General features: G+C 39.6%; 6 protein-coding genes across 11 annotated transcripts; 3 read left to right on the forward strand and 3 right to left on the reverse strand.

Moving 5' to 3' along the window:
* The first annotated feature begins 18,299 nt into the window (after window positions 1-18,299).
* On the forward strand, window positions 18,300-75,507 carry GPRC5B (G protein-coupled receptor class C group 5 member B). Of its 2 annotated transcripts, none has more exons than XM_075179729.1 (4): window positions 18,300-18,598; window positions 35,091-36,100; window positions 42,651-42,763; window positions 71,933-75,507. In XM_075179729.1, the coding sequence occupies exons 2-4, from the start codon at window positions 35,095-35,097 to the stop codon at window positions 71,984-71,986; spliced, it is 1,173 nt and encodes a 390-aa protein (XP_075035830.1). In that variant the 5' UTR covers window positions 18,300-18,598; window positions 35,091-35,094; the 3' UTR covers window positions 71,987-75,507. The 2 variants fall into 2 exon arrangements, with proteins under 2 accessions (XP_075035830.1, XP_075035831.1); XM_075179730.1 differs by lacking the exon at window positions 71,933-75,507 and adding an exon at window positions 48,884-56,734.
* Window positions 56,673-135,570, reverse strand: IQCK (IQ motif containing K). Its single transcript, XM_075179731.1, has 9 exons — window positions 135,457-135,570; window positions 129,352-129,416; window positions 126,586-126,679; window positions 124,572-124,669; window positions 107,400-107,452; window positions 107,235-107,312; window positions 92,292-92,376; window positions 82,275-82,386; window positions 56,673-57,344 (listed from the first exon to the last, which is right to left on the reverse strand). Exons 1-9 carry the CDS (start codon window positions 135,536-135,538, stop codon window positions 57,283-57,285), a joined length of 729 nt encoding a protein of 242 aa, XP_075035832.1. The 5' UTR covers window positions 135,539-135,570; the 3' UTR covers window positions 56,673-57,282.
* An 11-nt stretch (window positions 135,571-135,581) lies between these two features.
* KNOP1 (lysine rich nucleolar protein 1) lies at window positions 135,582-144,071 on the forward strand. 4 transcript variants are annotated; one of them, XM_075179734.1, is made up of 6 exons: window positions 135,582-135,653; window positions 137,414-138,257; window positions 138,324-139,520; window positions 140,632-140,700; window positions 141,288-141,341; window positions 143,334-144,071. In XM_075179734.1, the coding sequence occupies exons 2-6, from the start codon at window positions 137,418-137,420 to the stop codon at window positions 143,643-143,645; spliced, it is 2,472 nt and encodes an 823-aa protein (XP_075035835.1). In that variant the 5' UTR covers window positions 135,582-135,653; window positions 137,414-137,417; the 3' UTR covers window positions 143,646-144,071. The 4 variants fall into 4 exon arrangements, with proteins under 4 accessions (XP_075035835.1, XP_075035836.1, XP_075035833.1 ...); XM_075179735.1 differs by having other exon boundaries at window positions 137,414-137,969; window positions 138,108-139,520; XM_075179732.1 differs by having other exon boundaries at window positions 137,414-139,520.
* Window positions 144,072-145,655: 1,584 nt separating this feature from the next.
* VPS35L (VPS35 endosomal protein sorting factor like) lies at window positions 145,656-202,547 on the reverse strand. The gene is made up of 31 exons (XM_075179736.1): window positions 202,458-202,547; window positions 198,624-198,723; window positions 196,718-196,882; window positions 195,378-195,494; window positions 194,858-194,882; window positions 193,830-193,906; window positions 192,673-192,801; window positions 191,651-191,735; window positions 190,682-190,741; window positions 190,369-190,465; window positions 186,449-186,496; window positions 186,086-186,179; window positions 185,921-185,998; window positions 185,079-185,201; window positions 184,614-184,660; window positions 184,351-184,462; window positions 183,391-183,507; window positions 182,857-182,910; window positions 181,945-182,025; window positions 181,103-181,165; window positions 180,915-181,000; window positions 178,701-178,781; window positions 177,491-177,554; window positions 174,604-174,702; window positions 173,856-173,933; window positions 170,829-170,943; window positions 159,367-159,506; window positions 158,400-158,565; window positions 153,610-153,728; window positions 149,186-149,332; window positions 145,656-146,656 (listed from the first exon to the last, which is right to left on the reverse strand). Exons 1-31 carry the CDS (start codon window positions 202,484-202,486, stop codon window positions 146,558-146,560), a joined length of 2,895 nt encoding a protein of 964 aa, XP_075035837.1. The 5' UTR covers window positions 202,487-202,547; the 3' UTR covers window positions 145,656-146,557.
* A 6,837-nt stretch (window positions 202,548-209,384) lies between these two features.
* On the reverse strand, window positions 209,385-234,280 carry CCP110 (centriolar coiled-coil protein 110). Its single transcript, XM_075179740.1, has 14 exons — window positions 234,074-234,280; window positions 232,630-232,782; window positions 225,849-225,977; window positions 220,217-221,813; window positions 218,741-218,865; window positions 218,223-218,391; window positions 217,510-217,640; window positions 216,075-216,191; window positions 215,702-215,803; window positions 215,266-215,382; window positions 214,716-214,795; window positions 213,802-213,864; window positions 213,539-213,598; window positions 209,385-211,530 (listed from the first exon to the last, which is right to left on the reverse strand). The coding sequence occupies exons 2-14, from the start codon at window positions 232,765-232,767 to the stop codon at window positions 211,455-211,457; spliced, it is 2,904 nt and encodes a 967-aa protein (XP_075035841.1). The 5' UTR covers window positions 232,768-232,782; window positions 234,074-234,280; the 3' UTR covers window positions 209,385-211,454.
* Window positions 234,281-237,477: 3,197 nt separating this feature from the next.
* GDE1 (glycerophosphodiester phosphodiesterase 1) lies at window positions 237,478-257,385 on the forward strand. 2 transcript variants are annotated; one of them, XM_075179744.1, is made up of 6 exons: window positions 237,478-237,576; window positions 243,835-244,010; window positions 247,499-247,604; window positions 252,229-252,321; window positions 253,310-253,521; window positions 254,393-257,385. In XM_075179744.1, exons 1-6 carry the CDS (start codon window positions 237,556-237,558, stop codon window positions 254,538-254,540), a joined length of 756 nt encoding a protein of 251 aa, XP_075035845.1. In that variant the 5' UTR covers window positions 237,478-237,555; the 3' UTR covers window positions 254,541-257,385. The 2 variants fall into 2 exon arrangements, with proteins under 2 accessions (XP_075035845.1, XP_075035844.1); XM_075179743.1 differs by lacking the exon at window positions 237,478-237,576 and adding an exon at window positions 241,181-241,535.
* Window positions 257,386-271,002: the final 13,617 nt, after the last annotated feature.

Here is a 271,002-nt window from a genome sequence, read left to right on the forward strand (position 1 = left end):
TGTTCTGCCCAATCTAAGGGGCAGGTCAAGACTGTGTACTCTTTATATACACACTACATTCTTTATATACAACACTATGGTGCTAGCTGTCTTTTGTGGGCTGACCACTCCCCCTCTAGTGTCTGGTCTCACTTCTATGATGGCTGGCCACACCCCCTCTGGTGGGCCCCTAGCGTTGCAGTCCCCCGGTGGGCCCTTCATGCCCCAGTCCGACACTGTAAATATGGATGCATGGACAATAGCTTGTGTACTTTGTGTTTCAAATAAAGAAACATTTTCAAACAGCAAAACATTTGTAATGATTTTAGCATTATTATATTTATTAATACATAATTATTGATACATAAGCCCCAAAGGGTGTTAAATTACTGTTTGAACGTAAAGGCTGTATCTTTCACTGCTCCGCTACTTCTTCTCTACTACTCCCTAGGTCTTCATTAATAGATGAATCATATTCGCTATTATCTGCCGTCTCTTCAGCCACCATCTGTGACGAGGACCGGCCAGCGTTGCTGATTTCAGGGCTTGCATTACCCTTCATCATCATCATCATCATCATTTATTTATATAGCGCCACTAATTCTGCAGCGCTGTACAGAGAACTCAGTCACATCAGTCCCTGCCCCTTGGAGCTTACAGTCTAAATTCCCTAATATAGACACATACTCACTAGGGATGAGCGGGCTCGGATACCTGAAATCCGAGCCCACCCGAACCTTGCCGATCCGAGCCGGATCCGAGACAGATCCGGGTATTCCCGCCAATTGCAAAACTGAAAGCGAGGCTCCGAGTCATAATCCCGTTGTCGGATCTCGCGATACTCGGATTCTATAAATTCCCCGCTGGCCGCCGCCATCTTCACTCAGGCATTGATCAGGGTAGAGGGAGGTTGTGTTAGGTGGTCCTCTGCCCTGCTATATCCTGTGCTGTGCTGTGCTGTGCTGTGCTGTGCTCAGTCCAGTGGTGCTGTGTCCTGTGTTCTGTCCTTCTGAGTTCAGTGGTGCTGCTGGGTCCTGTGCTGTGTCCTGTTCAGTCCAGTGGTCCTGTGTCCTGTGCTCTGTCCTTCTGAGTTCAGTGGTGCTGCTGGGTCCTGTGCTGTGTCCTGTTCAGTCCAGTGGTGCTGTGTCCTGTGCTCTGTCCTTCTAAGGGCATTGTTGTTTCCCCATTATTCCCAAGTTATAAAAAATTAAAAAAAAAGTTATAAACATTTTTTTATAAAAAAAAGAATTAAAAAAAAAATATCCAAAAACAATCCTGCAGTATAAGTCCAGTGGTACTGCAATATTACAAAGTTCACTGATTCTGCAGTATAAGTCCAGTGGTACTCTCCTGTGCCGCATATAATTTTTAAAGGCTTTGCCGAGTGTGTGTGGCTTAGGGGTACGCTCTCTTGTTCTACATATAATGTAAAACAAAAATTTGGAGGATAAAGCTGCGAGGAAAAAGCTCAGTTTTCCTAAAAGACCCACTGGCGGGGATGCTGATAACATCTGGTCCGGACTGAAGGACCTGCCAATCATTGCAGACATGTCTACTGTTGCTGCATTGGATGCTGTCACAAATTAAAAATGGTGGAGGATTATTTTGCTGACACCATCCAAATAGACATGTCAGACAGTCCATATTGTTACTGGCAGGAAAAAAAAAGGCAGTTTGGAAGCCCCTGTACAAACTGGCTCTATTTTACCTGAGTTGTCCCCCCTCCAGTGTGTACTCGGAAAGAGTTTTTAGTGCAGCGGGGAACCTGGTCAGTGAGCGGCGAAGGAGGTTGCTTCCTCACAACGTTGAAAAAATGATGTTTATAAAAATGAATAATCAATTCCTCAATGAAGTACAGCACTGCCCTCCAGATAGTACAGAGGGACCTGTGGTTGTGGAGTCCAGCGGGGACGAATTGATAATGTGTGAGGAGGAGGAAGTACACACTGTAGGGGGAGAGGAATCAGAGGTTGAGGATGAGGACGACATCTTTCCTCAGTAGAGCCTGTTTAGTTTGTACAGGGAGAGATGAATTGTTTTTTTGGTGTGGGGGCCCAAACAAACCAATCATTTCAGCCACAGTTGTTTGGTAGGCCCTGTCGCTGAAATAATTGGTTTGTTAAAGTGTGTATGTCCTATTTCAACAACATAAGGGTGGGTGGGAGGGCCCAAGGACAATTCGATCTTGCAACTATTTTTTTGGCATTATGTGACCATTCAACAGTCGTTTGCCATGTTCAAAAAGTAAAACAAAATGTCAACAAATTCAAAAAATTAAATCAAAAGTTAAATGCCCTGTCATTATTTAAAACAAGAGGTATTGACGTGCTAGAATTAGTGTAGTGTTAATATGTTATAAACACTACACTTGGAACTTGGAGGAGGTATTGTGGCCCCGGTACCAAATTTAGTACCGGGGCCACCCCACTACGCAGTCCAGATACTTGTTTGGTGGAATTCTGACCAGTTGAGGGTGTATTAATTATATTGTAGCCCCGGTATCAAATTGGATACCGGGGCCACCCCACTACGCAGTCCAGAAATTTTTTTGGGGGAATTCAGACCCGTGGAGGGTTTTTTATTAATTATATTGTGGTGACCACTCCTCTACGCAGTCCAGGTACATTATTTGGTGCGATTCATACCAGTTCAGGGTTTTTAAATTATATTGTGGTGACCACTCCTCTACGCAGTCCAGGTACATTTTTTGGTGCGATTCATACAAGTTCAGGGTTTTTAAATTATATTGTGGTGACCACTCCTCTACGCAGTCCAGGTACATTTTTTGGCGCGATTAAAACCAGTTGATGGTTTTCTTATTATATTGTGGGGACCACTCCACTACGCAGTCCAGAAAGATACCTCGTTGCAACATTTTGGACTAATAAAAATATTGTGAGGTGTTCAGAATACACTGTAAATTAGTGGAAATGATTGTTATTGAATATTATTGAGGTTAATAATAGCGTAGGAGTGAAAATAAGCCCAAAAACTTGATTTTTGAACTTTTTATGCTTTTTTCAAAAAAAATCCGAATCTTAAATCCGAACCAAAACCTTTCGGCAGGTGTTTTGCGAGACAAATCCGAACCCAAAACCTCAAGCAAATCCGAATCCAAAACACAAAACACGAGACACCAAAAGTCGCCGGTGCACATCCCTAATACTCACACACAGACACATATAGACAGAGAAGGAGAGACTAGGGTCAATTTTGATAGCAGCCAATTAACCTACCAGTATGTTTTTGGAGTGTGGGAGGAAACCGGAGCACTTGGAGGAAACCCACACAAACACAAGGAGAACATACAAACTCCAAACAGGTAAGGCCATGGTCGGGAATCAAACTTATGACCCCAGTGCTGTGAGGCAGAAGTGCTAACCACTAGGCCACTGTTCTGCCCTACTGTGCTGTGCTACCCTTAAAGAAGTTTGAAGGAAAAAGGCGAATGGGGTTGCATACGGCTGAGTTGCCAAATACAATGTTACACAAATCATAATGGGCCTGATTCATTAAAGAAAGTTAAGCTATAGTAAGCAAGTAAGGCAACACCATGTTACATTGGAGGGGGAAGTAAATTTAAAATGTGATGGAAGATTTATAGTTGTGGTAGGGCATGTCCTAGATCAACTTTAAATGTCAGTGTACAAATAAGCTATCAAATATGAAAAAACAGCCAGTATTTAACGTGTATACAAAATAATAAACTCATTTGCACCCCTTCAATTGCAACATGGTTTTGTCCAGAAAACTTGAGTAAGAAAACTTACTCAATTTTTTGCTTAACTTTCCTTAATGAATCAGGCCCAATATCATAACTCCATGCTGTCATTGCCACTTGTATTTTTGTTATGGTCATGCACTTTGCTGTATTGCTGTTTGCTGACAACTTGCTGCTGTGAGCGCTTAATCCACCGGTCGGTCAGTATCTTTGTAACGTTCCCATAAATAGGTGTATCTTTCACTGTACCAGTAATCTGTTTTTTGACCTTCTTTTCCCCCCTGACAGCCAGTAGCCCTCTCACCTTGCCATCCCTACCATTCTGCAGCATGCAGACATCATCAGGGAGCGATTCTGATCCACCAATGAGTTGCACATGTGTGATTTTGCAAAAAATATCTTAACTGCGCTACCCTCAAATTGTTAAGCAGCCAAAAGAAAGAGAGTAGGAAAACCTTAACTATACAATATAGGATACTAGTAAACAGAAAGAATCTCCAAGGCGCTATAATGTAAATCAGTAATCTTTATATACTAGTCCTTATGCACTGAACAATAATAAAAATATATCTAAAATGCTCCTGAGCCAGAAGCAAGCATTAAAAACAATAATATAAGTAGGCATATACCACCATACACTAAATCCAATAAATATGGTGATAGCTAAAGCGAATACACTGTCAGGATATTCAACAGGTAAAAGTTCTGTATTACAAATGTGAGAGGTAGATGAATGAATAACAATGTCTAAGGGCTAGATTTACTAAGCTGCGGGTTTGAAAAAGTGGGGATGTTGCCTATAGCAACCAATCAGATTCTAGCTATCATTTTGTAGAAGGTACTAAATAAATGAAAGCTAGAATCTGATTGGTTGCTATAGGCAACATCCCCACTTTTTCAAACCCGCAGCTTAGTAAATCTAGCCCTAAGTCTTAATTCAGATAAATGGACATTTTACTCTGGTAAAAAGTCTGCCGGCTGCCGCACACTGTGAGGCAGCCGGCTGTGTGAAACATCAGCATTCCAGTTACTCGTGTTGCCGAGGGTTCAGGTTGATCTTTTGGCAAAGCTGTAGTGCCGGCACTAAGTTCTTGTATGTTAAGTGATGTGAATCCCGCGCTGTTCTCACTGATATACAGTTTTTCAGTCAGGGGTAACAAAAAGGTGTCTATGATTATAACACAATCCACCGACGCATTTCACACTGTGTGATTTCGCTAGCAGTTCAGCAATGTGCAATGAACTGAAAGGTCAGAGTTGGACTTTCTGTTCCTCTAATAAAAAAAAAAAATAATAATAATAATAATAATACAATCGTCAAAAAATATATATTTTTTTTATTAAAACTAAATATTAAAAACTATTACGGAATGAAAACATTTTTCAAATAATAACACATTTTTCATTAATTTTTTTCATGTTATTACCATCCTGAGATGACAAGAATAGAACAAGGATTGCAGTAGTACTTTTCCGCCATGATTCTCGTTAAATAGACTTCCCCGTTTTCACCTGGGATTGGGCTTTTCGCTGATTAATAAATATAGTCCCTAGACTGATTCATGTATCATTTTAGTTTCACATTCACAATTTTGTATCTTAGGATGCATGTATTGAATGGTCATTTCACTGCTAGAACACATTCTCTTTCTGAGATAACAGGCAAACCCAACCTTAGTACATGCTGCATGTACCGTATAATAATGACTCCTTCAGAACAGCTACTGAATCTTTCATACCTTTACTCTCTTGAAAAAAGCAGAATATGTTATCCAATGATGAAATCTATACGAGTGCACATGGCCTGTTTTCTTGCACGGTTCTTGTTGTTTAGTCTGTTGTGCGATTTAAAAAATGGAATTTTGTCCTTTTATACACGTAACAGATATAAGTCAACGTAACAGATATAAAACACATAGGGGCATAATCAATTCTCGCCGTTTTCTGCAGCGTTAAAACTAATACCGTTATTACGGTAATAGTAAGCTGGATTTCAGCGAGAAAACTACCGTAATAACGGTATTTACGCGCACTATTACCGTAATAACGGTAATAGTGCGCGGAGCACAAGGTTTTTGGCGTTTCCGCCAACAATTGAATATGCCCCATAATATGCATTTTCATATCATTTAAACCTGTGGTTAACGTGCAAATATATACAAGAAATGAATCCCAAAAAACATGCATTTTAACATTCCATTTTTAGTTTTTAAAAAAAACAGCTTATAGACAAAATAGAAAATTCACTTAGGTGAATCGGGAGTATATCTTCGCTCTCTCTTCTCCTCTGAAACATAGATATAGATATAATAAAATAAACCCCTCCCCCTTTCTGCCTTCCCCTTTCGGATTGTCTTCCATGTTTTCCCCTTTTATTTTTCTGTCTGGATTTGTTTCCATATTCTATCATTTTATTTATTTTGTTTTTGTGGATATATGGCAAAAATGTGAGCTAAACAATAATTGGAGTACTAGTTGATTAAACAATGAATGCATTCAGTATTGTAAATTCTGTGTACCCTGTACATTTGTTTGTTATTGCCAGGTGTACTCTATACTGAAAACCAATAAAGAAAGATAATACAAAATAAAGAAAACACTTTAATGCACATAGCTTGCAACCAGCTTCCTATGTGCCCGTTTTTGCCCTAGCTTGGGGGTGCTCTAAAATGCACTAGGTATTAGGATGCCACCTTTTGCAGTGTAGGGCACTTTGCACTAAAGCACTTTGCCTTTTAAGTGGTACTTTTCCTATGCCTTAGCCTTTTACCCGGGGCAAGGGCAATTTTAAAATTTTTGGACAAAAGGCTAGGGAAAACACGACACTTATTTATTTATTTTGCACACTGCACTACACATTCACTTTTCACGGGTTTCTTTTGTATTTGTGTGTTTTTTCACGTTTTTGGGAGGCGGATGGTTGGACCCTTATGGTCCACCATCCTCCTCACGTTCGTTGAAAGGCCTTCCTTATGGGGCAGCTGAAGACTCCTGTCCCAGGGAAAGGATTTGGCTAATTCTTGGGGAAAAGGGGCCACTAAAGTGTTGTGGCAGAGGTGGACCAGAATACCATTGCTTCCTAAGAGGCCTTTAGGCTCCAGGGGTCAGGATGTAAAGGGGACACTTAGTTTCAGTGAAGACCCTTATTCCCCTAAGAGGTCTTATGGCTCGGGGGATGGGGAGGAAGGGGGTCCTTCTCCTTGTGTAGAGGACCCAAAGTACCAAGTCCCCAACACAGTGTGAGCACACCCTAATTCTGCAGCCATGCACCTCAAGGATTGAATAAAAAAAGAATTGTCCAATTACTATAACCTGGATTGGATTTGTTTACTAATGTTTAAACAATGCCTTTCATTCCCAATAACAAACTAAGGTAATTGCACTTTGAATTCAAGTGTGAAGAATAGAAGTAGATGATTATCTCTCTGCAAAACGGAGTCAGGATTATTTCAGTACATAGGTTTTTAAGGAACCATTGTTTTCCTTTTTTAACTCGTTTACATCAAACAGACCTTTATTGAATTACCATCACACCATTCTAACCTGTGTGCAGTTTACTAACATCAGTCGCAGCAAACAGTTATAAAGGGTTTTGCACAAACCCCAATTGTCTATACTTAGCTGTAAATGTATCTGGATGAGACACCGGGCCAAACAGGATTCCCTTGGCAAATACCTCTCTCATAGTACTGAATAGCAGAGGGAGATTATTACTGAGTTACTACGCACAGCTGCACAGTGACAGGCAATGCTTATAGCGACTCTACCATACTGTGCTGTAGCATGATACAAGAAAGCTTTTCTAACAAATGAAAACTTAAATGTACAAACCCCTCCACCCTTCCTTATAATCATATAATGGCACGAAGCAATTCAGCTATTTGTATTACTTTGAAGAACTTTCTATTAGGCTTAGATTTGTTATAGTGGATGTCCTCGTTTGTGGCCCTTCAATTTTCAAAGGTGTCAATCATTGAGTTTGAGATGTCCCAGGATAAAGTGCTGTCCAGTCATGTAGACCACACAGCATAAGCAACAGATTAATACATGTTTTGCTGAGTATCTTGGGCTAATCGGTGGTGCAGTAGTTAGCATTGCTGTCTGACAGCACTGGAGTCATGAGTTTGATCCTTGACCAGGGTCTTATCTGTGGGGAGTTTGCATGTTCTCCTCTTGTTTGCCTGGGTGTTCTGGTTCTAGGACTTCTATTTATCATGCCCTCACTTACGGTTATAGGTCTGTCTGGCGAAGGATCCCAAGGGGAAGCCTATGATGATAAGACCTAAGACAGTGATGGTACAAGCACTGCCACTGTCTACCTGTCACTATCGCCATATCAGGGTGGCTATAGCCAGGTATTACTACTAGAAAAATGTGTGGGTTTTTTTTTTTTAATCAAAGATTTGTCCTAATTTATTTTTTTACAGTTATTAATTTTGTGTTTCTATTTTTTATTTTGTTACTTTTTTTTCTTGAACCTGGAACTGGAAGCCAAAGTCCGGACGTTCAGTTGCAGTGGCTCACAAATACGCAGAAGGGCACTACACTGGCCTGGCCGGCAGTAAGAGTTGTCTTAAAGCTGCCAGCCAATATCACCGGAGAGCTGAGCACCACTCAGTTGCCCCAGAGACCTGCTCTACATTAATTGGGCAAAAGAAGATTTTCTATTGCTGAGATAAGCAACAATAGAAAATCTTCATTATTCATGGGTCTTGATAAATATACCCCCTAGACTATAAGCTCCATCAATCCATCCAGCCATGTCCAGATCCATGAGCCATACCTCTAAGCCCACTGCAAAAACAGGACTGCACAGATGGTGAAGCAAAAAGAACCATTCTAAACACTTTATTGATTTTACTGCATGATAGTTAACAGTTGTCACAACTGTATGTTGCGTACCTGCTAGCGTTGGCACTACTTGGAGGAAGGTGCGGAATCTAACGTGCCCCTGGTGTTCACCAGGGACCCCCGCAAGGAGGTATGGACTCCGCTGCAGGAGACACGCAGGTCGCGGTCCTTCCCCAAGTCAGATAGCGAGGCACGTGAGAAGAATGGTCAGACAGGCCGGGTCGGTAACAATGCTGGCAACCAAGGTACACTAGGAGTATCCAGAAGAATGGTGAGACAAGCCGGATTCTGGCAATGCGGTAAAACAGGGAAATCCAAAAGAGTGGTCAAATGGTCCGGGTAGAAAGGGCACAGGCAGGCAGGATAGTCAAGACAAGGCAATAATACAGAAACGCTGGAGGAAGGTAAATGGACCTGATACTCTGGCACTGGAGGACAGACAGCATGTGCCTTATAAAGGCTGGGTAGGATGGAGAGGGGGCAGCGTCGTGTCATCAGCCGCCGGCGGAGGTTAAGAGTAGCTAGGCAACGGGACGTGCATGCGCAGATGGCCGGGCGGCCGGAAGTTCTGCATCTGGTTGCCTGGCAGTATCAGGTCCATTTACCTGCCTGGTAACCAGACGCACGGGGAGGAAGTACAGGCGACCGTCCTGGAGAGACCGCAGGATGGCGCCTGACAGTATACCCTCCTCTTCCTCCTCCCTGTAGCAGAAATTTCTTAAGTAGAAAGGGGGCTAGAAGATCTTGTTTGTCCACCGAGGACCTCTCTTCTGGACCGAATCCTTTCCAATGGACAAAAATTTGCTGCCGGCCATAAAGAACACGAGAGTCCATAATCCGGCTGATCTCAAATTCAATTCCCGTGGAAGACTGGACCGGAGGAGGTTGGGAGGGAGGTTGAAAGAATTTGTTGCGTACTAGAGGCTGTAGTAACGATACGTGGAAGGCATTGTGGCATCTCAGCGAAGAAGGTAGTTTTAATTTGAAGCAAACAGGGTCGATGATTTGCAGGATGGTATAGGGACCGATAAATCGTGGAGCCATCTTCATAGAGGGGACTTTCAGTTTTAAGTCTTTGGTGGACAGCCATACTTGGTCCACCTACCATTAGGAAAGGAGTAGGTCTCCGATGACGGTCTGCAAAGGTCTTGTGATGCAGGGTGGCTTTCCATAGAGCTGCCTTGGTTCTAGCCCAAATGAGAGCAAATTCCCGACAGACAGCATCCACCGCCTGAATCGAGGAGGTGTTAGCAGGGGAGGGATAGGGAAAGGTAGGGTGTGCTCCAAATACGATAAAGAATGGGGAGAACCCTGTGGATTCATGAACGTGCTGGCTGTGAGAAAACTCTGCCCAGGGAAGGAATTGAGATCATTTACTCTGGTTGTCGGAAGTAAAGCACCTGTAGGAAGGTCTCTAGGTCCTGATTGACTCACACGGTCTGGCCGTTGGTCTGGGGATGATACCCCGAGGAGAATTTCAAATCTGTAGCCAGGTTTTTACAGAAGGTTCTCCAGAATCGGGAGGTATACTGGACCCCTCGGTCGGAGATGATCTCCTTGAGATAGCCATGTAACTTAAAAATCTCCTAGATAAAGATGTCGGCTAAGCGACTGGCAGTAGGCACACCGTTGAGGGGGAAGAAGTAGGCCATCTTGGAAAACCGGTCGATGACAACCCAGATGGTGTTGAACCCGGCACTGAAGGGAAGATCGGTGATAAAGTCCATGGCAACATTCTCCTAGGGGGCGTTGGGGATGGGAAGTGGACAAAGCAGTCGAGCGGGAGCTCTCCTGGAGGTCTTGTGTTGGGCACAGGTAGTGCAAGCTGCGATAAACTTACATATGTCTGTGCGTACAGTAGGCCACCAGAAGCGGTGACAAAGTAATGCTGTGGTCTTCTTTCCCCCGGCATGGCTGGCAATGCGGAAGGAATGAGCCCAATGTAAGGTCTTGAGCTGTAGATGGGGTTCCACGAAGGATCGTCCAGGTGGAGGAGTGGAAGTCTCGGTTCTGGTGAGAGCCACGATATTAGAGGGGTCGAGGATACACTGAGGCACCAACGGGGTTAGGCAATCTGAGTCGTCAAAGGAGCGAGATAAGGCGTCCGCTTGCCTGTTCTTGGCACCAGGACAGAATGTAAGAGTCTTGTTGAACCGAGCAAATAAGGACGCCTGCAGGCTTGCTGGGGGTTAAGGTAACGAGCGTCTCAGATAAGCACCAGATTACAATGATCTGTTAATACAGTAATGGGATAAAGAGCACCCTCCAGTATATGACACCATTTCTCGAGTGCGGCTTTGATGGCAAGGAGCTCCTTATCCCTGATTCCATAGTTGCTTTCACTAGGAAGGAACCCTCTGGAGAAAAACCCACACAGAGTGTGAGTGCCAAAAGAAGATTTTTGGAACAGCAGGACTCTGATGCCCACAGAAGAAGCATCGACTTCTAAGAAGAAGAGTCATTCCTGATCTGGCCGAGAAAGGACTGAAGCCGAGGAAAATGCCTTTTTTAGAGCAATGAAGGCAGTAATGCTTCCGGAGACCAGATCTTGGGGTTAGCGGATTTTCTGGTTAATGCCGTGATAGGAGCAATGATGGAGGAAAAGTCTTGAATGAATTGTCGATAATAATTTGTAAAGCCAATGAACCTCTGTATAGCTTTGAGACCCTGAGGTTGGGACCTATCCACGATAGCGGATACCTTGTCACAACTGTATGTTGCGTACCTGTTAGCGTTGGCACTAGTTGGAGGAAAGTGCGGAATCTAACGTGCCCCTGGTATTCACCAGGGACCCCCGCAAGGAGGTATGGACTCTGCCGCAGGAGACACGCAGGTCGCGGTCATTTCCCTAGTCGGATAGCGAGGCAAATGAGAAGAATGGTCAGACAGGCCGGGTCGGTATCAATGCTGGCAACCAAGGTACACTAGGAGTATCCAGAAGATTGTGAGACAAGCCAGGTCGGTAACAGTCTGGCAATGTGGTACAACAGGGAAATCCAAAAGAGTGGTCAAACGGTCCGGGCACAGGCAGGCGGGACAGTCAAGACAAGGCAATAATACAGAAATGCTGGAGGCAGGTAAATGAACCTGATACTCTGGCACTGGAGGACAGACAGGATGTGCCCTATAAAGGTTGGGCAGCCAATGGATGGAGAGGGGGTGGCAGCGCTGTCATCAGCCACCTCCGGAGGTTAAGAGTAGCTAGGCAACGTGACGCGCATGTGCAGATGGCCGGGCCGGGCGATCGTAAGATCCGTGTCTGGTTGCCTGGCAACCAGACGCACAGGGAGGAAGTGCAGGTGACCTTCCCGGAGAGACCGCGGGACGGCGCCTGACAACAGTATAATAAATAGCTATTAAATGGATGCAAAATAAACTGCTAATATATACAATTTAACCCTATCAAATGATACGCTTTCCATCAGTCATAATATACAATATTACATTTTGAAGATATGTTGTCTATTTTGCAAATATAACTCCTATCCTATATAATCGCTGGTTACACTATTTAGCAGAGAATATCTAGCATGTATGTGTTTCTGCAGAGTCTCCATCTTCAATGGGCCAGGTTTATGTAGTATTAATGTGGGAGGGCTTTCTCTAGCTTCTACAAAGGTGTTACAAAGCCAACTGGCTGAGCCTGCCATACACTATACCCAAAAGTGTACTCAACACATTATATTAGGGTGAACAGCCAGGGAAAACTAGAGAGGGATACTGCACTGTGGAGGAGGCGCATCTAGCGCCATCTAGGGGCGGTGAAAATATCTGACATATCTGACACTGGCACAGCTCTAACCTAGGCGCTGTGGAGGAGGGTTCAAAGGACTATTAATAATCACGCTTCTACGCATCCACAGTCGCTGTTGCGGGAACTGTTGAAGTGGGGATTAGAAAAAAAAGTAATAAATGGCCAACATGCCCCTCCGTCCTCTTCACATGTCCCTCAGACCTCTTCACATGCCCCTTTCATTCCATTAGACCTCCCCAGGTGCCATCAGACCTCTCCATATGCCCATCAGAGCTCCCCACATGGCCCTTACATGCTATCAAACATTGTGCAGAGGAGGTCACATGAGATGGAAGTTGGCTGCTCCGAAGCAACCAATGCGGGTCCATGCTGTGCCGGTCCGCTGCCGACTGGGAGCTATGTTTTAAATTACAAAGAGCTGCAGGCGGCTCTTCCAACTCTGCATTAGGGTGTGCCTGGGCACACCCCATGCGCACGCCCATGACTGTACCACCAATATTTTTATATAATGACATATTTGGGAGTGTTCTCAGAGTCTGTAGGGTCTGAAAATGTCAAAGAGAATGTAAATGGGAGACATACAATACTGTGCAAAAGTTTTAGGCAGGTGTGGAAAAAATGCTGCAAAGTAAGAATGCTTTTAAAAGTAGAAGTGTTAATAGTTTATTTTTATCAATGAACAAAATGCAAAGTGAATGAACAGAAGAGAAATCTAAATCAAATCAATATTTGGTGTGACCAACCTTTGCCTTCAAAACAGCATCAATTCTTCTAGGTACACTTGCACACAGTGTTTGAAGGAACTCAGCAGGGAGGTTGTTCCAAACATCTTGGAGAACTAACCACAGATCTTCTCTTCATGTAATCCTAGACAGACTCGATGATGTTGATATCAGGGCTCTGTGGGGGCCATTTCATCACTTCCAGGACTCCTTGTTCTTCTTTACACTGAAGATAGTTCTTAATGACATTGGCTGTATCAATCTGCGCCTAATTCTGCAACTTGGTGGAGAAAAGGATCAGGGTGGCATCAGTAAAATCAAAGATGGGCAAAAACTGGCCCTGTGTATGTGGCCCTCCGAGCCTTCACTTGTGGCCCTCAGTTTTTTCTACTTTATTGTCAGATTTGTTTGTTGCAGCTTGCAACACTTGTTTAAAAAGCCTGCTGACATGTTATTACAGACAGGTGTCTGTTTCTTTGATTAAATGTATTGTTTTAACTTATTACTGAGACTAAGGGTAAATTTAGAAGCCCCTGAAGTAGATCAGGTTACCCATCAATAAGTAAAATTGTCAGATTAAAGTCCTATCCCCTCTACTTTAGGACCACCCTTTTAATTCATTTAAACTATTTAAATTATCTCCTAAAATACTGCCCAGTGTATGTTTGATGGGTTTAATTGCAAAAGTACAGGATGTGACCAGATGTGGTGCAGAATTCAAGGACATTTGCAGTCAGTAAAAGGCTGAACACCAAGAATGCCCCTGTCAAAGTGTCTTTAATTCTTTATTTCATTTAATAATTCCGCCTCTATACTTTAGCAGATGGACATAATTTCATTTCCTGCAATAAATAAGCAGACTTCTATTTATTGCCACTACTTATGACTTCTATATTAGATTACATGTATTTACTACATTTGTAACACACATTAGTTCTATAGCTCATAGCTCCGCTATTGAAAATGTCTAAACATTGAAAAGAATATTAAATATTAATGTAGATAGCTCAGAGTTTTCTTTCAGAGTGAACGTTACATGGGCTATAGTCTGAATCTATCAGGTTCTGTCAACACGAAGGTGATGAATAATATATCTTCAATCAGGGCTGGTGTTACGGGGGTCAAATCAGCAATTGCCAGGGTCTCCAAACCACAGGAAGGCCGCATACTTGGTTTTCAACTGTTGCCAATGCTATTCCTCTCACCATTTTACTAAACAGCTATAAGTCTGTTTGATCACTGATTGATAGCTGCTGGCCCTGTCCTACAGTAAACTCCATATGGTTGCTAGAGTTCAGGCAGAACAGGAAAAGCAATCAGCCAATAGGCTGTGGATATAGCAGGAGGAATTGCTTCATGGAAGAAGGGAGAAACGCGAGGACCAGCATGAGGGATCAGCTAGGGATGGCAAGTATACTAACTTGGCACCAGTTATGGCTCAGCATATTAAATTTGGCACTAGATATAGCTCTATAGGGACAAATGTACTTGGCCACACCTGTTAATTATTGAATTGAGGCGTTTCACTCAGACCCGATGCCAGAAGCATTTAGGAACAACAGCAACTCAGCCACAAAGCAGAAGACCACATAAAAAAACAAAGTGGGGTCAACGACTGATAAGGCACATGATGCGTAAAAATCGCCAACACTCTTCTGATTCCATACCTGAAGAGTTTCGAATTCCCTATGGCACATGGAGCAATGGAAACGTGTTCTGTGGAATGATGAATCACACTTCTCTGTTTGGCAGTCAGATGGGCGAGTCCCGGGAGAACGTTACCTGTCTGACTGCATTATGCCAACTGTGAAGTTTGGTGGAGGAGGGATAATGGAATGGGGCTGATTTTTAGGGATGGGCTAGGCGCCTTATCTCCAGTGAAGGCCAATCTTAATGCTTCAGCATACCAAGTCATTTTGGACAATGCTATGCTTCCAACGTTGTGGTAACAGTTTGGGGAAGGCCCTTTTCTTTTCCAACATGACAGTGCCCCAGTGCACAATGCAAGGACTATAAAGAGATTGTTTGATGAGTTCGGTGTTGAAGAACTTGACTGGCCACACAGAACCCTGACCTTAACCCTATTGAACACCTTTGGGATGACCTGGAACAGAGATTGCCAGCCAGGCCTTCTCGTCCAACATCAGTGCCTGACCTCATAAACGCTCTACAGAATGAAAGGGCACAAATTCCCACAGAAACACTCCAACATCTTATAGAAATCCTTCCAAGAAGAGTGGAAGCTGTTATCGCTGCAAAAGGGGGACCAACTCCATATTAAAGTATATGTATTTGTATACAATGTCATTACAGTCCCTGCTGGTGTAATGGTCAAGCATTCAAATACTTGTGTCCATATAGTGCAGCTCTATATATTAGACTTGGCATCAGGTATGGGTGGTCATATATGACTTGGAACCAGGCATGATTAGCATATGGAGGCTTCTATCTGTTGGAGCTTGCGCTAAACAATTTAAAATAAAGAAGAAAATGAAAGGGAGGAAGGGGCGTGTGCATGGTTGGTTTGTGCAATTAGGTCTGTATAATGTAGCTGGCAATATGCTAGGTGCAGTTTGGCTGACAATTGGGCCAAGCTAATGGGCCACTGGTCCAGCATTCACCATATAGGGTGCTCCACTAAGATTTCTTTCCAGGACCCATTTTTTTTCTAAAAGTAGCCCTGTTTGAAATTTATATATAAGAATACAGAAACCATGAACATGGTTGTTGGGAACGGGGTGGGGGACAGGACGGTATGAATGTGCAAAAGTGAAAAAAAAATGTTCTCTGTGAGGTCATACAGCATGGTAGAGTAAAAAAAAACACAAGAAAGATTAAAAATGAAGAGGAAAGAGCATTCCATACTTAAAGATATGATTACAGAGAGGCAGAAATCTGGAGAAGGGTACAAGACCATTGTAAAGTATTGTACATCCCTCTGAGCTCAGTGCAGCCCGTAGTCCATTGTACAGAAGTAGAATATTTAAACTACAGCCACACTGCCTAGATATGGGCATCTACTGTGAGGCCAAATGTCACATTCTGTAAGTTACAGAAGTCAATGGCTGCAGTGGAAGTGTCCATGGGCCCATAGCCTTCTATGCATGCCAAAAAATGTTTGCAAAACACAATCTTAAAAATACTGCAGAGATGTGGCAGTTATGTAGTTTGACAAGACTAAAGTGGAACATTTGAGCCCTAATGCAAAGCGGTATATATGGCAAAAATAAAACACTGGACACGAGCCAGGTAACATCATCCGCACGTTAAAGTATTACAGTCGCATCAAGTTATCACAGAGCTTTTCGGCAGCAGGGACTGGCAGTCTTGAATGGGTTCAAGTGGAGATGAATGGTGCTCATTACAGACAAATACAGGACAAGCTCAAATTGAGGAGGAAGTTTTGTTTTTCATCTGGACAATGGTCCAAATCACACTGTAAGAGCAACACTGGAGTGACTTGAAATGAAGAAAATAGATGTCCTTGAGGGTTCAGGACTTAATCACATAAAAATAATCTGTGTCAAGACCTCAAACTTGCTGTCAATTGCTGCTCCCCAACTAACTAGCCCCAGATTGAGCCATTTTGTAAAAAGGTTTGCTCACTCACAGGCTCATGTAGAGTTGGTGGGACGTCTGTTTTATTAGCGTATAATACACATTTCCGTTCTGGGCATACGCTCTAAAATATTGGCATAAAAGTAGGCTGAGTACAGTAAGGGCATGTTCACGTAATTGAGACTGAGGTAGACCTGGACACAAATGAATATGAGCTTGTCAGTAGTGATATCTATTGTGGGTGCTGGGCAGCACTAATTAGTTGCCTCTGATTGGATGTTTTGTGGATTCAACTCTCCAGCTGATAGCACCTAATCCATTAGTGTGGCTGTATATAACTTTACAGCCGTCTAGTCATAGTACTTAATTGATATTTCGATTTGAACTGTGGCAGGTTAGGATTTCTAAAGGGGAAAATAACAGATGTTGTATTTGAGTTTCACTTAATTTAATTGGCATCTAATTGAATTTACATGGTAAATGTGACTTTCACATTCAATAATAACATTGTCAAGACACTATTCCCTCTTTTGTATATAATGCTTCATTATACCATTGTATTGTGTAGAAATAGGGTAACGCAACTTGCACATTTATTACCAACACTGTGAAGCCACATCTCAATGCTTCCACACCTGTTGCTCCTGAGGTAAATCTGCCATACATGCGAGTGCTGTAGAGCTGGATGCATCATGAGATTCTTCAACTGAACGTATACACATATATACGCTTAATGTGTGTCTTTTCCTGCTAATGTTCCGGACGTCCAACTCTACATTAGGCCCCGAGTGTTTAAAGTTAATACAAACTTATGCAAAAATGACCACTGCCTGTAATAGCTGCCAGAGGTTCCAGAAAGTATTGACAGGAAATATATTTGTTTTTGTACATTTTTATTACTTCATGGTTTACTGTGTAATATTACCCTACTTAGAATTTAGGGCAAAACAATAAAATACTCTGAAGAGTTTACAATCTAAGGGGCATATTCAATTGTCCAAAAGTCCTGCGGCGTTAAAACTACTACCGTTATTACGGTAGTAGTTAGCTGGATTTCAGCTCGCGGCTCAGGGAGCTGCGAGCTGAAATACAGCGAAAAAATGACCGTATTAACGGTAATAGTGCGCGGACCGCGGGATTTTTGGCGTTTTCGCCGACAATTAAATATACCCCTTGTTAGTGGATAATTGATGTCCACTACTGTCAGTCACTGTTAAGATTATAGTTGTGACAGAAGAACAAAGCATGTCTACTGACACTGAATGAGAGTATGTCAGCCCTGAAGCTTCATGGCAAAGAGGAATCTCTGCAGAATCCATCACACAGATCTGGCCGCTGTCTCCAGAGAACTGTAACAAGTTACTAATCTTGTATAACACATTAAACAATAACTAATTAATAGATCACGATAGATAAATATACATATATATATATATATATATATATATATATATATATATATATATATATATATATATACATATATATAAAATAAATGGTCTATTACAATCAATACAAAATGACCTAACCTACACTTAGCAACATGTGTTTGCTGCACTACTGCAGGGAATGCGAGGGGAGTCTGCCTGCAATGAATCTACCATGCATTTCTGCATTCCAGCAACAACAAACAAAAGGCAATGCATGCTTCACATGCTTATGAAGGTGGTCGCGTCACGTTGGGAGGAGGGGCTTTGTCTCAGGGGGCGGGGCTTGTGGCAGCTCTGGTACTGCAGTAAACTGTAGAGGTGTCAGCATTTACTGAGGCTTTTTCACTGCTCACAATTCTAGGCTCACTCTCACAAAAGAGGGGCATAGGAGGGAACAAAAGCAGCCCCATTTAGGATCATTGCAAATTGGGCACCAAGGTCTACTGCAGCATCAGCCAAAAAGGATTTTTAACTCCTAGCTGTGGGGAATCTGTTCACTGGGGTCCCAGCTTGCAGAGATGTGACTCTTCACTGTGCATGAGACCAAAAGCCCCTGCACAGCCTGCAAATCACACATCTAACTGTAAGTTATGCTTCCAGACTCCTGCTCTGGCTATTCCTGAAGAGGTGTAATGCAGTTGGGCTTGTGAGTGCATAGAAGTGCCTGCACACAGATTACCCTGTGCTGTATTAGTCAAATAATCTGCGTGCTAGTATGTAGAGGATCATGTACATATACTGTGTATATAGATGCACGAGAGATGCTAGTGGAAATAAAGCTGGTAAGATATGTATCTATATTTACGTGGATATTGTTTGACTTTTTTGCCTGGAAAATGATTAGTACACTGGATAATCTGTTTGTGATCGAGCCTAAGTACATGATCCTATTGATTGACACACGCTGTGCATGTAATATAAATATACATATAGAGTATTATATACACATATGTTTTTAAGAATAGGAGCGAAGTCAATAAAACCAAATATTGTTTATAAAAAAAAATATGTTAATTTAAATGTTCAGGATAGGATGCACCCTGTGTGGCTAGAGGAGTCTTTAAAGGGTTAAATTGAATTAGATTGGGTACTTACACATTGCTCAGTGAGGGGAATAACCCGTACGTACAACTACACTTTGACTGAGGGCTATGAGTTGAATGTAAATGCCTGGATGTATGCAGCAGTGTTTATTCTTAGTTACTGTGTGTAAAGAGTAACGGGGTAAAAATATCATTCATTGCATAGTAATTGTAGTCATTGCAAAGTAAAAGACGCATGGCAAATAGTAAATAAAATAATAAATAATAGTAAATAAAATAATAAATAACATATTTAATGGTAGTAATATGATAAGAGAGCAGATCATGACCTATCCAGGCTGCACATCCACACACACACTGCGAATCCAGGGACATAACATATACCCTATATAAAAGAAAGTGGTGGGTCATGCGCAGTGCAAAGAATCTGCCCCAAGCAGGGGTGCAGATGAGCCACAGAGGCAATGGATATGAACTAACTTGATCACTTGTAAGATAAGTCTTATCTAGTTGGTGGGACATGCACTGATTTTGCCTAAATACAGGGATATCAGTTCTGTCTGCAGGGCAAAACTGCACCAATTAAAGTTAACTCTAAATATTGCAGCTCCCAGTACTGCAAGTATGTTTTGGTAAAATGTTGATAGTGTGAGGTGTACTTATACAAGCAATTGTTTCATGGTACCGCTGTAGTATTTAAGTAATAAATTAATGTGTGAAATGGGTAATACCACACAAGCGTCTCTTTGTTCCCTTCAGTCATATAGGGTCCTGCTATTGTCTGTGGAGGCCAACGACCCTCTCTTATTATATAAGCAGACTAAAATGTGTTTCCCACAGGTCAACATGCAGCTCACTGCACTGCATAGATAACCACTTTGCAGCAATCATTGACCCAACTGGTTCCTTCTGGTTCCAGCTTGCAAACATGGCTTCTCACAGGATACAGCAAACGTGGGACACCAGTTACATGGCACTGTTTAGTTTAAGACAAATACAGATACCTCTTGTGCTTCCCCCTGACATGTGGTATAGGTTAAACTGTTCCAGAGCAGTCTTGCTGCAAGGGGTCAAGAGGAGATTAAGTTACCCCTGGCCTCCTAAAATCCTAAAACAAACCTAATGAGCTAATCATAGAAGATGGCAAAAAATCTCTAAGTGTTTGCCACAAGAGGGATCCCCAATGTCTGCAATATTTCACTGTGATTAGTGTTTATGCAGACATCAGAGGAACTTAAAGTGGGAACTGCTTTGCTCTATACATCCAGATGAATTGAAGAGTACATTGATATACAACTTACTGACTGAAAAAATAGTCTGGATCAAAAATCATAATTCAGAAAACACTTTTAAGGAAGTTACTTGTATCCTTTCTTGCTATTTCCAAGGAATATGTGTGACCTATACAGAGGAACATTTTATTATCAATATTATTATGTTTAATGCACACTTTTGAATTTTAAAATATTTATATGTGTATAAACTAATCAAATAAACAGACACCAAACATGACTTTTCTTGTGTGACCTATACTCATGGGTCAGTAAAATGTATAATATTTATAATATTCATAGATTTCGAGAATCAGCTCACTATATAAAATTAGACTTGGAACATAGATCATACTCTGTATAAACTCAGGACATTTGTGTAATTCACTTGGTGCTTTATGCAGTAAGAATAACGCATCACACTTTGGGTCTGTTAGCAAATATTTAATAAAAGGGTTCGTTTTATCGCAATTAATTTGCAGGTATGTCAAGGACGTATTTAGGAAGTGAAAACTCCATTCATACATTCCTCCACTGTTAACAATGGAAGGTAAAGGGAGGGTGGCATTGAAACCTAGGTTCTCACCCAGTGGTGCTTGTGTTTTATTGAGATAATGGCCAGGGATACTTTAGTAAACTCTGGTTCTCTCACCAAAATACAAGCCGGGGGGGGGGGGGGGCATTCCTGCGCACACTAAATAAATACATTTTACACGATTTACCTTCAGATCTGTGCTCTTCATTTGTCACAAAAGCTGTAAAGATTGTGACTCTGTACACGCCATAGAGATCTATGGACACTGCTGGTCTGAGTGCATACACACTACAGAATTGGAACAACATGATTCCATCGTTGAACGAGATTTTTAGTTCTTTCTAAAAATCATATGAAACAATACGATGAGCTTTGCAACGATAATCGTTCATTGTTGCAGTGTGCACACTAATGCGATATCGGGCTGAACGTTCATTTATTTTGTGAATGGGCTGATAATCGGCTGAAAACCCTGTAGTGTGTACCCAGCCGTAGTCATGAACACCTATCGTTTAGGCAGGGTTAGGGCATGAAGCCTCCGAAGATGACATGAGTATATTCACAATGTTATTGGACTGTATTTGGGATCCTCTCTTTTGATAAATATCAACTTGTATGACAGTGGAAAACAGCCAACCTAAAAACATTGACATTCTCAGCAGAAACATCACATTCCGGGAACATATCTTTAAATCCTCAGTCTGTCCCTAGAAGATAGGAATGGTTGGCAACTGTGGCTGAATATATCCTTTAAGTCATAAAGTCTGGAAGAGTAAGGGTTAAAGAGAACTGAAAAATATGAATGTTTTTCTTACTCATGGTGGTTTTTCTCACAGCTGACATGTTATGTATTGTCCCCCGACCTGTCTTGCTATATGTGGTGATAGAGCAGATGACCTGCAATAAGACATACTATATAGATTATTGGACGAAAAAAATTGTGGACGATCCTCAGACATATAGCAGATTATTGTGCATATACTCATTAGATTTCCGTACACATATGTTTTTCTCGGCTGGGGGATTCCATCATTACTTAAGTAAACAACAACATGTTTATGTAGGATGTGGCTCACACAGTGCATATAGCTGCATTGCATCCCATTAATGAATGGCCTGCACATCTCATACCCTGCTGTGGACTATGCTCACCCTCTCTATAGAATCTGAGATCCCAGCCAAAAAAAAGAGTCAAATGTTATTATGCAGGATAGAAAGGTGGGGGGCCCTCCTTCTGCATACTAAGCAGATAGGCTTTGTTATTCATCATCATTTTAGAAGCAGATGTCTGAGACGTGAAGTCGCATCATTCAGAGTTAACAAACCTCTCTGAAGGGATTCAGCGTGCAGAGTGCAATGCATTTGTCACTGTGCTGATAATGTATTCCTTGCTGAAACACTGTAAATATCCATATATCACATGCTTTTGCAGTTTCTGATTAGCGATTTGCTATGTTACATAGAGGTGCACTGAACAATTCATCTGCATAGTTAATTATTCTTTATTATGTCACTGTATAGCATTATTTTGTGTACAGCATGGGTGCTTGATTGATTACCATTTCATAACGTTATTTGGTGGTGCCCTTGCTATTTGTGGACAATAATCATAGTTTCTTTTAAACAGCTCAGTATGACAGCTTTTGCAGAGCCATGTGGAAATATGGATGTAAAGAATGTTCATAATGCACTATTAATTATGCTCACATATTTTAACATGTTTAAACATGTACAAAGTCTTCTCATAAATAAGTTATGTTTTCTCAGTTATTATTACTTTGAAGAGCAAAATAAGTTTATGGAAAAATATTTGCAAACATTTTTGGAAATGTTGTTTACTAGTGTACTATCTAGATGTTGGTTCAGCCTGTAATAGAGAAAACCTAATATCCCTTCGCCACAATAATCATCCTTCCCCAGGCTACTGTCCACTCAGTTCCATCAATGACTATCCAATGACCACAGTTTTCTTTTAACATTCTCCTAGATGTCAGGAGCCAGCAAGGGTAATTATCTCCTGAAATGGGCAAGTTCCTGACTTGGCGGCCATCTGGTTTTACTAATGGGTTTTTCCTTAAGAGGGGTGTTGGGGAAATAATACTATCTATAATATCTGTGGGAGCTACAATTTTGTTGCACTGCTGAGGTAAAATTCAGTATTATCCATAGATAGTAAAACAACAGCACCCAGTTGATAGTTCTAGAGATGCTCACTGACCCTCGTGAACTGGTTTTGGTTTTGGATCTGGATTAGCTTCGTGTTTTGGTTTTGGCAAAACCGCCCTTGTGTGTTTTGGTTTTGGTTTTGAATTTTTTAGGAAAAATCCTACAATATGCTAAAATCACATATTTTTTCTCCTTTTTTTTTGTTCCTACATTATTATTAACCTCAACACTAATTTCAAGTCATTTACAGTCAATTTTGACCACCTCACAGATCACAATATTATTGTCATACACTTTCTGACAAATACTGGAGCGACCTGGTTGGATGGTAAGCGACAGAGCAATGACACAAACACACGGCAGTTCCTAGCACATCTAGGAAACATTGGCACACAGCAGTGGCAGAAAAGAGAAACGGTGCAAGATGGAATTGTCCTTGGGCCCGCTCTCCCTCCCACCCACCGTTATTTTGGATCTTAAAAAGGAATCCAAAAATCGTGAGATCCGACGGCGTAACAATGACGTTTTGCATCATTTTTTTATTCCATGGGCGCGCAAAAGTACCGAGCCGAGCAGTTCGGGTGTGCTCGGTTCTCGAAGGAACCGAGCCTGAGCATCTCTAGTTTATTCTTCAAATTGATGGCAAACTATTACAAAGCATTATGTTTTGAATACAACTTGAATCCTACACAGCAAGAACAGACTTATAATGCACATTTTATTTTCATGTTGCTATTTTTATTACTTACAGTTATTTTTATTACATAAATTAAATTTGTTCTAATTTGTTTTGTAGTCTAGAAAATGTTGTAATATGAAAATCAATTTATACAGGGAAAAGTCCACAAACACACCTCCCATTATAGTCACCCTATTTAGCTATTTAGTAAAGCCATTGATCTGTTCTTTTCAATGGGGATTGCAGAAACAATAGCCTATTGAGGTACTACAGGAAGGAATAAGGGTGAGGTACAGAAACCTCAATGCTTTTTTAAAAGAATAGGGTAAGTGAGTTACTTAGACAAACAAAACCATTGTATATGTGTAGACAAACTGCACAATTACAGTTTGGTGATATTGCAAAACAGAATGTTTGCTGAAATTCAGTCATGTTAGTTGCTATGGATGGAAGTTTAGGAATAATGTTGGTTCAGTAATAACGTTCAAATACACTGTGTCTTATTTCCAGGGACTGTCCCAGGTTTTAAGGATGTTTCCCTGTAAATATCCCTATTTTTCAGCAATGAATAACTATATGAAGCCTATTTTTCTACATATTATATGAAATTCTCACCATTAATTTTTATTCACTTGACTTTATAAGTTAATATTTATTGAGTATTTGAAATGCAAATAATAATACATCAAAATTCAAATTAAGGAAACATGAAATTCTGGAGATTGTGGTGCTCCAAGGCCAGTGCTCGGGACACATTACTGGACACTGGGCTTGATTCATTGAGAAAAGTAAGTAAAAAAAATGAAAAAAGTTTTCTCCTGGACCAAACCATGTTACAATGCAAGGGGTGCATATTAGTTTATTGTTTTGCACATAAGTTAAATACTGGCTGTTTTTTCATGTAGCACACAAATACTTGATAGCTTTATGTTTACACTGAAATATAAAGATGATCTGTGACATGCCCTACTCTAACTATAAACCTGTCCCCACATTTTCAATTACCTCACCCTCCAATGCAACATGGTTTTGCCAAGGTGCAAAGTTACTGTTTTTTTGGCTTTACTTTCCTTAATGAATCAGGCCCAGTTTGTCAGAAAATAGGAGAATCAGCCTTATAGCCCCCAAGAGGGTGATTTTCTCCCATATAGCAGCAAACCCGGTCATTCTAACATCTTGGAGGAGGAGGAGGGTTTACCAGTAACGAAGCCCTGTGTGCCGATTGTATCTCCTCTATATATTAACCTATTACACTGTAAACAGGCAATGAAAGCATCACAACATTTTTATTGTTCTCATGATATACAATCCACTGTGAGAGACATCATCATGGAATCCCAAGTAGGTTATACCAACAGCTATATAACTGAAGCTTGTTTTATTTTCTCTTTGTAGGTGATAGATGGTAATACACAGCAACATCGCAAACAAATCCGATTGCATTTCAGTTGCCAAACAGGACACACCTGGCATTGCCCTAGAGAGCCATTCTTGTGTGGTCTGTCCTGTAATTCCCTTATCACTCCCCAAAAGCAACAGTTTGGGGCATGGGGGTGCAGCACAGAGTGTGTACTGACAGCATTGAGGGTGGTTTTTGATTTTGAGGTGTGGTCGAGATGAACCAGAAAAGTTAAGTGGACATAGAGGGAAGAGAGACACACCCCTCACTGGACACACCCCTCACTGGACACACCCCTCACTGGACACACCCCTCACTGGACACACCCCTCACTGGACACACCCCTCACTGGACACACTATAGTCACCTTTGTTAAGTATGGTTAAGTGAATAACATTTTTGATGTGACAGTGCCTTTAACACTTTCACACATATGAACAGATGTCCCCACAAAAGTTTAAAAATCTGTTTTCATCTTTTTGGGGATCACTTTCTTTTTTAAAGTTCTCCTCAGAGACCTCGAACAGTGTAAAAATAGCAGCTGCTCTATGACACTTTCTGTTGCACATTGGAGGTCTACCGGCCATTCATTTCACAACTCCCAATGTCAAACAGGAGTGGAGGAATCTCATTGTGCAGGAATGTTTACATGGACTTTAGTGGGAGAGTCTGCAGCCTGTATTACTCCACTGCCACAAATATCTGGTTCACATTCAAGACACAATAAATACTGTGCTGCAAACTAATTCTACGCAAACTGATATATGTTATGACATTTGTATGCATTAAATTCATTTCAGGGGAAATAATAGCATTCCATCTTACATTTTAGACTGTGCTTTATCAGTCGGCAGAGAAATACATAAAGCACTTTGGAAATTGACTGTTCTAAAATTGTTCTGAAAAGATGTTCTTCAGCAGCAGCTTCTTGTCCTTCTGCCCTGACCATCTCTCTGGTGAGCCCTCTTGCAGCTCATCAGTGAACCACTCCAGGGTAGCCTACTAGTCTGTTCACTTAGTCTATAGATAGGTTCTGTGAAGGCCGGCTAATGTACTGTATTATAGCGTTGCGTTGTTTTCAGTGATTAACTCATCGCAGTCATATTTTGTTCTCATAAAACAGCATTGTACAAAACAATGCTTTGTTTACAGACGTGTGATATCAGTTTTTCACACTAATCTTGGAATAACGGGTGATTTGACAACACAGCAGGTAACTCTTCCAGAAGCGTTACAAGGTACACACAACGTATCATAGCACAAGTAATGGCAGTAATAATTTGTAAGAGACAAAGATTAAAGGCTATTACTGCTTTACTTTACTACCTGCGCCAGGTTTGGATGCTATGTCTCTGTTCCGGTGTTGCCCAGCGGAAATCTACAAAAATTGGGGTTCCTTCATTTCATAATAATTATTGATGTGTGGTGCAGTTTTTTTGCACGCAGGGAAAATACTGACTGTCCCTACATTTTAAATTCGCCTCCACCTCTAATGCAACATGGCGTGCCAAGGTGCAATTTGCTCCCATTCTTTGCTTTACTCATACTTACCTACTTTCTTCAGCTCCCTTCCGGGAGCCAGCCAGTGGAGGGGGGCGTGAAGGGGCGGGGTGGCCGAAATCGCGTCATTTCGGCCCCGCCCCCTGTGACGTCATGACGCAAATTGCGTCATTTGACAGCGGGGGCGGGGCCAAACGCCGCGATTCACCGGGAATCGCGGCGTTTGGGATCTAATTCTGCCCACTTCACTAGGAAGTGGGGCACTTCCTAGTGAAGTGGGCAGAATTCGGGAGATTGCCACACTCGCCCGGGAGTCCGGGAGACTCTCACAAAATGCGGGAGTCTCCCGGACATTCCGGGAGAGTTGGCAAGTATGGCTTTACTTCTAACTCAAAATCAAGCCCTGCGTGTTTGAAAAAGTGGAGATGTTGCCTATAGCAACCAATCAGATTCTAGCTGTCATTTATTTAGTGCACTCTACAAAATGACAGCTGGAATCTGATTGGTTGATATAGGCAACATCTCCACTATTTCTAACCCGCAGTTTAGTAAATATACCCCGTAATCTGTGTTTAAAATTTTCGGGTGTTAACCATACTTAAGGTTACCCACAGGTGTTAAAATCATGCTTTTACTAGGGCTTTTTGTAAGCTGTAACTTGGTATGGGGATGGAACATAATGGTTCTAATAACCCAATAGCCATTTCCACTTGCACCTGCGGTCAGGTGAGGCGGTAGCAGGTGAACACAATAAACTCAATGGTAGTGTCCTCCATTGTCCCCTCCGACAGACTGCAGGTGCAAGTTCTGTTTACATATCACATATCAAACACAATTGATTTTCACAATTCTTTTTTTTTTAGAAGAATGTCAAACATGTACACATCAGTAAATAAATTAGAACAAAGATATGTTTATACTTAATAATCATGAACCATGACACATAGTATGAGGAAAGTCGTCATCTGTGAGTTACTGAAGTGAACTAAAAATATGATATCACACATAAGATACAAAAGCCTGGAGAGACCGGGGCAACACAAGCACTCTCCTAGTCCAGAAAGATAGGATGAAAGATTGCATGAATATTCTAGTTTCGTACCAAAGGGTGTGTTGAAAACATTTTTGTATTTGTTCTCTCAGCGGGACTGACAAAGTGCCAACAAAGCTCTCCCAAGTGTCAAAAAACCTCCCAGTGTATTTTGTTTTTTGGAAGGAGGCTTCCAGCCAGTCCATTTTCATGGCAAAGAACAATTTTTCTTTAAAGAGGTCCAGTGTGGGGGATGTGCTCTGGATCCACATGTGGAGGATGCATTTTCTTGCCACTGCTGAAATAATCAGCAGCAGACGTCTGCCACCTCTGGATGTGCGGGTATTTGGTGGGAGAATGCCCAATATAGCCCAGTCTGGTGTGAAAGGGAGATAATTTACCAGATCAGCAGTAGCGAACCTCCACACGCGTATCCAGAACCCTCTAATAACCGGACATCCCCAGAAACAATGAAACAAGTCTGCCCCTCCCATCCCACATTTAGGACACCTATCATTATCTGACAGACCCATAGCCAATCTGCGATGTGGAGATATATATCCCCTGTGAAATATGTTGAGGAACATTTCTACATATGTAGAGGCTGGGAGTAATCTGATCGAGATGTTTAAGTTTTTAAGCAAAATTTCATTAGTTAAGTGCGGGAATGTCAATAACCATTGAGCAAGGCCCGAGCGTATGGTAGAATAGCCTATGTTGTTTCTCAGGAGTCTATAATGAATTGAAATAGCTTTTTGTTTGGGGGATTTAGAGAGTAGTTTATTGTCTAATGGGTTATCCCAATCTATGTCTGAGAAAAAAATAATAAGGCTCTTGACATAATGTTGGGCTTGGAGAAATGTCATCCCGCAAGGGCCTAGAAATGGAAATTTTTCACTAGCTTGGGCATAACGCAATGGTTTCTTGGTTGATTTATCCATCAATTGACCCGCAGAGTATGATTTTCACAATTCTTAAACAATCAAATTGAGGTATGTGTTTGCTGACTAGCTCAGTAAAAACTGTTGTATAGAACATATATTGTGGTGTGCGCCACAGTTGTTGTTTCTAAACAACCTGATCTAAATAATCAAATGTTTCAAGAGTTTATTGCTCCATGTAAGGTGGAATAATTCACAGACTTCATTGTTTTATGATCACAGTGTTCTTTTAGAAATGGCAGTATATTCTTTAGACATTATCGTTTTTTTCAATTTAGAACAACCCCTCTATTATATGTAGCATATAATATACAGATAATAGTGGATGGAAATCCAAGTTGTGATAGCTTACTGTTGGGTGTACAGTAGTCCTTATAATATAGAAGTTTTCCCAATTAACATTGAAGAATGCTCCTATTATAAGCAGTGACATCAGAACTCACTGTTTATACATATATTATTTACAGGAGAATATACACCTGTAACATCACTACTGTCTTCTATTATAACAAAATTATTATGGAGGAATTAATGGACAGCTAAACCGCAAAACTGAAATTTTCAGGTATGAACCGTGAAGATAAAATTTACTTTTCTCAGTAAACCTAGTATTCCACTGCAACTCTGTTAAAAAGTAAAGTATTAGGGGTATATTTACTAAACTGTGGGTTTGAAAAAGGGGAGATGTTGCCTATAGCAACCAATCAGATTCTAGCTGACATTTACTAGATTCTACAAAATGACAGCTGGAATATGGTTGCTATAGGCAACATCTCCACTTTTTCAAACCCGCAGCTTAGTAAATAAACTCCTTAGTTTCTTACTCCACTAAAGACAGCTGAAACTCCTCCCAAATGTTTAGAAGAGTGTCCTAATAGGATCTGATACAGGTGAAAAAGCTGAGATTGCAGTCATCTGAGTTACTGTGGCATCACCGGCCTTGTCTTTTTGTATGTGTGAATCAACCAATCCACACAGTGCATTTTTGCAAAGCAAGTCTGTCATGCTGTCAATCACACTGTGTTTGCTGTGACTTGAGTTATTTCATTTATATTGTTAAGCTCATCAACATACAGTCTACATTAATGTGAAACAAGTGACTTTAATTATAGATATAGGATATTTTGATAAGTTGTAATAGATGATGAATTGCACTGCCTTAACCTAGTCAGCCCATGTAGCAAACAACCAGATTGATAATCAGTTGATTGTAAGGATCTGGTTGTCCAGAGATCAATAAGAACCATCGGATTATACCACAAAATTACAGTGGTAGTAATTACATGTAAATTTGATGTGCATGGGACAGGATGATCCTATTGAGGGCCATACACTCACAGCAATGTCAGATCAATTTACCATCTGTAATTTTTTAAAATGTCAAGAACAGCTTGGTTAACCTAGAAAATTAAAAGTTCCTCACCACAATCTGCCATATTTGTCTGAGTTTGTGTCACAACAGTGATATTGATAAATAAAGTACCAGGTTAGCAGTCATGTACACTATTACAGATTTGGTTAAATCTCTTTAGCCTATTGAAATATCTAACATATTATAAAGGGCTGAGCTTAAAATATGCTGTTTCACTTACCAAGCAATAACTAACTAGTAATCTTTGGCATCTCTGCTTCAGGTTAGAATAAATAAATACATGCAGCAGAAAGTTTCCTGCACTAGAGCATGTAAAAAAAACCTACACCCCTAAAATAGACTTAGGGCTAGATTTACTAAGCTGCGGGTTTGAAAAAGTGGGATGTTGCCTATAGCAACCAATCAGATTCTATCTGTAATTTTGTAGAAAGTACTAAATAAATGAAAGCTAGAATCTAATTGGTTGCTATAGGCAACATCCCCACTTTTCCAAACCCGCAGCTTAGTAAATCTAGCCCTTAATGTTCTTCATATAATACATTTTTGTGGCCACCATTTGTTTGGTGTATTGATTTACAATTGATTTTTTTTTATGTTATTGATTATTCAAATCACCAAATCGCATTCCTTGCATTTGAGATATTTGCAGGAGTTTTCATGCTTTACTAATATATTATGGAATTTCTTTATTATTATGGAATTACTTTATTATTATTATTATTATTATTATTATTATTATTATTATTATTTTTATTATATGGAAATAATCAAATTACTACTAAAAAAAAATAAAAAATGATTTTATTTGCTAGAAAAAAAAAAGATTTTTGCAGCTTGAAAACGCTAATTGATAATGGTCTGTTTTTCATGTTTTAACAATATCCTAATTAAAAATGAAATCTTGCATAAAGGTTATGTGCACACAGCAAATGCCCTGGGATTCATGTGAGAACATTTTAAGCTTTCATTTAAACCAAGGGAGTTTTACACTTCCGTAATATAAATAATTTTAGTAATGAAAGGGAAATTGATGTTGAGATAAGCATTGTAACATTGTATCTATGTTTTGAATTTTCTTAGAATCTCCATGGGAACGGTGTGCCAAAATAGTTTGGTCACAAGAGGATTTCATGCTTACAATAGGGCAATTCAAAAAAGTTTTACAAATGTTTCACTTTGTAGAGTAATGTATGGGATCATGTGCTGATGTCCACTTATGTGGGATGGGTGCTTTGCAGATCTTGCAGTCTATTTCATTGACATAACATATGATCAGAGGGGGTCAGATCATGACACTTTAATATTGGGCAGCATGGTGGCTAAGTAGTTAGTACTTCTGCCTCACAGCGCTGGGGTCATGAGTTCAATTCCCTACCATGGCCTCATCTGTGTGGAGTTTGTATGTTCTCCCTGTGTTTGCGTGGGTTTCCTCCCACACTCGAAAAACATGCTAGTAGGTTAATTGGCTGCTAACAAAATTGACCTTAGTCTGTCTCTCTCTCTCTCTCTGTGTATGTTAGGGAATTTAGACTGTAAGCTCCAATGGGACAGGGACTGATGTGAATGAGTTCTCTGTACAGCGCTGCGGAATCAGTGGTGCTATATAAATAAATGGTGATGATGATGATTACAGGTTTTCTAGTACATTGAGTCAACTGGTATAACTCAAAGAAAGGAGGAGGTTTCGTTGTCAGAAAAACATTGTTTTCTGTCCCAGATTCCTAGGAGCCCCAAATGAGCTATATACAGAATGGACATACTCCTAGGGGGAGAGGGGGGGTAGTGCACCCATAAATAAAATTACACATAATTAAATGTCGGCGAGTTGCTGGAGACTTTGGTTTGGTCCCATTGTTAGTCTTTTAAAAAAAACATTCCCCAAAAAACAATTAGACTGGTACAGGATGACTGATTACGAACAAATATTGTCCTTGCAAATGATAATGTGACGTTTGAGTGAAGAGATTGCCTTGTTAATGAAGTAGAGGGAAATCAATGTGTATTTATTGTATTTGAGATATGAGGGTCATTAAATGTGTAGCAATAAACAATAAAAAGTGTGTGTTTGGAAATGGTATTTAGAGATAGATCGCGATAGAAAAGTATGTAGCAGATTTGGCGGTCAGACCATGGTTTCAGTGCTTTAGAACATAGCTGCTTCATCGACGTTGGTAGATACGAGTGCAAACCACTTATACCAACTTGCCTTGGTCTTGAGGGGGCTGACGTAAGCAGTAGTTCCTGCAATTGTCACATATAAAAATAAAGTATATGGACACAGGTTGCACAGGGTAAACGTGTTAATAAAGTGGAGTAAAAGGTGCACAATGTCAGATAACACATATTTTTTAATTAGAAAAATGTTTTGTTTTTTTGAGCTTTTTGAATGGAAAGATTATCAGCACAATGCAACATGTTTTTAGTTTTGTTTAAATTGCTAGAGTTCTAAAAAGTGCACAGGAACGAAGATCACTTTCTTGCTCTAGGTCAGAAAATATAAAAATAACATTTATAGACAGCTATTATAAAGAAACCAAAAAATAATATGTGATCATTTTTCGCACAAATCCTACCAATGTCAAAATTTATGCTGGATAAGTCATTTTAATGAAGCCTACTATATTATCCTAAGCTACTTCCACAGGGAACCGGAAACAAATCAAAGTTTCTCTAAACTGTGACTAGATAATTCTAGGATAAGAATTATCTAGGATAAGAATTCTGCCCAATCTATGGCAGGACAGGACTACATATTTACATGAGGCATCTGAGACACAAGAGGCATGTGGTTCTGCATTCATATTAAACTGAGTGTAGAAATAATAAAACCACCACATTTTGACAATGCAATTTTAAAGCAAACTTGTAGAAGTCCTCAGATGTAAGTCGGACAGTACATATTATTATTGTCCTTTAGTTATATAAAAAGTGTTGTACAATTAGGGAGAAAAACTGGATACAGTGTTATAAGACAATTCCAACTAAAATGAATCCATTCCCACCCCCAATTAGAAGAACTATGAGTTCTCATGCCAGGGACCACTGCAGTTCAGGGGAACTCTCCACCTCCAACGCTCCTCCTACATTTCTTGCATCCTCCATGACAACCAGGAGAAGGGAAGGGTTCAAGCCATAGTGATATCATTTCTAACACTGGTGTTGATTGGACAAAGCTTCTGCTCTGTTCATTCATGGCCTCTGGCAGGAATTAATAGTGTAGTTTGGGTTTAAACTGTTCCTGGTTGTCAACACAGTGCAAAGAAATGGTGAGATTAAGTTCTCCCGCGGGGGTCGCTGGCAGGCATAGGATCTTCACAGTTCTGCTGTTTGGGCAAGGTGGAATGTTAGCTAAAAAATATATTATTTTTTTTATAAAATTATATTTTAAATGGAGGAGGATACAATGAATAAGAAATTGAGAGGGCCCTAGTCACTAGAGCTTACAATCTCTTGTTAATGCAAGTATAGGCACAAATAGTTTCACAAGGATGCAGTTGTGCTCTGTGGACTGAGAAGACATACATGAGCAGAGATGTACATAGAGGAGTAGATGTAATGTTTAGTTTCAGTTGGCAAACTAATAAAGGTTGTAAGCGGCAGATAAAGGTGTTAAGGTATTTTTCCTTCATTGAGGTAATTATTGGTTTGGGGATTGTAGAACTTTAATCTGCGCGGTTATTGCCGGCTGTCTGGGTAACAGTCTCGGGAAACCACACAGTCTATAAAGTAATCACAACACATTAAAGTATATATTATTCATAAGGAAATTGTTAAGGAGAATGTGGTTGATATCTTAGAGTTATGCATAAAGCATATATTAGGCGTATTTATCACACTGCTATTACCGCATATCTGATACATATAAAATTATACAGAATTCTAAGTCTATAAATCCTAATGTCACAGGGCAATTCTGTTTGTACTCTCCACCTTTCCTTAATAAGCAGCTAAATTCAGCTGTATGTTTTGTATTAATCATACTATAGTAAACATTTAAAATGTCAAATAAGCCTAATGAAAATAGAAAGAAGGATTCTAATTCAAAAGTTTAGTTGAATAACACAGAAACTACTTTAACATTCCTTTATTTACAAATAGCTTCATCAAAGGTCACTAATAATTCAACAGGTTATATCAAGTGTGCCAATCCAACATTCCTGTATGTGAAGTATTGTTTAAGAGGATCACTTGACTTAAGTGATCTATAAGACAGGTGTGTTGAATATACCAGAAAGGACTTTGACACTTCAGAGACTTTACACTTAGGGGTATATTTACTAAACTGCGGGTATGAAAAAGTGGAGATGTTGCCTATAGCAACCAATCAGATTTTAGTTATCATTTATTTAGTACATTCTACAAAATGACAGCTAGAATCTGATTGGTTGCTATAGGCTACATCTCCATTTTTTTTCAAACCAGCAGTTTAATAAATATACAACTTAGGCCCTTATTAAGCGATAGTGATCTAAGTTTTTTATTTCTATAATTGTGTTGTGTGCAGGACGGGTAATGTGAAAATTCTGTCTCTTTTGTGTAGAGACATTTCTGCCTGTCACAGTGAGGTTATTCACAAACACAAGATAGCCATGAGTAGCCCTTAACGGTCCGTTCTGCTCTCTCCACCTTTCCTCTCCCTCCCACCCACATAACCAAATTAAGTAATTCTGTCTGCAGTATGCAAGGAGAGTGGAGCAGATGGAGGTAGGAAAGGAATTTCAGCATGCCAGTCTAGGGAGAAGGTCTTATTGGAAAAGTCCAATGGAGGTGCTTCAAATTGGCTTTAACAGCTCTCTGAAGCGGGCGTGTCACAGAATGTAGAGAAAGGATCTGCACCATTTTTATAAAATCATATTTCTTTATAACATCGTTGATAAATCATATGGGAAAGCTTTACAAAATGTGGTTAGTATGCCTTTAATAATATGGTGCACAGACAATAATCTGCTGTAATGCAGTGCAACCATGTTTTAGCTGTAAGCTATTATCTTGCTATGGATTACAATGCACGTGTAGTAATCAGTTAGTCCCCTCTGTTTTCCTCCAGTTCCGCTGTATTGGTAGACACCAAATCAAGTGTTGCATGAAAAATCCAAAACCAAATTTATAACATGTTTCTCCTCTTTTTGTTGTACTCAGAAACATGAAAACCCACCCAGCTGTTATTCTACTCCTCTTCTTCGTGATTGGCTATGGCTCCTCTGAAAACTCAACCACATCAAGGGGTTGCGGACTGGACATCTTCCCACGCTACGTATATCTGTGTGATCTGGATGCCATTTGGGGGATAGTGGTGGAGGCTGTAGCTGGAGCAGGTGTGCTTACAACCTTGCTGCTTATGTTGATCTTATTGGTAAGACTTCCGTTCATCACAGAAAAAGAGAAGAAAAGTCCACTGGGAATACATTTCCTCTTCCTGCTTGGAACTCTGGGACTCTTTGGCTTAGCCTTTGCGTTCATTATACAGGAAGATGAAGCTATCTGCTCCACTAGAAGGTTCTTGTGGGGCGTCCTCTTTTCACTTTGCTTCTCATGCCTACTTGCACAAGGCTGGAGGATCCGTAGGCTTGTCCGGCATGGCAAGAGTCCTTCGGGGTGGCATCTTGTTGGAATGGTCATCTGTCTAATGTTGGTTCAAGTCATTATTGCTACTGAGTGGATTGTCCTGACAGTAATCAGAGAGAAGAAGATGGCCTGCAATTACGAGCCAATGGATTTTGTCATGGTTTTAATTTATGTCATGTTTCTTATGGTTGTTACCTTGGGTCTCTCACTTTTTACACTGTGCGGAAAGTTTCAGAAATGGAAAAAAAATGGAATATGCCTTATCATTACAACTTTTCTCTCTGTTTTAATATGGGTCGCTTGGATGACCATGTACCTTTACGGTAATAATGAACTGAAGAAGAAAGAGCAGTGGAAGGATCCAACTTTGGCCATCGCTCTGATATCAAGTGGATGGGTGTTTCTTATTTTCCACGCTATCATTGAGGTCCATTGTACCATTCTGCCAGCACCACAAGAGAATACAACTAATTATTTTGATACTTCTCAGCCTCGGATGCGAGAAACGCCTTTTGAGGAAGATATCCAGTTACCCCGTAGCTACATGGAGAACAAAGCTTTTTCGATGGATGAACATAATGCAGGTGAGAGAGGCAGATGATTTGTCATTGTATGTACATGTGATAGCATGAAGGTCACATGATAGGACCAATATATTTACGAGGAGCTGATGTTTGTTGAGTGATCAGAAAGTTAATTCTCAGTCCAAGTTTAAACAGATTCCATAGGAGGAAGGCTAAAGGAAACTAACTATAAAATGTGTCTGTTGTACAAAGGATTTGCATACCCCGCAACTGTCCCAATTTAGGCAGAACAGTGCCAATATTTGGGAAAGTTACTCCTTTGCTGGGTGACATTATCATGACAGATATATCATTTTAGCCAATTTAATTATTAACTATTTTGTATGGATTGTTCAAGTTTTAGTTGTTATTGTTGTATATCTCCCAACGTCTCAGATATTTATTATCCATGTTCTCCATAGCAGAGTATTGTACCCTCAACCAGACTGCATTTGTGAATGGAGCAAAAGATATCAAAATTGGGACCTAGTTGGTGCGATGGCCTCTTGTAGACAAACAGTGGTCTTACACATACAGTGATTCTAAAGCATTTTCATAGTAGTACTTTAAAGGTACACAAGTTACTAAAAGGAACTTTGATACCCTAAAAAGAAAATCCTTATTCTCAAAATTGGTGAATTATATATTTTTTATTTGAGAGTTTTTGTTTGTGATGATTTTTGTTTTATAATAGTAAATAACGTTATGCACAGTATATTTGTAAAGATAATTTTACATTGTTATGATACATAGGAACATTTTAGAAACATTTGTGTTGAGTAAATGTTTTTTTCCTGTCAGCTCTGCTTTGGCTCCTGTATGTTTGATTAAGCATTGATTGTGGTAATGGATTGACAGATAATCTGTGCACCTGATTAGATTAAATTTATACAGTGGTTTAATTGGCTGGACAGTGTTTTGTTTACCTGTCTTTTAGTTTGTATACATGACAGAGACAAAAAGTACAATAAAGAAACAATAAATACAAAAATATGTCTTATTAACAATAAACAGCCTTTATTTTGTAGACCTCTGCGTTAATGAGGTAATGCTATTATAGTGTCTTGAAAGCATTTAGCTCTAAGGTGACAGCTTGGTAGAAACAAACATGGCACCATTGTAACGGAGGCTTGCAGTGGGATAATAGTCAGCACTGCTGCCTAGGAGGGCTGGATCCTGGGTCTGATTCTACCCAGGGTGTTACCTACTTAGAGCTTGTTTTGTTTGTGGCTCATCCCATTATCCAAAAACATACTGGTGGATTAACTGGCTTCTGACTAAATTGGCGCTATTGTAGGTGTGTGATAGGAAATTAGATGGCATGGTCCATTTACACATGTACTGATGTACCTTATTGTACAGTGCTGCTTAATGTGTTTATACTATATAAATAAATGGTACTGAGGTCAGTTCCAGATTGTAATTCTCCTAATTTACTATTAATCTGTTAATAATTCAGTTTGCATACCCTCTTGTCCATGAAATTAATTTGTGATAAGCTTATCATAGAGAAACATCTTTGGGTCATGACCAGGGCTGTACCTAGGGCTGTACGAGAGGAGGGACAGCCCAGGGAGCAATGCTAAAGGGGGCCCAGTTTATGATTAGTTTAAGTTAATTTGGTTAAAATTGAAGGCTAGGGGGGGGCAACAGTTTTCCTTCTCGCCCCAGACGTTACAATTTTAAGTTACGGCTCTGGTCATGACAAGCAGGTGAGAGACAGACATCTCCCTCTAAGTTTCCTCATAGCCTGTACAGAGAGATAACATAAAAACTATTTCTAACATTCATACATTCACATACCTGCTCACACTGTACACTCATTTCCAGCAATAATTTGACGTGAAGAGGGTACATGTAAGCATGTCATACATAGTGTTATGTAGTCCTGGGGTGCACAGTCTTTTTTGACCTGAGGGCCGCATTGGGAGATAGTATAATTTGAAGTTCAACAAAGCTTTAAGTTCAATAAAACTTACATGTTTAAGCATGTAAAACACATACGATTTGTTACACCTCTGCAGTTATGCCATACCTCCCAGTGTTATACAGGGAGGGGGCTTAGTCATCTCATGGAGTGTGTATGGTCACATCTCCTTGTAACAATTGGCCTCCCTCACCTCTGTAGCAACTCATTACCCCTCCATACTGTATATAGAGGGATCCCGCCAGTCACATACATCTGGGACCTTTGCCCTGCTGCTCCATATAAAATAAACCACAATGTCCTTAAAAGTAAAATAAAATAGCTATAAATCAAACAGTAAGGCCAAAATTGTCATAGCAAGATGTGTAAATAAAATATTCTGTCTAGTAAAGCAATTCTAATAAAAGAAAAAAAGCTACATTTACATTTTTTTTAACACATAAACAGTGGACTACTTGTATACGTTTATAGCTGTCACTAAGCCTATACATAAAGGGGCTCATTAAGGGATAGACATACATCAAATTCTTTTACACCTTTGTTACTGTGCATGCGCACATGTAGTCATATCTTGTGCGTATCATTGGCCTGCATCTCCTTACTCCTAGGCTGATACAGGAGGGGTGTGTTAATGTAATTGTGATATAATTATACGTGACGATTGTGCAGATATAGTTTGTAGGATGGTGTATCTATTGAAGGGCTGGCTCAAGTATATGCATTTATAATCACGACTATCCGCAGCACTATCTAGCTGCTCTTAATAGGCTTATTGACTATTTAAATTGTTGCGGCTATATTATATCCAGCCACAGCCACCAATTGCAATACTTACTTGACATTTCCATTCGGACTACTGAAATGAAAGAAGATAATACAGCATAAATACTGTTTTTTATGTGTCTTTTTCTACTTACGTTCAGAGCATAAATGCATCCGTCTCTAAATGAGCCCATTTACAATGTACATTTGTAATTAATGAGGCGTGAGGCGCTTTGAGTCTAAGGCCTCAGCAATGCTAGTTGTTACTGCAATGATAGGCTACATTCTACTGTGTGCAGATCTCACAACATGTCTGTCCCCAAGGCTGCCCGTTACATACCTCCCTTCCCCCAACACTTCCACCTGCGGGAAAAACATGTCCCCAGCCTGGACGTCCAGCTGAAAATTGAGTTTCCTGGCTTTTTCATTTAAAACCAAAAGAGCCCCAAGTCTGACCCCCACAGCGTTCTGGCACCTTACATACACTAACGCGGCACTTGAGCAAATCACCCTCCTATCACCACTGTTCCAGTGTCACATAGAAACCAGTACGTTTCAGGTTATGGGAACAGCACTTCATCACAGCTAAACGTGGTTTTAACAGGGCCCTTGGGGTGATCCCAGGGAAATCCCAGGGGCTTCCCCAGATAAACTGGGGATCCCTTTAGGCTCCGATACCACTTCAAGCTGCTGCGATGATGAAACACTATAACAGAGAAGTGCATCAAGTATGGAGTAGCAGGAGGATTTGAACACTGCCAGGATAGCGTATGGAAGATTCTCCATTGTTGAGCATCACCAAGCTTATTAATACAAATGTGCTGCATCTCCATGATATTGGAAATGGGGGTTAGTATATGATAAGCAAAAATAAATACAATTTTCTAATAAAAAATCATATCTACAGATTGGTGAGCAGGGTGGAGGATAAATCCCCACTCTCTCCCCCCCCTGGGATCCTCTCCCCTGAACCACCTTCCATGGGATTTTGTCCCAGGAATCCTTCCCCTTTCTTCGGGTGCCCTGTCCGTGGGGTAGCTCGGCACCCTTTCCTCTGTCATCTGGCACATGTCCCATGTGATCCGGTCCCTTGACTGCTTCTCCCTGGGACTCTTGACACTCTCCCCTGGCACACTGTCCTCTGCCCTGGGCTCCTGTCCACTGACACCTTCCCCTCTCATTTGTTCTTAAAAGAAAGAGTTGTAGAATATCTCAAACCCAGCATGGATTTACTGGGGGGAGATCGTGTCAAACCAATCTTACTGACTTTTTTGACTAGGTGACTAAAGTAATAGACCAAGGGAGGCCATAGATTTAGCTTGGAAACAGATGGAGTAAGGTTCTATGGTGCATAGAAGTTATGTATGAATTTGTGTATATCTGCAATGTGGATAAATATGTGCAAAATGGTCAAAAGTGTTTTTTATGGACAAAATAAAAGTTGTAACACATGAACAGTGGTTCTGGCCAGAACATGAATCAAAATAGTGTTAAGCATACAAACATAATCATAGTATTCATGGAAATATGCTCTAATATTGTCAAAGGCTATTGTCAAACAATGTCTGCAGACATAAGTAAATGGTCAAAAATGATGGTATGCGTCCTAGAATCTTACTCCATCTGTTTCCATTTTACCTTTGGACGGTGGGGACTCCCCTCTGTTACCTGTTAGGTTCTATTTAGTGGCTGCACATCCATTCACAGGGAAGCACGGCCCATCCCATCATTACTGCCTTATCATAGATGTAGCTGATCTAGATTTTAGTAAAGCTTTTGACACACATATCGCAGACTGTTAAATAAACTCAAAACCTTAAGATTGGATTAGATAAGATCTTGGTTACAGGATAAAAAACAGAGAGTTATAGTAAATGGAGTACATTCACAGGAGGGGAGGTTACCAGTGGATTACCCCAAGGATCTGACCTTGGACCAGTGCTTTTTATAATTTTATTGGAGACATTGCAAATGGTATTAAAAGTAAAGTATGTTTTTTTGCAGATGACACAAAGATATGCAAAAAGGGTAGTCACACAAGGAGGGGTAAAACAAATGATTGATGATCTAGGTAGACTAGAGGAATGGTCAAGAGAGTGGCAACTACAGTTTAATTCCAAGAAATGCAAAATCCAAGGGCGAAATAAAGCATTAATGGCAATATAATGGAAACTACTGAGGAAGAAAGGGATCTAGCAGTCACTATTTCATGTGACTTAAAGACAGGTAATCAGTGTAATAAAGCAATGCGAAAGGCACGTCAGATGTTTGGTTGCATAGAGAGAGGAATCAGTAGCAGAAAGAAAGAAGTAATAATGCCACTGTATATACGTCATTTGTACGGTCTTATCTAGAATACTGTGTCCAGTTCTGGAGGCCATATCTCCAGAAGGATATAAATACATTAGAGACTGTACAAAGAAGGACAACTAAAAGGGTGCCTGGTCTACAGCACAAAACTTACCCGGAAAGACTAATAGATCTTAATATGTATAGTTTGGAGCAGAGAAGAGAATGGGGGTACATGATAGCAACTTTCAAATATATCAAGGGTTTTAACAAGGTACATTAGGGAAACATTCTTCAAAGGAAGAGAAATATTAGAACACAAGGACATGCACTGACACTGGGGGGAAGTAAGTTCAGAGGAAATTTCAAGGAAGATTACTTCACAGAAAGGGTAGTGGATAAGTGGAATAGCCTCCCATTAGAGGTGGTAGAGGCTAATACAGTAGAGCCATTTAAACATGCTTGGAATAGACATGAGGATGTACTTACAGAGAAATAAGGATCAAATAGGGATTGAAGTTACCATAGGTTAAAAAAAATGGGCAGACTAGATGGGCCAAGTGATTCTTATCTGACGTCAAATTCTATATTTCTATGTTTAAAATAAAAAACAAGATTATACCAAATGATATGGAGTGTTTCTGGTTATTGTGTATCTATTCTGTATTGCTAAAATAACACATAGATGTTTTGCATGTGAAAATCCCCCAGAAATAAACAAACACAGAATTCTCCAAAACTAAACACTAAAAGTTATGGAGAAAGAATTATTATTATACTCAGAATGTTAATAAAATGCCATACAGAGGCCACATGTACTTTAACCTGCTTACTAGGTGTTATCTGCCAGACAGTACATCATTAGGCCGTCTCTGCTTATGACATTTTCACCTTTAAGAACATTTAGAAATGTCCATTTACTTTGTAGGTCTTAACAGAAATCATTTAGATTAAAGTGCATTAAAACTGACAGAATCGTTATTGCAGTTCTACAAGTACTCTCTGTCGGGAAAGTAAAACCTACAATCAGATATTTCAGTAGATTTGAATTATACAAGTGTTGGGTAGACACTCTACACAGGGTGCCATTGGCCCTTATGATGGTTATGTTTACAAGAATACCAAGCAGCATGTTAATTTGCTTATATACCGTGATTACTTGTGGATAAAAAACACCTGTAGCTCTTTGTACTAATGTGTATTCCTTATTATCAGGGAGATTATTCTGCCTCATATGACCACATAGGGGTTGCAGATTACACATCTTGTTGCTGTAAACATTAGACAATTGTAAACATGAACATAAAAAATGATGGGAGCAAGATAAGCTGTAAATATAACCATAGTTAATGCAGGAAAAAGTACATTTTTACAATTCTGTATGACTGATTTAGTGTTTTGATTTTAGAATCTCTTTAATACGTTACTGGGAAGGAATTTGTTATTTGAAAATGATAAGGAACGTGTGGTTAGAATGTAAAGGCCATTGGGGTAATTGATTGAACAAGCAGTCAATGTTTCTCATTCAGCTGCGAAGCAACCGTACAGTTATGTAAAACTAATACTATCTTTTGTGCTCTCTCATTTATGCAGCCATGCGGTCTGGGGGATTTCGCAATGGCAGTTTAGGGAGCAGGCCCAGCGCTCCCTTCAGGAGCAACGTGTACCAGCCTACTGAGATGGCAGTCGTGCTGAACGGTGGTACAGTAAGTATTGGGACATCATGACTCTTAACAGTCTCATACCTATATCTGTAAGTGTAATTTAATCACATCAAACAAGCTAATCCTTGTGCACTTTAGTGTCTAATATAATATCTGTTTCAGTATTGGCTAATTGAGTGGTTATACATTAGTCCAGTCTAGTAAATCATGCTCAGAATATAGATCCTATAAAGCAGATGCTGTTTAATTATTTAGAGCTAAATGATTGACATAGGTAAAGTATTTTACAAATATTGTTCTAAACTTTGGTACAGCCAAGCTGGCTTACAAAAGTGTGTGCATGAAACATAATTATTGATGGTGTACTGTAATTTGATAGTGATATAAGGTGAGGTCCAAACACTGCATAGATGGCAATAGCAGCAATGCCACTACAGGGAAAGGTATGACACATTCAATAAAATTCATGGAGATGAAGTAATAACTTTTCATGGTTGCATTTTGCAGTGTGATATTATATCAATACATAAAAGCCTATAGCACTAATAAGAAGTGTAACTTCCCTTGAAAGCATTGATAGTCTATTATATATGCGAACATGTTTTGTAATTATTGTTCATTGAGCCATGCTCTCTGGAAAGGAAAGTTAAACATCTACTTCTGTTAATTACCGGAGAGACTTTAAAGGAGAATAAATTGGGATAACCCCTATTCTGAAACACTGATTCATGTCCCTTCCTCAAGATCTCCACCATTCCCAGAAAATAGTCACCAGATCAGGTAATTCAAATTGGACAAAACTGGAGGTATGTAGTGAATGTGACATCTGATTGGACAGGAGCTGCAGCCATTTAGTCAGGTACCTTATTCACTACAGACCTTCTATACTAGCATGCGGAAACACTAGGACAGCTCCATCACCGATAGCTCTCTGCTTTTCCTACTCACAAAAGTGTCAATTCACAGATACAAGGGAGGTAGTAAGGAACCTCCACAGAATTGCTTTGCTCAGTAACAATAATATTAATTAAACACATTGGGCCTGATTCGTTAAGGAAAGTAAAGCAAAAAAAAAATGAACAACTTTGCACCTTGGCAAAACCATGTTGCATTGGAGGGAGAGGTAAATTTAAAATGTGGGGACAGATTTATAGTTGGGATAGGGCATGCTCTTAATCAACTTTAGATTTCAGTGTAAAAATAAAGCTGTCAAGTATTTGTGTGCTACATGAAACAACAGCCAGTATTTAACTTATGTGCAAACCAATAAACTAATTTGCACCCCTTGCATGGTTTTGCCAAGGTTCAAAGTTACTCACTTTTTTGCTTTGCTTTCCTTAATGAATCAGGCCCATTGTGCTTTCCCACAGGAAAAAAACTCTATTTAAGGGTATGCCCACTTTTAAATAAATGATTTTGAATAAATTGAAGTATCCTTTACAAATGGGAGTCGGGGCTGTGGGGCGTTTTGGAAGGAGTGTGACCCTCAGAGCAATATTCTTATTGGTCCTCCTGCTCACACCCCTCTCTGCAGCCATTAAAAAGTGATTAGAGAAATATTTGAGGGGTTGTATATTAGAGCACAGGCAAACTGATGCAGTGGGCAATTCCTGGGCTTCCACTAAGGTGAAGCAGTAGGCCAGTGAAAATCAACCAATTAACTGGGTATGATGCTTTAAGCATTACTATACCAGGGAACACAGCAACCAGTCAGACTTTTTAGTACAGCTTAAGAAATCAATGCAAACACCTGATTGGCTGCTATAAGCAACACCAACTTTTTCCTTTTCCCCCGATTTTCATTTATGTCCCCCATTATTTTCAGCCACACCTAGCTATATAGAATGAACGACAAGATCTTGAGGGACAGCACCTCATTTAATAATTGGATGTATTGCTACAGTCACTTATTAAATTGTTTGTAGAAAGCAATATATCTATTCAATATAATATATTCTTATACGCATGTAAAATAAGTATAAGTAATGTTAAATCTAACACAATATTTTATTATTATTATATTATTATTATTATTATTATTATTATTATTATTATTATTATATTGTATTCATTATGTTGTAGTAGAAGTTGTGGGTATATTTGAAATAGGATAGAAGAAATCTCGTAATTTTCTTTTTTACACATTTTTACTCATTACAAAAACAGATCAATAATTTTCCACTTAGCCGCTGGTTTACATCCTCTAGGTGAAGATACATTAGACAGCTGGTTGCAGGAGTGATTTGTACTAGGCTTATTAGTCATTACCACCTCTCTCTCTCTCTCTCTCTAGAAACAGTGGTTAGATATTCCTGTAAGCTTTTAATGAGATATTCCCATCTGCGGTCATCTGAAAACATTGCATACATAACCCATGTATACCATTCATAGCACATGGCAATACTTATCTGGTCTGGTGTACATTTTATATCCAGTCACAATCAATCAACACATGCACTCATGTAACCATGATCAGACATGCTCTATGTATGCTTTCCATTTAAAGATATATATTATGATCTAGTCAATGTATAAACAGTTCAGCAAGGTTGAAGGAGTGCTATTGTGACTTGTGGTTGAAGTAGAGATAACATTTGTAATACATAAGTAAAAGAAGCATATTTGCCTACTCTTCCGGAATTTTCGAGAGGCTCACAAATTTTGTAGAGTCTTCCCAGAAGAATAGGCAAACCTCCCGGACCCTGTAAAATGCCGAAATTCACGGCATCGAATGGCAGGGGTAGGGCTTAATTGCGTCATTAAGCTCCGCCCCCACTATGTAACACTTTGCATTTCTGTATTTCATAGTAGGGGCGGGGCTATAGTGACAACAATGTGGTCACGCCTCCTCCTACCCTCTGTCACATGATCTGTACTCCGGGATTTCCCGGAGTACAGATTTAAAAAGTAGGCAAGTATGAAGTAAAGATAGTTATTTAAATTCAGTTCAGGTCTGAAGAAAAACATGCAATTTTTTCAGGGCACTGTCATGTGACAGGGAGAGAATCATATTTCTAGCTGCCGCTAAATTAGCTCCTGTGTGCCTTCAGTTCACATGTGTAGTATGGAGCGTCCGCATTATCCTGAGCTTCTCAGCATATTAAATAAAATCTACATACACAATGTGCTTAGCCAATGGCAGCAATCTAGACATCTCACAGCTCGCTGACTGTCAAGTGCTCATTCCGCTTTAGAACAGTTTTGTTGATATTACAATTATTTCCTTTTATACATTTAACGTCAAAAGTGACAGTGTCAGAACTCCAGGCATCCAGACATTCTAGCCCAGTCTTTCCTATTGTAACTAAACATATGACTAAGTCTTAAGTGCAAATCCTTACTTAGTCAGAAGGCCAGTCTCTTTTTAATGGGTGATTGGGTCCACAAGGCTACATAAAAGTTAAGTGAGCTTTCCGCTTGATTGCCTGTGATAAGTCCGCATAAGAGCATTTTAAATTATACATGGTAAATGTCTGGGTTTTGAAGGACATGTAGACCAGACAAGCACCGTTTTTTTTATTTTTGTTTTTAAACCAACGCAAAAATCAAAAATGAGCACAATATAATTGTTATGCCGAATTATCCATAAAATATATTTCTTCAGCTTTACCACCAATGTAACCAAAGTGAAGATGGGCAATATTATTTTGGAATCTTAATTTAAATAGATATTAGACAGGGGTTCTAAAATGACATTTCACCTATACATTAAGAAATCAGATTTGGACACATGCAGCTTTGCACCTTTCTGACCCATGTTTACTAAAATTATTTTTTTGACAGATAACACACTTATTAAGGGTGCCTATGTCAAACCATCTATATCTCCTAACTGGCACCTAGAGCTTATATTACATATTTATACAAACATCAAACAATTGTAATAACATAATAGATTAAATCTGCATTGGGAAGGAGATGTACTAATGTCCTTTAATGATTCACCTTTTATGTTCTGAAAATCAACTAATATTGTTCACAATTGGGCAAAACTACCATCTTTTCTCAAATAGCCAACAATGATCAATGTAACAATCTGATTATTAAAAAACACAATATAAATAATAACTCCAGATTGCATGGAATGAACTAGATTCTGGCTGTCTAATCAGTGGCATAAATCACATGCTTGTTTGGCTCTGAGTTTGTCTGAAAACTGTAGAAGAGCAACAATATTTAGTAATATATTTGAAAAGGTTGTGAGCGTGACCAGATCAAGTCAAACAGCCCTGAAAAACATCAACATTGTGCCTTGCTGAGCGCACTATTAATATATGATAGAGGACAAGGCTGTTTTAAAGGTACAGTGGTGACATTCTACATGTCAATGAAAAAAGACTACCCAAATTCAAAATGTACCTGTATCCTACCAGTGGAGGCAGCCATCTTGTAGACATGGCCAATATTCCGCCTACCAGCTAGGACCTCATGATGTAATTGAGGCATGGTAATCAGGTGTCACTAGCACCTATGGAATGCATAGGCTACGTTATTGTGAATATTGGTTCACCACAAGATGGCTGCCTCCATCGTGTGTAAGATAACGGTGCACTTTAAAGCTATTTGGCTACTACACATGGTATGTTAAGCAGTTTCATGCCAGTGTCTTCTTAGTAAATCAAACTCTGTGTCTATTTAAAGCAAAACATACTTTGCTTTGTGCGACTATCTATTTAGATATCATTCTTTAGTAGATGTAAGTAATGATTTTTCAACTTAATTTATGTAAATATCAGCATTAGATGCTGTACATTACAGAGGTTATTGATTTATCTGTTATTGCAAGGCAAGGCCACATTACAGCCCAACAGCCATAACTGAATGTATACAAAATGATAGCAACTCTCACTGATGGTTATATATTAAAAATAATGCCCAGCTTTCTCGCTTATTCCAAATATGATATGTGTAGGTAAATTAAGAATCTTTCAACGCATATTTTGGGAATTTGCAATAGACTTGTTCAATAATCTCACAGATTTGAATGCACCTGTATCCTGATTTTGTTTAGAAAAATGACTGAAGGTTCACGAAGGTCTACAACAGGCCTGTCCAACCTGCGGCCCTCCAGATGCTGTGAAACTACCAGCCCCAGCATGCTTTGCCAGTAGACAACCTGTTGATAGCTGGAAGGGCATGCTGGGACTTGTAGTTTTACAACATCTGGAGGGCCGCAGGTTGGACAGGCCTGGTCTACAACATGGGTGATACATATACATTGATCGTTAAGCTATATCAGGGAAATATGTAGGACAGAAAACAGTAAGCAGTGATAATCTAGTGAAGGAATTTTCACTACTTCCTGAATGTTGGCCACAAAAGCAGAGTTGGGCTTTTTAAATATTTATGAAAAGTACTGTGCTCAAACATGAGTGGAAATGTGACAAATATACATGTACTGTAATTCAAAGACTTCAGAGTGACATAAGTATTTTTCAGCTCTACGGTACATTAAAATGCTAGAAACAAACGTTCCAAAATACACTTGTCCCTCACATAATTTTAGACTCAGACAGCAGCTTCTGCCTCTTTACTAAACCTCCGTAATGTAGGATACAGGACCAGTCAGTCCAATCAAGGAGACAGCAGGATTTTTTAAGGAGCCAATTAAGATGTGCATCTATTGGATTCAATAGAAATGACTCCATAAGGCCTACCGCTAACACGGTGCATGTAAATTGAAGGCCATTGCTAACCACTCACTCACGGTCGTACTTGCCATTAGGAGCGTTGCATTCGTTGTGATGTTTTGGACTCTGTACGCTCCATTTTTGCATTCAACACAAGTATCAGTGCCCGTTAAGTACCGCAAGTCACACCCGTTCACATTTGACCTGTGGTGCCACTGCCGTTTAAACTTGCTGTGCTCAAATGCCAGTGGGCAGCTATTTGTACGACCCTCCCTTAATCTGCCCCAATGGCTTCTGTCTCTATGCAGTCAACATTGGTTAATGATTACCTTCAAAATAACCATTCAGTATAATATTATTTTCCTGCTTTTGCACGGATGACAATCATCCCAAGCATAATTTGTATGGCGATTACCTTACGCAGAACATATAAAGGGTTTATCAAACTCTGAATGCTAATGCTTATTATATCTGTTTAGATTGACTTAGACGCCAAGATTCTCAGCTATCCATTTGTTGTCCTTATTTCCAGATCCCAACCGCTCCTCCAAGTTACACTGGACGACATCTATGGTGAAAGGCATGTAGGCTCCAGAGTCACAGGTTTTCACCCTCTGGCCCTGTCTTTGTGAGGGAGGAATGAGTAAAGGTAGCAGGACAAAACCGCACAACACCCAAGAGCTCTGGTAATCCTATCTAATAAGGTTTATCTAAACGTGAACAGCTGTGAACTCTTAAAATAACAACTAAAGACGGATACTGTCACAGTTAACTCAAAGTGGCTCTACACACCCAACAAGATTCACTTTTACAGAACAAGAACTGTTTTAAGATGGACAATAACACTTAGCAGTGAAGAAACACAATCCTGTCTGCTTTCCGTTTTAAATCCAAATCAACCCTTTGGCTAGTAAACAAGAACACAGTCCAAGTCACGTCCAATGTGGCCTTTGAGGCGAAACAATCAGTTTTCTATGGCTTAAAAGTTTAGGAAGTTTCTTGTCTGAAACATAGGAAATACATCACTGAAGAATTACAAATGTATAAAGAAGGCCTTATTGTTATATAAATGAGATATATGGCTTGGAAGACGACAAAACTGCAATCTGACGCTTGTTTTTGCAGATGCAGTTCTATATAGTACTGTGTTGAACTGATCACATCGCAATGGTAATTGATAATATGTGAGGAGCAGAATTAATCACTGGAAAGAGAGGAGAGGTCACAAAAGAAAAGTATAACCGATTTTAAAATTTTGATTTGTCAGGATTGCACATTTTAAATAATAATAAAAAAAATAATTCTGTTTTTTCAACTAAAGCTGTACTTAGATGGGGATTTAAAGGACCCTTTTTATTTAAAAAGGGAATATAACATAATTCAAAAGTTTTAAAACTAAATTACAGAGACTATTGTTTAGTTTAATCTTAAATGGGTGCCAGTTTGCAAAAAAATAAAGTCAATGTATATGAATTATTGTTAAGGCTTCAGCATTAGTAATTTTAACACTTGACAACAAGAATTTAAAATGTGATAACTGATGTAAACAATAGTGATTTCTATTGTAAGAATTCTTGTCGTGACAATGGATGGGGGATCTAGGTAATTCAGCTATTTCAGTGATAGGCAGAAACATGTTGATAATGAGCTGGGCAGATCATTTGTCTAAGAAAAGTAACACGTAGCTTTACCAACAGGTATAACAATCCACCAAAGATCAAATAAAACTGACATTAAGATTTTCTATAAGACCAATATACATAACACATGGAAAAACAATAAAAGATCAAGTTCCCAACCACAGTTGCATCCAGGTAATTTACTAACGAGTAGTTTGAGGATTTCCCTGGAGCTGTATTTTTGTATTAGGGGGGTGATATAATAAATGCTTCTTACATCTCGTCTCCATTTACGCTGTCTTCGCTAGTCTTCCTGCAGCCCATTATTTTCTTTACCATGGTTTCATTCACATTTTAAGTCACACATTCCTTTATGATCATTAAAGAAGTCACACATGGTCACTCATTCTCTCTACTTTCTAATGAGTAAGATAGTAGTGTATTGTATGTCAGGTTTACGTTAGACTGTGATATGCTTGTCTACAGCAATGGATAGGTTGCCAAGGACATGGAAACTGTTTGCGCGTAAGTCACATAGAAAAATGAACAGTATCATGTGAGAGTTATCATGAAACTTTGACTTAAATATGTAGGGGGGGGGGGGGGTGTTACATATAAAGCCTTCTCATAGTTGGTTTTTATCACAAACCAACATTCTCATCTCCCCAACCGTTTGCTTGTACTCTGCACTAGAGTTGTGCCATACACCGGAAGATCTATACAGGTAATCCAACCACCCAGTGGCCAAATCTCTGTTAAGATTTCAGGCACATGTGTACTCGTGTGTGGGCAAATCGGAGTGATCCAACCGTTCGGGGCTCAGGCACAATAGAACAGATCATAGAGTGCACAGTTGGTGTGTTTGGACAATGATGACTACACCAGCCATCCTGGTTGGCCTTGGATTGACTCCGTTCCAATCTTGATCGGGAGGGACAAGATTTGTAGGCCCATACATGCTCCAACTAAAACATGTTGTTCACTTTGTAATTTATATGGGAAATATCAGATGCCAGGTGTTATTTTAAATAGTTTAGCTGACTCTAGAATGGTGGCACTCTTCAATTTAGAAAAAAACATCAGTTGTTGAAGCTTTGGGCTTGAAAAATCTGGATACCATAATGTGTTATACAGGTACTCCTCACTTAACGACCGAGTTCCGTTCCTACGACTAGGTCGTTAAGCGAATTGGTTGCTAAGTGAGTACAGTACTGTTATATGCACCTACATGTATTGTAATCATTTTTATTGATTCTGAATGAAGAGATAGACTAAAGAAAACTATATTTTGTTAGTTTGCTTTACATTACATAACACTGCATAACAGAAAATAAACATGTGTACAGTAAAGCTCTACAAACAGCAGCAATTATAACAATGAGGACCCAGGGAGAACCTGGTCGTAACTCCGAGTGGTCATTAAATGGGTAGGTTGTTAAGTGAGGAATACCTGTACTGACTAATAAAACAAAAAGAGGGACTCAATATGTGGGCTTCAGAACCAAGGATGGGGGTTCACATTGCCAGTCTTTCTGCCAATGTCCTTCTAACTGGTAAAGTATGGCAGAACCAAGGAAAGCCAACCTAATGTTAATGTGCAAATCACATACCATTTTTACTAATAATGTTTAAGTGGTATTTTAAGGCAAATCTTTTTTCCTAAACGGGTTGTATGCTTCATTTAGGTTTACTAATATAGCCCTAGAATTTGATATAAGTTATGTTTCATCAATTAATATACAATATATTATCTATAGCAAAATATTGCACTGAACACACCTTATTAAAGTTGGCTACACATGTGCTATCTGCCAATTGGCTTGCTATTGCAGCACATGGGATACTTGTTAATAACCCAGTCTCATTGATTCATTATAGGCCCAAAGAGAGTTCAGAATATGGCCGCTATTGGTCTGTCTGCTCAATCATCTTCTGGCTGCGCTTACAGGCCTCAGTGCGCTGGACAGTGGTTCCATCGCTTGCCACTCAGGCTGAGCCATGACCAGCTTACTCCTGCATTCAGGGCTAGTTCACCTGAACATTTTTATCACACTTCGCTCTAGCAGAAATAAAAAATGTCTGTCCCTTAGCCTTGTTTTTGTCACATATATTAGGTGTGCATTGTCCATTTTTGCTTATGTAAACTTGTCTTACAACATAGGACAGAATAGCCCTGATTATTTTTGTGACACTACAATTAAGGATGGGATTAGATGAATTTTGCAGGGAAACCTTTACACTGAGGCAAATAAATATCTCTAGATATGTTTTACCTCATATAAAAACTTTATTTAGACAATAAACATAAAAACAAAAAATATTTTTGTTTTGAGGATAGTTCTAGTGGTGGACTGCTATATTGCCTAGCCGTACACATAATGACATGGCTACACAGCTCCAGGTGCCTTAGGAAAATACATTTCTGCAAATATCTACATTGCTGTGGGTATATGCAGGAGCACTTAAAGCAACCCAAAGATTATGACATAATTTGCACTATAAAGTATCTGTTGCCCAGTACCTGAAGTAACATACTGACATAGTTATTTTTTCTAACATTATCTTTTATACATTTTAAGAGATAGAACAGGCCTTGTGTTTTAGGGGCACGTCATATATTTGACAACAACACATGTAAGTAAACCATGGCAAAAATAAATAATTGGCTGCTTAACGTCCACCTGTTGGCTCACACACTGAAGGCAGCCATTTTGTGAGCTGAGATGAATGCAACCAATCAGTTCACCAGGATGTTATGAATATTGGCCTAACCCGTAAAATAGCTGCCACCAATAAGACTCATTTACTAGTTTCGTACACGAGCGGAAAAATGAGATTTGGTTTTGCAGCATAGGACAGGATAAATGAGCTGTTGGGCTGGGGAAGGTACTTTTAGGGATGCGTTCCCAGTTTTTGTCAACACAAAAGGACCTGATTTTTACTTCAGCGCAGAGACTTTGCCCTGTACTTTTAATGGGATACATTTTGCACCTTCCAGCATACAAAAACCACTAACACAACCGCGGAATGTTTTATGGGAAAAAATGGAAATGTGAAAATGGATTAAAGGAGTGGTCCTAAAGTGGTACTACGGTGGACTTTACAGTCCTCTCTCCACCATGCATATTTCCAGGTGTATCTGCTTCTACAGTGTATCCTCCTTTTATGGAGCCAGGAAGCTGGCGTACACCTTGGAATGCACTGTAGTGCTGCATTAGTTCATAAATGAGCCTGGTGGAAGGTACAGGTACACTTTAAAAGGGAAACTACTAGCACTTGGAATGAGAAAGGGGTCACATTGATTTAATTATTCAGTCCAACTTGTACAAAATAAAAAATGATGTATGTATGTATGCATAGACTGTGACGTTAGCATTCTTGTGTGTAGGCAGTTATGTTTTGTTTAGTATTTATTTCTACATTTGTAGTGACATACCAGCAAATTAGTAGTATTAGGAAAGGTATAACCTTTACTGTTTATGTTTTAGTTTTCTTTTAGTATCCAGGTATTAATGTCCCATTATATATTTGTTTTATGGTGAGTCCTGAATGTACTTGTACATTATTGCATTTTGAAATGTTTTGCATGCTTATCGGCTATGTATTTTGTAGATAGAGGCATGTGAAAAAAGAAAAGGTTAGTTTTGTTGCCCCTTTGTCAATTCCAAGGCATAGGCTGGGTCTTATAACACTTTTTCTGTGCCAAAAAAAAATGTTTCATCCCCAAAAGACTATTAAATACTGCGCATGGAACAGACCAGACGATTTTATTCAGGATTGCTCAAAACAGATTCCTAATGCAGCCTTCTTGTTGAAGGTCACTTAGCTTTCAGTCGTTTAATCCCACTGCCAGTCCAGCATTAAGGGGCCTATTTACCATTATACCACTTCCCCAGCCAGTCCTGCATGCCCTGCAGACTCTTCTCCCTTCTCTAAACAGGCCTATAAATGAGATCTGACATTTGAGTTTTGTAGAACAGCTGCACACAACAATCTTAAAGGGGAGTGAGAAAGAGGCAGATTTTGATTGCTTCATTTTAATGTACAAAAATTGACACTTTTAATGGGAAAGCCTATACAAAGGCAATATAATACTATTTCACAGTTATTTTCAGTGCAATCTGCAGTAACAGAAGTCAGGTAAAGTAGCATACATTACTGTTATTATTAACCTCCTGTACAGAAACAAGACATGGGGTGTCATATCTAAGGAGGAAAAGTGGAGGTGTTGGCCAGAGCAACCAATCAGATTGCAGCGATCATTTATCTAGTCACTGCATTTGATAAATATCCCATAGTTTCCATATTCTTCCCCCAGTAAATGGTTTGGCGCATCCCAGTTACTCCCTTTATGAAATATTTAGCCACAGTGAACGATCAGCAGCCATCTGTATCAGCCTCTGAACATCAAACTACTGTTGTATGTTAAAGATGGCACCAATATGCACACTACACAGCCAAACCCTCCCCAAGATCCAACTTGTGTAATGAAAAGAGCCCAGATAACAATGTAAATGGAAACTGATTGCTAATCATAACTGTCTGTTTTGTTTTAAAATTTGTCAACACAATTATTTTTAAATATATAAGTAAAATGAAATATAATTGAAAGTTGCAATATTTCTGGTGATATTGTTTCCCATTGGTTTCCCTTTGAAATACCATGAAAGTACTAATCCACCCTAAACTAAAAATGTAATATTGGATGCAGTTTAAAATAAAGACAAAACCTATTATACAGTACTTATTGGGTATGCACCATTCACCACTTCTATAGTACTGTGCCAAAGCTCCTCCCCTGTAAATTTACCATTCACATCCATGTGAGGTTCACAGGGGATGTGTATTGATACCAATCAGCCTGTTTGAAACAGATAATAAGGTAGAGAATAGATGACAGTGACATGGAACTCATTGAACTCCATCCAATAATACATTTTTAGTTTTGTGTGGGTGTAGCCTTCACTGACAACTAGAAGAGTGTGCTGTAGGTCAGGGTGGCTCACCACGCACTGCACTATGTCAGGTGGTAGGAGAGCCAATCACTGTTAACCAATCAAATCTTTATCTTTCTCTAGCTTGGTCACTACCAAGTTGGCAATCCGATAGAGCCACAATCTTGAAATCTCGACACTACTGTATGCTACTTAGTAACTGGCCAGCAGACAAACTTACTACAGACAACCCAGGACGCTTTAAAGGAAAACTCAATGAAATGTGTTTTTGTTTTTTGCTCTATTTTTTAATAAACCACCCTCCACTAACAAGCAGAAGTGCCCAGATTTTTTTGGAGACACTCGTCAGGCCAGTGTATGCAGTCCCATAATGTTCTAGGACTTGTAGGCTGGATTTGGAATTTAAACTGCTGCAGACTGAGGTTGCCGACATGGCTTGTCCAGATAGCTGTGGCGACAACCTCTAATTTATAGAACCTTACACAGAAACTCTGGGCTGGAGCATCATTAGACTACATGCACAGGTGAGGGTGAGATTCTCCCAAACCATCACTGAGCAGGGTAACTCCACCATTATGCTAGTTGGGGCAGGGGTTGTTCATTTAAAACAAAATCACAAGGCTATTTTTTTTTATGTGCAGCTATTAGATTGAATGTGACTGAGCAATAAATACCCAAGTGTTTTTGATATGTATGTATTTATCTATATATATGTCTTTATGTTTATGCATTGGGTGAGAAGGAAAATTATTCACACTGGATTTACACTAGTTGCTTAAAGGTATAAGTTTAAAGATAAGAAAAAAAAACTGTTCAGCATATTAAAGTTTCAGCATCATAAACACATACAGCAAAAATGATCTAGTGTTGGGAGAGTGTTGACAAATCTATCCCAACATGATTTGTGACAGAGAAAAGGTAAGCAATGTATATAAGTGTATATTAAATAAACATTCATACTGATAGTTGGTTCTCTATATTTGTCATAATTTTGTATATAGTGTTAAGGACAGGAGATGTCATTTCATAATCTTAAACTATGGTTCAACATTTTATGACAACTGATTAAGGATGGCTGGAAACTTACCGTTCAACTAACCTGTCTAACCTGGACTTAAAGTTGAGCAGCCTTCGCTGACGAAAGGGGCCCTATTATGGCAGAAAAGGTCAGACAAGGGGCATCATGTCCCTGGCTCTTGGTCAGCCTCCCTCTTGGCATAACCAGCACATCAAACATAAATTTCCACTTAATGAAGGACTGAGATAACATCTAAATTATTATTTGTTTCCCAAGTCGCTGGTTGATTAGCTTCATTTAGAAGAATATTAATAATAGGGCTCATGTTACAATGCTCCTTAAATTTCAAATCTATAGTTCCTTGATTTTAGAAGGTGGACTGAGGGAAGAGTTAAGGAATAGAGACTACATTGTTGGCCCAATCTTCCAACATGGTTCGATAACAGACAGTCACATGATTGTGCCAATGTGTGGAATCTTCTTTTATAAAAGGGAGTAGGTAGACTGATCTATTCCATTTCATCACATTTTGTTAAGTAAAAGAAGCAATGGTTTGTTTTTAATAGATCTATATTTATTAATTGCATAATTGGGGTGTTTTATATTGTATTCTTTGCTGCTGATTGTTAAAATTCTGTTATTACTTTAAGTCTGATTGAATTTAAAGACAATCATAGATATTTGTGTACTATAATGACTCTATATAGCAAATAGAAACAAAAGGCTGTATAGCATGGGAAATGTTTTATTTTCAATATGCTGTTAACACAAAATAAAGACTTTACCATTTACTCTCTTTGTGGTGAATGTCACTTTATAATGACAATGAATGGAAACTTTTTGCATTGACTATGTAAAGTTAAATGACAGATTTCTAAAGTAATAAATCATGTAACACTGGTAGTAAATCGGTATCTACTAATGCCATCTTCAGTTGATATTTAAAGCTGCACTATCGCCTAGATAAAATATATTACTATGGTGATACACCCCATAGCTAGAACCATGGGGACTGGTTCATGCAGCCTTTTTTCTCGGAACTCTGCCAGTTCTGTAATACAGAACCAGCAAATCAATTAAGGTTAGCAACTGTAAATAGTAGCAAACAGCCTGTGTGAGCAGGAGTCCAATCACAAGCCACAATTTCTTAAGGGCAGCTTGTGATTGGCCCTCCCCCTTTCCATCTGGTTTTTGGCCAGGAACCAAGAAACCCGTCAATAACCGCTGCATGGAGCAGCCGCCAGGGCACCGGCTAGGGACACCTTATTAAAAGTTTGTACTAGGTGGAGCTTTAAGTTACTGATTCCGTATTCTGTGGAGATCGTGAGAACACTTTAATTTAAATGTTGGTATAATTTGGTGTAGATCCTCTGTCTTCCAGATCCTTGGATTCTCTTTCCACTGCAAAAGAGGAAAAAATAATTAACCAGGTCTTTATTTTTTATGTGTAACTTAATATTATTCTCTTGTTAAAAGTTAAAATGGGTTTATTGTGGTCAGAGATTCAAGAACAAAATAAACAGAACATCCTGTACCAGAGGCACAATTATCAATTAACAAAACATCCTCATACATCCCAGAGCCAGCTACGGCATCTTGCTGAGGCGGTGTACACATGGAAATAATGACCAAGTCATGGTTGAATTCTATCAATAGGAGCACAAACTAAACAGTTTAGTAAATGATGTGGAAGAGGCAGACAAAACAGCCTTCTAAACATGATACTTTAGACAAGATCTACAATGGAAACCCATTCGTGCAAAGCAGTGTTTAAATGGTAGCTAAGCATCATTTCAGTCATTCAATACTTTGTTTTGGCAACACCAATCATAATTACATATAGCATTAATCTTTAATCAACATTTGATGTGTACATAATACACAAGCGTAATCAGAGGTTACCATGGACAGAGCTTTGATTATTATGTTGTAATGTTGAAAGGTTATAAAACCTAAGATTTAGGCTGATATAATATGATAAGTGCACTGAGAATGTTTCCAAAATGCAACAAAGTTTGACACATCTTCAAATCTCACAAGTTTCTGAAACCGTTCTTTTCAGAGCTAAATGTTACATGCTTCATATAAGGCACTTGTTTTTATATCTAGTTCTTCTTTAAAGAGGTTGCTCCTCTGGACCTCCACCATTACTGGATTGCAGCCCAACACCATCAGTGCTAACAGCTAACAATGGCAGACCTGACATCCTACAGCAGTTAGGGCAAGGGTGTGTAGCTAATACAACACTTTATTGAATTGGCCACAACACCTGTTCAATCAAAAGCCAACTTTACTTTATACACTTTAATAGGGAGTATGAATATCCTGCCCGGTCTTTATTGATTTTATTGACAGCTTCCACTGTTGACAGTTGTACATGGAGCACAGATTACCAAAATAGTGGTTGTCCAAAGGTGAATGCTTTAAAGATAAATGACAGAGTGAAGGAGAGGAGATGGTGGTCAGAGAGTGGGATGGGAGAGAAGACAAGGTCTAGGGACTGACCAAGACAGTGAGTGGGGAATGAGGTCCACTAAGTCAGGCCAGGGGAGGAAGAAAGAGCAAGAAGTTTGATGGAGGCAGAGTCGGTGGGATTGTCAATAGGGTCGTTAAAATCACCTAATATGATGGATGAGGTCAGAGGAAAGGTAGTGGGGAAGCCAGGCTGCAAAGTTGTCAAAAAAAAATGGAAGTGGGGCAAGGGGGGCGGTAGATGACAAAGACACGGAGATGAATGGGGGAGAAGAGATGGATTGAATGGACTTCAAAGCAGGGGAAAGAGAGAGAAGGCACAGTGGGAATGACCCAAAAAGTACAGCTGGGTCATAGGAAGAGGGCCAAACTATCTTCTAGACGGTCATTCGGTCTGGTAGAATGGGTGAAGGAGAGGTTCCCATGGGAGAGAGCACCAGGGGAAACCGTGTCAGTAGAAGAGAGCCAGGTTTCGGTGATAGCAAGAAGGTTAAGACAGTTGGAGATGAAGAGGTCGTAGATAGAGGGCAGTTTGTTACGAATGGATCTGGAGTTCCAGAGAGGCACAGAAGAAGGGGAAGTAGGGATGGTAGAGGGGATTTATTGTGGTGGAACAAGAGACCCCATATTTTGTGGTAGGAACCTTGTCATTCAGTAAGCTCCAGAGCTATTCCACGGAGGACACAAACCATATGTCTTATAACAAGGCATTTCTAATTGTCTCCAGAGACGGGTTGGGCCGGGGGGCAGGGGTACATCAGGCCCCCGGGCCGCTCTGTCTGACAGCTATTTGGGCCCCCCCGCTGAATACAATATTTCCTAAATATTTCTAGCGGCTGCATCACGAGACATCCGATGCAGCCGCGTCAGCGCACAGGCGGCCGCATCACATGACATGCGATGCGGCCGCCTGTGCACCCCAAAGGCTGAACTTTCCCAGCCCGCACCTGATTGTCTCCCAGTCATTTTAAAGTGACAAACTGAAATGTTCTGCCACTTAGGTGGTAGTGCAGCTTTAAGAAGAATATCAGATGTTAGTGACAATTGGTAAAATTATTGGTTCACTCCCATCAGCTACTGGTAGAAAATACACACACATATATATATATATATATATATATATATATATAATCATATATTTATTTATATAGCGCCACTTATTCCATAGCGCTGTACAAAGAACTCATTCACATCAGTCCTTGCCCCATTGGAGCTTACAATCTAACATACACACACACACAGACTGAGAGAAACTAAGGTCAATTTAATAGCAGCCAATTAACCTACCAGTATGATTTTGGAGTGTGGGAGGAAACTGGAGCACCTGGAGGAAACCCACACAAACACGGGGAGAACATACAAACTCCACACAGATAAGGCCATGGTCGGAAAATGAACTCATGACCCCAGTGCTGTGAGGCAGAAGTGCTAACCGCTCAGCCACCGTGCTGGCTTAGTATATATATATATATATATATATATATATAGCACAAGCATACTCCACAGCGCTTTACAATTGGAAACCAAAACTGTGATAACCATGACACAGTAGCTAGTCCAGAGATTGTATGAAGCTCATTGTGATAGGCGTTTAATGTGAATATAGGAACCTATCTGCATCTGAATGTATCATGCAATGTTAGGATATATACTATTACAGAACATAAAATATCAATAATCATAGAAAATTACACATAAAAGTTGGAGACACAAGGCCATGAAATACAAGCTGTCCTCATTTAACGTTAGGTGCCCATACATGCTATAATTCTGTCATTTTAGACCCAAATGACTGTATATGATTTGGGTGGCATTTTTGGACCCACACATTTCAATTTAAAGAGCTGATCTATTAGATGCCACCCAGGACAAAGTTACCTTGAGATAGCCCTATAATGATACTGTCTTTCAATAGCGTTATCATTTTACTAGGTAGATATCCATTTTCAAAATAAACATTATATTTCTAATCATGTTTTTCTCCTCCTGTGTATTTAGCTTCTGTTTTGTGTTATATTTTCCAATTTATTCACAAATTCTTATACTAAAAGTAAAACAAACATTGCCAAAGAAAATATCAGTTAAGTAGCTATATTGACAGCATGAGCAAGTCCCCTTGCAGAGTTTGGGGAGTCAGACCTAATAATAATGTTAAGTAGTCTGGAATATGATTTTAAATTCAAGAGGACAGAGATATCTGACAGCATTTATCGCTTTGGTATCTATTTATCACAACATTCTCAGCTGTTCCTGCCATATTAAAGTTCAAGCCTCTTCAACATATTTATGAACGGCGTCATTTACACTCAAAAAAGCCAACCATAAAAATAGCGTACTTATGCGGTGAGTTGTAAGCATCGCAGCTCTGCAACTGTAGCATATGCGCTAGGATACGTCAGGTGTACATACATCTACATCACCAGGTCTTAATAAATATATATATATATATATATATATATATATATATATATTTATTAAAAATAACTTTTTTGCTACATTCATATGCATATGATAAGGTTATTCACTATGTATATGTGTATATATATATATATACACAAGTTAACCCGTGCATGATACTCATGCATTCTAGTCAAATCAAGCTACTTAAGGTGTTAAAAAGGTTCTTGTCATGCATTTGGGCCTAGCCCAGGCCTCCTCAGGGGAAGAGCGTTACTTCCCGACGTAAGCGCCCTTTTTTAACGTGGTTTTGTCCACATGTCACCACCTCATCATTTTTCTCCATCACCTCATCCTTCATCTTTATCGCCACATCTATCCAGATGTCTATCCAGACACAGGGATCTCTCTCAGCGGTCCTGAGTATCACACTCCTCTCGCTCTGTCACCCCCGGCAACCACCAACCACTCCCCACTGTCACCCCCGGCAACCACCAACCACTCCCAACTGTCACTTCTCCTTCAAGAAATAAATATATATATATATATATATATATATATATATATATATATATATATATTTAAAATCTTTATAAACACTTTTAACAATTAATAAATTAAATTAACAAATTAAAAACATCTTAGTATACCAAATTTCAGCCCTTTCTGAGTTTTTTTCCCCACACACACTAAGAATTTAGTAGGTCAGTGTATAACTCCGCCCAGCAGGTTGCGCTGCAGCAAATTTTCAGCCCTTTTTGAGGTTTTTTTTCCACACACACTAAGAATTTAGTAGGTCAGTGTATAACTTCGCCCAGCAGGTGGCGCTGCAGCTTGGTGTTTTTTTTCCCACACACAGACACACGCCACTAGGCTTTTATATAGTAGATAGATATATATATTTCAGCCATATCGGTATTTACAGCAGCTGCTAGAAGACAAGCGGCCATGGTCTGCACACTGTGCTCTGCAAAGGCCCATGGGAGGAGCTGCTGTGGCTATCTATGAGCAGCAGCTCCATATCAGCCATTTTCATTACTGCAGCCGCAGCGCTGCTAGACTGTAGAGAAGGCAGGTGTCCATGGTGCTTAATGACGCACAATGCAGTTCCGGGCAACTGGAACCCCCCCCCTAAGCACGCACCTGATTTAGTACAAAGATGAACACTGTTAGTACAAAAGTTAGGCAAAACATAGCTATAAATCAGAAGATTTCTGTAAAAAACAAAGGGCATTAATCCTCAATAAAAATGCATGGCAAAATATATATTTCATTGCGAATAACATTATTTAGCAAATGAATTTAAAGTAGAGCTATGACACATTACATCTATCAAAAACCTACTTTACTAAAAAGCCACAACGTATGCGAAATGACTAAACAGAACCGCAACAGTCTACTGTAAATCAATATATGCTCAATTTAACCGCTATTAATAACAAGATACATTAATCTTGGAATAGTGCTATTGATTTTAGGGGAGATATAGTTTTTCAGCGTATTGTTTAACTATTTTCTTGGGGTGGTGTGTAGAGGTTACACTGGGTCAAATGAGATACTTATTGGTAGTCCTTCTGCTTTGTGACATGTACCTCTTTATGCTGTAATATCTGTTTTTACACACATATTGTACGATAAGTTGCAGCTGCAATGAAAGCCAATTTATGCTCGCTATGATGGGTGGAGCTGGTTGGTCATTGGCAAGTTCTATTCAGAACATGGGATATCCACAGTAAGGCATATGAATGTAAAAAAATTGATTTCACTTTGCAAGACAAGCTTCTAATAAACAGCAAGAGGCATTTTTCAAGTCAGTAAGTGCAAAACGGCCAGACTTCTATACTGGAGGGTCGCTGTGAGACATATTGCTTTGCAAACCCATTTATTTTGGAAGACATCAAAGTGCACCAGACTGGCAGTTGCTCCTACTGACTGGAAACAGTAAAAACGCTATAATGGCCAACCTACGACCACTTTAGGATCAATATCTTTATTCATTTCAAATTACATTTTTCTCCTAAAATACTGCTTGATTTAGACTCACTTAAAATAATCAGGAAAGTGAGGGGACCCCAGCACTGTCATTATTACAGGTGTCACTTTTGTGTGTTTGAAGACTGAACATTGCTGAGTGTGCACCTAGTTATGTGCACCTATCTGGCAGATGCAAAGCGGGTCCTAGCAGCAGAGAATTCAATGCCTTTTGCCAGGAAGAAAAGGCTGTCTGCCCAGCCACAAAGCAGGGAACACACATGTAAATTTACTCTATCCACCCTCTCTCATTTAATAATCTCCTGCAAATTGAAATCTTGTACTTCAGTGATTAATCAACACTGAGCTAGGACTGCCCTTCATCCACTCATTTCCCCCATTGACCATTGCAAACGCTTACATTCCCACAGAAGCCGCCATTCCCACAGAACCACATTCTTCCCTGCAGAAGTAGGTGCATGATGTCACAAAACAAGACGTTGTTTATAAATGACCCTAAAGTTTATAAGGGGTATATTTACTAAGCTGCGGGTTTGAAAAAGTGGGGGTGTTGCCTATAGCAACCAATCAGATTCTAGCTTTTATTTATTTAGTACTTTCTACAAAATGACAGCTAGAATCTGATTGGTTGCTATAGGCAACATCTCCACTTTTTCAAATCCGCCGTTTAGTAAATCTAGCCCTAAGTGTCAGCATCAGATGGATCCCTGCCTGAGAGTTAGTACTATGCTGATTATAGAGCTGCTATGGTGGGTGGGGCTGCTTATCGAGAGCACTTGTCTGTATAAGGTTGCATAGAGCTGTTATTGTAGCACAGGGCTGTATCTAGTGGGCTTTGTACTATATGGTAGATATGAAGCTGCTATGATGGGTGTATACATATATGTGACAGGCACTGGATTTTACATTATGGACATGGCCTTTAAAACATGATGGACAATTAGGTCTGCTGGGCTCCATGTTTACTATTTTGACACATGATAATGAGATACATTTTGCTGTACGTTTATCTAAGGATCACGGTGAAAACAAATGTTCAAGTTGGTGACTTTGTGAAAACCTAAAACATAACTCAGGCAATAAGGTTTTATGTGTAATACCAGATTTGTTGACCTTAATTCTCATTCGAAATAAAATGAAGCATCTATTTATTAGAGTAGATTGTTTTCAGTGTAATAGGAAAACTTCAGTAAAATCTGATAATTGGCTCTGAAATGTACTTGCAGTATCACAAGATCTTTGTACTTTGCAAATGTATTTTTGCTGAGCGCTCTGTGATTTTACACTTCAAAGTGAAGACTTTTCTGCTAACATAAAATGCCCCAGAGGTGACTGGCTGCCTGGATTACACACATAGCGCTGATGTTTCTAACCGGGAGCATAGTTATAACACTGATATATTTTGTGACCAAATTACATATACTTCTCTCTCGATAAGCTGCCCTATTTAATTCGGCTTGACAAAACGCAGCATCTCACAAATGAATGATTACTTCCCCTTAGTGTCACTTTTAAAGTTACTGTTGTGAGGCTGAGAGGTGTTGATTGTGCTGGAAGGTGTTAATTAATCATGTTATACAAAATAAAATCCACACAATTTGATCATTGAGAGACTGGATCAACATGCAATAGGCACTTGTAGCAAGCTGCAAAGTCAAACGCTTAAGCTTGTGATATGAGGTAGGTGGTGGTTTACATTGGTTATGGATATGGATGATGATATCCATTTTTTAAGTTACATTACATGCTATTAAACCATTACCATTTAGTCCAATAACTGCTAGATAGTAACTGGTTGTGTGTACTGTATTATTGCTCTTCTTATGCTACAAATGCTCTAAGGCAGTTACACAAGGTCTATTCACATATTAAACTTGAGTAAAGGTATATAGAAAACTTATATTCCTCAATTCCAGTGCTGGGTATGCATAACTAGATAAATCATTGGCCACACATGGCTGTGGCCAAATTGCAATAATCAGATAGTACAGGGTCTGTCCACCTGCATTTCCCGGTTGAACACCAGGTGACTTGCGATAAAGATCATCTTTTGCTCTGGTTATCTACCATATAGGATCAAAACACATTAAATTGGCTTGGGCTTTGACCAGCTATGATGAGCATGTAATCTCCTTGCAGACCTATTCTAAATATCATGATTTTTCACACATAAAGGAAATACTTATTTCAATAGATATGGCTAGTCAGATATTTCTGAGAACTCGTCCTTTGCAGTTTTTACACTTTCTGCTGTCATAACCCATCTTGAAGAAATAAACAATAAATAAGTTTGCCCAAAACCCTCATTTAAGTCTATGGGAAATGTGACTTGTCCTATTCAATTCTCTGGCCAGGCCAGCGTATCTGCAAACAGAAGTGCAGAGACTCTATTATTATTATTATTATCACCATTTATTTATATAGCGCCACTAATTCCGCAGCGCTGTACAGAGAACTCACTCACATCAGTCCCTGCCCCATTGGGGCTCACAGTCTAAATTCCCTAACATACACACAGACAGACACACACACAGACTAGGGTCAATTTGTTAGCAGCCAATTAACCTACTAGTATGTTTTTGGAGTGTGGGAGGAAACCAGAGCACCCGGAGGAAACCCACGCAAACACGGGGAGAACATACAAACTCCTCACAGATAAGGCCATGGTTGGGAATTGAACTCATGACCCCAGTGCTGTAAGGCAGAAGTGCTAACCACTGAGCCACCGTGCTGCCCCCAACTCTATCCCAATTCAAACACTGAAACATCAGTACATACCTCTCATAGGCAAGACCCCAAATCTGTGTCCCCACTACTACTCCCTTCATATCACATGCAGAGGTCCTTTAAATTCAGTCCTTTAGTTTCACACAGGTCATATGATCAGATACTCGTAAGAATTCACAGCATAAACTAACAAGAATATTTTCAAAGTTATATAATAAATTGATACAAAATTGTCTGTTCAGTTACCATAAAAACAAAATATTGGTTTCTAAACCAAGCTTGGAAACTAAAAAGTTTGATAAATAATGTGGTATTCTCAATAGCCAACAATTCACCATCCTTTATTGGATAGGGGGATGGGGAGTAATGGCTGAGACTCATGGTCATGATTTAACAAAACTCCTATCTTCACTGCCGAGCTGGACGTTAGTGCATGATTAACCATACTATATCTCCAACTTACCTGTACAGGTATCCTAAGCCAAATCAGCAATATGTCACTCGGAAAATAATAATTAACAAAAGAGGGCATTGTGGCAAATTATTTTTTTCAGCCGTGGCCTCCACATGCACAAGGTAGCCAATATGGTGGCCACACACCACACAGGGCTCAAGCTCCACTGTGTCAAAAATAACTTTGAATGGGGAGTCCATGCCTCCAACAAGTCATATGGCATGGACCAGTTACAGGAAGGTCCATGACATCTATGCTCAAAGAGTTTAAAATTGACTTTCTGGAGCAACTGACCGTTTCTATATCTGCAGCTTGAGACTGTGCCGCCCACCTGACCACATGTTTGATGGCCTTTAATATATCCCATGATGCATTCACTGATGCAGCAGAGACAAGACTGAAACCAACACTGCAAAACATCTGCATATTTAAACTGCTTACATGAAAGACAGATTCCTAAGGAGCAACATCTGCATAATAGGTGTCGCTGAGCTGGTTGTGTAGACACAATTCCTGCCATAGCCCTATGATGTCAGGGCACATTCTTCCTAAACCAAGACAGGAAAATATGCCTGTGGATGTTTTATTGTCATTACACATTTCCTAGTGCATATAAAGATCTGCAGTTTTACTTTGACCTATCACAGTTGACATTGGCAAAATAAGAATTTGGAGCTGTGATCTGAATTCTCAGAAACCACAATATCAATTGCTGCTGGAAGCTCCTAATATCACACAATGGAGCAAGTAAAGCAGAACTGAGCACTGAAGATTGGATGCAATTGCTACAATAATATGTATGCCAATAATAATATATGCATTAATATAATATGCGATTCTCACCTTATGGTCCTTCCAAAAACTAACAACCCTCTTTCACTTTAGAAGTGTAAAGAAAATGAAGACACAGAAGGCAGGTATTTTATTTTGATTTAACAGTTTTAACAGTGAGGTTTTATTCACATTTGTAATTTACATTTGTAAATGTTTATCTGCATAATACTCAATCAAAATATAAAAGATTAGAAAAAATATTGACTTTGATTGAATAACATGATAAGGGTCATTAGATGTCCAACATGGTTCCTGACCTGACACTAGATAAAGCTTATTCTCCTAAAATAGGGCCCAATCTATAAACCCAATGGGCCTCTGGTCCTTAGCTAATATACTTGTAAAATCTATATGATGTTAGGCGAGTGCAACATTGTAAAGAGAGGGACTTCATCTATTTCTCACTTATATTCAAGAACTGATTTGGTTCTTCTCACTAATCATCTAATCTACATGATATACAATGGTCAGATCATAGACCAGTCTCCACAACGTGGCCTATGAAGTGCCTATGTGCACCAACACCTTATACCCCATTCATACTGCACCAAAATCCCGGGTTTTTGCCGGGGCGAGCTCAAACGACCCGGGTCTTGGTGCAGTATGAATGGTACAAGTCAAAAATCCCGGGTCTAAAAACCCGGGTCTTCAACCCGGGATTTATCGAGGGGTAATTCCCGGGTTGGACCCGGGTTGCCTGCACTATGAATGGTGCAACCTGGGTTTTTCAATCCATTTTGCACAGAAAACAAGCTGATTGGCTGTCTGCCTGTCTCTGGAGGATGATGTGGTAAACAATCACCACCCACTTTTGCATCATCTTTATGCGTCAAAAAACCAGTCACCTTTCAATGACATCACCATTTTTCAGCCAATGAAAACTGCTCTGGTGATGACTCCCACAAATTGCCAGGGCACAGACTTGCAGTATGAATGGGGTCAACCCGGGAAATTCCCGGGTCCGAGGTGCAGTATGAATGGTGTTTCTGAGCTGGGACGCTCCGAGCCCCGGCAAAAACCCGGCTTGAAAAACCCGGGATATTGCCGGGGCGGCAGTATGAAAGCGGTATTAGTCTCATCCACCGCGTTCTACTGAAAACTCATCACTTGCAAAGTTCCAGAGGATTATTTTTTTTGTATTTCCATTGATGTTAACAGTATTACTCTTTGGTATTTGAATAAAGGTGTTCTGTGGGGCCATTTCATACAACTGGCCACCCACCTATTAGCCTTGCCTATCTGCAGAATAGAATAACTTAAATCTGAAATTAAGTATATAGAACATAGTAATAAAATAAACACATATCCAAAATATGCTCTAAAAAACTTACACTGCTGAGAGAGGAATTAAAGTCTTAGTAGACACCATAATAACTTAGCACAGCAATGCCTCCAAGCAAAACGTTATATATAGGGTGATAAAACAGACAAATGCATTTGAACAACAAAGGGGTTTCAGTGGGTTTTGGATAAATAAATTAAAACCCTATATCCATTGCAGACACTTGCTGAATACTACTCATTCCTGTACTATATTAAAAACAACCCTCAAACCCATACACCAACACTGATGCACATTGATAACTTTAAAAAAACACTATACACCTTCCTTCCTTTTTTCCACAGAACAGGAAAATTCTAAACACTCCTTAGTCTAGAGCGGAAATCCTTTGTGTCATAACTTCTTTGAAGTTGGATAAAGCCCCTGGATTAGATTTTTTAAATTTCTACTATAAAACATTTCAAGAGATTCCAGACGATAAGCGTTTACTTTTGTTTAACAGACAGACATCATCTCATCCATTATTTCAAACAGAAATGTTAGAAGTTAGAATAGTTACAGTACATAAAGCAGATAAAGATTCCAAGGTTTCTGCAAACTATAGCCTTATTGCTTTGCTAAAATTTATGGCCACCTTGTGAGTAGACCCTAAAGTACATACATTATTATTACCCTGATAAGTGAATGCAGATCAAGCAGGTTCCATTCCAGGCAGACAAGACCTGGACAATACACTTTGAACTTTTATATTCGTTTTTAGTTCACCAGGCTAAGGGTTTGATCAACTAAATTGGTCATATGAAAAATTGTGTTTGTAAGTAGACACCATTAAATATCTTGGAGCCCATTGAACATCTCTAGAGCCCAGCATCATCTTCTCTCTAAACTACCCTCCCCAAGTACTTCCAAGGCAAGCTTAACAAATTCTACACAAATGAACACCTTTTAAAAGCTTCTGCTTCGGTTGTATTAAGTTTGAAGAAAATGATTCTACTACACTTTCTTTATCTATTTCGTACAATACCTATTCCTATCGTTAACTCTTAATTCCAATCAGCACAAAGAGTAATAAACTCATTAATGGAAAGGCAGATGTCCTGGAATCTCATCGTCAACGTTAAGGATGTCTAAGCATAATGGTGGATTAGCAGTAACAGATATCTCATACAGCAACACTACCTGATCTGCGTAAAATGTGACACTCTCAACTTAAAGATAATTGAGCTCAAATGAAGCAGTGGGCTCTCCTGAATATCGCTTTAAGTAATATGTTGTGGTTACTCAAAAACCATAGCCCTAATCCAATATTCAATTTTACTGCCATGGAACTACTTATTGCATATGGGACAAATATGCTTTTCTCCTTAACCTGACTGGCTCTCCATCTCCAGCAATATCACTCTAGTTCCTCCCTTCGTGGAATGCGAGCGCCCAGTGGGCCATCTTTGGTAAGCAGAACTGGCACTGCTGGATGAACCAGGAACATCATAGATTTCACATGGAAAATAAACCATATTCTTGTGCTGAATGTGGGAAATGTTTTGTAGAAAATCCATATCTATCCCTCTCCTATTATATTAGATAAACCAGCTGATTACTAACTTCTCAAATGTATTTTTTGTAGTAAGTGACATATTATACTGGACGCCAAGTGGTCTATGAACTTACAAATACTGATTTTTATAAATACCTTCAGATTAGACTCTTTTTTTCCAAATGTCCATGTTCTCAACTTTACTAATGGACCACTTACTCTTTCAAAATAATTTCCAAATTCTATCAGGTTCTAACAAACCCAGTTGAGATATAAAAACACAAAACATCTTCAAATGGGACAACTTCCTACAGTTTACTTTGCCTATTGATATTTGGATTACTTTATTCAAAAAATACTTCCTCTTGTCTTAACTATGTTGAAACACTATAAATTCCTCCATAGTTGGTATGCAATTCTTATTACACTGCACAATTTTTATCCTGCTCAATATCTTTGCCGGGGAGGGTATATTCAACAAAGAGACTATGAACATAGTCCTGTCCGAGGAACGCAGTGACTGACAACAAGGCCAAGAAGATGCAGGAGATAGACAAGAAAGTATCCTCCTTCCCTTTGCTCCTCACGTAGACTGCTGAAGGAAAAACCTATGGACCTTCACTCTCAAGCTGATGCAACAAAAAAGGATGAGATAAAGTCTGAGATCCGACATCATGGGTGCATAGTGTACAACTGATACAAGGCATCTGTGTTTTCAAAATAGGAGTTGGAAAGATTGGACCAGGGAAGAGCTGGCAAATTTTAGCCCAGGGGGGCAGCCTAATTCAAATTAAAAAATGTGCATGTGACCCAGCCCAAGTTAGCCCACTATGGGACCGGCCCGGGGGGCACATGCCCCCCTGCCCCCCAACCCAGCATGCCCCTGGATTACACCCTGTCATTCAATAACTATTTGATCTTCTTACTGGTAGATCCTTATTGTCAACATTAAAAGACACACAACGAGAGGACCATGTCACTCTAGACCAGTTTAGTGGATAAAGAAGAAAAAGTTTGACTAGGAGCATCAAAGGCAAAAAATATAAAAAACAATCTTTGTCCTTTAATTTAAAAGCATTTGCAACTATTCTGTTATACCGTCTGATTATCTTAACTGTATTATTGCTTAGGAATAGGAAATCAATGTTTAATTCCATTCAGTCTTCAGAAGAAAATGGTATCTATAGCTGAAACATTTGTATTTGGGGTAGAATGAGTAAGCATCTATTGCAAATTTAATATGACTTGTTCTTAAGCACTAAATGCTGGACTGCACTTTGTAACGTGAGAGTTCAACAGGCCAAGCAGCTGACATTCTGTCTAAGGTTGTGTGTGACTTCAGTCTCACAAGCATGTCTTATGTTTGTTGTATGAACCATATTACTATCCACTTTGAATAGTCACATGGACATCTATATATAGATGCAGGACCCGGCATTAGCAGTTTAAGGAGTTTTCAGATGACAGATATTTACATGATGAAGTAGTTCAGTAGACGTATCTACTGAATTACTGTCCGTGAGATTTGAGGTCTTCTATTATAAAGGTTAGATAACACTGGCTGTTAGGTACACTGGATAAAGCAGAACAGGAGTTGCCAAAATTATATTGATTCTAGAACAGTGAGTGAGCCCCTCAAAAATGCCAATACTATACTAGTAATACAAAGACTGAAAACTGGTTTTCTGTAAGTGTGATATGTGGGTGCAATATAGATAAAGATTAATAAATAAAATTAATATTTTGTAGCATTGGCCGTTGCAGCATATGAATAATGTAGATAAAGGCTTAGCTTGAGGGTTATGCTAGATGATGGCAATTTGATGTTGCAACATAATTTATCATTTGATTTGTTCCACGGGATAATTTTATACTGACAGTAGAGCCAAGCGCCAACATAAATGCTCTTTGTCTCTTATATAACACAATTTGTATTTTAGGCTAGTTATCCTTTAAGCACTGTCATGATATGGGAGGGGGGAGCTTTTAAACAAATCTATGCATGTTAGAAGATGCCTGGCTCTTAAGATATATTTGTACTATCGCTTAATAATGCTGATATCACAGATAATATTGCTTTCTGTTGATCTTCTAACCCATTACACTGGCTTTTGTCAGTTGTTGTCAGTAGAAGATTAAATGCCCTATAATTTTTCACGTGAAGTCAGCATCATGCAAAGAGCTGGGATTATCCCTCTGCTGATGCACACATATTACATCTTGAATGTCTTTACTTATCAGCAGGTTTGTTAAACCATTAATTAGTTTGTCTTGTTATTTCCTGTCTTACTTAACAGGATATCCTGCAGTTCATTCTGAATCAGAAGGACGGAGCAAAGAGCCAGGTCTGAGGATGAGCTGAATAACTGTGATTGACTGCCGGCTGTATTCCCCGCACTGGCCAAAATGGGAGAATGGAAAATCATACGAAGAGGAAATAAATCATGGTAGAATAAACACAAACTGACTTTTTCAGGTATTTTACAACAAACCCATTTTGGTTGGGTTTTTACAACTGTAAAATGATCAAGCATGTTTCTAATATGTCTTGTAAAGCACAAACATTTGATATTAAGTCATTACATGGACAAAGTATGTATGCATATTTTAAACCACTCAGACTGACTGTAGAGTTATTACACTGTATTAGTTCTAGGAGCCAGGTGTACTCACATGGAGGAAGCTTTTAAAATATACTAGTTGCTTACACACAGTGGAGGCAGCCATTTTCTGTGTCAATAATTAGACTATCGATTTAATGGGAACTACTAGGATAACTGAGTCAGGAGACACCACGTACTTGATCTCTCTGGGATGACGCCAGCTCTTAGGGGCTTGATAGTCTGCATTAGAAATAGTAGCTAACAACATGGCTGCTCCACTGTGCATAGGTGACGAGCACATTTAAGTGAGTGCACAAACTTAAATAAGTAATATTTTAAAGTCCATTGACATCTGAGGTGTTGGTCATTATGCACCTCTATTTTTCTGAACTTTGGACTGGATCCCTGCCATTTGTGAGATACTCCCCCCCCCCCCCCTTATTCTGGTCAGTTAATCTCCCAGAAAATGTAGAAGGACTTCAAATTTCAGCGGCTGGATTCCCAGCAATTCATTCGGCGCTCTAGAACCAAGAAAGTGCTGAAATGTCAGACTCCTGTCAATTGTTGATCGGGTGCCGGGGATAACTATCTCACAAGTGAAGACAACGCCCTTGTTAGTTGGCAGAAAGTGGTTGTTTGAACCATGTTAGCGTCATCATCCGCTTGGGCTAAACTTTATTCTAACAAAGGAAGAAAGCACAATTTGGTTTCACTGGTGACTTATAAAGAGCTGTATTACTGGTAAAATAATCACCAAATATCACACAATATATTTAGAGAAATCAGACACTGTTCTTATTCATTGTAGCTTTGCTTTTGGAAACAGGAAACACAACTGACAAACTAGGTGTACCAAATAATTCTGCTGTTACCAGCAGAAATACCTTCTATGATGAAGGTCTCCTAGGCTGTGTTTCATTTTACCACCAATTATTCCTCAAGTGACAGAAATGATGGATCTGAACAATATGAACTTATCAAAGATAGTACAACAAGGTCCTTATAATCTGATTGGACAAAACATAGTTACATGTATTTTTAATTAAAAACAAAAAAACTGCTCATTATATATCAGGGACCGTGGTCTCATCTGGTCTAAGAATCTATTATTTCCTACACATAGTAGAGGCGGTCATTTTGCAGCCTCCGATTCATACTAAATTCATATGCTGCTTTCACAATGGCTGCCTCTTCTATGGTGAAACTAGGGCTGGCCTGGAACACAAGATTAATAACTGTTTCAGAAAGCTCCAGCACAAGGAGGGCACAGATTGCAGAATGCTAGCCTTAAGATGACACCATTATGGGTACAGCTCACATAAGGTGGAATAGAGCCACATAGCCTTTAGTATTATTGTACAAACTGTGTGCAACTAGTTATGCCTGGATAATAATCTGACAAGATCGCTATAGATATTGGGAAACTGGCCCAATATCGCTACCTGCCTAGTCCCAAAATTAGAACAATGACCAATAATAATCTGATTGTAATAATTCGAACAGTTATTGAGCACATCTGTAGGTCTGGTCATCCGACCGTGTCAACAACCTCCATTGTAAGACGGAAGTGATCCCAGTACTTGGCCTCAACATTGACAGGATAGCTCTTACCTAATTTGGCCATCTACATATGTGTGGACAGTGATCCTATCATCTGGAGCCTGTACCGAACTGCAGGATCAGCTCGCTGGTGGCCAACTTATGTTTAAATTTGTTGTATTATGATATAGTGGTTTTTAGGAGGAGGCAGCAATGATACTTTTAATTTGAACTGACATGAGCACTGCAATTGCTTTAATACGATTGGATTTGGGTGGCTTTTTATTGCTGATTTCCAAATTTATCACCAAATACACTCATACTGCTATAAACAACATCAAAAAATATCCAGGTCTCATACTTTTGTAGCAGGACGATTTCCCCCCCACTACCTAATATCAGAAAGGGGGAGCTATGTATGATGTTCTGAGTAAACAGCAGTGTGTTTTACCATTTACTAGAACATATCATTAAAAGCTTTAGAACCCCTATAAAATGTACACATTAACAAAGTTGGCCTAATTAACACAACATGAATGAGGCACAGCACAAAATCCTCTATTGTGGGTACTGTGCCCCTCGATTTATCTTGAAACAAACTGGCACATTTGCAGAGGGGAGGTTTGCATGATGGAAGAAGTTAGGTGGAGCTATATAGTACATTGACAAGTAAGGAGAACGTGCACCAGTGCACCAAGTTTGCAGGGCGGTGCAAAAATTAGATTTCTTTTTGCTCAGCCTGACTGTTTAAATGAAAGTAGGTCATGAAGAGGACACTTTTTATAGGTGATCCTTGCTTACTTACATTTCCCACCAGTCTTCAGCTAGCAGAGATCATGTCTATACTGGCTTTGGGATTCTTTAACCTTATAGTTTTGTCTAATGTGAAAAAAAAAAAAAAAGCTTCAAACACACAAACGTGCCATATTTAATAAAGGCAGCTCTGATTTCATATCACTCATTATAAATCTAAGGCAAAATGAGGCTGAACTGAGCAGTATTTTAGGAACAGATAAATTCAATGACAGGGGTTTCTCAAGTGCCGGGAGGTTACACTTGGATGTGAGTTTTTCGCAGTGCGCCTCTGCATATTTTTACACCTCTCCGCACACCTGGAGAACTTCTAATTTGGGGATACATCTTTCCGGAGTAGAGAATAGGCACCCTGAAGTGCCCTGGGCACACCGTTGTAAAACCAAGGTATTTTGAGGTGCACATTGTGTATGCTTCATAAATGAAGTCCAATGGAGACAGGCATTCTATGAACTGAACCAATATTCTCCAGAAGGCAATCTATACACTAGAAAGTAGCCACATCATTGGGCTCTTTATATTTCAGCGATATTAATAGTTCATAACGAATAGATGATGTATTCAGACTGGTTAAGCTGTGTATAAGCAATGTGTGCACTGTAATGCTAATGGCCATTTATTCAGCCTATTGCCAAAGGTAATGAATATTGTATTTCCATGTTGCCATTCCATTCTTAAATTGTATGGTATCTGAAATATGACGATGCTGTTGATAAGCATGTGCATGGCATATGTTCTTGCACTGTTCTTGGGGAACTGACATGTTATCTGGATTTCCCAATTTCCACTAAATGGTTGAAAATAATGTAATTAGGGGAGGGTGTTTCTATTGAAGAATGCTTTTGATTTTGTATAAAAACAGATTGTAAGGGCGTTTCCGTGATAATACAAACAATAAAGATTTTATATAAATCGTTTCCGCTAAATGAAGTCATTGAAACTCTACTTTCCTATTGTTTATTAACTTGCGTTGGATGAATATTGAATGTTTTATAAAAACGCAGATATACATCACAAAGATCAATACAAAGTAAAAAAGTAAAATAAAGGAACACTCAAGAAAGATAAGAAAGATTGCAATCTAATTAGAAACGTGGATAGTTTGAGAACGGGTATACAAGCAGAATTTAAGATGTATTATGGTGAAAGCATAGGTCTACAGCCAGGGTGGATTGAATAGTTTATCACCTCTCTGAATACTTTTTGAGAAGAGTTTGAAGATGTGGAGTGAACATGTATGATAAATATAGAGTTTTTAACATGCTTAGATGTAATGGTGCTGCATAGGAAAAGATCGTCTGAAGCCTAAAATTAAACTTACTTGAAAAATCGCAGTTTGAATTGCTGGAAAATAGGGGCTGTTATTTAAGTGGAAATTGATAGCCAATTTTGGTTTCTAGTAAGCAAAACTCATTCAGACGACATGATAGCTAGTGTAGCCTAAAGTCACCCATAATATGCCATATAGAGCCCCATTCAACCACCACCACAACTATCTGGCAATTATTTAAAGCAGATCATAGTTGTCTAGTATTAAAGTTAGTCAATGCCAGGGGGGTGCTGGGCCAGGGGGCATATGCACCCTAGACTGGACATCGAGTAATATGCGATGCGGCCACCTATGTAATGGAGTGTGGACTGCACATGTGGATGGCACCACACCAAGAACAGTGCTACAGGGCTTCTCCCCTAGCCTACAGCAGTCCTGAAACACCAAATTACTGTGGGCCAGGGTGCCCTTCCTCTTCCCCCCCAGTACCACCCCTCTCCATATGTTTGGGCAGCTCCAAGCATAATTATATACAAGGGAGGCTCCCATGAAGTAGGGATAAGCTAATAAATATATATATATATTATATACGGGTGGCTTGCCCACCAATGCAATGGGAGCTTCTTGTAGTATAGGAGACTTCCATTCGGCAGGACAGGACAAACACCCAACCCTGCAGCCGTTACTGAAAGCCTGAGGAAGGCACAGCAAGAGGTAGGAAAAACAGAGAGAGAGAAATTACAATCAATCACTTTTATTCAGGTAAGTGTATGTTCCGTTTTTTTTTATCTGTTTCATTTTTATTGTTATAAAAGATAGTATTTTTGTGTGTGTGTGTGTGAGAATAGATCATCATACAAATAGCGTAAGGAAAGTAGCTATTTAAGACATACCAGATATTTATTGGCAAGTTTACCCAGATTTTTTGTGTAATTATGGGGAAACAACTGGGTGACTGGAGGAGAAATATATAAATTATTTAAGATTTATCATTTATAATAATAAAGTACAGCTGCTTAAACAACACTAAAATAGCCTCTTTTTAGCTTGAGAAATATATATTGTACCGAAAACCACTATATCTGAGTGTATAAAGCAATGTGAGGACAAGAGCCAATGAGAATGAGGTTACATCATACTTGCTAACTTTGGCAAGTTGGCATCTGGGAGATACAGGGGGAGGTGGGTGTGTGGGGGCGGGGCTCAGCGAATCATGTAATTTTGCCCCTGCCCACTAAACTGACAATCATTTCTAACCTATAACAGCAGGGGCGGGGCCACGATGACGGATGAATCGCGTCTTAAGCCATGTCACTTAATTACCAAAGTGGCCAGGAACCAGGAGGTTGCCCTGCTCTCCCAGAAACTCGAGAGAGTAGGCAACTATGGGTTACATCAGTCAAGATGAGACAGTTTTAAAAGTGTTTTGTTTTTTGAAGTACTGACACAGAAAGAACTGATTAAACTAAACACTGGGCAGGAACTATTAGATGGATCATACTGTATTATATACTGAGAGGGAAGGGCTTCACGACTCCATGACTTAGGTGGTCTTAGTAGCAGCTCAGTATTAGGCATGTTTATCTTAAGGCCATTGATGCAGAAAAGCCTGTGAGACAGACACAAATGTCCAATTGTACTTGGGTCAGGTCATGAGGTCAGGAGTGAACAGACAGCTGAGCATTGTCTGCATACAGATGGCATTTAATGCCAAGTGAGCTGATTATCTTAGAGCAGTCCTAAAACCAATGATTGGATAACACCTACAGAAGGCTCTAAAGAAGTGATATGTCCGTGTTTTGAACAAGGATGAGCTAAATTTTAAGGATGGTAAGTTATATGAAGTGATAAAATCATAGATATTTTCAGAAAAAGAGAACAATCTTATAAACCATTAGAATTTAATTTGAACCACTGATTTAGAAATATATAGCTTAACATAAATTTTACTTCTGCAATGTACGGATTTTCATTATTGTTTCTTAATATTATATTAAAAATATACCATGGAAACCAATAGCCCACAGATATTCCATTCAATATATGGAATTTGAAGTATGCTGACTGACCCATTCAACACAAATTACCATGCAAAACATCTTTCTTAAGAAAACAATGGCTGCTACAGTTCTTATTGTTATGAGCATCTAAACGACATTGCTGTTTTTTCTTATTTTAATAATCTTATATATTTCCCACTGTCAAGACCAAACAGTATAGGAAATATACTGACATGACATGTTTCCTGCACATAAATATATTACACTGTCCGTTTCAAGGGAAAACCTAACAAAATATTCTAAATATAATTCCTTTATAAATAATATGTTTAGAAATAAACTACTTTATTGAGATTATTGGTCGTATTTAGAGTTGGACATACGCTAATTTCTGGGAAGTAAACATACACATTTCTGTACTGCTCATGTATACTGAAATGCATCAGTAAGTACTTTTGAGCGAATCTTAGACTTGCAGCACCATTCAATTTGACAAGCGTAAACTTGCACATGTACGTGTAGCACATCCCCTGGAGATGTGGCCTAAAAGCCGCTACTAATAGTCTGGTTGTGTATTCACCCCTCCACCTGATATTCTTTCATATATTAGCGCTGCAGCTATATTGGGCCTGAGTCATTAAGGAGAGCAAAGCATAAAAAAGGAGTAACTTTGCGCCTGGGCAAAACCATGTTGCATTGCAGGGGGAGGGAAATTTAAAATGTGGGGACAGATTTATAGTTGGGGTAGAGCATGTCCTAGATCAACTATAAATTTCAGTATGAAAATAAAGCTAAATCTAGTATTTGTGTTTTAGGTGAAAAAACAGCCAGTATTTAACTTATGTGTAAGATAATAAAATAATTTGCACCCCTTGCATTGTGACATGGTTTGTCCAGGAGAACATTTACTCCTTTTTTTTGCCTTACATTCCTTAATGACTCAGGCCCATTATGTCAAGTCGCGGCCCTCATTTGTCATTAGCATTTGGACTGCTGGGAAGGTAAATTCCCATTGGGCTTATAAAGGGGTATGCGACAGATGGGTGGGTGTTTGTATTTAATTGTAGCTTATGTGGAAAATCCCAGTTATTAATAACACTTTCAGGACACTATTCTCTCTTGTATATATGGTACTTCACAACATTATATTGTTGTTGTTATTACTATTATTATTAATAACCTTTAATTATAGGGCGCCCCATGTGGCCGGCAGCGACGTACAGATGGATTATATTGTGTAGGAACAGGGTAATACGACTTTTGCACTTATTACTAACACTATCAAGCTGCGTCTCTAGACTATCGATGGACATAAGTATACGCATTTGTATGCCTAACGTAGAAATACTGCTGTGCTCTGAGTTGGACCTATTTTCAGATACACACAGGTAAGACCACATTTTTTGCAACAGAATTTTCAAGTGTACGTTCAGGGTACAAAAATCCATCAAACTTTTTAATGAGGTCCTATATGACGTTGCTCCAAGTTTGTGCTATACACTCCTTAGAGTCCACAAATTGACCTCATCACAAACAAACGTAACATAGCTTGTATTCTGACCTTTTATACATTCATTTTGCACCCTCTATGTGTAGCCAAGCACCATGTGAAAGAGGTGGATGCAGGAACTTCAATTAATAGAGACTGGCCCAGTCCATGAAAACCACAGAGCTGCATACAAAACATCCTAACTGCGGATACACGTTTTCATAGTGCTTAGATGTAGAACACAGGATTTCATTAATTCTGTGAACGGAGGACAGCTCAATGCATGGAATACACATGTCTGTAAGCATGCACAGTGCAAAATAGGGGGAAGCGGGAGGGGTAGTTCAAGTGTAAAGCCCAAAAAGCAGCTTAAACAGGCCACAATGTTCAAGGCACCTAAATAGTAAACAATTAGGTAAACATCATATGCCGTTAGAGTACTCTGTGTTCCTATCAGGCGCAGCACAGAATCCAGCCTGGGTACTAACAAAGTCCTTGCATTCATGCAGAGCAGAGGAGAGGTGATTGACAGCAGCTGTAATTGTTTTTCTGCACAGCATGGGTCACGATGCCTGGGTTGACCAATAGCAGCACTAGATATAGTTACATCTCTTCCCAGCTGCTGTGCCCTGTCTGCCTAATTCAATAGCTTCAATAGCTAGCTGGAAGCTGATTGGCTGGCTCTCGGAAAGCATGTAAAAGCTACACACTATGTTTTAGATTAATCTAAATTAATCTTTGCATCAGTAGGTCTTCTGTACTTAAACTCAGACAGACTGAAAGAAGCGTCTATAAAACAAATTACATAGAGAGATGCCATTCATTTCAAAACACTTATTGCTTTAATCATTTACAAGCACCTAATATTGGAACTTAAATAGATGTGTGTAAGTATACAGTGCTTCTAAGGGATCAGAGCAATGCTGGTTAACCTCTTCAACACCAGAGGCGGTATACACTTCTACTGCCAAACCCATATTTAATACCAAAACTTTATGGTTTTGTGCTGCGTAGGTTGAGTTGAGATTTACTTAGTAATGACATTTCCTATAATTCATATTCTGTGATAGGAAAATAGTATGTGAACAATCCCAAAAGGGTAAATATTCGCTATAGTCCATAGTCATATGGTTTGTATCAGCAGATACACAAATTATACCTGTTGTCAGAGCCGTAACGACGGCGGTGCGGGCGGTGCGACCGCCCCGGGCGCAAGCCCGAGTGGGCGCAGCCGCCCGATACCTGCCTCTGTGCCCACAATTCATTCAGGGCATCAAAAGCAGTGCAGTTCCACCGAAAGCCGGAAGTTCGGCATTTGGAACGCATTTGCGTTCCAAATGCCGAGGTGACCTGGAAGAAAGTTGGTTTCATCCCCCTGACGAGCGGGTCATATCCGGAGCCAAGGGGGCACAGCAGCCACCTGCTAATAGCTGGAACAGACCGAAAATGTCTGGGCTGAGATGTCAGTGGGGTGCAGGTGCCTCAGTCACGGTGCGGCTGCTGGGGGCGGAAGCGCTGACAACTACTCTTACATCCTCTGAGTGGGGCAGACTACACAGCCGAGAGAAGCAATGCTTGCTGTGACACGGAGGATCTTACCACGAGTGGGCGGAGATGATCAGCCTTCACACAACCTATTACTGCGGTCACTCCCCAATGCAGAAAGAGGAAGAAAGATCAAAGAGCTGAAAGTTTTAACAACTCCAACCACCACGGTGACATAAGCAGAAGTAAATTATAGCTAGGTAATCCGACGCCAGGTACAGCGCAGCTGTCTCTGTATGAAAACATTATCCTATATTCAGTGCGCTTGGAACATGAAAGTAGGTGCCCAGGAAGGTGATTATAAATCCCTTCTTGAATACTTCCTGCATTAAATGTGACAGGTAGTTTTTTCCCGGAAAGCTGGGGAGTAATTGGGGAGTAATTTTAGCTGTTCTGAATTTTACTGCACAATTCTTTCACTAAAGTGCTAGCCACACCCACTTGTCATATGCCACTCCCACTTAGATGGGGGGGCGCCGGTGCCCTGTCTCGCCCAGGGCACCAAAATTTGTAGTTACGGCACTGCCTGTTGTGACCATACAAGCAAATACAAATAATGTACAGGATGTAGCTGCAGATCACCTGTTATTATGCATCAGTAGGTACACAGATTGTATGTATCAGATTGTACTAGCTGTGCCCATATCATTACGTAAGAGTAGGTGCCCATTGCGCCCTTTGAAATGTCTTTCTAGAACAATAATTAAACTCACTGTGCTGTGATACTCGGCTGCTGTCTGGTTCTGGCACTCAGAGAGTGGAGGAGGCCTCACACTTGTTTCTGTAAATCACTTGGGGGTCTTAGTTCACCTAGTGTCCAGGAGGATGGCCTGCTGGAGCTCATTCAGTTGTGAATAGACAGCCAGCAAAAAAATCCCATCTGATAACAGTGGTGGAGGTCTGAGTTAATTGTATTCTAGTTACGGTAGTAATCTCTAATGTCCTTGATTTGGCCTCCAATCATACTAGATCTGCTAGAGAAAGTGTTTCAGGAGAGCGTTACTTGGCAACCCAAGGCTTAGGCAGGTCAGGAGAAAGCCCGTCTTTCATCTGATCTAACAATCAGGCAAGATGGTAAATTTCTTGCTTGGGAAAGGCCAAATCACCCTTCAGCTAAGAGCTGCCATTTTTGCATTCGCCACTCTGAGGCGTTTATCTCTCCAAATGAAATCCAAGGAAACACTATCAAATTTGTTACGAAAATGGCGGGGAGTGGGGTATGGGATGGATCTAAAAAGGTACAGAATTCTAATAAGGAGCAAACATGTATTATTTTGAGTAACAGTGAACAAGCTGGACGTATGCACAATTTCAAAACACTAAGAAGTACAATATCCTTACTTATAAACATTTTACTGAACTCCTGTGAACTGACTCTACCTTTAGTTTCTTGCGTGTCCCAGAATTCTTGTACTTTTTTATGAATATCTTTAGTCTCTCTGAGATTTTGTTGCCACTGGCGTAATTCTTGGACTTCTGGATCACAGCGTACCTGGCGGAGAAAAACCCAAAATATGTTGCTGTAATACTCATGTCTGCTCTTGCCCAAAGCTACTGCTGGAATAGAAAGGTTAGTAGTATGTGCTGCTGAACAGATAGTTACAGTTAATCCCTTCACAAGGGCAAGTTTAACGTGCAGAAACAAAGGTTATTAGGGAATGTAATATATTTTCGCTTTATGCAATGACATTTGTTTGAGCTGTATTTTAACTGCCACATGTGTTACCTGATTTGGCCACAGCATTTATGTCATATATCGTAATGGAGATTAACCTATATAAACGAGAGAGATAAATCTCTCCGGGCACTGTGCAGTTACAGAATGCCATTTGTATTCACACTGGCGCCTGAGAAGCTCAAGGGGAGAAGAACAGCAGAGAATGAGACATTAGAACAGCACAAAGACAAACAACAGGAAAGAGAGCCATGGGTGCTGGAAAATAACATACAAATGCACAGTAGAGATAAATACCAAATACATACGCTATCTTGTTTATTTATTTACTTTAGGTGGGAGTGAAGGGGTCTTGATCATATCTCCCTGAGGGCTTTATAAAAAGTGATTGTGAAATTGGTTGAGAACAAGATTGTACGTGTGGAATAGGAATGCTGGATGTGGGGGTAAATGTATCAAGCTGAGAGTTTTCTGGCGGGTTTGAAAAGTGGAGATGTTGCCTATAGCAACCAATCAGATTCTAGCTATCATTTTGTAGAATGTACTAAAGAAATGATAGCTAAAATCTGATTGGTTTTTCAAACCCGCCAGAAAACTCTCAGCTTGATACATTTAGCCCGTGGTCTGTGTTTGCAGTTTTAGGAGTCTGTCGCAAGCAATGCCTCCTGTGCTCACCTGGACAGTCCTACTGCCAATATGTACTCAAGAAACGCCTCTAGAATTATTGACACATCATGTAGAAAACTTGTTTGTATTCAGAAAATGACATTCCTTATATGTATGATAATACCCAATTATGTAAACTATAAGAATTTGAGAAGTCACAATGGATTTCAATGACTGATAAGAGACCTGGAACATGGGAGTGACCATGGTGAGTCTGAAGGGAGAATGTGACAGCATTCAATGGGCCTGAGGTTATCATCTGGTCCTTAACTCATTTACAAAACATGATTTATGTTACCTACAACCCTTTTAAAAACCCTGTTACCAATTCACAGACTGGAAGGTAAGATTAGGAAGGGCTAGCAAGAGAAACGTGTATATCTTATATATAAATCTAATTGAAATAGGTTGTGTACAAGTAAATATAAATTTGATTGCATTTTTACAAGCATTAGTGGCAGGGAAAAGTCTTGGGGCATATTCAATTAGCTTGGCGGTCGGGGATTACGCAGCGGAACAGCTGGGGACTGCAATACACGGTACCGCAATATGGGTTGCGAAGGGAAATCCGTATTATTGCGGTACAGTATTACTTTGAGTAAAGCTAATTGAATATGCCCCATTGTGTCTTGTAATTTAGTAGACCCAAAACGTTTATTTACCCAATCAATTTCTCACTGTATATTAAATATATGATGATCCTTTATTATGTTATGTTTTATAGTTTTATATGAAATACAGACAATTGCAACTTTTTTTAATTTAATTTAAATAAATAAACTTGGTGACTGTCTAATGCAGGGGTGGCCAACCAGTCTAAAAGGTAAAGAGCCAACTTTCCCTTTTATATGTGTGTGCATATACATATACCCAGTATAAACATGCGCATACATACCATACACACATACATTGAAGATGTAACATAATTTATAATATCTTGCTAAGCAAAAAAGAAATTATCCAACATTGCCAAAATGTTCAGGATAATCATAAAATCAGTACAGCTCTGCACTGCACAGCTCTTACATCACTGCTGTGTTCAGTGAGGGAGGATTCAAAGTTTACACTGCTACTGTATCCACAATCCTTCAGACCTCTTAATGTGCCCCTCTGACCTCTTTACATGCCCATCGGACCTCCCCGCATGCAATCAGCTCTCCCCACATGCCCCTTACATGTTTGTCAGATATTCCTGCATGCCCACCAGACCTCCCCAATTGCCATCAGACCTCCCCACATGCCCCTTAAATCCCCACCAACCTCCCCACACGCCATCAGATCTCCCCAAATAACCCATATATGCCATCAGACCCCCCCCCCCCCGCATAAAGACCTACTGTACTTGCCCATCAGCCTCTTCACATGCTATCAGATCTCACATGTCCCTTACTTGCCCACAGAGAGGAAGAGCACACTACACTCTGTCCTTCCCTGATTGGATTGTATGTGACACTGTAACCTCCGTGCATTGTTCAGAGGATTTCACAAGACGTGGCTGCTCTCAGTCAGTTGAGCAGCTGAATGTTTTCCAGTCAGCCCCTGCTGAAACCTGGGCAATTATACTTCGTTGATGCTCCCAGCCAGCAGGGGCGGATCTAGAAAGATTTTCTACCCCGGGCGATTTGGGGGGGGGGGGGGGCGGGCAGCACATTGTCACTGCTGAGCAGACCTATAGTGTGCAGCCGCCGGCTGCAAGCCACTGCTAGGGGGGGCGATTGCCCCGATCGCCCCCTCCTGGATCCGCCACTGCCAGCCAGTAGCCACATTTCAAAGCTCAAAGAGCCACATGTGGCTCTAGAGCCACAGGTTGGCACCACTGGTCTAAAGGCTCATCACAGACTGTGGCATACTAACATGACAAAAGACACTTGTTCTAACCTAAACAACTCCCAACTTATTTCATTTAGAAAAACACATTTCAAAATATATTTTGATAGTTTACCTTTACATCAGGGCCGGATTAAGGGAATAGAGGTGTGGGGGTGGAGGGCTAAGGGGGCCACCATTCCCCCGTGAGCCCCCCCCCTGAGTCCCCTCCCCCGTGAGCCGCTCACCGCCCTTCTCCAAGTACTTACCTTTTTCTGTTCTCTTCCTGTCACTGTAGTCCTTCCGCCTGTATGCTCCTTACTGAGGAGATCTCGTGAGTACTTTCACGAGATCTCGCGGAATGACTACAGTGACAGTGCTCAGCAGCATTGATCAGGCCGGGGGCACCTCCACCCCCACACCGATCAATAATGCCTCTGAGCACTGTCAAGGGCCCCCTGGATGCCCGAGGCCCCTGGGCTGTAGCCCAGTTAGACCTCGGGTTAATGTGGCCCTGCTTTACATACACATATAGGACGTGTACACTTTGTGCTGCTTGATATATATTTCATATTTTTTATAAATGGCATATAAACAAGCAGGAAAAAGGGTGATATTTTCCAATAGTCCAGATTTCAGCATCTAAAAAGAGATAAATAGGGCTTCATAACTGAGAAGTGTGGGAATATCAAGGATGGATTATTAGAGACGCTAAGTAGTGAACACTACATGAAAGAACACACTTAGCACTCACTAACCCTCACTAACCATTACCTGTGCAACTGAGCCAGGAGCCAGTTAATCGCTCCTGAATTTTCTCTCCCACCACCTCTCAACAGCTTTATATTATTCCTGTACCCTTCTATACAGTCTACTCTGCAAATAGAGAACATGTTATGTACTCTTCTAAATGAAGGCAGTGATGGGACGAGAATTTATATTGGAGCTTTTTATGTGCAAATGTATTGCTTTTTAATATATATAATGATTCTCACTTGAGACGATGGCTCCAAAACATAATTTGTGTAATAATGTGATATGAACAAATAAGATATTTTCACAATTATAAGTTTTTGGTTCCGTTTACTAAAATATTAACTTGGTATTTAAGGGAAGACATTGGTTGTAACTAAATAATAGGACTCCTGGTACAAAGTAAAATATGACCTATGTGAACCCTATGGTGTGAATCTTCCATTAAATAAGGAAAACATTTCTGGTAGCAAGCAACAAACTATTCCTTGGATAATTCATAGATTTTGCACTGTGCCATGTATTGCAATGACACACTGGAAATACATCAGACATTCAGGACTGTTATATAATGCTCGCCGTCATGAATTACTCAGTGACCTGACAATATTTCATTATCAATGCTCTGCTAGACAAACTGCGCAGCATGCAGAACACAATCTAGTGTAGTCTCCCTGAGGAAATAGATTTGCATCTTACAGTTGCTAATTATATCTATTCCTCTTTTCTGCCCCCATTTGAATGTATTCAGGAACCTCTTTTAAATTATTTACAACTAATTAATGATGAAAAGTGATGATATGTCTGGAATTCAGCTGGTAGACATTTGGAAAAAAGAAAAATATTTTGCATTGGCCATATGTTATGTCTGAAAAGTAGGTGAGTACCGTAAATGAAAAACAGCTTATTTACATATTTTCAAAAAAGTTTATATACTGGAACAGATTCTTGGCATGTAATTCTGTGTTGCATACACCCATAGATGCATTTTCACGGTCCTGATAGCTTCTCTCATGACACTTTTTTTTTGGGGGGGGGGGAAATGCATTAAACTAGTAAATAGAAGAAAGCTAAAATAGACATTTAATTGGAGAATAAAATATAAGACTGTAAGGGGGGAATTCAATTCCCCCCGAATTTGCGCGGGGGAATTGCTCGCAGCTCCCAAAAAGCCGGCATTGAAACTACTGTAATAACGGTAATAAAGCACATTATTATTAACGTAATAACGGTAATAATGCGCAGTCCACATTACTTTTACCCGTAATGCGGCCAATTGAATCCCCCCCAAGAATGAAAAATTCACAGACAGAGACGTATCCCCTTTTTGGATTGCCCCTTCCCTTTCCCTCCAGTTCCCTCCCCTTCTTCCCCCTAACAAAATAAATAAATAAATAAAAAAAAAGTCCAGCAGTTTACTATACTTGATGTATACTCCCAACATAGTCTATTTTTGGTTCGGGAAAAATCTTCACTTTTTGTCTAATTCGCCCTTTGGGCCTTCAATTCCCAGCTACCACTTGGAATGTAACACATTGTGAGAGATACATTTATGTACTATGTGGTTTTCTTTTGTTTTGTTTTTTTGTTGTTTATCTCTTTTTTCTCCGATTCTGAGTATTTTATATTCTCGGTACTCGATTACTGTCAATGACATGTACTTTTGTGCTTTATGTCTACCTGCTGTTATAAATAAAAAGTTAAAAAAAAATAAAAGCTTTAGGACACATTTAGAAACAAGGAGTATCCTGCTTTCCCTACAATTCTACCAGCCTAAGCTAGGGTTACCTGTCCTTTCATAAATCCAGATCTGAGTGTAATCAACATTCGGACATCACAGAATTCTACAGCTGGTCTTGCCATGGTAACCTTACAACGTGTTTAGAGTGACTGGTGCTGGTTCTAAGCATACTTTGGGTCTGGTTATTCACCAGGGACTGTGCCTCATAGAAAACTTTTTAAGGGCCCCATACCTCCAAGCTACCCCTTGTCTCTGGTTGCCCACCACCTACCACAAACTGCAGCTAATCCAATCTGTATTAATTATGTACTGTGTTTTTCACACCATTTCCCCACATCTTTACCCAAATAAACAAAATAAAAATCTGTCTTTTTATAGTCTTAATGGGACCTTAAACACTGTCACCATTAACAGCAAGCGAAGAAGCATCTACTGAGATGCCACCTTGCTGCTGAACACCTCTTCACACTTACATTTCTTCTTACCTAAGTAGTCTATACCGTCAATACACAGGTTGGTACACAGGTTCACATCCTACGGAGAAAGCAGCTGTAAAAGAGGCAGCGTCTGAATGGGCGCTATTAAAGGTATTGACAGTTTTCAGATAGGAGGTAGGCATCATCCTATTAGATGGAATCTCGCTTGCTGTTGATAGTGGCATATTGAGGGACACAGAGGAAGAGATAGCGCTAGGCAGTCCTCTGGGGGAGTGGCCATGCCCCCATCGTGCCGTGACCAGGCCCAGTCGTGACTTTTCCGCACCCCCTGTCCTGATGCCTGGTACTAAAATGGGAGGTATGTATATTACATCATCACATTATTACATTGCATACAAATGTTGGGAGTCTTTGAATCTTTTGGATTTTCCAATATGTTGAAAGTTGAGCATTATGTCGACTCTGCCACCCGCCAGTTCCAACCAATAAGATTCTAGGAATCATCGCCAATAGCTGTGATGAGGAGCTAGAGCCAATCTAGGGCTCAGCTTGCAGCCCAGGGCATTGTGATCCTGTTGTGGGGGCCCAATAGAAACCTGGACCAGAACAGTGCAGAGCAGAGGAGCGGGTCCCATCTGAGGGACCTCCATAACTCAGGTATTGGGGAACGAAAGGGTGGTGGGTATCTTTTCAAAATAACTACTATACAGGTGACATTAGCCTACATTGTATCTTGAAAATACTTGCTAACCAACGTATAGACCCAAATGTGAGCTCTGTTTGTCACTGGTCAGATATTTGGCTGCTATCTGACATAGGAAACAAATACCTGACAGAAACAAGATAAAGTGCTAAGATCTAGTAACAGATAGCAATTGAGTGTTCACATCATCTTCAGGATGAAATATTTCATACACAGAAAATCTCTTTCATGTATTACACTATCTACCTCTCTTGAAATAAACAGATACCAATGACTTGCTGGAAATTAATACACTGTGAAAATACCATAAACTCATATTTAGCTATTAACTCCTATTATCGCTGCTACAACGAGGAATGAGAGAAGTCTTGTGAATTATTTTTTTTTAAATGTGCATTACCCAAAGCACCCAAGGAGGCATTTACTAATCTATACCTGCCGACTTATAGTACCCACAGGTCAGGTGGTAAGGACGGGAATGCGTGTATGTTGCCTTGGCACCGTCCATGTTGTGCATTGCAGCTATTCACTGCCTTGCACAGTGGGGGGAGTGAGGCATTAACCTCACCCCCGCCAGGATACAGAAGGGTGCCTGCTGTTTCCGGGAGGGCTCCTTTAAATTTGTAAGCATCGCGGATATTCTAAAAGAGTAAGCAAGTATGAGCTAATCACTAATTCGGTTGCTGTGGGTTATTGTACATTTGTTTATCAAATACCCCCATCTGAGGATTTTTTTTGTAATATTGGAAAAACGGTCAATAATAATATAGATGTAATTTGACCATGATGACATTTTTCTCACATAAACACTACAGCAGGCCATAGTTTCATTTATCAATAAGCTGCAGAATCAGGGCTGGTAACTCTTGTAAACATTACTGATAAACAGCATTTATACTGGCACCAATATTCTCCAAAAGTGAAAGTACAAGAAGCTTCAGGGATTTCAATAAAGTTCACAAGTCTGGTACAGTGGTATCAGAAGGGATTGGATTTTGTCTTACTGGTAGACAAAATTCATTATAATCACTAACAACAATGTTTAAAACACCCACCCAGCAACCATTGAACTCTTTTACATAACCTTTTGGTAAGAAATGTTACAATTAGTGAAATCAATTAATGTAGGTATCCTTCCACCATAGTCTACTTTTTAGCTGAAGGATACCTAATGTGTCTTACAATAATGATTCACTGACCAATTGCTATTAAAGACTGAATTATTCTGCGAAATATCCATCAAAGGCGTCATACCCTGATTGCAATAGAATCTTTCCCATTAGTACTTTAGTGGAGTTTGTCTTGAAGCTCTTTCTCCTGTGGCTGCAAACAGGTAATGTCAATGTTCTGAGGGTGGAGGTGCTGAACACAATGGGCCTGATTCAGAGTGGAACGCAAGTGTAAGCAGAACTTGGCAATGAAAAAGCTGCAATGAAGTATATGCACCTTGAATTCAGAGTTGAAGATTTTACAGTAGATGTGTGCAGCGACGCCATCAGGGAGGTACAGTCAGTACTGCTGTAAGGGGCCCGGAAAGACTACTCCATCTGTCCAGACCCCTTGGTCTATCCAGGCTCCCTAGCTCGGCCGCCCGTCTTCGGTCTGGCATCGCTGCGGCTCCCATACACTGTTAGGGAGTAATCACTGCGTGGCCCGCTCCCAGTCTATCAGTATCTGGGAGCCGCCGCATTGCGGAGGTAAAGTAAGTGAATTAGAGCATTTATATGGGGGAGGTAAACCCGGAGCATGCACTGTTGTGAGGCAAGGGGATAGGCATGTACTCTGACAAAGGAGAGGGAGGCATTTACTCTGTTGAGTGGATACACTAAACAAAGGGCTACAATATAACGTCAAGAATGACACTTCACGCTTGCATGAAACAACAAGACATTTAACACATTGTATCTGCAACATTACACAATCTGAATCTGATACATTTTGATACAATAACACTTATATTGATACATATTAAAACATTTCCCAATGCTATTTCAGTCAGTATAGTACTGTGGAGGCACATTGCATATCATCTAGAAGTTCTAACCTAATTACCTCTCAGATTACTTGTGGACCTATCTAGTTAACATGGGCTGCCAACTAGCTATGTCAAGTTATTGAGACATTGTTCTGATTACAAACCAGGTCTACGCCACACCTCATAAAAATGGCCATTTGAGACAAATGGTAATTACCTTAGCTAACACAAGCAAAATGACTTCTGTCCTCTTATTTTCACACAATATGGCAATATTCTTTCTATTTCTCATACATACAATATTGCAGGTAATAGCAAGGGCAAAATGTACCTAATAACATGAAATAATAATACACATAATAAACACATGCTCTGATGTATATACTTAAGACTGGGCCAAGGATTAAAAAGTACATTAACCTGTGAGAAACGGGTGCTGATTAAAAAGTTCTCGTGACAATGTGTTAGGATGTAAACATTAAGGCAATAAACACGGTTTTATGATTAATTAATTGGAACTGAATCCACATTTCTAATACTAAAGCTGCAAAGATTCACTTTGCCCATAATTAGGAATACATACTGTTTTAATAAGGTTGTGAGAACTCATTCTGCCCACAATTCACACATGCTGTTGCTCAGTAAAAAAAAAAAAACAATAATAAGAGTATATAGCTGCAGAGTGTCCTAAAACAATTGGATGGAAATTAATCCGGTTGGAGCTAGGATCAGACTATACATTGTACTCAAGTTGTACTCACATTGTACTCACGTTGTACTCATGTGTACAGTGATACCTGGATGTATATGATATCTAAAAAAGAAAGAGTCTAATAGCCAAGCACACCAAGATCAATAAAGAAACAGTATTAAATTGAGCATTAATGTGGAATACTAAGTAGCAAAAGATAAGGGATAGGGTGCTACAAATAACAGTCTAACCATGTTAAGAACTGTTAGAAACTCAACACAGTACAATTTAACTGTTAGAAATTGGCTTATTCCAGTAGAGATATGGGATCGAAGGTATGATGTATATTGAGAAAATAATCAAGATATGTAAAATGATATTTGAGACAAAGGAGGATTTAGGATATTGATTGTAATATAGAAACAAGGAGTACGTAACCCATGATGTTTGCAGTGTAAAACTTTGTTTAATTGCACATTTTCTGACTTGTACACTTCTTGACTTTATTTTTATCTTGCTACTTGTTTTTATAAAAAAATATTGAAAATTAATAAAGGTTAAAATTTAATAAACACCAATAAAGACACTTATTTAACTAACATCACACTGCACCTCAAAAAATTACCCCTTGTCTTTCAGGGAAACAATTTAAAGGTTATGAAACATTAACATAAGTACATATTTGTGAAAACTGAAACAAAGGTAAAGGAAGTAATGTCCATAGCAACCAATCAGATGTTTGGTTTCACTCTCTAATTTGCACTGGATATTACAATGTCAGATAAAATCTGATCGAGTAGTATGACAACACCACTTATATCCATTGCATCCTTTTTTTTAATCTATGTAGATATAATCAATTTAGAGAAATGTTCATGTTTATTTAATACATGCTATTTATAAAACAACTTATTGTGTAAAGTTATATAATATTATAGAATGATACTTACCCGATATCCTCTCCAAAATGACTGTATCAGTGTCGCTGCCTCCTCATCTGACAGAAGGAGAGATAGAGGAATGGGTGGTCTTGGACTGCAAAAAATTAAAAGATATTGCTGTTAGTATTAGTCTTACCTAATAACTAGTCATGTGTATGCATAGATGTAATTTTTTTGCCCAAATGACCCTATTATTACAAATATTACCTTAATTTTTCCCTTTCTCCATTTTATTTATTTATTGATCTTTACAATCAATAGTATATACAATTCGTATGCAGCGCCATCCACACAGAATTGTCAGATGCAGTTTTCCTTGCCAGACAAATTTACAATCTAGTATTTGATGCCTGGTACACAGGGAGACAAAGTGACTTGTCCAAGGTCACAATGAGCTGAGACTGGATTTCTCCGGCATGTCTCTGTGTCAGAGGCAGCACAGATAGAATGAGGCCGGGACTACTGTCAGTACTGGATGGGAGAGAACAAAATAAAAGACACATCAGAGAATCTGTTCCTCTGCACAACTCCTCTACCATACTCGAAAGGGCTGAAATGCACGACATATACATCTACTACCGTGGAAATGGCAAAACCCAACATGAAGCTTTGGATCCCCAAATAGAACTTCACTTCTTTTGGGAGGTTCTACTGTAGGAGGTATATGAAGTATATGTTTGGGAATAGATACTGAAGGAAATCGGGTAGACAGGTACCTCCTCTGAACTACGGCTCCAATATCAATATATCATGAAGACAGCAAGAAAGGAGGAGTAGGTGGGTGTAATTGTCCACCTAGAGACAAAATAATATTATTATTATTATTATCTTTTCCTTTATAAAGCACTGACATCTTACGCAGCTCTGTACATTGAGCGGATCATGACAAAACACAAATGACATACAATGACATGAAGCAGAAGGTAAAGATGTCCCTGCCCCCATGATCAGGGCAGTCATCAGGGGGCTACAGGGGGTACCAGACTCACCAGGGGGCCTGACACTTGCCGATAATCCTGGCTGACCTGGTGGTGGGAAAACACCAGTGACAGTTGCTCCGATACACAACAGTGAGTGACAGATACCGCCAAATGATAGTGTGGCCTGACATCACACTGACCTTCCTGCTGCCACTGGTCAGTGAAATGCAATGAGGGCTCTGGTTGTATTACTGAAATCATTCTCAGTCTCAATTGCATCGGATCAATTATTCTCACCAGTAACTGTGTGCAGGAGTCTCAATCTGTAAGTTTAAGAGAGCTGGTGGAGAAGTTAAAGGTGCAGGTAAGTGGGAAGGTCTGATGGGCATGCAATGGGCATATGGGGTGGTTTGTGGGGTATGTTGGGAGGTCTGAGGAGCATGCAAGTTTAAGAGGGCAGGTGGAGAAGTCTAAGGGATGGTACGTGGGGAGGTCTGATGGGCATGCATTGGGCATATGGGGAGGTCTGAGGAGCATGTAAGTTTAAGTTGATAAGTGGAAAAGTCTAAGGGGCTGGTACACAGGGAGGTCTGATGGGCATGTAAATGGCATGAGGAAAGGTTTGAGGGGCATGTTAAGAACATGTGTGGAGGTCTGGGGGTGCTTATGGGGAGGTTTAGTGGGCATGTGATTGTACCTCGCTGCCCATTGGTTCTGACCCGGTTTGAATGACTACGCTTAGCCCACTCTGTTCCTACACTGGTGGCCGTCTTGGAGAACCGCGACCTGCGTACCCCCTTGCAGCAAAGCCCAAACTCCCTTGCGGGGATCCCTAGTGAATACTGGGGATGCGTTAGACTCCGCGCCTCCTCGCACGGCTGCGCCAATACCAGCTAGTAACCAGTATGTGACAAATGAAGAACACGAGAAGGAATAGGAGAAGCACTAACAACAGCCTTAAAACCAGGTGTAATCACATGATCTCTGCAAGTTACTTGCAGTCCTTGATTGTGGTTCCTGTACCATTACTGTTCATTTTTGCAGCTCAGTCATTTAATACCGGTGCCTTCATATATGGACTACTTTTGAACACCATCTTTTAATATTCTTTGTTGAATCCTCAGTTTTGTATAGTTGTATCTACAGTATATTTATTGGGAAATAAAATCACAGAACTATTGAACCTACTGCTAGAGCTGCCTTGCTATGGTAGCATCATGCTTTACGACTACTTCTGTTCAGCTGGGACAGGGTCATAATGAATAGCTCCAAATATGAAGATGTTGTGGCACAGACCTGCTGGCCTATGTCAGAAAGTTGAAGATGAAGAGGAATTTCACCTTCCAATATGATACTTATCCAAAGCACACATACAAATCAACAGAGTAATGACTTCAAAAACGGAAGATCAAAGACTTGGAATGACCCAATCAGAGCCCAGACCTCAATCCCATTCTAAACCTTTGCACCTAAAGAGAAGAGTGGGACAGAATTGAAAAGTCCAGGTATGTGGAATTGACAGATACTTATTGAAAAGACTGGTATAATTAAAGCAAAATGTGCATCTAGGTTATTGGGTGTGCACACTTATGCAACCAATGTATTGTCATTTTTTTTTCACTTTTGTTCCCTAAAATGTATACTTGTTTTCACTTGAATTTTGTTGGTTGCAAGGTCTTCCTCTCCATACAAGGTGGCATATTGCTTTATCTGCTAAGTTAACCTAATATCATCCATAGCTACAATATAAGTGATCAAATGACGGCTGCGTGCATCATATTTCATCTATGTAACACACTGCCTAAGTAACTGCTGATTATTGTATATTTGTTTGCCTCCCATAAAAGATAGCATCAGAAATAATAATAAAAAAGAATATATGATTGCCTAGCCCTGAATGTGAAAGGGCCAGAAAAGCGTAACCCCACTGACTTGTCACCAAGATATATTGGTAATTTTACCAGTACAGTCCTTATGGCTCAGTGGTCCTGCCAGCACCATCCCTGTCTGTTGCAAACTATACAGCAGGTCATGTAAAAATAGATTGGTAAGTATGGTCATTAGACCAGTATACAAGGTAACAAGGAGAGGATGAAACCTGTCATTCATGGCAGCTGTTCCACGCAGACAGGAATTGGATATGTGACTGCTTCACACTATGTAGAAACCGTGTGTGTTACCTTATCTCAGGAACTGAAAAACTTAGCAGGTTGAAGAATCAGATCATCTTGTCATATCTGACTACATGCTTGGCTTTATAGTTAACAATTGTATTATGTTTATATTAAGGGCTAGATATACTAAACTGCGGGTTTGAAAAAGTGGAGATGTTGCCGATAGCAACCAATCAGATTCTAGCTGTCATTTATTTAGTGCACTCTACAAAATATAGTAAATATACCCCTAAGTGTTTCAGATAGCTCTCTCCACTGTAATTAAGGATGCACATAAAATCGGTGGTAGTGGTGTCATGGGCACTGACAATGCGGATGGAGTTTAGAACTACAAAATAACCCCGAAAACAATAATAGCGACAAGATGGCAATATGGACTTACCATATAGCAGGCACTTATTATATCTGGCAGCTTTAATGAGGTACATATGGAAAATGTGAGTGTCAAAAATATCGACATAAATAAATCATGCAATCTGTAATAGACACAGTGCAAATGGCGCTTTTAAAACGGCAATGGGCGGCCCCACCACCTGTATAATGTAATCCAGGCAGTGGGTCCACCCATTGGCACTTTAAAAACGCCATTTGCACTGTGTCTATTAGAAATGACGTGATTTCTTTATGTAGATATTTATGACAGTCGCATTTTCCATGTGTACATCATTAAAGTACAACCACTGTCCTCCTGTCGCTATTTCAGGACAGCTGTGCAACAGAAAATAATGCTTTATTATTTAAATAAATATTTTTTTTCTATTGTTTACTATTTTTAAAAATTATTTTATATTGAAAGAGGAACAGGAACACATTTCTGAGCATCCAGTTGAACTGTGCATGCGTGAAGCAGCAAGCCAGGTCACACATGCGCATAGGCTGTCACACTGGCCTGGCATAACGGTAAGCTCAGCCTTACTGCTGGCTGCCGGTATCGCAGGGGAGCAGAGTATCACACAGCTGCCCCAGCAAAGATTAAATAAAGAATTGCAACAAAAAAAGTTTTCTAATTCTGCAATAAGCAGTGAAATAAAATCTTCCATATCGCATGTTTTTGATAAATAGAGACCACATTATCTATCTGCCAAGTAAAACTAGAAGGAAATCAGGACTGGGATTTGGTTGGCTTGGGGGGAAAAACTAAGACTAAGCTCCAATAGGGCAGGGACTGATGTGAATGAGTTTTCTGTACAGCGCTGCGGAATCGGTGGTGCTATATAAATAAATGGTGATGATGATGATGATGATACTCTGGCCATACTCAAAAAAGAATTTCGTTTTCAGTGCATCCCTAATGGCAGGCACGGGCTGGCAAATTTCAGCCCGGGGGGCAGCACAGGCGGCCGCATCGCGTGTCATGTGATGCGGCCGCCTGTGCGCCGCTGGTAATCAGGTAAAATTGCATCCATGGCCGGCCCAAACAGCGGTTACACTGCCCCCCGGCCCAGCCCGCCCCTGCCTAATGGTAAGGGGATACGGGATTTCGGTTGTGTTCACCTCATGCACTTTTTAAAGATTTTAAAGAGGAACTCCACCCAAAATCAACCACTTTCAGTATATGAATACAGACAATTAAATATATCTCTATGACATTAACATCACTGTATTAACAAATTCATTTAGAGAGATAATTGAAAGGAGGGGGGGATTTCAAATTGAAAACGGCAGTGTACAATAATGTATATAATATGGCTATTACAAGTCACCAAGGTTCAGTGAGAGTACGGAATGTTCTTTGTAAAAGTGATATAGCTTCATATGCTTTGACTATCCGGTGCGAGTTTTGTAGCACTTTCCCAAAAAAATGATGATGATAGGTTCCATGTAAATCCAGCCCTGGGTAATCATCTCATCGCTAAGCAAACATATGTCACTAATATCAATAAATGCCAATATGTAGTGATATTATAATAACATATAAGACCTTTCAGCGTGTTCCAAAACCTAATATTAGGCAATGTGTGGTAAAAAAACAACTTATCATGGTTACGAGTCATGGTTACTTTAGGTGCAAAGAACTATAGTTTACAAGGGCTATTAACAGAGCCTCTATATCAGGGGTCGGCAACCCCCGACACGCGTGCCAGACGTGGCACGCTGACCACTTTTGTCTGGCACGCCGACGCTGAAGCTGCTTCAGTAAAGCAGCCAATGATGGCCGAAAACGGAGCTTCTGCGCATGCGCAGAAGCTCCGTTTCGGCCATCACCGGCTGCTTAACTGAAGCTGTTTCATTAACGAAGTATGCCACAGTGAAGCTGCTTCATTCAGCAAAGCAGCCAGTGATGGCCGAAACGGAGCTTCTGCGCATGCGCAGAAGCTCCGTTTTCGGCCATCATTGGCTGCTTTACTGAAGCAGCTCCCACCCAGGTTTCAGGAGAAAGATGAGTCTACAAAGGTAAGTAAGAGCAGCAAAGTGAGGGGCACATATACTTGGCATACTTTGTATTTGTGGGGGCAACTGTGGCATACTATATATTTCTGGGGGCAACTGTGGCATGCTATGTATTTGTGGGGGCAACTGTGGCATATTATGTATTTGTGGGGGCAACTGTGGCATGCTATGTATTTGTGGGGGCAACTGTGGCATATTATGTATTTGTGGGGGCAACTGTGGCATATTATGTATTTGTGGGGGCAACTGTGGCATGCTATGTATTTGTGGGGGCAACTGTGGCATATTATGTATTTGTGGGGGCAACTGTGCCATGCTATGTATTTATGGGGGCAACTGTGGCATATTATGTATTTGTGGGGGCAACTGTGGCATGCTATGTATTTGTGGGGACAACTGTGGCATACTACATATTTCTGAGGGCAACTGTGGCATACTATGTGTTTCTGGCGGCAACTGTGGCATACTATGTGTTTCTGGGGCAACTGTGGCATACTATGTATTTGTGGGTGCAACTGTGGCATACTATGAGTTTCTGGGGGCAACTATGAGGCATAAGATGAATTGGGGACACAATTATGGGGTATGAACTGAACTGGGGCACTACTGTGCGGTATAACGTTTTTTTGCTGGTCCCTTACTGCTAATATGATATTAGCCTCATAAAATGAGACATATATATATATATATATATATAGCCGAGAGGGGAGGGGGCGGCTACCACCTGCTTGGTGGCCCGAGTCCCCACTGGAGACCTATCTTTGAAAATAATTTTAAAGGTCATGTGACTGCAGTGGTCACCTGGTCAGGGCCGCCGAGAGGGGGGGGGAGCGGGTACTATTTACCCGGGCCCGGCCATGCCAGGGGGCCCGGACCGGGCCCCCACCGCTGAATTTTATTTTATTTTTTACACTTTTCTTTATTGCAATTTTTTTTTATTTTTGTCTTCTTTTTTTTTTTTTTTTTCCCGGGGAGGGGGGGGGGGGGCTTGGGGTGTCCGACCCGTCCGTTGGTGGGGGGAGCTAGATAGTTAAAAAAAAAAAAAATTTACATATTCACCTGATCGCGCCGCCCTCCCTCCTCTCTGCTCGTTTCACACTGACTGTCGGGCGTGACGTCATCAAGTCACGCCCGACAGTCAGTGAGGAACGTCGCAGAGGGGACCAAGCAAGAAGAAAGAAGAGAACACAGAAGAAAAGAAAGAAACTAACAAGTAAGTAAAGAACAGAGAGTCAAGGGAAGGAAAGTAGAAAGGGAGAGTGTGACAAAGAAGGGGGAGAGATGTACAGAATGAAAAAAAAAGTGGGGAAAGATGTACAGAATGAAAAAAAAAGTGGGGAAAGATGTACAGAATGAAAAAAAAAGTGGGGAAAGATGTACAGAATGAAAAAAAAAGTGGGGAAAGATGTACAGAATGAAAAAAAAAGTGGGGAAAGATGTACAGAATGAAAAAAAAAGTGGGGAAAGATGTACAGAATGAAAAAAAAAGTGGGGAAAGATGTACAGAATGAAAAAAAAAGTGGGGAGAGATGTACAGAATGAAAAAAAAAGTGGGGAGAGATGTACAGAATGAAAAAAAAGCAGGGAGAGATGTACAGAATGAAAAAAAAGTGGGGAGAGATGTACAGAATGAAAAAAAAGTGGGAGAAATGTACAGAGTGAATAAAAAGGAGGGGAAGCAGCATGGAGGGCGCAGTGTGAACATAAGGGGGCACAGTGTAGTGATGAAGGGGCACAGTAATGTGCACAGGGGGCTTGTTGCAATGTAGTGAGTATGAGGTAGATGGTGGCAAATTAATGGGTGCTATTTTGTTTGTAGGGTGATGGGGAGGCAATTTAATAGTGGGGACTTAATTTAAGATGGGGTGGTTTGGGGGCTATTGAATGTGGGGATGAGTTTGGGGAGAATGAGGTCTATTTATTAAATGTGACTATGAGTTATTTAATGGCAGTGATGGTTGCGGGAAATAGGTATTGCTGTTTGCAGGAAGGGAATAGGTTTATTTATTAAATGTGAATACTATTATTTTAATGTTGGGGCTGGAGGAATGCCTAATTATTAATTGTGGGTGCTATTGATTTAACGCCGGGGCTGGCTGTAATTTTCTAAGTGTAGCCATTTTTTTTTCCAAATAGGTCCTTCAACATTCCAGGATCCAGACAAGCCACAACTAAAGAAACCAGCAGCCACAGGTGGAGAAAGTGAGAAGAACAGGTAGGAGAGAGCAGCAGAGTGTGTGAAATGTTGTGATTCTAGTAGGGACAATACCAATTTTTGGTGAGTGTTGTGCCCAATGTTAGGTGCAGGCCAAGACTGAACTGTTTGTGTACACACTGCATTCTTTGTATACTACACTGTGGTGGTAGATGTCCTGAAAGTCAGGAGTGCTTGGACATATGTGACGCTCCGGCGAATTGAGTGCCTAGTGATTTTGATGTTAGCCACGCCCCCAAATGCCTAACTACAACTTTGAAAAAATTTGCGCCGCCGTGAGGCGGCGCAAAATTTTTTTGCATGCTCAACTATAAGGGGGGGCCCCACAAATTTGTTGTACCGGGGCCCTGAATTCCTCTTGGCAGCCCTGCACCTGGTACTCGGCTGGCTGCTGGATATCTTCCCATGCTGTGCAGTGGAGAATAAGGTAAGAAGAAGGTGTGTTGGAAAGGGGGCATTTGTGACTAAAGGTGATGGAGAGGGGCATGTGTGACTAAAAGTGCTGGGCAGAGGGAGGCACGTGTGATTAAAGCATGTGGTCAGAGGGGACATTTGTGAGCAAAGCTGCTGAGCAAGGGGGCATGTGTGAGTAATGCATTTTTCTGTAAGAGGGTGGGCTGGTGCTTTTCACCTGCTAGACATGCCCCCAATGATGCACTGCCACGCCCCAATTGTACAACCACTTGCATGGTAAAAAAAAATGTTGCACAGCATTTTTTTTTACCATACTTGACTATAAGGGGGGACACATGAAGTTGCTGTACTGGGGCCATGAATTTCTCTAGGCAGCTATGTTTGTATGTATATATATATATATATATCACACCTGGGCTTCACTAGATTTTAGCCGGCACTCTGATAGAAAAAGGTTGCCAACCCCTGCTCTATATGGAAGACCCTCACTAGCACAACAAGTCATCCATTCTTACATACACATGTCCAGGACGTTCTAACAGCCAGCATAGTTCATGAGGGTGTCCAATGGTAACACCAGTTATAAAAATTCTATTAATAGACTTACCAATGGCTACAAGCTATTGTGATAGGACCCCCAGTTATTGTGCTAGGACCCCCAGCTATTGTGACCGGACCCTCAGCTATTGTGATAGGACCCCCAGCTATTGTGCTAGGACCCCCAGCTATTGTGCTAGGACCCCCAGCTATTGTGCTAGGACCCCCAGCTATTGTGCTAGGACCCCCAGTTATTGTGCTAGGACCCCCAGTTATTGTGCTAGGACCAGCTTGATTTAAAAGTAATATAATCACTGATCACAATGTGCATCCCACCAGTCACTCTTTATCATAAACCTCTATTTTAGAACAAAGACATCCCTAATCATATAACACAACAAGAGATGAATCCTATTCATGTTACTTTTTTTTAATTATTGGGAGTTCACGTATTCAAAATACTTTTGCATCTTTTTTTTAACAGAATTATTTTTATTAGAGTATTTGTGGAGTTTACAGAAAAAGGAGGGGAATGGGGAGGAGAGTAGTAGGGAGCAGTCATAGCATAGAATATAACAGAATACACATTGACATTGGTAACTGGAAGAGAATAAATGAGACGCCTCTTGGGCAAATATACAGATTAACACCAACTAGTGCATTACAGCTGGAATTAGGTGGTGGGAGATAAGTCGGGCGGAGTAGAGGAGGCTGGTGTGGGTAATTCTTGTGGTCGTAACAGCAAGGGGCCTGCACCATCAGTAGTATACTCTTGCCAGGCCATCCATTTGACTATAGGGGAGGGTGGTGCCATAGAGCAAGGGACTTCATATGTTTCCATCTGTCAAACCACGAGGATTTTGGGAGGTGACCGAGTGGTCTGGCCAGTAGCAGCAGTTGCCACAGAGATCCTGTAGAGCTAGGAAGCCCCTAGATTCAGGAAGGTAGCGGAGCGAGGTTCTGCAGCAGCTGTTGCCACGGAGATCCTTGTAAAGCTGGGAATCCCCTAGAGTCAGGAAAGTAGCGGAGCGAGGTTCTGCAGCAGCTGTTGCCACGGAGATCCTATAGAGCTGGAAAGCCCCTAGAATCAGGAAGGTAGCTGAGCGAGGTTCTGCAGCAGCTGTTGCAACGGAGATCCTGTGGAGCTAGGAAGCCCCTAGAATCAGGAAGGTAGTGGAGCGAGATTCTGCAGCAGCTGTTGCAACGAAAATCCTGTGGAGCTGGAAAGCCCCCTAGAGTGAGGAAAGTAGCGGACCGAGGTTCTGCAGCAGCTGTTGTCAGGGAAATCCTGTGGAGCTGGGAAGACCCTAGAGTCAGAAAGGTAGCGGAGCGAGGTTCTGCAGCAGCTGTTGCCACGGAGATCCTATGGAGCTGGGAAGCCCCTTGAGTCAGGAAAGCAGCGGAGTGGGTTCTGCAGAAGTTGTTGCCACGGAGATCTGTGGAGCTGGGAAGACCCCTAGAGTCAGGAACGTAGCGAAGTTCTGCACCAGGAAGTAAAGTGTGGACCATGCAGCAAAGAACTGGAGACTGCTCAGATGAGAATCACTGCAGGAAGCTGGAAAAAGTAGGAGCCAGAACTTGGAAGTCTAACCTGGAGGAGAGACTTGAAGATCTGACACTATACTACAGCAGGCGGTGCCTTTTATAGTGAGAGCAATGAATGAATGGAGGAAATGCCGGGTCTATACATGTGCAGAACTCTGCAAGATGGCTCCTGCACTGGAGAGCCGTGGTTCCTGCCCAGAGCGGCGCTCGTCTGAATCAACGGCTCTGAGTGGTGACACCATCTTACGTTTGTATCTTTTAACCACCCGCCAATACAGGGAACAAGGTAAGTAATTTTAGTCGTACAGCAACATATTGTACTCTCTTCACAGCCTCTTTTGTGGTTTCTCAAGTAATAAAACTTAAAAGCTCAGTGGCTGGCTTGTTACACTCATTTATAAGTCTCTCCTATTTGTGTTGGCCTGACAATGTGTGTTTGAGTAATTAACTGAGAAACAATACAGCAGCCTGTTACAGTTAGATTACAATCATGTTGTATTAAATATGAAGATTTATACTCTGTATTATATACATACACACTGTCACTGGATGCTCTGTGCAAGGTCATGTGACTTAAAGCATGCGCTCAATTTGAAATAGGAATTGTGGTCTGTAGTCATCTACCAGGACTTGACAATAGGTCTGTTAGTCAAAGGATACATTGGTTCTGCCAGCCTCTGATCAACTAATGGTGTCAGATCAATCAGTCACTTAACATATAACTACACTGGTCCCAAAATGTGGTGTTATTGAATTGTGTTATTTGTATTTGCAAGCGTACATGGAATCATCTTGTAAAGCTAAGTGCAGTGTGGCCTCCAGATGGCTGTTCTGTTATGTCAGTTCAAGGTTCTGCCTAGGATTAAACCCAGGACCTCTGTGCCTCAATGCCTGCTTCTTGGCCTCTTGGTTTATGTTTGTGTGTACTGTCCTGTTCACAAGGTCAACTACAGTCAACTCCCAGCAGCATGGGCCTATATAAGGCTTTTTAATACCTTGGTGTATTTTGTGGCATTGTGCATCTCCAGCATGTTCCTGATTTGTTATTTAACTGTACTCGGCCTTCCAGCAAAGGTTCAGGTGTCAGATCCTTCACTCTTTCTAGTCCTCCGTTGTTCTTGCATCTGTTGTGTCAGTCAACCCTTGTTTGTGTGTCTTGCTTGTACTTATTTGTTTACTTTACTTTGTAGTATTTGGTAACGGGGAGGGAGGAAGTATATCGAGAGAGTGTTAGTAGTGGAGAGACAGGGGGGAGGAAGGTTCATCAATACATTTTCATAAATAAAATATTTGTATATAGAAGTTATGGAGGAAAAAGATTACTAGTAAAACCGCAGAAAGTACAGTGTAACATATTATACACATATCAAAAGAGGGTATTCTGAAACATTGTTTGCAAATACACTATGGAGCTCATTTGCAAAGCACAACACTTCTGAAGCACAAAGCAAAATCGGCTTTAGTCCTGTTGAGTGCCTTGATTTGCGCAGTGCACCTAGATTCCTGTAAATTGTATATGATTGTGGAGCAAGATGAGGTGTTTGCAGAGACGCAGAAGTTTGCACAGATTGAGGGGGGGGGGGGGAGTTGGGCAGAGTGAATTCATTCTTTGCAAAGTAAAGAAGTAGACACATTGGTTTGTCTAGCTTTGCAGACCAGTGCAGAAACGAGATTTCCTTTGGCAGGGTAAGATTATTACATTGAGGAAAGGGGTGGAGAGGCCACATATTGGGGGATGCTCTCTGCTATGCGGAGCCTGTACATTAAATGGGACCTACTGCATCACTTTGCGCCCACGTAGATGCAGAAGCGCATTTCTAGGCACACTCCAAGCAATCTGATAAAAATCTTGACACACACAAAATTGCAACATATATAACAAAAACAGTATCGCTTCTAAGAATAATTTAAGCCATAAATAAGGATGTTACCATCACCTCTAGATCTTATATAAATCAAGGCCTTTGCCTCCTGGAAAAGGTCCGTATACAGTGCAAAATTGCAATAATTTCAAGTTTGACCAATTTCATACCAATAAAAGGGCATCAGAATGTTGCAATGAATAAGGGACCTATTTATTAATTAATGGGATTTTTAACCCATCTGTCATCGAAACGAAACGATGACAGAGCATTTATGAAGGTCACGCATGTACAAAGTCATTTTGTGATAGTAACCGGAGGGGAGACCAGGAAGGCTGCAGAGAGGGATCCGAAGATCTCTTTACCAAAATGCTCTTCCCATAGGGTAGAATGGTTAACGCCATCTTCAGATGACATTACAATGCAAGGGGTGCAAATGAGTGTTCTGTTTTGCACATAAGTTAAATACTGACAGTTTTTTCAAGTAACACACACATATCAACTTTAAATTTCAGTGTACAAATAAGCTATCAAGTATTTGTGTGTTACATGGAAAAACAGTCAGTATTTAACTTATGTGCAAAACAGAACACTCATTTGCACCCCTTGCATTGTAACATGGTTTTGTCCAGGAGACTGAAATAAGGATCCTCTTCATTTAAGATCCTTAATCAATCAGGCCCTAGGCCCCTAAGTCTATAACTTTCTGTTATATGTCTACAGTGCACTGCATAACATCCAGTGCATTTCTGAGTTCCCTTGTACAAGTCAACATCTTGGTTTGCAAATGCTTGTTCTGAAAAATTGACAGATAAGGAAAATCGTCTTTTGCTGTCCGTATCACTGCACCATCAGGTCACCACCCTCTCTAAGATATCAAGTAAGTACCTTTCTCACATTTTCATCCTAGGTCTTCTGGGTCTTCCTCGGAAGCAACGAAGCATCGCTGTCCCCTTAGATCTGACTTGAGTGCGCTACCTACTTTTCTGGGTTTCTGCTCATTTCATGCACTTTGCAGTGATGTCATCTGCAGTGATATCATTGGTTCTAAGTAAATTGATAGGCTGAATTCTCATGAATATTGGTCCTGCACACAAAATGGCTTAATTCACTACGTGTAGGTGACAGGAGCGCTTTAACTCTCATACTGTCCATTGTGACAATAGTTTATCATAATTTCCAAGATGTTGCAGGCTATCTTTTATATAGTACAAATCTGAACCTTTCATATTAAATATAGACAGGACTTAAAAGGCTGTAATAATAAGTGTATACAATAGGTGCATTATGCTAAAGATAAAACCATGGCAGACAGGCTTCTATGATTTGTCATTATGTGTCAGTATTATATTTCTAGAGATATAAAATACCAGGCGAAGTGTAGTTTATGCCGAATAAGCAATTTATAGACACACTGGTAATGAACGTTAAGCCACTGAACTGTTGTAAGACGAACCACAATGTTTACTTTTTTTCTCTGGTTTTGTTTCAAAATATTGCCTTATTGCCATAGCAGCTCTCCATTAAGCCTATTTAAGGCACATTTGGGTGTGGCTCACAAGCGAGCCTTTGCTAGATGTAAACCCCTATACCTGGGAGGTGAGTGCATCTGATTTTAACTGCATTTTAATGGTGTTTAAAGCATATAGGTCCGTGTAGGACCTGCATATAATGAGGTGCCCTTGACGTTGGGATTCAGGCTTAAATGTTTTGATCAAAATATAAACTAATACCTCATGTTTTTATTTTGCTAGACACACACAGATATGCAGTGTAAAGGATAAGCGCTGACAACTGTCTTTTTGTTTTGTATACATATATGGGCATTTATATTGCCACACAGCTGGTACCATATACAATATGGGATATACCGAGCGCGGGCTTATTGCCAAGCAGCTGGTACCATATATAATATGTGATATACCGAGCATGGGCTTGTTTTTTCTCTGACAATGTTTACTATGCAGAATGTTGTAATTCTTATAATGGAATGTATGTCCAAAAATAGGACTCTTAGGACTAGACCAATAAGATTCTAGCTTTCATTTATTTAGTAATTTCTACAAAATGACAGCTAGAATCTGATTGGTTGCTATAGGCAACATGCTCACTTTTCAAACCCGCAGCTTAGTAAATCTAGCCCTTAGACTACATTTCTATAATTTATTATCAACAAACTTCTGTCTAAAGTTGGCATACTCAAATACAGTGATATTTCTGTCATAGGCAGTACACTGGTTAAGGCAATGTAAATCCCATTGACCAACCTAAAGTGCCCATTTTCCTATGGTAGATATGACCTACAACATTTACCTCAAAAGGACAGCATACACTGCAGTTTATATCGCTACAACATTCAGATTACAAAAGATTTGTTATGGGGGAGAGGAGCCCTAACCAACTGGGATCCTAAAGAAAGTGAAAATAAAAAAAACAACAGTTGTTACAAAAAGGATACCTCCAAACTGTGCTGAATTAGGAGGGACAGTCTCAAGTTGAGAGGACTGTCTTGACTCGTGAGAAGTTGGGAGATATGTTGATGGGCGAGGACACCACCATAGTTAGCGAAGGCTCCGTAATCATAATATATTTATTGAAGTGGGGTTGGGGACGGCCTAGGGCTTTGGAAGTGCTGGACACGCTACAGGAGACGTGGCATGCCCCCAACGTGGCATGACAGCAGACCTGTCTGCATGCATGCAGCCAACATTGTCCCACTTACCTATGTGACAATGTTGGGAGATATGCAACAAGCAATAGACAAATCCTTAATAAGGGAATGAGCCCAACTAAAATTTCTGGTGCTGAGATACAGCAAATGCATCAAACCATTTCCACATATGCATATTATATCACAATAAATGCAAGGCTTTTTTCTTTTAGGCAGTACTTACTGATCCTTCAACCATTCTTCAACAAATGGAATCTCAAAGAAATCTTTACACTGTTGACCTTTCCTTATTGGGTTTTGACTAAAAGAAAAATAAGGGTATTATTTAACCAACAGAAAACAATGTGAAGTGTAGGTTATTTCTGAAAAATGTAAAACATTAACTTACTTGTAAAGCCACTCAGTGAGAAAGTCACATGCAATGAATTTTGTCCTTTTCCTCTAGGAAAAAAAAACATAGATTTCAGCCATAACTTTGATCACACCTTAGTTTATATGTGAGACGTTTTGTGTTACAACAAAATCCATGGAAATGAGCATTACGACTTTTCTATGGCAGAACTATGGATGGATTGAGTCCTGCAGCACCAAGAGCCACAGCACAAACAGGCTCCCAGCCTCAGGTAGGAGTGGCAACGTTTAAAATACATACCGCCACTTCTCCTTCTGCCTTCGTTGTAAAACTAGCAAATTCCATAGACTTACATTTTCCACACCGTCACTTCTAAATTTCCAGTTTAACCACTGCTTATAAGGAAGATTACAAACCCATCTCAAAGCTTGCAGCTCAACAAGGTTCATCTAGTCATCTCTGGACATGAAATACACCTGCTCAGCAAGCAAAGTTTCTCAAAGCCTTATTTTAAAATGTTGGCAACTATGTGCCATATGATTTTAAAATACAGAATAGTTTATAATGCATATGCTATATCTGGGCTTGAGCATTTTGTAACATAACGGCTTTTTAATACATACTTGAAACTGGAAACACTAAAGACCATTAGAACATATCATGATATTGACTGGAGTAATCATGAAAAGAAACATGTATGTTGGGTCATTAGTTCATAACCAAAGGATCCAATCATCTGAACAGGGGAGCTGCTTGTTGTTAGGAAAAGTGTGACACATAATTTGACCTATATTCAAGAAACTCTGGCACAGACAGTAGAAACACAGGAAAGCTTCACAATGTGAATTGTTTTCTATGAGATAAACAGTTTAAAGCAGCACAAGTGTATTCAGTATCCTCGCCCTGAACTTTCTGAATCCATGGAGCACTCCTTGTTGATTATCCTGTTGCTTTACATTCAAGTATATATTTATCTTTATATAGCACCAACATATTAAGCTGTGATTTATACAGAAAGTTTAATCGTTCACATCAGTTTCTGCCACAGTTCATCTTAGAGTCTAAGAGGTCTGTAGAGAGAGAAAGAGAAACCACACCAGGGGGTAAATGTATCAAGCTGAGAGTTTTCCGGCGGGTTTGAAAAGCCTATCAGATTCTAGCTATCATTTATTTAGTACATTCTACAAAATGATAGCTAGAATCTGATTGGTTGCTATAGGCAACATCTCCACTTTTCAAACCCGCCGGAAAACTCTCAGCTTGATACATTTACCCCCAGGTATGATTCTTAAATACTGCCCCTTAATTTGTCACACAGTGAGAACTATTCAAGGGGAGTATATACACTCTTGAAGGGTGCACCCAACACATCATTTTACAAGTATCAAATGAAGGCAGAAAGAAGAGCAATGTGTATCTAGAGGCACTCCGGGGTAGCAATTCATTAAAATATAACTTTTATTAAATATAAATAAAAGGATTGGAGAAACGAAAGAGCGAAATAATAAAAACTATGAAGAATAAAACCAGTGAATGTAGTGATTTAAAAATGCAAAACCAATTGCATAGCCTCACTATTTCTCAAAAATCGAAGATCTGGGGGTAAATGTATCAAGCTGAGAGTTTTCCTGCGGGTTTGAAAAACCAATCAGATTCTAGCTATCATTTATTTAGTGCATTCTACAAAATGATAGCTAGAATCTAATTGGTTGCTATAGGCAACATCTCCACTTTTCAAACCCGCTGGCAAACTCTCAGCTTGATACATTTACCCCCTGATTGGAATTAGTCAGTCCATGAGGTATATAAAGAAATATACCAAAAATAATTAAAAGATCTGTGTTGCAAATATAATCAATGCAAGTAAATATATTATTGAATTATCATGAGGCTCTTGTTATCTCAGACCAAATTGCAATATATATTAAAGAAGTCTCTAGGTGTAGATTTCATAAAAGGATATACTAAATTTCTCCCAGATGAAATATACTGAAAGAGCGCTATCAGTAGGCTCATAAATCGTGGTCCGACTCCTAGAACCTCTGGATTTTGTGTGTGACCCTGCCTAATAACAAACCGGGGGACGATTCAGGAGAAGAGCCGCAACTTGAAAATATAGTGGGGCGAGACGCCTCTCAATTTGGGCTGATGCTGTGCCCAATGACCGTTTACGTAGCATGAAATCTGCAAATTTGTACTGTGCAGTGTGAGTGCCCAGTATACATATGCTCACATGCAGAGTTGTACATATCTACACTTGTTGGGTACGTTTGAGCGATGATGATAAATCCGACATCGCTAATGCCTCCAAAAAAAGCCCACGAAAGAATGAAAAAGCGTTTTGAAAATAATCACACTTACTTTGAAAACGATGCTGGAGATCACCGAAGAAACCAGCATAATGAGAGCAAGGCATTCCGATTGGAGGACTGAACGGCAATGCAGCCTGACGTCAGCGCGACGTCTGCCACTAAAAATTAAATTTTTTCATTCTGTCGTTTCTTTTTGGAGGCATTAGCGATGTCGGAAAAACGATTATCGGTAATCGGAAAAACGATTATCGGTAATCGGAAAAACGATTACCACCGCTTGAGCCACCTTAACTCTAGAGAGGCGGGGCTGGGGAGGGAAGGAGCAGTATAACGTAGGCCAAGTACAGGGAGAGCGTTTATTCAAATGCAGCTGAGGCAGACCTGTAAAGAGAGACACATATACACCTCTCAGCAGCCATATCTTTTGTACCCGCTAGACAGCAGAGGGCAGAGTTGGAGGCATGAGTTGCCTACCACTCAACATATTTTTACCAGCTTTTTTTTTTAACCTTGAGTGTCCGCCACTGTTTGATGTAGGTTAGTAGAGCTTTGATGAGAAGTCACAGACATAAACTAGTAATGTTTATTAGATCACACAAGAGCCAGCCAGGACCTCAATTAGGAGATTTACATCAGTTTTGCTCAAGTGCCTAATTTTCCTCCTACTCATATCTGAGCCACAACAGCTCCACACAACACGCGCTGGCTCATTACGCTGCTTAATTAAAACACCAAGATGAAGAAAGCCATTATTATGTAAGGTATAACATGACTTCATCTTGCTCTGCTCCCACCCCAGCCCACCTTGTCAAACAGTTAAACAGGGCAATGAGCAGTAAATTACATACAAACAAACTGCAGGGATCTGAAAATGTACCAGATGTTAATAGTGGAATGATATCACTGCTTGTCTGCATACACCAACCAATATGTTAACTGCTGCTTCACCTACATACAGCAAGCTAAGTCAAATAGATCTAAACTCTAGAAAATAATAATAATTATTATAGTAATAATAACAATATAGTAATAACAAAAATAAAAAATAATCAGAGCATAGGTCTCATATGGAGTATTTAAAGTATATTTTAAAGTCTTGTTATACCATGTTTTATTATTATATAAAGGAGAGTCATGTTTGCCAGCAACTGACTGTCTTAAGATTTTTACAATGACTAATCCATCATTCATGCCTCTACTTTCCACTGTCTCTCCTGGTTGCCACCATACCACACCAGCAGTAGCTGCACAGAAATGGCAGTCGCTAGTTGTTGCTTCAATATTGGTGGCTGGTAATGCCATACTTGCCTACCTTTGGCAAGTAGTATCTGGGAGAGGGGCGTGTCTAGAGGGCTGGAGCGGGCGAGGTGAATCGTGTCATATTGGCACCGCCCCCACATCAAATATGCCGTTTTGTCGTGGGGGGGGCAAAATGACGCGATTCACCGCGAATCACGTCATTTAGCCTCGCAATTGCGGGATGCGGGAGATTTGCCAGCTCTCCCGGGAGTCCGTGAGACCAACCCGAATTTCGGGAGTCTCCTGGACATTCCAGGAGAGGTGGCAAGTATGCGTAATGCTTCCGCTAAGTTATGTATCAATTGTAAGCACATATAGCCTCTGCCTTTACCTTCTGTTTCATATCATTGTATGCTATATGTATCATGATTCCTCAACGTACAGCACTTCTTATTATGCTGATATGATACTATATAAATAAGGGATAAAAAAAAATAAAGGATAACTATTAAGCTTCCTTAAGAAAGATTTAAAAATAAAAGTAATATATCAACTAATTGTATGCAGAAAAAAAAAAAATAGGGAAAAAGAAGAAGAAAACATGAAAATGATGTGACTACCTTAGAAAATAAAAGGTCCACAAGTTTTAAAGGCAAATGGAAGTACCTATGTAATGTATTCTTATCACCTTCTTTTTAGCACCACCATACAGAATTCATTAGGCATTTAAAAACAAATGTCTATTATCATAGATAACTATAGACAAAGGGCTGGATTCATTAAGGAGCGTATCTGGCAATTTTGGGTGTATTACAATTAGTCTGAGTATGCCCAGAAAAGGACCATACACTACAGAACGCAGCAGCGTCCAATTCATCTTTGAGTGCAGAGGACCCTTACTACAGCCTATGATTTCATGGAACGGGCTGGGGAAGGGGCATCTGCCTGTATTCAATGTACAGTAAGTGTGTGCCAACCTCGAGCATAGCCGATTACAGCTCTGGGCATTTCTCGGTTACATCATCATCATCAATTTATTTATATAGCGCCACTCATTCACATTAGTCCCTGCCCCATTGGAGCTTACAGTCTAAATTACCTAACACACACACACAGAGAGAGAGACTAGGGTCAATATTGATAGCAGCCAATTAACCTACTAGTATGTTTTTGCAGAGTGGGTGGAAACCGGAGCACCCGGAGGAAACCCACGCAAACACAGGGAGAACATACAAACTCCACACAGATAAGGCCATGGTCGGGAATAGAACTCATGACCCCAGTGCTAACCACTAAGCCACCGTGCTGCCATTACTTGTTTTTCATGTGTCTTTTGCACCAGCTCTAGTCTAAGTGCTGATTATTAGTGATGATTGCTGTTTATGCTATTACATGTGTTTGCAATCAGAAGCAACTGTAAAAATGTATTTTATGTACAGTGAACATTAATTGCATCCTAATGAATGTATTTCATGGGAAAAAAGACACTTTTATTTTTAATGTTTTGTCATTAATGCCTATATTAGTAACAGGTGACATTAATTGAATTTTTATTTTTATTTCTGTGCATTTTTATTTTATTTTATATTGCAAATAGGAATTAAACATATCCTGCAGTGTCTCGTCTAGTACTGCAGAGCAGAGCAGACCTACACCTGTATTCATCACTACATGTATATTCACATCTTGTTGAATTTGGGCGTAGGTATACCCAATTTACATGCGTTTTAAAACAAAGGTACATTGTGTTCAGTATGTGCCCCTGAATGAATCAGGCCCCAAGTTTGTATCTTTGTAAAATTACCAATTACTCTGTGGAGGAGAGTGACATTTTGCCACTGCAGGAGTAGAGAATCTCAGCTTCAACACATCTGCGTTTCAGCACTCAAGCTCGCTCATAAGTCAGAGACAGTCATTCAGGTATCTCTTCAGTGGTCACATTATGGCAGGGGAAATAAGGAGGGGGATTGTACTAAGAACGAACATGCTTAGAGAAGGGGCAATCTAAAGCAAGTATGCTCACTACATTGCAAGTCATGTGACTTTGGCTGCCATGGGATTCACATGACACTTAACAAACTGTAAGTCATTAGAAGCTTGTATAAAAAAGCTAGGAAAATAGAACAACACAATTTGTCTTCTCACATTTAACCAGAGTGATTTCTGTTAAAACATACATAAATTTAATTCTAAAAATTAATATGGTTTTTTCACTTAATATTATTGATTTCTCATTACCAATCAGAGCAACCATTATGGTTAAGGTGAAAATGTCTGGAATTAGGCAAAAACCCTTTAATGTAAATAAAATAAAATCTTTGGAATAATGTATATCTCCAAGGAATCAATATGACATAATCATGTTTCATATGCATATATGGCGGAAATTATATCCAGAAGAGTTATAATATTTATAGAGCCCATTTTGAGGCCAATCCTTAAACAAGGGCAATAAAACCATTGTAAAACAGATTAGCATACCAACACAACTCTTGCCATGATGTCACAGAGAAGAGGGGTTTGGGGATGAAAGAAAAAGGTTTAAAAAGTACTGAAATTATTTAGAAATTGTCAGTTCTTGGGGTCAGTCTACTGATGAATTGTTCATACCTTCTAGCCTTCCCTAGGCAGCAAATTATGCAAATGATGTTGAGTTCCTGGTGGGTAGAGGGTAAATTTAGAGTTGGGACAGAGGTGCTTCCATGCTCAAATGTAAATCACAGTGTTAATATAAAGGTTGCAAGTATTTGTGTGCTATAAGCAAAAACAATCAATGTTTTCCTTGCTGGCAAAAAAATTAAATTGCATTTGTGCCCCTTTGCATTGCAACATGGTTTCTTCAGGTGCAAATTTGCACCCTTTAGGTGGATTTTGCTCCTAACTCTAAACAAGGCCCATTATGTACATTAACAAAAGAGAAATTAACATGACAAAATTTGCAATGTTCAAGCAATTTTAAGATTTTATAATGCAATCTATAACAATAGATTTGTTGTATTATTTAATGAACTCTATGCTACAATGTTTTATTATTACATGAATGCATTTTCTTCCCACAGAAAGCTCATTATTTCCCACCAGATATTAAAGCTTTAAAATACAATTATTTTAGCATGAGTTACATTTTAATAAAATATTATATCCCATAATCCTCCTAATTATGGACTCATAATCTGAAAGGTCAGATTTAATTTAGGCCACTTTCTAAGAGTAGCGATTTAGTAAAGAGTCATTCTGCTATCACATTACCCAAATTTTTCCATGAAGAGGATAAAAGTATTGAAGTTGGCTTGGTTGCTAAGTAAATATCTGTTAGTTTCATTTACATCATCGGACTTCCTCTATGTATTCATCAAATAGATTACTCGCTAAGAGTTCCAGAAAGTTCAGATAACAGAAGTTGATATATGTTGGATGTGAGAGATATAACCAGGAAATCTAAACAGGTGGCAAGGATCTGCCTTTATAACAAGCATATGCAAAGTGTGGCTCTTCAGTGACTGACAAGGCATCATGGGAGTTTTGGTTAGTAACAGCTCGAGAAAATATGCACTGTGCATGCCCACATGACTTAAGGCTTACAAATGTCTGATAAATAAGCCCCTTAGTTTCATCGGACCCTGTAATCTTCTTCCATATGGTGTGTGGGATTCCCAAATCCTTTCTGGGAAACTCTTTGCGAGTTTTCTTCACAAACAGTTTCAATTTAGCTACTATCCCATAACACGCAGATTGGTGAAGTGACCGGACTTTTGCTGTCTTATGGACAATTTCTCCAAGCTCTGCCATAGAAGACTAACCCTGTCATAGTCACCATAGGCCTCTTAGCGGCCCTACTAACAAAAGCCTTTCTCACCTGGATGCTCAATGTTTGGAGGATGGCCTGTTCTAGACAAATTCAAAATTGTGCCTTATTCTCTCCATTTATTTATGATCAACTTGACACTGCTCTGAGGGATTTTAAATGCCTTTGAAAAGTTCTTATATCCTTCCCATTATAGTTGCTTTACAAAACCCTTTTGTTTCAATTTTCTTTGAACATTCTTTGATCTTCCTTATTCTTATCATTTATTTATATGCTACCACAAAATTCCATAGCGTTATACAGTGGGGAAGTACAAAGATGTAAAGGACAATAGGCAAAATACAAAACAAGCAAAGACGAAAATAAAGGATATTCAATAAACAATGATGCAGCATGATAATAAGCTGATATAAAACAAACAAATGTCGTCAGATCATGGAAGATGTATGATACAAGGACAGGTTGGAGCAGACAAAGAAGACACAAGGAGATAGAACCCTGCTTGTGGGAGCTTACAATCTGATGAGGAGAGACGATACTCAGGTAAGAGGGGTGCAGCATGGAGTGAGAATGTGGGCAGAAGCAGCAAGAGCAGAGTTAGTGGGATTCTGGTATCCTTGGATGACCAGGTGGTTTACAAGAAGCATTTAAAATGTTGGAGGCTTGTGGATAGGCTGACTGGACATGGACGTGTATTCCAGATGGGAGTGGCACAGGAGAAGTCTTGGGGGCAGAAGTGGGATGTGGCTATCAATAGGGAGATAAGACTCCGGTCATTGGAAGAGGAAAAAGAGTGTGTGGCAGTGTGGAGTGATATGATGATCAGAGATGTAGGGGGGAGCAGTAAGTGAGGTGAGAGATGATGAAGCTATTGTAAGTGTGCAGGTGTATTCATTTATGTGACCTTTGAATACAACTGATTGTACCAGGGTTTATTTAGATGTATCTTAGTAAAAGGGGTGAATACTTATGAATTCAGTTATTGTGTTTTTTTTATTTATGAATATTCATGGTTTCTTGTGTTAAACAGTGATAAGAATTCCTGAATAAATCCGTTCTGATTCCAAGATATAAGAAAAATAAAATGTGAAAATGCCTATAGCGATGGATACTTTTTATAGCCAATACATGTACATACAAAGAGAGAGAGTTTCTGTGTATCCTTGCCCTAGAAGGGGAGATGCATGCACTTACAAACATGGTATATTGTAATTCTATGGAAATACTGGATGACACAACAAATGATAATCTCTGTTTGCTTTTCTTCTCCTAAAGTACTTAACAGGCCAATGAAGAAGAAATTAGGAAATCATCGCAGTTACAGTTTCCTGAGATTTAAGTAGTCACAGAAATAATTAGCATCCAGCGGTTAGGCTAATGCTGAACATGAGATCAAGCTGCTGGAAAATCGCACGGCTCGCCCCGTGAAAGGAAACACATCAAGCCATGATCGTTCTTCATAATACCCATCATTAAGTCTTTCAGGAGCCCAATTATCTGCTCTGTTAAGGATGGTCTAGGGAAGAATGGCACAGCTGCATCAGTCATTCTGGAAAAGATGATCTCTGGACACTTTCCAAATTAACAAGAAAACATGTCTCTGCTATCAACACATAAAGTGCCGCTCCTAGTAAGATACACAGAGAACCTTCATGCTGCGATGTCAATGACATCATTAGTATATCTGCTTATATCAGACGTCTGCACCCGTGATTACATACAGCCGTGGGCTAGAGCTAATGGAAGACATAAGGCATATGAAAATATTGTTTTACTGAAGTCATTGGCAGGGAACGCACACACCAAAGCTGAAGTCAATTAAATTGATGCCAAACACATTAGAGTATTTCACTGCTGATGAATGAATCCATGGGAGTGAATCTTGATTGATCAATTCCTGGTAGTCAACAGGGCCGTAACTATGGCCCAGAACGCAACGCTGAAGGGGGGCACAGTTTATGAATATGTTAGGTTCATTTGGTTAAAAAAAGAGGTCTAGGGGGGGCAGAAATTTTGCTTCTCGTCCCAGGCGCTAAAAGTTACAGCTATAGTAGTCCATAATCATAAACCATTAACAGCAGCCTGAAGAAAAGAAAACAAGAGGAAATGGTAAACATCAGCAATTTTTCTTATGGATTGCCAATGTGATTTATGTTAAAAATATATTTGCCTACTCTTCTGGGAGACTCGTGATGGTGGCGCAAATCACTGCATCGCGCCCTCGGCGGGTAGTTAAATAAAGTTGGCAAGCATGGTTAAAAAACACAACATATTTTTGTCATGGGATTACTGTTTTAAACAGACCTGCAATAGAACCAGGGGCCTGATTTATTAAGGATCTTAACTTAAGAAACTTCTTATTTCAGTCTCCTGGACAAAACCATGTTACAATGCAAGGGGTGCAAATTAGTATTCTGTTTTGCACATAAGTTAAATACTGACTGTTTTGTCATGTAGCACACAAATATCAACTTTAAATTTCAGTGTACAAATAAGCTATCAAGTATTTGGGTGCTACATGAAAAAACAGTCAGTATTTAACTTATGTGCAAAACAGAATACTAATTTGCATCCCTTGCATTGTAACATGGTTTTGTCCAGGAGACTTAAATAAGAAGTTTCTTAAGTTAAGATCCTTAATGAATCAGGCCCCAGATATATAAAAGATAGAACCTATTTGACCCCAAAAATAGCTTCTTTATATAACATGAACCCAAGAGTAACAGGTTCAGGACAAAAAAAAAGGCTAAAATACAAGATTTCTTACATACATGTCAGCTAATGCACGTAACACAATGGCAAACATACAGCCTCTATAAAGAGATCACTGTCGAAAAAGTCACCCAAAACAACAAAGAACTAAAAAAATCTGCAGCACCTGGACCAGGCGGTCTCACCCCCTCTCCTCCATGTTACTAGGCTTCTTTATCTATATTTTGGGGGTTAAAAAATAACCAGGCAGCCTTAGTAGTGATAATCCAAATACCAGCTATAGACCTATATCTTCGATCAATGTAGACCTAAGCGTAATTGCCAACTCTCCCGGAATATCCGGGAGACTCCCGAAATTCGGGTAGATCTTCCGGACTACCGGGAGAGCAGGCAAATATCCTGCAAACGGCCTCTTCGTGTAAAAATGACACGATTTGCGGTGAATCACGCCATTTTGGCCCCGCCCTCCGCGTCAAAATGGCATTTTGGAGCGGGGGCGGGGCCACAATGACACGATTCAGAAAGAACTTTAAAAAGGTTGGTAAGCATGACCTAAAGCTATTTGCAAAAAACATTAGCACACCTGGCTAGTAAGCTGCAGATATCTTATCCATAGTGTGAACCAACTTATTTTTTTTACAATGTTAATGTTGGTCCATTGTTGAGAATTGTCTTAGTTTAGTTTTGTTTGCTTTTCCCAAAAATTATGTCACAGTTTGTTTTAGATCTGTCAAAAATCACTGCCCACAGGGGAACTTCACATGATCAAATTATTTTCTAAATGCTCATAGCACACTTAATCTTTGACCAACCACATGATGGCATGTCTGTTACTATGAAGACTAATTCTGTTTCATGACAGCTGCATCTAAACACCGTCCTACAATCAGTATTAAAACATAGCACATTGGTCAATATATGAAAACGGCAATGTCTGTGTTTGCACCTGTAGGACATTTAATAGATGTTTATTGAAAATATAACCAGTCTGTAGATGCAAAGAGCACATTAAATCACTTTTTGTTCAGTAATGTGTTCCTATTTTGTAGTTTACTTAAGCGTGTTAGTCTTTACTCAACTGCACTCAATTAAAATGAATGTTCTGTTTATTATTGCAAGCAGCTGATGTGAATTTGTATTGCCGAATTTATATTATAATTGTACTTTATTGAATATCTATTGCATCTGTGTTAATATACCTAATAGGAAAAATGACATTTGCTTACAGGTTTCATATATTAAATGAGACGCTGAGAGTACCATATTTTGCACACTTTCCTATGCACCCGTTTTAGCAGGTATCCTCATCTATGGGGTGTGAATGTGCAGTGCAGCCCATCCCTAAATCTGTCTGTACACTTTAAATCCCTCCCCCAGTACAATATGGTTTTACTCATTTTTTTCATTGCCCTGAATTCTAAATGAGGCCCATTGTCTCATACATCATGAACATCTGACAACTACACTCTGGGGACAGCTTTAGCAGTGGTGGTACTACATTCCATCAACCATAATACCGTTACATTATATACAGTTACAAGAAGGCACAGGTCCCGTGAGTTCAACCTTTCATAAATTCTGTTCATTTCAGAAAAAAACAAAAAAACTTCACTTCCATTCTCATTTCTCCAAGCTCGTAGCCATAATATTTGTACTAAAAGTCATAAGGATGTGCTGGTTATATTTGTATATGTTACTTACAGAACAAATGTACACACAAAAATATACACTGACACTCACAAACACACACACATATACACACTAACACTCACAAATATGCACACAAATATACTCTCTAACACTTACAAACATACACACTAACTCATAAATATGCACACAAATATACATACAACACTCACAACCATACACACAACAAATATACACTGACACTCACAAATATACACACAAATGTACTCTCTAACACTCACAAATAGGCACACAAATATATACACTAACACTCACAAATATGCACACTAACACTCACAAATCTGCACACAAATATATACACTAACACAAATAGGCACACAAATATACACACTAACACTCACAACCGTACACACAACAAATATACACTGACACTCACAAATATACACACAAATATACTCTCTAACACTCACAAATAGGCACACAAATATACACACTAACACTCACAAATATGCACACAAATATACACACTAACACTCACAAATATGCACACAAATATACACATTAACACTCACAAATAGGCACACAAATATACACACTAACACTGACAAATATGCACACTAACACTCACAAATCTGCACACAAATATACACACTAACACTCACAAATATGCACACAAATATAGACACTAACACTCGCAAATATACACACTGGCACACACAAAACTACACACACATATACACACTAACACTCACAAATATGCACACTAACACTTACAAACATACACACTAACACAAAACTACACATTTGCAGAAGACAGACACCTTTAATAGATATTAGAAGAGTTTATCTATACAAGCTGATGTATTGGGGAATTTGAAAGCAGAGTGAGCAGGATGTGGGTCCAAAAGAAGAACATTGTCTCCTGCTCCTAAAACCGAGGCACCTGCATGGTATGAAATACACAACTGTAGGAATAGTGGGAAATGAACAGTGCTATGGAGACCCCAAATGAGATAAGAAACCGACAAAACATTAACTCTACCAGGACAGCAAAATAAGGGGACAGTAGGCAATAGGGGACACATCTTGGGCAATGCAGGATATTCATGGGATCAAAACTGTGTTTATAATTTATATATATACTGTATGTATATATATATATATATATATATATATATACACAAGTTAACCCGTGCATGATACTCATGCATTCTAGTCAAATCAAGCTACTTAAGGTGTTAAAAAGGTTCTTTTCATGCATTTGGGCCTAGCCCAGGCCTCCTCAGGGGAAGAGCGTTACTTCCCGACGCAAGCGCCCTTTTTTAACGTGGTTTTGTCCACATGTCACCACCTCATCATTCTTCTCCATCACCTCATCCTTCATCTTCATCGCCACATCCTTCATCAAGCTACTTAAGGTGTTAAAAACTCCCCACTGTCACCCCCGGCAACCACCAACCACTCCCAACTGTCACTTCTCCTTCAAGAAATATATAGGTCAGTGTATAACTCTGCCCAGAAGGTGGCGCTGCAGCTTGGTTTTGTTTTTTTCACACACGCCACTAGGCATTTATATAGTATATATATATATATATATATATATATATATATATATATATATATATAAAGAAAAATAATCACCTATACTGTTCACGATTGAATACATTATACAGTGCATATTTTAAACATTGTATTGTATTCCTGATATCATCTCACGTTATCTTTTTGCATCCACCCAACAGATATAATATAAGAGAGCTCAGACATCAGCGCCTAGCCTGTAACATCACATCTTTTCCTGTTGACGTTGGATGAATTGTAATAGTTCCCTGTACTGACAGGTAGGTCTTGGGTGCTTTGTTCTGAGGATGGTCGGCTCTTACCATGACCGATGCTGGACAGCTTGTGTTAGGAAAAGATCAGAGATAGAGCATCTCTAAGGGCTCTTAATTAATATCCATTCTTTTAGTGTTTTTGTTACACACGTTAAAAAATGTCTAAAAGTACATTACAAATAGGTCAAATATGGGTAAATAATGCTGCTACATTCTAATACACCACGTTTAAAATGTGCAGCTACGACTATTTGTAAGGCATCGATATGCACTAAAAGTACAACAGATTTTACTGGCAAAAACACCACACATAAAAATCTAATATAAAATGCATAAAAAAACATGATCAAAACGCGTCTAAAGCTTGCATTAGTTTTCATGTGTTATCTATCCGTTTTCCCACTGCATATGTGTGAACTAGCCCATGACATGATATGACATGTAAACAATGGTCTGGAATTCTTACATTGTCCGCATATTATATAGATGGAAGCTGCTATAGTGAGAGGCACTTATCTGCCTCTTTGTGTTGTTCTTTCATAATATATTCTTGAATAGATCCTTGTAGCAGCCAATGGTTCCACTGATCGTCTTTGTTGTGGGGCAGAGGAACGTCTGCTGTTCCCTTCAGTGGCTGCTTCTGTCATTATGTAAGTGTCATGTGCTTGCTACTAAATCAGATGATCATCAGATGCTTGCAGGTTTTCAGACTTATTTGCATTTATATTCAATCTCCTGACCATAATGTGAGTAATAAATAATATAAATACAGACATATCCCTCATGGTATAATGACTGAATGGTATAATTCCATTCATGCTGTCTGTGGGCATAATCATTCCATCTGTATTCTTTGTGCATTCTTTGTATCTCCCAGTGACAGCTGAACTAGAGTTAATGTCTTAATTGTACTGCCCTCTACTGTTAAAGAAATGCTTTCATAACCAAAAATACTGATCTTTTTCCTGTTGGCCCCAATGTTCAGAATAACGTTGAATAATAATAATAATAAGCCCAAATAAGCACAGACTGAAAAAAAGTTTTTTACGGTCAACTGTTTCTTATACAATACTTGGAAGTTAATTATAAGATTACCTGGTTGAATGTGGTGTGTGCATTCCGTTATAGAAAACTTTTAAATGAGTAATGTGACACGAGTGAAAGTCCTATTTTTATAAGTACACAGGGACAACAAGTAGCTTAGACGAGTACAATAGGTGGTTCTTGCAGAAGTTAAAGTGCAAAGTTGAACTGAAGCATGCACTGAGTTAATGTATATAGTTCCGGTGAACAAAACATTGGCGCACATGACGATCTGCTGGTCAAGCAATGTGGTCCAAATAGCTGTCATTGCAATATATAACCAACACAATTATCATCCTGAACAGCCAAAGTACATTCAAATAGCATTTTATCACATCGCCTTGTAAATTTGGTCAAGCAATGATCACCAACAGTGAGAGTGTGTGAAAATGCCCCTTTGTGGTCCAATATTCAGTTAACGGGCCAAGCAAAAATATCAGCTGTGTGTGAGCTACTTAGACTGTATGCAGAGTGTTCTTTTTCAGGTGTCCTACGTTTCACTTTGTTTGCTAATGTGTTCTAACATATATATATATATATATAATGTATATATATATATATACAGGAATTGAAAGTAGAATCAGAGATTGCTGGTTACAAAAATTATATAAAATAGCAATAATGTGAAATCTGGGTGTCACACCCAAGAATCTGTCTGTACCTGGGCTGGGTGTGTCTCTGGAGCAGAACTGGTGACTACGTGCAAAAAGGTGGGTGGCTTGATTAGGTTCCTTTGCATGGAAGAGAAAGGACTGGGGGTGTCCTCCCACACTCCAAAAACATACTAATAGGTTAATTGGCTGCTATCAAATTGACCCTAATCTCTCTGTCTGTCTAAGTGTGTATGTTAGGAAATTTAGACTGTAAGCTCCAATGGGGCAGGGACTAATGTGAATGAGTTCTCTGTACAGTGCTGCGGAATTAGTGGCGCTATATAAATAAATGGTGATGATGATGATGATGATGGTACAGATGGTGGTTCCTGTGCGTTCAGGAGACTAGAGAATATGAATGGCACTGGAGACTGGCAAGTAGTGAAGAATAGCAAGACGGTGGTTTAGCAAAGGAGACCGGACTGGAAGTAGAATGCTGGACCGGACTAGAAGCGGAATGCTGGACCGGACTGTAAGCGGAATGCTGGACCGGACTGGAAGTGGAATGCTGGACCAGACTGGAAGCGGAATGCTGAACTGGACTGGAAGTGGAATGCAGACTGCACTGTCTTAGCAGAAATAACTGAAAGACTGCAGACTGTTGGGAACCAAGTTGGCATCTGAAGAATCAACGTTGCACTGGCAACAGGTTAGGGCTCCAGGAAGCTATCACATGATTGGAGGCTGCGATCAGCTGAGCTGAAGCAGCACTCTGACTGGCTGAAGGGATCAGGTGACTGGAACCAAGATGGCGGCGACCAGGAACTGGTTTTAGAGGAAACCCTGGGGAGGAGACTGCTATTCCCTGATTGGAAGATACAGTCATCTGAGCTGAAACAGTACTCTGACTGGCTGAGGGAGATCAGGTGACTGAATCCAAGATGGCAGTTGTTTTTGGAGGGATCTGTCACAGGCAGAGCACATGATCGCAGGGGGAATAATTCCTCCACCCCTGCGATCGCATTCTGGTGCCTGGCTGTCACGGTGACAGCCAGGCTGAAGACAGAGTAGCGTAGAGCGGACTGCAAGACAGCGGGCCCCCAGGTAAGTATGTGTTGCACTGTTGTACCAGGCCCCCTGGTGAGCCCGGGCCTGGTACAACAGTACCCCCTGTACCCCCCTGATGGCGGCCCTGAGTATACCTATAACACTTATTTCCCTTAGAGCTCAGGGTACTGGGTTCCCCGGATGATGATGCAGGTCTCGTGCACGAGACACAGGTTGGAGAACCAGACAACATCTGGGTACTGGGTATTACACAGACATACAATAAAGTACCAAGTCAGGTTCAGGAAAGGGTCAGCAACTAGTAGACAATGAAGTACAAAATCAGAACCCAGAGGAAAAGTTATATTTCCAAATACAGAGGTCACACTAGCAGCAATCAAGCAGAATCAGGAGTCAAACCAAGAAAATCAAATCCAAATCCAATCGGGTATCATGCTTATATAGGAGGATTGGTACATGTCATGTGTTTGAGTACGCACAAATGCGCTTGACGCATTTGGCAGTATGGCTGGTAAATGGCAGCAAAACAGGCACTCATGCACCTAGAGCACTGTTTCCCAACTCCAGTCCTCAGGGACCCCTAACAGTGCAGGTTTTCCAGGTCACAAGTGAAATAATTATACCACCTGTGGATCTGTTACAATGTGTCAGTCAGTAATGATTACACCTGTGCTCCAGCAAAGAGATATGGAAAACCTGCACTGTTAGGGGTCCCTGAGGACTAGAGTTGGGAAACACTGACCTAGAGGAACAAGGCAGCTAATAATAGATAGTGTATTAGTGGCACTAGTAACCTATTATGTACAGTATATTGCAGTATTGTATTGTAGTCTGCAGGAATACTGACAAAAAGGAAATTGTCTTTTATAAACTATTCAATTACCTTTATCTGACATTTTATATACAAAACTCACCGAGAAGCATTTCTCTTTCTCTGCCTCAACCAGCATTTCAGCCATCCCTGGTAGCAACACTGGGAATATATAGTTTTCCAAATATTTCTGAGGTGAACCTAATTTGAGAGAGTGGTCATTAATAACAAATATATCTTTATTTATTTATTATTATATTATATTTATTGTTATATTTTTCTGTGCAAAAAACAAATCAAAGCCAAACGAAACATTAAAAGCAGCAGTGTGTATAAACACCATACAACAGCGACAGCTAACTTGTTCAGTACCCTGAAAAGTGGAAAACACCAAACACGTAGCTGAAAATCAAAAAAATGCTATAAAATCGGTGGCAGAGCATTGTTACTGGCAGGCCCGGCGCTCCCATTAGGCAAGGTTAGGCACTTGCCTAGGGCGCCGGGCTCTGGAGGGCGCCGATTTTTGCACGGTGGGGGGGGGGGGCGCCGATTTTTTCAAAATGCCTAGGGCGCCATGGACCCTAGCACCGGCCCTGGTTACTGGAGATATCATACACTAGGATTTCTCTAGGGAAGAAAGCAAGTGTAGCAAAGAACAGTTCTCTCTTAAAACATATAACCAAAATCACAAAACTAAATAACCTTATATTCTTGACATAGATAACATTCATTATGACTTTGTCTTTTCCCAGGTTTATATATAGCAAATAACCTATTATCTTATTTTGTCAATTGTTTCTCCATGAATATCATAAATAAGGTAAATTAGATCAATGGTAGACAAAACACTACTATTCAGGAGCCATTCAGTGAAAAATATCATTCCATAAATAGATTAACAAGCAAAATATCAATAACAAGAAAAAAAGGGAATTGAGCCCCCCCCCCCCCCCCCAAAAAAAAATCTAAAGACAACCTAAAAAGATCAGCCTGTTTGACATCATTTTATCCTGGTGACAGCTACTAATAATATGGGACCTCTATGTTTCTAATTAACGTGGATGTTTATTAATTAAATTTCGTTCTCTGATGATTATCTTTGATACAGCATAAGGCTGGATACACACTACAGGTTTTTCAGCTGATTATCGGGCCAATCACACGATAAACGACTATTTGGCCCGATATCGCATTAGTGTGTATGCTCCAATGATGAACAATTATCGTTCCAAAGCACATTGTATTGTTTAATTTGATTTTTAAACCAAACAAAAAATCTCGTTCAATGCTGTAGCAATGTCGTTCCAATTCTGCAGTGTGTATGCACTCATGACCAGCAATGTCTATAGATCTCTATGGAGTGAGCAGAGTCCCAATCTTTACAGCTGATGGTTTTGACAGATCTAACGATGAATCTTGTACAATGTGTATAGTGTGTACACATGAATCGCCTGCTGATCGGGACTTATTGTTTTTTCAATTGTTGGTAAAATCGTTTACTATATCGCATCGGAAGAAATTTTCTGTAGTGTGTACCCAGCCTAACCTCCTACACTGTTTAATTGGGATATTTACTAATTTGCGATGCCATGCTAAAACATATATTATGTGTGAACTGCATGTATTTTATTTATTGCCACAAGTACTCAGAGTGGTATTTGAAATTCACTAATTTGTGATATTATTTTATTCATTTCTTATTGTGTGTTGTTTTTAGATTTTTTTTGGGCTCGTGTCCCATTTTTCTTTTTTGTGATTGATATTTTTGCTTTTCCAATCTATATATTTTTTAATATAGGCACTGTTCTTATCTATTTATTGCTTTTCCTTCTTTAAGGGTTTGCAGTATCCCCTGAGCAGCTGCAAATTCACTATAAAAAAAAATAACAGGTTGTTTTTTTGTTTTGTTTTGTTTTTGGGTCCTGGAGGATCCTGGAGGATCTCTTAAGTAACCGAAGAAAATCCATTGATACTAACAGCAGTTTTTCAGGATCAGAAGCCACCTGGCTCCTGTGATTTGCCCAGTTCTGTATTAGATAATATCCATCTGAATTCACAGCAATAACAATCAGCTATTTGAATATTGATTTAACAAACTACTAAGATAAGGTACCCACATGTCTTTGGATCCGGCAGTTGTGAAGAAGATGATATGTTATCACTTATATGAGCATCAGACTCATCCCTGTTTAAGCTCTGATTATCTTTCACCTGCATAATAAGATAGATATAATCAATATATATTGCAGATTGAGGGTGGTGGGCTATAAAATCCCATATACCCTGCACATTTTACAATTAAACACTCTCTGTCTCTTGATACTTATTATTAGTCACAATCTCAAAATAATTTTCAGGGGAACTTTGCTGTTGACCAGAGCAAATCACATCACAGCGATACTGTTTACACTACATCCCTCACCCTGACATGTTTAGTAATGCTTAATTATATTGTATTTATTTGTATTGTAAATACTCAATTTTCAATCTATTCTTATCATCCCAACATGTTAGTATTCAAGAAAAATTAACGTACAGAGCCAGGATGATAAGAATAGGTTTCTGTATGCAATATACAGAATAAGAGGAATTATAATGTGCAACTGGTCAAAACTAACAAAGATGGGACAAAATAGGGACATTTCCAGTGACTACAGATCTTTAAAAGCTCTGTCTGGAAGCTAGGGACAGTTGGCAACCTGGGCCGCCGTCAGGGTGGTACGGGAGGTACCCGTGTACAGAGGCTGGACAGTCAAGGGGGCCAGACATCCGAGTCCAGGACTTTTTTTCTTTCAATAATCTGTTGAGGCTCTCAATCATTCTGAGTGGAGCTCCGGTTTTGAAGATGTAGTGGGAGCTGCACGGCCGGGGGGCCTGGTCTGGGCGGCCTGGCATCATTAGGGTCCGCCCTGTCCTAAAGAGGGAAGGCACCACCAATGCTGTTCTTCCCAGTGGCTGGCTCCTCCCCCCAGGACCATCCACCAATGAGTTGCCTTCCTTTCTACTTATGCCCCTCCCCCTTTCTCCCATGCTGTAATCCACCTTTCTTCTCCATCCCAGTCATGCCCTCTCCTCCTCCTACTTCTGCTCATCTGGTCTGTCTGCTCCAGCCCTCTCTTCTCTACGTGTGGATGTGGCTGCCTCCATCAACTTGGGTGGTTATTATTGTTCAGGGTGGGGGGTGCAATTTATAATAGGAGGGGTAGGCATTATTGTTATGTGGGGTCTGGGGCTATTTTGAAAATGCTCACTGTAGTCTCTGGGCTGGTCCTAATACTAGTAAAACATTTTCCACAGTCAGCGCAATATACAGTATATCTCTCGCTCTCCTTCTCAGTGTCTGTGCTGTTTTCACCAGCCTCTCTCTCAGTAGTAAAGGGCATCTGGGGGGGTCTGTGGAGCATTTGGGGAGGTCTGATGGCTATTTAAAAGGGCATGTTGGGAAGTCTGGGGGGCATAATGTTGCTCTAGATGTCATAGCTCCATGCTACACTTCTGCAGCCACTGGACCCAGGTGGGGTAGGGGTGGTCAAAGAGAAGGTGGACAGGGTGCTGTTTTTTTCATGGCAGCCCTGTTGGCAACTATGCAGTCACTAAGATCGGACAGCCAGACAGCCATTTACCTTTAACAAAACAGGCAAGTAAGATATATAACACTTTATACCACTGTTTGCTATTTGCTTTGTAAACATACATCATTTGTAATGAATATTGATACTATTTTACATTTGGCCTGCTACTTTCATTACATATGCGCTAGAAGCAAAATAGATGCCACTTTAGTTTGTTCACATGGGCATATAAAGAAATTCATACTAGATTTTAGCAACATAGAATAGTGCATATGCACTGAACTTGTATCGTTGGTTTCTTTGTATCTTTTTTTATTATATATGTATTTCATTTAACCAATACACAAATTGGTAGAAGAGCGACTTTGTGAACAAGATTTTATTTATAAATGCAAGAAAATATCTAAATACTAAACACATAAAAGGGATAATGGCAAGAGGGCTACTGATATATATAAAGTACGCCCACCTCAGCCCTTCTGGGCAACTCTAAAACAATTTACTACAAAAATCCACAAATCTTTAAAACACACGACAATTCACAATTTACAGAAAACTATTCATAGGTCATGAGCCATGTAAGTTCCCTTTTTGATTACAAACAAGGGAAAAACCGCACCAGGTAATCCATATACTCCCTCAAGAATGTATGTAACAGTCTTGCCTAAATGGCATTATTCTTACACAATGAGGATCGGTGCACCCGATCATTAATAACTAGTAGATCAGAGTTAGAGAAAGAAAAAGAAATGATCAAATGGGGCACTCGAAATGGATTAAATGAAATTTAATTACATATGTACTGTTTCTGTTAAATACTTCTTTATTGATATTAGTAAAACATTCTAATAGCGAAATATTTCGCTATTAGAAGCATTTTTATTACTAACATCACCCACTTACCTCCTTCCAGCAGGAAAAATACTGCTGTACAATTAATAAACGGTTTAATTATTTATGAAGCTTTCTGGTGAAAACTAATACACACATACAAACATATCAAACAATCCCTAACACTGTGTTAAAGACAATTCTACAAAGCAAAATTTCCATCTTCAATACATAGCCCATTAGTTCAGCAGATAAGAACACTAACAGCAGGATGCTCGGACTTTGTTATATTCACTATGTTTTTCACATGCTGAGAAAGACAAACTCGAAAGTAGAAATTAACTTCCTTCCATGAGTCAGAGTTTTCCAAAACCAAAAATATGTTGTTATCTGCTATAAAAACACATCAAAAGAGATGATGTATCCCAGTAGCTAAGATTTAAAGCCAGCATTTGCTACAAAAACTTTCTTTGTACTCACACATATTATTGATTTTCCTCTTGATTTAAAACCTGCAGGTAAGGATGGTTGTTCCAGCTCATATTCTAAACAGAAAAACAAGACACCATTAAGTCAATATGATAAATAAGAACAAAGCACATGTCAATAGAGTCAAAGATTTGCTGATAAGTCCTAATTTGTCTATTTGGTGTAATATCTATATAACTATTTGGCAAATGTAACAAGTTTGATGAAAGCCAACACAGAAGTTTTACAACCAGTCAGCGCTGCGGAATTAGTGGCGCTATTTAAATAAATGATGATGATGATGATGAGACTGATGATGATGATGAGACTGAAATATGCTCTTCATCTGCTTAGCTCCTGTTAACTCCCTCCCCTTCTCCCCGTTCTCCTTATGTGTCCTTCTACCCCCCTTATCTTCTTGTTATCCTCTTTATGTCTCCCTAATCTTTGGGGAGTGTTCTTGAGTTTGTGTTTTATTACTAAATTCAAAACTTATGCGTAGTAAGACGTATAGAATAAGTGGTTGTCCATTTGATACAAATGTCTTGTACTGGCATTATACTCTTTCTAGTGGATTATTCTTATGTGGAACTATGTAATACCTTTTGTTTGCTCGCATTGAAAAATAAATATAAAAAAAAAAAAGTTTTAAACTCAAGCAGCCACAGAACGTTCTTTCCGTAATCTTCTGGCTCATCCAGGTGGTCTTCAGCAAACTTTACACGACCAACAATGTTCTACTTCAAGAGCATTAAACACTGATATTAGCCAGTGCAAGAGAGTCCTGTGGATCCTTTGACATTACATTATATATATTATATGCCTTGTTCTTTGAGGTTTTTTTTCCAAAGTATTTCTTTATGGTCAGAACAATACAAGCATACATAGGATAACAATATAAAATTCCAGACAAAAGCTACATAGACAACACAATAGAGATACAACTGTAATCAGTAAATGAACTTCGATAAACTTGTATGAAACGACCAATTTTTGAAGAACATGAAGAAAAGAAATCGGAAGGGGAGAGGAAAGGTGTGGCTAGAACCATTATCGAAAGAGGGAGAGGACAGAGGAGGGAATGGTATTGAGAAAGGCGAATATGTAAAGAATGAAGGAGAACAGCGAGAGCAACACAGTAAAACTAAATGAAGGGTGAGCGAAATTGGAAAAAGGACAACAATGGTCACATATCTTATAAGTTATTAAGAATACTGGTCATGAATTCCATGCATTGGACATGCCAGACTCTGTTAGCAACAGTCTGAAGCAAAGGAGTGGTAAATTGTTTCCAATCAGTCGCAATTTGACAGGTGGCAGACAAAATTATATGCCGAGCAAGTTTCTTCTGATGGTGAGTGGCCGAAGGGATTCCGAGGGGGAATGATAAATTTGAATGACAGTAAAGGTCAGATTCTTTATGTCTAGCCAGAAACGTGCAACTTTCAGACAACATCACAGTAGAAAAGTCCCCTACAAGGAACACCGAACACCAATCAGAGGGATCGGGAGCATCTTTGTAAGTCGACTTGGTACATAGTACCAGCGGTACAGAAGTTTATATACATTCTCTTTCATTTTAACACATACAGAACTGGAGGCAGCATTTTTCCGACTCTCAGTCCAGTCATCCACATCCAGGGTCTCACCTAAATCCCGCTTCTAGACCAGTTTGTGAGGGTCCCACGAGACCGTGTTAGAGAGGGTGAGTTCTAGAGATTAGACCAGCTGTGGGTGATTGGCGGAGTGTTTCAATAGTAGTAAAGGGATGCGAGGATAAGTGGTGTCTAACTGAATTATGGAACATTTGCAATTGTAAATATTTATAGAAATTCTTTGTAGGAATATTGAATTTAGTTTGGATATCCCAAAATGGGGGGGAAATATTTTTGCGAGTCAAGTCATTAAAGTATCTAATATCACGGGTGAAACAACTTGGAGTGATTTTTGTTGGACGACCACCTGGGGAAAGTAACAATGGTGTACACTATCTGCCTGACAATGGATTGGTGAACCCAAACGTCTTTACAAATCATTTTTAAAACCTTTTCCAGCCTAATGACTATCAACAATTCTTTTTGTGAGGCCCCCAGAAATCTCCTTTGATCGAGGCATGGCATGCATTCACAAACCTATGTGGTGAAGACCAGTCTTTGGTAGTGAAAACTCAGGTTTATGTCTCTTGAATAGGGAAGGCCATCCAAACTCACCCCTGACTCTAATTATCCCCTTAAATGAATTGATAATTCTATACGGTCACATAATTAATGTTGAATTCGTTTGATCGATAAATTAATTATTTTAATAAATCATTTTGTTAATTATCTTATTTATTTGGTTCTCTTCATTTATGTTATTTACATAGATGAAGATATGAATGCATTTAAGGTCACATTTATGTAGAAATTCTAAAGGGTGCACAGACTTTCTAGCACCACTGACGACGCAATTTAGTTTTAAGCAGCGATATTATTAAGGTAAAGGGATAGAAATGGTGCATTTTCAGGGGCGTTCCTTGCCGTGCACGCCCATTTCTTCTCAGCAAAAGAACGTGAATTTTGCACAAGCTCAGAACTGTTGGAGGTAATGTCTGGTTCTATACTTTTAATAAGAGAAAACAGTTCCCAGACACAGTGCACTGTGTAGACACTAAACAAGGAATGATAAAATAGCTAGAAAGCTTGAGCTGGTTTCCACTATAACATTGAGACCACAAGCATGGGGCTCTCTTCAGACCACAAAATGGCTGCCTCCACTGTGAGTAAACGTTGGATTCATACCTGACCACCTGTATGATAATTCATAATCCCACTTCACACTGCTTATTTTAGCTCTCTCCCCCCAAAATGTCTCTTTGCTCTCACAATTTTATAGCATTTGGGATAATAACTCTTTTTGCATAGCAGCGAATCTGTGGTGAATGTGTAATCTGCAAAGATGGCTGAGCAGTGTCTTCCAGCATGTCACTGTGTATTGTATAGCAGCCAGATCCTATTTTGTTTGTGGTTGGACAACACTGGTTTAGGGCCAGAGAAACACGATGGGTAAATAAACACTTTTTCATCCAGCACAAGCGGAGTGTTTGTTCCCAGTCAATGCAGCTGCACTGTCTGAGAGGGCTGGAAGAGGTAGCATCCTGCAGCTGTGACAGCAATGGACCAAAGCTCTGTATTGTATATGTAATGTACATAGCAATTACACCTGCAAACCTGACAATTGTTGTTCACAGTGCACATCAAACAATGAGCACTTAGAAAGTTCTACAGCAAGAAAAGATATACCTAAAGCACCACACAAAGCATGCATAGTATGATGAGAAAATATACTATAGTCAAAAGGTATGATGAAACAGTAAAGACACTTAGGGGTCTATTTACCATGGGCGGTATCTCAGCGATACAAAATGTAGTACTGCTGTTGTTTACCATGCCAGGGATCTGGCAAATTCCCTCTCCTAAACAAGCAAAAACAATTTCACTCTGCAGCCTAACGCTGCACGCGAAAAGAGGAAGTGACCTTGTTGATGCTGCACATGCAGGGTTAAGGCTGCGCATGCGCATAGTGATGGGAATCGCCGAGGGATCCAGGACAGTCTTCCTGGTGGTGACGGATCCCATTAACAAGGTAAGCTAACGTTATCTTGAGATGGCTTTATTTTTTTAAGGATTTTCGCCGCATGTTAAATTGGGTCAGTGCCCATAGAGGGGACTGCAGTAACCAGCAGAAAATAGGCTAAGGCATTTTTCCTGCATTAACCCATGGATGCGATAGCTATTCTCCAGAGAAAACAGCTGTTTTCTCTAGATTTGTGGCTTATCGCAGCTTCATAAATAGACCCTAAGGGGTAAATTTATCAAGCTGCGGGCAGCACGGTGGCTATGTGGTTAGCACTTCTGCCTCACAGCACTGGGGTGATGAGTTCAATTCCCGACCATGACCTTATCTGTGTGGAGTTTATATGTTTTCCCCGTGTTTGCGTGGGTTTCCTCCGTGTGCTCCAGTTTCCTCCCACACTCCAAAAACATACTAGTAGGTTAATTGCTATCAAAACTGACCCTAGTCTCTGTGTGTGTATGTTAGGGAATTCACACTGTAAGCGCCAATGGGGCAGGACTGATGTGAGTGAGTTCTCTCTACAGCGCTGCGTTATCAGTGGTACTATATAAATAAATGGTGATGATGAAGCTGCGAGTTTCCGGTGGGTTTGAAAAGTGGAGATGTTGCTTATAGCAACCAATCAGATTCTAGCTATAATTTTGTAGAATGTACTAAATAAATGATAACTAGAATCTGATTGGTTGCTATAGGCAACATCTCCACTTTTTTGGAAACCCTCCTCTACAAATCCTGTGTTTGCCCCTTTCATGTAATATATCAAATAATCAGAAGAAGAGTGCAATAGTAAATAACTTAATAAGAGCAAATTAATAATGATATACCAGTGTCATCTATAATTTAAATGAGAACTAAATGCATAAACTAATGTCACCAATAATTATAAATCAATTCACCTTATAATGTACTTATTTCCCCCTGTCCTTCTTTATTTTAGTAAAATGATGTGAAGTCATAACGACTGACTGATATACTGGTGGCACGTAAATTAATATTCACATTTATCTAAATGGATTCTTCATCTAAAATATTTTTTTTCATTATATAAGACTTAAAGGCAAAGAAGACTAATGTTATAATCCTCTGATTCCACCCTTGTCTTCTGTCATTTGATATAATGCTGATGTGTTTTCTTGCTATTGGGGGCTCTGATCCAAGGAGTAGCTGCAGTTTGCATTTGATATCATGCCTCCTCTGAGTGTGGCTTTTAATATAGTCTGGGATAATACAGTCCAAGCTATGTACAATGAGGGAAGAATGTCAAATTCCACTGCCAACTGCAGGTAGCACCCAACCACAACGCTGCAGTATGTCAGGACCACCAGCAACAAGAAGACATATTGGCATTACACCGAGCTGCAGAGTATACATTTTCATCTCATGGTATATTAGTAATAATTGATTGTGTTATAACTAATAATGCTCCCCAGTGCCTTGTGTTTAACATAAATCACTGTGGCAGGCTATAAGAGAATACTGAACTAATTACCATTTTACCTTGTTTTTTTTCTTTAGGTGACTATTGATAGATTAGAATTTTGCATGGTTTGCAGTGTCATGTGACTACCATGGAAACCACAGTCATCTGTCACAGGGTATAATGAACAGAGAGGCTTTGGAATGCCCCTCTGAGCTCAACATGCTGAGTGCATTGTAAAATTAACCCCTCACCCCCTGTCATTAAATGACATCTGTGAGCTGGAAGTCCATGTGCGTCTGGAAGCCATACTTGTCTGCCCTCCAGAAAGATCGTGAAAAGGAGATGCTGAATTCTATGTGGATAGCTAAGAAATCAGATGCATGCTTAAAATGTTCTTAACCTGCCAGTTAAAGAAAAACAAGGATATGTAGCTCTGCACCCTTAACTCCACCTAAGAATTAATTTTAACCAATATCCAGTTCGAGAAAATTCATGGTGTGAATAATATTTTTCACTTGTGAGGTTAATTTCCCCATCTGTCAGGTACAAAAAGTGTTGTGGTGACAAGTAGTGATGAACTAATGGGGTCCCTGGGAAGTACAATGTGCAGGTCTATAATAGTGCTTTGCCATCAGTCCCTAAAATATGGTAAGCACAGTTTTGTGGGGAGTTTGGTGACCAATGAAGGTTCAAAACACTATCCCACATGAGTCATTTCCAAATTATATATAAGTGCAGGATAGACAGATAATCGTTACCCTCTATGTATAATGATTATATTTATATTTTTATTATATGTATAATGATCCCATCAATGCACTGTGCAGAGTAATAAGTTGGCGTAATACCCCATGTCAAAATCCATGCGTTTTATATGAAGATTGGGCGCACCGACCGTAATACATCTGTCTTATCTTAGTGACTTCTGCCTAAGCTACATGCAGCCCCTATGTGGCCATAGTCAGGTCCTGTACAATGTCTTGGGCGGACACTCTCCTAGCAGTTCCAGACTTATGGCTGAATGTCAGTAATGCAGTTACATGGACCCTCTAGTGCCCCTGAGAAGAACAGGTGACTGGTACCTTCACAGATCTGCTGCCACAGGCTGCTGGGCATGGCCTCTGCTGTGCATCCCGCTGCCATAGCCGGGCCAGTGGTTGTCATAGTAACGTGTACACAAATAGTATTACCCACAATCCCACGCGTTGCCGTGCGGAGTCTGATATCCGGGTAATGAGAAGGAACACGTGGGGAAGCTGTGCTCACACTGACACTGCAGGTATTTCCTAATGTACATGTGCACCCACTGGGTGTTAGTAATAACTCATCGTGTTATAACCAATAACTGGAAGAGTAATTCACATACACTTCATAATCCTCAGCAAACTAAGCCTTCCAGCTGTTCTGGAACTACATGTCTCATGATGCCTTCACTGGCAGGGACTGCTTGGACTTGTAGTTCAACAACACCTGCCAAGCTCCAGATTGCTTACCTTAACACTTAAATGGATCACCCTTGTGTGTCTGCTTACATTAAGCACTCAGGGGCAGCACTAATCTGGACATTTCAGGCAATTCAGTTTGAGTTTTTGACCTGGTTCTTAAAATAAAATGTTTGTTAATGCAACTTTTTACCATCACCATTCTGTACTGTAAGGGTGGTCAAAGCTGCACTGCCATCTGATTGGTCCCTTCGACCAGTCAGAGGACTCAATTACACTTTCCACATTATTTTTCACTTGTGAGGCTAAAGTGCCAGCAGTCACCCTAGGACAGGGCCGTAACCCGGGGCGCAATGCTGAAGAGGGGTGCAATTTAGGGATATTTTAGGTACATTTGGTTAAAATTGAGGGCTAGGGGGGCGGCATTTGCCTTTCTCGCCCCAGGCGAAGTTGATAACTGGTCAGTATCAGACAGAATGCTTAGGTAGAACAGATGCTGACCCAACCTATTGCTCAGGCACCAGAGAATAGTCTGAAAAGTGGGATTAAATAGAGAGCACCTGATGTTATGTGTGCGCTCATTGGTCACAGAGAGCACTTAAATGTCAGCGACTATAAGCAGATAATATAGTTTAGGTAAGATTGCACAGGAGGACAAATAGGCAACAGGAACACAAAGGCAGGTTTATTATAGCGTTCCTATCATCATCATCAACATTTATTTATATAGCGCCAGCAAATTCCGTAGCACTTTACAATTGGGAACAAACATTAATAAGACAATACTGGGTAATACCTACAGACAGAGAGGTAAGAGAACCCTGCTCGCAAGCTTACAATCTATAGGACAATGGGAGTTAGAAACACAAGGGCATGTGCTACATCATATTGCACAATGGACCAGCTAAAATGCAAAGGTAAAAGTACTGAGTGGGCTGTGTGTGTGGCAGTGTTGGTCAGAGGGTTGTTGTCTTGTGTTGGCTGTGTAGAGGGTGGTAATAGAGTAATCTAGGGAGATTAACAAGTGTATTTATTAGTCTTGTCTATCCAGACTGATCTATGCAGGTGGAACAATTGCATATGATTGCATTACAGTCATGTAGTTAAATTTAGACTGACGAGTGTCCAAGAGGATGTATAGAAATGTCTAAACCATTTCCTTAAACCACATATATTCCAGCCCTCCATAGTCACATTTCTTTGCATTTTGCAATTCTGTCATTGCTCATTTGGCGTTGTTAAAGGTTTGTTGGTGTCTTGTGATGATGTTCATATGGTTGACTTTGCATATATAGCTAACTTTCATGTAGATCATCGTAGATGAAAATAAAAACATTGATGGAAATCTATATATATGTCTCCAATATCTGTACTACCTAAAGATAGACCTCAAGTTGAAATACTTCCTATAATCTTATATTCAGATAGCATAATGTGTAACTAAATATACCTTTGTTAGCGTGGGGTGCTCTGGTAGCGTGGTGCCCTCCTTCTACGCTTACTGTGTTCAGAAGACCCTGTGTACATGTTTATCTTCAATAATGATGTGAAAAGTTTTTGTTGTTTTTGTTAATAAATTCACCATAATGTCTTGTAGAGTAATGACAAGCCATGTTGAGGAATCTGCACCAACGGGCAAAAAGAAAACAAAAAAGAGTAGTAAACAGTATGATTGCAAGACTGGTGAAAGATTAATGGTGGGATCACACTGCAATAATAATGAAGACTATGCAAAAAAAAAACATAAAAAGAAAGCTCAAGAGGATGCCATATCTTCACATGATACAGAAAGCGACGTGATTGTCCGCAAAAAGAAGAAAAATGTCTTAGATGAAGATATCGTGTCATGTGACCACAAAAATAACAATGTTCCCAGAAAGAAAAAAGAGAAAACTTTATTAGATGAAGATATTATATTACGTGACTCTAAAAAGAAGAAAACGGTCTTAAATAAACATATTGTGCCATGTGACCCCGAAACTATTGATGATGTTTCTAAAACAAAAAAAGACTTTGATGAAGATATTGAATCGTGTGACCCCAAAACGAATGACGACATCCGCAAAAAGAAAAAAAAGAAAAAGGTCCAAGATGAAGATATTGAATCGTGTGACCCTAAGCCTAATGACAACATCCCCAAAACGAAAAAAAAGGTCCATGAATCGTGTGACCCCAAAATTAATAACAACATCCCTAAAAAGAAAAAAAAGAAAAAGGTCTTAGATAAAAATATTGAATCATTTGACCTCAAACCTACTGACGACATCCCCAAAAAGAAAAAAAAGAAAAAGGTCCAAGATGAAGATATTGAATCGTGTGACCCCAAGCCTAATGACAACATCCCCAAAAAGAAGAAGAAGCAAAAGGTCCAAGATGAAGATATTGAATCGTGTGACCCCAAGCCTAATGACAACATCCCCAAAAAGAAGAAGCAGCAAAAGGTCCAAGATGAAGATATTGAATCGTGTGACCCAAAACCTAATGACAACATCCCCAAAAAGAAAAAGGTCCAAGATGAAGATATTGAATCGTGTGACCCCAAACCTAATGACAACATCCCCAAAAAGAAAAAAAAGGTCCAAGATGAAGATATTGAATCGTGTGACCCAAAACCTAATGACAACATCCCCAAAAAGAAAAGAAAAGTCCAAGATGAAGATATTGAATCGTGTGACCCCAAAACTAATGACAACATCCCCAAAAAGAAAAAGAAGCAAAAGAAAACGGTCTTTGAGGAAGATGATTCTTGTTTACCAAGATGTAAGGAAACTGTCCGAGCAGATAAAGGCAATAACTTATATTTAGAAATGACTAATTTCCCCAAAAGTAACACTGTAAGTGAGAATAACAGTACATGTGTACCTGAGGCTAAGATTGTCAGAAAAAAGAAGAAAAAGGGAACAGAGAAATATTCAGAGAAGGACAGCAGCATCCCCAAACATAAGACAATTGCTGGTACTTTACCTTTGGTTGAGAAGAATGAAACAGAGAAAGAAGTGATCTGTTTATACAGCGACAATATAACTTCAAAAGTAAAGAAAAACAAGAAAAAGAAGATGAAATCTCAGCCTGACAAAAGCAATGTTGATGTTGAAGCAACAGACAATGGAAATGTTGTCATTGATGTCTCAAAAGTTCAAAAGAAAAAGAAAGTTAAATTTGTTCCATTGCCGGTAGAAGATGCAGGTGCTCCAGCCGTAGACTTCGAGGTGCCAGGAATTGTAGAAGTGAAAAAGAAAAAGAAGTTCTCTTCCTTGAACAAGGAAGATGCAGCCATTGATGATCATAGCATCCATCTTTCTGTGTTGTCTAAAGATCCTGCTACAGAAGATGCCTCATCTCACGATGAGACGCTAGGACCTGGTCATTTCCAAGAAGATGTCCAAAAGACGAGAGACAGAGAATCCGATGAGGATCTGAAAGGAAATTGTGAGGACACTGGTATGGTCATCAAAAAGAGAAAGAAAACCAAGAAAGGAAAAGAAAGCAGTGTGCCGCTGGCTGGGACAGTCCAGACTCTAAATGCTAATAAAAAGCAGCCAAAGAGGAAGAGGAAGAAGGTTGAGAAGATAAAGAATGCAGATGAGGAGCATAGTTCAAATGAGGAGACAACTGATGTTCCTAAAAAGAAGAAAAAAAAGAAAGGGGAGGAAGAGCATCCATTAGTGCAGACTAAAACCCTCTTAACGAACTTGATAAAGCATGTATGTTACCAATTACATCAATAGAGCCCGTTACTGAGTGACCATTGGACATGGTTTCCAACCACCTGCAAATGTATTGTAACCTATTAGTCCAATTTTAGTCCCTTATTAAGAAGCAGAGTAAGTAGAGTAAACATACAACATTTTAGTGACACTACTAGACTGCACATGGCCTGTAAGAACTACAACAGTGGCTTTTATCCTGAATAAGGTTCTTGAATCCTTTATTTTTAATGTCTGTCTGTCTTTGTCATTGACAGTCTATTTACATTCACTTATCTGTAAGTACCAGACTTAGGAATCTGCGGGTTTGAGAAAGTGGAGATGTTGCCTATAGCAACCAATCATATTCTATCTGTCATTTTGTAGACTGTACTAAATAAATGACAGCTAGAATCTGATTGGTTTCTACAGGCAACATCTCCACTTTTTCAATCCCGCAGTTTAGTAAATCTAGCCCTTAGTGTTGATATCATGCCATCCTGCCCAGAGTTTTTAAAAGGCGTCAGGTGAGCATAGTCCAAAAGTACCTAAGATAATAAGGAAAGAGGATGACAGGACTAGCACACTATAAATTCTTAGTTACCTTTGTGTTTGCTTACACAGGACACCGCTATTACTGTCACCTGATTTATCGCTCTGTCTATATGTACTCATCACACCACTCACATTTCCATCTTGATGATAATAATAGTTATTGATCATATTAATAAGGCAAAAATCCCTTAGAAATAAGAAAAAAAAATCAATATTTAAGGTAACTGAATGTCCCATATAAACAAATGTTTAAATGAGAAGCCAAAATATAGTATTGTTAATTGATGCTACATGTTTGAATTAGTGTTGTAGATAAGACAAGTCAAAATAATTTTATCCTTTTGCTTGAACTTAAAATGAAGGTATATATTATCATCAGCAATACACAATAACTATGTCAGTAACCAAATCAGAAGATTAGAACCTGCAAAATCAAAGCATGCATTAAAACAGTTCGTATGTGCAGTTAGGTATACACAATAAATGTCAGCATTAGTTTACCCTTTACCTACAGAGTAGGTGCTTATATAAAGCTATATAAACGGTACTAACGCTACACTTGTTTATGATATAGCAGGCGAACACGGATGTCCAGTTTGTGTCGGAAAAGGCAGGGAATTCTGATGAAAGGCACGTGGATATGGTAAATATATGTTTGTAAAACATAAGTAGATGCAGTTAAAGTGGAGCCATTACCTACATACAGTGGAGGCAGCCATCTTGTGGGCTGAACCATTAGTTGGAATTAGTGATGTCACTGAGGCGCCAGTCATTTTGTTCCTAGTGAATTAGTAGGCCGCATACTCATGGATACTGGTTCTGCCTACAAAATGGCTTCCTCCACTATACATAAGTAAATGGGTATGTTTTAAAGTGGAACTAAAATAAATAATTTGCAGTAGTTTGAACCATTTTACCTTTATTTAAAAGGCTAAACAGCTCCTTTTAGTCACCAAATGATGTTCACTGGCTGCTGCCCTATTTCTGAGAGTGTCAGGTCACTGCCCAGTAACTGCTGAAGAATTTGCATGCGCACACTTTAGAGATGGTGGGTGTCATGGCAGCTCTAATCATTAGATAAAGATAGGTTGCATGTAACATTAATGTTTACCTTCTTTTATATCTCTGTAATTTTGACTGTTGTGCTAGCACCCTCTGAATATAAGACTTGTAGGATTTGATGTTACTCCACAATGACGATTGATGGTGAATATTTGGTTTCTTTTGAAGGTACGGCGAGTGACCCTGCAGGAAGATATTGACAGAGAGTCTGGGAAGACTAAGGTTGTACAGGGAATTCCGTGTGGGCTTTTTTTCTTGTTTTGTTTTCAATTTATCTGCATGTTTTATCAGCAGGTTGTCAGACGCCAAACTACATATACCCTGAAGTGAGCAGAGGGGTGGGGATCAAACCCGAAGGGCCCATTTCTGGAGGCAGCAATCCCAACCCACCCCCTAATACAGTGTTGGCTAACCTGTGACACTCCTGGTGTTTGTGAAACTACAACTCCCAGCATACCCTTCCAGCAATAAGCTACTATATATTGGCAAAGCATGCTGGGAATTGTAATTTTACAACACCTGGAGTGTCACAGGTTAGCCAACACTGCCCTAATACCACACTGTACGCACACCTGGAAAATGTATTTGTTTCCTGTAATATTACAGCCTTCAGTGTGGTGGTCTCATGTACAGGTAGAGGAAGGTGATGTGGAAGGGGTGTCCATTTTTGACATCTCGCTGTTTATTATTCACGGCTCGACTGACTACAGATGATGGGTTGTACTTAAAACTGCACAAGGGCCAAAGATGGAAATTATAGCAACATAGCCAGGAGCAACTCATTTTAAAGACCTACAGCCGGACATTGTGAACACGTTTAAGAACCCAGCACCTCTGTCATCCCACTGCAACCTCTATAGACACAAAATCCCAGAATTCAGTTTAATTGCAGACTCAGGCTAAAGCCAAGAGATCTGCAGCAAGTCAGCACTTAGACAATCTGTGTTCAAGTCAAGAAAAAAAAAAAGAGAGTAATTCTAATGTAAATGAAGAACTAAACTGATCTTTCTTTCATCTTATAGTATCAATGAAAATGTAAATTTCATTTTGGTTGGAAAAGCATTAAAATGTGACAAGTTGCTGAAGGATTGCAGCAATTTGAACCCGATTATTAGCCGTCCGCAGACTGAAGTTAGGCAGGGTAATTATTTGGGCTTTGGGAAGAGCAGGGTAGAAGTGCTGTGTTTGCTGTGAGAGTAATTGCATGTAGTTATCTTGCAAAAGCAGACATTGAAATGTGGTAATTATGTGCTCCAGGGCAACATTGAGTTAATAACACCTCTGAAAAGTATGAAAAATGTAGAACTGAAAAAGCTTTTGTTATTTACACCCAATGATCTCCCACAAAGTAGAATGCGAATATGGCAAGGAAAGCTACAGCACTTTAAAATATCCAGAGGAGATACATAGACACAGTTGTCCATTGTGTATCAAATGTCAGCAATGTTATTTCAAGCAGGTGATAATTAAATGTGTCTGTGCACGACTGAGAAGTAGAATGGGCAAGACAAAATGTTCAAGTGACTTTAGCATGGCCAGGTAATGGGTACCAGATGACCTAGCATGGTTATATCAGGATCAGTAAAACCAGAAGTTTTAGTGTCACAGGTATTCCGAACACCCAAGTGACATCCAGCTAACATTTGGTGTCTGGAAACATGAAAGATGGCACTGGAAGCCTCCGTTAACAGCGCAGTGGCTTTGACTAGGTATTAGTACAGTGTAAATGTTTAATTATAGTGTACGTTCTCTGAGACAAAAATGGTCTTGAAATCTTGGGGGGGAAAAAACACAAGTCACTTATTTTCAAAATTTGATTTGGTGACTTGGTAACATGAAACAGCTGTTAGCATGTTGGTCTAGTCCAGGTGTTGTGAAACCACAAGTCCCAGCATGCTTTGCCAGTAGATGGCTAGCAAGATATGCTGGGACTTGTAGTTTCACAACACCTGGAGAGCCACAGGTTGGCAGGCCTGGTCTAGTCCATTTACCACTACCTTATTCATGAGTTGAGCAGTTCTCTAATGACAGTATAGTGTTATATGGCAAAGCCTGAATGTAGAGCTGAGGGTTGAAGTCAGCCTGTATACCCAACACAAATAAGAAGCTCTACTTGTGGGCGGAGGTTTCAATAATTATATATATATATATATAAAATTTATTTTATGGTCACTTATTCAGTTACTGACATAAAATATATTGTTTTCTCCATAGGTAACCACATTTGGACAGTGGGACACTGCTTCATTTCAAAGCTCAGACCAGCAAACAAAGTTCTTTAGACTTTTGGGAGGCTTCAAGAAGGAGAACCAAGCAACTCCACCATCAACTTCAAGCCAGGAAAAAGTCAATATGGCTCTAGGAAAGCAAGAGGAGCGGGCTCTAGAAAGGAACCTGCTAGCAGAGTTCGATAAAGCTCTTACCTGGAAACAGAACAGAGGAATTGGCTTAGGGTGCCAACCTGTCCAGAATAAAAAGTTTTATATTGACAAAACAGTGTCTAGATCGGTGAAATTCGAAGACTAGGTTGACATGGACTCTATTTAAATCTAGACTATAATTATAATTCTAGATTATTAGTTTATCTAAAGGCTCATATACAGCAGAGATGTAAGGGAAACCAATATAATGTCATAATATATGCAGAGGGAAACTACTAAAAGACATGTCAGGTAGTTTGTGCTGCGTTAGAAAATGCAGACTGAACCTTCTAGAGGTGGAGATTGGATACTTCATTTGCAAATTACCAAGACAATAAAGTAGAAAGTTGAAAGTTCAGTTCTCTGGAACCATGTGGGACTCAGAAGACATTAGTTTAGAGAGTTTATATATGTATAGTGTTATTCGTTGCCAGATTAATATTTGCCAATTTTTTTATTTACACTTGTTTTATATGTATTGTAAATTTAAGCCATAAATATTGCGCAGCAGAAATAAAGACAAATTACTTTACATTTGCAAAGAAAACCACTGCAAGTTAGCATTAGTGGCATGTACTTCTCTTATTTTATACTTTTACTGTCATTTGTTTGCCTACTGTGCTTACTTTGTGAAAGAGGTGTATTTGAAATAGCTTGTTCTAGAGACACATCATTAAATAAGGGGCAGCACTGCTGCGAGATCCTGACATCATTGGGTTTCAACTGAGTTGTGCAGATTGCTTTTCATGCTAATCTGTTCCAAGTCAGATGATGTTGGGAAGAGGTTATGGCAGAAGGGACCGGGCATAGACAGAGGAATCACTGTGACCAGCTCCCCGAAGATGACAGGAACTGCAGGACAGGTGATATGTACAATCTACTAGAGACTGTATACAGCAAAGGCATCTAGACACAGGCTAGAGGTTATATTTGCACAATAACCCCTGAAAAAAAAGACGATGGACTTGAAAGATTGAAGGAAATTCACACTCCCAGCTCAGTATGAATGTAGTGAATGCATCTTTAGCTTGAAGAGGAATAGTGTTGATATCTCACTTCACCCCTTGCTGCTAGAACACTACTAGAGCTGCAGCCGCATTCCAGTAGTAAACCTTCAAAAAGATAGGGCACTTTAGATACAGTTGTCCTTTAAAGTGACTCAAACTACAAATCAATGCAATATAATGTCCGATCCAATGACTAGATATTAAAAGTTCTAGATGTCCTTTCTACATAATTGAAAAATATTACTCTATTATCAGGGAGTTTGCTCCAAAAGCTTCCTGTCTTTTCCTAGCAATAAGACAGGAAAGGTCTATACCCACCTATTCAGTTTACATGTGTTTTTTTTCTAAGACGTATGAAACCAATTTACAAAAAATAGTTCCAGTATTGTTTCTTTATACAGTGCTGATAGCATTTTGAATAGGTTTTATGAAGTAAATGCATTGTTGCCAACTGCCTTCGTTCAATGCATTTCAACTGGATATACACCTGGAGTACTGCACAGGTTATGTTAAAACATTGCTACATGGGAAATATCTTAATGTACACGTTTTATATTTATCTAAAAAATATGCTTCCGTAAGCAACCATTTCTTTTAAGAGAAATATTCTCTCAAAGTGAAGAGGAGGTGTGTTACCGTTCTAGAAGACAGAATTATAGGGAAGGCATACAGACTAAGGCAGCAGCCTATTGAGGAAGTGTACACTGAGGGTAATTATATAATGAATATATACACATTTAGGCAATAACCATAGCATAGAAAGCTAAAAAGAATAAGTAAAACCAACATGGGTTGTACTGTGCTGTAATAACCCTACTGGTTGATAAAACCATGGCTTTTATGTATTTAGATAATATTAATTAGAAGTCTAGTAGAGGTGGAACAGTTGTACAAACTCCCAGTGACAGGTAGATCAGTGAGGGACCTGGGATTTGGGTGGTTCCCGCTACAGAGCTACCTCGTAAACGTTACTACCACCTGGGGGGCACTTAAACCGATTGGAGGTCAGGTGCACAGAACTCGATCAAGGGGAGAACTGGATTAGATTGTCAAGACACCAAAATGAGACACTGTCATTAAGATGAAATGAATTAAAGACAATAAACACATTTGAAATGAAGACACTTTATTTTGCCATGTTCAGACACTTAATACTTAAGGAATGGTGTACATACAAGTTAAACTACATATTATCTAGTAATGTTCATATATTGCACTTCCAGGTTTTCCTAATGTAGACTGATGACATCAGAACGCACTGTTTATACCAATATTATTTACAGGAGTTTCTCCATATATTAAACATCACTTGTGTATTATAATGTAATAATCCGCATTATATTGTTAGAATCAGAGATGTGACATGATTGCTTCCATATCCCAGGGTAACACTGTTATAATAAAGGCATTCTAAGGAATAAGGTACCCTTTAATTTAGATTATATAGCAATATCACAAGCCTGAATCTGCATTTATACTCTTCAGCGACTTGTAATAACTTTGTAATAAACAGTGATGGATTCATTTCTCATGTATAATAAATGGATTGCAGGAACGGTATTTTACTTATAGGCAAGTAAAATGTAAATCATGAAACTACTTCCTAATGTTATAATTGTGCATCCAAAAGGCAGCAGAAAGTATTCAACTACTTACAAATGAAATGTGTATTAAAGTGAGAACCACTCTAATGTATGGACATGGGCCAGAGTGAGCTACATGTGTAGCTAATGGTAAGCAGTGATCGGGGTGGCTGCATCCTCACTAACAGTATAACAATCTGTCTGCTTTACAAACCTCTCCCCAGGCTTACGAGCAGGATACATAGAGGAGTTAGAAGACAGGCAGCCTTAAAAATGTGTTATATAAATATATACAGTACATTAGAGCTACCAGACTGGATTCTCAGGGGGACTAAAATCAATCAGGCCGATTCAGTCTTTCATCTGGGATTGTAACGTAGGCAGGTACAGCACTGTAAGTCTTCAATAAGCAGACACTTCATATCTCATCAGGTTCTAGACTGCAGGGGCAGTCTGTTTGCCAGGTCACTCAAGTGATTGGAGTCAGGTTGTTTACTTCTTTTCTTGATGTATTCCAAAGTTTTTACCTAATTAAGAAAAATATAATTCCATAGAGTTAGATATGTGGTACAAATATATGCACACAAGTCTGATTCAGGCGTTAGTGAATCATCTAATACTCTCTAAAACAGTGCCCAATTGGGCATATTTATAAAAATAAGTGTCCAGGTAATCATATAAAAAAGCATTGGACGATCATGCTCATTATGCCAAAGTGAAAGTGTTCGGTGTTCGTGGAAAAAGAAGTGTACATGCATTTCCTACACAAGTGCCTTCATCAGTCCCAACAAAACCAGCCGTGGAGGGCCCATCCCTAGGACACCTACAGTCCATTTATTTTCCTGCTCTTACACCGATAACAACCCTATCAGTTAGGGAAAAAGAAGGTCTTTGGTAAAGATAGGAGACTACAGTTCTCCTTTCTTTTATTGATCATTCTGATGAAAGTGCATATAGTACTGAACTGCGTCAAGGTCCATATGCCTGTTTACTCCTTTGAATAGTACTATTATTTTTGATTGAAGAGGGTCCCCTGCCAGTTAGCTAACCAGTGCCTACAATCCCGATGTCATCCGGTCACGTATGATGGAAATGTCACTATTGAACACTTGAGAGCTTAGGAGTATTGCTTCTGAATATTCAGCATTGCCCAGCTGTAGGTAACGTACACTACGAGCACTAATTCACGAAGAGAAAAGCTTCTCATTTACCTCCGAGGCTTTACTCAATCAGACACTTGTTAAAGAACTATCAGCTGCATTTTTCGCTCGCATTGGAGATGACGTGATTGTAACTGCTTATATCATCTGTTCGGGACGCATTTAACACTAGCACTGAGGATCTAATGAAAGACAGGGTTTTCATCGAGCACGACAATATTCAGTTACAATCACCTGTGAATCATTCATGCTGCTCTAAGTACTCACAATTGAAGTTACTTGATGTGGACATTGTTACATTCTGCATATAAGGAAGATCTTTCTTTTGAGACAGTTTTTTTTTAAGTATTGGTTTTAATGTGTTGAACATTGTGGTTATAACAATTTTTTTTATACTTATTTATTATAGTTTATATGAATAAAATATCAACCAGTTTTATGTACAAGGAATGCGACCGTTATTGTTTTTTGCCCAATAAGAGCGCAGTCACTATATTTTTTTCTTGCATAGAGGAATGATTAATAGTATTCCTGTTGCAGGACCTAACCTAGCTTATATAAAGTTGTTACTAAGACTGCTCTCAAAACTTACCACGCATGAAGAAGCTATGGTTTTCAATTCTGTTATATAATACCTTTACCTACTAAGCATGATAATCCTCTCAGTATACAACAGTGTAGAAGTGGGGCATGGCCTGGCCAGACAAACCAAAAATACTAGAACAGGAAAAGCTGGAGGAGATCTGGATGCTGAACTAGAGTTGTGGATCAAATCCTGCATCACTGGGGTTTATCATTGTGGTCCAGATTTACCAACATCTCCAATAATGACCCCATCAGTTTAATTTTGAGGTCACATGCTGCAATATCGGACCAGTTACCAGATATTGCAGTTTGAGGGGCAATCATCGTTTTCATTATAGTCCGTAGATAAAGAGAACATGACACTAATATCGATGCATTTCCTGTACTAGGCATAGTTAAGACAAATATTTTTGAGCTTGTGGAGTCTTTAAAATATCAAATAAGTTAAAATCGAATGGGCAATGTGTTAATATGAAAAGGAATGGTTTGTACGTAACACTAATTCTTCTCTCTGTGGGGCATTTTTATTTATAAAATAAAGAATACCTACTGAATCTCCCTTCTTAATAGAATGTTACCCATATATAGTGACTCCGACCATAAACATACTTCATAGGTAGCAAATCTCGACTTTAAAGGGACAGGATTACATTAAAGGTCAGACAAGACAAACAATGTAAGGGCTTGCCAAGCATTGAAATATACTGTACTCAGTCGTCATTGATAACAATTCCATCTCAGCTTAAATTTTAGAAAATCTACTGGAACTTCTGTAGCAGAGCAGGCCTCCTAACTCTCGCTGGTATGTAAACAGTAATCAAGTCAGTTAGGAAAAGGATTAAACCACTTTACAATACAAATGATTACACGCTGGAGCCAGGAGTTTTATATATGCAGAGATCAAATGTCATTCATTATATCTGCATTCAACAACATAATAAAAATAGCACTTATGCTCAAAAAGAGAGAGAGATTATTTACTTGTAAATAATACAAAGTAAATATCTGAATGTACATAAAGCTTGTTCATGTTTTACTGGTTCTTTAAAGCATTAATTGAAAAATGTTGTGCTATACAAATGATAGCAGGGATTGACGGTACTTGTAGTTCCTCAAGAGCTAATAAGCCACATATAGGAGGTTACAAATCCCCTTAGTTAAGCCCCCAGCAAGAGTACAATATTGCGGTAAGGGATTAGTGTAGACAGTAGCCTGTAGTGAGTCATTAATTTTCATTTATTCAGTATTACCGACAATAAGACATTACTCAAATAGACTATACCATAACCCACCCTATATGGCTTTCCTTACCATGGTTTTTGTGTCCGCAAAGCCATGTTTCTGAGCCAGGTTCCACAGGTTAACAGCCAGCTGGTTCAGTTTATTGTTCCTAAGGTCTCCGTGAGTGAGAATACTATTAAAAAAGAGCAGAGCAAGGGAGCTCTGCCGCTTCAGAGTCTACAACAAGAAAGAGATGTTACAGTATTACATTGTTATTAGTTTACTATCAAGTTTTATAAAATGTATCCGAAACTTCTTAAACCTTGAGCATGATAGAGACTGGATAGTGTTGGCAAAGACACCAACCATACCCCAGGCTGCTTTTGTTGTTACAGAAGATGCCTGTCACTAGGAAAAGGATGGTGCATTTTACTAGGCTGCTATTAGTGTAAACGAAACGCACAGTAAATGCTAATAGCACCTTTGTGACTGTTTATTCACCACAAGACTTCAGGAGAGGAAATCGGATTAACCCTGATAATCGTACAGGATGCAGGAGGAGACCGTTACTGGATTATAAAGGGTAGCTACATCTGCATTCCTTCCCATGATCTCAAGATCATCACCTGCGTTTACCTATAGGACATCACAGATTCCGTAGCACCGACAATTGTACAGATATGACATATGTATAAAATAAACATAATAAGAGATGAAGTAATATAATTAAGCATCATATCACAAACATGGATAACAATTACAGCTAGCATGGATAGTGTTATGGGTGTGAGTAAACAGCAAAAAATTCAGCATAAGACATGACATTAGGAACGTACGAGGTAGATGAAAATGAGACATAGGGTGGAGAGGACCCTGCCTGTGATTGCATTTTGTGGGGTTATGCTGCTGCACCAGAGCCATTTGCTAGCTCCAAGCCAAAATGTGCCAGCCTTCCCCTCGGTGAAGAGCAGAAGAACTATGTTTTGATCTATCATGATGAAACTACTGGAAGTAGTAGCCTTAGCTATATGTCCTCATGATAGAACAAAAAAACACAGCAACATCAATGTGACATCAAGGTATTTTTGACAATACACAGTAATTCTTTATTTTGGGTCTCAAGTGCAGTTGAACAATAATAGTTGTGTATTTCCATGCAGTCGATAAATATAAAAACATTATTATTAGGAAAACGTACTAAAATGGTACACATTAGAGCAAGTCCCACTCAGCTTCTAGATAGGCCAATTTAGATCACACTGTAGTAGAATAGTATAAAAGCAGTGGCGGATCCAGGGGGGGGGGGGGGGGGGGCTGCCCGGCTGCTCTGACTGTGTTTAACACACAATCAGAGCAGCCGGGCAGCACACTGTCCCTGCCTGTCACGGCTGGGCGGACCTGCACATAGTGTGCAGCCGTCGGCAGCCTAAGATGTTAGAAAGGGGCGGGGCCTAAATCGCACCCTCCTATCTCGCACCGGGTACAGCATTTTTCTAGATCCGCCCCTGTATAAAAGTAGGCTTACCAGAGTAATAAAAAATGTAATTATAAAAGATTCTGTGTGTGTTTAACATACAGCACAGCATAAATCCTTATTTCTTGTTTTGAACACACCGATGTAAAGTTACTTAGAGTTGCAAAGTTAAAGTACTTGGTCTTTAATATCCAATAAACCAAAACTACTCCCAAAAAAGGCAACCACTCTTCTTGTTACTATTGGCTTGTTCACACCAGGCATTCTTAAAGCCTGCTAAATGGCCTTTAACGACGACCCAAAAAATAATGTAAGCAAATGGACCAGTACACACACACACTTTCTGACAAGTGTGTGCCGTTTCCTGCAATGTTCATGAATTTAACACTCAGCAAAATATAATGGATACAGGAGAGCTCATTAAAGTACATAATAAACTATGTTGCAGTGAAGCTTTGAGAACACGTTTTAAATGCTCCGTCAATGCAGAGGACAAAGTACAAGATTTTCTCTAAGTTTTTATCGGGCACTGTTTTTTCAATACCCGTGTATACAGGACCTTAGATACAACCTATCAATAAAACATTTTAAAAGAAAATTTTCAGACTTTTTTCTTTCCTGAAACAAACTACATGCAACTTGTAGAACAACCCCACAACTCAGAACTATGGAAATGGGAATACAGGCATCAGCAGAGAATGGATCTTCCGAACCAGAGGAGTGTTGGCCGTGGGATATCCACAGCTTTGCTAGTTGGGGCTCAGGAAATGCAGAGAAACAAATGGCTACAGTCTCCGTTAAGAAAAAACAAACCAGGATCTGGCTCTGGTTGCAGTTTCTTTATCCAAACAAAAATACTGTCTAACAACTCCTGGGGGAGAATAAAGCCATTAATTCTATGCATTTTATTTTGTTGGACTCTTGACTGAAAGATGCCAGACAGGTTAAAGAGATCAGGCTGAGCCTCCCTTAATTTTTGTGTTTCTACTAGATCAGGGAACAACAACTGCAGCCAATATTACACATTAGCACTGAACCGACAAAGTGGACAGTAACAGCCGGCACCAAAACGGTTCTTGCTATGCGCGATAAGAGACAGCTTAACAGACTGATGTTTAGAGATCCAATTCTATTTCCTGGCATGTGGTATCCACTCTATGAAAAGAAAGAGCACATAGCCATGGCAGCCTGTTGTGGCACAGGGCCTATTGACAAGGAATGTGGTTTATAATTAGACTGTGTCTTTTCCCCCCATAAAGTCTGATAATCTGCTGACAAAAAGAGTGGTTGTCTTTATTTTAGCATACAGTAGTTTACTTAGGAGTATACGGACAAAATATCAATTTGCTTTGTTTCTAAACCTAGGACAGACCTCGCAATCATGTATATTTTAAATTAGTTGGGACTATGTGTCCCCCATGTGTATATTTTGAGAGTAGTGGTGTTCTTCGTGTCACATAACAGCACGGTGGCTTAGTGGTTAGTACTTCTGCTTCACAGCACTGGGGTCATGAGTTTGATTCCCAACCATGGTCTTATCTGTGAGGAGTTTGTATGTTCTCCCTGTGTTTGCGTGGGTTTCCTCCGGGTGCTCCGGTTTCCTCCCACATTCCAAACACATACTAGTAGGCTAATTGGCTGCTATCAAAATTGACCCTAGTCTTTTTCGGTCTGTGTGTGTATGTTAGGGGATTTAGACTGTAAGCCCCAATGGGGCAGGGACTGATGTGAGTGAGTTCTCTGTACAGCTCTGCGGAATTAGTGGCGCTATATAAATAAATGGTAATAATAACGATAATAATAATAATATGGTCACAGTGCCTAGTAATATACTTAGAATTTACATACATATGCGCACATATACATAAACGCACATATATACATATAAATGCACAAATGTAACTATTGCTGCAATACAAAAATACAGGTTATATTGAGCACCGGGAAAGTACCTTCCTACTATAGATCACATTTAGAGCACACTCTTCCACTGTTTTAAAAAATTTAAAGATAATGATTTGGGAGACTATATCAAACTTTCTCGTCCAGTGCTAAAATGTCATAATGAATCTTGTGATAGGACCAGACTGACAGTGACCGAGGAGTGGGCGAACCAGGAATTATGTAACAGGGGAGATCACTCACAGTTCATGTAATGTTTATCTCCCTTAAGGCGTAACAGGACAATCTGTTTTTGATTACCGGATTAGGTCATGAGTTGGAAAACACAGCTGCATTATCAGTGTTGTTCTTAAAGTGCAATTTGCAGAATCAGACGATACTAAACCAACACAGATGTACAGAACAAGTCTACAAATTACCGTAAGCTGGTGCTAATGTCACATATGAGTAATTACTATATGGGTGTGGTCAAATTACGCCGACATTGGTTCTATACTTCACTGTCCATGTATCAGCTTTCTAGTACCAAAATGTAATAATAGGTTGATGATCAAGTAGTGACATACTTACTGAAACATGGTATATGATGTATTATTGGGAATGAAAGAGGGGGGAAACTGTTCACCCTGATTTTCATGCCTAATTCCTTGTTGTCTCTTTGTGCCTCTGCAGAGCTCTGTGTTTTCCATTAATTCCGTTGCACTGTACAGAGAACTCACTAACAACAGTCCCTGCACCACTGGAGCTTACAGTCTAAATTCACTAAAGCGCATGCGCACACACGTCAATTTAATATCGGCCAATTAACCTACTAGTATGTTTTTGGTTTGTGGGAGGAGACCGGAGTATCTGGAGGAAACCTACGCAAACAAGGGGAGAACATACAAACGTCACACATATAAGGCCATGGTTGGGAATCAAATTGAGCCACCGTGCTTTCCACAGTTAAACGATACACTTATGAAAAGTTAATACTGTAATGACTTTATGGTAGATTATATTATAAACACTAGCTGTGAGATCAAGTCTGCAGACGCGAGATCACAACCCAAAGTCCAATGATGCTGGCTGGTTTCAATGACAGAAGAGCACATCCCACATAGCTAGCTGCCCTAGTAGCAGAAAAATTGGGACTTACCTTCTCCTTCCCAAGAGCTTTCAGATGCTCCAGGATCTGTCCTATGAGAGTGTCGCACAGTTTGTTGATCTCTGCTAAGAATTTTGAGTCCCCGCCATAGAGATTATCATTGGAATCAACTACAGGCAAAAAGAGATTAGATTGACTTAAATAAATATTTGTGTTACTGGTGATGCAAGTACCCTGGGCCCAGAAAAGCTTGTCCATCCCTTCTGGCGGTCCCAGCTCTGTGTCTGGGGGCTGGCGCATATGTAGTGGAGCGCCGTTTGGCCTTACGTTTCCACGGTGATAATTCTTAATATTAGAATATAACAGTGGAAACGGGTCTCTACTGGCGTAATGCCTTTTACAGTATTCCTCATACATTTCCTTATAGCTTTATTTTACAGAACAAAATTTGACAGATTAGCGCATTAGGAAAGGACAATATGGTGCGTACCCTTTTCTCTTGCCCAGCTTGTGATCTGCAGCACATATACTCACAGATATGTAATATAATATCATTTGTGGCTAGATGTGGCACGCTATAGTATATCATATAACCTGGTGTTCCACATAAAAAATTAGATCAGCAATATAAATTACACAATCCTTTTTCCTTTTGCATGACTGCTTGGTTACTATTGCTCACATATGTTGTATAAACATGCATTATTAAAGTCAAACCATTAGGTTATGTAGCACATGATGCTTTTGAAAATAAAACACAGACATACATTCTTTTGCTATTACATAACCGGTAGCATAAACAATAAATCTATCTTGGAGGGGGCAGATATTTAAATTGCGAACAATAGGACTGCCAATAAATACAGGAGTGCACAATTCTAAGCACTGCCATCTTGCCCCATAGGAAAAAAAGAAAATGTTTTTAATTAATTCATTAGAATTTTCCTTTGTTTAGCCTAAAACACCAACCTTAAAATAGAAAGGATATAATAGGATTGTCTGTATATTGTGTCTTCCACTGTAATAAATTATCCCCAGAGAGGGAATAGGACAAAGAATGCTATCCCCTTGCTCCCAAAATATACTCTGTAGACAGAACCCTCCAAGGAATCAGGCAGTGGTTTGGCTGTTTACTTATCACTTTCTATAGGCAGTGATAACACCAATGTATTAGCACCGGCTGTGTCCTCTGACCATGCTATTGGTCGAATCCATATAACCGTTCCATTGCCTGGAATTAAACAATGTCCCTGAAGTTACCTTCAGCCACACTATTATTTCTCTTCACACCATAGACCACCTAGAAAATCCCTTTTTCATTACACAATTATCTCTCCCTGAAGAAGCCTCATGGAATGAGGGGTGAAACGCATTGGTTACTGATTATATTTCATTGTTTCCTTAAGTTCCCTTACTGTAGGAAACCACCTGACAAATTAGATACCATTTAATTTATTTTGAGCACCCACTTGTCGGAGTTCTAAATCTTGACAACAGCTGGGAGCTGGCAAAGACTGAGACCAGTATTACGAATGCGCACGTGTGTACGGCACTGAGCCCATCTCCCGGCACCATCTCCTGAAAGTGAGCCATCTGCACAGGCTGTCCCCCACTGCATGGGAAGGTAAAAGAGGACGTCTTAAGGAGGACCAGCCACCGGATTGGAAAATATAAGGACTCTAGGATTTACCACTACTAAACGTGAGTCTATACTCTATAAAAGTGATGATGTGCACTGAAGTTTGAACTGTCAAGGAACACAAGGTTAGAGCTTTGGAACCATCGCTAAATAGTAGGGATGTGCACCGGCCACTTTTGGTGTCTCGTGTTTTGGATTCGGATTTGCTTGAGGTTTTGGGTTTGGATTTGTTTCGCAAAACACCTGACGAAAGGTTTTGGTTCGGATTTAAGGTTTTGGATTCGGATTTATTTTGAAAAAAACATAAAAAGTGTTAAAATCAAGTTTTTGGGTTTATTTTCACTCCTACGCTATTATTAACCTCAATAACAATCATTTCCACTAATTCCCAGTATATTCTGCAGAATCAGTGAACTTTGTAATATTGCAGTACCAATGGACTTATACTGCAGGATTGTTTTTGGATATTTTTTTTTAATTTCTTTTTTTTTATAATTATTTTTTGCTGTGCTGTGTCCTTCTAAGGGCATTGTTATTTCCCCAGCACAGCACGAGATATAGCAGGACAGAGGACCACCTAACACAACCTCCCTCTACCCTGATCAATGCCCGAGTGAAGATGGCGGCGGCTAGCGGGGAATTTATAGGATCCGAGTATTGCGAGATCCGTCAGCGGGATTATGACTCAGAGCCTCGGTTTCAGTTTTGCAATTGGCGGGAATACCCGGATCTGTCTCGGATCCGGCAAGTTCGGGTGGGCTCGGATTTCAGATATCTGAGCCCGCTCATCTCTTCTAAATAGGCATTCAGTGACTTGTCTGATTTTAGCATCTATGAGATCACGGAACTTATTATGGAATACTATTTGGAAAAAGATAGGCTTTTGGATCACGCTGCTATTGGACTTTTCTGATATCAATTGTGGTGTGACGAAATTTGCTTCTTTTGTTCTTCTAACCACACGAAGATTTATATACATGAGTTTGTGTTCTGGCCAGAACTCTTTTACACTAATGTGTGTGTTTTGATTTGTCTGACATTGATTTGCGATTTCTTTAATCATTACTACATTTGTGATACATTTTTATATGTGTACATTGTGTGTATTTTAAATTTTCTTTATTTATTTATTTCTTTATTTACATGAATTGGAATTCATATACACCAATTCCGTTCATATTTCGGTTGTTCCTTGGGGACCATTTACCTATATTTACATCTCTTTGGGAGGCTTTCTGGAATTCACAGTCCCCACATTTCCCATTTGGCAGCAACTCATATACTACTATATTCAGAACAGCGCTGATAATTCTATTGCCTTTTCTAAATCCCTGTTCAGGTTTGTAGCATATTAGGCGCACAGTGAAATAAGAAGGTAGGATTAAATGCAACATCAATGTATAGACGGCCTGTACGGTCCTAACAAATTGAGCTAAGCATTAATAAATACCCTTCATCTGGAATGTTTTAGTTTACAACAGTATGTTTGTGTACATTTCATCTCACTGCAGCTCTGTTGATTGCTTAATGCATTGGTAAGTAAACCATCTATTGTTTGCTGAGATAGGATTTTCCAGATGAGCACAATAGCTCCCAAAGGACCATGAAGTCGGGATTAGCGGTGCACACCGAAGCTGTATTAGGTTATAGGGAGATTAGCCAACTACAAAGGATGGTATTTTGGGTTCCTCAGAGACATGCCAATTGTAAGCAACAGCTGTTAGAGAAACTTGCCAAGTGCAAGGACTTGTATATAAACAGCCCAATGAGCTTGAAACATAGGAACTCGCTGTCTGTATTTACTGTAATAATCAGAGCCAGCGTCTGCCACATAGCAGATATGTACTTCCTACACAGTGACATAATTAGGTAGTTAAACTTATTCATTGCATTTTGTTTAACATGCATTGCTTGTATAACCAGCTGAATTAAAGAGAATGTGTTTTACATAAATGTTGAAACGATTCTGCAGTTATTAGTACAATTAGTAGTTCCCCGTTAACAGGCTTGTGCTGAATAATGTATTTTCCTCTAAAACTTTAATTTATTGATTTGTATATACATTCCTGCAGCTTTTACTAAGTACACTGCTTTATCATGCTGGCTGTTTTTACACCAAAGACCTATCTTTATATGTATTGTTCTTTAGGACACCATAGATCAACTCTTCAGGTATAGTTATTATCCACAAAACAGTTTTGTATTGTATCCAAGGGCAAAGAAAATAGACAACTCTGCCTTGAGCATATACAGTCCTTGGTGGACAGCAAAGAAGGAGGCCACATGATAGAGCAATGAGCTTACTACAAGTTGCTGAAAGGCATAAGACTGTCAAACAGGGTTTGCTCACCCTCCACAAAGTAGATGGACATAGCTTGGTAAAAAGGTAATAATCTAGCGCCATATAGGGTCCTGGGATGTAGATAGAGAATACTGATGACCCACTGCAATGTGGAATGGCTAGCAACTGAAAGACAACAGTGCTGGAACTTCCTACTTCAGCACATGCTAAGGAATGGGTGGGATAATAGAACAAGTTGTCTAACAAATTATTGAAGCCAAGTATAATTCAATGACTTTATATTGTCTTGTGCCAATCATATGTATATTACTGCATGCAATCATTCAGAAAACCAGCCCAAAAGAAATCATCTTTTATTAAAACCTCTGACAATGACTGTAACAATGCTATTGAGAGGTTATCGTGCTGCCTGAAGGAAGAGATTATTCCAGCCAAATCTGCTGTATCTGCAAGCTGATGCAGAGAGAAATCAATGGTCTCAAAAGTTTGTCTATATTGCATCAGAAGTTTGGTCCTATTGTGAAACGGCTTTACATGGCTGCTGAGGACAGAATTGTAAAATTGTTTAAATCTATAGTTGCTGGGAGAGATTTACTTATTCCATTAGACGGATTACTAAGTGAAGACTGTGGTCCTTAAATTGGCAATTGTGTATTGTGCAGAATTACGCTTTCTTACAGCGAGCCTTTAGCCAAAGAAGTATTTAGCCAGTGAAACCCATTTCACTAAAGCACAAGGGCCTAACTTCAAAGCAAGATATTTATTCAGTAACCTATGTGCTGTAGTGATTCATGTTTGCACATTGCGGATATGTCACTTTGATTGATGCCCCCCCTATCCTAGCAAGGGCGAGTTATATGTGAAATTCATGAGAAAAATTATAACGTAAGAGCAGGATACCTTTGTCCACATGATACAGATAGCTTTCTTGACTCAAGGCAGCCAGCAGATGTAGCACACTGGTGTATATTCGCACTTTATCATCACTGTTATCTTCCCAGGTGTAATCTTCAATCACATTTAAAAGTCCTCGAACCAGGAACAGAACCCCTTGTTCTGGGTGGTCCTGCAGAAAACACAATGTGTACAGGGCAGGTGAGAACTGCAATATATTATTCAAACAACATGAGAACTGAGCAGACTCTCCCCTTACATCTCATCCAACAGCAAGTGATGCTGTTTTTCATCATTTGGTCTAGATTTTGTCTATATGTGGTGAGTAATATATTAAAAATATAAACTATATGTGGCTGTGCTTTTTTGTTGAATTAACAAGGGAACATTCTAAAGAAAATTTCATAATTCCTTCACAGACAGCTGTTAAAAAGAAAAAGTATGTCCATTTTCCCAGAAATGCAATAGTAACCACACAGGACCACAGTACAGGATACATTGCAAATCCCAGATTTTCTGAAATGCGCTGCTGATCTGCAGAAGGGACACTTTGTGGAAACAGAGTTCCCGATGAGCTGGATGTCATCTATTTGCAGCCTTTGCCTTCACAAGTTGGCGTCCCATGGATTCTTCTAAATGTTTGCCAACAAACTTCAAATGCCAGGGCTTTAGGGCATATAAATCGTGTTTAATTTTATCTTTATTTCATAACAGGCTTTCACAGTATCATGTGGGCACACGATGCACAAGTCCAGTGAAGTCACTGGTTCCTAATGATTTGATAGGCTGCATCCGCTAGGTGCAATTTAAAGGCAAGAGCACCATAAGAATGTATTTCTGGTCAGCGATATGGAGAAAAATAACATTTTATGTTTTTTAACTGTAGTTTCCCTTTGTGGCTTTGTATCTAAATGCTGTTTCTGTGTTGGCTGTGAATAAACAGATATGAATATTACAAATTATGGAGACTCACGGGGACAACCAACAGTGAAGAGAAGAAATTACTGAGGAACTCCAAGAGAAAGGCTTCGGAGGAGCGCATCTTCCCATCTATATTAATAGTCTTTGGGACATCCGGGACAAGGCTCACTGCAGCTTTGAAGAATGCATCCGCTGGAGACAGAAACAAGACAACCTGAATTTAATATACAGGCTACACTCTATATGACTTTGAATAAATACAGCTGAATACCCCCTATTTTAAAATGTATCAGTAATAATAATAAAAAAAAAAAAATCAACAAAACCAGAACACATTTAATTTATTTATTTTTTATTTTTTTTTTAGACCTTTTTATGCAGGCCAAACTGGTTTTTGATGTTCTTGTTATAGTTAGTTGACTTTTTTTTTTTCTTTTATATATAGTCTTTAGCTAATACCGTATTCCAATCCATTTTATCTTATTGCATACTTGTTTACAGCATTGTCTTGCTACCACAGCGCTACAGTTAGGAAATTTACACTTAACAAAAAGAATAATAAATTTGGCTTATTATACCATTGAACTATCTTACGCTCTCGCAACCGTTACCACCAACTAACAACTTTGTTCTCCATTTGTAAATATTTTATGTTATTGCCTGAACCCATAATAAAAATATTTTGAAATTGAGACAAATTCTTTGTGAATCTGTTAATCGGTAGTCACTTAGTCACATTTTGAATTGTCATTTAAATTTCTTGATTTCACTTCTAAGAATATCGATACTAGAATATATTTTCCCTCCTTGGATCCTGTTGTACAAAAACTTCACATGGGTTCTATGCCTGCATAACATTTCTGAAAGCAAATGTTCATTAAAGAGATGAATCGTTGGTAATCCGTCAGCTGTCTCTGAAGTACGTGCTGTCATTTTATGTGATGTACAAGACTCATGTGATACAGTCATTAATATTTCACAGGATATAAATAGAGCAAATACCAAAGGAGCTAAACTTATTTCCACACAGCTCGCTGTCCTCATGTTGCATTATTGAAGCAGAAATTCCTGTTTGTTTGTTTTGTCTGGATTTTTAAGTTTGTTTATGGTCTAAATTTCTAACGTGTTTTTATATTCTATGGTCTGCTTGGTAGAAAAAATATTTTTGATATGGGAAACCAGAACACCAGTGTCACATGGCCATGCCCCTCAGATTGGCAAAAAAGTGTGGTATGGGGAGCGCATTTGGCCAATTATACTAAACGTGCCCATTCCACATCCCAATCCTATCAGGCCACGCCCACATTCTACCATAATCACAGGGAAGCAAAACATTTGGGGAGATGTCTGGGGCAGAAGGACTTATTCTTATCAAGTTGGATATACAAACTTTCATATTGAGGTGCATTTAATTTCTTGCACTAGTGTGACAGGAGCCTCCCGTTACTACTTTATGCAGATAATAACATTTATAGACTGGATTTATATATTGGTCTAGCCTCGAAATCTTCAAAATTTCTTAAACACACACACACACACACACACACACACACACGTATTGGCTGAGCTGAAATACTATGCTTAATGCTGTGACTGGCTACAGGCCAGGTCACCGTTTGCCTGGCCCTCACACACAAAGCCATAGGGCATGGAGTAGTGACACTTGCCATGACCTCTGCTGTTGCTACTTCACAGGGATCACTCACAATGAGTTTTTCCTCATTACTCGTCTGCTGTCTCCAATTTACAGACATTGAGGGCTGGGAGCACTTAGGTTGGATCTTACAGCCGTGAAGAACCCCAGAAAACTCCAACAGCAAGGAGATAGGATGGGCCATCAAGTAGCTGGGAGTACTGGCAAAGTGGGAGCTGTCAAGGGGGAGTCATCTCTGTTCAATACAGGGCTAGCAATAGGGGACATCTGGTCTATGTGTATATTGTACATGGCAATTGGAATCTTTATGTGCAGTATATGTCTGACAAAGGGGTTATATCTGCAATATATGACTGACAATAGGTTTATCTTTGTGCAAATCATAAAACCATAGCTGTCAGGAAAGGTTATCACTGTGCAAACATATGGCTGGCAATGGTATATCACTGTGCAATGTATGTCTGGCAATGAGATATAGTGCGATATAGCATCACTGCGTCGTGTGTGTGTGTGTGTGTTTCATTTCATTCTTTTTTATATATTTTTTTGTGTGGTGTAGGGGGAGCGGGGGGGGGGAAGGGGTTATCTCTGTGAAATTTATATCTTCATAGCCTAAGTACAATATATAGCAATATTTATAATCTAGGCATCAAACTACATATTTATCTATGCTAGAAATATGAAGATGTATCTTCTAAATTGTTTGCAGAGGGGGAAAGCTTGTTGTGTATAACGACAGTCACTTCACCATGTAAAAAAAAAAAAAAGAGTCACTTGCTGGATATCACATAGCCATTGTGCACTTGAAGCAACACTGGTTCTAGCCCTGCTGACCATCTCCTGATCATGTGTATCCTTGTTCTGGAGATAGATGACAGTAGGTGCTTTGAGCATTGTCACACCTGAAGTGTACATAACGCATGCACGCTTACTGACACTTGTACAATATTTGAGAGTTCTAAGTATTGTTAAATTAAGCTTCAGAAATCCCTACACCACACACCTTTTTAATTAACCCTTGCATTCTTTACAAAGTCTGTAGGTGTCAATGACTGCATCAGACTGTGATTCAATCTGCTGCCTGAAAGATAAAAGTCAGCCCAATTTGGCTGTAACATGTGCAGTGAAAAAGTGGTTACAGATTTTGGTGAATGACAAGATCTAGATAAAATGCCGCAATGCCGGGCTAACTTTAGTGTGCATTTGCAATGGCATATACTATACTGTATGCACGGATGTTGTGGTCACTCACAAATTAGTTTCCCACTAGTTGTATGTACAAGGAGCTATAAAAGAGACATGACACTGAACCACAGCTTCTTTTCAATATGTGTGTACAGCTTTTCTTGCGGAATAAAGCTAGCCCCATATCGGGTTTGGGTAAAGGCTACTGCTTTGTCAAGCCAAGCTCATATTCTACCATTCCCTCTGAAGGCAGTGTTCCTGCATTACAGGTGGAAGCAATGTTTATTAACCACAAAACTTCAGCACTCAGGCTGCAGAAGGATGCACAGCATCAGAATAGCTCATCTGACATCTCTAACTCATACAAGGAAGCAGAGTGCACTGCACATTATTGGTAATAAAATAAAGCATACAGGTAACTGAGGAGCCTTCTGCACAAAGACTTTTACCTGCATACACCTATAGTGAAAATAAACCGTACATGATGGTTTATTTTCCTTGAACACAACGGATGTTACGACCTCTACCTTAACAACTGCTAGGCTAAGGCAACACAGTTTGTACCCACTATAGAAAACTAATCTATACCAATATTATGGCTATTTTTTTCGCAACAATTAAACTACAAATAGGAGGTCTGAAAACACAATGAGTGTCTTCAACAATTCCCTTATAAAATTTTAGTTCACAAATGATAACCATAATTAACCATTGCCTATAATTAAACCGTTTAAGAGGCCTCACATAAATCACATGGCTGCTAAGTTTAAGAATTCTTTTTGAGCGATATCAGAGTTCCTGGTAATTGTCTACAGGAGTGGTCAGACTTTAGGGAACGCACCCTGGAGAGATTACATTACATCAGTAGAAATTAATCAGAGCAGTCACTAGAATTCACTTTACATTGAAAAAAAAATGATGTGGTTCACAGTACCGAGCCAAGTGGTGTGGTCATACTGCATTCTTTAATCAAGTAAAGTGGTTGTCTGTCACTATCAAAATGGCACACCCTATCAAGTCTGCAGTCATCGGTAAACGCTGTTCAATAAGACAATATATAACATGCACTGAAATTTGGTCGTGAAAAGAACCATCCTGCCTGATGGAGGACAGATCAGATTTTGATGAGGTTGGCTGGTAAATGTGGTTGGCAGAGAGCATTGGAAAATGTAGGTGGTCACAGCCACTTGGTGATCAAGCCCTTCAGCTTGATTGACTAAATGACCAGACCTGTACACGGCGGTCCTCATGTTGTTTAGTTAAATTCATGGTTTTCTATATTATTTTATATAATTGCTAAATTGACATAACCCGATGTTGAAGTACCGCCGCCTCCTTTTTATCAAACCACTTAAAAATGAATTACTAACCCAGATCTCCCCCCTACCCAATGTCCTTCCCTAACACGCAGAATGATTGGGGTATCATTGCTCCATCTACTCACCAGCTGTACTGTGATTTGACAATTTAAATTCTTAAGTAGGTTTATTGCACAGGGTCTGAGGGAAGAGCTATCCCTCATGGCTATGCTTTTGTAAATTCAGCAGGCAGCATCTTGAGTGATTTAGTTGTCAAGGGAGAGGTGCCCACTTGGTTACTAGTCAAAAATAGCAGGATAGTGAAATTGTAGGTAAAATTGGAGTGATCAAAGGCTATTGTAAGTATCCTTGGCAATTAACAGTAAATTATTCTGATCATCATCAGCTATTTATATAGCACCACTAATTCCACAGCGCTGTACAGAGAGCTCACTCAAATCAGTCCCTGCCCCATTGGACCTTACAGTCTAAATTCCCTAATATACACATACTCAGACAGAGAGACCAGTGTCAAAATAACATACAAGTATGTTTTTGGAGTGTGGGGGGAAGCCGGAGCACCCGGAGGAAACCCACGTAAACACAGGGAGAACATACAACTCCACACAGATAAGGCCATGGTAAGGAATTGAACTCATGACCCCAGCGCTGTGAGGCAGAAGTGCTAACCACTTAGCCATCGTGGCATTCGCTAAAATTAAGATGGACTAATAGACAAGGTCTGTCCACCTCCAACTACGCCATTAAAGATTTATACAAAATCTTCACTACTTTAAATACCTAGGCTGTGTTTCCGGTGAATAACATAATGTACTCAATACTTAAAGTAAAAAAGCACTGCTTCGCTAACTCATGACCCCAATGCTGTGAGGCAGAAGTACTAACCACCAAGTTACCGTGCAAAATAATTATTTTGCATCAAGCTGGTCTTTACCCTGCGTTATTTGTCTGGCCACTATCCACGTCTTTTAGAAGCCTTTTTGCACCCAGTCTGAAACGTAATCTTTTTAGCAATTAATTTGGCCGTTCTTCAGTATTGGGTGGATTTCAACATCTTTTTATCCCAGTTTTGTAGCTGTTGACACTACAGTGTTCCTGTAGGCTGGTCACAGTCAGTCAATGTACTGTTGGAGATCTTATTCTATGCTACGGTGGATATCGCTCTCCCATACACGCTCATTCTAAAGCTCCTTTTAGAAAAAATTAAAAAAACAAAACAAAAATGGGTAGCATATATATCATTAACAAGTAATTTTCCTTTGTCATAGCAAAGTGATTTTGGTAAAACGTTGGCTACTTAGCGAGCATATGGCTAGCATGCTGGGTAGGCATGGTAGTCACGGTGACTACTTAGCGAGCTTATAGCTAGCATGCTTGGTAGTCATGGTAGTCACGGTGACTACTTAGCAAGCTTATAGCTAGCATGCTGGGTAGGCATGGTAGTCACGGTGACTACTTAGTGAGCTTATAGCTAACATGCTGGGTAGGCATGGTAGTCACGGTGACTACTTAGCAAGCTTATAGCTAGCATGCTTGGTAGGCATGGTAGTCACGGTGACTACTTAGCGAGCTTATAGCTAGCATGCTGGGTAGGCATGGTAGTCACGGTGACTACTTAGCGAGCTTATAGCTAGCATGCTTGGTAGTCATGGTAGTCACGGTGACTACTTAGCGAGCTTATAGCTAGCATGCTTGGTAGTCATGGTAGTCGCGGTGACTGTCTGGTTCTGTTTCTCCATATCTATTGTAGTTTGTCCTTCGATGTTATCTTTTCCAGGTATGAGTCACAGTGGACAACCAACAACAACACATCCATACAAACAGGGGTTACACTTGCATGTGCTTTTCTTCTGAAATATTGTTTTGCCTTCAACTCCATACAAGAAAAAAGTAGATGGTGATGCAAAAAGAGCTTGAAATGAAATAGATGGCGAGTGGTACAGCTGAACGATTCCTTTATTAATTGTATTTAAAATACAAAAAAAAATAAACTGCTTTACACTGTAATAGAGCTATAAAATGTTCTAGAGTGTAGCGGCGAAAGCTGCACCGCTCCAGTCAGGTCATACATCATAAGATCCGAAGTGAGGAGGTAATAAAGACACCCTTCATTACGCCTGGCTGCTCTAGCAGTCAGCCAGAGAGGAATAAAACACTGGATAGGAAGAACACAGCCGCAGTGATTAATAATAGCGCTCACCAAGTGTCTTAACATATGCTAGACGGCAAATATTAAACTAAAGTGTGAAATATTATAACCGAGATTACTACTTGGATAGAAGTGAAGGCACCGCACATTTCTAGGCAAAACAACAGTGTACCAATGGCCAATTCTGGCTCTTTGGGCATAGTGTGAAAACCATGCTAGGGGTATGCCTATATAAAAGGCCATCGTCTCATACAGTAGTTTTTGGGAGACATGAGAATATAAGAAAGATTAAAGCTGATTTTCAAACGCCTACATTTGTGAGTTCTATTTTGTTAGATTATGCAATAATGATTAAATATGACAGCCCAAACATGCTGAAATTGTGTTGGCCAATTAGGTCATCAAAACAATCACAGCCCAAAACCACAGCCAATACTGGTCAACACCTGATTAGAATCTACCAGATGTTGATCAGGATGGCAGATAAATTCAGATGGGCATAAACTCATGTGACTGTGTATGTAATCATTGTTAGACCATGCTAATGACGCTTCATCGGATACCAGTGTGCCAGATTTTTCAGACTTGGCTATACATGTGTATACCCAAGTCTGTCAGTGATCCAGCTACTCGGCACATGGTGTGAGACCCATGAAGGCCAACACCACCCAAAACTAATTTAGTGATACATCTATTGGTGCAAGCAGGAGATCCTCACTCGTGTTCAGCTTCATTTTTTTGCGCTCTCAAAGCCTGTCCCCAATGAACGTCCCATTCCTGCGAGTGACAAAATTACAGGGGAGGAGCTTTGACAGCATGAGCATGAGGATCGTCCACTCGGACCATTAAAAACATCAAGGAACCCAACAATTTGCTTGATCCAATGAGCACAGATAAGTAACACTTTGTATTATACTTTGGGTTACCTAATTCCATCCAAAACTAAACTGTTAACAGAGCATTTGTGTTGTATAGTGTAGACAACTTGTATACAAATATTTGTTAGCTTGCGTAAAATATGTCAAGTTCTATTCATCGGAATATTGGTCAGTGGCTGACATAACTAGTGTAGGCGACAGCTACAATATAATGCCTGAGAGACACTACAATGAGCTATATACAGAATGGTAGGAATGTCTCTAACTTATCCGTTTAGCTGCAGCAGGAAGCATTGCAGTGCACAACACAGCTGCATCACACACAAGTGTAACAAACACACATCATCTGACTTTGCAGCTCTTTTGTTGCCACAGAATAATTATTTAAAAGAAAAATTTGCTCCGTAGTATTTTTTTTTGTCCCAACTGACCATTTATCAGGTCTAGAACAAAGAAACCTGCTATAGTGGACTTCTCCCAAAAGCCAGAGTCAGCTCTGTGTCAGCTCATTCATACCAGCAGCTGGAACTTACTGGGGCACAGAGAGGAAAATAAAACATTACCAACCACAGTCTGTAATAATCACAGAGTCACCAGCTCACAGCAAAACAACTCTTGCTGTAGGAAGATGAGCACAGAAATGGGATGAAGTTAGTATTATTAAGGGTGGATAATTTATGGAACAAGGTCTCTCGTGATTTTCCAACATCAGATATGTCAAACACCATATTACTCCAAAGCAAAAAAACTCATGCATTTTAGATACGCTGCGATTGATTTTTATTTCTCAGAGCCAGTGAACAATAGGAAGCAGCAGTTTATCCCCCGCAGGTATGAAAGCTTCACATTGATCTGTGAAGTCAAAGCTTAGTATGTGACCATATTTATTTCCTCAAATGAAATCGCGCCAAAAGCCAAAAAAAAGGCATTGAGTGATTTACTGAGCCACATAAAGTCACAAATCTTTTATCGTACTCCATTTACACTCGTTACTGGTGAACACAAATCTTACATTGACATATTCTGTTTAATTACCACGTAGATTCGGATAGTAAGAAAATAACCAACACCATAAATATCATATCTTTCAGCTAACAACACAAACCTTGTAAAAGAGCTTACACTTATAGTAACTGAACGGAGGTAGCCGTACCAGGCCCATCTGCATTGGTTCTGCAGTTATGCAAGAACAAATAAAACATTGGAGGTGTATTTTCCATATGACGCTGCATAAATCTGCAAAACCTAAGCAGCATATAAACATCATATGTGGGTATGCTGTCCTTATGCCTGGCTTGCAGGGCCGGGCTGGCCATCTGGCACTTCCGGCAAATGCCAGAAGGGCCGATGGGCAGATGGGTCGGTCCGGTCCCGGGCAGTCAGTGCACGGTGTACTGACAGCGCACACCATGTAATGACACAGCGTGGACCGACAGCCTGGTGGCTGGTTCCTGGGGAGGAGCGCTGCGCACTGCACTGTCAAGTCGGCTGGGTCAGAGGAGCGGAGAACAGAAGAAAGAAGGCAGAAACAAGAAGAAAAAGAAGATGAAAAGGTAAGTACAGTAAAACGGGGGGCGATAAAGGGTGAAGAATGCCACACAGAAAACGTAAAAAGGGAGAAAAGAATGGCACACAGAAAATGGGGGAGGGGGGGGGGGGAAGAAAAGTGAGGATGCCACACAGGAAGGAGAGGGCGGGGGGCGAGAAAGGATGCCACACGAGGGGGAGGGGGGGGCGGGGTGCTGTATATCCCTACTGGATAGTTGTATAAACTACCAGTTTATGCAGATATAAATTTAGTGTTGTTAATATGTTTACTCTGCGGCATAATATGATGTGGGGCACTGTTGTGGCATATGATTTTTGGGCACTACTGTATAGCATAATATGATTTGGGGCACTACTGTATGGTATACGATTTGGGGGCACTCTTTTGGCATAATATCAACTGGGGGCAGTATTGTGGTATAATATCGTTTGGGGGCACTATTGTATGAACTGGGGCACTATTTTGGCATAATATGATTTGGGGGCTATTAATTGAAAGTGGGGCTTGCATTGATTAAACATCAGGGCTGGTTGGAGGTTTCTAAATTACATGTACCCATTTCTTTTTCCAAATAGGGCCTCCAGCATTTGAGGATTCAAACAAGCAGCAACTAGACACCAGCAGCCACAGGTGGTGAAAGTGACAGGAACACTGGTGGGGAAGTCCTGAATTTTGGTGACTGTCTCGTTTAGTGAGAATTGATCAGACTACAAGGACAGTTGGGAGGTAAGTCCCACTTCACACTGTACTGCTTGTGAAGGCAGAGCTGCATGCAACTAACAGTAGTTGACACAGTATTGCCTGTGTATTTGTCTAACATTGTGTCTAATATGATACCCATTTTACATAATAGGGGCCCCCTGTCTTAAATACCCTGTGGCCCCCGAGCGTTAATCCAGCTCTGGTTAGCAGGAGGAATCTCATAGTTGCTCCCAGTCTCTGGATAGGACACAGCCTGCAGCAAGCCGAGGAGATCTAGGTCTCACAAGATTTGGTAATCTTCCCTGCTCACTCTATAGGAAGTTCCCACCCTGATGGATGTCAGCAGCATAGATAAGTACAGTGGGCTGGGGGTGTCATAATGTGCCTGGAGGGATGGAGTGATGTGGCTGGGAGGGCGTGATAAATGTAATGTTTTATTATAATGAATGTATCAATGCCCCATGTTGGCCACACCCACAACACAATGTGGCCACGCCCTTTCCGGCACACAATTTGTTTCCTACTGGACCTGAGGTGGGCCTGTGTACTTTAAATGCCAGGGATGATTTTTAGTCCCAGTCCGGCCCTGCTGGCTTGTATACCCTACTTTCATTGTTGACCCTCTGAATGACTAGTGTGGGATTATATCATCATCATCATCATCATTTATATAGCACCACTGATTCCACAGCGCTGTACAAGAACTCACTCACATCAGTCCCTGCCCCATTGGGACTTACAGTCTAAATTCCGAGAGACAGAGAGACAGAGACAGAGACAGACAGAGACAGAGACAGAGACAGACAGAGACAGAGACAGACAGAGACAGAGAGACAGAGACAGAGAGACAGAGACAGACAGTGAGAGAGACAGTGAGAGAAAGAGACTAGGGTCAATTTGATAGCAGCCAATTAACCTACCAGTATGTTTTTGGAGTGTGGGAGGAAAACCAGAGCACCCGGAGGAAACCCACGCAAACACGGGGAGAACATACAAAATCCATACAGATAAGGCCATGGTCAGGAATTGAACTCATGACCCCAGCGCTGTGAGGCAGAAGTGCTAACCACTTAGCCACCATGACATTCCATAAAATTAAGATGGACTAATAGACAAGGTCTGTCCACCTCCAACTACGCCATTAAAGATTTATACAATATCTTCACTTCTTTAAATACCTAGGCTGTGTTTCCACTGAATAACATAATGTACTCAATACTTAAAGTAAAAAAGCACTGCTTCGCTAGCGCTCACCTCGCGCAAGGAAGTTGTATGCTAGTGCAGGATCCACATACAGACACCACCTCTTGAAATTTGCATTTTTTCCTACAGGTCCTCTGCAGCCCTATTGCTCCCACAAATCCCGTTCTGATTGTACAGACAGCACTGACCGACATTGAAACATCGCCCTGTAAGGAACTACATCTATAGCCCGCTTCCCCATTACACAAGGATCGGTAAAGCTATTTATAAAGAAAGCCATGAAAGATGCCAGGAGAATGAAACCCCCAATATACCACGGATATAAAAAAGAATATGACTAATTACTGAACAGTGAGTAATTGATCACTCGGTTACACACCGGAATCAATTGACTGTGTTCTATCGGGGACAAACATACTCCTCTGAATAGTATTGGAATCCTATATTGAAAAGAACAGGATTTAATGCAGAGACTGTATACAGCACTAGAATATCTTTTCATTTTAGTCAGGGTTTACCAGCTAAGAAACAGACATTAGAGCTGGATTTTATTTATTTATGAGCAACTGATTTGTCTCTTTTTATACATTATTTAAGGTGAAAATAAAAAATATATTATTCAACATGTGGAAACATGTTTTATGTATAGCTCCATCATCCCCATACACAAAACACACACATCCTGTCCCATTCACACAAGCATTCACCACCATTAGACATTCACCTATAACAATACTATGTGACTAACTGCCTGAACATGCGAGTGTGCCTAGGCCCTTTCTCTGCACATGTGTGTACCGGGGTTGAGGAATATACATGTACTTTTACGTAGCACTTTTCTATGTCCATGGAAACATAATGGTACTGGTGCTCACCTTGGGAAAGGCACTGGTTTGCGAGAGCCACTTGACCAGAATGAAGGTACAGGTTGAGGCGGGTGAAGATGCTGACCAAGGAAGGAATGGTGATAAAGCAGAATGCAACACAAGCCTGTGTAAGACAATGGTAGAAGTGACACTTACAAACTACTTGATATTGTTTTATAACAGGATAATAATTATTAAAAAACTTTACAATAAATCCGGTTCATTATACAGAATATTAAAAATAAATAAATCACAAAACAGTTCTGATATTCTGTGTTACAGTAAGATTACAGTGAAATAAATGCCATAGTATGTCTGGTGTGACACAAGACCTTTAGAATGCTCGGTTCTTCCAGGCAGAAAAATGTGGCATTGAAATGTCTGTGTTCAGACGCAAAGGCTTTAGTGATAAACACTGCTGCTTATAGTGTATTTTACAGCTGAAGTACTCTATAATGAAACACTGTTTCCCTGTAATGCTAAACATTATGAGCCACTAAATGAGTTTCTGAGCTGTGCAGTGCAATGGTTGGGAAAACAACAGAGTCTGGTTCATTAAGAAATGCAAAACGCACATATATCGGTCACACGCATGTCCGTATTCAACAAGGAGCGGTTGTAAAGATACGTTTGATTATAAATACGGGTCTACGTCCACTCTGCTCTAACAGTCAATAGACTGCAGGATACGTCCAACATGTATGTGGAATATAAAGACACAAAATAACTCATAGAAAAAACAACATCTATTCAGTAGAGATGAGCGGGCTCGGATTCCGCTAATCCGAGCCCACCCGAACAGTGCGGATCCGAACGGGATCCGAGCACGGTTCGGATATTTCCGGCGGGCAAAAAAATGAAAACGAGGCTCTGTCGTCCAAGTCTCGCGTCGAATCTCGCGAGGGGGGGGGAGGGCCCAGAACAATTCCATCTTGTACCTCTTTTTTTGGCATTATGTGCTCAAGCTACCTCGGTGCAACCTTTTGGCCTAAAAACAATATTGTGAGGTGTTCAGAATAGACTGGAAATTAGTGGAAATGATTGTTATTGAGGTTAATAATAGCGTAGGGGGGGGGGGGGGGGAAACAAAACAAAACCGTTTTTTAGCACTTTTTATGTTTTTTTCAAAAAAAAAAAAACCGAATCCAAAACCTTAAATCCGAACCAAAACCTTTCGTCAGGTGTTTTGCGAAACAAATCCAAACCCAAAACCTCAAGCAAATCCGAATACAAAACACAAAACACGAGACACCAAAAGTGGCCGGTGCACATCCCTACTATTCAGTCACCTGTTAATAATATAGGGCATGATTAAATAAGGATCTTAAATGAAGAGGATTCTTATTTCAGTCTCCTGGACAAAACCATGTTACAATGCAAGGGGTGCAAATTAGTTTTCTGTTTTGCACATAAGTTAAATACTGACTGTTTTTTCATGAAGCACACAAATACTTGATAGCTTATTTGTACACTGAAATTTAAAGTTGATATTTGTGTGCTACATGAAAAACAGTCAGTATTTAACTTATGTGCAAAACAGAAAACTAATTTGCACCCCTTGCATTGTAACATGGTTTTGTCCAGGAGACTGAAATAAGATACCTCTTCATTTAAGATCCTTAATGAATCAGGCCCATAGTCATTAATGAGAAAACATTAATAAATAGGGGATTTCTTCCCCATAAAATACATTTACTAGGATGTTCTTAAGGTCTACTGTATTTACAATATATTAGTACAGTTGCTCATGACCACAAACATGTTCTAGCATAAGCAAAAGTCATCACTATCACTCTGCACTTATACCAGACCTGTAGCTGGTGCAAGTGATCCTACTGAAAATCACGTACTGTTGCGATGCACCATGCTTTTGTGTGCACTCGAGCTTGGCACGCCATTACGGTACATTGACTATGTGCATACGCCCAGTCCTCTCCCCATTCCACCCATGAAATTGTAGGTTGTAGTAAGGGTCCTTTGCCCTCAAAGATGAATTGAACGATGCTGCGTTCTCTGGCGTATGCTCAGGATATGGGCATGCGCAGTGCGATTTTACGAAAATATGGCACATATCAACATTTACGCTCCTTAGTGAATAAGGCCCACAGTACCTAAAACTAGGGTAAAAGCAAGTCAACTCTTGAGATATCTTGTTGTCTTGCATTGGAAAGCTAAGCGAATACTCTCCTACTCTGTCTGTAAAATTGGCCTCTTGGCCACTTGAGTATTTAGAATATTTTTTTCTGGCACTAAAATTCTCAATGTATATGTCTTTATGTTTACTGAACTCCAGTAGAAAATCAAAGTCAACCTAAAAGTTCACTTAATAATAAGGTTACAGTTAACAAAATAAAATAAAGGTCTTGCATACAGTCTGGGCAGTCCCATTTGGATCTAGTAAACCAGTGCCAGAACCACCCTAGCCGATATAACCTTGGCATAGGTTCAATGACTTGGCATAGATTCTAAGTGTCACTCTACTGAAGAAAAGAGAATTAATTTTTCATGATAATTTTCATCAGTTGATGTTTTGTTAATGGGTATGGCAAACACTGTCAGATGTCACTACAGAATATCTTTATTAACAGTTGAAGTTGTCTTTCCATCAGACATATATACCAACATAACCATAAGCAGAGTTCTTCATGAAACATCTACAAGATGGGCAGCATTCATCGTCATAGCAACTGCCAAACATGCCCATTCCAAATTCTAAAACTAGATCACCAAGGACTCTTCCGCAAGCCACGGCAAACAACATATTAGGCAACTGGGCTTGCTCAGCAGGTATGTATTGTGGATGTTAACTGCTTAACTAGCTCAGTGGCCCTACCTGTGCGGAAATATGAATATATTTTGTAGCCCTCATATTTTACCTTCAACATTACATTGAGATGAACTGTGAAAAAATTACTTATAAGATTATTACGGATATATGGTGATAAGATAAGGAAAGGTGATATTTTACATCTACTTAAATTTTAATCCATAAATTGTGAGTGCAGGACACTGGCTATCCAGTCAAATCACACATACCCTGACGAAGGAGGCGGTCTTCCTTGAATGGTTTCCTTTCATCACCTTTTTGGTCTCCATGGCCAGATGGTTCACACTCTAGGGATACAAAATGATGACCATAAAAGACCAGGCAAGTCTCTGTACCTCAGTGCTCTCTTGTATTGGGAGTACAGAGTCTATGCTGCAACAGACATCCAGTTAGCATTGTGGCGCAAAAGGTATCAAGGCACCGGAATGCCAAAGAATTAGGGCGAGTTACCTAAGCAACGACGTGGGGCCTGGACAGAGGACCACTGCTCTTCACTAGTTGGAAATGAAGGTTTGAACAGTGAAGATCTACTTTAAATAGCATTATAATAAATGTGCTACAAGCAAACATGACTTGTCCATTACTGAACATATATAGCAGGCTGATGGGTCATTTTGAATACGGACAACCTATGATGGCCATCTACTGTTTTATAAACCCAACTATGTATAAGTGATAGGAATTTGATATCATCTACGTGTCAAGAAAGGAAAATCACATATACATTAAACAGAGTTATAACATGGTGATATAGAACTTCTATATGTAGCAAAATATGGCAGACAGATATCTCTCTAATATCAGTACTTAAGTTGAACTCGGGTAAAGTTAACACCAACATATGAGTGAAAAATGCAATACATAATACCCATAAGTAATAAATAATCAGTATCGTATACGGAGAGCCAATGCTGTGCCATAGTGCTTTACAACAGAGCCATACCCTCGTGGACTCACATGAATTAACTGGACAAGAACTGGATCCAGATTGCAGAACATGGCTCTGGCTTCCACATAAAAACTAAGCTGTTGTTCAAAGTCACGCCCAAAGGAGACCTGAGAATTAAACACACATGGAAAGATAGTGTCAGGTCTGGTACAACTCTGTGATTTAAAAGAACAGTTACCGGAAACTTGTGACACTACAAGGAAACAGAATGTATGCCTGGGACTGACACCATTATGACAATTATCACTACACCATATTCTTATATGGTTGTCAAGAACGAAGTCTTTGAAATCTCCAATGACAAGAGCAGCCCATGACCAATCAGATTCTTGCATGAATCGCTGCCCTGCCCTCAGGGTAACTCTCACTGAAGGAGAGCACTTAGACTATACCAGCAGATCACTGCAGTTGTGAGGTTTTATTTCAAAATAATTACTGTTCAAACTATATTAATCTAACTACATTACACATCCAATTACAGTGTTCAAGGACCAGACATCAACAGATAAAATTAGTAATCAGCTCCAGCACAAGTGTAGCTGGTGATAGAGGTTTCAGTCATGATAGTGTTTGAATAAGGATTACCCCAGTAAAGCAAGTACCCTGGTAATAAACAGCATACTAGGCCCACTGCATAATTATTTCATGAAATAATGCCATTTTAATTGCTGAAATATATTATTAGTTGTACAAGAATTTATTTAATTACATTGGATCACTAAAGTATAGATTTTAAAGTGAACATGCACCATAGAACTGCTCATATACCAGGGTCATTCATACTAAATTTATATTTAATCGCCGTTTTTGATATAAACTGAAGCCAGTTCCTAGCTCCCAGACACCTGCACATGAAACTGCGATGATGCCCGTACATTAGAGAAGGTCAGTCAGCGGCTCGCCAAGTACAAGTGAACTAAAAGTACGATTGGACTTGTAGTTCCAAATACCTGGAGAACCATATGTTACCCAAACCGACCTTACAAGAAATCATGGATATAAAATCAGGCATTTTGTCAGGAACCTCGTTTGAAAAAATACTCTCCCTGTATCAGGGCAATCAGACATCATCAGTATGTCACGGAAGTGGTGCCTCACTCTTTCACAAATACTAGTCTGCCATTTGCTCTTGTGATCTAGTAACACAGAGAGCAGAACAGCACAAAGAACAAAGATGGGTAAAACTGAGCTGTCAGAGGATTTACATGGCGTTGTATCACCACCTACTGTTCACTGCTAAAGGGCAATCAATTAAACATTTAAATACATCAACATCAATTCTGTAAGTGCAGACTGCTAGCATAGCCTAATAAAGCACACTTCCTATACACTTGCAATTTATAACCATTCCTGTTTTGTCAGGGAAGTTTTGGGAACAGTACCAGTAAATCCAGAGGAATGGGGTTATACATCAGGCCTACCCCTCAATTCAAGGGGAGTATGCATGACTAACGCAATAAGTCCATTATGTTAGACGAAAATTTTGGGCTTCGTGTATTATGCAGTTTGAAATTAACATTATTTAGGGTGCAAAATACATGTATTAAGCGTTATTGAAGGATTATTTATTTGCATTGCACCAATTTATTTGTAATAATAGGAATATAACGTTTTTTTCCTCATTACAACCAGGGGTCTTATTTTGCCATTCTATGCATACGGCCATCTATTTAAGGGTGGTATAATAAGGGACAATCAAAATAAAATCAGCATTTCCACCAATCCCATATGTCCCTGCATAAATGACAAAGCATGTTAACAATGACAGCCAAGTACCATGAAACCTGTGGTGTGCATGAGCATTACAAGCTCAACCTTACTGAGGCACAGCTTACCTAACATGAGACTTGTTTGCTATTGTTGCATAAACACTACTACAGTACTACTAGCGACGGTCGGACAGCAGCTGACTCTCTGAGCTGAGCGGTATGGGAATACATCAAGATCATCGGGCGCTATAGCAGGACAGCGTTTGGAGATCTATGCTGTAAATCTCTCAATGAAGCCCACTGTTCACCCCCAGGTCACTCGGTTATAATTTTAAGACAGGGACATTTTCTATGTCTCTTTTAAACTATAAGTTTCTCACAACGAGTGACATTTCCCATTCTGCATGTAGACTACTGACATTACAGGTATTATCATGTCTCTGATGGCATTACCTGTGCTATGGACACCCTCATGTATATTTCATCTTACTTATTAATACATATGAATCTGTGAGTACTTATCATTCTATATGCAACACATATTTTAGTGTATTTTCTGATATTCAGGATTTCCTTGGGCTCTATAAGGATGTACAAGCTGTCTTTTCTAATGTTTCTGGTCACTTATTTGTCAGTTGTTATACTATCAAATACTAATAAATAAAAACATTTCATTAGCTACAATTAGGTCTATAGCAGAAAGTTATTTAATCCATGAATTGAATTTCCATAATTGTTAATTATTTTTACATCCCAAGGCCCCTTTCTCTTAATACCCCTCTCCCCTTACCTAGTTTCCAGACAAGATCTGGAGGCTACTTGTTTGTATCACTATGACCACCATGCAGAAACCAATGGGGGTCTGATACGTGGGCTGACCATAGGAGGCAACTGAAGCCTCCTCTTCTTTCACTTTGAAAATACCAGCCATGTGCACCTTATGTTATGACCTTCTGCATTATTGTCTCTATCTCGGTCAGAGAACATTATATATACACACAGGATCCCCAGCTCTGGAACAGAATTCGCATTAAATTCCTCTTTTCCTCCTACCATCCTTGTGGCTTTTCCTACCAAGTGGAGACTTCAGTTTCTCTTTTATCTTATATGCATTGGAATATTGCTATGGTTTACCTGTGTCCAGGAGACGTAGTACAAGTGATCAGTACACAGTTGTAATGCTCACCATTCGTATGAATCCATTAATGAGATAAGCTAGCATTCTCTTCTCGTCCTCCAGCGTCAGAGCACTGTACAAAAACAACATGATCTATAATCACACAATCCTACTCTGTATTACATGTGATCAAACCACATATACATTTGACAGCACCACTACAACTATTTATTTGCTAAATAAATAATTTATTAGAAGCTTTTTGAGTAGTCAAAACAACTCCATTATATTTCAATCAATTATTATCCTCCTTCTCTGCCACCTATTATCTTGCTCACCATAGAAGAATGAAGCTCACTCTCTCGGAGCACATATTAGTTAGAACGTGCAGCTTGCCAAGGGCTTTACTGCACCCACACATACGGCATTAACGCCGGGCTCTGTGGATCTTCTGCCCCACACATAACTTATCAATGGCTCAGTGGGTAAAATGACACTTGTGCAGCTGTGATTAGATCATGCAACAAACATTTCATACAGTGAGCAGCAAGTAATGAAATTATTACTTACTTGGGGCCCATTTTATCCACTGAGCAATGGAAAGTAATTATATTATTGTGAATAGCAGAAATACTGATTAAGAAGACTTTCATTTTAATGTTTCCTATCAGTCAATTATTGATTCTAATGTCCCAGTTACTGCGTTTATTGTCTATAATCATCATTTATGTATATAGCGCCAACAAATACCGTAGCACTTTACAATGGGGATACAATATACCAGTTACTTCACAGAATTTTCTCCAGAAGTATAAACTAAACTCACAGTTTCAGCTTTCCTGACACCTGGCTCCTCTAGTTTTGAAGCTGTCTCTTATATTTTCACAAGCCCTGTCTAAAGGTACACTGCATCCATGGGAAAACCCTTTTGGAAGTTTGCAGGTCCTGAGGAACGGTCAAGTTCAGGTCTGGTGCTATCCCAGATACACAAAACATTGGGCACTCCTGTAGTATGATGTTCAAACAGAGGCGAGGAAATGGTAACACACACCTAGGCGGGGATATACTAAAGGCATGCACGCATTTTTCCCAGCTTGCCAGATCTACGTTAACTTCAGAAAACCCAGACATGTATTGGTGTTGTGACAGGAGTCATTTTTAAATAACTGAATTAGAAGGTGTCTCAAACTATGCAACAGATGTTACATATCATTTTCAGTCTTAACAATTATCCTTTAAGTTCATCTAGTCTCAAAAAGAGAAAGAGAGAGAGTCTTACTTCACAGAATCGTGCATGGTCTTACAGACATGGAGCAGAGCATTAAGTATAACCGGATCTTTCGTCACTTCCTGTTGATGCCTAATGGGGAAAATCATAAAACAAATGAAGCGATTACCTCATGGGATTTTTATGTCGATGCTAATGAAAGACCATTAAACGAAAATGACTCACAATTTATAAGTAGGGTTTATGTTAAATTAATGTTCTACAAATTGTTCACTAGATATATTTGCTTAGGGAGTTATGTACAAATCCTACTGTCTGATGAGTAAAGACAGATATCTTGTTTCCCGGGAACTGAAATAAAATATCAGTCAGGTCCAGCTTGATTACCCAGAGACAGTCTTCACCCAGCTGTATGAACTAGTTTCATCGCTATGTTTATATTAATTCTGCTCATTTATGTCCTTACTTCCATATCATGCTAGACCTTTCTCATAATACAAATTCCCCAGACATATATTCTTTAAATTTGGTTGTATTATTTCCAATAGGCAAATGATAGTATACCCATCTCACCACACAGTGGAAGCAGCCATTGTGTGGTCTGACCACCAGTCATGAGAATGCAGCCTACCAATTCACTAGAAAGCAGAGACATCACTGAGGCACTAAGCTCCTCAATGTAATGCTAACTCCTAGTAAATCCATAGACTGCATTCTCACAAACATCGGTTCAGCCTTGGTGGTAGCCAATGGTCCCTTGTATATAGATAAGCTGCAGTCTCAAGAATATTGGTTCAATGATTAACTTCACTGTGTGTAAGCGACAAACAAATATACCTATATTATACTACATTATTTTTATTATATTTATTTATTCTAGTAATTTAAATGGTAAGAAATATGTTGCCGGATGTATGTCAGCATACTGTTACATGGACACAAACAATCGTAAGCCTATTCTAGGAAGCATCTACTTTCTATATGCCTGTGGGCTCGCCATCATCATCACCATTTATTTATATAGCGCCACTGATTCCGCAGTGCTGTACAGAGAACTCACTCACATCATCAATCCCTGCCCCATTAGGGAGAGAGGGGGAGGGAGATATTTTTGACAGCAGCCAATTAACTTACTAGTATGTTTTTGGAGTGTGGGAGGAAACCGGAGCACCCAGAGGAAACCCACGCAAACACAGGGAGAACATACACGAATACAAACTCCACACAGATATGGCCATCTACATCAGATTATGTGCTCTGCTCTAGTAATTAACACTTGTTTTAGTTTGTTGCAAATAGGAAGGGGTTCTTTACAGTAAGGGCAGTCAAGATATGGAATTCATTGCCAGGGAAGGTTGTGATGGCAGATTCAATAGATATGTTTAAGAAAGGGTTAGACAAATTTTTAGCGGAAAGGTGTATCCAGGGATACGACCGTTAATTTAAAATAAAGGATAGTAGTGGATATAGGGTAAAAATTGGATTGCAATATTGAGTCTGGGGGGATTTTCAAAATTGAAACAGATTGGCGGTTGCTTACTCTGGATTATTTTCAAATATAAGTGCAGGATCACAGGAGATCCAACATAGGTTGAACTTGATGGACTGGTGTCTTTTTTCAACCTCATCAACTATGTTACTATGTATTATTTTAACACTTTCCCTTTTATGTTCACCTCTGCAGAATATTTTGCCACAATTTAAATTATTTTCTTAATCAGTGCTGTCTGTTTTACCGGAAGTGCCACCATTATAATCAGACATACCTCCCAACCGTCCCAATCTAAGGACTCTGTCTCGCCATCCCAAATCGGGACAGTAGTGTCCCTTAGGTGGGAAATTTGGGCGGTATCTCTCATTCACGGGTGACGCGCACACTGGTTGCATGGCAATGAAGGTGTTTGGAAGGGAGAGGAGTAAGGGGCAGCCTAGAACTTCAAAAGTCCTAAGCATGCCCCCAGGGTGTGACCCCACCAAAATTGTGAAATGGCCACGCCCCAAATGGTATGTGGCCACGCCCCCTGTCCCAATTACCAAATGTTGGGAGGCATGAATCAGATGCTCAATGGGCCAGATATAATTACAAATTCTGGCCTGTAGTGTTTATGAGAAGTATTCAAGCACACTGGGGGCTGTGACAGTACTTTGGATATACAAGGAAAGCAGGAGTTAGACTACCCCAAACAAAATAAGTTGTTGCTATGGACAGATTTAGCAAATTAAAATTAAAAACCCAAATCAAGAAATGGTTTATGAAACACTTACTTGATAAAAGCCTCAATGATACACTTGCAAACCTCCACTCTGACACTCTCTTTCTGGAACATATCCAGAAATGGCAGGAATTTCTCCTAGAATAGGCATATACATTTATTTATTCTTGTAAAGCATATATCTATACGGCAGAACATTTTTAAAAAGAAAAAAAAAAATACTAGAAAAGAAGAACTTACCACAGAAAAAAGGACTGAGAAATCATGAAAATGAGCAATAACTTTGGTAATTATAGACTGAAGCTGGAAAGAAATAGACAAGAACATAAATTACTAATGTGTAAAACGTAAGTTACAGGAACAAGATATTAACCAACAGTTTTAAAGAAAGTTTCATAATGTCCTCAAAAGTCCCCCTGAAATTATTTAGGTAAGAAAGAAACCTTAGGGCAAGCGAGATGACAGGTGAGGCTGAGTCCAGGACACACTATCAGTGGACGACTAACAAAAAACAAACATTTATATTCCATATATGAAGAGGATGTAACAAGTGCACTTCATTAAAATGTAAAAGGCAAGGTGATTGTAACTGAACAATTTTGCATATAGGGCACAAGGTATTGTCACAAACATAGACAGACAGACTTGTAGTGACACTGTTGCACCCCCTCCCCCAGTAATATGAATGATTATACTCTTTATACAGTTAGAGTAGAATAAACAGTCCTTTTAGATTATTATTTACAACCAGCACAGAGAACAGGCAGAGTTAAGTTCGCTCCAATACATGTTGACTTTCATGTGTATTACATTAGAAGAGGCTTTTGAATGAGGGACATGACAAGTGTGGGCTTGGGCAGGTAGTGTATGGTGCTTTTATTATTAGTATTGTATAATGCAAGCTGTGCGAGTGTCTAGTGTTGATTTTTTTTGTTTGAACATAATTGTTTGGCGAATAGTATGAACATCATTAAATAGCATAGTTTTGTACACATTCCAAATTTACAGCTTTATATGAAATTGTGGTGGAAAGAAAAAAAAAAAAAAAAGACATACAAAAATACAAAATGCCAAAGCCTTACCTGTGGATAGGCTTCCTCAAACGCCCGATCTGGGGTCATGTGTTTGATGACATCAGCCAGGATAGTGTTCACCTCCCTCTTCTGCAGAAAGGGGACATAAGATGCATAAATAGTACGGCTGCAGCACCATCTGCACAGTTATGTACCAGATGCAGAACACTAACAGATACCATGTACAAGCTGTACATTGCTACAGGTCAATAGAAAATGAGTATTGAGCACTGATTATGGCCAACAGCAGCTGCTGTAGGTCCATACCTGTCAGCAGAAATCTCTAAGTACAGAACTCTGCTGCAATTTTATAATGCTTGTGTACATGAGTTTTCTAATGGGAACTACAATACAGTATGCGTTTAAAATGCTATATTCACTAGTCCACTACTACTAAAGGCATGTATACTTTTACAAGAATATTATCTGGTGCAAATAGCACAGATATGATGTAACCCATGACAACCATCCAGATATTTCCTGTTATGAACCTACCTTTTACTAAACTTGTTGAGGCCAATTGATTGTTATTCTATTCTTAAAGAATACTTGCACTATATGGGCCTTGTGTTCAAATTACTTTACTGTACTGGTCTGTAATAGCCCTCCTGCAACCTGTACTAAACACATAACACTTTCTTTCTATCTCCCTTTGTTATATTCTAGTATATCAAAAACATACTAGCCGGTTAAATGGCTGTTATCAAATTGACCCTAGTCTCTCTCTCTCTGTGTCTGTGTGTTAGGAATTTAGACTGTAAGCTCCAATGGGGCAGGGACTGATGTGAGTTCTCTGTACAGCGCTGTGGAATTAGTGGCGCTATATAAATAAATGGTGATGATGATGATGATATCTTTCCTAAAGTTTAAAGAATACAAGCAATACTTATTCATTACATACAAGGTAACTTCACTACTCACTGTAAAATGTCTGCAAGTATATTCAACCCAGACTTCAGCACAATTGATGTAATCCTAAAAAAAAAAAAAAGAAAAGCCGAGTTTAGTAAGATCCCTAACATACATGACACATACATGATTGTGTTCTGCTAGAGTCATGTCAGTGTGTATTCGATCTTACATATATATCTTTTCTGAAGCGATAAAGAGGTAGTAAATCATTCGAACACTTATTAGTTCAACAAACACTTTTCTGCCTGACCCTGAAAACTGGTTCAAGTGCTGTACAGTGCGCACTTCAATCTTATATCTTTATTTAAATACTGTAAACTGTGGTTTTCTGCCCATCAATGTCTTCTGATGATACTCTAGCTCATGCTGCAATTCCTACCAGAGGATGATGGGACACAGCACAGGTTTGATAAGGGATAAGGTTAGATGTGATGATTGTTCTAGAGTCTGTCTGCCTAGATGGCAGGATAATGAGCCATGTATTTTGAGCAGGCAGACCAGGAGACTTCAACCCATTTATTCTGCATTTTAGAAATAAAATACCTGTGGGACTTTCAACTTGGTGATCACTTTCCAAGCTTCATTTAAAATGTAAAGTCTGTCGTTCTCAGGGGGGTCGGCCAAAGCCAAGTTCAGTCCCAAAGAGCGGAAAAGTAGATGCTGGAAAATAAAACCTGTTCTCATTATTTATTCATTAAGACTTCAGCTCCAAATGAGACACATGAACAAAACTACTTTAAAGACACCAAAAACTAGCTAAAATTACCAATAACTCAGGACCCAAACCCTGGAACAATGTAAAGACAGCGTCAATTTTTGTGAATTTGTGAGATGGTGACGTAAAAGCCGACAGGGCCTTTAAAAGCAGTTTATAAGAACAGACAAATGGATCAGACAAGATAGACGGCTCCATGCAAAACATACTAAAAAGAGAACTCTTCATTTTGTTTCTGATGAATCTCTAAATAGCAGGGTTACCAAAGTCAGGACCCTGTGGTTCAGTACATACTCAACACTACTTCTCACAGGCTAGCAACCAAAAGAGGTTTGAAAGTTAACTGCGTCAGTTGTAAGACTGTCAAAGAACCCAACTGGACGGGTGCCATGGCTCGTTCAATCCTCTCTGTCAACACTCTTACAGACAAGACTACAGCAGTATCATGTGCAGCCAGAGCGGAGAGTATTCACCACATCACAAGAGTGAAACTTCCACTATTTTCTACTTTTTAACCTATTTTTAAAGTAACAGAGATTATATATGAATTAAAACTGATTTTTGAACTGTAGGGAATGACTTTAAACATTTATGATTTCAGTTCTACGGAGCTTGGATTCTGCCGTACAATAAAGATAAGGTCTCGTATAATAGTGTACAGGGAATATCACTTCTAGGCTCAAACACATCTGTGAATTTCTGGCACTGGAATAAGTCTGGAGTCATTCAACTAAATGACTGATAAAAAGAGAAAAATCTGCAATGATGTGCGTCATAACGAAAGATACCCTGGGGAAGCCGGCCTCATCGCATTCCTTAATCATTCCAATGAAGTCCATCGATCTGGCAGCTATAAACTCTGCTCTGAATGCAGACATCACAGAATTCAGCAGTAGAGCGCTAAGAGGAAAACCAGAACGTGATTGTTAAATACACACTTAGTAAAAGGACTGTTAAACCTTAAATACAAAGCACTATTAAACGTAATACACAAACAGATCCTATATGGAAAGAAATTGACATACAAGAGGTTTCTACCTGTAATACTTACTTGTTTCCAAGTTTCTTGCACCTCTCCATCATCTCAGTCAGTAGAGCCTGTCCATGCATTGACAAATATATGTATCAGTGAACAATGTGATCACAGTGGTGTCACTTGTCTACTTATAAGATAACTAGTATCAGTATTACACCCAGGATATGCAAATGAGCCAAGGGGACATCATACATACAGCTTTAAACAACTACATTCTACTTTTCATCTTTTCCATTGAATATTCAGTGTACAATGTGAATTGTAGATTATTCTAGGCAAAGGGTGAAATATGCTAAACAATTGGTAAGTATTTGTCAGCTTTTACAAAACATAGTTATAGTTCAAATATGTGAAATTTGAGGGACCACCCAGACCTTGCCTGCCTCAAGAATGGACGGAAATAAAAAAAAAAAAACGACTGTACATGCAAATTGCACAAAATGTTTTACAAAATATTAATATAAAACGAAGTGTTCTTACATCCGGAGCACGGTAAGCAATACACCGTAACATCCAGTCTATGGCAGGAGAGTACAGCGTGAGGTATATGGGTATCTCCACAGCTTGTACGGCTAGCTGGTTCTGCACTGTGTCACTGTGAATCTGAAGGGTGGATGGAAGCACAACAGTACAATGACAAATACAGTAGTATTACAGGGCAATTAAACTGGAAAATTAAGTTAACAATATGAAAACCAATCATGTAACATTCAAATCATTCTCTGTTTTCCATCATTTTTTGGCAGGAAAATAGTCCAAGTAGTATGTAAAATGCAAAAGACCAGGGGCTAGATTTACTAAGCTGCGGGTTTGAAAAAGTGGGGATGTTGCCTATAGCAACCAATCAGATTCTAGCTTTCATTTTTTTAGTACCTTCTACAAAATGACAGCTAGAATCTGATTGGTTGCTATAGGCAACATCCCCACTTTTTCAAACCCACAGCTTAGTAAATCTAGCCCCAGGAGTTAAATGGGAGTTCAGATGTTTGTAGGGAGCCTTGTTATGTACCTCACTACAAGCTATTGTTCCTTATGATCGCCCATTGTAGACTATAAAAGGCTTTCTCTCGTGAGGTTCCTCAGTTTTACGGACAGGCAGTCTGAGGTGTAAGGCATTAGGTTGTGAATTAACAACACATTTTTATGATTGAATTCGGTTGTACACTGTGATAAATGTGATTAACTGGAATGGGCCGATACATATCCCAGCTAGGGTCATGATACAATGATATCAGCTGACATATTGAGAATGTTAACACTATCTCTCTGTTCCATGCTTGATATACTGCATATAGAGAACATAAAACGGCTTTGTTTCTTACTTGTTTAAATGTGAGCAGAAAGTCAAAAAAGTTCTGGTTGAGGTTTTCCTTGATGTGTGGAGCCACTTCCATACCAACCTATAACACAGCACACAAGGCATTTTATATGTCTGCAGGGTGCCTGTGAATGGCCAATGCTGCATGCTACATTAGTGGTGCTCTTACCCTACAGAGATAAGCCTGTGCATATACAGACACAAGGGGGTCTCCAATGCCTTTTATCATGGATGTCAGTCGAGGAAGACTCTCTGATATCCCACTGTAAAGGTGAAGCGTTCAAACTCAGAACATGCGTCTTTTCCAGTGAACAGGTTTTTCTATTAATACTAATACTACTGGTTATTAAACTACAAAGGTACTTCAGCCTCTAGAGATGCTGTTCCAATGGAGTCGGTAGATATTATATGTCTATGTAATATATGTCTTCGCAGAGAAAGTGATATGTTATCAAAACCAAATATGAAGAGTATCGCTGAAAGCGCAAACACTAGTACACACCAGTCATACATAATGAATGAATAGTCTTACGTTTTAGAGAGAAACTTGTTGCATTTCAGTATAGCTGCCTCCACATAGCTGAGAATCACGTGAGTTAAGGATACAGTAAACAAAGCTGTTAGGACAAATAGCTACTAGATTAACACCGATGTACCACAAAATCATGTAGAGAAGACTTGGCCAACCTGTGGCTCTCCAGGTGTTGTGAAACTACAAGTCCCATCATGCTTTGCAAGTAGATCGCTAGCTAGGCAAAGCATGCTGGAACTTGTAGTTTTACAACACTTTGAGAGCCACAGGTTGGCTAGGACTGATCTACTAAATTAACTTTACTGAACCTGCAGCTCTCCAGCTTTTCTAGAAATACATGTTCCAGCATGTTCAGCCTCAACAATTGGAGAACCATGGGCTGACGAAGGCTGCTCTAAATGTTCAAAATTTCCACCAATACGGCATCAGTGATGGTGCTAACTGCAAGCAGTTGAGTGGAAACACCCAACATTTGGAACGCTTACTCTACAAAACAAGAGTTTATTTCCTACAGTTTAGTGTTACCCTGGCACCAAAGTGCAGCTTTCTGTTGTTTTATTGCATTGAGTTACATTTCCTTCTTATGCCGTTAGAAGACATCATCCCCAATCTCACATCCTGAGCTAGGCAGTGACAAAAAGATCATACATCTCCTCTAAAAGAAAGCATAACTATTAAGATATAGAATGTCAGCTATTGTATTCAAACTTATTACAGCATCAGACACTGCTACTACACTACCTCAGAATGACACAACATAGGCAAGCTCCATCCTCCTTTCTTTTTAAAGATGGCAGCTGTTAGCTCAGAGAATAGACAGGTAGAATGCTAGACAGATATAGTCCCTTATAAACACTTTATTCTAGGTATTTCCGTAATACACATCATATAACTCAATGTCCAATATTGTGTTTACCAGGTCTTAGACCACTTATCAAACATAAAGGGTATAACTTACAAATATGTTTGCCTAGGTAGGATTAACACTGTACTAAAAATAGGCAACCAGGGACGGATTATCATCTATATCAGTGATGGGCAAACTACGGCCCGCGGGCCAGACCGGCCCACTTAGAGGTTCTATCCGGCCCGCCAATATTTTAAAAAATATCATTAAAATATGCATAAAATTATTAGGGCCGACCCTGTGTGTCAGAACCTTCATTTTTTTTTTTCTCAGCTATTTCCTCCATTACACTTCATCCTCCTTCCTAAAAGGACATTTCGTATGTCAATCACTCAAACACCTGCCCGCCCCCTAATGGCTGAAAGTCATGTGAGAAGAGATGGGCTGGGCCATATACTAAGGCGGATTTCGATTGGCTGCTGTGTTGTCAGTTAGTGGCTCACCAGAAAGACGGATCTGCAACAACCTGCTGAAATAAGTGCTGTGTCTGTACGATCGCTGCACTTATAGAGGTAACACTGCTATATAACACCCTCCCATCCCATTCAAAACATTTGTATTATATATTTCGATATTTGAGTTTTTTAATAAATTATATTGGCCCGCCTAAAGTTTCTCTTTTTTATTTGGCCCGCTCCTGAAAAAGTTTGCCCATCACTGATCTATATGTATAACGCATACTATTTTTTATCTGTGTATAGATTACTTATAGACAGACTGGATTTCACAAAAAGAACAGCACTACAGAATATGCTGACACTATATATAAATAAATGTTGAGGATGATGATGATGACGATAATGAAGAACAGCAAATTTTAAGGCACCGCCAATTGATCTTTAGGGATAACTTGTAATGAAGAGAACCTGTGTATCCATTCTTACTAATTTTTCATGTTCACTGGGCCAAATACATGCTACAGTCTAACAATGGGAGAAGGTTTAGGAGCTGTCCTGACCTTATATTGTGTTGTTCCCCAAGGCTCCAGGTTCCTGTTTGTCCTGAATGACACACGGTAACCACACAAATCTTGCCAAGGAGAATCTTTATTGTGTTAACTGTATCAATGGACCCTTATAGGATTCCACATCTTTAAGAAAACATTGTTTTTCTTCAAGAAATTCATCTGACAGGTACTCACTCCCATATTCAAAGTCCCTTTTATCCTATCCAAGTCATGGTCAGAATCAGTGGTCTGCACTCTCCACTCAGAGACAGTCTTTGTATGCTCCCAATCAAGGGCAGGCACCCTTCTTTATAAAAGCCTTTGGATGTATTGAGTGAGAGGTGCAAGGACACGTTATTTTCGGTGGACTTTAAATGTTGTTTTAAACCAGAAATTGTATTAACTGCCTCCTCTAAAATGAGTCTGCCCCTTATGAGAATACCAAACTCTGACAGACTTTCTTATGACGTTTGCCCTTTTCTTGGCATATGAAACACCCCATGGCAAGGGGGTTGAATACAACTCAAATGACCGGACGGATCATGCAGGAGTGTATATACATCTCAACTTACTTAAGTCTCCTCCTCAGCACTGTAGATGAGATCTCCTGGATGATTCCCAATTATTGAATCAATCCACCCTCCAAGAAATCTAACTTGCAATCATGGAATATTTTGAAAACTCCTCCTTTACAGAGGTTGCACCGGTAGCAACACTACAAGGCCAGAAGTATGCGGACAACCGAACATCACAGCTCATACCAAAACCATGAGGATTGATATGGAGAAGGTCTGGATCCCCCTACCCCCCTCCGTCCCTCTCACTGTGCCCCACCGCCCCACTTCTCCTTCCCATAGCCTCTCTTCCCTATTTCTCATGATTGGAAAAGTTGGATTAACATGCCTAGCACCTGGTTTATACTGTACTCTTAGGTAAAAATGATGATTGTTTATAGCATTTTGTCGTATGTTAACCTATTACTGAATTACAGTTGTGTGTGTTTTGTTATCATGCAGGTTGACCACTCAGTAAAGAAAGTTGTATGGAGGAAAAACAATTGAATGGAGTGAAAAAAAGCAAACAATGTGGGTTCAACCTGAGAAACATTTATCCGAGAAGGGGGTAACTAGTGCAGGCTAGTGCATGTTACATGAACACGTCTGCATTGCCATGGAAGAGGCAGTAGAAAAGCGGCTACGTTTTTATATTTACATTTGTGCACACACAGCATCAGGGAGGAACAGTACAATAGGAACAAACAAGCAAATGTGTGACCAGTTTCCATATATGTAACATTAACATCTCCTTAATAGGCTGTACACTATATAACAGCTACAGTTCATGTAGCAAGTTACATAGAAAACAATTACCGTATTTCCCCAAGTATAAGACGCACCCATGTATAAGACGCACCTTAATTTTGGGGCCCAAAATAAAAAAAAAAGATGTATTACATAAAGTTATTGAACTAGCCTGCAATTTATTGGGGCACAGAGCGCTACAGCAGCTTACAATAGTCCCACATTCAGACCAAAACGAGCGCTACTGCACAGTCTTGGGGCGTGTCTACGTGACTTTTCTAATGTCACCAACACTGTGACAAACGGAGCAAACGGAGGAATCTGTAGTCATGGGCACTCATCAGAACTGTCAGTCACGTGACTGACAGCGCCGAGACTGTGGGAGGCGCCTGCAAAGGTCCTGAAGGTCCTGCAAAGTAACGGGGGACACGCTGGAGCTGATTAGCGGGGACTCCTCACACCAGATGCCGACTTCTGCAATCAGGTAAGTAGCGCTGGCAGTGTATAAGACGCACCTTTTTTTTTAGACCCAAAATTTGGGGGAAAAAGGTGCGTCTTATACATGGGGAAATACGGTATATATATATATTTTCTAGCAAAAAATTAGCCCACATGACTAACGCTGTTATGATCTACTACAAGACTCTTCCATTCCTCTATCAGTTCACAGAATTACATCAACCAATATACTTTTCAACAGTCTATCGTCATCTTGCTACCAACATACGGGTTCTTCATAGTTCTCAACCCAATAAAGAAAGGATACAATCTAGGAACCAGCTCCCGGATGGAAGCAATCTTGAAAAACCAGTTTAAACAAGTCTCCTTGGCGGTGTCACTTACGTTATCCGGAGTGAAATTTGCTGTTAAAAGTTTCAAGTAAGAAGAAAATTAGAAACAAATATTAGAAGTCACGTAGAACGATCTTGAGAAGTGACAAAATTTCAAATTTCACTTCTAATTTCAGAAGACCACAAACTTGCTCCTCTTTTCCAATTCCATAATGAGCAGAAAATCCTCCAAATAACAATAATCTTTGCATAGACACAGAATAACATTAAGTATTATGGTTACATTACCGGGCAAAGGGGAGCGGTTATCCATACACATTGAGAAAATACGCTCATAGACAAGTTTTCCTGCAAGAAAATAAAATTACAATGAGATTTCAATAATCCAGAACACACAAAACCATTTAAATGTTTTTCAATCTTATCCAGGTCTCCAAAATGTAACCTTTAAACCTGCACAAGCCAATTGAGTGTATAAGCAGTGTAGGCTTGTGCCTAGGTGCGGCTGCACAGCATATAGCACAAGTTTTTTCTTTAAGTCTATCTTAGTGTCACCCTATCTCTGCGTCAATCTGTGTGTTTATGTTTCAAGGACTGTTTCTGTCAAACGCCTCCTACTGATGGATCTGCACAACTCAAAGGAAAGCAGGACAAGGATTCCCTTTTATACAGAGACTCACTATAATTACTAATTGGGTTAGAGATCGCGTTCCTTTTTCTCTCTAACAAATAGATTCATTCCTTAAGTGCCTAAATGTAAATTCAAACCTGGGCCCCACAATCCACTGTAGCATCAAGTATACCTGAAAACATAGTACACAAATTATATACAAGGCAAAGTACTTTCCTCTAGTCTTCAAACCTTCAAGCGTTCACTGAAAACCCACCTCTTCAGACAAGGTTATGATATTCCTCAACCATCATCTTAATTTCCCTAGATTACCCTATTACCATCCTCTACACAGCTAACGCAAGACAACAACCTTCTGACCAACATTGCAACACACACAGCCCACTCAGTACTTTTACCTTTGCAGTCTGGCTGGTCCATTGTGCAATATGATGTAGCACATGCCCTTGTGTTTCTAACTCCCATTGTCCCATAGATTGTAAGCTTGCGAGCAGGGTTCTCTTACCTCTCTGTCTGTATGTATTACCCAGTATTGTCTTATTAATGTTTGTTCCCAATTGTAAAGCGCTACGGAATTTGCTGGCGCTATATAAATAAATGTTGATGATGATGATGAAAGTACTTACCAAAAGTGTCAAGAATATCAGTAATCAACACAAACTTGCTGGGGTAAAACTTGATCACGGTGGTGTCAGAGAGAAGCTTCGAGCACTGGAAATATACAATCACAACGTCAGACAGTGGCCAAACATTTAAGTTTGACACTTTAGAATGGCGGCGGAGGGTGTGAGTGGGAGGACCAATCAGAAACAGCAATGTCTGATATTGTGGCCTCTGATTGGTCCTACCCATCACACCCACCCCCTTAACAGTGTCACATAGCCCTGGTTTTCGACCAAGCTGAGAGACAAACCACAAATCGCTAAGAAAGTCAGCTGCTCAAAGCAGCGCTCCTAAGGGGTGGGAGGGGGAACCAGGGCATTCATGGGTGGTACTTCAGCTTTAAAATGTTACTAATATTCATTTTTTTTTATTACCCTCAGCTTTATTACATCAAAATGTGCTTGGCTGAATAGTTTTGTTTTTTTCCAGCCATAAGGAACGAAGGAGCAATCAGTAATGCTTTTTTTCTTTTGGAAAGCAGTTTAGATAACTCAATTGGCAAAAGCATAAAAGAAAGATACCTACAATAAGTACCTTTCAGCTAGCGTCCAGCTGTCAGTTCACTAGGAAGTGGTGACATCACTAGAACTAGTGACATCATACTTCAGTGATGTCACTCGTTTCTAAGAATGTATAGCGAAACATATTGGATCAACCCTTGAAATAGCTGCCACTACAGTGTGTAGACAACAGGTATGCATTAAACAGAATAATGCCCAACTGCCTGGAGCAATTCACTTAAATGCTCCTTTGAGAGAGAATATACATCATGTATAAAACATCCACTGTATGTGTTTTCCACAAAAAGCAGACATTGAATCTATTTGGCTCGTTCATAGCCCTTTAAAAGGAAGGAATTCCCTTTATAGATAAGAATGAAGTACACTTCTAAGCACATGTGCATATCTATGGTTTGAAATGAAGAACAAAATTAATCTTTATTAAGAGAGTATTTATGTTAATAGACAGTACAATAAGCAGAGACCTGGATGACTATTTTCAGAGCTTTGACTTTCTGATCGGAGGCCCAGGCATCCTTCAGGGACTGGTTGAGCTCCTCAATACGGCTGATGTAATCTTGTTGAGTCAGATTTAAGAGTTCTTTCTGCGATCCCTGGAAAGAGAGAACATACAGATGGTCAATGTCCGCCCCTCCTGACAACACTCCCTGGTAGTAACTATCTTCTCGCTTTACATCGGAGCCTATTCAATAAACATGTGGCCGTCACTAACCCCTCATTAACTGCACACAATCATAACAATGTAATGGCTTCCTCTCAATGGGATGTAGAGAGATGTAATCAGAAGTAAATATTTTCTAATAATATAATTGGAGCACAAACTAAGAACAGTTTTTCAAACTTGTTGAAATAGTTAAAAATAAAACATGATGTAATTGTCTAAGGCTTCGGCTAATTATATAATATCCAATTAAAAATTTACATTTTTTAATGCTAATTTAGGGTTTCTCTTTGTGGTATGATGGTATGTATAGGCTGGACACACAAGTCAGGGCCTGTTAGTGTGACTGCCAAATGACTGCAAATCTGCAGACGTACTAAAGAGCAAAAAAAAATTATAGAGGACAATAGCTCGTACTTAGCCAACAGCAGACATTACATATAGTATGTACAGTCACCTGTCCTGACAGATCATCATCATCACCATTTATTTATATAGCGCCACTAATTCCGCAGCGCTGATCCAATTATATTTATCTAGTTGGTGTCATGGGGAGCTCCATAGCAACAACTGAGTATTATCTTTTTACTAGTTACACTAGGCGGAGGTACAACGTGTTTGTAGCGCTTTGCACACTTCACAAAAGCTAAGTGCACAGGTAAATCCTGCATTGGTCTACAATTATATGCTGTACTTCACGTATGATTGTGCACACACACATTAATATTGGTAGGGCTGCGTTGTAAGGTGCAGTATATTTATTAGTAAGCATGTATACCTGTGTGATAACAATAAGATACTCAGATTAGCTTTAAATTTAGTATTATTGCCTCATATCTGATGTGTCTATCAGAATACATTCATTCTCTTTTAATTATAGTATGTAATAACCAGATCAAAGAAAACTTTGTTCTTTCACAATTATATTTTGTACCAGGAATAATGAACATCGTCTCTTACTTCCTCCAGACCATCAAGTTCTTCAAGCCGAGTTCTCACTTTCTCCGACACTGCTGAACCTGGAGTTGTAGGTTTGCCTGAAGTAAAGACAGGTTTCAGCGCGTAACAAGAAATCTTGTACATTGGCCGTATACAACTGCAATCTAACTGTATATAATTTATCAGTACGTAACTACAGGCGGGGCGGGTGCTCTTGGGCCCGGAGGTGAGGGGGACTCATGAGAGGTCTTTCACCCCCTCTCCCTTCAGAGGCTCTCGCTCTGCTCTAACAAGAGTAGAGGCTAGCAATCCTTTTAGCATGTGCTGGATCACACATGCTCAGGAGAGGCTCCCATTCTGTTCTTATGAGAGCAGGGGAGCCCTGGAACCCAAAATGTACCTATCTGACCCCTCAATGAGGTCATAGAAGTAGGTAGAACAGCTTAGTCTGAGATCTCTAATTTCCATGGCATCAAGTGAAATGTTTATTTGTGAACATACAGGCTGACAGACAACACTTTCAAATGACAGTCTAACATGGAAAAATATGGTGGATGCAGAAATGTTTAAAATAACATAATAATAATGAAAAAAACAACATGCATATGCCATTATCAATATTACAACACGTTAATATATCTTTGCTTTATTAATTTGAATCCACTGTTTTTCAACAAGATCATTGCACAGCAATCACATCTTACTTTATACTATTTCTTGTTCCATTCCCTCATGTACCTGGAGTTCCTGGGCTATAATCAACACTGTCAGCTAACTAGTAACAGTATAAAGTACATATTGTTAGCGGAACAGTGAAAAGTGACAGACAACTGAGACTGGGGGAGAAGATCAACGCTAATAAACTTAAGACTTTCTGTTCAAACTGTTATCTACACAAAATGGTTATAAACTATACACCAATAATGGTTATGTTAAAACACATATCTAAATTATACTTTTGATGAGTGTCTTTAAAAACCTTTGCAGCAAAATATTTTATATAACTACACTTGCATTAGCAGTTTTCCACTTGAGGAACCAGTACTTACCTTTGTCAGATCCCATGAACAGATTCTACAAGAAAATTAAATGCATTAGAACTCACAGATATCATCATCAAATTAAAGTACTCTGACAGTGTGTGTTAATTAGCAAAAATCATCGTTTTCTGTTTGCAGGCAAGTCATTTATTCAATTCAAAACACCTAAAAAAGCACACGTTTTAGACCAACCCTGCACAAACCAAAAGATTAAAACTAATGGAATGCCTCTAGTATATTTAATAATAATGTATCTTAACTTTTCATTTACGTTAATTAAGGCATGATCTGCCCTGCTATAAAATTAAATTGGTTTTAAGGTTTTTTTTTTTTTTAAGCAAAACCTTATTGTCAGCAATATACAGATACAAAACATGCCACGGTATGGGGGAAAGTGGATGGAAAAGAGAGGTGAGGAAATATTTAGGTTGCGGTCAATATTAGGCATCGCACAGAGCCTACTTTCCAACATAACAGGCATTCGTGGTAAATCAGCTCTTACTCTATATATACAGAATCAGGGACTCACTATGGAAAGTTTTTCAGTTGTTGTGTATCTAGCCAGGATCTCTCCACGTTTGCTTGACCATGGTTCAAAATCACTTCCTATGTATTCTTCCTTCTCACGCTTCTTTCTGTTAACATCCTGCAGAATGGAAAATAAATCACATCAGATGCATGCCTCCCAATAGTTCTGATTTTGGCAGGGCTGTCCCGATTTTCAGAACTCTAAAAGTTGGTAATTGAGTGTGACTTGGTTTAGGTTGATCAGGGCTGGAATTATTTTGCCCTGGTTTTGCTTTTTAAAATGTTGGGATTTTTTAAAAAAAATAATAAATATTTTTTCCCGATGATGGTTAGCTACGTGTCACTGACCAAGGTTCAGAAAGAACCCGTGTGACAAAGGCTTGCTGCTACAGTATACAACAACAATCATACGCAGGTTAATCAGGTACCTAGCTGAAGGCCAGCAGGAGCCAGCCTTTGCCCCTACTATGGTCTACGTTGGTTACATTCTTCTTAAAGACAGTTATGACTACTTTGTAACCAAAATGCCCACAATGCCTGCAATCTCATCACACACGCTTACCGAAAGGAGAATTAGCTCACAGCACCACTGATCATGTTGTCTAATTATACCAGATTTCACTCTATATGATGCCATTGCATGAACCTCAAGTCACGGATATCATAAATATAGCCTGAAATCTATCCTTCTTAAAAACAGAAGTGCTAATGGATGGGCAGAAAGCTCAATGCCTATTATTTACACAGTATCTTAGTCTCCCATGTACTTAGTTATGTGTTTATGTACTTGTTCATGTCAGATGGACTGAGCAGGGCCATCTTTTCCATTGGGCACGATGGTCAGGTGCCCGGGGGCCCCACGGGCAGGGGGGCCCCATAGGCAGGGCTCTTAATTAGAATAAATAATCCTGCAAAAGAAAAAAAACAGCAAAAAAAAAAACCTTCAAGGGTCACTGAGCAAGTACATCTATCTATCTCTATATATCTATATCTATATCTGTATCTGTATACATCTATCTATCTGTATCTCTATACATCTATATCTGTATCTCTATACATCTATATCTGTATCTCTATACATCTATATCTGTATCTCTATACATCTATATCTGTATCTCTATACATCTATATCTGTATCTCTATACATCTATATCTGTATCTCTATACATCTATATCTGTATCTATGTATGTAGGGGCCCCGGTGCACTGCTTTGCCCAGGGGCCCATAATGTTGTTAAGATGGCCCTGGGACTGAGCCACTTCTGGTGCTGTTGAATGCCGACCATTTATAAATAACAATGTAATACTAATACTTTATAAACGAGAGTTATTTCTCATTACCGTAGCAGCTGCAACTGGTTCAGCTGTCGCTGCAAACATAGACAAGGGGTCTGTTCCATCCAGGACACTGCTCAGCGGATCCGCCACCGAACTAGAGGAGCAGGAGGAGGAGCTGGAAGATGTGCTTTCTTTCCGCCCCACTTTCTTAGACTTCGATTCTGTTACCTGTATAAAGATAAGGCATTGGAGCATGCTCAGTAAACTCATGGGGTTCATACGTCATCTACATAGTTACAGATGTTGAATGTTTTTGAGCCAGATCACAACCGATCATATGAATTTCCCACATATCCACTATGATCACCTGCACTGTGTAGAGCCTACGGCCAACACAGAGGAAGAAAGACCATCTGATGCATCTTGCAAATATAAGAAATTTTGGGGTGCTTGATAATTAAATGCTTAACATCTCTTTATTTATTTTTACAAAGTTGTTACCTTGTACGCAAGATCTACAGGGAGATAAATGGACGAAGGTGTAAAACATTGTTCAATACAGTCATTAATATTATCCCCTTGGTTTAATAGAACTTTGCCAGCTTACTTGTTGTCTATTTGTATTATCTGGGCAGGGTTATTTTAACAACACATAATGGATATATTTATTTACGATGTTAAATGTAATTCCTATTTATGTAAATATTGTATTTTAATATGAAGGATTAGACTTAAACCTACTCCGGATAAGTGAACCCAAAAACACCTAGAAAAATAACATCTTATCCCCACTAAGGGGGCTCAATGGTTTGAGCAGCAGGCACAACTGATTTTCTTTCTTCCAAAATACTGTCCTTGCATTATTATACTGCCATCTTGTGGCTGAGAGAAGAACATTATAGTAGCAATGACCAAGAATAAAGCCTCACACCCAACAGATTTTTTTTATTCATCTTTGTACTTTTAACACTACTAAAAAGGCAAACATAGTTAATATGCATTTTCACTAGAGCTTTAGAGATCACTTTAGGCTTCCTGATGCGTTTAAAAAGCAAATAAACCAAGTAGCGTTCCAAAAACACAAAACAAATGCAATGGAACGTAGCACAATGGTTTCAGTGTCAGACCCATTTTTAAGCAGTTGACAAACGTTAAAAGCACATTAAAAAACACCAGTGGGTAAGAAAATTTCACATTAAAATGTCAATGGTTGAACAAAGTGATGTTGTTTAAGGCAACCGCTGTGCTTACACCTCACTGTGGCTTCCAAAAATGTTGTATTGAAACATTTACCATCATAATATTCAGATAATAGCTACATTTATTAGTTTTATTTGGATTATATATGGGGAAGGGGGGGACAAAATGCATCAAACCCTAATTCAGATCATTCATATTCGTCATTTTTATTGTACAACCCCATAAATATAAATTCACTTTGCGGCTTCTAACTTTACAGGGATAGTTAATGTGTGGGGTTTCGTGTGTCTACGCCAGGGTTGCCCAGACTTTTGTGATGATACAAGGACACACATTGGGTTACATATGTTATATATGCAGAACTACCTCCTCCCCAACCCTCTCCCCTTCTGTTTTCTAAGAAGACCTCGGAAGCTACATATATAACATTAATAACCCGTTGCCTATTTAGCTATGAGAGCTCTTCCTAAGTTTTCTAGCTGTAGATGCTGACACAAAAGTGGTTAATCATCCTAAACACACAGTTCACCAGTGACATGTGTGATCTACTTTTTTAGATTAATTGATAGTCATACACATTTAAATACTGTCCTGTCAGCGAATGAAATCAGAGAATGGGTTTAGTCATTGTTATCTACAGAAATTACTCCCCAACTGCCCTGCCTCTTGAACTTACTTCATGCAAAAAAAAATATATACGGATATGTTTTGGAGATTTTTCTATACAAATTTTTTTTAAAAAAAAATAATAGCTCAATATTCAACTTACAGTTATGGCTTTTAGGGGATGGTAATCCCCATATTCAAGAGGTACACGCTCCAGCCTACATGATTCTAGTTCATCTGCATAATTTCTTTCCCGTGAGTGCCTGGAAATAGAGAAACCGTGGAACATAGTTACCATATGGGAGAATGTATTATAATACATTGGCATGAACCAAATACTGTTCTTGAGCAAAAAAATAATATTCCTTAGTCCTTACTGACAAACTCTACAGCGATTCTTGACTAATAAAGCAATGAATGGACTACTTAGTACAACTACACCTCACTTTCACATTAGTACATGAAACTGCATAACCATAATGGATTATCGCAGGTTTTCATGAACAATCAGTTATATTGCAGTCAATGAACACTGGACCCACTGCATCATTCATCTGATACAGTCATGGGCAATAGGAAGCTCTGCAAACCTTTACCTTGCCCCTTACCCAAAGCTTCTTCATGTGTTATGGTCAGATTTGTTTGTTATAACATGTAACACTTGTTTACAATGCCTGCTGATACAGTATTACAGATAGGCGTCTCTTTCTTTGATTAAATGTAACATCTTACTTAATGTGCGGTCCTTCAGAAAGTTAGAGGGCAATAAGGGTATCAGGCTGCCTATAACGGATCTGATGTCATGAAAATTCCTACTGCCAGTGGGAGTAGATATTCAGGCAGGTACCCTATGCACTGGCTGTATAGAGGGCAATCTGGTTGTTCTCAACAACCATCAAGAAAACAATTGCAATGTTTAAGCAGATAGAGGGGAAATAAAGTGGAAAACAATATGTTTGTTTCCATAATTCTTCCTATTGTTACAATAGCTAAATTAGTGCAACCATAAGCTACACAAAAAAAAAATTGGCTAGCACTCCCAGAGATACCAAATATGTGTATAGTACTTTATGTAAGGAATAATGCAGCTCTATGGCCTAGAAATAAAACAGTTAGATCTTATTTTTCAGATTTCTAATTTAATTTTTTTTTTAAACCAGGAAGCTTGTTCCCTGCTGCCAACATTGGTACATTCAGTATAATCCGGATCCAACAGCAACGGATATGGCAGCCACTGCAAGATACAGGTTACACTGAAACCATCAGTGCTGGCAGGCAGGAGGCGAGAGACAAAACTCCCCTTTATCACCCTGGTTTTCTCCACACTTAGAAAGAAAAGGTTTACTCTAACACTGCAGGATATATTGTTATTAATGTGGAATATTGTTATCAATGTGCCTAGGGTTCCCCATTATGCTGAAAATAAAGTTAATTGTAATGCTCCTATAATTGGAATGCAGAGTACCCATAATCCACCAACAATATTCATTTTAAGACAAGTGACCAAAAGTTTTTCTAGTGAAAATGCGGCAGCAACTAATTGATAATAATGAACGAGTCATATTGCATGCACATTTGTAAATGGGACCGACTAGGCAAAGTAGTGGGTGCGGCTTTATTTATATTTTACACAATAGATTTATAAATGCATTTATATGTATTGGACAGTCTAACATCACATAGCACAGAATACCCAACAATGACCACGATTCTCTTACCAAGCAAGCTTTGCGCTCTGTAAACATTAACATATTCCTAGCCTAAATACATAGCTATATACCTAGGCTTTGCATGCAGACATATTCGGAGGCTAAAAATATGTGGATTCAATCTCTAAATGTGTGTACAAGGCCAATTCCAGTCATATCTTGCTCTACAATCCAATTCCCAAGCATGTGTCACACAGCTACCCCATAGCAAGTCCTATCAACTAGCCACATCTTGCAGACACACGCCAATTATCAGACATACTACATACAAATATATCTAAGTGCTAGCCGTTTATTGTCATGCCACTGCACTGAAGTAGAACCTCTTTACATTCTCCTGGCACCTCCATATAACATTATATTGTGATGTTCTAGTAGAATTCAGGAAGCACTCATTGGCCCTAAATGACCCCAAAACCTCCATAAAGAATCCAAGTGACATGAAGTCATCTGGAGGTAGAGCTGCTGTCTGCCGGTTCCAATGTCATTACATGCTATGACATCAGGGAAACACAGACACTAATTACAGAGGTTCTGTAGCTGGCTTATTGGGACCAAGTGACATAATTACCTCAAATTTATGGCTCACAATCTCACCCAATCAGTGAGCCACCTAATTCATAGGTGAATAGGTGACCACGTCACACAGTCCCAGTGTGGAGCTCAGCGTGTAGAAAACTCCACTCGCCAAAAACCACAAATTTACACAAAGCTGGAGTCAGAAAATGTGGTAATGTTCCTGTAATTAGTGACATATTGCTAAGGTTGTACAGCCTTGTAATCTACTGCTCAATGAACTCCAGTCAACAACCTAAGTAAGCACTATGTAACCAAACCCAGTGATAATATTACTTCATCCTCAATCCAGCTCCTAACAGTGAGACAAAGCATCAGAGATTAGGAGAGCAGCAGTAGCATGGCAGCTGGAGATGAATTTTGGTAAATATGGTATTGCCATCCTAGAGGAGCACACTCTTAGAGGCCTACATTAAAATACCAAAAAATAGGAAAGAAAATAAGTGTATAGTAGGGCACTCTGGGATGTAATAGATTTAAAATATTTATAAGTTTTATTTGTATGCATTAAAAAAAAAAATCCACCTGGTCGAAAATGGAAAGTAGCGAAACTGAAAGTTTTATTCACTAAATATGTGGAGTCAACTATATGCATACATATTGGGTCTGTTTAATATATTATAATTAAGAAACAGTGGAAAGTGTGCAGAGTAATACTGCATTTTCAATTATTTTATTTTTTTATACACCACAGACACACAATTTTGTTATTTGTTTTTTTAACCATTATTTTGCTACTTTCCATTTTCAACCAGGTGGATTTATTTCATTTTAATGTATACCAATAAAACTTATAAATATTTTAAATCTATTACATCCAAGAGTGCCCTACTATATACACTTCTCTTATTTCCTCTTTTTTGGTCCTTTGCAAATTGTGTGTGTTTAGGTGCACCCTTTGGGGAGTGAATAATATCACAATCCTGAATGTTAAGGAAATTAAGAAGTAAATTATAGAAGGTGAAGTAAAAAATGATTACCTAGTGCAGTTTTTTTCTCAACATAGGAGGCCTATATCACCCACCACTGTTCTGGTTCTGTTCCGCACTGAACATAGTTGCCGAAACACGAATATCTAATATATATATATATATATATATATATATATATATATATATATATATAATAATTTATACAGTACTGCTCTGTGCTACACACAACACTGCTACTACTACTTTAAACCTTCTGCAGTGCATTGAGTTAGCTGCTTTGATCACATTATGATATATTTTCTAGCTGGTAGGTACAGGATTGCATAAGAATAGTTTCAGCTATTCAGGAATAACATACTACACATGGTACAAATATAGAGCCCTTAGAACATATGAGAACACTGTTCATCTACAAATCAAAAGTATATTCCCTCCATCCTGTACAAATAAAATGCCATTCTCCCTCTGTTCCTCTTTTGCTTGAAACTGCTAGATAGCTAACAAAATGAAGCCATCAGCTAAGTACTGTACGATGTTTCTACCACTGCATGGGGAGGTATATAGCTTCATTGATATGAGGGTCACTCTGACTATTAATTTGATTACACCAAGAAATTTACTAAAGCCTAAATACCAACTAACAACATAAAGCTTCTGACCCCTGAACTCCAGGAAACAAGCTCATTTATATACGTGCCAATGATACGGATATTAGATTTACTGCAGGGAATCTACTGAAGTGTAAACTGACGTATAAATAAAAAGAATAAAGAATCTCACCACTGAGAAGAAGCCATCCTCATCGTCATGTGACTGCTGCTGTCAACTTTTACCTTTCACCATGTTGTGGATGGCGGAAGTATGTAATGGCTGCCATCCAATATGCGCATGCGCTAATCATCCATTAACCGTTTATGTCGTAACCTGCTTATAAACAGTATTGTGCTCCATGCTGGAAGAAGGCACATAGCGGGGATTTGTTGTTTAGCCGCTGTAGATAATGGTCATTGTTCCGTGTACGGTTTTTGCTGTATTAATTATTATAGATCTAACGGCATTTAAACATAATTGCGGCCACTTGTATTGTGTCCCTTAGCTCTGCATGTATTTAATCTCATTTTGCAATTAAACTGAAATGATTTCGGCAACTCCAGGCTTAATCTATAGGTTAAATCACGACATTTATACTGGGGGCCTTGTAATGCCTATCATTAACACTTTCGGGATACACAAAGACACTCTTCAGACTGTATTGTCCCAGATTTATATCACAATTGCAAGTGCATTCTATTAAAGGATAGCTGTCAACAGTCCTTGGTTTCTAGGGACAGTTCCAGTACTTATGTGTCCACAAAAAAGATGGTCTCTAGTTTTTAATAGAGATGCTCACTGACCCCCGTGAACTGGTTTTGGATCTGGATTAGCTTTGTGTTTTGGTTTTGGCAAAACCACCCCTGTGTGTTTTGGTTTTGGATTTTTTAGAAGAAATCCTAAAATATGCTAAAATCACATAATTTTGCTCTTTTTTTTTCCCCTACATTATTATTAACGTCGATAACACTAATTTCAAATCATTTGCAGTCAATTTAGACCACCTCACTGGTCACAATATTATTTTCATACACTGTCGGACAAATACTGCAGCGACCTGGCTGGATGGTAAGCGACAAAGCAATGACACAAACACACAGCAGTTCCTAGCACATGTAGGACACATTGGCACACAGCAGTGGCAGAAAAGAAAAATGGGGGTCCACCCTCCCTCCCACCCCTTTGTTGGATCTTAAAAAGGAATTCAAAACTTCCGAGATCCGACGACGTCACAATGACGTTTTGCCTCGTTTTCAATTCCGAGGGCGCGCGACAGGTCGGTACTCGGATCCCCTAAATTCGGGTGTGTTCTTTTTCCGAGGAACCAAGCCTGAGCATCTCTAGTTTTTAACTTTGAACCAGTACACATCATCCCTGGCATTGGTGTGTATGCTGTTCTCAAAAGATCATTTACAAACTGCTGACACCAGGCCTACAAGACCCTTTTTAATGCCACAAAACAATGTTAGCAAGTCACGTCCCTATTTTTACAGGGTGACACATGGATTTGTGCTGGATAACAGAGTTAATTGCAGACTATGGGCGAGTATGTGTGTTCCTCAGTACTGGGTCAAACACAATGATGAGCAGGGCTATGTTTCCTAAGCAAAAATTTAGTAATTTTTCTTGTATCGTAATTTTTGTACATTGTATCCAATTATGGAACAAAATATGTGGCTCAGGGACGTTCAGTGTTGTTTGCAAAACTTCACTATCAGCAGAAAATTAAATATTTTTGAAATATCTGTTGGGACAAAGACAGGAAACAAGGAATCTACACTCATTTTTCTGCACACCTCTATGGGGAGTGTGGAAAAATGAGCAAGGATATTTTTTTTGCCAGACGTTGCCTCTATGTGTCTCAAAGGACTGCTCAGGAGACACATTGTGTTGAATTTACTCTTCCCCCAAAGAAATAATATAATTGAGGCCTTGCAAGATATTTGTCTAATAATTTGGTTTGAATATAATTCATTGTTGAAGGTTCGATGGATATATTGTGGTTTATCTGTGAGAAGAATACTGTAGCTTAGAGAGTGGCTGGCACATGCCACCTGGGTGAATGTGATATTAACAAGCAGACGTCTGTTACGAGCTGCGGCTCGCTAACTGTGCCCTCTGGCGTCCCGGCCGTCACCTTGATGACCAAGACGTCATTTCCGCCTAAGACCCGACCAAGAGGCGTCCGACCGCCAAGGCAATGGTCGAACGCCTCTTGGTCAGCGCCGCGTCCGGGCAATGTAGGCAGTCGGGCGCACGCGCGCAGTATCTTCCAATTAATTAGTTCCAGCCTGTGGCTGAATCATTTGTCATTATACTGCCTCTGTGTATATTTCAGGGACAAGCCCTGATTGGTTGCTCTGAGTATAAGAGGCAGGGAGGGCTTAGCCTCCCTGCTTGTTATAGCTTTTCTGCCAGTCTTGCTTACCTGCTCCTATATGTGACTCCCTGTCCTGTGAATACTCTGTTTGACTCCCCGTGTATGACCCCTGCTTGGATTATTGGACTCTGCCTGTTTTGCTCATGACCCTGACCCTTCTTGCCTGTACCTTGGACCTTGCTACCGTGCCTGTGACCCCGACCTCTGGCGTGTTCATCGATTACCCTGCTTGCCTGTGAACCTTGACCTTGGCTATCATATTGACTACCCGCTGCCTTCTACCAGTCTCCTGGCCCGCCGGTGTGATCCTGCATTACCAACCCACAATACACTTGGAGCTAAGTACTGGGGGCATCCAAGTACCGGTGAGCTTATCAAGCTCTAAGGGAAAGGCGGCTGCTATAGGCGAAGATCTCCGTCATCTAGTTCTGTGGGTTGGTGATCAGGGCCAGCAGCCTAACAACGTCATAGCGAATTCGAGACTATTTCTGAGGAAGCTCTGTTTGTCATTCTTATGATCTCCAGTTGGATGAAAGATAAGTGTCATGAATCACCCAAAACGTCAAGATTCAAAGAGCCAGACCAATTTGACCCTACCGTAGAATTTTTAGGTGTGGATGGAGTTATCAGGAACACACTGGCATGGATAAAAAATAACCAGCAACTGGCTGGCGTGGATGGAAATGACCAGGTGCAGACTGGTGTTGATAGAATTAACTAGGAACAGATGGAACACTGGAGTGAGACTTCTCAGAAAACACAGCAGACCACCATAAGCACATTGGAGGAACCAGCGTGTGCCAGTACTCCCAATCTTAAGGGTGGACTATATAATAAGAAAGGTTTATTGGGAATTTTTTTCAGAAGGGTGGGGAGCATGGACATCTGCTACATCAATCCAGGCAGGCTTTTTTGGACCAAATGCTTTCCATTCTACTAAAATTAATTATGAAATAAAGAATTTGCTGTACCTCTGTCACACTCGGGATACATGGTCTAGATTTGTGCAGACCTAGCAAGGCGCAGAGTCTAACAGCCCCCTGGTTTTCACCAAGAACCAACGCAAGGTGGGATTGACTTGGCTGCAAGGGAACTGCAGGTCGCGGCCCTTGGTTTGGTCCCTAGACGTAAGTGAAATGGGAGAAACTGACAATATAATAGAAGTAGTAATAAGGTACCTTGAGGGTGCTGTGGTATTCAATCAATGGCAGGAGACGACAATCTGAGCAGAGCAGGTGGAGAGTCTGGATACAAGCTGGTTCGGTACACAGGATTTGACAGGAGAGTGGTTCGGTACACAGGTCAGATGGCAGCGGTACACAGGATTTGACAGGAGAGTGGTCTGGTATACAAGCCGGTTCGGTACACAGGTCAGAATTCAAAGATGCAGCTAACCAGGTAGCCAAGGCAGGAACACTTATAAGAATAATAGCTACAGAGCTCTGGAGACACAAGGACAGAGTCCAGAGGACTAATCTGTTGATCTGACACAGGTATGATGTCAGATCCTCCCTTTTATTTCAAATTCCCCACCTCAGGGTCACATGAGAGATCCGACTGGGAGTCACGTGACCATCCGGCCTGCGAACCCGGAAATGCGGCTGACAGTGCTGGAGCGAGGACAGGTAAGTGTTCTTACAACCTCCAACTCATCATCACAATTGATCAGTCGACAGAGGAGTGGGTGTCAAGGAAACCCAATTAATAAATAAATAGAGGCTTGAGTAAAGAAAAACAAAAAGCATTCAGGAATGCAAAGCGAAGATGGTAATTTCAACCTAAAGGCCACTGGATTAATGACTTAAAGGATCTCAAATGGACCGATGTACCTAGTTGAAAGTCCCATACAAGGCACTTTCTATTGTAGAAAGTCTAATTTTCAATTTTAGTAATATATGGAGAGCTCTGGCATAGATGAAGGGACATCCAATAGATAAAATGCAAAGCTTTGTCATTAAATGGGGTTTACTATATCATCATCATCATCATCATTTATTTATATAGCGCCACTAATTCCGCAGCGCTGTACAGAGAACTCATTCACATCAGTCCCTGCCCCATTGGAGCTTACAGTCTAAATTCCCTACTATAGACACACACTCACACACAGACAGAGAGGGAGAGACTAGGGTCAATTTGATTTCAGCCAATTAACCTACCAGTATGTTTTTGGAGTGTGGGAGGAAACCGGAGCACCCGGAGGAAACCCACGCAAACACAGGGAGAACATACAAACTCCACACAGATAAGGCCATGGTTGGGAATTGAACTCATGACCCCAGTGCTGTGAGGCAGATGTGCTAACCACTAGGCCACTGTGCTGCACTGGGGTTTACTATAGTATGCACTTACAATTTTGTAGTATAACAAGACACTTAATCTATTGTTCCAGTGAAGAAATTGCCTTATGCCTTGTTATACTACAGTATTATTAGTACATACTATACAATTGCTTAATGATAAAGATTTACATTTGATCTAATGAAAGTCCCCTCCTATCTATATGTTATTGAATTTCCTGGGGACACCAGTGTGGTGGTGAGCTGGCTCACAATGATACAGATCTGGGGGTAAATGTATCATACTCGTTTCTCCAACTCGCGGGAGTTCGGCGAGATGACAGCTAAAATTTAAAGCCGCGCTGCCTTGTAAAGGGAAACCGGAGTATGATACATTTACCCATGGAGTAGCAGCTGGACCAAATGTGGATTATACACTCCCTGAAGATTTAGATTGGTTACCCCTTCTGGGGATAGCACAGAATTCACTTAATAATATTTGCATTATTTTGAATAGTGCTTCTTCACCCAGGTGGAGTCATTTTGTATTATTTACCTTTGAGCTTAGCATCCTCGCTCAGGACCCTTCACCGAGATCATTGGCATAATGCTGGTAGAGGGCAGATTGAGAGGAGCCCAGATGTTTGCTTACCTGGATGTTGGTTTCATAAAGCTATAATCCAAAGAAGCTATTGGGAAGCACATCCAATTAACCCTGGAATATTTAAGCACAAATCAACAAAATAGATCACCCCAGTTCAACAAATAAAATTTCTGGGACTGAAAATGAACAGGTTGGGTACGAAATCCCGACCCTTATCCTGCAGACAGGAAAAATGCCGGTATTTCAATTTGCCGGACACTGATAAAATACCAACATTGTGATTGCAGACAGTGAAATCAGCAATGGCAGCAGGTCCAGCCAGCAGTAAACAATCGTAAAAATAGATATTTAAAAAAATAAAAAAAAATTTAAAAAAAGTTTTTTTCTACATCACGGCAGGGGGAACACCACACTGCGGGTTCTCCTGCTATAGTGCCACTAGCCTCAGTTGGCTAAGCCTAGGACTGGTTGGAGGAGAATCAGGGGGACCCCATGCTGTTTGTCCCTCCCCCCTCCCCAATTTTCCTCCAACCAGCACTAGGGTTAATATGACTTGGGGGCGGAAAGGCATGATTTCTTTTAAAAAAAATATTTTTAAGAGTTTACTGCCGGCAGCTCCAGCGGCTGCATAGTCGCTGGACCCACTGACATTGCTGATTTAATGTTGGCATTTTCACTGTCTGCAATCCCAATTTTTCTGTATTTTAACAATGTAAGGAGAATTTTCATGTCGGCAGGATAAGTGTTGGTATTTCTTCCGTCAGCAATATGACTACCACTGGGTCAACCAACAACTCTGGTGATTGATGCTATGAAAGGGCATATTAAATAAAAATACCCTTAATTACAATAATAAAAAAATAAAAATGATTTGTACTATTCATAACGACTAGATTAACAGTGAATTGAGTCATTAAGGCCCCCATCCCACTCATTATGCTGGAGAATAGCCTGCTCTCCCAGGAATCCATCCCAGGAGACCTATGATGGAGACATATATTAATGTTTAGCTTCATGCCCATTAGGCCCTTAATCTGCACTGCATCTGATCATTAAACCGGATTGCTGCTTGTGCTCCATGAGATCAGCTTTAGTGTTATTTCTGAAAGTGAATATCAGAGACTAGCGATTTGTACAGATCAGAGTCTAATACGTGGCCTTACAGCCTAAACTACATGGACAATATAGTTTCTTCTACCAAATCGGATGAGATCAAAATGTAGAGAAAACACAAAGCTTCTTTAAACAATGAAGCTCTTAAAAAGCTCAATACATAAAGTAGTATTTCCAGTCCTGAATCTACAAATAAATCCTATATATTTCACTCATCCCATTGCAGTCTATGGATGCGATTAATTGCTTTAGGTTCAGGAGACAGAATTAAGGTGGCAACTGACCTGACAGGCTAAGGGTTTGTTTGCACCTCAGTGAAGTGTACTGTGAGGCTTCACCAAGATCAAACTGTGCCGACCACATCACAGTACATCACAGGCACCTGATCATTGCTCCCATTTACTACCCCTTGTCCAAGACTGTGAATACACACACAATATTGGGCACAGAGTTGTGGTAACATTAAAAGAAGGTTTTTAACTGGATGCACAAAACATAACACACAATCCTGTGGTGTAACCCACAGCAACTAACATGTTTGCCTTCTGTTTTTAAACTGCATTAAAGATCATAGAAACCAATTAGTTTCTATGGGTTGCAGAATTAGTTTTTTTCTCTGCACAGCTACCTATAAATCTCCCAATGCTAGTAAAAAGCAGGTAACCATGTATTAAAGAACAGTAAACTATAAATAAAATTTAACATGAGCAAAAACCACAGACAAATTATTTTTCCTTAAAGTGTAGACAAAAACTTTATTAACCCTAAGAAAACGAGCAAAGCAAGAAAAAACAAAAATACAAAAACAAAGTACAAAAATAAATACACTTTTCATGCAGCTGAAAATTAAATATGTATAAATAAATACAATGTACAGAAAAATGTTCTGGCACTTAAGAGGGAAAAAAAAGGCCATAGATTGCAGAGCTTGTGTCTGTCCTTTCCGGAATTAAAAGACCCTTTGAAGATATTTGTAAACTCAAATGAAGATATTGCGAAAAAAAGTTCATATAAAAGTGGAGTATTTAAACCGGACATATAGTCTCAGTTATAGGCACATTCACAATAGACAGCATTGCAGATATCATTATTGGGCTATGTTTTGGGAAACAGACTTAAAATTAACCCTTTTACTTTGAGAAGAGGTGAACGATAATCAAAGTCTTTACTAATCATGTGAAATTTCCATAGATATATACACACACACACACACACACACACACACACATTTCTGGAAGTCAAGATATTTAGCATTTTAACAGTACATTGTCATATTCAGTCAACTAAAACGTCAAGTTTGTAACAATTTATAAATGGGAGTATAACATTACACAAGTACAAATATACAAAGCCAGCCTACAACAATGCAGGATATACGTTATGTTCCCTGTAAATTTGAGTGTTAAATATTGCCCAAATTGAGACTGAAATCACTGCAATTTCTGAGTAAGTATATTTAAACTAATCAAACAATATCAAGTACAAATACGAACAGAGTGTAAAGTTTATAAAGATATTACAGCATAAACAGGGGATATAATAAATACCTTCGCTGAATATTGTCCTAAGTCATTGACAGCTAGTTTGTTGAAACATGCATTTTTAGTAAAGATATACAATATTAAAAAAAATTATGTTTGTATTATCTTTCTATTGTAATAAAGCTCATTAAAGAGCAGACTATAAAAATAAACCACATGTGGTAGGTTTTTGTTTTGGTGAAGTTATTCAGAGCAGTTGTACTGTATAGTGAGTAGTGTAATGACACCTCAACCCCCAACTAGAAGAATGGCTGGTGTCCCACACCTCTCACAATTCAGGAGACTCTCACTCCGGCTATCCCATGACCCTCCACTGTGCACATCATGGAGCATCTGTGTAAATCACTGCAGCTGATTGAACAAGTCACAAGGCAACTTTAGCTTCCAGGCTGTGAGTCCTGGAAAATCTTGGGAGTGTAAGGTTAAGTTTCCCCCTGAACAGTGGAGAGCCTGGGTATAGGAGCCCTGGCAGTCTGCTAGTCAATGTATATATTTGTTTATGTAGTTTCATGAGTTCTCCAAGTGTTAGATATAATCATGAAAGCGGACATAGCTCATGATAACTGTGATACTGCCAAGACATGTTTCTCAGTAGTAGACGACCATAATCCACCTTTTTTTTTTTTTTTTTAAAAATGCCCATTAAATGTAAAATTCGAAACCTCTAGCAAAACTGTAAGGGCATAAAATGTTTGATATTGCATGTACACTTGTTATATAATTTAGTGGAGTACATTGGGGACATTTAGGAAAAATTGGTGTAAAGGAAAATGGGCGGTGTTGCAAATCAATTAGATTCGGTTATGTTAAAAAGAAAAGGAAAACAACCACCTGATTGGATGTTATGCAGAGTTTCCTTTTCTGCAGTGTTCATTAACATCCTTCAATGTCCTCAGATACATGATCCGTGATCACCGCTAGATTTTGCTCATCAACAGCTGGAGTTATACATCTCTTAAAAGGGCTGTTTTTTAAAAAATTATTTCTATAAAGTACAATTCTGTTTTTCCCAGCTGATCAAATTTCTACCATCAGTGTAACGAATGCAATACTAACATTGGTGCCTTTACAGGTTTTTCATGGTGAAATGGTGCACCATCTAGTATTCCCATTATAGATCTCAGCAGGTGTCCTCTGAAGAGAGTCTAGAGCTAGTGTATTCAGACATGCAAAAATAAAATATGTCTGGGGCTTAGAGTATGTAACATCAGTAAGCAGAATGGAGCATGCAATTATCCACAGCCCAAACAAAGTGCTTTATTATCCATCTTATCCCAGCGAGTGTTGTCTTCTTAAGTTGTCACAACATTTGGCTTCCTTCTTGAGGTTCTTTTTGCAGACACTCCTGGAATAGAAAAGCAGGATTGTCATGCTCACAATAGGACTAATGGCATTTGAAAGAGCACAATTGATAAGCAAAAGATAGGTTAGAATAATATACTTGTACAAAAGGTGAAGGTTTCTGTCAGCCATTGTAGTAGAGGATATCTTTACATAGTTCGAGTGTTCCCCTCGGAGACAGACATCTTACAAAGATAAACATATAGCACACAACCTGGATAGTACAGTCATGGCCAAAAGTTTTGAGAACGACACAATTATTTTTCACAATGTCTGCCATCTCAGTTTTTATGATGGCAATTTACATATACTCCAGAATCTCATGAAGAGTGATCAGAAGAACTTTATCCCAAAAACAACATTCCCACTGCATTTCAGCCCTGCCACAAAAGCACCACCAGTGCAGAGCGTGCTCAGGAATGGCAGCAGGCAGGTGTGAGTGCATCTGCACGCACAGTGAGGTGAAGACTTTTGGAGGATGGCCTGGTGTCCAGAAGGCCAGTAAAGAAGCCACTGCTCTCCAGGAAAACATCAGGACCAGACTGATATTCTGCAAAAGGTACAGGGATTGGACTGCTGAGGACTGGGGTAAAGTAATTTTCTCTGATGAATCCCCTTTGAGATTGTTTGGGGCATCTGGAAAAACTCTTGTCCGGAGACGGAATGGTGAGCACTACCATCAGTCCTGTGTCATGCCAACAGTAAAGCATCCTGAGACCATTCATGTGTGGGGTGCTTCTCAGCCAAGGAAGTGGGCTCACTCACAATTTTGCCTAAGAACACAGCCATGAATAAAGAATGGTACCAAAGCATCCTCCAAGAGCAACTTCTCCAAACCATCCAAGAACAGTTTGATGATGAACAATGCCTTTTCCAGCATGATCGAGCAACTTCCCATAAGAAAAAAGTGATAACTAAGTGGCTCAGGGATCAAAACATCGAAATTTTGGGTCCATGGCCAGGAAACTCCCCAGACCTTGTGGTCAATCAAGAGGTGGGTGAACAAACAAACGAGACGGTTGCGCTGCAGAGAAACTTATCAATTAATGTATACAAATTATCCAACACAGATTCTGCCAGGAAATGATGAGAGAGTGGTTAATAGAACAAACAAACAAAAACCCACAAATTCTGACAGATTCCAAGCATCGATGAAGCAAGAATGGGCGGCCATCAATCAGTATGTGGGTCCAGAAGCTGATTGACAGTATACCAGCGCAAATTGCAGAGGCCTTCAAAAAAGGAAGGGTCAACGCTGCAAATATTGACTCTTTGCATAAACTTGATGTAATTCTCAATAAAAGCCTTTGACACTTATGAAATGCTTGTAATGTTACTTCAGTATACCATAGCAACATCTGACAAAAAGGTCCAAAAACACTGAAGCAGCAAACTTTGTGAAAACCAATATTTGTGACATTCTCAAAACTTGGTTATATGATTATATGTTTGTCAGTAGACACTTTTTGACTAGTAGCTAAATACAACAGCATGAGGGCATACCATTGTGTTCTCATTTCCTATCTTTAGATGTTTTATTTGACTCCATTAACAAACTTGTTTAATAATCTTGCTTAGGCTGGGTACACACTACAGAATTTTCCGACCAATGTGTTCTCTATAATGATTTTACTAACGACTGAAAAACGAAAAAAGAAAAAAAAAAGTCCAGATGAGCATGTCGATCCATGTGTACACACTATACATGCTTTAAAAGATTTATCCTCGGATTTATGCTCGTCAACTGTAATAACCATTGGCTGAAAAGATCATGACTCTGTAAAGTCTATGGAGATCCTGACAGCGAGTGCATACACACTGCAGGATTGGAAAGACTATTGTTCATCGTCTAAGTGTACACACTAAAGCAATATCGGGTCCAATGGTCATTTAAATCGGGTTATTGGCCCGATAATTGGCTGAAAATACTGTAGTGTGTACCCAGCCTTCGTCCTCAGGACTGAGGTTGTACCATATCTATATAAAATGTATATATTTATTTGCATGCTTACCCTTGTCTGCAAAGCAGCTTATTGATGGGTGCATTTTGTCCTTGGCTTGGTTGAAGGATTCTATTCGTAGCAAAACACCAAATGTTAAATATTTAACACCTTACAGTGAAATACTGTATTGTAGATGCCCCCCCTCATCTACCTACACACAATAAACATACTGCATAGATCACTGTACAATCAGTTATGTCATGTATGTAGTAGTTTCCATTTCTACATATTGTATATTCCAAGTCATTACTGTCTTTACCATTGTCACTCACCTGGTTTCCAAGGCCTTGGGTTTTGACAAAGGTTTTCTATTTGACATCCCAATTTCTACGGCCCTGTAACAAAAACAAACAAAAAAAAACCCCACAAAACTAAATTAATAGAAATGCATTTCATCACTTTGTGAAAGAGAATATAATCTTCACCAACTTGTCAGCAATATGATTCATATATCATTGAGGGAGATTTGTTTACCGCTACAAGAGGTTAAAAGCTTAGGGGCAGTGGTCATTTAGTGTAATCACTTATAAGACACATTGCAATGATGATTCAAGAACTACTGAAAAAGTAAAATTACAGTTTTTGACACGTTAATATCCAATCATGTATTACCCCTCAACACCTTAAGTAAACCTTAAAAGAGGCAGCACACGGTGGCCTAGTGGTTAGCACTTCTGCCTTACAGCACTGGGGTCATGAGTTCAATTCCCGATTATGCCCTTATCTGCGTGGAGTTTATATGTTCTCCCCGTGGGTTTCCTCCGGGTGCCCCGGGTTTTCTCCCACACTCCAAAAACATACTGGTAGGTTAATAGGCTGCTAACAAAATTGAACCTAGTCTGTGTCTGTCTGTCTCTGTGTATCTATGTGTGTGTGTGTGTGTGTGTGTTGGGAAATTTAGACTGTAAGCTCCAATGGGGCAGGGACTGATGTGAGCGAGTTCTCTGTACAGCGCTGCGGAACTAGTGGCGCTATATAAATGGTGATGATGAAAGAGGGCAAGAGGGATAGACCATTGCAATTTAAATAAGCCAGAATGCATACATGTTGACTCCAAAAAGCTAAATGAAGGGTTTTCTTCTTATTTCTAGTTCTACAAGTAGTTGGTTATTTGTCTTAATTCCACTTGATAAAAAAGACTTGTGTAAATACATGAAAGGAATGTAGGTTTTATTATAGGCCATACCTGGTGAGTTTTTTCCTATCCAGAGACTTTTGAGTTGCTGATGAAAGGATCAACCTGTCCCGAGGGCTCTTCATTTTTTCCTATAATGGGAGGAAAACATATTCAAATAAGTGGGTGTGACTTTGTGAGGTATACAAACAGGCCAATCAAGCACAGTAATACATTCTGGGCTTCAGCAAAGGAGAACCAATGAAAACAATATAAAATCTTTTAAAAATAATTGACTGTTCGGGCCAGCATGCTGTACTGCTTACTTGTACAAATTAGGTGGTTACTTTCTTTTGGATCCATATGGATACAAATGGGTACAGGAAACTGGTACAAATGAAAAATGTAGTGTTGCCTTTTGCAAATAACCAGATGCTTGCTCTCGCTTTCTATACTCCACTAGATAAAAAAACAACAAGATGTATGTGCTATAGGCAATGCTTCTCCCACTATTGCTGCTGTTATAGGTATCTAATCCGTTTAGTGTAATCACTTAGAAAAACACACTGCAATGACGTTTCAGGAACTACTTAAAAAGTAAATAACAGTTTGATAAAATTACCATCTGTCTGATCAGTTTCTCGCGCCGTAATTCCCGGTCAAGTAGCAGAATATTCATCCTTTCTGTAGCATCCATTGTGAAAAAGATATCATGGATTTCATACAAAGCAGCCCGCAGCTGCAAACAATACAGAAAGCTTTAAACCAATGGTGCAAATGTACAGCAATGAACACTCAAGTTATATACTATTATTTAGCGTGTATCGGACAAGGACAGTGGAAAGGTTTGCTTGAGGAATAATGTTGCACCTTAACAAAAAGTTCTCTCTCATTATAAAATGTTTGAAATAACTGAACACACTTAGGTTTAAAGTCTCAGAGCATATGAAGGATGCATTATAGCCTAATTTAATTTAATTTAATTTAAAAAACCCATCAGAACAGTCATAGATATATTACAGACTAAGGAGTTGGACGCAAGCAGGGGAATCACTGACCTGAGCAATTACTCTTTCCTGTAATGAAATATCTTGAACGGACACAGTTCCTCTACTCAGTGGTGCTTCCGTACGGAAAGTCCTAATGAAGTCAGCAGTATCCTATCAAATAAAAGAAACCCAAGACTAAGAAAAATAACAAGAAAGGAAATATTTGTAGACTGCAGCATTAATCAACACCTTACACTAATGTTTTACAGTAGAACACAATAATTAGTCCGGGGGTAGAACTTCTGTAAAGAGTGTTATCATTCTTGAGAGACCATTCCACATGGGTGAGCACTAGAGTGCAAACTGTGGTGAAATCATGCAGCCAATGAGGAGCATTAGGGAAGTGTTAATCACAAGAACGTAGGACATAAGTCAGACATACTTGCACAGTTTGCTTTAGATTCTTCAGCTTCTCAGTCTGCATCAGTCTCCGTGTAAGAAACCCTTTGGCGAGTGCAGTAACTTTATTAAACTTCCTTTGCATTTGTGGGCTGTATACCTTGAATAAAATCAGAAAGCATTAAAATGTTATGCTCAGGCACAATGAATATTAATGTCACAGTGTAGACTGAATCCACAGTAGATCCAAACATATAAAGGCCCTTTCCCCAATATGTCATTTATTATGTAAATTCTCCAATTTCTCCAATAGGTGGTGCACCTTAAAACAAAAATATGAGAAAGAAAAGGTATTCTAATATTGTTTATTTTTAAAAGCTGAGAAGTTATTGATATGCAGAATACAATGAGTATTAATAGAGATGTCACAAGTCTTCTTCCTCAAATCTAAATGAACAGTAAATTGAGAAGTTAGTATTTGAATTAGAGAGACACCAATCTCAAAAATTAATTTTTATACCTAGCATAGGGCAAGATATTTGCTAAACATGGTTTCAAAGTTATGTGCAGGTTATGAGAAGACTCAGGGGGTTATGGGTCACCTCTTTTCCAGTTATCTACACATTTCCTGGTTTCTCCAAACTTAATCACATCCCCAAGGATGTCATATACTGTATGTCTCATTTCCCCTAGGTCACAGCCCCAAGCTATTGGGAGAGGATTATCCCAATGCAATAAGATTAACAACAAAACGGTGGTGAATAGTGGCCTCTGCAAGTTGACCAACTAGGCGAAGTACTGGAACAAAAATAATTTTATACATTCATACAGTAATAATTACTTTAGACAGATACATAGAGAGAAAAAGAAAAACCAAACATGGTCAGAGTATTTTTAAAGATGATAAGAAAGTTATTTGTTATAGTAAAATTATAATATATAAAATAACTCTGCCTTAAAGGTATAAAAACATGGCTGAAAAGTTACAGGATAGCATGCATTAGGCAATAAGTGTGTCCTCCCACACTTCAAAAACATACTAGTGGGTTAAGTCTGCTATTAAATTGCCCTTAGTCTCTTTGTGTGTGTGTGTGTGTGTGTGTATGTATATGTGTGTGTATGTATGTATATATATATGTGTGTGTGTGTTAGGGAATTTAGACTGTAAGCTCCATTGGAACAGAGACTGATGCAAGTTCTCTGTACAGTGCTGCAAAATTAGTGGCGCTATATAAATAAATAGATGATGGGTAGCATCTATTAATTCAAGTCATCTGACAAAGTACTGTGCTTATACTCCCTAATGATTCTCTTGCAATATTATTACTGTGATGTGCAACCGATGCTGTAAGTGAATGTATTTGTCTGTACCGAGTTAAGAATAAAGAGTGTGACAGGATAAAACTGTTCCCTGTTTAATAGGCAGTTTTCAACAACAGGAGAGAAGATTACACAGAAGATTTCAGTAAACAAGTCACCTGAGACCATCTGGTTTTTGCTCTGGTAAGGGGCCTTGTGGCTGATATTTTTGGTGCTCTGCTTTCGGCTGGTCCCCAATGAATAAACGACGACTCGTTTGTAGAAGCATGACTATGCTGTGAAGGAGCAACTAGTGACCCAAATGTTGGAAGAAAGAAAAATAAATAAATACAAAATTACCTTATGTATAGGCCTAAAGAATGCTGTTACTAGGACATCATTTTCCTCCTCCAGTCATATTAGAATAAATTTACATTTTCAATTAAATTTACATTTTCAATTATTCTTTCATCTGTTTAACTTAAAAGGAGCTATCCCCTTAAATATCCTGCCCCAAAACCCTGCTTCAGATATAGAGGGGTCCTAAGGCAGCATAGATAGTTATATACTGTAAACACCCCTCCCCAAGGAAAAAAACATCAGAAAGCTTTTGGAAATCTAGGATGGTTTTAATATTTAACAGCAGAATTCACTACAGACTCAACAACTTGCCATTAGTTTTCTGAATCTCACATTTTCCTGGAAGTGGAGCCTAAATAAACAAAATAGCACCAATAGCAGAAGCACCTGAAGAGGTTTGACTGAATATACACATTTGATAATCTACCCCATGGAGAAGCTAGACATGTATTTTGGTTGCAGTGCCTTGCCTCCAAGCCTCCTCCTTATATGTGCTCAGTTGGTTACTACAAAAAACTCCAATAGGCCTCACCAGTGCTCATTGAGTGGATATCATCCAAATGCCCTGTTATATTCTCAGATACACTGCATTCCCGTCTATTGTTCCAGTCCGACTTCGTCCTGCTGCTGTCTGGTGCTCCCGACACAGCAGACTGGTCAACTTCCTTAAACCGTAGTCTCCTCCCTTCCTCCTCAAACTCCTGGAAGACAAAAGTGAAAAACAGCTCAAACAGGAGATATTTTACAAAACAACCAACATATATTTGTTTAGAAAATTAACTAGAATAGGGGGAGGACTTGATGATTACTATGAACATCACCACTTTGTTGCCCCTAGAATGTGGTGAATGTGAATACTCTTGCTATACAGTTATAATAGCCAAGATGAAGATGCCCAACATTACTCCTACAAACACAATAATTACAATGTGTATATTAATGTCAATTTCTAGCAACAAACATCACTTTTCAGTGTTCCAGTTCTATACGCCATGCTCGAGTAGCGAGCTAGTCACAGTAGATTCTTTGCAGCCTATGACATTAAGTTACCCTTTGCAGCCTCTCTTGTTCCCTCTCCTGTTCAGCGATCAGTAGTGACAGCTGGTAAGCATGCTGTTCTTCCAGTTTCTTTCTCATTTCTTCAAAATCCAGCATTTTCTTTTTCAGATTACCTTCTACACAAAAGTAAACAGACCATTTAGTATTGTGTACAGCAGGCAATTGGAAGTATCGGGGCATCAACCACAATTCCACACACACTAATAACACAACCAGGAACACACTACTGTCTGTAGTTTAGAGAACTAATTTGTTTTCTTTCCTGTACATATAATAAGCATTCTCCTGCCATGATGAAGCCAGTGTTCTACTTACAGAGCACGAACTAAAGCCACCATTGTCTATGTATATGAGAAATATAGATTTGGAAGTCAGCCTAAAACTTTGAGCCAAGCAAATGTTAAAACCTTTTTTTTTTATTTATGAAATTCTATGCCCTTTTATCTTCACCTCAACCACTCATGTCTATTATCTATGCGCCCTGTTATCTCCCTGTGCCCCCAAGCATCCTCCTCTCCTTATAACCCCCCCCCCCCTTAAACATACCCCCTCCATTATAATCCTGATTAATCCCCTACCCTCAGTCATCACCAACCCTGCCCTCCTGCATCATTAATCTCAATCCTCCATCAGGAAGCTTCTGTTGGCAGGTGGGAATATTAACTCTGCTTTTGAAATATTAAGTTTGAGTTGGTGAGAGGACATGTTAGAAGGCTGGAGCTTCTCCAACAGAACAAGCAGTGTGATCGACAGCTTGGGAGATTTATTTTCCAGAATGAACTGTGTGCTTGGACAGGGGCTGGACAGGCATACATATAACTTACAATTTTCCATCACTCAACTTCTGGTGGTATTTTGAAGGAGGAAAAAGTCTTTAATGTGCAGAGCATACCAACATTGCAGGAAAGGACTATTGTGGAAAAATGTTATACAGTCCGAAGGACCTGCAGAGTATACTCAGCTACTATCCACAGTGAACACAAAGTATAGCAGCTAGTGGGTCCTCGGCCCCCCTACAATATAGAGAATATAGAGCCAGGAAAGCCTCTCCTTCCACAATATAGCAGTTAGTGTACATCCACAGCATACACTGCTGTACGCTACTCACACCTTTGATACAACCAGTAGCCACTTATAGCCACTTGAGTGCCAGTGGAGGGCAGTTTTTTAGTCACTATGGCAACCTGTATTAATCCAGGGCTGCAAAATAGTACTGTGTTAGAGTGATTGCATACTAGGTGGCTGGGCAATGTAACTTAGCAAATGAGCCTTTCACATTCAAGAGAACTGGTAAAACTTAGAGACTAAAGTTATAAAATGAAAGCATATGACAGAGCAGTAGCTTTGACTTGCTGCACAATGCTATTAAAAAAAAAGCCTAAAAAGTTACATAAACAAGAACATATGTAAAAAGAGAAGTATAAATAGAGACATTGTAAAAGCCATTTGACAGAGCTGGTTTCCTACCTAATGCACTACTCGGTAACACCTCACTTTTGTGCGCGTGAAGGGACCCACGTCGACGGTTTCTTTCATGGAGCCACCTCTTGTTCTCTTCAGGTGCTGTTGGTGAGGTTTCTCTTTGTGTACTATCTAAATCCAGTTCAAGTCGGCGTTTAACCTGAGCGTCAAAGTTGCTCTCTAAAAACTGTTCCTTTAACGACGTACTAGGTGTGTCTGTGGCTTGATTTGTGCTTTGGCTTTGCATTAATATCGGAGATGGTGTTTCTACATCATAAGATTTATTGAGTTCTGCTGGCGAGTTGTGCTTCGCCACCTCCAAAGGAACGCATGTCTTATGTACATTTTCTATAGTGTCTGCATGATCGCCGGGTTTGCTTAACATGTTTGTCTCAGGCATATTTGGGGGGTCAGGATTTGCAGCTTGTATTCCTCTGCACACTGGAGTTTGTGGGCCATCAGGTACAGTTCTTGCATTGACAAGTCTATTGTCAGGGTCCATCTTGGAGCCCACAAGGCTACTTCTTGATAGTTTATTTAAGCTGGGAACCAAGCCAATGTGTTCACTGAAGGAAGGTCTTTTGTTGGAAGAAATACCTGCACTATGTCCATCAGCTGTTGGCACAAATTCAGACAGTGATGTTTTCTTGTTTGTTTCAGGGTGTGTCAAATCCATCACTTTGCCTTTTTCTTTGGGGCTTAAATCATAAGCATTAATTGGGTGATTTATAACGATGTTTCCTGCGGATAAAGGTCTGGGGCGTCGTCTGTGCATTTTGGGGCTTAAACTCAGCTCTGGGCTGGGTAATTTGGCATAAGAACCAGTAAGGCTTTTTATAATGCTGCTCTCATACTCTAGCATACATGCATTTCTCAGTTCTTCGTCTGACTCTGTATCTAGACCTGAAGAGGTTCCTGGTCTAGATAGAATATCCACTTTTGAGAATGCTGACAGAGCACTTGATGTCAAGCTATGACCTTGACTTGAGGAAGTTTGTAGCAATGTATTTGATTTATTGAGAGATGGCTTGTCAACCATTAACGGGCTACAGCTTCTGCTCCTGTTTGCAAGTCTGGCCTTTTCTTTTAAAGAGTCACTTATTTTAATGGTATCATTTTCCTTGTCCGAGTGGCTTTCAGTGGAGCTTCCCTTTGAGATGCCTTTCATGCTACGCCTGCTTTGCTCCCTTTCAATATACTCACGGGACTTCTTTAAGAGGTTCTGAAGACTCATTACATAAGGATCTGGAGCATCCTTGGTTGTAGGTAGCAAATCACTTTGTGATGTTTCTTGACCAGAACTGTCTGTACTCTCCACGGATACAAGCTTTATGTTGTTCGAGACAGGGCTCTTGCTTTGTGTTAAAGGCGCACAATCGTTACATTCCTTTGTAGAACTTGTGTCTGTAGGTTTTAGCTCTTTCTTGGAGTTAAACATTAGCTCTTCTATGGATTTTTCAAACTTTGCAGGTCCATTTTGAGAACGCACTGGAAGGGTTATTGCATTTGGTAGAATTGCAAAACCATTCATGTTCTTAAAAGTTGAGCTCTGGTCAAGCGTTGCACTCTCTGCGCTAGACAGAACACTGGGAATGGGTTTTACCTGTATTCAAAGGGGAAAAAAATATGTTACACTGCTGCATTGTAAAAGCTTAAAATGTAAATATACATGGTATAGATCTAAAGATGTATTAACGATATTACAACAGATTTGTACCAATAGCTATGGCTTCTCCATAAAAAAAAAAAAAAAACAGTATACCAGTGCTTGTCAAACTTGTTCTCATCAATCAACCATTATATTTAAGGCGATCATTCTTAATTTGTCTATATTTTATTAAGCACCCCACACGTATCAGGAGGTGAAGAAAGCGAGCTGTAGTCCACGTAATCATACGTAGTTAGCTGCTTTATAGCAGGTATCTCAGCTAATGTTATCGCCCCTTAATACAATGTAGAGCAGTTGAAATGAAACACCACAAATGAATCAGATATTAATTACAAAAGGACAAAAAGAAAAAGCACAAAAATAGTAAAATGATACCAAAGTCGTGCAGTTTGCCACTCGTTATAAGCTGGTTTGAAGCAGACAAGAAACGTGAATAAGCAAGTGAACAATCAATTGGCTGCAGGGGGCACAAAAAGAGCCAAGTGTTTGTTGTCTTTACGTCTAATGTATTCCCAAGCCATGTGATGGTTACCAGGCAATTCATAGTAAACATGAGTCAAACACTGGATTCTTCAGTATTATGGCCATGTGATGATGAACTCAATCAATTCAGAAGCAGACAGCTCTTACAATTCAAAAAGCTACGGGCCACTGCTCAGATATTTAGTTTTGAAGGGACTCTAAGCTTAGCATTTATTCTTCTACTTGAGTTGTGCGCAGTAAAAGTACTGTGAAAATACTGTATGTTTTTATGTTCTAGTGTAGAGATCTTTCTGAAGGAGACAATGGTTTGTCTACAAACAGCAGTGTGTGGTCCTTCAAGGTCCCTTCTGTGACCTACCTCTAAACCAGTGATGGGTAACCTGAAATAAGGGCCTCACATGATCCTTAATCTCAGTAGTAAATTAAACAATACATTTAATCAAATAAAGAGACACCTATCTGTAGTAACCTCGGCAGACATTCTACACAAATTACAAGCTGCAACAAACCAATAAACCAGGAGGGAGCTGGGGGGTCCAGGTGACAGCTTGGAGGTCGGCCTATATAAACAATATGCCCGATAAGAAAGGAAGAGGATCAGTAAAAATGTAGGTAGGGGTGGAAATGTTTATTACAAACATAAAAGTCAGCAGGAACAGCGGTGGTGCTCCTAACGTCCTGTTTAACGGATGTGTGTAGCAGGCACTACTACAGGAGGTGCAGAAAGCCTCTGTACAAATGTTACATAAATCACATGAGAATGTGTTACCAACGTTGTATAAACCTAACCATTACCATTTATAAAACAGCTAAATGTGTGTTATGGTGAAGTGTTAAGGAATAGTGGAGCTTTATACACACAAGGAATAGTTTTTATGACGTATTTCATGATGTATAATGTCAGCATACAGATTGCTCTATAAGCACAAGCTCTAATCACTGTGGAATAAAACATTACTAACATCACCTACAATATTAGATGGATATAAATATATAATTAATCTCATGAGACAAAGTGTGGTTAGGTATCATGTTTGTAGAAAAGTATAATAGAAGTAGCATCACCAGATCAGCCATGTAAACACAAACACATATGAAATAAACATTATATACACTATGTATGATTTAATACATGACATCCACTTAATGACTGACAAGGCAGAAATAATTAAATCATCAACTACTGAGATATGTATTCTCAAGCAGTTCAATACTGGAGAGCTAAACAAAGCTTGAACGCTTGTCAAAATAATGATTAATAAATGCTGTTAAACCATCAGAGTACATACTCTATGAGAGCTTTGCTTTTCACCGTGGGAGACCTGCAACATGGATGACTTGTGTTGGGGAGTAACAGAGCCCCAAAATAAATTAGGGTTAATCAATGTAGCCTGCATAGTGCATCCAACACACACTGGTGGAAAACAAAAACCCAAAATTTGCATTACTGAAGGCTGGAAGACTTTGCAGTTGCAAAAATGTATGTTTTAGGTAATCAACTATATGTATCAGCCACACAAACACATGACTTATACAAAGTAATAATTAACAAACTGAGGATTCTGCCAACCTTATAAAGTATTAAACTTTTTCGTTCAACTTATATTAGTAGTGTTAGTTCTAGGGTAGACCCTCTTATTTTATCAGGATTACTCAACGTAAAGCAGAATGTACAAATAGTAAAATATATATGCGCTTTGGAGAAAGTTCTTCATCATCATCATTTATTTATATAGCGCCACTAATTCCGCAGCGCTGTACAGAGAACTCATTCACATCAGTCCCTACCCCATTGGGGCTTACAGTCTAAATTCACACACACACACACACACACACACAGAAACAGACTGACACACAGAGACAGGCAGACAGACACAGACTAGGGTCAATTTGTTGGCAGACAATTAACCTACCAGTATGTTTTTTTTGAGTGTGGGAGGAAACCGGAGCACCCGGAGGAAACCCACGCAAACACAGGGAGAACATACAAACTCCTCACAGATAAGGCCATGGTCGGGAATTGAACTAATGACCCCAGTGCTGTAATGCAGAAGTGCTAACCACTACGCCACCGTGCTGCCCCGTTCTTCATCAAAGAACGCAAGTGCCAACATGTGCCGTATTTGCATTAAATCGCCCTGCACATGCCCAGAAAACAAACTATACACCAGAAAACTGAAGTGTATCCAATTAATCAGTGAGCACATAGAGCACCTGCTATAGACTATAATTTCAGGGGTCAGACGGGGAGAGGAATGGGTTCATGCACGTGGTTAATTTACAGTAAGAGCACGCCAAGCTCGAACGTACACAGCAGTGTCAGATTCAAGCTTTGGGCATCTCAAAAGGTATGTGATTTTCAGTGGTATTACTTGCACCAGCTACAGGCTGATTGCAAGTGAAGACAGTGACTTATGCATGATAGAACATTTGCGAATAGGCAACTTTGATAGTTTTTATTTTTATTATTTTCTGTTGGTTCTTTGGGGACTTTATATTTCATATACCTATTGAACGTATCATGCAGTGTACTGTGTTAGAGAAGAGATCACCTAGACGCGTATTCAACAGCAGACGTAGCTTTTACATCTCCTCCTTGTTGAATACAGATGTTTATATGAGAGTTTAAAAATGTATTATTTAAAATGCACAATATGTTTGTTTTGCTTGCTTTAGTGAATCAGGCCCACTGTGTTTACTGATAGTAGCACGTCTCAGGGCTATATTTCCCTGTAGTGCTATTTGAGACTCCTTGACAAAACATCTTAAAAGCTAAAGGACCTTAGGTAATTCCATCTCCCATACGGTCTATTTTCAGCAGCTAGACGGAGAGAAGATCACATAGTGGTAATTATACTCTGTGGAGGTGTTGGTGAAGTGGACATGGTTGTCTTGGCAAGGTGGATAATGGAGCAACAAGTACAGGGGACAGTAGAACATACTATACTTTCACTCTGGAAAGACAGCTATTTCTACTATACCATGGTCTCTCCGCACTGATCCATGATCTCTACTTCAGCCTCCCTCTCTTCAGCAGTTAAGAGGAGAACAGTTTGGAAGTAGACTTACCCAACATCCAAATGAATATAGCCTAATTCTAATAAATTAATTTGACACTTCTGATGAATAGTGGAGATTTGCCTACTTGGTACAGTTATACTTCAGCTCAGATATTATACTATTAGAACTTATGTCATCCAAGAGGGGGGAAAATCCCAAGATAGTAACTAACACCCCCACAACATGTAGTAGAAAGATACTCCAGTGTTTCCCCCAACCCTAGGTGCTAACAGACCCTGTTTTTTCAGAATATCCTTAAATAGAGAACAAAACCCCTCAACGTCTACAACTGTTGCTCTGTGTGGGCAGTACTTTCAGTAGCCTACTAGAAAGTAAGCATCTCATTCCACTCTTCTCCCTGAAATATAATGTTCTTATTACTTAATTCTTTGTACAGGACACAATAGATAATAAGACTCTTTGTACCTGAACAGTATCCAGAATCTCCTGCACACGATTCAGTAAGGATGTCTTCTTGATGCTCTGTCGCTTGTGGTTAACCTCTATGGCCTTCTGTCGATATTGCTGCATTTCTTGTCTTTTTTCCACTGTGAGCTACAAAAGACAGGAACATGTTTTAACCAATATTTAGTTCAGATTGTGACCCAGAACAAATCTTCATAATGCTTGGATTTAATTGTGACAAATATTTTAAATTATTTAAATATTTACATTACTTTAATTGCCATTTAATGTGCTACAGTTCTGAAAGTAACACAAAATAATGTTCTTCTATGAAGGATAGACCCACAAAGTGTCTCTAGAGAGCCTAAAATACACATGTGCTATTAAGTGGAACAATTAAGTATAAACAGCCACCAATTTACACACAACTTCGTAGAAAACAAACTGTCATATTTATTACATTTTTCATTTAAACAACAGGCAGAATGAGCTGGTCCAAAGTCTCCAATTCTCTAACTGTAACCATGTTATGAACACTCATTGACTAGTGGTATAACTATCTGATCCACAATGGGCAGCCTTTATATACCGCTGATCTAAAATACTAGTTGAATGCAATAAATATATATATATATATATAATGTTAACCCGTGCATGATACTCATGCATTCTAGTCAAATCAGGCTACTTAAGGTGTTAAAAAAGGTCAATTGGATGAGCCCTTTCTGAGAAAATAGTTTTTCCACACACACTAACACACGCCGCTAGGCTTTTATATATTAGATAATGCTAAGAATTTAGTAGGTCAGTGTAGTAAATAACTCCGCCCAGCAGGTGGCGCTGCAGCTTGAGCACTGTCACCCGGTAGTTTATTCCACACACACACACTAACACAGCATGTGTGTTCAGGAAGTAAAATTACCTCACGAAAATGAGTTTGAGCCCTCAACTCGTAAATTTAGCCTTTACTACCCCTCCCACGGGGGGAAGGGGGGGATGATGGAAGTTAACTGACATCACTATTATAATTTTTTTGTCAAATAATGTCAGTATACCAAATTTCAGGTCAATTGGATGAGCCCTGAGAAGATAGTTTTTTTACACACACACACACTAACACACGCCACTAGGCTTTTGTATAAATATATATATATATATATATATATATATATTTTTTCACACGCATACACACACACACTTTTACCATTGTACCCCAACTTTAACAAATTGACTAAAATGCAGACAGACATTTTAAAAGAGTGATGCATGTCCCCTTTTAGATCTACTCCTGATCACTAACTTTACAAAAATCCAAGTGGGAGATTAAATAAGTAAAATCTGGACTTGTTGCATTATTATTGGAAGATCAGGAATGAGTGCTCAGCAAAACAAAAACACAAGTCTCAGGTTACAGGAGTAGTCGGTATCAACTCCAGTCAGCGTACTCCAGGAGTGTGAGACAACAAGGCGACGAGGCAACAATGTTTTACAGTTTGTTTGCAATTGCCAGGGATCACAATGCTAGAACATGTCAAGTAGTTAAAAACATGCTTGTTCAAAAAGCAAAAGGGATAATTATCCCATCTTGTGTCACTTAAACGGTCTCACCTGACAGTTATATGATATATCTAAAAATAAGAGCAGACTAAACAAGAGCTGGTAAATGTCTTGGACCAAACGTCGTGAAATCAGTTTTGGGCATTTCAAAACTAGTCAACAATAACAAGTTATCAGAGCAGAATAGCATATTAAACACAGAGTAGCAGTTGTAAACCAAATTGGGGTATGAAGGTACAGTATCTATAGGCATTAATGGATTAGTGCTACATAGCAGCCACTGTTTTGCAGAAAGCATGCAGAATACTTCTAAGACATTGATCATGCGATCATCAGATCTTTGCGATACATGTGCCCAAAGCTGAAAGGTCCATCCTTTCAGTGCTCAGTCCAAATTATCGGATTCAGCAAAGCACCAATACTGATATACACTGCCAGTTAGGGTCTTTGTCCAGACAGATGTACCATCCGTCCCAATAGACACCCAAAAAAATCACAATCAGACGTTGACAACTTTTTCCAAACTAATAATATGTTTTATAAGACAGATTACCTGTATAGTTATAGCCGAGTGTGGTTATGGTTACTGACACTAGTCCTAAATATAATATTTTCTGTATGAAGTCTTGATTACATCCAAACCTATGACATGTTTTTTATAATTAATCAGAAGTGTAACTTAGCCTAGCCTAGCTTTCACAGATCTCCTAGACAATTAAGTACTGTAAAAAGTAAGCACTAAATCTGCCTAATGTGTGTTGGTGCAACGTTGCAGTTATTTTGTTGCGTTTTATCAACACTCATCACATTTGAAGAGTCATTACGCATAATGCCATACTACACAAACCATCATCTTTTACAGAATTGTAGGTTTTAAGTCTGTTTGTACAGTTAGAATATACTGTACATGTATGGGCAAGTGACCTGGACATATGACCAGAAAAACAAGTTGTGGACAATCCAGATCCACCTCCTCCTACTCCTGGACTAACACCAGCTCAAGCAGAGGCAATTAAGAAAACTATCTAGGGATTGTTGATCCATAGACCAGCACATCCCATCCATTCACACTGTCACACGAAGGACTACCTGCATGAAAACAGAGCAAAAAGGGCGTAAACACGTTTCACTCATTTTTAATCTGCTAGGACGTCAGTCACCGAAACATCAAAATACCATGGTCCAGGCACATGTACAGTTAAAAAATAAATAAATATATATATTTTGGGGGTGCAAAATTGTGACAAGGAAAGGCATAAAATGAAAAACTCCTTCACCCTTGGTAGCACTCATTCAAGCCTCCATTCTGCTATACAGTTCTGATTTTAATGAAAACAAGACGAGTGATAGGGTTAGTAGTGACCCATTTTAAAAATCAAGTGGAGCAGAGGTTCCAAAACACATGAATGTAAATATTTGGGGGGGGGGGGGGGTGAAGAAAGCTGTATTGTAAATTAAAAAGACAAGTTTGTTTTTACATTTAGCCTGTTGTGGAAGGCAAAGGGATGCTACAAGCGTATTAACCTAGTGCGAACTGAATCCTTAATCAAGTTATGTTCACAAGGAGTTAATAAAATAAAAATAATAATACCACCAAACAAATCACACCCCATCTAGTCACCAGTAAAGCATCTAGCATGGTAATCAGCCCAACTAGTATGCCAATTGTTTTGCTGGGCACAGTGAAATCCCTTCACCTCTGAGCAACATGTGCTCTTATTACTGCAAGACAGTGTACATGTGCCATGCAGATAGGAAATAAAAAACCAACCCCAACAAAACAATGTTTGGCCCAGAAGTCCACCAACCCCACAGTAGAAGATCCTAACCTCAAGCCCCAGTCAATTCCTACTACCCACTCAGGTGATACAACAAAGTAAGGATAGTGAAGGAATACTGGAGTCTAATCCCACCAGTACACTACCCAGTTTCCATTGCACAAAGTAGGAAAATGGATACACAACTATTAGGTAGGTGACCCGTGAAAAAAAAATAATCAAAGAACTACATCATCAGCATAACCCGAAATTCCATTAACCTCTATTTGGCACCCTATAGTCATTGCAAAACATTACAGCAGTTAAAAAAAAATGTAACTGGCATCTTCATATATTAAACATCCCAAAATATTCACAATACAACAAAATGTTTATTAATAGAATATCACCAATTACAATACCAAAGCCAGGGGTGTGTGATGGACAAACTACAGCAGATGCCACAGGCAGCAGCATTATGTGGCAGCAAAATGTATGAATGATAATATGCAAAGGTTATTTCTACATAACTGAAAAATCTAATACAGATTTGCAATATTCATCTTTTATAACATACATAAGTACAAATGATCACAATATCAGATGCAAACTGAATGACTAGACTCAGCTCTGATAACAGTCTAAACGGCACACCTAAGCCTATACCATATAAAGCTGGGTACACACTACAGAAATTTCAACCAATTTTTTATGCCGAGCGTTTTTACATGCGATCGATGGTCCGATCGCTCGGCCCATGGACTGCATACACACTAGCCTTGTTTAGGACAATAAAGGGAAGAGCGGACGTCCATTTAGCGACTTTTTACAGCCATGTTGTCGTGAGCAATGACTGTAATTTCGTACTCACTGTTGTGGATCGGTCGGAAACTTATACACATTACACAACGGAAACGAGATTGGAACGAAAATATTAAACAGTACGACCAACCAAATGAGGTGACAATCGTCCATTTGGGCAGACTTTCAACCATCCGACTTTTGAACGAGCGGTCGTATGTCGGCTGATTAAGCCGATTATTGGACGAAAACCAGCTTAACTGCTATAGGGCCCTGCACAAAGTGACAATGATATTTGTAGTGGAGTTTTACTTTCTCTGTGTATTTGTATAATGCAACTAGAAAGGGATAAATTGTTTCCAAAATTGCTTTGCCCATTTTCTATTTAGAGGTTCCATATCTCACAACATTGCCAATTGGAATACTGGGATAAATCTAGACTAATGTCCCAATCTGAATAAACCATGCCCCAACTGTCCATCTCCATTTAGGCTAAAGTTAGACTCTCCTGATGGGTACAGTCCTAGGTAAATGAGGGCTAGGCGCACTTATGTGCCTTGTACTGTGCCCAAATGCAGAAAGCGTTAATTCTGTATGACCGGAGATTTCTATGAGATTCAACGGGAACATGGTTAGAAGGAGACTGGAAAGCACCTTCCTCACTGCAAAATGATTATTTCTTTTAAATAAGTACTATGGAGGTGAATAATAGGGAGTTAATTTTTTATGCACACACATACCCATAAAATATATTTTATTGAGAAGTGGTTGTCCAAAAGTGGAAACCTCCTTTGAATAGAGGTTTAACAATACAAAGTATTGTCATTGGTGTGGTTATCACTATAGAAACAAGGTACAGCAGATTATTATACTTTTACAGTTAATACCTAACCAACAATCATTCATATTCAAAAATGTATTTCATAACTGTCATCTGATCAAGAAAGAACGCGGTGTGTTCACAATGCATAAACGTGCTACACACACTTTATATTGTTATTATTTTTAGTAATAAGCCTGTTCTACCAGTTCATAAAAGTATGCCATTAATACTGCCACAGGCACTGTACCGCTTGAAATAGCAGTATACATGTATTTTTTTTATAATTCAAGCAATCAGGTCACATGGAGCCCAATTAGTATGCAAAATATTCAACTATGTCATATCATTATGTAGTGACCTATAAAGTGTGAGCATAATGTGGTAAACAATAGCATTGTAAATGCTAGCTTTCCCCTGTTGAGATTTGGCTATAATAACAAAGCCTCTATTCTCCAATATTGAACACACAAGGTTGTAAACATGATTTTAAATAGCAGTAATGAATGTGAAGAACTTAATTCATCAGAGTGTCTATGTATTTTATTTAGAAGTCATAGATCTCTTTCAAGTTAAACAAAAGTTTAGATAAGAGAATACACGTCATGCATAGAAATGAGATAATTTTACTTAGAACACATGTTTTTCTTACATTCATATGAAATTGCCACATTTCTATTTTAATTGAATAAAAGGGTGAATGCAGTTGACACTACTTGTGTCACTATTCCATTAATTCCTGCCAACTTGCATTACGGCAATTTCTGTGGTTCAGACTTGTAGAGGTTTAGAAAAGAGAACAAAATGAATATAAAAGTATTACAAGAATGAAAAAAGGGGGAGGAGGAGGAATTCTGGAACATATAAATACACCCTTTTCTGGACAATGTTTGTTTCTATATACAAAAATCTATATACAATCATGAAACAAACATTTTACATAAGTGGCCTGCTAGCTTCCATCTATTCTTGTGTAGACAGAAACATCTAAGTTCTACCCAGCTTTCCATGCTACTTCATGTCCATTAGATGGTTATCTAGTTGTTGTACAGGTACAAAGCTTGTCAAATGCTTTGACTTTATGAGGAATGGGATACTTTATTAAACATTACTGAAATAATTTAAAACAAAACAAAAACCAAAACATTCACATATTGTTTACTTTCAGGAATCAGATTATTGAAGAGGCAAAAGAAAAATAATGAATATCTGAAAGCGTAATGTTCCCTTTTACTCCAAATAAAACAGCCAAAAACTTGTCTATCCCAACTGCTTCAGAGAAAGGTTCTGAGGATAGGGATGCTGGATGGGTGCAACATTTTGGCTGTTTGTCAACAGCTACTGCACCTTACAGACATGTGGGCCAGAGTCTTGTTGTCTGTGTAATCAAACGAGTTCAAGAGAGATGCTTAATATATGAAAAGAAATTGCTTACAAAGGGATCAGCCTGGCTTTTTATTTCTTCAATGACAGGCAGACAGAACACTAAAGAACACTTTAAAAAAAACAGTGGCCTATGAAGACAGAAAGGTTTATTTATTAACTACATATGGATTGGAAAATCTTTGGCAGAGCTGAAATTGTTTCTTTACCATATACAGTATGTACTTATTTTGGATTCTTGCATTGCTCTTGGGTGATTCTGTTCACATTTTATACCTTAATCCCCATAATACAGGAAAGTATGAGTGTATCACGTCAAGTGATTTCGTACAGATAAAGCCGCTTCTTGCACATGCAAGCTAATACAGGTCAATGTTGCTAGTGTAGAATAGCCCTGAAGGTACTAGGTGACTTCTAATAATATTATCTATAGGGAATTCTTTGTGAGTAATAAAAGGAGTATATAAAATAAAAACACACTTACCAATGGAGAAAGGACTGCAACACCATGAAACTGAATGACTGATACTCTTTGCGGACCTGCTGACGCAGTCTCACTGTGAAACGCTTGGCCTTGTAAACTGGCAAACTGTTTTTTGTAAAAATCTTCATATGGTTCCATTGTTCTGAAACAAGACTGATAGAGTAATCATTGTTAGCATTTAAATGCAATGAAAAATAGAATTATTTTATAATTTCAGCTATGTGGGCTGTAAAGTATCAAAGAAACACCAAACCAGAAACAGGCTGAAAATTATTTACTAAATTACACCTAGTCATTTTGGTTTGCTATTTAGACTTAAAATACTGTTTATTTTTACCATATTGGTTACAAATGCGTGAATATGCTTTTAGTTTACAACCGAAGTGTTCCTATTGACAACAGAATATAAATACCCCAGAGCCAAACGCTTAGAAGATACAAACACAAAAACATCCATCAAAATGGCAAGATAATTACAAGTGATTCTGTATTGTACTGAACTAATTGATTGCACACTAAAACCCATATCAACTTTAAATAGTATCTAAAGAGAAGATCTCTGAGCTTATCTCTGTAGTAAAGCCAATAATGTGGACTATAAATAACAAAACTCAAAAGATCACCAGTTGTGAATTATAATAACATATCACAGCAGGATTATAAAACACCTAAATGTACACTCTAAATCAAATGTACATAAATAGTTAATGAATATATACAAAAATTAAACTGGAAATAAACAAATCAAATAACACAGTATTGTTATATTGGAACACCAACATGACACCAAACAACACTAGGTTATGGTGAGGTAGCCGCTACTGTATTATGGAAGTCATAAGTATGATACACCTTGCAGTGGATGGTTTCAAAGGGGAACATATGATACTCATTCAATCTAAACAAAACAGTTAGGATTCAATAAAAATACATTAAATTCAGTTAAATGCAAGTAATATATCTGGTAACAGATTTAGCACCGGTAAAATATAGATCTAAGACACAAGCATTCTCTATTTTTATTTGAGGCCCAAGAATATATAAATGGTGATGATAGTTCTATACAAACCATGGAAACCTTAGTGCATTACATGCAAGAACAGCCCACTAAAACCACATGTCAGATGACTATACTTGCAACTCATTAAAACACCCAGAGAAAGAAGGACCTGTCCCTAAGAGCTCACAATCTAATTTATAAAATAAAGAGTCTTCTCCAAAATAATAAATAAAAACATACTGTAAAGCCAAAGGAGATGCTCACCATTCAGCAATTCAATTAATAGAACTATGATCAATGAAATCTAATTGACAAAACCAATATTTGGGATCCATGGGAAACAATCTCTGCAATAGTAACGGTGAAAGGGATGACCCGGTGTCTTATTATAACACTCATATAATGTAGTGTACGCAGCAGCCGGGCACAGGGACACTCACATACCTCAGTCACCGCAGGGACAGCAGCGGCTCTCACACCATCATCTCTCCCTGGAGCTTCCGGCCGTTATAGTCACATAACACAGCGGGTATAGATGACAGTCACTCACTCTCCCTCCCCGCCATATATTAGGTCTCTGGCGGCACCAGCTTCTCCTGGCAACGGCCATACAGGATCCGCCCCATCCGAAGGCGGAACATTGCTCTGAGCTTCGGGTCCAACCATTGCACCCGCCCACTGCCTGACACAGGCGACATAAAGCCACTTCCGGGTGTGGGCGGGGCTAGGCGGCACTGCTGCAGTGTGCCACGCCCACAGTAAGTAACTGTGCAATGCAGTGTGACAGACATCCTGTAGCTCAGCAGACTGTGTAGGTCAGTGTTGGCTAACCTGTGACACTTCAGGTGTTGTGAAACTACAAGTCCCAGCATGCTTTGCCAATATATAGCAGCTTATTGCTAGAAGGGTATGCTGGGACTTGTAGTTTCACAACACCTGGAGTGTCACAGGTTAGCCAACATTGGTGTAGGCTACAAGACTAGGGGCATCAATGTATAGCTTCAATGATTGGAGTAGGTGGGATTCCTATCACTTTCACACTGAAAACCGAGACACCCATGTGATGGGGGGCTAAGCCCATGATTTCCACCCCATATATTTTACCACCTTAGGATATTTGTAGGTAAATAATGATTGTGAGTTGAAGATTATGAGGAAAACAAGGGTACACATGAAAGCCCTAACCTTAAGTCTATACCTCACCTGTTCCCATATAGGCAGTCACTGGTTTAAAATTAATGTGTTTAATATTAAATGTGTGTGTTGCATTCTTATGCAAGCTATACACTGTCTGTGTATTGTGGGGCCTGTAGCTTTCTAACAGCTGAAGGGACCAGATCTCTGGATCTGTAAATGATGCCTGTGAATGTGCATTATTGTTAGTTAGGCACTTGTTTATACTATCATTGTAAGGATCATTTTCGTCTCAATACAGCAAAATGAATATTTTTCTTAAGGTAGCATATTCAGTTTTTACATGTTTTGTTATGTTAAAATGTATTAATGCGTGAAAAATAAAACAGCTCCTTTTGCACTGTTTACGTTTTGATAGTGGCACAGCTAACATTTTTGTTTTTTCTCAAAATACATCATCCTGTATTTGATGACAGTTCCTCACTGTAGAAGTGAACAGGACAAGAATACTTCCTCTCCCTGTCCTGTCCCTACTCATTTCACACTGTCAATAATTGGAGGACAGGGGCATAGGAGGCACACGTCACCCTTCATTCCTGCAGTCAATTATTGCAGAGCGGCTGTTAACCAGAACACTCGGGGAGAGGCATGTTGGGGGCCAGGAGGTGGCCCTGCCACCCCTAGGATGGTGCTACTTGAGATGGCCTTGCCCATTTATGTTTTCCATTCATGCAACTGAGTTGGCATCAGAGTAAATGCATGGAAATAAATATTTTTTGTATGTGCTTATTTACCAAACACTCAAAGCTGCATTATCATCTAAAGTGGTGAATATTTTCATTGCAGTAGGGGGTTGTGAGGGAGAGCATCAATAAGAAGTGTAAATGTCAGTCATTGCAACATCTGATTTGTCCTTCTGCTCCCAGCCCCTCTCCTATCTTTGATATGTGTGGTTAGTTGAAATATAGAGCATGGGAAAGTAAGGAGAATCCGTCAGAGTATCGGGGAAGGGGGAGGAGCTCATTAGTTCCAGATGGTAATACAGATGAAAGAATAACTCCACCCACAACTAAAATATTACATTTGGGCAGAGTTCAATTAGTTAATATAAACAAATTGAATGGCACTTACAATGAAAGTGCACTCATGTAGATGATCAGTTCACAAGGGAAAGACACTGTCACCTTGATTTCCCGAGTGGAACAGTCCAAATGGCATTTTTTAGTGTTGGGTGGAATTCTTTAAGTGTGACCATACCATAAGGGTACATACACATGGGTGTCGCACAGCATACAAGATCTTAAAGGGATCGCAAAAGAAGGGATCACTGATCCTTAATGGGTTTCTTCTCAAAAATTAAACAATTATCTTTGAGCTCACCCCCAGTCCAGCCAGATACCAATGGCTGTCTGCAGTTCCTCAGCCTGTGTTGTTCCTGCACCTTGGTGTGAAACATGGTGAAGTTATAACTTCAATTGGAGACTAGGCCAAGCCATATTGCTGGACAGCTCCTTGCCTTCACTCTGTGTTGTAGCCCAGTTTTAATGCTCTCCTGATGTTCCAGCATGTTCTGACCCCTCCTTGACTTCCTATAAAAGCCTGGCTTCTTCCTGTTTCCCTTGACAGATTATTGTGTTCCTGCCAGTGATCTTGTGTTCCTGTTGCTGCATCCAGTTGGCAGCTATTACCACTCGTGAACCGACCTCGGCTTGTCCTCGACTACTCTTCTTCCTGAACCCTTTACTTATAGACTGTGTACCAAACCCGGCTACGTTGGACCATTCTTTATTATTCAATCTTCCTGCGCATTGCCTTCCTTACTGCCACTGGGTCCCTATTCAGTCTCCGGACTTTTACATCTGGTTATCAAATCTATATGGTATACCTGTCACAAGATGGGACTAGGCATTATACAGTAGTCATTAGTTGGGGAGCTGCAGTATATAGTGGTCATCACAATTTCTAATTATGGTGTTCAGCATTATTCATTGGCCTCTACTAATTTTAACAAGTGGCACACAATTGGGTGTAATATAGGCACTGCTGGTTGATGGGCATCCCTTGGTAATATGCTGGTCATTGGAGATCTGGGGGTAAATGTATCAAGCTGAGAGTTTTCCGGCGGGTTTAAAAAGTGGAGATGTTGCCTATAGCAACCAATCAAATTCTAGCTATCATTTTGTAGAATGTATTAAATAAATGACAGCTAGAATCTGATTGGTTTTTCAAACCCACCGGAAAACTCTCACCTTGATACATTTACCCCCTGAAGTGCATGTATGCATTGATTTCTGTATGAGAAAAATATACACACTTCTCCCCTAACACTGATAATTCTGATCACAAGTTAGCTTATGTATTGTAGCGTTCCACCAAAAATTTTCCAATTTTTTTAGAATTGGATATTTGAGATGTTAGATGGTTAATTAAAATTAAGAGCCTTGTACTGGAGGTAAGATCTTCAGACCCCTTGAGTTCCAGTGCTACATATATATCTTGTCCAGAATTTATAAGTGATGACAGTGAATTAGCAAATAAGACTTAATTCTAAGGATGGGTGCACACTAAAGTTTTTTTTTACCCTATTATCGAATTAGTATGTGCGATCCAATGTTTATGTTTTATCGTTCCAAAGCACATCATATTGTTTGATTTTATTTTATAAACAGACCAAAAATCTATGTCAATAATGTTGTTCCAATTCTGCAGTGTGTATGCGCTCACAACCAGCAGTATAGGCAGATCTCCATAGAGTTTAGAGTCACGGTCTCTTCAGCCGATGGTTATGACAGATGAAGAGCACAGATCTGAGGGTAAATCTTGTAAAACGTGTATAGTGTGTACACATGAATTGGCATGCTGATCGGGACTTTAAGTCATTGGCAAAATTGATAACGATATCACATCAGGAGAAGTGCTAACCACTAAGCCACTGTGCTGCCCGATAATATAGTGATATGATATGAAAAGAGAGCTCCGACAGTGTAATGTTGGAATGGGAGCTCAGTGGCTAGATGACAATCTAATGGACAGAGCAGTATCTGACATCCACAAGGGTAACATAATATTAACAAAGGACACTTATTTTAAGTGGGGTATTCAATTGTCCGCGGGTTAGAGCGCGGAAAAACTATTACCGTTAATACGGTAATCTCTCGCTGGATTTCAGCGCTGCGAGCTGAAATCCAGCGAGTAAATTACCGTATTAACGGTTTTTCCGCGCAGGATTACCGTAATAACAGTAATCCTGCACGGACCGCTGGATTTTCGTCAATCCCGCGGACAATTGAATATGCCCCTTAGAGTTAAAACTAGCTATGACTAGAAGCATGGATGACTTGCTCCATGATTTGCAAAGTGATATTGAATGTGCATTCGAAATGTGGTGAGACATCATACCAGGTGCAGGGATTATTACTGCAGGTGAAAATCTGATTATTGTTATAGAATTCTGATTAATGATACACATAGAGTATAATTAATGAAATAAATGGGTCTCTACATCTGGTTTGCAGTTTGTGGCATAAAAAGGAGGCATTTAGTGCCTTTTATGGTTGTCATTGCTGATTTTCTGTTTAAAATATGATATATACAGTTAATAGCGTATATATACAGGTGATCCCTTTAACAATAATGACACTAATCAACACAAAGCATCTTAATATGGTGTTGGACTGTTTCAAGCTGCCAGACCTGTACTGTGCTTTCTCTTAGACAATGCAGTGTATTGCGGTACGGTGCAACACAATTTGTCTTCAATAAGTAACATCATTTCAACATCACTTTAGTCACTTTCTTTAATGAAACATTAGCAAGTTGAGCAGTTATTGTAACCCCTGCCAAAAACACTCTTCAATCACTCAACAATGTCAAAGCCACAAAGGTCTTTTATTGCCATCTTAAAAAAATATTGGGCAGGTAGGCCTGCCAGCATTCTTCTAATTTATGCAATTGTTTTTGTTACTTGTACATTAGTGCTTAGTTGCTAATTTCCAGGGACAGTCCCTGCTTTTAGAGCACTGCTACAGAACGCACCCTAACTACTGCCTCCAGCTATCCTGATAAGGAAACTTTTGTTAATCTCTTTCCCTCATGCGGGTAAGGGTCAGAAAGTGGTCACAGCGTTAATTGCTTAATTGGAGAGCTGAGCAATTACAGTTCTGCCTCTAATCTGCTCATGTCCTCCTTACTGGTGCCCTGGAGGACCCATCACAGTACAGGTGAGGTGACAATGAAAGGGGAAGGAGATCCACAAAGACATTATTGAGCGTGAATTACATAGTGCACCTGTTCAGCAGAATAGTGTCCCTGATAAGTATTTTAGAATGTTGGCAAGTATGATAGTCACTATTTAATTGTCTGCACTCCTCCACATTCCATCTCCTATACAGCCACATTTTAAAGTAAAGTTGAAATTTATTAAAAGCGTAATGCATTTGACTTTGAACTACAAAGCTATCTGTGGGGTCTGCAATTTTGCACAATTTGTGCTGAAGCTGGCGTTAGCCATTGAAGCCTATGGGGAGAGCATTGGATCGGATCCCTCACTGCATCTTACTTGTCTCCTCTCAGGTCACTATCGCAAAGGTGGCCACTTTGCGATAGTCACAATAGAAGACATAGGGGCACATTTATCAATATTCACATAAAGTGAAAAGTAGTTTTCAATCCTTATCGCAATGATAAAGATTGAACTACTTCTCACATTTATGTACAGCCGTGCACAGAAACAGCAGTTCCGAAAAACTGCTGTTTCAGTGATAAAAAAAAACATACTTACCCCCCTCTTCGGAAGCGCTGTCTTCGGGTCTTCTCCTTACTCTTCAATTGCGCATGTCCAGTTCCAAGAACTGGACATGCGCACACAGATCCCCTCTGTCTCTGCAACGATAGTTGCAGAGAGAGAGCTGTGAGTGACAGGGAGGGATCATGTGATCCCTCCACACATGCGCTGTCCAGCTCTGCTCTCCGGAGCAGAGCTGACAGCATTAGATTTCCTCAATTCGGATGATGTACGCCAGCTGCAGCTGGCGTACATTAACATGACAAGTTCCCGAAAAAAATGTTTTTTCGGGACTTGTTAGATTGCGGCCAGGAGCAGTCACCATTCTGTTGAATGGTGACTGCTCCCAAAAACGAAGAGGAATGCAAAGCAGCAGATATCCATGATATCTGCTGCGATGCCCCCTTAATAAATTTGCGGAGGGCACTGTGGGACCTTAATTACCCGTTAAAAGCACTATCGTGCTTTATTAAATATGCCCCATAGAGCACAGGTATTTGCAGGAACAGCAGTTTTTCGTGGCTACTGTTCGAAGTGAAGATTTTTATTAAATACTCACAATATTTCAATCCTTATCATTGCAATAAGGATTGAAATGGATCGTGTTCAAAATGGGTTTATTAATAAATATGCCCCATAGAGTATTAATTCACAAGGACAGTAAGCTCTATACCTCTTGTATCTTCAGTTTGTTTATTGTTTGTTTTGTAATTTTCCCATTTTTTAAAGTGCTGCATCATAATATGTTAGGAGACAACAAGCAATTTCTTTTATGAACAAGCCTAAGTTCATTCTTAGGTGGACAAGGCTGCATTTACATTAAACCTAGAATAATTAACGACGATACACACTATTGTAATTTTCTTTTGTTTTCAGGTCCCTATTTGCCCTGGTGAATTTTCAGAACCCCTTGAGCTATCATAAATCTCTGGCTCTGGCCGTAACACCAGCCCCAAACTTTCCTTTTAGGTCCCAAATAGGGTAAAACAGAAAGTATTCCCACTTTGATGCCTCAGGAGTATGAATGACAAAAAAAAATAACTTAAAAAGGCTATTTAAGGTTTTTGAAAAGCCACCCTATCATTCAACTAGTATTTTAGATCAGCGGTATATAAAGGCTGCCCATTGTGGACCAGATAGTTATGTCACTAGTTAATTGAGTGTTCAAAACATGGTTACAGCTAGAGAATTGGAGACTTTGGACCAGCTCATTCTGCCAATCGTTTAAATGAACAATGCAATAATAATGTAATGAATATGACAGTGATAGTTTGTTTTCTAGGAAGTTGTGTGGAAAGTGCTAGCTGTTTATACTTAATTGTTCTACTTAATGTGTATTTTAGGCTCTTCCAGACAGTTTGTGGATCTATCCTTTTATAGAAGAACATTATTTTGTGGTACTTTCAGAACTGTAGCACATTACATGGACATTAAATAGTAATGTAAATATTTAAATAATTTAAATTCTTGTCACAATTAAAATATTTGACACAATTAAATCCAAGCATTATGAAGATTTGTTTTGGGTCACAATCTGAAATAAATATATAGGTAGCTCATAGCAGTCCTATAGTGGAGCTTGTCCACGCTGTATGTAATGACATCAGCCATTGTTTAGTAATATAGTTGTCTGTCTCCGCCTCACTATCCGGTGCCTTGTGCAGATCGGAGCCTGCAAGGCAGGAAGGTCCGTGCTGGTCCCAGGCTTGAGGGGCCCCTTCCCTCCAGCACCCAGCAATAATGTTGGGCGGAGGTTTGCTGGTCTCCTTCTCTGCCCTCTTCGTGCTCCTGCTGCTGATCACCCGCAGTCCCAAGCTGTCATGTCTGCTGATCTGCGGGCTGTATCTCCTGCTAGTAACCTATAGGTTTCCGCCTGTCCCGGAGTCCCGGGCCTTGCATGTACTCAAGCCCCGGAGCAAGGTGTCCATTATCGCCCACAGAGGAGGGGCACACGATGCCCCCGAGAACACCTTAGCTGCTATCCGACTGGTCAGTAATTGTACTCCTCGTTTATAATATTATACTACACTGCGTGCACTTATTTCACCTAACTGCATCTAGTGCACTGCTTTCACCGATTCAGTGTCATACACAGAATACACAAATAATATATGTATGTATGTATATATATATATATATATATATATATATATATATATATATATATATATTAGTTAAATGCCATGCATAGCAGATTTAGTGCTAGTGGAATGCAGACTATGCTCTGCTTTTACTATCATTTTACATACTAGTACATTGAGGGGGGTTATTTGTAAGGATTGCTAGAAACAGTGGTCTATTGCTTTTGTTGGCCACAGTCCCTAATTTCCAGTGACATTCCTGGGTTTTGAAGATTGGTCCCAAAAATGACCACTATTTTTCAACATTGACCAACCGTACAGTACAGTTCCTTGGATGCAGTTATCCATATTCTTAAGACTAAGGGGCATATTCAATTGTTGGCGGCTTCCGCTGCGGAAAATCTATTACAGTTATTACGGTAGTTCTAACGCTGGATTTTTGGGAGCTGCGAGCAGAAAGCTGGGTTAATATTACCGTAATAACGGTAATATCTATAACGCGGCAGTACTTTGGGGGGCATTGAATTCCCCCCTATGGGGCTGATTCAGTTCTCCGCGATGTAGCGCGTAGTGCCTACGGAGCGGACGCGAGGGCACTCTGCAGCGATGCAACACCCATGGAGGTGCCTAGGAAAATCGCAATGTTGTGGGGTACTGGAAATGTGCACCGCCGAAAATCACGGTGATGTTCGGTCACGCGTTGCTTTGCATTGAATCCCCCCCTATAAGTAAGTACTAAAATAAAATGCTAAAATCACAGTTCAATGGAAGTAATTAAATATTGAGATAAAAATAATCAGAAATATAGAGTGCTGCTTGTTAATATCATTATCCACGGCAATATTGAAAGGTTACAGTAGGTAAACAAGCTATTGAGTAATATGGATTGTAAAATAACCAGATCATAGAAAAGGTTGCCGATATAAATTGAATGTGTTTTTTTAAAAAAAAAACCTAAAAACAATTGTTTACTTTCCTAGTTTCACTTTGAGAACATTTGATTATTATTTTTCATTAGTTATAGAGAATGTAGAAATTACAGACTGCAAAAATAAAATCAATTAAGGGTAGGTACATCACCCCACACTACTTTTCTGTCAGACCATAGGCTATATGACTCTTTCATCAGGGTGTGCACCCGTTGCCAGGGACACCTAGAGAGGGATACTCTGTACCACAGGTTGCTCCAAGATCATATTATGCCACACATGAATGCCCCCAGTTCATATTATGCCACCCAGTAGTGCCCCCCTTCATATTATGCCACCCAGTAGTGCCCCCCTTCATATTATGCCACCCAGTAGTGCCCCCAGTTCATATTATGCCACCCAGTAGTGCCCCCCTTCATATTATGCCACCCAGTAGTGCCCCCAGTTCATATTATGCCACCCAGTAGTGCCCCCAGTACATATTATGCCACCCAGTAGTGCCCCCCTTCATATTATGCCACCCAATAGTGCCCCCTTCATATTATGCCACCCAGTAGTGCCCCCCTTCATATTATGCCACCCAGTAGTGCCCCCAGTTCATATTATGCCACCCAGTAGTGCCCCCAGTTCATGTTATGCCACACATTATCATTAAACACATATATTAGTAAAACATATATAGGCAGTAGGCGGCTTATATTCCTATGTAATTCACCTCTGGAGTCAGGACACGGATGGTCAGACCACTTCAGTTCCGCAGAGGAACATGGGAGGAGCTGCTGGACAAGTGGCAGCAGCTATTTTGGCCGTCTTGTATGTTTAGCAGCCGCCTGAGAGAAGCGCTGTTGTAGATGGACAGCGCTTGTGACCCCACTTTAACGCTTGTATTAGGGTGTACCTAGGCAAACTCCATGCGCAGATGCCTATTATTGTTATGATTATGTAAAAGAAAGAAACACATTTCTAATTTTCTTTTAATTGACACATGCTCACAATGTACATATGCGCACTTTAATAGGGGAGAGAGTTTCATTAGTGCATAGAGTTTGTTCACCTTAGCGTGTTTAATTGCGTCCAGTTCAGAAACATATTTTTTGCAATAGATCAAAGCAAAACACTTGTTTTAAAAACCATGTACATTTCACTGGATTTACAAATTATGCTGCCTGCGGTTTTCATCAATGTACAGGAATAGACTTGTAGACTACGGTTAGGAGGAGGGGTGGCCCTACCCTAAGGGACTTGGTATAATAATATGATGACAATCTTTTCTTCCAGGCTGCACAGAATGGGGCAACTGGTGTGGAGCTGGACTTGGAGTTCACTAAAGATGGAGTCCCCATTCTCATGCATGATGATACAGTGGAAAGGACAACCGATGGCTTTGGCAGATTGACTGACTTTACCTTTGCTGAAATCAGAGAGCTCAACCCTGCCGCTAAACACCGTCTAGGGTGAGTGGGTAGATGAGCGAATCTTTGGAGCATGTGGAGCTGGGATCTGCCCTCACTGATCACACATGACATCGGACTATCTCTTTCTCACCACCTGACTGCAGTTTACCTCCAGGGGCTAGATTTACTAAGCTGCGGGTTTGAAAAAGTGGGCATGTTGCCTATAGCAACCAATCAGATTCTAGCTGTCATTTTGTAGAAGGTACTAAATAAATGAAAGCTAGAATCTAATTGGTTGCTATAGGCAACATCTCCACTTTTTCAAACCCGCAGCTTTGTAAATCTAGCCCCAAGAGTGCAGGATACTTACTTCATTTATACTAGATAAACATCACCGCATAGAAAGCAAAATTAATACTTTCCAGTGAGAGTACTTCCAGCAGTTTATAACACAATACAGATAAAACGACACAGTAGTGTAATTTTGATTAAAAAAATACTGTGTTTAAAATATGTAAGAGATTTGCGCAAAACCATCAGTTGCTTAGTGTCAGAGCTTTTAAAAACAGAAGACACTACTATAGTACTATAACTGGAATTACATCGAATCGTGCTGCTTGAACTGGATAGACGCTTTTCCATACATTGACAGCTCCAGAATCCAGAAAGGTGTCAGAGCCCTAAAGAGGCTAATTACTAAAGTCCATTAAAAACATTTATTTTTGTGCAAATTATATCCACCTAAAGCATCGATAGGTGCAATCTGACAATGAAAAATGGAGACATACTTAACAGTAAGGGAACATCTGGACTGTCTTTATTATTATTTTGTGTGCTAGATACTTTTTATTGCATTGTTCGTAGTTTGTCTAGAAATAAACTTTCCTGTAAAAGTGTAACTGGCAAGAATTTGTATCTGCGTGAACACAGCACCACTCCTCTTACAGACACACTAGTCCAACATACACTATATGGACAAAAGTATTCACTAACAGGGACTGTAATGACATTGTATTCAAATACATATACTTTAATATGAAGTTGGTCCCCCTTTTGCAGTGATAACAGCTTCCACTCTTCTTGGAAGGCTTTCTATAAGATGTTGGAGTGTTTCTGTGGGAATTTGTGCCTATTCATTCTGTAGAGCATCTATGAAGTCAGGCACAGATGTTGGACGAGAAGGCCTGGCTCACAATCTCCGTTCCAGTTCATCCCAAAGGTGTTTGAAGGGGTTGAGGTCAGGGCTCTGTGTGGACCAGTCAAGTTCTATCACACTGAACTCATAAAACCATGTCTTTGTAGTCCTTGCTTTGTGCACTGGGGCACAGTCATATTGGAATAGAGAAGGACCTTCTCCAAACTCTCGCCACAAAGTTGGAAGTATAGCATTGTCCAAAATGACTTGGTATGCTGAAGCATTAAGATTGTCCTTTACTGGAGATAAGGGGCCTAGCCCAAACCCTGAAAAACAGCCCCATACCGTTATCCCTCCTCCACCAAACTTCACAGTTGGCATAATGCAGTTAGGCATAAAACGTTCTTTCGGCAACTGCCAAAACCAGACTCGCCCATCTGACCGCCAAACAGAGAAGTACACATCCAGTTTCTGTGTGCTTTACACCACTCCATCCGACGCTTGGCATTGGTCTTGGTGATGTGAGGCTTGCATGTAGCTGCTCGGCCATGGAAAGCCATTCCATTAAGCTCCCGCCACACAGTTTTTGTGCTTACATTAATGCCAGTGGAAGTTTGTAACTCTTCAGCTATGGAATCAGAGTGTTGGTGATTTTACGCACCATGCTCCTTAGCAGTCATTGACCCCGCTCTGTGATTTTACGTGGTCTTCCGCTTCGTGGCTGAGTTGCTATTGTTCTTAAGCACTTTTTAATAATATCACTTACAGTTGACCGTGGAATATCCAGGAGGGATGAAATTTCACGAACTGTATTATTGTAAAGGTGGCATCCTATCATGGTGGAAGTCACTGAGCTCTCCAGAATGACCCATTTTGTATCACAAATGTTTGCAAATGGAGACTGCATGGTTAGGTGCTTAATTTTATACACCTCTGGCAACGGGTCTGATTGAAACACCTCAATTCAATAATTAACAGGTGTGACCAAGTACTTTTGTCCATATAGTGTATACGTTAGAGGGATTTGTAGAACTATCACCATAAATGTAGCACTCTTTGCACACAGATAATTAGGTACATGAACTGCCAGACAGAGCCGGTTTATCCAGTGTGAGAAAGACCTGTTACGGAGTTGTGGTATGTGTGATATGCAGACAAAAATGTTCTGATAATAGAGTAAAAGTATCTCTGCTTAAAGAAAGCCGTAAGTATTTATCATAAAAACATCTGAGTACAAACAAAAGTATTACCTGAATAACTAATAGATAGTTTGGGAGGCTGGATAACAAAGTGAGATTGAATGGTAGTCTTAAATGAAGGGGATGTAGTTAGATTAAATTGGCATTTTCTAGGTGAAGCAAGATGGCCTAAGTAGCCATTGGAGGAAGTAAATGGTAGCCACAGAAGTTCCTTTATGTTTTTAAAGACAACAAATGGCAAACTTTGCCTGACTGTTTAAATGGGTGTAGCTTTCATTTGTGAAGGTCCATAGGTAGAATTTGCACTTATGAATGGTCTCTAATATTTAAATTGCATTTGAAATGTGCAAAAGGTCTCCCATTAAAATAAATTGTAGAAGCACCACCGACAATTATGGGTCTGTGACCACCCAATATTGCCCCTGTAAATGTTCTGTCTTCACCACTTGAATTTCATTAAAATATCTCTTCCCACAAAATGAAACTTTGTATTTGCAATTCAATACAGTACGAGGTGTATAAGGCGCCTAGACCATATTTAGCAGTAGATGCTCTTCCTTTCAGAAGATACAAATGTTTACAACCCCATAGGTCAGCGGTTCCCAAACTGTGCGCTGCGGCTCCCGGGGTGCTGCGGCGCGGCGATCTCACAGGGATGCCGTAGCCAGGGCCCGTGGTAAGCTGGGTATGCACGGAGGGGTACTACTTGGTAATTATTTTGGCTTAGGGGTGCCTTATAATAATTATGGAGACCCCAAGGGTGGCTTGAAACTGAGAAAGTTTGGGATCCACTGCCATAGGTACTACCATATTGACCTGCACATCCCATAGTAAACCATTTGCACAAAAATAAATGCAGTAGAAAGTAGAAAGCGTTGTACTGTAGACCTGCATTTTGTAACACCATCAGTGGTGTTACTAGTTAATTGATATATTGCATTTTTGTGAATATTGAGTCTGCCCACACATTAACTGCCTTCATGTATCTTGAATGAAAATATGCCAAGAAGAATGTGATGAATTGCACCCTGTTTTTTTTTACTGAAGAAGAATTGAAACACAAAGTGAAAATAAACCTTACAAGAAGTGAAGTATATGTACATTTGTTCATATTGAGCCAAAGGTTAATACTTAAAATTGAACAATATCATAGTTTTACCCACTAAATAAGTAAGATAAACGTTAATGACAGATTGTGTTTCTCTGCCCTGCAGGCACCTGTATAATGGGGAAAAAGTTCCGACTTTGACGGAGGCCGTTAGAGAATGTATACAGCACAATCTAATTATTTACTTTGATGTTAAAGGCCATGCCACCCAGGTAATAGTGTGACCTGACAGACCTAGCAGCAGTATTCCTATGCCGAAGGCGTGCTCTCCCCCTGCACTACTGGCCACTGGTCCCTCACGTAGCGTTGTTTTAGTACAAGAGTGGCGGATGCAGCGGTGTGCATGTTGTGTTACACAGATGTTGTCAGTGTGTTTATGGAAATTTTGTGGGTGTTGCTTTTATTTTTATTATCACTAATATATGTTCAATGCATGCACTGCACAATATATTGACATCATGTATATAAATCCACCAAAAAACATCAGTTTTTACAGGTGGATGAACTGCAAATTTTACATTAACATTTGCCATAAAATGTCTTCTATAGAACAAGTCACATTGATCAGCAGTTTATACAGCCACAATGCCCATAGAGTTCTCTCTACCCTTCCATGGGGTAAATGTATCAAGCTGAGAGTTTTTTGGCGGGTTTGAAAAGTGGAGATGTTGCCTATAGCAACCAATCAGATTCTAGCTGTCATTTTGTAGAATGTACTAAATAAATGATAGCTAGAATCTGATTGGTTTTTCAAACCCGCCGGAAAACTCTCAGCTTGATACATTTACCCCCAGATCTCTCCAGGTTTCAGTATGGTCCCTTTATACTAGTACTATGGGCCCTTTCTGATAAAGGTCTTGCAGTGTTGTTTCATTTAACTCTTTAGTTTCAGTTTAAAGCAACAGTACAAAGCTTAACAAGTTATCATCACAGCGGCAAATGGGTACATGATATGAGATCCAAAACTGAATAAAACCATTTAACCCCGTAAGGCTTTTCTCACCACTGAGCTGATCACTTTTGTGCTCATCATATATTTATTAAATGCCTGCTGATTTAAAAGCGATCAACAAGCAATAAAGTAAACAGGTACCATAATTTGAAAGAAAGAAAGTCCCTCTTTCAAACAAGGGTACCCTTAGCTCTAAGTGCCAGTGTAGGGAGATAGAGGCTCTAAGAGAGCCACCCCTCGTATCTCTGTGCGCGTACACGCTGTGACGCTAGTGTGCATGCATGTTTCTAATGGAGGAAAGATTACATTCCTCTGGCAGTATCAGAAAACCACAGAGCGTGGTGGGAAGTGGTCTGTTGGTTCTCTTAACTCATTAAATGAGAGGTCCTTAGCACTGTAGGGGGCCATGTAGTGGATGCAGAGCACTCAACGGGTCAAATGTTGGATAATGAGTTATGTAGATTAACAACGTCAGATATTTTATGGTTATTGATTTAGCATAACGGTGCATTAAGTTTATAGGGTAGTCTCAATTGACAGTCTCAGTTCACCCCTGGAATTTACCTCTTTCACCAATGCATCCTCCTTCTTAAACCCTATGTGCTTAACTTAAATGCCAATAGCCTGCATCCTTACACCCACACTAAATCTTGGAAGCATAAAGAATTAATAGCATTCCTTGGTTGCATCATGCATCTTCATGATGGTATGGGTGTGCAGGGGATAGTTCTGGTAGACACATAATCCCAGCCCTTCATTATATATATATATATATATATATATATATATATATATATATATAGCCACAATGTTCTCCTGTACCTCCATGTCCTGCACAATCTCTATGTTCACACTTAAGCTGGGTACACACTACAGAAATTTAAACCAACTTTTTATGCTGAGCGATTTTACATGCGATCGATGGTCCGATCGCTCGGTCCATGGACTGCATACACACTAGCCTTGTTTAGGACGATAAAGGGAAGAGCGGACGTCCCTTTAGCGACATTTTACAGCCATGTTGTCGTGAGCAATGACTAATTTCGCACTCACTGTTGTGGATCAGTCGGAAGTTTATACACACTACGCAGCGGAAACGAGATTGGAATGAAAATATTAAACGGTACGACCAACCAAATGAGGCGACAATCGTCCATTTGGGCAGACTTTCGACCATTGTGTCACTGCACACACTGACCCGACTTTTAAACGAGCGGTCGTATGTCGGCTGATTCAGCCGATTATTGGACGAAAACAGTGTAGTGTGTACCCAGCTTTAGTAACAACATTTTCTATAAGGGAACCTAATTTTCCAGGCAGTTTACATTGACTTCCAGTTGTTACCTTTTGGTTTTCCAGTGGTTAGATGCATGTGTGATATACCCTGATTGATGCCTATTCAAACGGGGAGATACATTTTCTGAATGAAAAATCGGTGGCCCATGGAAACCTTTTAATTTTCTTTTCCATGTGTTAATAAGGCTGCCTGATTGTCAGTTTTGTTGTTATTCTTCTTTTTTTTGCACATATAACACCTGGTATCTTCACTGTCTTTGTTTTTATTTTTGTTAACAGACTTTAGACTAATTTGTATGAAAAGAAACCTGTTATTATGTTATTGTTGTTTTTCTTTACAGTTCTGTGTGTTCCTGTTTTCTTTACTTTTGCTAGCCACAAAAAAACTGAAATTGGTTGTGATGAATGATCATGAATCTCTTAAGGCAAGAATAGCTTGTTAATCTCACCTAACCAGACTATATGTGTTGTGGGGCAAAAAGACAAGTCTTGGCTGCCTCACTGACAGAGGCAATGACATCTCTAGACAATAGAATGGACATATTGAATGTATGTTTTCCATTATACTCAAGAGTTCCAACATACAGTACAAAGTGTGTGTTGAAATGGATAGGATGGGAAACATGTAAGAGTGATGTCATAGGTTATTTGGGAAGTAAAAGGCTCAGTTTGTCAGTCCAGAATGATCAGTGATTCCGTTAACATGAAATGGAGACCGATCCGCTTTTTATTGGAGTTGCTGGAATATGCAGTTGGATTTTAACATCAGCCATTATGATTGATTGAAAGGTTGAGTCCCGTGGCTTGTACTTTTTACATAATAAACTATAATTATTATTTTTGCCACAAATGTATGCACTAGACTTATGATAGTTCATAGTGGAAAAAAATGAGTCAGTTGTCAGAATCTCTTAAGATGAGAAGTAGAATGATAGAATTGTATAATAATTTACAATCTATAATACTCAGAGAATAATCAGTGGTGTGATTCTTCCTAACATTCTAACTTGTAGTTAAAAGGTACTTTCATACAAAATCAATCCATGCTCATTAATATTTACCATACCAAACTAATATTGAGCTCTTAATTAATATCAATCCAATTTAATAAGCCTGTAACTGTACTCTTGAATCCCTCAAACTTTATACCTAACACTCTAAATTCTATTTAACACCCCAGGGGGTAAATGTATCAAGCTGAGAGTTTTCCGGCGGGTTTGAGAAGTGGAGATGTTGTCTACAGCAACCAATCAGATTCTAGCTATCATTTTGTAGAATGTACTAAATAAATGATAAGCTAGAATCTGATTGGTTTTTCAAACTCGCCGGAAAACTCTCAGCTTGATACATTTACCCTCAGATCTATTCCATAAACCAGTATCTCCTGAATTGTGTTTCAACATGTGACGGAGAGCGCTAGCACAATCCCTTTGTTACACAGTGTGGGGGATACGGGGCAGACGGTGACCTACTGAAGAGAGGCCTGTTACAAGCAGTTTGGACTTAAAATGTGGACTATGCATTTTTAGTGAACAACATGAGGCCCCAAATGGTTCACACATTGACTTCCTAAAAACGTTTTTTTTTTGTTTGTTTTTTACATTTTCGCCTGTTTTCCAAGTGGGTCTATTTGGAGCATATTCAATTGTTGGCGGTTTCCGCCGCGGAAAAGGTATTACCGTTATTACGGTAATACTAAGCCGGATTTCAGCTCGCAGCTCCCTGAGCAGCGAGCTGAAATCCAGCGAGAAAAGTACCGTAATAACGGTATTTACGCGCACTATTACCGTAATGACGGTAATAGTGCGCGCGCTGCGTTACCTTAGACAGTAGCGCCAACAATTGAATATAGTAAGCAGGGTATCATTGCCACGTAATGCCGTAATTTAACAACAGCCAGTGATCAACAGGTGGCAGATTGGTGAGAGTGTGTGTGTTTGAAACATTCAGTGTTGTTTTGCCTTTTACTCAATATCATGTAGGGCAGATCCATGTTTTCTGTAGAATAATACATTCAGCTCTCTGTATAACTGCTAATGTGCAAGTACTTTAAACGTATAATACAATTTAAACTGCATTTTGGGTTGTATATTTATTTATAGATTGTGTGTCTAACTTAGAATGAAAAAAAGAGTATATTCCAATATGTATGTTCTCCCAAGAGAACTAAATTACAGTTCTGCCAGCATTCATGTGTTATGGTTTTAATGTACATGATGCAACCAACCTGGATGTATTTTTCTCTTAGTATCTTATACGCATTGAAATACAGTGTAATAGCTTTTTACAGCTTCGAAAATAAAAGCATAAGTCTGATTGGTTGCCATGGACAACTCGACGGCTTATTTAGTTACCTGTAAATTAGTTTCCATAAATGTCGGCTATTGTTTACCACCAATAGAAGAGAAGCTGAGAACAAATGTCATCTCTCATGGGTCTGCGTAGTCTGTGTCTCATTTAAATCTATATATGTTTACTGTGTCTCCCGGTAGGTTTTTACTTGCATCCAAACAAACAGCCTGTTGTGGATTATGTTTCAGTTACTTCTGCGTTATTATTACAGAAAATGTTCTATGTTTATTTCTTAGGCCGCTGAAGCCCTCAGGAATCTATATGTTGACTTTCCCCAACTGTACAACAGCAGCATTGTCTGTTCTTTTGAACCAAACGTTATTTATAAAGTAAGTGAAAGTTCAACTACCTTTACTTTGTATCAAATTATTTGCCTACTTTAAATGAAATATATTCTGCTGTCCTACTTCGTGTATTAACATCATGTGTTGTTGGCATATACTCAATCCAGGCCTTCAGAACGCATTATTGCATTGTCAGTACAATTTTGAAATCATGTTGCTGAAAACTTTTTACATCTGCATTGAAAAAAAACCATTTTAGGAAATAATGGTTATGGAGAGAAAAGAAGATGACATCTGACAAATAGTATTAGATGTAGGTCAGGTTCCAAAATTAGTATATTCCACAAGAAATTTTAAGAGAAAATACAAAGGGCTAAATTTACTAAGCTGCGGGTTTGAAAAAGTGGAGATGTTGTAGCAACCAATCAGATTCTAGTTATCATTTATTTAGTGCATTCTACAAAATGACAGCTAGAATCTGATTGGTTGCTATAGGCAACATCCCCACTTTTTCAAACCCGCACCTTAGTAAATCTAGCCCAAAGTGTCTTTTAGGGGGGTATTCAATTGTTAGCGTTAACGAAAAAAAACGAGCGCTCAAAAAATATTACCGTTTACACAGTAATATTGCGCGCGAAAAGCGTTAATACGGTAGTTTACTCGCGGAATTTCAGGGAGCGGCGAGCTGAAATTCCGCGAGTAATTACCGTATTAACGCTAAGATTTTTTGAGCGCTCGTTTTTTTTCATTAACGCTAACAATTGAATACCCCCCTTAGTGTGTCCAAAAATACACACAAACACTTAAAGGAGAACATTACTCCATAGGTGAAGGAAAGGTACTGTATCTAAGTAACTAATTGCTAAGAGTTACCAGCCATTTGTACAAAAAAGATAGCATTTAATTAGTTGTTTTGAGCCTTTATTGACAGTTACCAGTATAAATGTTTTTAGAAACGCCTCTCAGATTTGTGTTGTACAGGAGCTCCTGTCTACATCAGCCTAAACTGAAGTGAATGTGGTTTAATTTGCAGATGAGACAAGTAGACATAAATGTAGTGACGGCCCTGACACACAGACCGTGGAGTCTCAGCCACCTCGGGGATGGTAAACCTCGTTTTACCTCCAGTATGAACCATTACTTCTACGTCTCAATGGATGTCTTGCTGGACTGGGCATTACACAACATCCTGTGGAATCTATGTGGAATATCTGCCTTTTTGATGCAGAAGAATTGTATATCAAAGTAAGTTCACTTTACTGCTGCTAGGGGGCACTGTAGAGACATTCCTGGGTGCAGCAGGTCGGCAGCATCTTAAGGAACTGTCAGGACAGATGTCAAGAGAAGAGCATAGGTGGAATAATATTGCTTTATGTAGTTCGGATGGAGGATGCAGACAGATAGTAAAACATTATATTACATCTAATCCAGCATTTACACAAATATTTGCTGTAAGAAATTATTCTGTGACTATTCACTAAATATAAGAGGTGAATAGTTCTTACCTCAGTGCAAATGACTTGTTTTACTATTTTATTATATTATCTGCTGTGCTGTGTTTGAGTGCCTAGTGCCATACTCTTGACATGTCTATTACTTGACGATATAGTGCAGACAGAATTCATCATCACCTTTATTTATATAGCGCCACTAATTCCGCAGCGCTGTACAGAGAACTCGCTCACATCAGTCCCTGCCCCATTGGGGCTTACAGTCTAAATTCTCCAACACATACACTCAGACAGACACAGACTATTGTCAATTTGTTAGCAGCCAATTAACCTACCAGTATGTTGGAGTGTGTAAGGAAACCGGAGCACCCGGAGGAAACCCACGCAAACACGGGGAGAACATACAAACTCCACACAGATAAGGCCATGGTTGGGAATTGTACTCATGACCCCAGTGCTGTGAGGCAGAAGTGCTAACCACTTAGCCACAGTGCTGCCCAAGCTAAGAACAGAGCTGTAGCATTTTGTAGAAGGACATATACAAGGCAAGGGGTGGGGGGAATATGAAGACATTGCTATAATTTGGAATTGAAAATGTGCCCTCTCTAATAGCATTCAAGATCGGAATGAAGTACTAGGATGTAATATGTCTCTCTCTGTCACAGAGATTATGTGGAGAAGTGGAACGAGAGAGGCATTGAGGTTGTGGCGTGGACAGTGAATACCGCCTCCGAGAAGCTTTATACTGCACACATCCTGCACAGTAACTATATCACTGACAGCATGGTAGAAGACTGTGATCCCCATTACTGACCTGCCTATGAGGGAGATACTATCACAAAGCCAGAGATATTAAAGAGTACTAGGGAACGTCTTATACCTTATTTATTTTGTGGATGTATCCGACTTTGGTCTTCAAAGACCGTTTTGTAATGTGTTTTTAGTCTGAGCCAATTATGACTCTTCTGTCACAAAGATGGGTGTACAGCACCCAGCCAAGGTGTATCTTGTAAAGTCGTGTGTGTGTGTGTGTGTGTGTGTGTGTGTGTGTGTGTGTGTGTGTGTGTGTGTGTGTGTGTGTGTGTGTGTGTGTGTGTGGATTGTATTGTCACTAACAAATAAAGGGAATCTGGTCATTTACCAGAAATGGATTAATGAAATCCCGCAGTAGAATCCTCTCTACGAGACCGTTATGGCTCATGCTGCCAGGAATTCATAAGAATTATATGCTTTATTAGACATCAGCAGGTTCTTTTGTCAGGTTATCATTTCATTGGTTAACTTTCGAAGTCCCATTGCTGAAAGTACCTCCGATCCCTCTGTATTTAAAGTAAATTTGTCACCTACACACAGTGGAGTCAGGCATTTTGTGGGCCGGACCAATCTTCAAGAGATTGCAACCTCAGTTGGTGGAAAAACAAGTGCCTATATATAAACGTGTATACTCATTTGTATACATTTTTTTTTGCTGGATGGACCATTGCCTCTAGAATCCAGTGAGTATTCAAACTGTTTCCGATAGTAATTAATAGATCACTATTTTAAGGTCCACTTAAACAGTAGTGATCACAGTGTGAGGCAACACAGTACAGGCAGATGTATGACAGTCTATCAGTACATATCTGTAGTTGTATAGTGACTCAGTGATGCCACTGTCTCCTAACGAATCGATAGATGCCATTTTCATAATTACCGGTTTATACCATAAAATGGATATAATTGGCTGGTGAACTATGAACACTGAAGTAGGTTGGGCTATAAGAATATCACAGGTGGAGCTTGCTGACATGATAGGGACCTGCAACCTCTTGTTCTGCCACTACTGTCATGAAGTGCACAGTACTTTTAAATATATAGTTCTATGTAAGCTATATATCTCCTTCTGTGCTCTGTAAGGGTGAGCTGGTCGTCGGCTCCACCTGGTTACCGATCCCAGGATTGTGGGGCAGGACGCTGTTGCTGCTTCCCCGCCACCCGTGTGCAGTGTGATATGTAATAAGGAAGTGACCTCACTCACGCCATTCATAGGACTGGTGTGAGCGGGCTCAATAACAAATAGTATCCTTATTAGCACTGGTAGCAATATAGTACCAAGGATAAAGATGGTTCAGCAGGTCAGCTGGAGGACTATCTAGTTTCGTACCTGCAAAGACACTTCCTCAAAGGCATTTTTGCTACCAATGCTAATAAAGATACGGTTTCAACATAAAACTAACAGCATTGGATTCTGTGTAAGTTCTGTAGCTTGCTTGTTACATTTCACTATGTCCTACAGCTCCCATCATTCTTTCTGGGTGGATAATTCTGGTAGTCTAATAGCTTGTAGAGCTGACCTAACATACAGTGCTATGTATCTGTAGATAACTTTCCAAATTGTACTTGCCATAGGAGCATTTATGAAGCTGTGGACACCCATGTATAGGTTCTCAGGCTCCCTTTCTCTCTCCCTTACTTTTCTCTCAGACAGGGGCATTGTTTCTTGGCCTAGTGTAACCAGCTTTTAGACATTGCTAGTGGTGACTGAAACTCTTATGCAGGCCATTGGTTTTGGTTCCCTTTACCTGGAAGCTGATCTACGTGCCCTCCATTACCACTGTTTAATTGGAATGTATAAAGCTGGAATACATATAGCCAAGTATGCAGGATAATTATTATTAATCATATAGTCTTCCACAACAATGACAACTCAACATTGTGCACAGAAATGCTCAATACAACCTGAAGCTTGAAATTACATTTTTGGTGCTTTGGACATTGGTGGAAATATAATATCCAACTTTCCCAAGATGTGTGTTATTTTTTTTTTTGTACAGATTCATGTGTTAGAGTTTATAGTTGTTGAAACAGTTGTGAAAGATATCCACTAAAGTGGTCATTTTTGTCCATAACTCAGCCATGCCAAACTGTGACACAGAGAAAAAATTTCACAGTTTTTGATACATTCTGGTCAAACAATACTTACAGCATATGTCCTTCATTGTCGTTTACCTCCATCAAATTTGCCTCACTCAGACTCTACACTTGTCTAAAACTACGACTCCTGTATTATAAGAAATAATACCCCCAGGTGTGAGATATAAGAAGTCCCCTTAAGTACAGAGCTCCTCTGACCTCTACTATCCTGATATCTTACAGTATGGGCTGCATTACCCATATATACATTGAGGCAAAGTCACCTGATTGTATTATTAGAAAATAAACAAAGCTCTCTTATATTGTGAGTACTATCCCGGGACTTGGTTTTACTTTTACCAATAATTTGCTGCTACCTAATCATCTGCTGAAATACTCAATATGTACTGTACAAATAAAACTATTCTTTAAAGATACCTCCAAATTAACATGGTCATACCTCTAATCTGACCAGGGTAACATGTGAGCTAATAATACCAATATTCATATATGTGCATGAACCATTCAATTAATGATCTTTTATCATAACTGTCTACTAATCTATATTTGCCATTATTTTAATATTGTAAATGGGATCTGTTCTTCAGCTTCCTCAGCTGTTGTAATGAAATATAAAATGGTAAAAATGATGTGAAATACATATGTTCTCTAATCTCCCTGACACGTGTTGGAGATGTTATTCTACCAAAGGCTCTTAACTCTGTATTATTCAACAAGATTGGTAAATAAATTGTATATTCTACTATCTCATACCATCTTATTCCAGCATCCTTCCCCCTTTTCTCCATCCTCTCTTATCCACTTCCTTTCTGTTATGTTATTTAATACACAATAGGTACTGTCCTGTGGTGCTACTGAGGTTTTATAGTGGTACAGTCTGATGCAGAGATCACCCCCACCAGTCTCTCAGAAACTGCTATAGAAGAAATACAAAGGTTGCACATATAGAGTGAATGAGTTATCCCAGGCCTGCAGGACAGTACAGACTGCACTACATGTCGCTGGGTGTGGTCTCTTTGTCGGGTACCAGCTACCTCCCACCCAAACATGAGCTTTCTTCACTCTATTTATGTCTGCAACCTTTGCATTGTGAATGTATTTATTATACAATATCATTGTATTTATATAATCGTGTATTTTTTCCTCCCGAAACAAGGAATTCTAAAAATAAAAAAATTCTGTGAAATTCAATCTGTCCATAAAGTCAGATGAAACAGTGTCCCCATTGCACATAATTCTGTGGTAAAATACTTCATTGGTTTAAGCAGTGCTTTAATTAATCCCCTCTAATTCTTGTCTGTATGGTGTCTCATCTGTAACATTTATTTCTCTCAAGATTGTAACCCTTCGCCCCCTTCCTCAGTGAAGCTGGTACTGGAACCATTGGGGTTATTTAATACAATGGTACAAGCAGAATGTATGTTCTATAACCAACAGCAACCAATTAGTTTTCATTGGAATGACCACACTAGAGGCCTAACATCTGATATTATACATATATTTGTAGACGGGAAAAAGTCTTTCATTCACTTAATGTCTAATGGCAGTGATTAACACAGATTAGAATTAATTACTGGCATATATAACATATGTACTAATATTAAAATAATATCTTCAATGGTTCCATTCTTCGGTTTCTTCAAACTTTGCAACTCGGTTTACACACAAAATGCCTTTTGTTGATTCCATATCTTTTCTTTTAAGGGATTGTACCCTATGAAGACCCACGCACAAGGGCTTTGTTCATACATGAAGTAATGGTAGATGGGTATTATCCTAATTCTAAGCATTTTACACAAAACCACTATTTTTTAGATGGAGAAAAGTTTAAAACCAATAAATCTTTAGCCCTACTTACAAAGTATAGCTTAATAGGTAAACAATTTGATAAATTTAATTTTTCCTTCTTACTTTCATGAATATAGCTTTATAAGTGATATTATGTTGAAATATTATGAAATAAAAAAAATCTACATTAACATAAATTCGAGGACAGACTTTTCCAGAAATATGTGGTCAGTGAGCAAAATGTCTCTAAGGGGTAGGTTCAATTCGGTGCCAGGATGTGTCTCCAGAACAGTCCATGGCCTCGATGTTCTGACTGAAATCTCTACTTGTTTTCCTTTGAGTCCCATAGAGGTGCGCAGGAAGAGGAATTAGGCGGCAATATGCGCATCTGAACATCGAGATGATGTTCACCAGCACCTTGCGCTGAATTGAATCTGCCCCTAAGGTTGAAGAAAAGGATAGACACAAGAGTTCTGCCTCTACTACCAACATATCAATAGATGCTTTAGTTACACTTTATGCTGGTCAAGTTGGAGATGCCTGTTTTAGGCACACATAGTGATTGATATCTGACATGCCAAATATCTAACACTTATTACAGCACTTCACAACAAAGGGCCTCAGTTGAATGCAAGACATGTGTTTTAGAGCAAAATACGCCTTTGTGTACTGCGCATGTGTCCATATTACGCTTTTTTGGTATCCCTGACTTGTGCCTCCTTGCACCTGGGGGAGGTAATGGGCATGTAAACGTGGGGTTAATAAATTGTTTCTAGTGTTTGAGAGCGAGCCATAATGTTTGGGTCTTTTTAAAGGCAAATAGGGCTTTCTTAGGAAAGCATATTGAAGTAATTGTAATTTCCCTTGATTATACAGTAACAGAGGACGAGACCTAGGATCACTTATCCATGATTCCTTTATTATCTTTGGATGGATAGCACAAATCCACAAAAATCTTGTAAGTTTATTTTGCGATGTCATCCCTTCATAGGGTTACCAAAAATGTGTTCTTTTTTAGAGGTTTATACAATGTGGGCCTGATTTATTAAGACACGCTAAACTAACATATTGTGTGTTGTTTTAAAAACGCATGTAATTCGAGCATACGCACGTCCGTATTAATCTACAAGCAGATCTGAAGAAATGTGTCATTGAATACGGATCTTGGTACAGACACACACTGCTGGAAACATACAATACATATGTGGAATATAAAGTGGATAAAGAACACACAGAAAAAAATTATTCAACTATAATTATAATTTAATAATATAGTCATGAATAAAAAAAAATTAAAAACATTTCCCCCCCATGAAATACATTTATCAAAATGTTATTAATGTCTACTGTACATAAAATGGATTTCTACATTTGCTCTTGATTGCAAATACATTTTTTAGCATGCATGCATGACCGTTATTGCTATCACTGGACACTTACATATGCCCTGTAGCTGGTGCAAGTGATACGACAGAAAAACCTGTACCTGAGAGTTGCCCAAAGCTTGAACCGAAAGCTGCTGTGTGCACTTGAGCTTGACGCGTACTTACTGTACATTGACTATATGGATATGCCATTCCCCTCCCTGTACCGCCGATAAAATCGTAGGCTGTCATAAGTGTCCTTGAAGATGAATTGCATACACTTGTATTCTCTTGCGTATAGTTGGATTCTGGGCATGCACAAAGCAAGTTAACGCAAAATATGGCACGTATCATGATTTACGTTCCTCAATGAACCAAGCCCTGTATGTGGGACATTAGAAAAATATGTGTGATAGAAACAATTGTAATAATGTATATGTGGTTGCAGAGGTGTTAGGCTACCTGTCAAGCTCTGTTGTAGGCCTTGTTGAGATGAGTGGTTAATGAGTGTTTATTAAGAATTTTCTCATGCGGTGTTCCACATAGCAGCATGGTGGCGTAGTGGTTAGCACATCTGCCTTACAGCACTGGGGTCATGAGTTCAATTCCCGACCATGGCCTTATCTGTGAGGAGTTTGTATGTTCTCCCTGTGTTTGCGTGGGTTTCCTCCTGGTGCTCCGGTTTCTTCCCCACACTAAAAAAAAACATACTGGTAGGTTAATTGGCTGCTAACAAATTGACCCTAGTCCATCTGGAACACTACGGGCCTGATTTTGAGTTATTCGCAAAGCAAAGAAAAGGAGCAACTTTGCACCTGGACAAACCATGTTACAATGCAAGGGATACAAATTGACTTATTTTTTTGCATGCAAGGAAAATACTGGCTGTTATTTCATGTAGCACAGAAATACTTGATAGCTTTATTTTTACACTGAAATTAAAGTTGATCTAGGACATGCCCTACCCCAACTATAACTTTGTCCCTACATTTTAAATTTACCTCCCCCGCTAATGCAATATGATTTTGCCAAGATGCAAATTTGCTTCTTTTCTTTGCTTTGCTCGTAACTCAAAATCAGGCCCTACATGAACAAATTCTTACTAAATGCTCATTAATCACTTGTCTGAGTGAGCCCTTCATCCTCATCCTCATCCTCATACCCACTGAAGGTTTTTTTTTCGTTTTTTTAGATACATTTTATTCATTTTTTAATAGCATAAGCAGGCATACAGAAAGATGAGAGGGAGGGAAATTAGTCTTAACAGAACTTTAAGAATTTGTGGCACAAAAAAGGGTGTGGCCACATTATGTTGGGGGCGTGGTCAACATGGGGCATTGATACATACATTATAAGAAAATATTACATTTATCAGGCCCTCCCCATTCACATCACGCCACCAACCCACCCCAGAAACACATTACAACACCCCGGTCCACTGTACTTATCTATGCTGCTGACATCCATCAGGGTGGAAACTTCCTGTAGAGTGAGCAGGGAAGCTCTTAGTCTCACAAGATTAATAAATCTCATGAGACTTAGAGCTGCTCGGCTTGCTCTGCAGGCTGTGTCCTGTTCGGGGAGTGGGAGTAACTATCAGATTCCTCCTGCTAACCAGAGCTGGATTAAGGCTCGGGGGGCCCTAGGCACTTAAGACAGGGGGGGCTCCTAAGATGTAATATGGTTATTAGAACATTTTCAACAAATACACAGGCAATACTGTGCGCACTACTGTTAGGTGCACACAGCTCTGCCTTCACAAGCAGTACAATATGAAGTAGGACATACCTCCCAACTGTCCTTGCAGTCAGACCAAATCCTGACTAAACTGGACAGTCACCCACCAAATTCAGGACAGTTGGCAGACTGTCCTGCTCTCTCCTACCTGTCTTGTCATTGTCACCACTTGTGGCTGCTGGTGTCTTTAGATCAGTTGCTGCTAGTCTGGATCCTGGAATGTTGGGGGCCCTATTTGGAAAACAAAATGGGCACATGAAATTTAGAAAACTCCAACCAGCACCGCTGTTAAATCAATATAGCACCCACGGTTTAAAATTAGGCCTCACTCCAGCCCCAACATTAAAATAAATAAACCTATTTCCCTCCCTACATACAGTCCCAGCAATAAATAGTATTTACATTTTATAAATATATCTATTTTCTGCAACCATCACTGCCTTAAATTCATAGTCACATTTAATAAAGAGACCACATTCTCCCCACATTCAATAGCCCCCAAACCACCCCATCTTAAATTAATAGTACCCACTATTACATTGCCCCACTATTACCCCGCAAACAAAATAGCACCCATTAATTAGCCACCATCTACCTCACACACACTACGTTGCCAAAAGCTCCCTGTGCAATCACATACACATTACTGTGCCCCTTCATCATCACCACGCTGCGCCTCCTTATGATCACACTGTGCCCCTTCATCACAACCACGCTATGCCCCCTTATGATCCATGCTGCTTTTGCCCCTCTTCACACTCTGTCATGTTGCTTTTGCCCCTCTTCACCCTGTGCCATGCTGCTCCCCCCTTTCTTCACCCCCTTGTGCCTTTTACCCCCCCTTTCTTCATTCCCCTGTGCCTTTTACCCCCCCTTTCTTCATTCCCCTGTGCCTTTTACCCCCCCTTTCTTCACCCCCCTTTGCCTTGTATCTCTCCCCCCTTCTTCATCGCCCTGTGCCTTTTATCTCCCCCTCCCTTTCTTCACCCCCCCTGTGCCTTTTATATCTCCCCCCACTTCTTCATCACCCTCAGCCTTTTATCTCTCTCCCCCCTTTCTTCATCCCCCTGTGCCTTTTATCTTCCCAATTTCTTCATCCCCTGTGCTCTTTATCCCCCCCACTTCTTCACACCCCTGTGCCTTTTATCCCCCCCACTTCTTCATCCCCCTGTGCCTTTTATCCCCCCCACTTCTTCATCCCCCTGTGCCTTTTATCTCTCTCCCCCCTTTCTTCATCCCCCTGTGCCTTTTATCTCTCTCCCCCCTTTCTTCATCCCTCTGTGCCTTTTATCTTCCCCCAATTTCTTCATCCCCTGTGCTCTTTATCCTCCCCACTTCTTCACACCCCTGTGCCTTTTATCCTACCCACTTCTTCATCCCCCTGTTCCTTTTATCTCTCCCCCCCTTTCTTCATCCCCCTGTGCCTTTTATCTCCCACCCAATTTTTTCATACCCTATGCCTTTTATCCCCCCACTTCTTCACCCCCCTGTGCCTTTTACCTCCCCCCCCCCCCACTTCTTCATCCCCTTGTGCCTCTCTGTAGAATTAAAAATGGCAGTAGAATTAAAAATTGCATTATCATGTGTGTATTGCTGCCTTCAAGTAGCAGGGCAGTGTATATCTATGGTTTGAAAATCATCATAGCATATAAAGCATTACAAGTAGTGTTTTAAAATCTTAAAACAAATCACCCACTAATTAATTCTGCCAACATCTTTTGGCTATTTACCTTTGCATATTGCTACATATTTGTATTTGCAGTTGTAACATACCTGTTTAATTTGGCCAAAGGTATTTTAGTTTAAGAAGTCTAGTAATAGTAAACTGACTTCTTGCTATTAATACGCTGACTCCATCTTGTGTTTAGAACCTTGTACTGCAGTTAGCCATCATTGTAAGATATGTGCAGAGCAAAAATCTACCAGCATTTGCATTACCCCTCCCCCCGTTTACATTGTAGATATAATTGATAAATGTATATAAACATGTAAGCTGTTGTTAATAAATTTAATATTAAGCACTCTGATATATCCTGGGAATAAACATGTCACTGGTGGACCTGTGATGTTGAATCACTGTATACTTATATATCCCGTTCTGGGGATAGCTTTAAATAATTTGTGCAGATTGATGAATTTTTATATTTAACTTTAATATTCCAATATGTGCATATAAGTATATCTCTCCATCTATTTATCTTGTAATGCCTATAAGTATTAGTATGTTTTTGGGGTGTGTGAGGAAACCGGAGCACCCAGAGGAAACCCACGCAAACACGAGGAGAACATACAAAATCCACACAGATAAGGCCATGGTCAGGAAGCGACCTCTGATTGCTGGCCTTCCCAATTAGAACCCAGCTGGGCTCAGCCTCAGGCTACAGATGACACAATACCTCTCTCGGGTGTTACCACTAACCTCTAGTACTGATTACACATGCAGGGAATCACCAATCAACCAGCAACTCTAAGAACCTGCTCAGTGCAGTCCTCAGTGCCTGAGTATCAATTGTGTCCAGCATTGATACATCCACTCCAGGACTATACTAGGAAGTATAGCAGTTATTCGTGTTTATTCAAGTCCTGTGTCCAGTCTCCCCAAAAGCTGCACACTCATACTCACATTTCCATCTGTGGTGTGAGTACTCATAACCAGCTAACTACTCTGTTGCTATCACAGAGGGAACCAACTATACTGGGCCGCAGTCTGGTTCCTCACTGAGCAAAGTCCATATCCTCTTGCAGGGATCCTTGGTGAAGTCCGGTGGGGATCTTAGACTCTGCACCAGTGTATTTGGTTGTGCCAATGGCGCCTGCTGGTTATTGCCATTTGTGTGTACTCTGTAGAATAGAGATAAAAAGCAAATGTAGCAGAGTCACTGCAATATACTCTGATGTATCCATCTATTTACTGCCTTAACAGTGCCAACACCTATGTGTACCTTATTGCACACTACGTGCTGTTCAAACAGTGCCAACATATCAGTGTACCTCATTACACACTGCAAGCTGGTCAACCAATGCCAACACATCCATGTACCTTATTGCACACTATGCGCTGTTCAGCCAATGCCAACACATCCGTGTACTTTATTGCACGCAGTGCAGTAAATATACATTGTTTTTGCTTCTCTTTGTTTTGTTTTCTGCTCTGTCTCAGAAATCCATTCCAGATTTTTCTGAATATCCGAGTTGTGTGTCTGTTGCTAAGCAACATTACTCACCCCGCTGCTAACGAGGATTCCATATTGTAGCTGATTACCAGCTCTTGCTAGACTCATCACTGTTCATTACAGCTGAGCAGTCATCTCTCTATGCTCACATGCTTTCTGCCCAGCAGCTGATCAGTCACACTTGCTGCTCACATGATTTCTACCCAGCAGCTGATTGGCTAGGACCTGCATAAATACACTCATTGCCATTATTGCCTTGCTTGTGTTAGGTATACCTAGGCTAGTTCCTGCAGCTCCAGCCTGAGATTTGATTACCTTCTGCTGCTGTATTTGTGTGTTTGACCTTGGCTTTATTTACTGGACCTTGCTGTTGGATTTCTGCTTGCCCTTGAATTCCGGGCCTGTTTATTGACTTTGTGAAGGAATCTTCTGACCTGGCTTGCAAATTGTCCATTGTCTTTTGTGTCCTGTTTGTCTTGTTTTATCTGCATGTTGCTCCATAGTTGTGTGTCTCCCTGACTCTACCTCACTCACAAATAATGATAACTACACACTATTGGGTTCAAGTCCAGGGGGCATCCAAGTACTAGTGAACAGTGTGGTTAAAGGAAAGGCGGCTGCTAATGGTGAAAAACATCCCGCACCATAGGTTCTGTATAGGGGTTATTACTTGCTGTTTGTGGGGTTCATAACAGTAACACCAGCCCCAACTAACAGACCCTGTACTATGGATCCTTCTCAAGTCTTGGCTAATCGGGTACTCCAAAAGCTTAGAGAGAATCATCTATTCGCCAAGTTAGAGAAATGTGAGTTTAAGGTTTCTGGGGTCATCTGTCAAGTCTTTCACTAGGAATATCACTGACTGGTATTAGCGCTAAACTAAACTAAACTGGGAGGCGCAGAGTCGAACGCATCCCCGGTGTTCACCAGGGACCTCCACAAGGAGGTTTGGGCTTTGCTGCGTGTGATGCGCAGGTCGCGGTTCTCCCAGATAGTCACCAGCGCAGTGAATGGAGAGTAGTCAGACAGGCCGAGTCGAAACCAGAGGTGCGCAGTACCACGGAGAGAAGGCAAATCGTAGTCAGGAACAGTCCAAGGGTCAATACCAGTGCGGGTAGCGAAGTACAAGGGGTGATCCGGGAGAGAAGTCAAACAAGCCAAGGAGATAATCAGGAACAAACAATGCTGGAGCTGGATGGAACCAATACTCTGGCACCCTAATGGTGCCAGAGTGAAGTTTAAATAGAGGAGAGGAGGAAATTAGGGGGAGGAGTATTTCCGGCGATCAGATTCAGCTGAGTCTGATCGCCAGGGAAGCATCCTGTAGCTAGGATACCATACAAGCGGCAATTCGCACATGCGCGCGAGCCGCGACCATGTGGCTGGAAGACGTCGCAACGGGACGAGTACTGCGGGGAGAAGGTGTCCGTCTCCTGCCCCTATTGAGAGCGCGGAGACGGCGCCTGACATCATCTTTTTAGGCTAGATTATCTCGGATGGTGGGTTCTCCATGGATCAATCTAAACTGAAAGCAATATATAATGGGTACAACCCACCAACCTAAAAGCCTTACAGCGATTACTTGGGTTCATAAATTATTATCGGAAATTTATACAAGGCTTCTCCTCTATTGCAGCTCTGTTAACTACTCAAACCAAGAAGGGAGCAGGCCCAAACAACTGGCCTCCAGAAGCCGCCAATGCTTTTATCAAATTAAAATAAGCATTCTGTACCTCTTCAGTCCTCATCCATCCAGATTTAAAAGAGCCTTTCTTTGTTGAAGTTGATGCATCAGTTATCGGGGCTGGTGCAATCCTTTCTCAGCAAAATTCTACAGATCACAAGCTGCACCCTTGTGCATTCTTTTCCCAAAAGTTTACAGTGGCAGAGAGTCATTACGATATGGGAAATCAAGAGCTGCTGGTAATTAAATGGGCTTTAGAGGAGTGGCACCATTGGTTGGAATGAGTCAAGCATGTCACGATTTTTACATAATATCGTTGCCTATACAGAATCCGCTAAGAGGCTCAACTCCAGACAGACTTGTTGGTCATTGTTTTTCTCTAGATTTTCATTCATTGTTACTTACCGGACTGGAAACAAAAATGTAAAGGCAGATGACCTTTCTAGAAGTTTTATCAAACTTGTCTATTACCTCTGGATCCTATTGTAGTCGCTGCCAGGATTATTGAAGACTTGACTAGAGATTTATCCACTCGCTTAAAACAAGCACAAAAATGGGCTGCACCCCAGAATCCCCATTCCAAATCCATTGTACCCAGGGAACTAAGGGCCGAAGTTCTTCAGGAAGCCCACAACCACAAAAAATCCTGCCAGCCTGGAGTTAGCAAAACATTTAAGTTGGTGTCCCAATCTGGTGGCTCCGCAAAGATGTTCAAAGCTTTGTCCAGTCTGTAAAGCCTTAGGAACTGAGCTTGAATTTTCGTCAGCATACCATCCACAGTCTAATGGCCAGACTGAATGGATGAATTAGGTATTGGGACAGTATCTCCATTGCTATATCTCCCAATTTCACAACAACTGGGTGGACTACATCCCGTGGGCAGAGTTCACTTATAATAAGTCCCCCCCATTCAGCATCCAAGATATCTCCCTTCTTTTGGCCTTTATTCTGGAGTCTTCTCATTTTCTCCTGTCTCAACATCTGAGACAGACAACGTAGGGAATATTGTCACCAATTTGAAGACAGTTAAAGATAAAGTTCAAGAAGCTTTATCTAGAGCCCAAACCAAGGCAAAGACAGCAGCAGATCGTCATCGCACGGAGTTCCAATTTAAGGTGGAGACAGAGTTTGGCAAGCCACTAAAAATCTGTATAGGGGTTATTAGTTGCTGATATATATTGTGACTGAAGCACTAGGAAAATGGTAAATCACAGAGGTATAACTCCCAGGCTTTCTGCCTTGTTTGCTTTAGAAACCCCAAGGAGATTGTTTTTGTGTGGAAAGGATCTTCCCAAAGTGTGTGTTAAGCTACAGTAAAAGCAGGTATAAAGGCCCCTGGGGTATGAATGGAGAGAGAAAGGTGGGCTCCATTCATAAGGTCCATTCCTGGTCTTCCAAATTAACTGTATCATTGCAGAGTAACCAGGAGTTGCACCTGTGTGGTGCTAGTAAAAGGCTGAAAGACAGCTCAATCAGTTTCTCAGTCCTGGGGAGGAGGTTGGATGGCTCCTGAGAGACACTGCAAATAGTGACCAGTATGTTCTGTATTTGGTATGTGTGTGGGACACAAGGTCCTTCACATGAAAGAGAATGTTCCTGTGTGTTAAGTTACAACTCGGACAGGCTAGGATTTTTGTTTCTGTTGGTTTTTTATGCTTGGAGAATAAATCTATCTAAGGCTAGTTGAACCAAGACACTGGACTGGTGTGATTTCTCTAACTGAAGTGTGTGAAGTGCAGCCATCTAACCCCAGGAGAGGGTACCCCTAACCCGATCTTATGACTGATCGTGGAGCATGCGAGTAACTGCACTTCAAATTGCAGCCATAAAAATTGCATGGGAAATTTAAAGTGACAGACACAATGGACAAAGACTTGCATTCAAAGGTCTGTGTATGTTATGTGGATAATAGCAACTAAAAACTGGGTTGTTTGTGAACAGCAGCAGATGGAAGCAAAGAACCACATGGATGTGCGTGACAAATCCTGCTATGAAGTAATATGTAAATATATTGCTTGCTAAATACATGTAAATTTAAGAGAAGTTAAACTTTGTCAGTGTCAAGAGAGTAAAGGTGTTTGCAATTCACTTTAGCAGCAGTTAAAAAGATTGCTACACTGCAAAGAAATTAAGTGTTTTAAAAGTGGGAATGTGTTTTCATGGACTGAGCCGTGTTAACTGCAGTGAAGCAGATGTGTTCAGTATGACTTGAAAAGAATGGGTTAAGAAAAAAAACCCTAATATATTTTGCTAAAATCTAGAAAGTGTGTGAATCTGCAACATACAAGTTGGGTGCGGTCTAGGACCTGTGCAAAGTTAAAAAGCAAGGAGAGTTAAAAAGAAGAGTTTACTGTGATACATGCTGGGTGTTGTAGTGCCACACCTCCTAAGTCAAGTGAAATGTTTTGTTTTTTTAAGAAAGAAACTGCTTCATCTATATGAAGATAAAATTGGCTGCTTTTCAAGCTATATTAAGCAGAAGATTAATGTGTCCAAACCAAAAAGATTGCCTACAGGTGTATCAAAATCTCATGTAGAGAGACAAAAACCAGGGAGAGAGAGAGCCAGATTCCCAATTATTTGGATTTGGAAAAAAGTGTTACAGTACCCCAACATGGAAGAAATAAGTCATTGCTACAGGTTACTGCGTCTCAGCAGAAAGTTACTGCGGCTCAACGGGCAGCCATCACGGTGCAGCAGTTAGGTGTTGAGGAACACCAGAGGCAACAGCAGTTGGATATTGAGGAGTCCCGGAGGCAACAACACCAGGACCATGAAGCCCTCAGTCAAACGCAAGAGAAATTAAAGACCATAACCCAGGTTAAAGATATTTGAAGGCGATACAAAACTCAGTATGAAGAGTTAAATATTCAGCATAATAAACTGGGTCAGTGTTGAGACCTTCTCAGCCCAGGTAGCACAGAGCGAATTTCTCAAAAAGAAGTACAAGACTGGCTGAAGCAAAGATATCAGCACTGGAAAGTCAACAAAGGTCTATAGAGGGAAAAGAAAATTAAGTTAAATCTCAACAGGAACAAACTTCACAAATTCAGCCACAAGTTGTCCAAAGTTCAAAAGGACCTTCAGTGCAAGACTATAGCAACCAATCAGATTCTAGCTCTCATTTATTTAGTGCGCTCTACAAAATGACAGCTAGAATCTGATTGGTGGCTATAGACAACATCTCCACTTTTTCAAACTCACAGTTTAGTAAATATACCCCCAATTCTTTTCAAAACAATGTAAAGCTGATTAAAGAGGTTCTGTCTGAAATTGTCAGAAAAATACAAATTGTTAAGGATAACTGGGGGGAGGTTTGACCATGGCTTTGAGGAATATTCCACTTGGATTTCAGAAAAATAAAAGGAACTAAGTGTTCTAGAACTATCCAATATTTTACCAGTGGTCCAAGTCTCAAGAATCCAATATATTAGTAATGTTCTCCAAAAGGTGGCGCAGACCATGAATATTACCAGCCTGCCTCTGCAGCAGTTGAAGTGGGCGAAAAGTCAGCCGTACCAAGAAGCTGAGTTCCTGTCCTTGTCTATTGCTCGGCTGAAAATGATGCAGACCAATTATGTGGCAGCAGAGGAACTGTTGAGTACACCCCACCAGCCCTTAGTTCCGAAACAGCGACTTCCAGTGGATTCTGCTAAGACTGTTCCAGGGGGAAAGGACGGTAGAATGTACTGAAAGTTATGTCAAGTAGTTTCCTGTCTTTCATGAGTGGTGATAAATATGTGATCAGATGTTTTAGATGTGATGACTTATTGCTGCTAATTGTCCACTTACCTTTGAATATATGCAATGTGATAATGCTTATGTAAATCGCAGAGTATTTTTACCCAGTTAGCCTGCACTGCACCAAACAAGTGTGTGAAATTACTGTAGAAGGCAATCAGGCAAAAGGCTCTGCTATATTCTGTTAGTATGGTTTCTCTTGGTGAAACAGAGTTGGCGAACCACTTAAAAGTTAAGGGAAAAGTTAAGGGGAGAGATTCTTCCCAATTCTAGAAGTTATGGGAAACCCAGTTGATTGCAAAAGTAAATAACCCAGACCCGCTTGATAATGTTACTGATACCGTGGCAGTGGGAGTGTTCCCCGAGTCTGAAGGGTTCCCCTTTTTCCAGCGTGATTGGAATGTCAGCAAATGGCAAGGGCAGCAGTGGAGCACAGGAGGATGTACCTCCTACTGAAACAGGAAATGTTGAACCTGCTGACTGTGTGCCCAATCTTGAAGTAAGAAAATATATTTTTGCCTTCGAACAGTTAAAAGACTCTTCTCTGGTAAAGGCTAGAGAAAATGTAAAAGTGGTTAATGGAAACCCGGTAAAGCCTGATAGTAGGTTGTCGTACCCTTACATGGCAATAAGTCAAGGGTTGCTGTATCAAATGTTCAAAAAAGGAGAAGATATTTCGGAATGGTTGATAGTTCCTAAAACGTTTAAGACTGGTGTTAGACCTGGCTCCTGGTTTCATAACTGCAGAGCATCTAGGGGTAGAAAAATCCTCAGATAGAATTTTGCAGCATTTTTCCTGGCCAAGGGTTCGTAAAGATGTATATGACTACTGTGCATCCTGCCCTGAGTGTCAGTACCATACGCCAAGGCCTCTT

Source organism: Mixophyes fleayi, chromosome 7, assembly GCF_038048845.1.
Source record: "Mixophyes fleayi isolate aMixFle1 chromosome 7, aMixFle1.hap1, whole genome shotgun sequence".
Lineage (NCBI taxonomy): Eukaryota > Metazoa > Chordata > Amphibia > Anura > Limnodynastidae > Mixophyes > Mixophyes fleayi.

What these genes read in the sequence shown, in the direction of transcription:
- GPRC5B (XM_075179729.1), top strand. Translation starts at nt 35,095, where the DNA reads ATGAAAACCCACCCAGCTGTTATTCTACTCCTCTTCTTCGTGATTGGC. An exon ending in GATGGATGAACATAATGCAG is followed by an intron (nt 36,101 to 42,650) that starts GTGAGAGAGGCA and finishes TCATTTATGCAG; the next exon opens with CCATGCGGTCTGGGGGATTT. An exon ending in TCGTGCTGAACGGTGGTACA is followed by an intron (nt 42,764 to 71,932) that starts GTAAGTATTGGG and finishes CTTACTTAACAG; the next exon opens with GATATCCTGCAGTTCATTCT.
- IQCK (XM_075179731.1), bottom strand. Translation starts at nt 135,538, where the DNA reads ATGACAACCACTGGCCCGGCTATGGCAGCGGGATGCACAGCAGAGGCC. An exon ending in GTGGCAGCAGATCTGTGAAG is followed by an intron (nt 129,417 to 135,456) that starts GTACCAGTCACC and finishes TTTTCTGTTTAG; the next exon opens with AATATGAGCTGGAACAACCA. An exon ending in GGACACGCAAGAAACTAAAG is followed by an intron (nt 57,345 to 82,274) that starts GTAGAGTCAGTT and finishes CCTCTTTTGCAG; the next exon opens with TGGAAAGAGAATCCAAGGAT.
- KNOP1 (XM_075179732.1), top strand. Translation starts at nt 137,418, where the DNA reads ATGACAAGCCATGTTGAGGAATCTGCACCAACGGGCAAAAAGAAAACA. An exon ending in TAACGAACTTGATAAAGCAT is followed by an intron (nt 139,521 to 140,631) that starts GTATGTTACCAA and finishes TTTATGATATAG; the next exon opens with CAGGCGAACACGGATGTCCA. An exon ending in GAGAGTCTGGGAAGACTAAG is followed by an intron (nt 141,342 to 143,333) that starts GTTGTACAGGGA and finishes TTTTCTCCATAG; the next exon opens with GTAACCACATTTGGACAGTG.
- VPS35L (XM_075179736.1), bottom strand. Translation starts at nt 202,486, where the DNA reads ATGACGATGAGGATGGCTTCTTCTCAGTG. An exon ending in GTTCATGGGATCTGACAAAG is followed by an intron (nt 193,907 to 194,857) that starts GTAAGTACTGGT and finishes TCTTTACTTCAG; the next exon opens with GCAAACCTACAACTCCAGGT. An exon ending in AAGCTCTTGGGAAGGAGAAG is followed by an intron (nt 149,333 to 153,609) that starts GTAAGTCCCAAT and finishes TTCTTGTTGTAG; the next exon opens with ACTCTGAAGCGGCAGAGCTC.
- CCP110 (XM_075179740.1), bottom strand. Translation starts at nt 232,767, where the DNA reads ATGGAACCATATGAAGATTTTTACAAAAAACAGTTTGCCAGTTTACAA. An exon ending in TTGCAGTCCTTTCTCCATTG is followed by an intron (nt 225,978 to 232,629) that starts GTAAGTGTGTTT and finishes TGTCTTTTGTAG; the next exon opens with CTCACAGTGGAAAAAAGACA. An exon ending in AGAAACTGATCAGACAGATG is followed by an intron (nt 214,796 to 215,265) that starts GTAATTTTATCA and finishes CTCCCATTATAG; the next exon opens with GAAAAAATGAAGAGCCCTCG.
- GDE1 (XM_075179743.1), top strand. Translation starts at nt 241,287, where the DNA reads ATGTTGGGCGGAGGTTTGCTGGTCTCCTTCTCTGCCCTCTTCGTGCTC. An exon ending in GCCGCTAAACACCGTCTAGG is followed by an intron (nt 244,011 to 247,498) that starts GTGAGTGGGTAG and finishes TCTGCCCTGCAG; the next exon opens with GCACCTGTATAATGGGGAAA. An exon ending in CAGAAGAATTGTATATCAAA is followed by an intron (nt 253,522 to 254,392) that starts GTAAGTTCACTT and finishes TCTCTGTCACAG; the next exon opens with AGATTATGTGGAGAAGTGGA.